This window comes from Schistocerca americana, chromosome 2 (genome assembly GCF_021461395.2).
Source record: "Schistocerca americana isolate TAMUIC-IGC-003095 chromosome 2, iqSchAmer2.1, whole genome shotgun sequence".
NCBI classification, from domain to species: Eukaryota; Metazoa; Arthropoda; class Insecta; order Orthoptera; family Acrididae; genus Schistocerca; species Schistocerca americana.
In genome coordinates this window covers 34358-322715 of record NC_060120.1, presented here as the reverse complement: position 1 = coordinate 322715, position 288358 = coordinate 34358, and positions in this window count along the sequence as shown.

Below are 288358 nucleotides of genomic sequence, written 5' to 3'. Positions count from 1 at the left end.
CGCCCTAGACAGCTCGGCTAATCCCGCGTGGCATACATAAACAGCCCTTTTCAAACTGTCCCATGCATGTTTGATACGGTTCATGTCTGGAGAACATGCTTCCCACTCTAGTCGAGCGACGTTGCTATCATGAAGGAAGTCATTCACAAGATGTGAATTGTCGTTCATGAAGACGAATGCCTCGCCAAAAAGCTGTCGATATGGTTGGACTTTAGGTCGGAGGATGGCATTCACGTATCATACAGCCATTACAGCGCCTTCCATGACCACCAGCGGCGTACCACGGCCCCACATTATGCCAACCCAAAACAGCAGGGAACCTCCGGCCTGCTGCACTCGCTGGACAGTGCGTCTAAGGTGATCAGCCTGACTGAGTTGCCTCCGAACCCGTCTCTGACTATTGTCTGGTTGAAGGCATATGCGACACTCATTCGTAACTAGAACGTGATGCTAATCCTGAGTGGTCCATTCGGCATGTTGGGCCCATCCGTACTGCACTGCATGGTGTCGTGGTTGCAAAGATGGACGTCGCCATGGACGTCGGGAGTGAAGTTGCGCATCATGCAGCCTATTGCGCACAGTTTGAGTCGTAACACGACGTCCTGTGGCTGCACGAAATGCATTATTCAACATGGTGGCGTTGCTGTCAGGGTTCCTCCGGGCCATAAACCGCAGGTAGCGGTCATCCACTGCAGTAGTAGCCCTCGGGTGGCCTGAGGAGGCGTGTAGCCGACATGTCCGAACAACATCGCTTTGGTTCACTCCGAGAAGTCTGGGCACTTCCCTTGTTGAGAGCCCTTCCTTGCACAAAGTAACAATGTGGACGTGATCGAACCGCGGTATTGACCGTCTAGGCATGGTTGAACTACAGACAACACCAACCGTGTACCTCCTTCCTGGTGGGATCACTGGAAATGGTCGGCTGTCGGACCCCCTCCATCTAATAGGCGATGCTCATGCATGGTTGTTTACATATTTGGGTGGATTTAGTGACATCTCTGGACAGTCAAAGGGACTGTGTCTGTGATACAATGTCCACAGTCAACGTCTATCTTCAGGAGTTCTGAGAACCAGGGAAGATGCGAAACTTGTTTTGACGTGTGTAATATATGGGGTGCAGATGTGGATTGGGTAGGGGTATACTTCTCCCAGAAGCCATCAGTACACGTCGACAGTCAATCAATGATACCTGTGCAGGACCACAATCATCGAAAATGTTGCAAATAGTGTGAGAATTTGCAGTATGTATCACTTTACTGCACAGTGATGCAATACGGCTCTCAAACTACAATACAAGTACGGTTTCAACACACATATACCGCTAAATTTACTGCTGAAATAGGTGTTTTGGGTCAGAGTAACTGTATGCATACAAAACACATGCGGTTTGCTTATCACAATACACAACTGCTGGTCATAAATGATGCGGGAGTCTATAAGACTGGTACATAGACGAGTTGTAAATAAACGTAATGTATTGTGCATACATATGAGAAAAAGTACAGTACTGTTCTATTGCCTTATTGCTAGACACAGAAATACTGTGAAATACCGAGGCCTAAGCATCCTAGGAGGCCAAAAGTGGAGTTACTAAGGAAAAACAGTATGTAGGGAAAAAAATGCTGGTCTGAGACTCATGGGAAGAATCTTAAGGAGCTACAATTCATCCACAAGGGAAGTGGTTTACAAACACTACTACTACTGACAGAATCTCATTGCACAGCTGACCTATGAAGCAGCCATCATCATATCTTATGGAGCAAGAGTCAGTCAAGCTTGTGCCTCCACTCCGTTCTGCCATGACCGGTTCAAGTTTTCTGGTGTCATGGTGGTTTTGGTGTCTGGGTCAGGCATAACTTCTACTATATGGACTGTTGATGTTTGATTATGCCAGTTAGTATCCTTTGAGGCTCTTGACTGAAATTCTCTTTGCCTTTGAGTGTTATTTGGAATATGTGCGTTACTTTACTGTCTATGGGTTATTTGGCTGTCTGGTATTGCTCTGTGTTTGCCAAGCAATCGGCTGTTTATTGCTGGTAGCTTGTGTCTGTACATATTGTACAGGGTGGCCATATGCTACTTGCCCATTGTAATTGTTTTTGTTAAATTTTTGCCCATTTCTTTTATATCTGCCCTTGAATTTACGGCTTTTGCCATTGCCATTGTCTTTACCGTTCCCATTACCATAGGTCTGTGTGGGGTTAAGTTGCCACCTGTGTTGTACTACGAATCTGTTGTTCACTTGTTGGTCCGTAAATCTCTGGGGCACTGTCTATGTGTTAATGGACTTGGGCTGTACTGGTCTCTCTTCATACATCAAATCTATTGAGTCCAGTACATACAGAAAGTATTTGGTGTCGTATTCCAGAATGGTAATGAGTGCTAATCTGGGCTGGTAGACAGCTCTTCAAACTTTTCAGCACGTCTACTTGACGTAACAGTTTCGTCCAGTACCTGGTTTTATTCAAATATTTTTCACAATAGCCCCTTAAGCTTATATGTTTGCTATTGAAAGGAGCTGGGTTGAATACTTCACGTCTGAGCCTCTCTTTCATGGTCTCAGACCAATATTTATCCATAAAGGCTCTCTCAAACTGTTCATAGTACTGGCAATGTTCCACCATGGCCGTAGCCCATAGCAGAACGTCACGCTGTGTGTATCCAACAACAAATCTAATTTTTTAGGTTTCGGTCCAAGTATGAGTTAAAACATTTCGAAACCATGGGGTTTCTTCTTTTCGCTTCAGTGGTAAATACCGGAAATTGTCGATGCCTAAGTAATCCTTCATCTGTAAGTAATGTTGACATACACGCCGTCCTGTCAGTGAAAGGCATGTTTATATTCGCTTGCGGATAGCACATGGCAACTGAGCTTGCTCGACATTTACAGCTGCTGGCAAGTGTTGTTGCATTCTGCAATCTTCGCTATATTCCTTCGAGGGGCTAGCTACATATTCTGGGTAATCAGTGAAAGTATCTGACTTCTCTAAAAGTATGGGTTACTTTTCTGTCAAATGTTGTTCTGGAATGTCAGTAGTTTTAGCAATACTGCCTCGTAACCTTTCCTCGCTTCCTTTAAAACTGAATCGATTTCAGCTAGAAATTGACTTTCTTTCTCTTTTAGAGCTTCTTCTACTGTATCTACATAGATATTGCACTCTGACAATACCTTTTTAGCAACGGTGCTGCTCTTGTTCAGCATGCTGGCATCAGCTTTTTCGCTTATCTCCTCTACATCTGCACAAATCTTATCTCTGCATTTTTTTTGGCAAATTTTGGCTCTAAACTTAACTGGTCCACTCTTAGACTTAACTTTTGTACTTCTGTGGGTAAGTTTTTGCAGACGTCTTGCGGCTCGCTGACTTTGTCCACCACATTTTTTATTAACACATCCACTTGGGATTGAGTCTCCTGAATTTGGGAATATGCTTTACTAAGCTTTTGTAGCTCACCTGCAAGTTGTTCCTGTTTATCGTCTACAAATGATTCTTTCCATTAACGTATTTATATTGTAGGATATGTTAGTAATTATTTCCTGCTTTAGTTGTTTATCTAGCTCTGTCAACTTCTCAGATAGTTTGTCAGATAATTCAATGCATACAGTTTTGCTCACCTCACTGAACTGTTGACTAATGGCATTCTTGAAATCGTTAAATGGCTGATTTTGTTGTGTAAACTGTTGTCCTATATTTTCCTGATGTTTTGTGAACTTTTGTGTCATACCCTTAAGTCGTTGTGTTACACTTTCTTGAAATTCCTGTTGTTTTGTAAACTGTTGTGTTATTTGTTGCATGAGTTGTGTCCAATTGTGTGTCTCACTAGTATTTAAATTGTTTTTACGATTACTTGTTCTTGCATACGCGATGTTGTGAGCAAGTAACCAAAGGAATTTTCGCTGTCGTGCGCTTCAGTTTAACTATCTGAAAAATTGTTTCCTGGTGAGAACTGAGAAACTGTCTCATCGAGCGTCATAAAAGTGATATGATTAGTTGTATTACCACTGTCACCATTTATTGCTAGTCGGACGCCAGTTCACGAGTTGGCACGTTACCTTCAACTGTTGCCAAGCTCGGATTTGCGTCATCTTGGCATACTGCATTTTGCAATGAATTTCCAACAGTGGCCATTTCCTTTGACTCCATTGTGAATAGTTTTTAATAAAATTATGAATAAAATTTTTCAAAAACGAAATTTTGTCTGTATCGGTACTTTTCAATAAAGGTAGGTTTAGCTCCATACTCATTAATGAACCTGATTATTATCTAACACTGTCTTGCAGAATTTAGATGACTTATCTTGCACCTTAATGATGACTTTGTACAAATTTTCGTCTTTTATGTAGAAATGAACTTTTTTAAAGGATATTAACTGGAGGGAAAAGAGATTATCTACTGCCAGAGAGACGGCGCCAATGTGGCCTAATAAGCATACAGCATAGTAGCATCCTACCTTTACTACTGAAGTCAGCATTCCCGGCTCATCTCGTTTGTAGACAGGGTTTTATTTTAATTTGCTCCTTTAGTGAATTTATCGTTCCCAATCTCGTGGATATGTAACAAATACAATGAAAGTTTCATTAGTTCCTTGTATCAATAATATGAATCGTTTATCTCAAAAAATTTTATCTCAACAATTGAAAGGCCTGCTCATATTTCGCTCGGCGCAATCCTTTAAACGGTCGCCATTGAACAGAGATGTGGAAATGGAAATGAATTAATAATTGCTTGAATAATTGGAAAAATTGATTGGAAAGAATAGTTGAAAAGAAATATGATGGAAATTTATGAATCTGTGCATTATCTTGGGTGAACTTTATCTGATACGATCATCAACAGACCTTTAATACAATTACATTAAAGCTCAATAAACATAATTTGCATTACATACTGCTGCTTCCAGTAGTGTGTGATACCAAATAATTATGGCAACCATTGAAATTGTCGATATGTTACACAAAGTACAATATTTTTAGTATACGTAAACCAAGGTCAATAGGTGCCTATCAAGTCTGAGTCATTACCTTCACATTAATTCCATTGTGTTTAGTCTTGAGTGTGACAGCATTGATGCAGGCATGCTCCTCCAGATACCGTGTGAATTACTCTTCTGCATCGAACCTCTTGATGCAGGATCTTGGCAGCAAGTGAAGTAATGAAAAGATAGGATTTGGACTTGTAACCATGCGAATACATTTTCCATTTCTAATAACACTTTATAACACTTTTAATGAACGGTTAAAATACACATTTTTTAACAACGCTGGTATGATGGATCTAAGCGTAGGTCCATACGCTACCAAGTCCCAAAACAAATGGATGTAGATATGTGAAATAATAAATTGAAGAGCGTATTTCTTACTCTGTTTCATACAGATATTTAACGGTGTTATCCTTGTCACAAAACAACTCGTTAATTTGCCTTTGGTTTATAGCTCATTCAGTTTACATATAGTTTATATATAAGAAAAGAAAGAAATATAATATGATTCCATACATTGTCTGGTTTGCTAGTCCTTTCTAAAGTATCTCTTTATCCCATTTGAAAGTCACATTACGGATAATTTCGCCACATGTTTTATCTGAAGTATTAATTACATGTCTCTATTTTTGACAATAGCATGTTACTTGGCTTTTCTTAGATGAGTAATTGCGACTCAAAGATACGTTAAGAGAACACTTCTGATGCTTTGTTTCCCATAAATATAATCTAACACCCTGTTACAAACACTTCACTCGACAGTAAGAGTTCCCATTCATTTTCTACTCGAGTATAACAGTTGTTGTTACAAACGTTGCTAGTGAAACTACATTCCTATGTATGTTGTGCACATACTGCCAATTGCCGTACACTGTTAACACTGACAAGCGAAAACATTAAGACCACTGCCCACCGCGATATTGGATGCCATCTGGTGGCGTTGCGGGTACGTGACACGATAACAAAAGTACGTAAGCACAGCAAACATGGACAGGGGATCACCCAAGCGAGGACAAGCGTTTCGTATGAGGAAATCCATTGACATAAGCGACTTTGTCAAAAGACAGATTATTATCATGCAGAATCTATGGACTGGTTTCTCGAAAACGGTGAAGCAGGTCGAATATCACATGCTACTGTCGTGAACATCTATGGAAAGAGGTGGAAAGGCAGTGAAATTACCACTGGGCGCTAAATGGTTGGACGTCCACGACTCTTCACAGAACGTGGGATTCGGAGGCTTGTCTGATCTGTAAATTAGGATACATGGTGACCTGTGGCGTCTCTGCCAAAAGAGTACAAGGCTGGTTCACCCACATGTATTCCGGAGCATACCGTTCATTGTACATTGTTGAACATGGAGCTCTACAGCAAACCATCACTAAGTGTTGACATGTTGATCCAACGAGTAACGACATCATCAATTACAATTGCAGTGGGCACAAGACCATCGGAATTCGACCGTCGATCAGTTGAAATGCTTGGCTATTCGGGTGAATCACATTTTTGCTACGTTATTGTTGATCCACAAATTATTTTCATAAAACAGTGCTATATATAATTATACCTACAGAACACATTGAAATCTGGTACAATATTTCATTTATCCAATAAACTGCCATTTAGTTAAATTAAATGTTTATTTCATTTAGAAACGCTTTCACCGTTTCCATTTATAATCAATTAACAATAAACTAGTATCTATCATACTAAACAACACCTTAACTGTAGATATACTTACTTTTAAACAAACCGGGCAGATGCAAGTAGGCCTCACACTTTAAGGGTTCCCTACCGCGAATGGCGTACAGCTGCCGCTCACTATACCGCGAGCCACATAACAATAGGTCACAGAACAGAGGCAGTGGTAGGCGTCCATGACAGCGCAGCAACAGTGAGAGACGTCATTAAATGTAGACAATTGACGTGACGGAAACCACACATTGCATTTTATGTTTGCGTGCATTACTATTTTTCTATTATTGAATACCGGTATTTAACACATCAGTATTTTTCTCATACTTATGGCCAAATTGGTGCTCCTAAATTCTGGCGTCCCGGGCAATTGTCAGGGTTCCCGCCATTAGAGCAGGTTCTGGTAGAAGGCTACGGCTCCTTAATAAACGCGAAAACTCTGGTTTTTCTCGTCTCTACAGATGGTACTTTTAATTTATTTCGACCGGTTCTACAGTACAGTTCATTGTTTTCCTATTGTCATCATAGAGGGGAAGGAAACATGAAATGAAACTCTGCTTTTCATAACAGTGAATCATTGCCTGGCACTGCTGATGGCAATGTCCTTCACATACTGTCACTTTGCAACATACTGTCATAGCGTAATGTGTATTACTGTATTAATACGCAGTTCGCCTGTATAAAGGGATGGCAGCTTTAATTCAAATCTAATGCTTCATTTTTTCATTAAAAAATCCGGTGTAATATGCTCTGTTTGCTAGAATGTTCTCTCATTTTTTTATAATTACTTCTTCGTTCTGGCACCTTTTGAAATAAAATCCCACAGTTGGAACAGTCCTTTGTTCATTTAACTCTTAAGTTCCATTTCTGTGGGCCATAACCTGTTAAGTTTTTGCAAAGATGGTATTTCCTTGCATTGTTCATGATAATGCTGAAACGTCTGTGTAATTAATACATTTATCCATACCATAAATGAACCTTCCCCCACTCGACATCCCATCCCTCCTTCAGCAATTTGCACAACATTGAATTATTTTATTACAACAGTCAATATTTCCCCGCACCTTCTGTCGTCTTCTCTGTTGTCACTATGACGCCTCTCTCTTTCTCATTACCAGTAAAATTAATCACGTTAAAAGTAAGCTGTCAGGCCTCCACCGAAGTTGCTATCTGCAGTAACTTTACGTGATCGCACTGTCAGCCAGTCTAGCATAACAGTCGCGACACTCACTGCTATAAAAGTTGTTACCGTTTGACAGAGGGAGCGACACTAGCCCTCCAAGCGGCGAGTAAGGTGAACATCAGATGCGTCATAAGCATAATGTTTGTTTTGCGTCCATTTCCTACGTAATTTACGAAATATTTGAATTCATTTCTTGTCTCCAAGGGTCTGTGTAGTATTAGAATGCATATATGTTTCTAAAAATGATTCTAAAATAAGCGCAAGTATGGACAAAAACCATGAATCGAGTGGCAAGCTACAACACATTCGTGAAGAAACACGTAGGTTAGATATACTTTCATTCCAATTGATCCATTGTGAGGTCCTCCAGCATGTAGAACATGTCAGAAAAGCAACAATACATGACAAATATTTACAACTCAAACAAATAAGTTAATGTACCATTCCACAGATCCCGAGTGGAATGATTGTCATTTTTATGAACACTATATGAAAGAATTATTTTACAAATACTAATGCACTGAATTTAAAATAAAAAAGTTTTTTATTTATTTATAAGGTAATAAACGTGTAATACAACTACTACAATACTTATTTACAATGAAATGGTGCAGAAGTTAGATTGTACTTACACACACACAATTATTTACAACAAACGCATTACTGCACTTAAAATTGTGCAGAAGCTATAGTGTACTTACATATATATATACACACAAATCAGTTGGTTCTACTGAGAAATTCATCAATAGAGTAGAAGGAGTTGGCCACCAATAAATCCTTTAGGCTTCTCTTAAACTGATTTTCATTGGTTGTTAAGCTTTTTATGGTTGCTGCAAGTTACTGAAATTGTGTGTTCCTGAATATTGTACACCTTTTTATACAAGACTAAGTGACTTTAAATCCTTGTGAAGATTATTCTTATTTCTAGTATTGATTCCATGAACTAAGCTGTTGATTTGAAAAAATGATATATTTTAATGACAGATTTCATTGAAGAATAAATATATTGGGAAGCAGTAGTTAGTATCCCTAGTTCCCTGAACAGGCTCCTGCAGGATGTTCTTGAGTTCACACCACAAATAACTCTTACTGCACGTTTTTGTGCCAGGAAAATTTTAGCTTGGCTTGATGAAATACCCCAAAAAATAATCCCATATGACATTATGGAATGAAAATAAGCATAGTATGCCAGCTTTTTCATTTTTATATCCCCTACGTCTGACACAATTCGCATTTCAAATAGATATTTGTTAAGATGCTTCAGCAGTTCTGTGGTGTGCTTTTCCCAGTTGAATTTATTATCAAGCTGTAATCCCAAGAATTTAACACTGTCCACTTCTTCTATCTGCTTGTCATCATATGTTAGCCATATACTTGCAGGACACCCCTTACAAGTTCTGAACTTCATGTAGTGTGTTTTTTCAAAGTTTATTGACAAGGAATTGGCTAGGAACCACTGATTAATGTCCAGAAATATTTTATTAACTGCTCTTTCTAAGACTACACTTGATGTGCTACTTATTGCAATGTTTGTACCATTGGCAAACAAAATAAACTTGGCATCTGGTAATGTTACTGATGAAAGGTCATTGATATACACAAGAAAAAGTAAGGGCCCTAAAATGGAACCTTGTAGGACCCCATATGTAATTAGTTCCCAGTTGGATGATGCCTGATAGCTTGATACATGTCTCTTTCCTAATAACACCCTATGTTTCCTGCCAGAGATATAAGATTTGAACCATTTTGCAGCAGTTCCTGTTACACTATAATATTCTAATTTATTTAAAAGGATATTGTGATTTACACAGTCAATTGCCTTTGACAGATCACAAAATATACCAGATGCCATTTTTTATCTAATGAATTAAGCACATTTTCACTGTAAGTGTAGATAGCCTTCTCAATATCAGAACCCTTTAGAAACTGTGACTTCGACAGTATGTTATTTGAGATAAGATTGTTATAAAGCCGATTGTACATTACTTTTTCTAAAATTTTTGAGAATGCTGGCAAAAGTGAAATTGCATGGAAATTTGATGGTATTTCTTTATCTCCCTCTTAAACAATAGCTGAACTTCAGCATATTTTGACCATTCAGAAAATATTCCACTGATAAACGACTGATTACACAGATAGCTTAATATGTTACTGAACTCAGAATGACATTCTTTAATTAGCTTTGTTGATACTATATCATTCGCACTAGATGTTTTTGATTTTAAAGATTCTATGATGGACATTATTTCTGCTGGGGTGGTGAGGGTCAAATTCATATTATGGAAGCTACTTGAAATGTCTGGTCTGAGGTCCATAGCAGCATCTACAGAACCTGACAATTCCATCTTTTCAGTAACAGTTACGAAATGTTTGTTAAAAAGTTCTGCAACACTATACACATCTGTCACCAATGTATCATTTACTCTTAATGCTATTTTGTTCCTCTTCATGTCTGGTTTTACCAGTCTCCTCCTTCACTATATCCCATATTGTTTTTATTTTGTTATTTGATACCTTTTCCTTGTAATATATTTGCTTTGATGGCCGTATTACAGTCTCTTATATTTTGGAGTATTTCTTGTAATCTGCTATAGCATCAACATTGGAACTGTTTCGGATTTACAGGTTCCGTTTTCTTTTTGTTTTACAAGATACCCCTATTCCTTGAGTAATCCATGGCTTCTTTGTAGACTTTGCTCTAACCTTGGTAAGTTTTTGGGGAAAACAGTGTTCGAATAAGATAAGCACTTTATTAGCAAAAGTGTTATATTTTTCATTCATGCCATGAGCAGTGTAAACATCAGTCCAGTGAATGTCTCTGAGGAGTGTCCTAAATTAATCAATTTTTGGCTTATTGATTACCTTCTTGAGCTCAGATTTAACAGATTTTATATCCTGTTCAGTATTAACATATAACAGAAGGAACTGCATGTCATGATCTGAAAGGCCATTGACTATTGGTTTTGTAATATAATTTTGTTCATTGGACTTTTCTATAAAGATGTTACCAAGGGCTGTTTGTGAGGAATTGGCTACCCTAGTGGGGAACTTTACAGTGGAAAATTAAGATGAATGATAGTGTTACCACCTCAAATAAGTTCTTATTGGGAGAGTCTTTAAGGAAATCTACAGTGAAATCACCAGCTACCACTATTTCTTTGTTTTTGGTTGTTAAATGGGCCAGTACAGCTAAAAGGTGGTTTAAGAACAGATTGAAGTTACCTGGAGGTGCTCAATATACACTTAATATTATGAAGGATTTATGTGAAATTCTACTTCTGTTGCATATGCTTGCATATACTGTTCTAGGCAAAATTTATAGATGTCTGTATTTCTTAAATTTATGATAGTTCCTTATGAATGTGGCAACTCCTCCTTTCTCCATTTCTGATCTACAAAAGTGAGATGCTAACCTAAGCTCTGTAACACTTAAAAGTTCTATACCAGTGGTCACATGATGTTCAGAGAGGCAGATTATGTCAGCTGGGTTTGAAGACTCTAATTCATCTATGCAAATAATTAATTCATTAATTTTATTTCTCAGTCCTCGGATATTTTGATGCAATAAAGATAGCTGACATTTCACATTGAGTGAGTTAAAATTGGCTAGAATTAAAATATCTGCTGACTGTTGAAAATTCTTAACCAATGACTGTTTATGCTGATGTAATAAGCTACAATCATGTTTCTTGGTTTCTTTCTCAAACTGAAGGTTTGTCTCAGTCCTAACCTCTCTTAAAATTTGGTTTCTTTCTGTCCTCACTACCCTACAAAAGGGTCTTTTCTGAACCCTATAACCACTGGTATTTTATCTCTCATGACAGTGCCTTCCCCCTTCAACTTTCCTGCTATTTTCCCAGCCAGTTTACCCTTCCCCTTCCAGTTGAAGTGAAGATCATGCCTAGTATAATCCCACCTATTGAGAGAATCAACATGAACCACACCAATGTGTGACCCTGCACCCGACATATGCAACCGTTCCAACTTCAAATTAATCTTGACAGAAGAGTTCAAATGAGGTCGGTCATGGCGTCCCAGAACAGATACAAACTCAACACTAGTATGCTTCGATGCTGATGCAATCTTTGCCACGTCACACTCTATACTGTACCCAGGATCTCTGTCAATACTATTACCTGCCCCACCTGCTATAACCACGGTGTCTTCCTTAGTGAAATCTTTGCAAAGTGATCCTAAATCCTCTGTCACCTGCTCCAGACCAGCAGTAGGTCAAAAAAAATTGGTGACCTGGTATTCTGATCCTAGTTCATCCTGCAAAAGTTGGCCAACACCTCTTCCATGGTAACTACCTAACAACAACACTTTCTTTCTCTTTACTGATTTCCCTACTTTCTTACTTTTCAATTTGCTGCTAAAAGTTTGCTGTGCCCTGTCCAATCCTGCAACTGCTTGAGGCTCACCAGTTTCTAACTGAAGCAACAGGTCAAATCTATTTTCCACATTCACCACGAAGCAGTCAGACATAGTTCTAGGCCTGTTCCTCCTGTTGCCTGTTGCCACTTCCCACCTCTCTTTACCGTTCTCCCTCCTTAACCTGTCAAGATCTCCCCTGGCCTTGTCTAACGAAGCCTGAAGGGCGGCAATTTTCCCCTCCTGTTCTAGTATCTTCCTATCTCTACTACAAATCCTACAAAACCACTGATGAGTCTCATTTACTTCCCCTATTCCCACGCCACTACAGTCATCCACATGGAAAAAAACTACAGCACCCATCACACCAAAGCCCCCACATAACAATTCTACGGCAATTCAAGGACTTGTCATTCATGATAAACGTAATAGTTTATTAAGAATAAGTAAGTTAAATTACAGATAAACACTAAAATGTGGTTCCACAAATATGGCCTATACGCAACTGTGTGTAAACAAAACAATAGTGCAAATTTTCTGAAACAACAACTTAAACTTTACGCTACTTTCCGGAAATGCTAGTTAAATAATGAAGAGGTAAGCTACAGTTAAATTGCTGGAGAGAGCAAAGAACAACTAATCCAAATTCTATAGATTTGCTCCTGCAAAACGTAAACAGAAAATCCGACTGTATGATCTTTTCGCGTATTCTGATATATTACGTAAAGAAAAATGTAACCTTTAGTTGTACACTTAAAAGGCACGCTAATACACCTATTTACCACGTAATCAGTAGTAAACTATATGTTTTGTAATCTAAAATGACTTATCTTTACGAGAACACCAAAACTCGCGCCATCGCCTGGTTGGATAGAATTGCAGCTCACCTCGTTCATAACAAAAGAATATAAACACACAGATTCATACATAAGAAGCACAGACATGTACCCCAACACGCCAAAAGCGATCGACAGCTCATTTATCGTTCTGTAGACCTACTGTGTTTGTCATTGTCGCCTGTTGCACAAGTACGACCTTCCTCTTTATATTATGGGACAAGCAACTGCCAAATAGTGGTTGAAATATGTTGAAAACATTATACTGAGCTGATTACATTACATTTCACGCAAAACCAAATATTTGAATAAATTCAAACAATATGTCAGTGAACAAGGTGCTAACAAAATAATGTCAACACACGAAGGAAGTAAGGAAAATTAAGTGACTAACAAGAGAATTGAATGAAATATAGCCGGCCGCGGTGGTCTAGCGGTTCAGGCGCTCAGTCCGGAACCGCGCGACTGCTACGGTCGCAGGTTCGAATCCTGCCTCGGGCATGGATGTGTGTGATGTCCTTAGGTTAGTTAGGTTTAAGTAGTTCTAAGTTCTAGGGGACTGATGACCACAAATGTTAAGTCCCATAGTGCTCAGAGCCATTTGAACCATTTTTTAATGAAATATATACCAAACATTACGCATTTGTAAGACACAAATAGCTGCACTTAATCTGACCACTTCATCGTCAAAGCAGGTCTGTGTTGACGATTCACATGAATCTGGCACTGATACGTGGAGAGCTGAACTCCCTGCCTCTGTGTCATAGGACTGTTTTACAGCTTTAGATGGATTGTCGAATCTTTGTGGCAGTTTCCTCTTCATCGTCAGTTGAGGTGGCTTATTTTGGAAGTCAAACAGTGTGGGTACTGCATTCAACAAGAGTTTATTATTGTCTGCGTTCATGAACTAGTTTTGTTCGAAATGTAGCAAACAAAACCTAATATTATTATACAGGTAAACTAGGTCTTTCTTCATAAGATCGTCTCGTCTGCTATTAACTAGCCATTTTCTGCCCCTAAAACTAAACATTAATTATTAATACACATGTAGTTTGCAAGTGAATCCTGACGAGACAGTTTAGTAACATGATGTATATACCTCTCAGGATCCTTAGGAAACCTAAAAAAGACACTTGTGGTGTCTTCTTCCTGTTCTTGCTGCAATTTATTGCGCAACAAACGCTCCCGCTTGTAAAAACCGTTGTAGAAATCAAAATAAACAACCACTATTCGCTTTCACGATCGCGCCGAACTCACAGTTTGTTGTTACTGGCCGCTTGGGCGCTGCTGGCCCGGTAGGCAACAACATCGAGGCGAAGTGTCGCGACTTGTTACGTTAGACTGTGCTGTCAGCTAACAACTAGTGCTGTGGTAAATGCAGTATTCCAGTCACGTGACCAAGTTAGTTCCGGCCAACAGCCGAGAGAGTAACCGCATCGCATCGCTGAGATGGCAATATGGAGGGCAGTAGGCTGCAAGAGGAAAGAGAGTTTGACCGCCCATGGTCCATATGGCTTGAAGTGGGGTTCGCAGGGCTGACACCTTACGACCGTGTTTTGTGCTTCTGCGAAAGCAGAAGTGGCATAATGTTCACGTGAATTGATGATCCCTAAGAACAGGAATCGGCTTCACACAGTTGTTTACCGAGGTTGGCAGTGTATTGAACGTTGTAGCAAGGTATTTTACGCAACTTACACGTCAACCCCCCCTCCCCCAACGCCCCCTTCGAATCACCACCTAAAACTGACTAGTTTGTTATTGTTTTGACGCGTGCGAGGGTGGGCGTGACAAAGTGGATGTTAAAAGTTTTGCAGAGGTGTTTGCTGCTATAGAAATTATCATGTAAAAGTAATGTTTCTGATTTTGGATTGTGCAATTACATCGTTAACCTCTGCGAAATTTTTACAATTTCGAGAGTAAAAGTACGTATCATACAAAGAACAGTTTTTAGGTGTTTTTAGGTGTTATAGGACCAGGAAATGACACTCGTAAAAACAACAAGTATCTTGTGACTACGAAGGCTTTCCCGGCGTAATAATTGATAATATTCTTCTCGGGTGTGCAGCCGAATCATAACGTCTTCATGACACAATATTTCCGCGGTCCAACTGACCGCCGTCTTCAGGTGAGAGTGCTGGTGCACGATCTCGCCGGAACTGACTTCCCAGCGCAAGCGGCGGCCCCTATATAGGCCGCAGAAGACCCACAACGCGTGCGCGAGAAGGTGCCGTAACTGCCCTCTAGCGCAGTAAACATACCGCGCCGCCAGTGGTGGAAACAGGCGAAATCGAGATATCGCTGTCAAAAATTAAAAAAATTTTAAAAATTTTATTCCGCCGATCGAAACACAGACCGTTGTTTTTTAATGTCAGATAACACCAGGTCCCAAGTCTTACTTAATAGATAACCCTTGTCTCTATTAATAAGATTGTCAGATAAACGAATCTCTATGGATTCTTTTAAAACACAGTCCCAATAGCGAGATGCAGGGGCAACCATTTGTGTCTCGTCATATAGCATTCTGTGTCCCTCGGTGAGACAGTGTTCCGCCACTGCGGATTTCTCAGGTTGAAGCAGCCGTGTGTGTCGCTGATGCTCAACACATCGGTCCTGAATGGTCCGGATTGTCTGACCAATATAAGCCTTCCCACATTGGCAGGGGATCTTGTACACACCGGGCTTCCTCAAACCCAAGTCATCCTTAACAGAGCCAAGAAGCGCTCTAATCTTGGCTGGCGGACGAAAAATACTTTTGATATGATATCTTTTCAGAATTCTTCCTATCTTCGAGGAAATGCTCCCAGCAAAAGGCAGAAAAGCCACCGATTTGCAGGTATCTTCTGGTGGTTCAGGCGATGGTCCAAACTGGAAAGCACGGCGGATCTGTTTATCTGTATAGCCATTCTGCTTTAACACAACCTTAAGATGGTCCAATTCTTGTGTCAAGCTTTCTCCACCTGAAATGGCATAAGCTCTTCGCGCCAACCCCCGTACGCTGGAACGATGGATAACAGCTACAAGCACGGAGGTAACGGTCCGTGTGCGTAGGCTTTCGATAAACACTGTGTCCCAGTGTCCCATCATCGTTTCTGTACACCAGAACATCCAGAAACGGAAGCTTTCCATCACTTTCCACCTCCATGGTAAACTTGATGCTAGGATGCCGGGAATTAAAATGATCTAGGAGGCGGTCAAGAGCTTCTCTCCCATGAGGCCACACCATAAACGTATCGTCAACGTACCTCCAGAAACAGGTAGGTTTTAAGGACGCCGTCTTCAGCGCCATGTCCTCAAAATCTTCCATATAAAGGTTGGCGACTATTGGGGACAATGGGCTCCCCATAGCCACTCCGTCAGTCTGTTCAAAATATTTGTCATTGAATAAAAAGTACGTCGACGTCAGCACGTGGCGACAAAGCCTGGTTGTTTGTTCATCCAGTTTCTCACCAATTAATTGCAAGGATTCTTCAAGAGGAACCCGGGTAAAAAGCGACACGACATCAAAGCTCACAAGCAAATCACAGGGACTAAGAGACAAGGACTTCAATCTCTGAATAAACACCATAGAATTTGGATTACCCGGGTTACATGTTCAAATCATGTTTAAGCTTTCATATCTCTGGAAAATATCACACATGCACTTTAACTTGATTGATTTCAAAGTGGGGTGTGGAGATCAGGGGAAACAAATCCAATACCATAACTCAGTGATTCATGGAGAAAGATGTGGAAATAAGCTTTGCATACTTAATATATGACAAGTTACCTTCCATTAGAAATGTGGGTGCACTCAACGATTGTGATATAACTCTTACATACCTGAAGTCCAAGCAACTTGGGTGCTTTCAAGTCAGCATCTGAGGAAGCAAAAGTGTCATGAGCACCTAGTGAACACACAAATATTTGCGTAATTGAAATGCAGCCTGTATAGTGAATTGTTCAAAATTATAATTGTTGTTAAAATTGTATGGTATCAATGGAGAGTAATACACGTGTGGGGATCGAGATGTTACGTACGCTAATATCAAACCCAACATTAAGCATTCGCTCGTTTATAATGAATTAACTATATTTTGATCATGTCGGTACAAACACATCCGCTCGGATTCAGAGTTCAGAACACACTGAGGTCAACAGTTTTCAAAGAAGTTCGTTTTGAAAGATGAGGCGGTCGACTCATGCAGTCGATAACCACCACACAGCCCCCGCCGGTACTGCGGAGCACGGTAAGGATGATGAGAGGCGTGTGTGCAGCCGGCCAGCTGATGGCGCAGGTGCGCGTGGCCGATCGTGTCATGGCAGGCGCTAGTGCGAGGCGCGATCGGACTGTTTCTCGATGTCTCGGTAGGCGCGACCAGCGGAGGGAAGGAGGCGCAGAAGGCGTCCACAGGTTGACCGCGCCACGCTGCTCATGGCACGGTGGAAGCAGAAGGTGGCGGCGCGTCGGTGGGGAGAACATCGTCGTGCCGAGGCCGTGCGGCGCAGCGGGGTTTTGATCCGATCAAAGGCGCGGAGTGCGTCGATGATGCGATGCGATGTATTGCCAAAGTATTTGCCGGCGAGCGCCGCGGTAAGTGTAACGTGTCCGGTAACAGTTTGCTATTGGCCGTATGACATAAAGCAGCAAGCATGCTGTGGCTTAACAGGTTGTGTAAGAGATGCCAGATGCGCAACACTCGCGATATTGACGGAGTTATAGAGGCGCTTGATGTCGCAGCAGGGGAGAAAACAGCAAGCTGCACACGGCTGACTTTGGCGGCGGATGACTTCGGTATAGACGGAAGCGTCACCTCAGAGTCCGTGGACGATGAGTGTGTTACAGCGATAGATGGAAGGATGTTCCGAGTGGAGTTGACAGTGTCGGTGTTTTGATGTGCGAAACAGCCGTGATCGAAGGTTGGGGGGCGTCTCTGTGAGCCCTGTGTATGAGGCATGGCGACGGCGAGAGGTGGTGGTGGAAGGGGAAACCGTGATCGGAGCAGGAAGGCGATGAGATGTAATGTGAACGTGAAGAAGTCGAATCAGCGGATGAACTACCGGTCCGTGGCGGAGAGGCGACACAGTTCGATGGAACTGGAGCTGCGTGTGTGCCGTCGCTGTCGGCACTGCGGTCGAGTCGTACGGCAGCAAGCTGCTCGCGCGAAACTGCTGCGCGGTAGTGTGTTGGAGCAGACAGATGCTCACTCGTCGAAGCAGAAATGGCAGTTATGTTGGTCGTACATTGTGGAGGTAGTGAAGCGGCACTGGAATGCGGCTGGTTATGCTGTGGTACAGAAACGAAGTGTCTGGAACTACCAAGGAAAGGTGGCAGTGGCTTAAATAAGTTGCTTGTATCACATCAGTAACGTAGAATTTCCACTTGAGGCGGCGTGATGATGACAGTTGTGACATCTGGGACATAGATCCACATAGTGTGACGTCAGGGTATTAGTCGTAGCTGGTAGTAACGGCAAAGGATCGTCAGCAGTCAGAGGCGGAACAATGACAGGAGCATCTAGCTGCATGTCGTGCTCGGTCGGTGTCGGCTGCAGCATGTGTAACTGATCTTGTACCAACAAGTTGTATGTCGCAATTTGCTCACGTAGCTGTGGCAGTTGTGCAGGCGAAAATGTATGTCGCGAAGCAGACTTCTGTGTATCACTGAGTAAGATGGGGTCAAAATCAGATTCTGTCTCTATCAAAGGGTAACCTGGCGTACAAGACAAGGTCGGCGGCACAGTATTATCGTAACAGTTCGAGTAGAAGAGATCGCGTGTGCGATCGCGAATGTGAAACTCAGTACTCGGCGGCGGCGGAGTGAGAATACGTTCACTGCTGTATGAAGCATTGACACGGCTGAAATCGTCTTCTGGGGTGGGTGAACAAGTTGCGGGCGCGATCGAGTAGTCAACGGCCGGGCGGCAAGCGTGCGTAGTGTCGGCGAGTTGTTGACAAGATTCGGGTGCCTGTAGCCGTGGCGGGATCGTATGTCGCGCAGCCGCAGCTGTTTGTTTTGACTGGGTCGAGGTCAGTGAGCCAGCAGGCGGCGGCCGTGACGTCGCTGTCGGTAGCGGTCGAGCAGAGTCGGTGCGGCTCGAGTGCTGCGTAGAGGGAGGCGTGGCACGTGCAGTGTTGCACTGAGAAACAGCCGGCATTGTCGTCGGTGTAATTGGTCCATTGTCGTTGATCGGTAGGATGTCCTTGATGAAATTGTTCCTGTGATGTTGGTGACAGGCGCTGAATTAAAGCGGCTTTCGCTCTGGTGTACTCAATTGTCGCAGATAATGTCGCTGCAAATGAGGGACAAACGCGGAGAAGCGGCAGAAAAGTTGGCGCGAACATTCGATCTCTGGAAGACGGGCTGTGCGGAAACAGGGTCGAACGAATTTGCACGCGGCGCGGAAGGCGCGGTAGCCATGAGGGGCGTTCGTGAATTCGACCAGGCATGCGATTTAGCCGTAGTTCGGAGTTCGCGTGAACTGGGATTTGCAACATAGTCCCCGTTTGTTGCAGTCCATTGTTTGGCATGATTGTCCGATGTCGAAGCACTTGACAAAGTTAATTCATTACACAAAAGCAAGTCAAAATAGTCCAAATTAATCGGCGAAGGAGCACTCCACTGTCCAGAAGTGAAATTACCGACGCGTTGAGCGGGTTTCGACGGACGACACGTGCGCCTCGGTCGCATTGTCGATGTGTGAGAAGGTGATGAAAGTTACCAAAAAGCACGATTCACACAAGAGTCGGGAATTTACACACTAATTACACTTCCTGTACACTGCATCCAGATGCGGCGCGTGCGAAGTCGATGGACGTAGAAATCCGACAAAGGGTTGCTGCATTGTTCGTCCATGGCAATGTTCCAGTACACATTTCTGGCGTCGTAAACGGCGTTCGTGAGCGTCGGGGTCACCGGTGTGGCGATCGGGATGTTACGTATGGTAATATCGAACCCAACATTTAGTATTCACTCGTTTATAATGAATTAACTTGAGCATGTCGGTACAAACACATCCGCTCCAATACAGAGTTCGGAAAACACTGAGATCAACAGTTGTCAAAGAAGTTCGTTCTCAAAGATGAGGCGGTCGACTCATGCAGTCGATAACCGCCACACACCAATCAGCAATAGTTTTTACAATACTACTGCACCCAGTATTGTTTGATAACAGTGACAGACATTGAGTAAACACAAAACTTTTTATATACTGATCAGGTATAAAAAAGGAGTTAGTTAGTTTCATGTTCCATGGATCATTTTGCACAATAAATTGTAATGACGTGGAATGAGTCAGTTTACATTCACACTGCAAATTAGTAAACAAGCTACACAGTGAACATTTGTAAGTTCTTTTTATAAAATATACAGATGTAAGTTAGTAATTCCTACCCACCACCTCTTAAACCTTTTTTAGTTTGTTTTCAAATTTTATTTTTGTCAGCCATTTTGTATCACTAGGTAAGTGTTCAAAAATTTTAGTTGCAGCATTGTGCACTCCTTTTGTGCTAAAGACAGTTTTCTTGTAGTGTAATGAATGAATTTTCTTTCTTTCGCATATTTTTAATTTTGTACATCATTGTTCCTTTAGAGCTGTAGTGGATTATTTACAACATACTTCATGAGGGAATAAATATAGTGTTAAGCAGTAGTCAGAATACCCAACTCCATAAAACAGATGTTTACAAGACATTCATGGATGAGAACCACTATTATTCTTACAGCACATTTTTGAGCAATGAAAACTTTCTTTCTTAAAGATGAGTTACCCCAGAACATTATTCCACATGACAATATTGACTGAAAAGGCATTACAGAAGCATCCGATTGCACCCACCTGCTTTGTTTCTTGACATCCTCAATATGAGGGAAACAGCTACTTCCAGCATATAAGCATAAAAAATGGTGACAATGATGTCACTATGTACACACACTAACAAACATTAAAAATAAAAATGACGCAATAATGTCTCACTCCAAAATAAAATTAAAGTAACATGGCAACCGCAGCAAATTGGGGGTTTAGGGTGGAGACAAGTTGAATATACAACAATAAAAAAACGCCACACCATCCCAAAATAAATATATCAAAAGAATTAATTTACATCTTTCTGCTACACAAACAAAACCACGTGAATTAGACATTCCTGCAATCCCAAAATGCAGAACCAGACATTTCCAATGACCTATATAGCTCAACTGCAGCTATCGATTCCAAAAAAAAACAACACCTACAACTCCAAAAGATGGAACCAAAACCTCCACAACTGAAAAACCCAGATGCCCCATAATCACTACATAAATTAAAACACAACAGACCTACCATAAGTATACAACACACAAAACATAACAGTTATGATACATTCACCCATCTCAGAAGTAATGCTACACTTACAAACTTCATTGTCATATTCATAACTAATGAAAAAGCAATAAAAAATAAAGAAAAATTGGCTTCTTTTCAACAAACATCAAACTAATCAGGCCTAACAAAAACAAATACACAAACAAAAAAGAACAATTATCACTCACTGAAATCACTTCCAAACCCATGTTACCACACCAACTACCTAAACTCAAAATCATGTTAGCATGATAATGAAAACTCAAATGAACCCAATACCACAAGCTAAACTTAGCATTCGCACATCCACCACCAAAGGGCACCATCAAATACAACATGACACCTACAAACACAACCAACTCAAAAACTCTGTGCCATAATGATGTCACACACCATACCATTACATCATAGGTCAAAACAGACAGGTGGAATTGGACACTTCTGCTGACCCACTGAAAATGTGCAAAATATCTCAAGTTACTGATTTCTCTCTCCCCAAGATGAGCAATAATTCTAAGTGTAAATGTAGCTAAACTGAGATGTTTCAAGAGTTCCAAAATGTGCTATTTGCAGACTAAATTCTATCAGTATGGACACATAAGAATTTCGAAGTTCCCACACTATTTATCATTTGCTCAACATGTGTTACACTTACCATTGGTGTAGTGCCCATGGATATGCAGAACTGAATATGTTGTGTCTCTTTGAAATTGAGGGTGAGACATTTGCAGAAAACCTGTCAACGATACTTTTGAGAATGTATGTATGCTTGGATTGATTACAGTGTTAGTGTCATCTCCAAAAAAAAAAAAGAACCAATTGTGTTTGTTGTATATTAGATGGATGATCATTTACATATGTGAGGAAAAATAGCTAATCTGAGATTGAGCCTTGAGAACCCATACATGATTTTTCCACAAACAGAATTATGTTCACAGACCATATTGGTTGATTTCCTAAATACAACTATTGCACTCTTTTGGTTGGATATGACATTATCCATTGGTTGCCTATGACATCACGCCTACAAAAAGTCAATTTAACTAGAAGAATTTTGCGATTCACACAGTCAATTGCCTTAGATACATCACAGAAAATACCAACTTATTTAATGTAAAATGTGATGAGAACATGAAAATGGGATTCTCAGTAAAGCAAAGAGCAACTCTTCTGAAATCCAAGATTTGCTGAGGATGTTACTGCTGCTAAGGTGAGATACAATTCTAGAATACATCACCTTGTCAAACATTTTGGACAATGAAGTCACCAGTGAAACAAGTCTGTAGTTATTGACATCCCTTCTGTCATCTTCCTCAAGTAGAGGTTTGAAAGACCATATTTCAGAGTCTCTGGAAAAATGCCTTGAGTTGATGATACATTACATATTTCAAATAACATCCAGCTTAATATGTGAGAACAAATCCTTAGTACCCTGTTCTCAACCCATCAATACCAGATGAGCTTTAATTTTTGAGAAAACGTATAATTTTCTTAGTTTTCATAGAAGTTAGTGATGCATTCATATGATTGAATTTTATTAGATATACCTTTTCAGCACACTACCATTTGTTCCTATACTTTATACTATATTTAAGAAATGATTATTAAATATATTTGCTACATATGACTCATAATTTATAAGCTTATCCATTCAGTTCAACAGCGATGTTATTCTGTTCTGTGGCTGGTTGTCCTGTCTCCTGTTTCACTATATTTCATGTAGCTCTAAGCCTATTGCCAGAATTGCGGAATTCTGACTTTACGTGCATGTTCCTTGATTTTTATTAATCTGTCTTAGTATTTTTGAGCAGCTTTTGTAGTGTACAACTACTGCAGGATCTCTACTTGTTCTTGCCAACAGATTAGGTTTCCCTTTTCCTTTCACAAAAGACTTCAATCCCTTTAGAGATCCATACTTTTTATATGGCTGTTTGATGTACTTTCTCATTATTTTAAGCAGTAAGCTAAGAAATTAATTTATCATGGAATAGATTAAAATTTGTTAGCATGTGGTTCAGTATAAATTTCGTTAATTATGAATTTCATTACAGGCCAACTCTTGTAAATTACACTCAGAAACTTTGTTCTGGAGACACTGATTATTCTAGCTGATTTCCAATGAGGAGAATCCATACTGTAAGGCACTATGTTATTTATCCCAACTAAATGTGCATCATGCTCAAAGAGAGCATGTGTTGCTGAGTAAACAGTAAGTTTCTTGCTTTGAGCTTCACAAAAAAATAAATAAAATCAGTTATCCATCCATGTTAGAAAGCTAATTCTAGGGTCAAATTGCAGGGTCCAAATAAGGTTTCCAGATCATTTTTGCTATCAGAAACCATTAGAAAATGTACATTTAAGTCAGCACAGGTTATTAATTGATTACTGTTGTCTGACACCATAGTAAGGGATCCAGAATCCTCATAAAAAGTTGGAAATTTCACAGTTACAGATAACAGTGAACTGTTTTCCAGTATTAACTCAGCAGCACACACTTCTATGCACTGATCACTACAAAATATACTAGTCTCCATGTTTTGAACTTGTGTTTTGCCTTAATATATGTAACAACTGTTACTTTTCCCATATTAGGTCTGCAGCGTAACCTTTTATGTGTAATTTATGTAGCCCTGTGGTTCAGTGGTGCTCAGGTAGGCACAAGATGCCTATCCTTTCGGAGAACTCTAATTCTTCCAGACAAGAAGCTCTTCTACCTTATTAATCAGTCCTCCAATATTTTGATGAAATAAGCAGACTTACTATTCTTTATATTCTTAAGCATTTTGTGGGGCTCTTCTGTTATTTGAACTTCTTTCGAAACAGAGTGCCTGCATTCTGATTCTACCCTAAAAAAGGTACCTCACTGACGCCAGAAACCACAGGGATCTTGCTTTGTGTGACGGTGGCCTCCTGTATATTATCTGAAGATGCTCAGCCAGACTATCTTCCCCCGTCCTATTCAATTGTTGGACATGTCTAGTTTATCCCCATTTCCAATCTGTAGCAACAAGCACTGCACTGATATAGAATTTTATTTCAGTCAGCAGCAGCTTGCTCAACTCCATGTTTGCATGGCTCAGTGCAGCATTAATGCAGGGCTGGTCATGGCACTGCAGGACCTCCACAAAATTCACATTTGTGTGTGTAGTTGCTATTCCTAATTCATCTAAGTCACTCCTAATGCTATAATTACTGCCCCACCAACTACAATAACCTGTTTTCCACCAAAATATTTGCACATGTTCCATATGTCCTAAGGCTAGCACATGCCTTCACACTACTTGCGACCTGGACCAAGTTCCTAATCTGTCGTGTACCATCTGGCCTAACCCCTCCCATGGCTAGTACCTAGTAGCAAGCCCATCTTCTTCCTACTCTCTTTTGGTACTGACCAACACCGAAATCTTTCATAGCGTGTAGGCTTTCATGGCCGGCGTCTTCAGTAATTAAAACTTCCGGGCTAAGAGGCCGTGGTCCAATAGTAGAAATACTTCTCGCTGACGTTTCGTTGCCAGCTGCGGGCAACATCACCTGAGGTGAGTCTACGACTGGCTGCTAGGCCGTGGAGGTCCTGTTTATATAGAGCGCGTAGAGGGCGCCACCACTCGTCACGTGTTGTCAACAGTAAAGCTATCTCTGGCTGGCGTCATTACTCTCGATCGAAGGTAATCGATTGTCACATCTTTGGTACAGAGTCGATCGCCATATCTTATCTAGCTTCAAGCCTTCTTCTTTCCTGTTAAAATTATTGTGGTGTTTAAAAATCTCTACAGCCTCTCTATACATACGTGTGTAATAATGCGATGTCTTAGCTAGCACGCTCGTCTCACTAAATTTTATTTCATGGTCACCCGTTTCAAAAACATGTTCCGCTACAGCCGATTTGTCCGTGTGTCCCAGTCGACAATTCCTTTTATGTTCAGTTAGGCGAGTATTGATACTTCTTTTTGTGGTTCCAATGTAAACCTTCCCACAACTACACGGAATCTTATAGACACCAGGAGTAGCTAGAGGGTGTCGTGCATCTTTCGCCGATCTTAAGCATTCACTAATCATCTTGGTGGGTCTGAAGATTGTTTCAACTCTGAACTTGGCCAGCACTTTCCCGATACGGTCCGTAATATTGTGGATGAATGGAAGAAAAACTTTCCCCACCGATGGTTGTTGTTGTTGCACGTTTTCGGACATTTTTCTTCTGGGATGGAGTGCTCTATCTATCTCCTTGCCAGCGTACCCATTTTTATGGAAAGCGGTTCGCAAGTGGTTTAGTTCCTCTTGCAAATAAGCTGGCTCACAGATTTTATTAGCCCTGTCCACCAATGTCTTGATAATACCTCTCTACTGCCTGGGATGATGGTTTGAATCCTTATGAATATAACGATCGGTATGCGTATCTTTTCTGTAGACTTTGTGACCCAGAGTCCCATCTGCTCGTTTAATTACTGAGACGTCCAAAAGATTTATCTGTCCGTTACTTTCTGTCTCCATAGTGAATTGTATTTTTGAATTGATGCTATTCAAATGCTTCAAAAAACGGTTCAGTTCTTCTTCACCGTGATTCCATATGACAAAAGTGTCGTCCACATACCGATACCACTTCAAAGGCCTTTTTATAGCTGACTGCAGTGCTTGCTGTTCAAAAAATTCCATAAAAATATTAGCAACGGCTGGACTTAGAGGGCTACCCATTCCCACTCCATTAATTTGTTCATAGAACTCATTATTATACTGAAAATAAGTCGTGGAAAGGCAATGTCTAAGCAAAGCTACTATATCAGTAGGAAATATGTCAGATATTCAAGCAAGAGCTTCGTTGACAGGAACCATCGTGAACAGAGACACCATATCAAAGCTGACAAGAATATCACTGGGGCTGACGGTGATCTCCTTCAATTTTTCGATGAAGTGCATAGAGTTTTTAATATGATGATCAGTTTTTCCAATAAACGGTTGTAACAAGGTGGCAAGATATCTAGCCAGCTCTTGAGTAGGGGATCCAATAGCACTTACTATCGGTCTCAGTGGGACATTAGGTTTATGCACCTTAGGTAGACCATATAATCTAGGAGGATAAGCTTCCGTTTTGCAAAGATCTTTTTTATCCTCTGAAGGAATAGAAGACTTTTTCATTAATTGATTGGTAACTGTCAACACTTTTGTTGTAGGATACTTTTTCAACTTTTTATACGTGGTAAGATCCAAAAGGTCACTGATCTTCTTGTGGTAGTCTTCACTCTTCATCACCACGGTAGCATTTCCCTTGTCAGCAGAAAGTACAATAATACTCTTGTCTGCATTAATCTCCCGTAATGCTTTCTTTTCTCCTTGAGACAGATTACTGCTAGGTGGTTTAGCTTTACGCAGTATCCTGGCTGTTTCCATCCTAACTTCATCAGCAGTGTGTGATGGATACTGACACTATTATGAGTTTTAGTGTTGGAAGTAGCATTGCAGCAGCTTCAGGCACATTCTCTATACAATATTCAGCAATGTTAAAGACACTATATTGCAAATCTAGACCATTAGTAATATAAATTGAAAATCTACAATGCTGTTGTGTTTTTCTACAGAATCCTGTAACTAAATCAAAGCCCGGTGGTACATACAAATCCCACTGACCTTCACTTAGCCAATGTTCATTGACACATAGTATAGTGGTTTTGTTCTTTCCTAAAAGAATACTCAAGTCATCAATTTTATTTCTTAAAGACATGATATTTATATGCATGAATAAAAGGGATTCATTGTTACATGATGGTAGGTCTAAATTGTTCTGCAATCGTACATCAGTTTGTGAACTTGCCTTGTGAAGTCTTCTGTTACTTGGAGTTGGCTTACTCACACATGCTGCTAACTCATCATTAATTAATCCATATAATCTCCAAGGACTAGGGAGCTTATAGTCTCTTAATTATATATATATATATATATATATATATATATATATATATATATATAACACCAGATCTAATTTTGTGCTTAGTTTTAGGTATGTAATTGATTTTCTGTTCTTAGTTAGTATCTTTTGCTATAGGGTGAAATGAGTAATTGTTCCTTAACTTAAATTCTATTGTTTACATATAAACAAATATAAAATCTGTAATAATGATAAACATATGGAAGACAAAATGCTAGTATTCTTAAAGTAGGCCTATCTATTTAACTCTATTCAAAAACATCGTAGCAAAGCCAGCCCTTAATTAATTCCAAAGTAATTAACAGTTTTGTCAAAAGTATTGTTTATGTAACTATATTTGTTAATTTCATGATTTAAACAAATAATTTGGCCTATCTCTTGTAGTGGAAGAAACTGTTAAAAACCAATATTTTGATGTATTCAGCTAATCGAATGAGTTAAGTTTTAACTGTAATTCCTGTGAATTAAACTTTGAACAATGTGCAGTTTCAGCACCTAGTGATTTCCTGATATATAAGGACCCAATTTTTGGTCACGAGACAGTCAGTCCACAGCCGAGTTTTAGACGAGTAAGCTGTGCTGGTTAGAACAACAGTAATGCTTCAAATTAACTGTAGAACAAGTGTTAAACAATTATGCCATGTGTAAAAACAGTGAAAGTGTCTGCTCCATACGTACTTGATTATTCTTCAAGAACTGTGAAGTTTGTGGTTAGGTTTTACTGCTCATAGATGTTCAACAAGAACCTATTGTAGCAATATGTGGAGTTTCGCCCGCCAACTATTCATGAGGCATATCGAAGGTTAAATAATAGTGCACTGGACATATAACTGTGTAATATTGGGGGTTGTGCAAAGTGGAAATTAAAATACTTGAAACACAATTGTACACTTGTCAGCTACATGATTTACAGTATGTAAGGTAGCAGTATTTTGTACCTTACTGTAATATAATAATTGTTGCAAAGACGAGTTACATATCGGTTATTATGATATTTATCAGGCAATCAGCCTATTGAAATTATTATAGGGGGTATCAGACGGCATAAGACGTGTATTAACTTTAATAAATTCGCATGCTGCATGAAGTCTGGGTTCAGGTGATATTTTCACGTGGTTTGGCTGGAGCGGACGAGCGGCACTGCTGAAAGGCAGGGCAGAGGGGTGCGGAAGCTTACAACCGACCATTACGAGTCGGCATGCGAAAGCGTCCCACTGGGGGAGACGCGCGGCCGGAGCAGGTAGGCACCCACTGCACGGACAACAGCGGCAGGCCTTCGAGGGACGGCGCCTCGTTGACGCTGGGCGTTACGCTGACGCCGCTATGTCGAGATGAGCTGGCGCCTAAGGGAGCCTTCCCACGAATCCTAACGTTTTTTGGGGCTTTCTAAGAAACACAGTTAAGCTGGTACAATGACCTTTTCCCGCGCGAGGGCGAACAGAAAGACACTATTGGTGGGTTCAATTTTGAACGGAGTTTCAGTTTGTTCCAGAACATTCTAGGCGCAGTAAGGCGCAGAATGTTTTAATTGGGTGGAAGAAGCCAGGAAATAATAGCGGGAGCGAACTGTGCTGGTCTAGAGCCACAGGATTGGCCAGCTCGAAAAATAGCGTGGGGGTGCTGATTTTTGCAGAGGGAAGCTTTTGGAGCTGTAATCGGGAAGAAGCGTCTTAGCTCCTGTAGCGAGCGGACGTCGTGCTTTCGGCTCTGCTGTAGGAGGGTAAATTCTTTTCAGTGTGCTGTGCAGAACTTTGAATAAGTCTGCCAGCTGCAATTGAAACTAGTTTTCAGTTAGGGGTACTGTCACGTTTTACTGTTAGAGACAGGCTGATTCCGCTAATTGCGGTTGGGAATACTGTCTCACAGGAAGCAGACAGGAACAGAGCAATTTCCTTGAGCCACACTTTATTAAAGACTTTACTGGATTCCGCCTTTGGGCTGGTGAATCCCGTCTTAACGAGTGCAAGACGATTGGATAGAAAGCAGAATTAGCTTTTGAATAGGAGTTTACGAACAGGAAGCCTATTCGCGGAAATACATTCATTTTTATTACAATTGAGGCTCCTCGACGACGCAGACGCCATCGGCAGCAAGCTGACCTGTCCACGACGCTGCATTTGGTAACGTGATGCTCAGCTTCGGCATTTAATCCGATATTACCGACGCCTGTGATTACCAGAGCTCAGTTTTCCAGTCACAATCTTATTGAGGAATTGTTAATTGTAGTAGGTTCGCCTGACGTATTTTATGCCGTCTGACAAGGGGAGAGAGTAGCAAATAACAAGTGCAGATGCGTTATCCGACCTTAAGAGTTAGTTTTGAAATTTAAGGGCCATTGCCATTACTAGCATAATTTTATCACTTATAAATGTATGTCATTGTTCAGTTTGATGTTAGGAAGATTATTGTTAAATAAATGTGTTCAATGCTATCCTTTTTTGTTTAGTAGTGATCAGTTCCCTGAACACTATTTAATTATTAAATATTAATCAAAATTAGCAAAGGGGCAGTTTTAATTAACAGGCCTTCAGCCAGAGCCAACGACCCGGTCCAGTAGGGAAAGTGAACAACTAAAAGCATTCTTGTTAAAACCCCTCGACATTTCCAAGATGGCGTCTAGGGCGGTTGTGTGTAGTGATCAAGTGAACAAAAGTTACAGTTGTGCCTTAAAAATAGGTGTCTATGGGAATTGTAGTAGTGAAATCGTGAAGCTAAAAGAACGAATTTCAAGTTTACAAAAAACTGTGGACGTTTTAAGATATGACATTTCGCATTTAAGAAACGAAAATGCTGAGCAGCGGAAAGTCCCTCGCAACATGGCGCCAATTGTAAATAATCAGTCGAGTAAAATTTACGAAAATACGTGTTGCGTGTGTAAAAAGTACAACACTTTCAGTGACAGGATGTGCTTAGCTTGCACTAAAATATCAAAAGTTGCGGAAAGGAGACATGCAGAATCGGAGAAATTCGAGTGTGTAGCAACTACATCTAACGAACAAAATCAGTATATTACGCCTAAAAACATCTAAAGCTGTGAAAAAAATTGCGAATGACTCCTCGTTATACATTACGACAAGGAACAGGTTTGATGTGCTACAAAAAGATGAAAATTGTGAACAACAAAGCACTGGGGTAAATAAAAACTTCATAGTTCAAGAAAACAGCATAAGTAGCAAGAAACATTCGTACAACAGACACAGCACTAACACAAAAAGTTCACCTAAACACAAAAAAAGAATAACAGTGTTTGCAGACAGCCATGGGCGATCAGTTGCAGCTAACTTAATGCATCAAAGTCATAATAATTTCGTAATCCAAGGAAATGTTATACCAGGTGCACCATTAACTTCAATACTTGAAAGCTGTAACAACTTACAAGATCTCACAATGAATGACACAGTTATAATCTGGGGTGGCACAAATGATGTAGCCAAAAACGAAGCAGACAAGGCATTAAATGCTATAAGATCAGCATTAATTAAGCTTCAGCACACAAATGTAATCATAGTAGGGATACCCCATAGATATGATCTTGAAAGCCGGTCTTGTGTGAACGATGAAACCAGCCGAACAAATAGGAAAATAGCCGAAATAGTGAAATCTTTCCAAAACACTCAGTTTGTAAGAGTCCCTGAGAACAGAGACTGGTACACTTCTTACGGACTACACCTAAATGCTAATGGCAAGGAAGAAATGGCCAGAACTCTACTTGCAGTCATCTCTCCAAAAAATCAACTAAAGCCTGCAATATCACTTGAGTGGAAGGATCCAGATGGAACTGAGCAAATAATACCACAGCAAGAAAAAATTACAGTACCAGAAATCAACCACAATGTTGTCAAGAGGACAGTAACGAACAATGGAGTAGGAAGATCAGTTTGCAGGAACAGGATATTCAAAAGTCCAGAAACACATTGTGCTCCTAGAAGATCCTCAAGACCAATAAAACCCAGAGTTCAAAGTGACATGTTTTTGTGGGAAAGTAAAGCAACTAACAAATTCTCAGGACTGGGTAAAAACAGCTTGCCAAGCCAGCTAGGCAAAACAACAGAGGCTGTGGCATCAACTGCAGACCCCTCAGCATCACTTACTCAGTCAGATGTGGTGGAGTACACAACTCTAGTTACTGCAACACCAGGCAGCTCGGCAACTCCTCGGACTGTACGGAGCGAGAAGGCACCTCGACAGCTGCCTTGACAACTAGACAGACAGAAGCCGGGTTGGGTAGTAGATCGAGAAATGCAAGGTCGCCAAAGAACAGGAACACTTTTAGTGCCTGGATCCAGAACTTATGTAAGTGAACCAACTCAGTGCATTTTAAAGGAAGATAATCAGAGTGACCAGTTAAAAATACCACTAAGGCTCATCCACCTAAACATACAGTACCTTAGAAATAAGCTTAATATATTACAGGTTTTTGTAAATGAACAGTCACCTCATATAGTAGTGCTAACTGAGCATGGATTAAAATCTGATGAAATATGAAATTATTTACTGTAAACTAGAGGGCTACTCCTTAGCAAATAGTTATTGTAGACAGCAACATCAGGGTGATGGTGTGGCAGTTTACATTAGTGAGAATCTCGAGTACAAGAAAATACACTATCTAGACCAGTACAACAAAGAAGGCATGATTGAAGTGACAGGCATTGTAGTCCACACCAAAGAGTGTAGAGAGGTTATGAGAAAACATAAAGTTATTGGGATTTACCATCCACCAAAGGCTGATGTAGTTAGCTTCATAGACATATTTAGTAGAGTAGTGGGACGTTGTGGTCCCAGTGACCTAACTATACTTGGTGATCTGAATATTGAGACAAAATCTTCCAGTTTGTGTAATATGAGGTTAATAGATACTCTTAACTCATATAATCTCATTAATGTAGTAAGTAGTGATACCAGTGTAACAAAGTCCATATCTAGCAGAATTGATTACGTTATACTATGTAAACATATTAAAGACAGAGTTAGGTGCTGGAATATGGATTTTCACTACTCTGACCACAAATGCCAGCTTGTAGAGTATGTAAACACAAGCATCCCAAAAATGACAAAAGTTATCGAAAATAAAAGAATCTTAAAAGAGGGTAACATCCTTGCCCTAAGAAATAAATTAGCTATAGAGGACTGGGATCTGGTTTAACAGACTGAAGGATCTGAAAACAAATGGGCCAAATTCTATGATACTATGCTAAGACACTTTGACAGATGCTGCCCTGTTAAGAAAATACCAAAGTGCAAAAACCAACAGACTGATACTTCCAGCAAATATGATAAAACTCGGGCAAAACATACAGGACCTGGATGTGTTACACAAGTCAACAAACCTGCAGGTTTTTAAGGCCAAGTACAACGAAGCCAAGAAAATCTTTAAGAAAGAGCTTTCAAATCTAAGAAAACAGATATACAGCAGTGAAATAGCTCAATCAGACAATATAGCCAAGACCTCATGGAGAATTGTAAATCAATTTCGCAAAGCCACACTGAAGCCAGAAACTGAAATTTTAATTATAAGACATGAAGGAAACACAATTAAAGATCCTAATAAAGTCTGCAATGTTTTCAATACATACCTTATATCTGCAGCTGTTAGTCCAATTAATAACACAGTTGTAAGTAGTGAGGTAAAGCTCTACCCCTTTGAAGAGCCACCTTTGAATTCAAACAAGTAAGTGAAAAGGAAATAGGCAAGATAATAAATAACCTAAAGAATAAGTTCTCATCTGGATGGGATGGTTTGAGTAGTATCGTGATTAAAAAATGTAATAAGGAATTAGTTAAAATAATCACCCACCTGGTATCAGAGAACATACATTTCCAAATGTATTGAAATGGAGCGCAGTTAAACCAGTGCATAAAAAAGGATCCAAGGAAGGGGTTTCAAATTTCAGGCCCATATCATTAATACCTGTCTTCAGCAAAGTATTTGAAGTTGTGCTGCTGACACAACTTACTGACTATTTCTTGAAAAATAAGTTCCTAACAGAGACACAACACGGATTCCGAAAAGATCATAGAACTATCACAGCAATTACGGAATTTCTTCACAAAACATATGGTGCCCTTGATCAAGGAATGCAAACAGCTGGCGTATTTCTAGACCTTACTAAAGCCTTTGACTCGGTAAACCATGAGTTACTTTTAAGTAAACTTGAGTCATACAATGTAAATGCTGCATCCATGCAATTGCTGGCTACATATTTATTTAACCGCATGCAGTGTACAAAGCTGACTTACAAAATCAGTTATCAGATCATTAATTTCCAGTCCTTTTCCTAGTGTACATAAATTATACAGAGCAACCTTTCAACTCCCAGTTGGTAACCTATGCAGACGATACCTCACTGTTATTTCTTGGTAAACAAAATAATGAGTTAACATTGGTTCCACTGAGGAACTACAGCAAATAACTACTTATTTTCAAGATCAAGGTTTGAAAGTTAATATCAGTTATTGCCATTTAAACTTACAAACTCCACCAAACCTCTATCAGTAACATGGGTGGAATGGAAGTAGTGGACTCAGAAGGCTGCAGATTTCTAGGTATTCACCTAGATGAAAATCTAAGATGGGTAAACCATATCAAATTTTTATGCAATAAAATCAGCAGTTCATTACATCTAATCAGCCAGTTATCAAAAGTAGTTCCACATCAGACATTAAAAACAAATTATTATGGAACCATTTTTCCACAGATTAATTATGGGCTAGAGATATGGGGTTGTGCTGCCGACATACATATGAACAGAATATTAACCCTATAGAAAAGAGCAATCAGAATTATCCATGGATTAGGGTATAGAGATTCATGCAGGGAAAACTTTGTTCATCATAAATACCTCACAGTCTACTCACTGTATCTTTACAAATTAATTATATTTTTGTGACACATCAAAACAAAGAAACAAAGTGCTCTGATATGCATGCATATAATACAAGAAATAAAGACTGCTACTACAGACAAAGAACAAAATTAAAAACAACAGACCATAGTCCATGCATTAGTGGTCAAATATGGTGCAACAGATTACTGAGCTCTATAAGGTGCCACAAAGGGAACTTATTCAAAGTGAAACTGAAACATTTCTTGATTGAGAAGTGTTTATACTCTTTAACTGAATATTAATATTAAACTAAAATAAATTATTGTATATATATATATATATATATATATATATATATATATGTGTGTGTGTGTGTGTGTGTATATATATGTATATATTGTACTAAACTTGTAAAAAAAATGCTATGACGTTTGCAAAAGGCACCAGTTGGTGTCTCCATGCAAAAAAAATACAATAAATAAAATAAATGAATAAATTTGGCAGACCCACCTAGGATCCCTAATCTTCATTTTATTGAAAGAAACCCCTTCCAATTATTGTGTGTCGGAATCCACAACCCATATTTTCAGCCAGTGTAACAATGCAGTATGTCGACACCAAGGACAATCATCAATCAACGAATAAATAAAAGCAGGTGGAACTGCCCCAACCCTTCTGTGACCTACAGCTGGATGAGGCTCTTCCATTCCCACTTCAGCTAAAAAGTAAAATTTATTCGACACTGTGAGCTCAGATGTAGATGAAGTTGAAGATCTGTCCCTGTTTCACCTATTGTTTGTTAACTTTACTCAGTTCACACAATTTTTTTGCATCCTTCAGCCTATGTAGTTCACATTTTGCACATTGAAATTCAGTTTGAAGGGCACAAATTTTTGCCTCCTGTTCAGAGATTTTCTTATCTTTTTTGCAGAGCCTACATTTCCATGGCAGAGCCTCACTGAGTTCCTCATTCAGATCCCCTTTTCATCCACCCAGTGAAATACCAACACATAGTCTTACACAGACCACTCCCTCTTTGACTATCCTAAATCAACATACACGTTTGTCATCCAATGCAACTTAGATTACACACTTAAAGATAGAATTAAATCACTTCTTCACACTACACCAATTTTCATTATTTATAAGCTGCAAAAATTAGGGCTACAAGTTAGCACTTTAGGTGGGTGACATAACATAAAAATTTAATTATTTCTGCTTGCAACAAAAGCTCAGCACCGACTTAACTGCAGTATTTGTTAAAATGATTCACATCGTGGGTTCCGAAAAGACTGAGCCACAATAGCTTTTTTCCTATGAACTGCTAAACAGACTGGCTAAAGGAAGCAAAGTGATTGGAACTTTCCCAGATTTGTCTAAGGTCTTCTGTTATGTGAATCATGAATATTAGAAACTTACAGAATAAGAGGAGCAGCAATAAACTTCTTAATTTCATAGCTCCAAGATAGAAGATACTTTGCTAAACTGTGTTATAAGAATGAAAGTAAAATGTTAACATTAAAATCAGCATACAAAACTTTCAGCTATGGAGCCCCCACAAAGTATTTTTGTATGTATTAATGACAACACAGCTGCAAGATTCAAAGCTGGTGAACTGTGCTGATGATACATCATTTACTAGCTGAGATCGTACTGAAGAGATAGCATTAAAAAGCAGTAAATAATACTCTGAAATGATAACAGATTATCTGATAATAAATAAACTTACAGTGAACAAGGACAAAACTATTGTAATGAAATTCTTGTTAATTTATAAACAGTCGCACACTGAAACACTGTCTACAGTTTAAACACATTATAAACATAAGTTTTTAGGCACTGTGATTGAGGAACATGTTCCATGGAAAGAGCACATCAGCTGCACTTGTAAAAAGACGAGGTGCAATATTTACTTACTAAAATATCTCTCAAATATAATAAATCCTCCTGCCCTTAATAAGTGTGCTAAACATTAATCCACTCATATATGCAATATACTGTAGGTTTGAAATTTGGAATGCGACACCCACAGTCTACATTTGTAGGATATTTAGGCTTCAAAAGAGAGAGAGAGTAGGATAACTGCTAATACAAGCAGATGCCATTCCTGTAGGGACTACTTCAAACATTATAATTTACTGGCTAGGTTTTCATTATATGTCTGTAAGACTGTTATGTTTGTACAAGACAATGATGAACTAATCACGATAGAGACAGTCATACATAACAATGTACAAACCAGATGTGATCATCATTGGATACTGAATAATAGAAGGTAAGTGCATAGATAAAAAGTCTATTCACCAAGTGGCAGCAGGACCCTCCCCATTCATTGAAAGTTGTGAAATTTGTAAGCTTTTAGAGCCAGTGGCTCCTTCTTCTGGCAGAAAGGTTGAAGGAGGAAAAAGAGGGGAAAGGCAAAGGACTGGTGAGGTTTAAGACACTGGGAGAGTCCAGAAAAGTCACCCAGAATCGTGGGTCAGGGGAGAATTACCAGATGGGATGAGAAGGAAAGCTACAGAGCACAGTACACTTGAAGCTGAAGACAATTTTAAAACACGTTGTAAAACAATTTAAATCAACTCTTTTTAAAGTTGAAACAGTTGTTAATTGAAAGATTTTTGTACTCACTCAAAGGTTTCTGGTCTTTGTTATTGACAATTTGACCAGGTGCATGCTCAACAAGCAGCATGTAAGACCCTCACAGCTCCGACTTTACCCACACACTATACTGTCACTTTTCCACCTCTTGTGAAGACATCGTTATTTGCGATAGATATATATTTATCTTGTTTTTTTTCCTTTTTTCTGTCTGTTCATATATCTTTGATGTTTTAGCGCATTTTTCGTTTGTCCTGTGATATAGAGATAATAGTTGTTTTCTAGATGTAATATGTAACTGCAAATCATTTCTTTTTTGTAAGTAGATAAATATGTTTAGAGTTTATTGATTGTGGAAAGCTTTGATTTTTTTTTTGTTTATCGTTTACTGTAATAAGTTTGGTAGAAAATAGTTGTGTAAAGATAAATGTAATTTACTTTGATGTTGTACAAACAGTGGGCGAGAGTATTGAGAGAGAACAATGTCGATAGTCGATCGAAAAAAGCGGGTGTATGTTGGGTAGCTAGAGAGGCAGACACATGTTTTATTGTGGGAGTCGTGACATTTACAAGCTGGGAAAGATTGAGTTTAGTGGCAAACGATGTACGTTTTTAATGACTGTTTTATACCAGGACGTGATATGATAATAGTGGGTGTAGAAACTGGGCGAAGTAAATACTGAGACTGTGCCGTGAGAAGAAGTAACTATGACAGTGCAACCAAGAATGGACGGTATTGTAGCTCTGTGTCTGTGAATTGAACTGCGCTTGTATTTTGATTGTGTTTTCGTACACTCAAGTACTGTGAACTTACGTATTTATCCGCGTTTCGATGAACTACCGGACGCCTATAATCAGTAACAGTCGTTCTGAACTTATGCGAACTGTCTATTGTGTGTGAGTACATTCCCGCCCGGGACGGTTTTTCGCGATCGCGGCACTCATAATACGAATTGACTTTCTACAGAATTCGCGGTCGGCAAGTTTTATAAACTGTGTGTGGCATAAGTAAACTTAAATTGTTTGCGCCAGAAACATTAAAACTGTGCACATACGGACATCTGTAACAACAATTACATCGACCAGCCTGTGGCCTGCAAAATGCCACTGTAATCAGATGTGCAGCTTAATGAATACCACCGCCCGCCCGATGGCGAGGAAAAATCGTCAGCTGCAATCACACGACCGTGGGAGCGGGTCTCAGCGTTTCACCAGGACCAGCAAGCTGCCGTCAATATCACGACCATCGTTACAACACACGAGATAAGATTAAAAAGCAGCGCTCTCCTTTCAAAGACTCAAAATTATTGTAAACAATTTTAATTTGTAATTTCTTTTCCTTTTGGCTGACATTCACATAACATTTGTCTTCTTTAGAATAAAAGTGTTCTCCACGAAGTGGTGTGTTCTAGGTAGACATTGTTGACTTTCATTAGCAGTAGCCATTTCCCTTTTAATTATTTCCATCTTTTTAATTTTAAATCTGCTGATGCTGCATGTACATCTTTTATAGCTTTTGGAGGGTATGTGTCAAAATTCGTGAGCCGTAACATTTACCAGAAGTATTGTAACGTTTTGCTACTGGGACAAGGGCGCCCGCCATTAATTTCTTAAACGTCGACCAATGACAGTGAAGCTCGCTTGCTATTGGTGCTAACATTCTATAGTGGGTAATTCAAAGGTGGGTAGCTGTCAAACCACACGGGTTGTGATTACTTTGAATGAGAGTTGTGTAAAATTGTGGGTTCATCACTCAACTTAGGTATTCTATTGTTTATTGATGTTAGAAGCAAATTTTTTTTTGTCAGTGTCATTAAATCTTATTTAAATCGTTATTCTATGCTAAACTGGGATAAATGCATGGTCAGATATTGTGTTGCGAAGTAAAATTTGGAGAAACGTCTATTTAGATACGACTTGATTTTGACTGCATTAGTTAACACGGTACTTTTCATGCCTTTTCTTCAACTGTCCACGAACCACGCTACCATTTGGGATCTGCATGCAGTATGTGCTGGAGTCACTCGTTGTGGAGTAAGTAAAACACCAGATCCAGGGTTTTAACCATCTGCCACTAGGTTACCATATGACATTTTAGATTTAGTGCAGTACAGGAGAGATTGCAATCCTGCTTCTGTTCTTAATTTGATATTTACAGACATTTTGTATAGTACAACTCAACTAGGGCGTATGTGGCTGTCTTTGCAGATGGTTCTAAGCAGCAGGCTCCGTTGGTTGCTCTGTCATTTTCCCGGATCATGTCCTCAAGGTCCAATTGCCTCGGGAGTTTACTATCTTTCATGCAGAATTATATCCGATCTAGCAGGCACTGCAGCAGATGAGACATTCTTCCAGTGGTAAATTTCTTGTCTGTTCAGATTCTCTGAGCGCCCTTTACTCGTTCCAACGTTTGTACCTAGTAGATAAGGTCTTCCAGGGTGAACTCCTCCAACTGCAATGACTGGGGAAGGAGGTGTCTTTCTGACAGCTACGAGGACACATGAGAATTGCATGGAAAGAAAGGGCAGACCAAGGAGGCATGTGGTGATCCTCAGACATTTCAGGGTGCCCTCTCCCTGGATCCTATCACCTCGCTCTTGAGGTACAAGGTCATGCATTGATGCGAAGACGAGTGGCTGGAACTGACTTACAATGAGCTCCACGTAGTAAAGCCCACAACTCAGCTGTGGTGTACTTCCTTTCAGCCACATCAACGGGACGAAGTCCTTCTTACTCACCTTCACATAGGCCACATTTCCATGACACATGGATTCTTACTCCAGTGAGAGGACCGTCCAATGTGTGGTGCTTGTGGTGTGCGGATCACTGTGTGCCACATTTGATTTGACTGTGTTTTATTTGCTGACAGTGGACTGTGGCAGTTTTGCTAACAGATCTGCCCTCTATTTTAGGCAATGTTCCAACGAGTGTGGTTAAAGTTTTGAAGTTTTGTGAATTGGCCAACATTTTTAACAAGATTTTAACATGATTTTAGCAAGATGTTTTTAATGTGTCAACAGGGTGACTGGCTCACCCAGATTTTTCGTAAGTGGTCAGCCAGTCACATTTCTCTGTCCTTTCTTAGAGCTCTTCTGTGTTTTGTTTTAATTTCATGTGTAGCTTCTTTCCCTCCTAACTGGTTTTTTTGCATCTGAGATAGTGACTGCATGGTCATTTTGAGTGCATGAGTGCTCAACAAATTTAGTTTATCATTTCATTTCAATTTATTATCTTCCTATAAATCATATACATGATGTAGGAATTGTCACAACAAAGTTATCATACTAGTACAAGTACTACAGACAAAATAATGGAATATCATTTTCAAGGCATTTTTTAAAAGTACAAATTTAGTCATATAAATTAAAATTTTTGGCAATAAATTTACACACATCATAGTACTCATCTACATCATAGAAAGTTTTGCTTAAAAGATAATTTTTAAGCTCAGTCTTAAATTTTACTTCATCTATTATTTCCTTCATGCACACTGGCAAAGCATTGTAAAGTTTTATTCCAAAATAACTTACATGCTTTTGGGTTTGTGTTGTCCTTACCCTTTCTACATACAATTTTTTCCGAGTTCTAGTATTATAATTATGGCAGTCTCATTTGTACGTAGATTTTTCATATGTGCTCTTGTACACAGAATGCTTTTAAAAATATACAGTGATGGTATTGTGAGTATTTGCGGTTCTTTGAAAATTGGCCTACAATGAGTTCTTGGAGAGTTAAGTGTTATGATTCGTATAGCTCTTTTCTGAAATTTGAAGATATCTGTTAAGCTTGATTTAGTTTTACCCCAGAACACCATGCTGTAAGACACGATGGACTGAAAGTAAGCAAAATACACTAGTCTACTACAGTCTGTGCTGCATACTCTAGATAATATCCTCAATGCAAAACATGCCGAATTGAGCCTGTGGGATAAGTACTTGAGATGGTCTTTCCAGCTAAGTTTTGATCAATGTGCATGCCCAAAAACTTTGTGGATTGTACACTCTCTATCTTCTTATCCATTGTCTCCACAGTCATTTCTTTTGATAGGTTTAAGGGTGCTGCTGCTGATCTCACCATTGGGTGCCCATAAAATCCACACACACACACACACACACACACACACACACACAGAGAGAGAGAGAGAGAGAGAGAGAGAGAGAGAGAGAGTGTTCTACAAGCTGTTTGCAATCAAACCTATCACATTTCTCCTGAAGTTTAACCTGGTGGCCATAACCAACACTTTGGTGGTGGGGGGGGGGGGGATCATTTATTAGTACCAAACAGGATATCCTTGTACAAATATCACAGAGACCAGTATATTGACATATTTTCTGGATATTTCTTGTCCTTTGTGCACTGAGAGAGTTTAGGAGTTAATATGTGACTTTCTGAGGTACACAATGTTTATTCTGTGTATTGCTTGTGTTTATCAACGTTGTCAGTTCCATTAACAGCTTCTGTAACTTTCCTTCCTGCTTTTCTGGCTCTTTTAACATTATGCATGAGTTCTTTGAAGTATTTATGGAGGTCCATGATTATTTTCACTGGTTAGTTTTTATCATGTTGTTACAATAGTTCATGTTTTTATTTATTTATTTATTAATCCGTGGAACAATAAATATTGTATGGATGTCGTCAGTTTACAACACATGAGGACACATTTACATTTACAATGAAACAGGTTTCTCATATTTTGTGTAGTTTTTATAACTAGTCATACACACATTTATAATTACATAATATTTTGGTGGTAATATCATATGTTGCTAATAATCTACATCTATGTTAAATATTCTTTTACAGTATAACAACTTTTACTTACTAAAAACGTTTTAAGCCTTTGTCTGAAAGTGAGGGGCTCATTTATTTCTTTAATTTCTTGTGGTAATTTGTTTTACAGTTTTATCCCATTATAAAATATACTTTTTTGCGTCTTTGCCTTGTTCTTTCTATCTAGATGGAGGTGGTGACAAGCACTTGTTTCATGGTCATGTATAAGGCTGTTGTGTTGTACATGTTGAGATTTTTCTTAATGAACATTATGTTCTGAAAGATATACTCACAATAAACAGTTAGAATGCCTAGCTTTCTAAATAATTCTAGACAGTGGTCCCTGTTGTTGCTGTTTGTTATTATCCTTATGGCTCTTTTTTGTACTTTGAACACAGTTTGTATGTTACTGGCACTTGTTCCCCAAAACATGATCCCATAGCTGAGGACTGAGTGTAGATATCCGTAATATGTTATTTTAAGACATTATACAAAAATGGGGATCATTATGATGTAAAAAACTACAGGCCTTTATCAATGTTATCTTGTTTTTCCAAAATTATAGAAAGAGTAATGTATGGAAGACTCTCTACTTTCCTAAAACAAAAAAGTGGAATATTGGTCGATGAACAAAATGGCTTTCGAAAGAATAGATCAACTGAAACAGCTATATACAACTTTCTAAAACTTGTCCTAAATTCCATTGATAATAATGAAGTAAATTGTGGGGTCTTTTTAGATTTATCAAAGGCCTTTGACGTTATTGATCATAAACTACTGCTCGAAAAAGTTAGTTGCTATGGACTCCGTGGTACTGCTCATGCATGGTTTAAGTCATATTTATCTGGCAGATCCCAGAAAGTAGAAATAGTTCATGATGGAAAGTCATACTTTTCTGGTTATAAGGAAGTTAGTTATGGGGTGCCCCAAGGGTTGGTGCTGGGACCCCTGTTGTTCTTGATCTTTATAAATGACTTGCCAAACTATTTAACACAAACTGATTGTGTACTTTTTGCTGTTGATACAAGTCTCTTTATTAAAGCTCAGAATGAGACTGACCTTAACAGCAAAATTGAAACAACAACAGTTGAAGCAAGTAAATGGTTCAGGGACAACAGTTTATTTGTGAATGAGGAAAAAACATTATGGATGAATTACAGACATGCTTCAAATAATATGAAGCCCAATATAACTGTGAAGCTAGGCCAACAGAATATACTACAAAAGCCAAACACAAAATTCTTAGGAATTTGTTAGATGAGAATCTAAAATGGGACAAGCATATAGATGGCCTCAATAAAAAGTTAAGTAAATGTTGCTATGTATTTAGAATGCTCAAAAATTGCTGCAGTGATCAAACAGTATTGTGTACATATTATGCATTTATGCATAGTCTTTTGCGATATGGTGTCATATTTTGGGTCAATTCAAGTCAGGCAACATGTTCCGTTATTATTGAAGAAGGAGCGATAAGAATCATAAAAGGAGCTGCACCTAGAGATCCATGTAGGGAAATTTTCAGGGAATATAAAATCATGACTCTTCCATCCATTTACATCTATGAAAGTATATGCTTTCTGAAGTCTCACCCCCAGTTTTCTTCTTTAAACAGTGAGTTCCATGACTATACAACAAGACAGAGTAATGAATTTCACAGAGAAGTGCATAAGAAAGCCCAATACAACAAGAGTGCAATATACCACCCAAAAATTCTCTATAGTGCTCTTCCCTTAAAAACAAAAAAGATTCAGCAGCTGAGCAGTTTTAAAAGTGAACTCAAAAGAATGTTAATCAGTAATTGTTTTTACAGTGTTAGTGAATATATGAATTCTTCAGAAAGATAGCGTGCCTTCACCTTTCTTATAAGTTACTCATATACAGACTTGTGTCGTGGTGTAGACTCTTTTATGTACACACAAAAATTAATTAATCTGTCAATACAGAGTGTTATAATCATTGTTTCTTGTTGCTGTCCATTATACACAGAATATATGTAACTTATTTGTGTCCTATACTGTCAAAAATTTATATCATGTAAGCTATAATTGTTTTGCCCATATATTTAATTCAGATTGTTCACTGATAGTTTTTACATAATATGTTCTTATTCATATTTTTTCTGTATGTAACATATGACAAATCCCATATCATTGTACATGATAAAACGGGTGCTCAATAAACTGAAACTCAAACTCAAATTGCAAGGATTCTAAGAGCATAGCATGCTGTGGATAATTTCTTTGCCAAAATGTTGACATGGTTTGTCCATTTCAGTTGGCTGTGTACATTCATCCCCAAGAATTTGGTACTTGTTACACATTCTACTTCATTATTATTAACTTTTATTCTAGTGGCATTGTGTTTTTTGTTAAATTGGAAGTTAATATAGGCATAGTTAGTTTTCTTTACATTTAGGGTTACTTTATTTTTTAATGACCAGTTGTGGACATCATTGAGAGCCTCGTTTGCTCTTTCTGACATTTGTGTTGGATTTTCACCTGTTATTACTATGTTGCTGTCATCAGCAAAAAGTATTTTTTCTCCATGTCTGATACTTTGTGGGAAGTCATTAATGTATATAAGAAACAATATTGGGCCTAATACACTTCCCTGTGGGACGCCTATATTCACATTTTCTGGGTCAGACAGGTGTTTTATAAGGGAATTGTTTGAAACTTGTGATATCTCAACTCGTTGAAGTCTGTTTTCCAAGTATGATTTGAAACACTTCTTTGTCACACTCTTATTCCTGTTTGCCCTAATTTATGAAGTAAGATTTTGTGGTCAACTGTATCAAAGGCCTTGAACAAGTCTAAGAAGATACCACTTACATTTTAACCTTCGTCCAGTGCTTCTAAAATTACTTTAGTGAACTGTGCTATAGCAGATTGTGTGCCTTTTCCGGGCCTAAAACCAAATTGGTCATTGGAAAGAAGATTATATTTATTCAGGTAATTTAGCAGTCTCTTTTTGACTAGTATTTCTATTATTTTAGAAATTATAGACAGTATAGAGATCGGCCTATAGTTCTCTACATTTTCCACATCTCCGTTTTTAAGGATAGGAATAACTTTTGCTTGTTTTAGGTAGTCCAGAAAGTATCCAGATTCGAAAGATTCATTAATTATGTCTGTTAATGGGCCCTTTATGGAGTCTATCCAATCTTTAATTACGCAGACTGGGATTTCATCAAGTCCTACTGAAGTTTTATTTTTTAGTTGGTGTACTACTAGTGCCACTTCCCTTTCTGTAGTTGGCAAGAACACCATTGAGTTTGTTGGCTGGTTCTGAGTAGGTAAATCATACGTATCTGGAAATTTCTGCTGTAATTTTTTTGCAATACTATTGAAATATGAGTTTACAAAATCAGTAATTTTTTAGGGTTACCTACTGGTACATCTTTGTTTTTAATATGTGAATTGAGGTCCTTTTTAGCAGAGTTAGATGTTTCCTGTTTGACGATGTTCCAGGCTGCTTTTTATTGAGAAAGTTTCACTCACACTGCTGAGCTGAATCAAATTGATTTTTTTAAATATTTATAAAATTCCTAAAATTCTCAGATGTATTTGTTCTTTATTTCTAACAAAAACTATTTCTATATTTCTAGCTATTTTTAATGCCATTAAAATTTTCGAATATATATCACTGTTTCAACCTTAGGAGGACCGCAGTATTTTGATGTGTCTGTGCATCTGTGACTACTTCTGTGTTAAATGACACTACACTTAAAGTTGTGGGTTTTCTGGCTATAGCGATTGACCGCACACAGAAAACTCCAACTTACTATGATCAGGCACTTTTATTAAGGTTTGTATAACTAACATAAAGCACAAGAAAAACAATACAGAAACTCAAAACACGCACATCGTAACCTCAGTCCACGAGACCGAACCAAAGAACCACGAGTCCCCAAAGACCAATTACCCGTTTACTCTGCACTTCGTAGGTGGCAGTTACTGGGAGTCACGCACAGAGCCTCCTCCGCCCTCAAGTGTGCAGAGCACCGGGGGAAGGGTGTGGGTGTCTTCCTGTGTAGTGGTGTTGCGGGATGCTCGCTGGTTGATAGAGGCATATGCGAAGAATCCAGTCAGTGCAGGGTGGACTAGCGCTGGTACAGTCCGCCACTCGGTGGGGGAGGACGGACTGGTCGACCTACCAGTGAATTGGACTAGCACAGAAGACGTCGGTGTTGCAGTACATGCAGAAAGGTGATGCGAATCATGAACATCCCATCAGTGCTCAACGTTGCAGCTATGCCAGCCATATCCATCCCATTTCAGATGGGGACTGTGTGCAGGATGGTGATATGTGACATGGGAGTGGACTTTCACTAAGTGTCCCCTATGTGGAGGACGAAGACGGATACCTCGTGAAGCTGCAAGGAAAGCTCGTCACGTGGGTACTCAGAGGTGTGATCAAGGTGCAAATTTCACCAACAGTGGACATAGGGGGCAATGGGGAGGTGGTGGGGAAAATAACGTAGTTCAGGAGAAACACTGGAACACTCTGTGGGGGCATTGCATGCCGCCACTTGCAATGGGGTAATGTCACATGCAACATGTGGTTAGACCTGAGGTTGTGGAACGTCACGCGCAGTGCCTGAGTGAAACGAGGGTAGATTATCGTCACACACAACTGAGCTGCCTACAGGTGTAGGCTCAGTGCACATATGATCATGGTGGGGCGCAGGGGACCGGGCGGTCTGTGTGAGATCGGAGTCATCACCTGACGGAGGAACACTCAATTCAAGAGGGTGTGGTACAGATTCCCCGATCATCAAGGCTGGTTTCACGCACTGAACTGTCTGCCAACGGCCACTGACGAGAATGTCCATAGTATAGTCCATGCTAGCCACTACTTGAAGTGGGCGAGAGTATGGTGGCTGTAATGCCGGTTTGACTGTGTCATCCCATATCATAACAAACTCGCAAGAGTCCAGTGCTGAATGCAGAAAGACCCGAGGATGGGTGTGTGGTCACGGAGGGGGTGTGCAGAACGCAGCTATGTGTGTCCAGACACGCTCAACTATAGCGGGGAGGTTGGACAGGTCAACAATTGCTTTGTCTTTGATGACCCCTGCCGGAAGAACTAGGGTCTCGCCTTACAGGAACTCGGCAAGTGAAACCTGGAGATCTGACTTGTAAGCTGCGCATTTTCCTAACGTAACCCAGGGGAGGACGTCGGACCACTCACAGCCGTGGCACACGAGAGCCGCTTTCAGAGTCCTCTGCCACCGCTCGACCAGCCCGTTGCTCTGTGGGTGGTAAGCTGTAGTGCGGAATTTATCCACCTCACAGAGTAGGTAGAGACTGTTAAACAGAAGGGATTCAAACTGCCATCCCTGGTCAGTGGTGATGGATGTAGGGCAGCCAAATCGAGCTAACCAGGAGGCTACGAATGCGCGTGCTATGGAATCCCCTATGATATCCTGCAGGGGTATTGCCTCCACCCAATGTTTATCATGGCCGATGATAGACAGGATATACCTGAAACCATCAGACATGGGTAACAGTCCTACGAGGTCCACACGCTCGTGTCAGAAGCGGCCTTTCGAGATGTCGAATTTACCTAGGCGGGGTTGTGTGTGCCTGCCAACTTTGTTGTGCTGGCACTGTAAATAAGCACAAGCCCAAGTACAACAATCCCTCTTCACACCCGGCCACACAAAACGTTCTGTAACAAGGCCCATAGTAACCTTAGCACCAGGATGTGAAAGGGAAAGGTTATGTAATGCAGTGAATACTTGGCGACGCAGCGCAGGGGGAACAATATGCCGGGCGGTGCCCATGGACGTATCACGCCACAGTGGCCTGACCGAGCCGGGTAGGTTGCAGGAAATGATATGGAGGGAAGTATCTGGGTCCTGTCGGAGGTTGTGCAATTCGGTATCATTGTCCTTAAGCGGGCCAATTTGTCGAAATTAATGGGGAACAAAGTTGCAGTTATATGTGATAGGTAGTTGGCCACCACATTTTCTGAATCTCGGATGTAACGGATGTCTGTTGTATATTGGCAAATTAAGTCCATCCACCGAAACCTATGTGGAGGAAGGTCAACAACAGGGTTACGGACAGCCTCTGCGAGGGGCGATAGTCTGTGAAAATTGTTATGTTCCTTTCTTCAGTATCTGTGCAGAAATATTTTACAGCTTCATATACCCCAAGCAACTGTCTGCCAAATGCTGACCATTTACGTTGAACCGTAGACAGTTTTTTGGAAAAAAATGGTCGTGCCACCGACATGCTGTTGGAGGACTGCACCGATTGCAAAATCGCTTGCATCTGCCATAATAGAGATGCGGGCATCTGGCAAGGTGTGGGCGACAGTGACACCACATGCTAATGCTGACTTAAGGTCATTTAAAGCCCTCACCATGTTGTCAGACCACTGTACTCGGCGACTGCCCGAGGTTTGTTTCCCAGCCAATGCGTCAGTCAAATGGGCTTGAATTGCTGCCGCCATCGGCAGGTTGTGACGGTAGAAAGTGATAGTTCCTAAAAACCGGCATAATTCATGGAATGACACTGGGAGAGGTAGATCACGAATGCAGTCAACCCGCTCCTGGGGGTGCGTATACCTTCCGAGGAAACTGTGTACCCCAGAAAAGTGACAGCAGTGCAGCAGAATTGTGACTTGTCGTTATTGATCTCCACTCAGTTACTTGTCAATAAAGCCTGTATTGTGGCCAGGTGGAGTTTGTGTTCTCTGTCAGAGGAGGAAAAAATGAGTGTGTTATTGAGGTATGCATAACAATATGTGCAGCTAAACAGAAGTGAGTCTATAAAACATTACCAAATTTGGGCCGTGTTTTTGAGACCAGAAGGCATATACCAAAAATCGTAGAGGCCAAAAGGAGTGATAACAGTGTCTTTAGTATGTCACTCTGTTCCATAGGTATCTGTAAATATGTCTTGTGGCAGTCCAAGAAACTGAAGATGCGTGGTCCACTAAGTACTTGTGTGTAGTCTTGTATATGCGGTATCAGATAATAGTCTAATACAGTCCGCACATTGAGGCAATGATAGTCACCACAGAGGTGCACTGTACCATCCTTTGTGGGAACTAAATGTATGGGCAAAGACCAGTTACTGTCCAATGGACGAACAATACCTGCCCACAGAAGTCTCTCCACTGCGGCCTTAGCGAGGCATAGTTTATGCGGCGGCAGTCGGTGCGCTTTATGACACACTGGTGGCCCATCTGTTGTGACAATTTTGTGTGTCGTGCCATTCGTGATAGCACTGAGCTGGAATGGCGAACTTGCTCGGGGGGGGGGGGGCGGTCACGAATGGGAATCGGTAGCATGCAAGAGTCACTAACCTGATGTGCCGGGGAAGCCGTCCACGTCGGCAGTAACAGTGTCAGAGGGTGGCAGCGTTGACAGTTGTTGTACGAGGCATTGTGCTTCGGCAAGGGCTTTTGTAGCCAATGATGTGGTGAGGTTCAGTTCGGTGTTGAGAGCGCAGAGATCGTCAACTGCAGAGCTCTCGGACTGAAGCTGGGCGGTGGAAGTTGCAAGGCTGTCGGCCAGTGAAGAGCACTTGATGAGAGCTGTGTCGAAATTGTCAGGAAGCTGAGGGGAAGGGGGGGCCGAGGAGGTGACAGAACACACGATGTAAGTGGATGAGGCATGGTGCAATAATGTGGCTGACTTGAGGTCTGGAGACAGTCCAAAATGAAAAAGGAAGTCACTCTATAATACTGGGTCTTCTATATCAGCCATATAGAAGGACCAAGTGAACTGTTTGCCAGGTATGAATTCAATAGGTAACTTGGCCAAACTGTTGACATGGAGTGGTGATTTATTTGCTGCTCAAAGGAACAGTTTGGCTGGTGTCGTAAATGTGGGAGATATGACACTAACATCCGCTCAGGTATCGACAAGAACATACTGGCATGAACCTAAATCCAAGGTGTACAGACGTCATCATGATGTGGGGGATCTGACAGAATGCAACGTCTGTGGGCGCCCTTGCATGTATCCCCGAGCCGTGGTGCCTACTGCAGCCTGCATCCGTCGTTTGAGAATGCTCAGGGTGGGCGGCAGTTGCGAGCGGCATCCCTCTAAGTGGAGTAGAACCAGCATATGCGTGAGTCAGCTGTACTCGTCCCGCCAGCCGAAGGGTCAGGCGAGGGGAAGGCAGGGCAGGTAGGAGCTAGTGCAGTTGGGGTGGGGAGAAGCTGGTGCCGGCTCGCTCACGATTCCCGATCTTGGCCGCTAGATGGCTGCTGTTCTGTGTGTGGTCCGTGATACACATGCGCCTGGCCTCTACTGCCCGACGGTGGAAGTATATTCACAGGATGACCGGCCTCAGCAGTTTTAGGCACTGGGCTGCATGGAGGGAGGTGTTGGTGCCGAACAATGGCGTACGCCTGGTCTGCCAGCCGTAGTTTAACGTCACGTGACGCTGCGGTATGTGGGAGCAAATGTAACTGTAGTTTTTGTGGGAGCTTCACCAACCACAATGCCCAGAGTGCTAAGTTCGGCAAGATCTCGGTGCTTACCTGTGCACGCAAGTGTCGCCACAGCTGTGAGGGGGCTTCTGTCACCTAAAGTCTCGTCTTAAGTGATGTTGTGAATCGTATTGGCCGGTGGACGAGAAAGGCGTTCGATGAGTAATGCACGGGCAGAGGCGTATTTGTTGCTCTTGGGTGGGTTTAGCAACAAGTCACTGATGAGATCAGGGTGGTTATGAGGTGGTTCACCAAACACACATATCGAGTGCTGTCATCTGCAATACCGTGTATGTCCAAACATGTTGTCCACCAAGGTAAACCACGTCACTGGGTTGTCTGGTTGTAATGGCGACAGTTGTGGAATACAACTGGGGATCAGTTCTTGCTGGGGTGTAGGACAGGCACTAATCATACAGGGATTCTGCACAGTGTTCTCTGACGCGAACTGTGCTTCAGTGGTGGGCCGATGTGTTGGGTTGAACGTCCGTCAACTGTGCCAGTGAGACGTGATATCCAGTCCTTGTAGGCAGGAAATCTGTACGGCCACATGATGAGCACAGTGCGGAAGGATCAACGGCCAATGCAAATGAAATCTCGAGCAGAGATGCGAAATCACAATTGAACGCCGAGTAACAGGGTGTAACCACTGCAGGTGTGTAGCGCGAGGTGTGCGTGGGGTGGCAGGACGGGAAGGCGTACACATGGCCCAGCGCCGTTGACGCGAGTGTCCCTTCGACCGGCATGGACGGGGACACATTAAACGGAAGACAGGTCTGAGGAGGAGGGGCCATGCGCGTGGACCCCGAAACTGGACAGCCACGTGGTCCATGTTGTGCGGTAGAAACCTGGGCCAGGTCTTCCCAGGATCTTGTGCTGGAGGAGCATTCTGTCAAGTGTAGAATGCCATAGAAGTTGTCCGCGCCGATGTGAACAGCACTCGGTGTGGTGTGACGGTGGAGGTTGGGGCCGTCTGGCCGGTCGAAGCAAACACTGGAGATACGAACATTCCCGGTGTATTAGTAGCACATTGGGTAAAGTGCTGTGTTGCACAGTCAAATGTCGATTCTGCGGTCACGGCATCCTGCACTGTCGGAAAAACTGGATGTTGTGACATTGTCTACTGGCGCGAAACCAGTGGTACACAGCAAGCTAATGCAACGTATTCTCGCAACTCGGGGTCACCAATGTGGGTTTCCTGGCTCTAGCGACAGACCACACACAGAAAACTCCAACTTATTATGATCAGGCACTTTTATTAAGGTTCCTATAATTACACAAAACACAAGAAAATCAATACAGAAACTCACAATATGCACATTGTAACCTCAGTCTACGAGACCAAACTAAAGGACCATGAGTCCCCAAAGGCCATTTACTCTGTACTTCGTAGGTGGCCGTTACTGACAGTTGATGGTCACAACAAAGTAATGATACAAAAATATTTACATGTGCTTTGCAGGTCTTCAGATAGCCTCTGACTGGTGTAGTGTGGGACTGACCCTGGCTGTAGGTGCTGTGGTCCTGACTAGAGTGCTGCAACGCTCAGTGTTTGACCGGTCACGGCTCGCCAGTTGACGGGGGGACCGAGCCGCTCGTGTCCGGCCCCACACGACTCGGCTCGGTCACGTACTCGCCCCATGTCTGTTGTCCGGATTCCGGACACGCGGATAACCGAGCACGACCGGTCACCGCTGACGTCTCACCTCGCTTCGCCCCGGCTCGCTGCACTGTACTTTACTGTACAAATGCAACGCCTCTCTTTCTCTCTCTCTCTCTCTCTCTCTCTCTCTTTTAATACAGAAGTAACATTTCCAAGAACGGGTACGTGACACAGCTAAATTCATAAAGCACCTGGAAAGTAAAATGATATTTCAATACAATCGCCGATAGAAGACGAGTCTCATTTCCAAACAAAAAATATATTTTTCCTTTCATTTATAGGAAACATTAAATAAGTGCTTTCCCTGTAATCTAGAAGACAACCATCTTCATAAAGAAAGCATACAAAGAACATTAAACATTTACAGACGTAACTTGTCATACCTTCAATTGTTTGCAACTTAAACAAAATTATAGTTATTGTTGATCATCAGGAAATCACTAACGCGTTCCGGATTTAATTAGCTGCGGCAATTTGTTAGTAACATGCCGGCTTTACTAAAGCACCTTTCACTAGGTGCGCTTGTTGCTGGGATACACAAAATACGTCTTGCAACTGCAGCCAAACCTGGCAGATCTGTTTCATGTCTGCTCCACCACTTTAAGATGTCATCATCATCTCTGGGGTGCATTAAAATGTACAGATCTACTTCATCTGCTGCGGATGATCTGTTGTTCCTCCATTGCTTGAAACGAGCTCTCTTTCTGGGTGGTGATGACACAGTACTTGAAGGATCTATGATAATAAACAAAAGAGACAAGTAACACAGAACTGATATGGAAATCATCGAAACATTCCCGTAAGAGACCGATGACCTCGCTGTTTGGTCTCTCCCCCCAAACAACCCGATCCCCGTTCCCATAAAAGCGAGATGTTTTACGTTAATGAAATATTATACGAGTCACAACATTCCCGTTTCTCTATAATACACATTCCACTAACTATGCAAAAACGATTATGTTAATGATTGAATGTTCTACCTGCGTACGTAGCACACATTTGTCGCACGTTGTTAAGAATTTCCTGCTCTTCACTTATTTCAAGCATATTAAGATAACGGAAGGACGGCCAAAGAAACGATCTTTGTGAGGTTTCTTGCAACTGTGTTTCTTTAAATGAGTGGTTCCCGACTGGAAAAACAATAAAGTGGAGCAGTTTATGCGCGATACGTACCCGGTAGACGCAATGTTTTCATATACAACAAACAGAAATGTACTCCATACTTGGCTTCTTAGACCTTCCCGTTTCTGTAATGTGTAAACATTGTTTTCAATCTTACGTCTTACTACACTGGCTTCCTCGCGCTGCATGATTACAGAGAGAGAGACACCACATATAAGAAGCCCGTACTGGCTGCAGTGTCACACGGATAATAACACGTGTAATGTGTTTGAAGTTATGTGCTACGTATTCGGTCACGGCTTCTATGCTCGGTCACAAGAACTAGTGCGGATAGCCTATCCAGTTAGGGTGTGCTCGCCCCACCTCGTATTTTGTGCTCGCTTACTCGGTCATGCCGGACTCTAGTCCTGACCCATGTGGTGACACTGTCACTCCAGACATTTTGCATACTGTGGTGTACCTTATATCCGACCATGGCCTATTGTGGGCAACACATTGGATGTAGTGTTTAATACACCACTGACAGATTTGATCACTGTATTATACAGAAAGCTCATACTGCAACCAAATGCTGGTATCTTCTCATTTATGGTGCCAGTCATCATGATCAGAGATCCAGAACTGATACTCACTATCACCATCAAAGATTTTGATCACTTTACAGATCACATTGAGATTCCTATTCCCAGTGATAATGAAAATTCTCTATTGGAACGAATGCTTTTTTTCACTGAAAGGTAACAGGAAATCTTTTATATCATATTATGAGCATCTGAGTGCCTAAAAGAATGAGATACACTACAAGACAAAAAAAAATGATGCACCATGAAGGTATTATCCAAATGGGATGGGCATTGGTATATGTGATGCACCTGTACATACAAGGAAATTATTACAGTTTCAGAAATATTGGATGATTTATTCAAGAGAAAGAGCTTCATGAATTGAGCAAGTCAGTAGTACATCGGCCCACCTCTGACCATTATGCAGGCAATTATTTGGCTTGGCATTGATTGATAGAGTTCTTGGATAGCTTTCTGAGAGATATTGTGCCAAATTCTGTACAGTTGTCATATTAAAACGTCATAACCCTGAGCTGGTGGGAGGATCCTGCCCCTAATGGTCCAGATGTTCTCGACTGGTAAGATGCCAGGCAACCTTTCTGGCCAAGGTAGGGTTTGGCAAGCATGAATTTTACTCCAGTCAAAGATTCAAGGCTCAATGTGTCTGACACACTGCAAACAGGCTTGTGGGCGTGCAGAGCTCAAGGCAGAACTCAAGTACCAGGAAGCTGTAAGCTCAGTCCCCATTCTGTGAGCTGCAATCAATGGTCCTTGTGGTCACTGAAGCACTAGTTGCATATCACATCAATGATAAGATGAATCTGGGCCTTAAGAGCCTCTCTGACAATTGCTCCGTGCTCACGTTGTTGTCTCTCGAGATCAACCGCTTCCTTCTTGATGCTGTGTTTGGCCACAGTTCATCCATTCCTGGCAACATTGTCGAACAGTGGCTTCACTCCAGTTAAAATGTCATGTGATTCACTGGCTACTCCATCCAGCTTCTCTGCGCCCAACTACACATCCTCTCTCAAATTCTGACATCTCCTATATCGTTCGTGCGCCTGTCTGTGAGACATAGTTACTGGCCAACTGGAATGCAATTTGCAAAAACTTTAAGCCTTGGTATCAACATGTTGCCTGCTTGCTTTCCTTGCCAGCTATGTGGTGAAACTGTGCTGCAGCGTCACACATTCATTCATCAGCCATCAAAGTTTACAATTTTGCATTTTCCGTTGATACATGTATGAATATCTATTGTCACCAATTTGCATAACTCCTTTGTGGTGTGTCTTCTCTCCCTCACTCCCCCTCTCCCTTTTCTTCGTCTTAAGAGTGTAATTGCCCAGAGTTAGTATTATACATACTTAACTAATTGTATGTGTTACAGTTATGAGCTACAATACATCTGAAGCTACTTGCAACAGAGTGCCACCTACTACCTTCTCTTTCTTTGGTAGTTCAGCAACAATGTAATTAACTCTTAACAACACACAAATTTATTACTGTTAAGATCTTACATTCAGTGAACGACCATCTACAATGTGTTCTATTATCTACCCTTTGCCATTACTCTGTGTTCTTCTGTATTACAAGAACATCATTTACTTTTTTACTATTAATCTGTACAATAAGACAGCCTTAAAATGTAAAAAATATTCTGGTCTTGTTTAAAAAACAGTGGAATTAGCTATCAGTCTCTGATGAATTCTTCTCGGGTTATCAGCCGAGTGTTGGCGTCGTCTTGTCGCAACGTTTCAATGAGTTTCGTACCCATCATCTTCTGGCAAAGTGTCGGGATGCTGTGTTCTCCATCCCTGTTTACTAAATTGTTGTGCAGATGTATCTCCATTGCCTCTTTGAAGATAGAGTCCCAGAAACCGTTGGCACTGCACAGCTTTTCCATTTTTTCGAATTTGAAGGTGTGTCCCTAAATAATGCTATGTTTTGCTACGGAATCAGCCATAGTAAAATTCACAAAAGTTGTACTTGATGCTCTTGATAAAGACGAGTGTGTCACAGGGATATTTTAGGATCTTTCCAAGGCATTTGATACAGTCGACCACAAGGTTATATTAAATAAATTAGAAACATTAGGAATCAGAGGGGTAGCTACTGACTGGTTTCAATCGTACCTAGCAGGTAGGGTACAAGGAGTAGAGATTACACATACTTCAAATAGATCCAAACATTTAGTAAAACACTTATCAGAATCAATATAAATGAATATGGTAGCATATTAGGACAAATACTATTCCTGATATACATCAATGACTTTCCCACAAGTAAAATGGAAATACCGTGTGGCTAAGGCTTCCTGTCGGGTAGACCATTCGCCTGGTGCAAGTCTTTCGAGTTGATGCCAGTTCGGCGACTTGCATCCCCATATCGATGGGGATGAAATGATGATGATAAGGACAACACAACACCCAGCCCCTGAGCAGAGAAAATCTCCGATCCAGCCGGGAATTGAACCCGGGCCGTTAGGTATGACATTCCGTCGGGCTGACCACTCAGCTACCAGGGGCGGACTTTCCCACTAGTGTTACTCCTGGTGAAAAAATTCTCTTCGCTGATGACAGCACCATTACAGTCACTGAGAAAACGAGAACTCCTTGCTGAGAAAGGAAGTTTATGATTGGTCAATAAGCAATAAAGTGAAACTGAACATAAAAAAACTAATGCCATGAATTTTAGTTTTAAGAGGAAGAATGACAATGTTATACTAAATGAAGATGGCACCTCTATGGACTGTGTAACAAATATGCAAAATTTCTAGGAATGAATATGGACTCTCAGTTGAAGTGGTGTGAACACACAAAGGTACTTGCAAGCAGAATGTCATCAGCATGTTATGCCCTTAGACTCCTATCATCAGTGTGTAACATGCAGAGTCTTTTAGTTACATATTATTCATATGTACACTCAGTTCTTAGCTATGGCATTCATTTTTGGGGAACAAATGCACAAAATATGAACACAAATTTCAAACACCAGTAAAGAGCCATAAGAATAATAACCAAAAATACTAGTCAAGCTCTTTGTAAAGATCTGTTCAAAACACTGAGGATTTTAACTGCTCCATGTGAATACATTTACCAGTCAGTTATATACATCAAAAATAACATTGGTAATTACTGCACAAACAGCCCTGTCATATGACCATGCAACAAGAGATAGACTCAACTTACATTTACCAAGAAAAAATAAACATAAAACTCAAAACAGCAAATTCTACCAAGGAATAAAACTGTACAATAAATTACCAAAAGATATTCAAGAAATTGCAAAAATACACTTATTTAAGAAGGCAGCTAAAAAGTACCTGTTATGCAATACGTGTTATACATTGGAAGATTACTTAGATAAAGCAGAGTAGGGGTTTGATAAAAAAAATGTTGGACAAATAAATAATAATATTAATAAAACATCCAACATTCCTCGTAACACCTTCACTTTATGTTTTCTTCCTTCTTTTTTCCTTTCTAGAAATACTTACCCCCAAGCTATGCATAGCACAATACTAATACCTCTTTCTGAGCTCAACATCTCACTCATGGAGCGATGCTGACTCAATTTTTCAGTATAGCAAATGGGAAGTTGCAGTACAGAAAATGGCCCAGAGGTTACCAGTGTGTGTGTGTGTGTGTGTGTGTGTGTGTGTGTGTGTGTGTGTGTGTGTGTGTGTGTGTTTGTGTTGTGAGTGAAGTGTTATGAAACAACGTGTGTATAGTGTGTGCAGTGACTGATAGTGAGGTATGAGTGGATGGTGAGGCATTACATTGTTTAATAAGTTATTTGTAAAAAACGTATTGTATACCAGGAGTAAATCTAATGATTATGTCTAACTAGAAGTCTGTAAATATTTTTGTATACAAATTAGCTTATTTTAAATTGGTCTTAACTTGTAAATACTTTGACACATTCTACATCCTTGTAAAAAGAGATCTACAGATGAATGAAGCTGGTGCTGCTACTACTACTACTACTAATAATAATAATCATAATAATAATAATAATAAGATACATAATAATAATAATAAGATACACACAAGACAATACCACAAATGCCTGAAGTGATAATTTTGCAACATGAAGTCACCCAAGCAATTAATTCTACTCACAATTGGACAGCCCCTGGAAAAGATAAAATAGCAAATTTCTGGGTAAAGAAGTTCACCTCAACTCATTCACATCTAACTAAATTATTTAACAGTTACATTGCAGACCCATACACATTCCCTGATACACTTACGCATGGAATAACTTATCTGAAACCTAAAGATCAAGCAGACACAGCAAACCCAGCTAAATATCGCCCCATAACATGCCTACCAACAATATACGAAATATTAACTTCAGTCATTACACAGAAATTAATGACACATACAACACAGAACAAAATTATAAATGAAGAACAAAAAGGGTGTTGCAAAGGAGCATGAGGATGTAAAGAGCAACTGATAATAGATGCAGAGGTGATATATCAAGCTAAAACTAAGCAAAGGTCGCTACACTACGCATACATTGATTACCAAAAAGCTTTTGATAGTGTACCCCACTCATGGTTAGTACAAATATTGGAAATATACAAAGTAGATCCTAAATTGATACAGTTCCTAAACATAGTAATGAAAAATTGGAAAACCACGCTTAATATCCAAACAAATTCAAATAATATCACATCACAGCCAATACAGATTAAGCGTGGAATATACCAAGGAGACTCATTAAGTCCTTTCTGGTTCTGCCTTGCTCTGAACCCACTATCCAACATGCTAAATAATACAAATTATGGATACAATATTACTGGAACATACCCACACAAAATTACACATTTGCTATACATGAATGATCTAAAACTACTGGCAGCAACAAATCAACAACTCAACCAATTACTAAATGTAACAGAAATATTCAGCAATGATATAAATATGGCTTTTGGAACAGACAAATGTAAGAAAAATAGCATAGTGAGGGAAAACACACTAAACAAGAAGATTACATATTGGATAACCACAGCGACTGCATAGAAGCGATGGAAAAAACAGATGCTTATATATATCTAGGATACATACAAAAAAGAGGAATAGATAATACAAATATTAAAGAAGAACTAAAAGAAAAATAGAGACAAAGACTAACAAAAATACTGAAAACACAATTGACAGCAAGAAACAAGACAAAAGCTATAAATACTTATGCTATACCAATATGGACCTACTCGTTTGGAGTAGTGAAATGGAGTAACACAGACCTAGAAGCACTCAATGCACTTACACGATCACAATGCCACAAATATAGAATACACCACATACATTCAGCAACTGAAAGATTCACATTAAGCAGAGAGGAAGGAGGAAGGGGATTTATCGACATAAAAAACCTGCATTATGGACAGGTAGACAATTTAAGAAAATTCTTTCTAGAACAAGCAGAAACTAGCAAAATACACAAAGCAATCACTCGTATAAATACATCAGCTACACCACTGCAATTTCATAACCACTTCTACAACCCTTTAGATCACATAACATCAACAGATACGAAGAAAGTAAATTGGAAAAAGAAAACACTACATGGCAAGCACCCGTATCATCTAACACAGCCACACATCGATCAAGACGCATCCAACACATGGCTAAGAAAAGGCAATATATACAGTGAGACGGAAGCATTCATGATTGCAAGGATCAAACAATAAACACCAGATATTACGGTAAGCATATTATTAAAGATCCCAATACCACAACAGATAAATGCAGACTTTGCAAACAACAAACAGAAACAGTAGATCGCATCACAAGCGGGTGTACAATACTAGCAAATACAGAATACCCCAGAAGACATGATAATGTAGCAAAAATAATACATCAACAGCTTGCCTTACAACATAAACTTATAAAACAACACGTTCCCACATACAAGAATGCACCACAAAATGTACTGGAGAATGGTGAATACAAATTATACTGGAACAGAACCATTATAACAGATAAAACAACACCACATAACAAACCTGACATCATACTCACCAATAAAAAGAAGAAATTAACACAACTAATTGAAATATCCATACCCAATACAACAAATATACAAAAGAAAACAGGAGAAAAAATTGAAAAATACATCCAACTGGCTGAGGAAGTCAAGGACATGTGGCATCAGGATAAAGTTGGCATTATACCAATTATACTATCAACTACAGGAGTCATAGACACTAAGCCCATGCCTACTACAGTAGTACAAGTTTATATGCCAACTAGCACTGCAGATGATGAAGAAATTGATGAAATGTATGATGAGATAAAAATTATTCAGGTAGTGAAGGGGGGCAAAAATTTAATAGCCATGGGTGACTGGAATTCGAGAGTAGGAAAAGGGAGAGAAGGAAACATAGTACGTGAATATGGATTGGGGGAGAGCTATGAAAGAGGAAGCCGTCTGGTAGAATTTTGCACAGAGCATTACTTAATCATAGCTAACACTTGGTTCAAGAATCATAAAAGAAGGTTGTGTACATGGATGAATCCTGGAGATACTAGAAGGTATCAGACAGATTATATAATGGTAAGACAGAGATTTAGGAACCAGGTTTTAAATTGTAAGACATTTTCAGGTGGAAATGTGGACTCTGACTACAATCTATTGGTTGTAAACTGTAGATTAAAACTGAAGAAACTGCAAAAAGGTGGGAATTTAAGGAGATGGGACCTGGATAAACTGACTAAACCAGAGGTTGTACAGAGTTTCAGGGAGAGCATAAGGGAACAATTGACAGGATTGGGAGAAAAAAATACAGTAGAAGAAGAATGGGTAGCTCTGAGGGATGAAATAGTGAAGGCAGCAGAGGATCAAGTAGGTAAAAAGACGAGGGCTAGTAGAAATCCATGGGTAACAGAAGAGTTATTGAATTTAATCGATGAAAGGAGAAAATATAAAAACGCAGTAAATGAAGCAGGCAAAAAGGAATACAAATGTCTCAAAAATGACAACGACAGGAATTGTAAAATGGCTAAGCAGGGATGCCGAGAGGACAAATGTAAGGATGTAGAGGCTTATCTCACTAGTGGTAAGATAGATACCGCCTACAGGAAAATTAAAGAGAATATCAAGAGCTCAGATGGAAACCCAGTTCTAAGCAAAGAAGAGGAAGCAGAAAGGTGGAAGGAGTATATAGAGGGTCTATACAAGGGCGATGTACTTGGGGACAATATTATGGAAACGGAAGAGGATGAAGTCAAAACAAGGCCCCGGGAGTAGACAACATTCCATTAGAACTACTGACGGCCTTGGGAGAGCCAGTCCTGACAAAACTCTACCATCTGGTGAGCAAGATGTATGAGACAGGCGAAATACCCTCAGACTTCAAGAAGAATATAATAATTCCAATCCCAAAGAAAGCAGGTGTTGACAGATATGAAAATTACCGAACTATCAGTTTAATATGTCACGGCTGCAAAATACTAACGTGAATTCTTTGCAGACGAATGGAAAAACTGGTAGAAGCCGACCTCGGCGAAGATCAGTTTGGATTCCGCAGAAATGTTGGAACACATGAGGCAATACTGACCCTACGACTTATCTTAGAAGCTAGGTTAAGGAAAGGCAAACCAGCATTTCTGGCATTTGTAGACTTAGAGAAAGCTTTTGACAATGTTGAATGGAATACTCTCTTTCACATTCTAAAGGTGGCGGGGGTAAAATACAGCGAGCGAAAAGCTATTTACAATTTGTACAGAAACCAGGCAGCAGTTAAAAGTGTCGAGGGGCATGAAACGGAAGCTGTGGTTGGAAAGGGAGTGAGACAGGGTTGTAGCCTGTCCCCGATGTTATTCAATCTGTATATTGAGCAAGCAGTAAAGGAAACAAAAGAAAAATTCGGAGTAGGTATTAAAGTCCATGGAGAAGAAATAGAAACGTTGAGGTTCGCCGATGACATTGTAATTCTGTCAGAGACAGCAAAGGACTTGGAAGAGCTGTAGAACGGAATAGACAGTGTCTTGAAAGGAGGATATAAGATGAACATCAACAAAAGCAAAACGAGGATAATGGAATGTAGTCGAATTAAGTCGGGTGATGTTGAGGGTATTAGATTAGGAAATGAGACACTTAAAGTAGTAAAGGAGTTTTGCGATTTGGGGAGCAAAATAACTAATGATGGTCGAAGTAGAAAGGATGTAAAATGTAGACTGTCAATGGCAAGGAAAGCGTTTCTGAAGAGGACAAATTTGTTTACATTGGGTATAGATTTAAGTGTCAGGAAGTTGTTTCTGAAAGTATTTGTATGGAGTGTAGCCATGTATGGAAGTGAAACCTGAACGATAAATAGTCTGGACAAGAAGAGAATAGAAGCTTTCGAAATGTGGTGATAGAGAAGAATGCTGAAGATTAGATGGGTAGATCACATAACTAATGAGGAAGTATTGAATAGGATTGGGGAGAAGAGAAGTTTGTGGCACAACTTGACAAGAAGAAGGGACCGGTTGGTAGGACATGTTCTGAGGCATCAAGGGATCACAAATTTAGCATTGGAAGGCAGCGTGGAGGTTAAAAATCGTAAAGGGATACCAAGAGTTGAATACACTAAGCAGATTTAGAAGGATGTAGGTTGCAGTAAGTACTGGGAGATGAAGAAGCTTGCACAGGATAGAGTAGCCTGGAGAGCTGCATCAAACCAGTCTCAGGACTAAAGACAACAACAACAGTGAATATTATGTACCTTGATAAAGTTACCATTGTACATTTCTTTGAAGATATTCTATAATTACTGTTATTCTAATAGCAATATTATGTTAGAACTAGTCTAAGATTGATTGTTTAACTATTCCCAGATATAGAAACACCACTTCTTTTTTTATTGGTTAGGTAGCATCATACACATGAGTGTTAATGAGCGTGTTGACATCTATTTATCATTTGATGCTTCCTCTTCACTGCCACTCACTGTTGGGTCTAACTCCCTGTTTGGTGCAACATATGCAAAATTTCTTAGTGCACAGTAAATACCATTGTCTTTGAAAGATAAAACTGTTATTTCATAGACTACATTATCTTGATGTTATAGAACTGCAAGTATTGGGCAATGCCTAGTCTGTTTGAAGAAGCCATCTGGTTACTAAATTTAAGATTACAATAAATGCTCAATTGACCCAATTCCATAAGCAGAAGAGTTACCACTAGCTGATGGTAAACATTTTTCAAAAACAGATGTAGCAAATGTGTATTCATATTTCCATCTGTACAATGCACCACACAACTTATGACAAGCAGCATGTCTTTCGGTTTACAGTAATACAAAAATTTTCTGTCTTGAGTAACAAAGTATCTTCTGGAGGCACGTAGACCAGCTAGCACTAACAATACCTCACTGCATTTGTCACCATAATTATATGACTGAACAACGTTCACTTGCACCTATCAAGCTGGATTAAATTGTAACTTTGGTAAGCCTAAACTTTTCCTGGAACAAATTATGCAATAACTAATTGTAGATCACATTTTTACTGTAGAGGCACAGCGCTGAATGAATAATTTTTGCACACAATGTGTGCAGTGCCTAAACCAAATACCATTTCAAAGTCGCTAGACTTCTTAGGAATATTAAAGTGTAACCTCAGAATTATTCCAAATTTTGACAATTTAGTGCATTCATCTGTACTATTTACAGTGGAAAGGTGGACAAATCTAATATATATAGAAACACACACCAACGTCCTTGCTGCTGATACACACAGTTCTGTGTAGGTGCTATTGAACAACTGATTTTTGCATGAAATACATTAAATCTAGCCCGGATGAACTACCCAGAAATTGAGGGGGGGAGCCCTGGTCATAAAATGTGCGGTCAAGAAGCTCCTTTTGTATCTGTGTGGCATTAAATGTCATTTAGTTACTGAGCATATGCCTCTAGTTGCTGTCTTCATACGCAGCACTAGTCTTTCTGAAATGAGAATGCAGCACAATGACTGACCATGTGCCTATGTTAGCTGTCTTTATACCCAGCAGTTGTCTTTCTGAAATGAGTACATCATATTTTAATTCACCTTAAAAATTATGGGGGTTCAATGTAACCTATAGTTTCGTTGTCATAGGGTGGTTACTCAACTGATTTGATTTATTTCGTGTTCCATAGGTCCAACTGTGTTGGATTCACAAGGACGTGGAATGAGTCAGTTTTTTACAAATACAGTCTGATAATCTTACAGCATATAAAGAAATTTGAGTACATAATTACATAAAAATTTATACAGTAAATTCTTTGGGCGGCAATACAGAAAAAGAAAATACCTATTTTCTTAGAATCGTTACAGCACTATAGGAAAAGATACAGAGCACACAGATGCAGAGCTCAGATTAAATAACATTCTTAGGGCATTATATCAACTTGTATTATATAATATTAAAATCCTACAATTTATTTAGTTAAAAATTTATCTAGACTGTAAAAAGCTTTTTCTAGCAGAAATATTTTTAGTGCTTTCTTAAACTTACTCTTGTTATGAATCTCTGTCTTTATTTCCGGAGGAAGATTATTGAAGAGTTTTGCTCCAGTGTAGTGGACACCCTTTTGCGCCAAGCTTAAATTTCTGAAGTCGCTGTGTATGTCATTCTTCCTCCATGTGTTATGCTCATGATAAATACTGTTTGGTTGAAATATCTCTATATCTTTACAAACAAAACACATGAGAGAAAAAATATATTGGCATGTAGTTGTTTATATTTTAAGTTTTCAAAAACTATTTCTACATGAGTCTCATGGGTGCAATCCACATATAATTCTTAAAGCTCGCTTCTGTGCAATGAACACATTCCTTGCTAATGGCTGGTTGCCCCAAAAAATACTATCATACTCAATGGGAGATGAAAATAGCCATAGTATGCCACTTTTGCAGTGTTAGGTTCAACACATGTAGTGACAACCCGTAAAGCATAGGTAGCAGAGCTAAGCCTCTTACAGAGATCAATAATATGTGAAGACCAGTTCGTTTTCTTGTCAATGTGCACTCTAGTAACAACTTTTTATAAGTAGGCACTGGTATATGCATGTTGGAACATTGAATAAGCTCTCAGACTATACACTAAATAGCAAATTTGACAAGTTCATTTGTAAGTCTGAATGTATTATCAAAACCAGTAGAAAAGTTTGCACTGGTTTTTATGTTATACTGACTGGCACAGACTTGACCTCACAAAGTCTGTCCAAAACCAGCCGCCATATCCTATTGCTACATCTTAAATAATTTTACAGTAATCAAAAATCTAATGTTATATTGTTGGAAGCACAAAATTAATTGATTAAAATTAAAAGTAGTCATGGAAAATGGTCAGTAAAATCAGCAAAATTCACAGATTGATCTGCATTAATCTGTGTTTCTCAGTTTTGGTCTCTAAAGAAACAGCTGTACTGGAATACACAAAAGAAATAATCAGTAAATTGGAGGAGGGAAAAAGTGTAATCAGGAAAAATTTAGATCTGTCACAAGCCTTTGACACTGTTGACGACAGTGTACTTTTGGAAAAGCTTGAAGCTATAGGTATCAGAGGACCGGAATAAAAATGGTTTGGAAAAAGAGGATGCAGGTGGTTGAAATTATAGCATCAAACATTAACCAAAAAATTAAACTAAGATCAGATCCAAGGGAGGTCACAGTAGAAGTACCCCAAGGAAGTGTATTAGGCCCCTTGCTGTTCCTTCTTTACATTAATGATATTCAGGTGTCAGAGAAAAAAGCTAGAATCATGTTATTTGCTGATGATATAGTTTAATAGTTAGTGATATGAAGCAGTCATTGTATAGTACTGTGGACCATGTCCTATAAGATATACAAAAGTGGTTTAGTGCAAACAAGCTAACACTGAAAGCAAAAAAAAAAAACTAATTATGTGCAATATGGAAAAATAAGTGAACATGGTGACCTAAATCCCACCATGGAGGGCAAACAATTTGAAAGAGTACAGTGTGCAAAATTCCTGCGTATCCACATTGATGAGAAGATAAACTGGAAGGATCATGTGGTGAGCTTAGCACTAAAATTAAATCCAGCATGTTTTATGCTTAGAATAATTTCAAGAGTTTGTAGTAATGACTGTACCAGATTAGTATATTTTGGCTATTTTCAGTCCATTGCATCCTATGGGATAGTAATCTTCAGAAAAACGAATTGGCTTCTAAATGAGATTTTCAAATTGCAAAAATGCGCTATTTAGATAATGATCTATTGTAGGCCCCTTTTTAAGGCATTGAAAATTTTAACAATTCCATCATTATACATTCTAAAATGTCTGTTGGTGATCAAAAGAAATCAGGACAAAATGAAAACCAATACAGAATACCGCAATTAAAATATGCAGCAATGTAAAGATATCCACTTACAACCTGTAACAAGGACCTGAAGTCAGAAACGTGTATGTAATCAAGGCTTCAAACTTTTTTTATGCACTACCAAAATATATCAAAGAGCTGGAAAATCAGGATAAATTTAAAACTGTTATAAAGAACCACATGCTTGACGACAAATGTGGCTGTTGTGGTCTTCAGTCCTGAGACTGGTTTGATGCAGCTCTCCACGCTACTCTATCCTGTGCAAGCTTCTTAATCTCCCAGTACTTACTGCAACCTACATCCTTCTGAATCTGCTTAGTGTATTCACCTCTTGGTATCCCTCTACGAATTTTTACCCTCCACGCTGCCCTCCAATGCTAAATTTGTGATCCCTTGATGCCTCAGAACATGTCCTACCAACCGGTCCCTTCTTCTTCTCAAATTGTGCCAGAAACTCCTCCCTAATTCTATTCAGTACCTCCTCATTAGTTATATGATCTACCCATCTAATCTTCAGCATTCTTCTGCAGCACCACATTTCGAAAGCTTCTATTCTCTTCTTGTCCAGACTATTTATCCTCCATGTTTCACTTCCATACATGGCTACACTCCATACAAATACTTTCAGAAAAGACTTCCTGACACTTAAATCTATGCTGGATGTTAACAAATTTCTGTTCTTCAGAAACGCTTTCCTTGCCATTGCCAGTCTACATTTTATATCCTCTCTACTTCAACCATCAGGTATTTTGCTCCGCAAATAGCAAAACTCTTTTACTACTTTAAGTGTGTCACTTCCTAACCCAGTTCCCTCAGCATCGCCCGACTTAATTCGACTACATTCCATTAACCTCGTTTTGCTTTTGTTGATGTTCATCTTTAATCCTCCTTTCAAGACACTGTCCATTCCGTTCAACTGCTCTTCCAAGTCCTTTGCTGCCTTTGACAAAATTACAATGTCATTGGCGAACCTCAAAAGTTTTTATTTCTTCTCCATGGATTTTAATTCCTATTCCCAATATTTCTTTTGTTTGCTTTACTGCTTGCTCAGTATACAGATTGAGTAACATCTGGGACAGGCTACAACCCTGTCTCACTCGCTTCCGAACCACTGCTTCCCTTTCATGCCCCTCTACTCTTATGACTGCCGTCTGGTTTACGCACAAATTGTAAATAGCCTTTCGCTCCCTGTATTTTACGGCAGCCACCTTTAGAATTTGAAAGAGAGTATTCCAGTCAACATTGTCAAAAGCTTTCTCTAAAACTACAAATGCTAGAAACGTAGGTTTGCCTTTCCTTAATCTTTCTCCTAAGATAAGTCGTAAGTTCAGTATTGCCTCACGTCTTCCAACATTTCTACAGAATCCAAACTGATCTTCCCCGAGGTCAGCTTCTACCAGTTTTTCCATTCGTCTGTAAAGAATTCGCGTTAGTATTTCGCAGCTGTGGCTTATTAAACAAGGCCAGATCAGTCAATCATCCAGACTGTTGCCCCTGCAACAACTGTAAAGGCTGCTGCCCCTCTTCAGGAACCACATGTTTGTCTGGCCTCTCAACAGATACCCCTCCGTTGTGATTGTACCTACGGTACCGGTACAGCGATCTGTATCACTGAGGCATGCAGCCTCCCCACCAACATCAAGGTCCATGGTTCATGGGGGGGGGGGGGGGTCAATGTTTCTACAGTGTAAGTGAATATCTCTGCGCAACTGTATTAGAATATATGTTTAAATTAATGTGACAAATGAAATTACATCAATGAATATGTCTGTCAAGCACATAAGAAGATTAAGAACCATATGCTTAACGAATGTCAATGCAGTATAAGTGAATAGCTCTGCCAAACTGTATAAGAATATATGATATCATAAATGTGGCAAATGAAATCACATCATCAAGGAATAGGTCTGTCAAGCACATTAGAAATTATGTTATAAAAACACTTATTAGGTGTATATTGTATTAAACATAAGATAGATGCATATGAATTTAGCATAGAAATTTCTTTTGTAAAGATAGTATATAGTTGTTGAAATGTATCCTGACAAATCCCATATTACAAATGTGATCATTGGGATGATAATAAATAAATAAAAGTCAGCTTTCTAACATAGCTTTTTTAAAAAAGATGTATGTGAGATGAAACAGATATTTTTGGCTGATAAAACGGCATATGGATTTAAAACTTATAAAATACCTTTGAGAAGGCTCTGAGTTACAACTTCATTAACAAACTTTTGCATGGAGAGTGATTCTTGATCTCTGTATTGGGAATGTTATTTAAGTGATGTGAAATTACTGAAAACATAAGAAACCTCATACATCTCAAGATAAATTTCACAAAGGAAAAATGATGATGAAAAAGATAACATGTTAGTGTCAGAGACGTCAAAATTGTATAGTAATCTAATGTTAATAAATTTAGGCAAAAGTATTAAGTTATTTCTCAAAAGCAGTCTGCCATTAAATTGTCAGAGTATGATTAAATGTTTCAACAAGGGAAGAAATGTATTAATTGTTTAAATATCATGAACATTGCTGTGAATGCGTGGCCCACTACAGTTTCAGTCTGTGTCTCAGTTGTTTTGATTTCGGCTGCAAAACCTCGCCTTCTACCTGCTATTGCCTTCACATCATTAATTTGGGAACCATTTTCTGATAAGTATTACTTGTCATTGTAAATAAGTGTTTGACGCTAGAGAAATTGAATATCTCAAGAAGCTAAGCCTGCAAAAAGGATGCTATATTTCCTTCCAAACTATAAAATAGTCTATTTGCTTGTACCTGTATTTTGGAAACTCTTTTTTGGATAAGCCTGTGTTGTAGTATCTTTGATGTTTACATCTAGCAAAGAGGGTGAAAGACAGATCACATGAAAACTTAGTGAAATTAGCTGCAGCTCTTCCAGTTGAGTACAGTGAACATGCACTAGTTGATAAATGAAAACTATTGGCATCAGAAGACAAAAAATCAGGTAGTCATGAGAACCCAATGAATCTTTCCTGAAGTAAGTATTTTTGAGCAAACATCTCTGGAGGAAAGAAATACCATACTGTCATGCAATTTGTAAAAACCGCATTTGTACTTTTGCATGGCAGTGTAGATGTACGAAAGTGTTTCTCATTGTAGAGAAACACCCTTAATGAAGACATTGTGAATATGTGTGAAAGAACATCGGATGCTCATTTGACTAAAAGATGCTGTGATGAATGTGTTTTAGGGGAAGGTACACTTTGTAATTATCACTCAGAAACTTCTGGTGACTTACACAGATACAAGCAGTACTGTGAAGATGAGATCAGAGTGGCTGAGAAGGTTGTATGCAAGTATGAAGAGTAAGTTTAAAAAAGAAAAAGCAAATAACTGAACACGGTGAACAGGCATGGAAGAAAATGAAGGAGGATAAAGAAGGAGAAAATAATGACTGTAGACAGATTACAGAATGATGCAAACAAATGCTTAAAAGAAGTAATAAATAAAAGGATGAGTGGGAATTAATGTGGGCCAAGCAATGTTGGAGAGTGCTACAAAAGTTATGGAACAAAAAGTGAAGATAATTTAAGACATATAAAAGATATTGAAAGCAGTTAATAAGGAATAAAGCAGTATTATACCAATATTTTTTCAAATAAGAATAAAAAATTAGACTTCATGACCTGATTTTCTGAAGAAAGCTCGAAAATTTTCCACATTGTATTTAAAAATAAACATTATAAACATTTTGTATGTGGTGTTCTGAAAATGTTAGTGCACAGCCACACTTTCAAGTTCTTTTCTAATTTTAGGTACATACATGCTGAATAGGAGAACAAAGTGCAAGTGCAGTCTTTCCATGATTATTGTTATTATATGATATAGTTTTATATGCTGATTAGAATTAAAACAAAAAAAGGATGGCAATGTGGAGCATGGAGACCAGATTTTTAAAAAATGCTTTTTACCCTTCTTTCCTAATGAGAAATTGGAGTCAATATTTAATCTAATTTATGTCCAGATCAGTAAAGTCAGCTTTTGTAATCAAAATGGTCAGAGAGTCAGCCTTAGATCTGGTTTCCATCCCTGTTAAAACTTGCAGTTTTGAAAACATGTACTAACATCATGGATTTCTGTACATTATAAAGAACTCTTTTTGACATAAAAATATTTAAGAATGCACTACAAACTTAGTATGAAATTATACCATATTACATTTTATAACAATTATTTTAACAGATCTATTAATTACATCCAAATAACAACATGTAATCTATTACTATCACAATGTCAGTATTTGTGTATAAAGAGTGTTCTGTTTCAACCACAAACTTTCATGTGAGAAAATGTTAGTTTAATTCCAGAAATGAGAACGTGTTGACAACTACGAGAATAATACAGTACACAATTGAATACAATCAAATATACAATAAAAATTAATACTGTAGAACAAAAGCAAACTGGTGCTTTTCATTTATTACAAGAATTTTCTTTGAACTTTTAATTTTGAATAACAAAATCAGGTAAGTGGCTAAGAGTTACAATAAGCAATAGAACTTCAATAAAAGATCATATCACAGTAAAACTTATGAGCATACAAATTAGACAAAGTACACAATGCACCAGTAGAATTGTGATTGTGGTATCAGAGAATGTTGTTGGCTTGGTATCGGTAGCTAGTTATCACTAACTAACTTTCAGTTCTCCCCATTGTCAGATATCAAATTTGTTACAAGCTAAAATCATACGATGGTAATGTAGATGTCCATCTGCATCTGCTAATGAAATCTGTAATGTAACAGACTTAGATTCATCTGTTGTAATATAAACTACATCTCATTAATAAATCACGGGCCATTGTGATTTTTTTATGTGGTTATATATTTGTTGTTATTTCTTGGTGTTAAAGTGATACCAATTAATTATGCGTTAATGACATTTGAGACAAAATATCAAATACTTTAATTGATTTTTTGATCAGTCCTTATAGAGAGATGTAAGCATTTGTTCATAAAATAAGTTAGTTTAAGTTAGATTAAGTAGTGTGTAGGCTCAGGGACCAATGACCTCAGCAGTTTCGTCCCCTAAGACCTTCCACCAGAAAATAAATGTGTTAATTAATAATTATAGATACAAGTTCGGAAGATGTATTTTTCATAGCTTAATTATGAATGATGAATGGAACTAATGCTGTTATAAGCAATGGACATATTAACATAATTCTAATCAAAATTTACATATAGTAATATTAATTGTTAAAGATACTTATCATGTAATGTTGAGTAACAGGTAGGCACAACCAAAACACTGTCAAACAAGTAAGCTTTCAGCCAAAGACCTTCATCGGAATTAGACAGGACACTCTCTCTCTCTCTCTCTCTCTCTCTCTCTCTCTCTCTCTCTCTCTCTCTGCTAAGGCAAGACTCTAAACTAAACCAAGTTTTCCATTTATATTCTAATTTCTACTTCACTTTGATTTCACTTATTTATTTACTTAAGTACCACTCAGCATATGATTGAAACTGGTACTTCATCAACATCTGCTGCCATTTTTTGTTTTAAGCTTCTAATCACTCTGTGGCGACTATCGACTCTACGAGTGAAATATCTATGCCATAGCAGGCTCTCTGACTCATGCGGACCTATTGTGCGCCGCCATATTGCTTCCCATTCTGTTTTGTGCTGCCGACTGTATAAGACGTAAATATTCCCGCATAATAAAGTTGTATTAATGTATGTTGGTGTGTTATTTAATGATCGCTGCCGCTCCGTGTATCAGGAATAGCCACACTGGTGACCCCGATCTGTTTTAGTTCAATTCGCGAGTGCTATTAACAGTGATTTGTATTGTGCTACGAACAATTTTCAACAACCGTTCAGTCCGACTTCTCAGACGCAGTTTTTCAAAGTGAAAAAAGAACCCATACCGGAAATCACGCCACAGTTTCAGTGCCAAAGTGAACTCCTCTGTCAACCGGATTTTTACCTACATGGTTCCCGCTTAGCCGCCGCAGCACGTTCCCACGCCTACGGCTGCCTCACGACCATCGCACTCCATTCTGCTTCTCGACGCCCCAGCACTGCCAGCGCCTGCCGTTTCTGCTCATCTGCTGCACCCACACATGATGCCTGCTCTACAGCCGCAGACTACGCAACTGTCCATGGACATCTTAGAACCGCTCAGGTATGATGCAGCCACGTCTCCCGCGCCGCGCCCCATCCCGGCTCCTGTTCGTCTTCCGCACGTTTTCCCGACGGTTTCGTCCGTCTCTGCCGCGTTAGTTTCAACCGCGCCCGCTACACTCCCGCACCCGTTGTTAACAGCTCCCGCATGCCTACCGCTCGCTCCCGCGGCAGCACCGGCCGCCCCACCCGTGCCGGTCCACAACGTTTCATCGACTTCCTCGCCGGGTTCTTTCGCGTGGCAAACACCGGTCGCGTGCTCACCAGTCCGAACTGCACCTGTTTCCACGGTACTGAAGAGTCTTCCGCACCCAACCGTGCCCCCACCAGCTGGGGCCCCAGCAACTGTACCTGCCTACACTATGCAACCGAACTCACATGTCAGGACTGAACTCTCTTCTTGCACTCCTGCTGCTTGTAAATCGTGTGGTTTTGTTCCTAATAACCAGATTAGTACAGCTAATGTGTGCCAGTCTCCTGGTGCTTACAATCCCGATTTGGCACCACTCTACACTGCTACACCGTCTGCACCTCCAAGTAGTGTGTTCACTGCACCGACCGTTCCTCAGTACCTCGCACCTAGCAGATTCCCAAAACTGCCAGCCCTACAAACGGAGAACCCTAAGACATGGTTTGCATTAGTGGATAAAAATGTTGGACATTCACGACGTCCTAGACGATGGAGCCCGATTTGTGTGCCTTCTTTAGTCACCTGCACGATCACATGGATCTTATTAGTGACCTGCTGCTTTCGCCTCTTGCGCAGAGTAAGTACAAATTTGCAAAAGCTTGTATCGTTGAACGCTTATCCCATCCTCCTGCTGAGTCGATCCAACGCATTATCCATGAGGAACACATCGACGACCGTATGCCACCACAGCTGTGGCGCCACTTACGCGCCCTTGTGGACACAGAATTTCTACCAGACGCCGCACTTTGGACAATTTGGCTACTTAAACTTCTTTCTAATCTACAACTGTAGCTATTGTCCCATGTCTCTGAGCCCCTCGAAGCATGCCTGCACATCGCCGACCGTGCCTACAGCATCATTCAACACCGGTACCTCCAGCATTCGAGTCCGGCATCCGCCGCCCCCACGCATTATGCAGTAATAGAAGCCAAGCCTACCCGCGGCCGCGGCAAGACACACGCCTCTCCGTCAGCGCAAGAAACGGCCCTGCCACCCCGTGGTCGCTCGACTGCACTACCTACTTTTACGTTGCCACCCCAAAGGTCACCAGAGATGGCCGAGCAAGCACCTGAGTATACTCCGGCCGCGCAGCTGGCCACCTCACCGCCCAGCCATGCTCCTGCACTGCAAGCTGGCTCTCCTTATTGCTGGTTCCACGCTAACTTTGGTGATGCGGCTCGCAACTGCAAACCCCCGTGCGCTTTCCCGAACGCTTATGGCGGGCACGTCTAGGCGCCACATCCCGCTGCGCTGCCTCACGGCGCCTACCGGCATCTCGTCCGACGCCTGCTGCACTGTCATCCGCTTCGCACCTCTTCGTCGAGGACATCAACATCGAACTTCATTTTCTAGTGGACACTGGAGCTGACATTAGTGTTATCCAGCCCTCCCTTGCCCCTAACATAGATCCCTTATCTGCACCGCCACTGATAGCTACTAACAAATCCCAGATTCCGGTGCTAGGTTCCTCACATCTCCTGCTTAAATTTGCCCCAGATCAAGTTTTCCCCTGGACATTTTATGTCACGGAAGTTGATGCACCTGTACTGGGCCTCGATTTTCTTCATCTCTATGCCCTCTCCCCTAATCTGCAAGCCAGCTGTCTGACTTATGTCTCCGGTTCGAGTGTTCCTGGTGCGTCACAACATTTCCCCCCTCAGCTCGAAGTTTCTATTGACTGTTCACGCCCTTTCAGAGTGTATGTCACTTGCTGCAAACCTTTCTTCTGCTCTCTCAGCTTTCTTGCGCGAGCATTCAGACGTCGATGCATTGCACACTCAGAATGTCGACCTTCGTGTTCGCATTGACGAAGTATATGCACAACTGTTGCAGACACAACAGCAGCTTCTAAAACTCCGCACACCCACTCTTGCAATCGTGGACGTGCCTCCTCAGCCTGGTCATTGTTCTGCAGCTGTGATCCCATTAACGGTTCGGCCAGCCTCTGCCCCTACCCCCCCCCCCCTGCCCCTACCCCCCTGCCCCTACCCCTCCTGCCACTACTCCCTCTGCTTCTCCCACGTTTTTGCGTGCAATTGCCAATAGCACGTACCACAGAATAAACGCAACTGAAGGACCCCCTGTGCGGCATAAGGCGCACCACCTAAATGAGCAGAAACTTCGCCATGCTAAAGACATTGTTAAAGATCTTCTGGATTCCAACATTCTCCGTCAACCTGATAGTAACTGGTCGTCACCAATCCATCTCGTGCCGAAGAAGGACTACTATCCACCTCTGTGGTGACTACCGTGCTCTTAACACACGCACTACCATCGATAACTACCCTATGCCCCACATTCAAGATTTCACCCAGATGTTGCATGGTTCCCAGATCTTCTCCATTCTCGATTGTAGCAAAGCGTATCATCAGATTCCCATGTTCCCCGACGATATCCCCAAGTCAGCCACAATCACTCCATTTGGCCTCTTCGAGTACTGTTCCATGCCATATGGTCTTAAAAACGCCGCACAGACATGGCAATGCTTCATCGACGCACTGTCGTATGACCTCCATTTCGCCTAGGCCAACTTAAACGATATACTGATTTTCTCTCCCTCACCTGAGGAACACACTCTCCATCTTTCCAGAGTGCTTGCACTGCTCGCAGCTAATGGAGTGGAGATCAACCACGAGAAGTCTCAGCTTAGCAGTCCTGAGGTCACCTTCTTAAGTCACACAGTCACGGCTGAGGGCGTCCGCCCTACCTCCTCTCTGGTTGAACTCGTACTTAGCCTCCCTTCGCCAGAGGACTTCGCTGAACTTCGCCGTTTTCTAGGCATGGTGAACTTCTACAGGCGGCACCTGCCCCATGCTGCATCTGTCCAGATCCCTCTGACCGATGCTCTGGCGGGTAAGGATACTAAAGGCAAACTCAAACTCGTTTGGACACTGGAGATGGATGATTCATTCAAAAATCTCAAAACCGCCCTCTCTAAAGCTGTCACACTTGCTCACCCCACTCCTGATGCACCCATTTCTATTACAGCTGATGCGAGCGACACTGCAATTGGTGCGGTCCTTCAGCAACATGTATTGGATAGCCCCCTCTGTTTCTTCTCCAAGAAATTAACCAAATCCCAGTCCAAATGGTCCGCCTTCGACCGTGAACTCATCGACCTGTACGAGGCGTCAAATATTTCAGAGCCGATGTCAAGGGTCACCCGGTCACGACTTATACAGATCACAGACCCTTGGCAGATGCAGTCCGTAACCCCTCACGCGATCTCCCCCCCACAACGCTTCCGCCATGTTGTTGTTGTGTTCTTCAGTCCTGAGACTGGTTTGATGCAGCTCTCCACGCTAATCTATCATGTGCAAGCTCCTTCATCTCCCAGTACCTACTGCAACCTACATCCTTCTGAATCTGCTTAGTGTATTCATCTCTTGGTCTCCCTCTACGATTTTTACCCTCCACACTGCCCTCCAATGCTAAATTTGTGATCCCTTGATGCCTCAGGACATGTCCTACCATCCGATCCTTTCTTCTAGTCAAGTTGGGCCACAAACTTCTCTTCTCCCCAGTCCTGTTCAGTACCTCCTCATTAGTTATGTGATCTACCCACCTAATCTTCAACATTCCTCTGTAGCACCACATTTCAAAAGCTTCTATTCTCTTCTTGTCCAAACTATTTATCGTCCATGTTTCACTTCCATAAATCGCTACACTCCATACGAATACTTTCAGAAACGACATCCTGACACTTAAATCTATACTCGATGTTAACAAATTTCTCTTCTTCAGAAACGCTTTCCTTGCCATTGCCAGTCTACATTTTATATCCTCTCTACTTCGACCATCATCAGTTATTTTGCTCCACAAATAGCAAAACTCCTTTCCTACTTTAAGTGTCTCATTACCTAATCTAATTCCCTCAGCATCACCCAACTTAATTCGACTACATTCCATTATCCTCGTTTTACTTTTGTTGATGTTCATCTTATATCCTCCTTTCAAGACACTGGCCATTCCGTTCAACTGCTCTTCCAAGTCCTTTGCTGTCTCTGACAGAATTACAATGTCATCAGCGAACCTCAACGTTTTTATTTCTTCTCCCTGGATTTTAATACCTACTCCAAATTTTTCTTTGGTTTCCTTTACTGCTTGCTCAATATACAGATTGAATAACATCGGGGAGAGGCTACAACCCTGTCTCACTACCTTCCCAACCACTGCTTGCCTTTCATGCCCCTCGACTCTTATAACTGCTGCCTGGTTTCTGTACAAATTGTAAATAGCCTTTCGCTCCCTGTATTTTACCCCTGCCACCTTTAGAATTTGAAAGAGAGTATTCCAGTCAACATTGTCAAGAGCTTTCTCTAAATCTACAAATGCTAGAAACGTAGGTTTGCCTTTCCTTAATCTTTCTTCTAAGATAAGTCGTAACGTCAGTACTGCCTCACGTGTTCCAACATTTCTACGGAATCCTAACTGATCTTCCCCGAGGTCGGCTTCTACCAGTTTTTCCATTCGTCTGTAAATAATTCACGTTAGTATTTCGCAGCTGTGGCTTATTAAACTGATAGTTCGGTAATTTTCACATCTGTCAACACCTGCTTTCTTTGGGGTTGGAATTATTATATTCTTCTTGAAGTTTGAGAGTATTTCTCCTGTCTCTTACATATTGCTCACCAGATGGTAGAGTTTTGTCAGGACTGGCTCTCCCAAGGCCGTCAGTAGTTGTAGTGGAATGTTGTCTACTCCCAGGGCCTTGTTTCAACTCAGGTCTTTCAGTGCTCTGTCATATTGATTTCATATCCCAATATTCCACTGATGCACAATATATCCGAGGCGCTGACAATGTTGTCACTGACTACCTGTCTCACATCAACATCATCACTACCCTACTTAACTTTACTGACCTCGCCCGCCGGGAAACTGAAGACCCCGATATTCATGCCTTGCAACAAGACACAACCTCTTCCCTCCAACTGGAACAATGTGCATTCCCAGGCACCACAGAACCTGTCTGGTGTGATGTTTCCACTGGTAGCCCCCGCCCTCTCGTACCTGCAGCTCTCTGCCCCCCTGTTTTTGATGCACTCCACAACCTAGCTCACCCAGGCATCGAAGCCTCCACCAGATTGGTCATGGAAAGGTATGTCTGGCCCGGTGTTAAATAAGATTGTAGGATGTGGGCTCGCGCCTGCGTATTGTGTCAGAGAGCTAAAGTGGGCCACCATGCACTTCCTCCACCAGGCACTTTCGACATACCTAAAGGACGTCTACGACATGCCCATATTGATATTGTAGGTCCCCTCCCTCCCTCCAAGGGCTTTCGATATATCCTGTACATTATTGATAGGGTCACTAGATGGGTCGAGGCAGTCCCTTTGGAAGATATTTCGGCTGAGTTTGTGGCTCGGGCCTTCGTTGCCACTTGCATTTCCCGATTCGGAAGCCCTACCTCACTGACCACTGACCAAGGCAGGCAGTTTGAATCACAGCTGTTCGCCTCCCTCTGTTCGTACTGTGGCGTCGCAAAGTTTCACACAACTGCTTGTCACCCCCAGGCCGATGGACTTGTGGAGCGCTGACACCGCACGTTTAAAGCCGCACTTATGTGCCACAGTGGCCCTTGGTCTGACGCTCTCCCCTGGGTTTTGCTAGGCCTCCGCACCGCATACAAAGAGGACTTGCAAGCCTCCTTCTCCGAGATCCTTTACGGGCAGCCTCTGGATTTACCAGCCGAATTCGTCAAGGATACGCCGCTACCGAGCTCCCAGCACTCGTCGAGAGTGTCTGAGGGCACATCGCGCTCATCAGACCTCCCTTGCCCTCTGCCCACTGTAGGTCTCATGTGTTCATGCATAAGGAACTGGCCACATGCAAATTTATCATGTTACGTGACGACACAGTACGGACAACCCTGCAGCCTCCCTGCACCAGCCCGTTTAAAGTCCTGTCCCGAGGCCCTCCCACATTGTCAATACTTAACAACGGCAAACCAGTAACTGTTTCACTCCACCGGGTGAAACCTGCGTGGACCTTGCAGGAGCACTCTGCAAGTGACCCTGACGTACACGACACCTGCCCTCCTTCCCAGGAATCCCATCATGATTTGGACGGGCCCACCACCCCTCCCCCCCTTCCTCCCCCTTGCAGTCTACATCACGGGCCGGACGACCGGTGGTTCCACCCCTTTGGCACAGTGATTATGTCCTAGCTTCAGTCGAGCTTGCTGCACCTACTGCCAAGTGTTGTCCGTGTGATTTCACCATGGACAAGTGCTTTTGTGACCATGAAGTGTTGCACCCCCACTGGGTTGGCACAGGACTTGACGCACCACCGTGCTCCGCACTGCAAGGGGGGGGGGGGGGGGGCTCTGTGGCAACTATCGACTCTATGAGTGATACATCTCTGCCATAGCAGGCTCTCTGACCCATGCGGACCTATTGTGCACCGCCATATTGCTTCCCATTCTGTTTTGTGCTGCCGACTGTATAAGACGTAAATATTCTCACATAATAAAGTTGTATTAATGTATGTTGGTATGTTATTTAATGATCGCCGCCGCTCCGCGTATCAGGAATAACCACAACTCTAAGTACATCCTGCTCAATTGTTGAAGGAATATTCATGCTGCAGGCAACCCTTGGAGCATGTGTTATTTTTTGTTTTGTGAAGTTTAAGTTCAGTGAATGTGGTGCATTAAAAAATAGTTATTAATGTAGTTTGCCATTTCCTTCTTTTCTATATTGCAATTTTCACTGCTTTTCAGTATTATTTCTTTCTCTTCTCCCAAGGTAGTAGTTTCATTCCTCACAACGTCCCATGCAGTTTGTGGTTTGTTGTCTGAGTTACTGATTAAATTGTCATTATACAGCAATTTTGCCTTTGCTATTGCCTTTCGGTATATTTTTCTGTATGTTTTTACATATTCTACATACTGTGGATCTGAGCAAGTTTTAATTTCTTCGTTCAGTCTTTTCATGGTTACACTGGGAACCCTAATGTCTGTAGTTATCCAAGGTTTGTGTGCTTTTTGTTCTGAAATCTTGGACCTCACTAACTTCTTAGGGGAACACATTTCTAATTGTGACATGAATGCAGAAGAAAAGGTATTATATGCATTATTTGCACTAGATTCTGATCTAACATCTGTCCAACTTTCATTGGTTAGACAGTTAACAAAATGTGTGCAGTTTTCTTTAGAAAAAAGTCTTTTATAAGTGTGGCAAGATGTTTTTTTTTTTCACAGGCATTGGGGGAAAATTAAGCACAAGAGAACTGTGATCAAATAAACCAAGGTCATTGTTATTTACCTTCACTTCATTGGAATCTATGTTTGTGAGTATATTATCTATAAGGGTCTGTGATGTGTTATTTGGGTAGGACCTATTACATGGGGTAACATGTTAAAACTCTGTAAAATACTCAGAAATTTATCTTTAACCGTATTATTGCACATAAGATTTATGTTAAAATCCCCACAAAGAAGCACAGTAGCTTTTTCATTGTATCCAATGTTTAACATAATTTCTAGTTTTGAAAAAAATGTATCTATATCTCCACATGGTGACCTGTACACAATCATTACTATCATTTTCCTTTGCTTACCACAGGATTCTCTGAATAGAAATGTGTAATGTGTTTCAGGATACTAAATTTCTAATTTTGTTTTATTTCCAACTGACATGTAATCCTGATTATTATAGTAATGAAGAAGGGAGAAGAAATACTTGCCAACAGATTTTCTCTCTCTACTTGAATGCTTTGCCCAATCTAGAAATCATTAACAGTAAATGTCATACCATGCCGTATTTTTCTTGATTCATTAGTCCTTGTGTCCCAAATACAAGGCATTTCTCTGCCTCCATTAGTCAAATCTCTGTGTCAAGTTTTTCAATATCTGCAGGACACATTGGGGGAGACACTTGTTGATAGAAATACAGAATGGAGAATGCAACAAAAGCAACACAGCTTCAGTTCTGCCAGTACCTTGTCTCGTGTGAGGATGGGTAGCTCAGATGGTAGAGCACTTGTCCGCGAAAGGCAAAGGTCCCGAGTTCCAGTCTGGCACACAGTTTTAATCTGCTAGGAAGTTTCAACACTGTATGCTGTGTGGCGTAGAGCGCCATAAAAATCGATATTTGTTCTGTGTGTAAGTGTGCTATCTTTGAGGAGAGGGCTTTGGAGAGCATGTTGGACGCGAACGGCAGTTAGCCTCTGGACTTGTATATGTGTAGAAGCTAAGTGTGAATAAATCTGTATGTGAGAGAATTCTAGTTGTTTACCTACAACTATACCATATTCCCTCACTGGTGACCCCGTTTTTGTGTAATACGCGTCCGAGTTACCACCTGAAGGTTATTTACGCGCCTACCGCGTCGGGTTTCTCCGCGATCGCGAGGGCCTTTGTTCAGCTCCAGACAATGGCCTTTCAGCATTCACTGCCGCCCGGATTCCAGCAACATCTCTCCAGCACTCCTGCCGTCATAGTGGACATAGTGCAAGAATCTTCGGAATCCTTCAGCCACAACATGTAGTGGAATTCATGGAGTGCCGCCAGTTTCTTCCAATCGCCAACGGCCGTGGACTCTGGCTTTGTTAGCCTGGACCTTCCCACGCGTTCTCCACAGTGTTGGTCGGAACATTTCTACTCCTGTGTTGAACACACAATTCAATACAGTTCGTGGCGTCGAGCGAGGTTTTGCTACTTTGGAAAATCCAGTAGTAAATTCAAACTCGAATCAGTTCCCACCACGTGTGTATCCTTCCGCGCCGGCTAGTCAACAGGTGTTCAATGCTCGCCAAACAGCAAATATCACACCGAGTGTGCATCCTAGTAGACGTGTGTGGGATCCCTGTGTTGCTTCTAATCAGGTCAACAATTCTGTGCTGGACAGTAATTACTCCGACATCTACAACCAGCCCCACCACTCACGGTCGAGTGAATACTGTGTGCATAATGGACATTCACCGGTGTACTTAAGCACTTGTGGCTTCTCTCCGAGCTACCACGTCAATGAGAATGCACATTGTGACTACGATCCTCACACCGTTCGAGCGTCCGTCGCTTCTCAGCCGCCCCCCCGGCGTCAAGTGAATTTCGCGAATCCCGCATTACGGGACGCCAATAATTCGGACTCGCAATCTTCTGCATGCTCTACTTCCGTCCGAAGTAATACGCGCACCTCCGCAGTGACTGCAGTGCCGAATCTGCTGAAATTACCAGACTTCAAACCCACTCACCCAGAGTTCTGGTTTAATCTGGTTGAGCAAACATTCAATGTCTGTGCTTTGGACGATGACGCACGCTTCGCCTGCCCCACGAACCATCTTCACGACAGCGTCGATTTGATTTACGATCTGGTCAAAGCATCCCCCCTAGCAGGGAAGTATGCTGTGGCGAAACAGACAATACTGGCTGTGGCGAAACAGACGATACTGGAGCGCGTCTCTAAAACCAGGAGAGAAAATGTGCAACAGCTCATCTACGAAGAGCGTCTCGGCGACAGGTCTCCGTCCCAGCTGTGGTGGTGCATCCAACTTCTCATCGATGAGCAAGTTATGCCTGATGACACACTCGCAGAAATCTGGACTGAAAAGCTGCCTTTGCCTGTCCAGACTGCAACCTCTGCGTATGAAGATAGGCCAGTAAATGAACGTTTAAGCGCCGCCGACAGAGCATACTCCGCCAGGCAACGTGAGCTCTGTGCGCTGCATTCTGGACGTGACCGCACTAAGACGCTTTCTGACGCCACGCCCTTGTCTGGTGCTGCTAATAACAAGTTTGTTAAACTAGCCGCCCTGCCTGCACCTTCAACTCCCCGCAACGACAGTGCATCGGCCTCTGTGGAAGACTCTGGGGCACATACTCCGTCACTCCAACCACAGGTAGGCTACGGTGCCACCTCCTGCGATGTAAACAACGGGCACCATCCCACGTTGCACTCCGTTTCGGACAATAACAGTAAGTGTGGTCGAGTCTATGTTCGCGATTTACGATCAGGTGTATGTTTTCTGGTAGACACTGGCGCAGACGTCTCTTTGCTGCCAGTTCGCCTAGCAACCAATAGAGTGCAACCACACAAAGCAGTACTTTGTGCAGTGAACTTGTCTACCCTACTGTGTTCGGGTTCCACTTTGTATACAGTGAAACTTTCGCCTGAGTGCAAGCTGGAGTGGACGTTTCTAGTGTCAACAATTGAAGAACCTATTCTCGGAATTGATTTCCTCAAGCACTATCAGTTGTCAATAGATTTTGTGCAAAATACTGTGTTTTACCCCCCCCCCTTAACAAACATATTCCTTTCGCTTCGCCGAGTGACAGTTAGGCTAACACCAAACATGTGTGCTGTGCTAAGAAGTGTGTAAACCTATCCTTGGAGCTGCAATCTTGGACAAAAAAGTGGCTAGTGGAGTGCGCCAAGTCTTCGAAGTTGCGGATGGAACGCGTGGAAATGTTGCTGCATCTCCGTGACATACACCACGAGTTGGCCTCCATACAACAACGCCTCGCGGCACAAGCAGACGACTCGTCGGCTACAGACAAGGTCAGTCCATGCCAAACTGGTGTTCCCGTGCCCGCGCACGTTAACGATAATGTTGTGAACTGTGTAAACTGTGTCAGCACCCCCTTTTGTAATGATACGGTATGCCCGAGTGCTCTTGCTCCTTGCATTCCGAATGGACAATTAACTTGCCAAGCTCGTAGCAATGAACTAGGTCAGTACAGCGCTCGTAGCGGCTCGGCCCGCTACCAAGAACCAGTGTACCAACCTCGCCCATGTTAACACGTGTGCGCCCTTTACGCAGCCTACGAGCGGGTGGCACACCTGTACTTCCGTGCCCTCAGCGCCACAGCTTGGCCCGGCCGCCACTGCCTGCTCCGCTTCACGGACATCTGACTGTCGGGCCGCGCCACGTATTGCAGTAGTCACTAATGGCACAGTTCATCGGTTACGTCTAACCAATGGGCCGCCCATATCACAACGCCCACGCCGCCTCATTCCGGAATTTATGAAAATTGCAAAAGAACAATTGGACGATCTGTTACAAAAGGGAATAATTGAACCTTCTTCCGGTTGCTGGGCTAGTCCTATCCTGTTTGACCAAAAGAAAGATGGTACTTGGAATATGGTCGGAGACTATAGGCATTTAAATACCCACACCATCATTGATAAATATCCGGTCCCACACATCGCAGACTTCAATCGTGCACTCGCAGGTGCAAAGTACTTCTCTGTTTTGGACTGTAAACATGCATTTCATCAGATTCCTATGGCTCCGGAGGACATTGAAAAGACTGCCATAACCACTCCCTTCAGGCTGTTCCAATACAAATTTATGCCGTTTGGGTTGAAAAATGCCCCCCAAACGTGGCAGCGGTTCATCAATCAAACTTTATCCCATCTAGACTTTTCTTTCGTATACATGGACGACATATTGGTTTTTGCTTCTACTTTGGAACAGAGTGAGGAGCGTGTTCTAGTCATGACAGATATTTTAGGAGCCGCTGGTATTGGACGGAACAATAAAAAGACTCAATTGCACCAGTCATCCGTCACATTCCTAAGTTATGTTGTGTCATCGGACGGTCTGACACCACCACAGGACAAGATCAAGCCTGTTCTCAAGATGCTATGCCCTCAGACCTATAGGGAATTATACAGGTTCATCGGTTAATTATTACCGTAAACATTTGCCAGCCGCTTCTGCGGTGTAGGCTCCTCTCACAGATGCTCTCGCTAGCCCACAAACTTCTGGCACCCGCCAGGTACCATGGACACCAGACATGGACAAGGCATTTAATGAACTCAAACAGCTGTTGGCGTCCGCTGTCACTATTGCTCACCCACGGGCGGACGCCACAATGCTTATCACTAATGATGCTAGTGACAATGCTATCGGCGCAGTACTGAGTCTGACATACAACGATGTTACGACCCCCCTGCAGTTTTTCTCAATAAAGCTAAACAATGCGCAGAAGAAATACTCAGCATTAGACAGAGAATTACTTGCAGTTTACGAGGCCATAAGACACTTCAGAACTGATGTTGAGGGACGAGATTTCTATGTGCTCTCTGATCACAAGCCGTTGGTTCCTGCCATAAAAAATCCTACGGCTGATCCGCCCCCACGACGCTTTCGTCACATCGATTACATCTTGCAATTTACAAATGACATTCGCTACATCCGAGGAGCGGACAATGTGGTCGCTGATTTTCTCTCACGTGTTGGTGCTGTCAGAACCTTAATTGACTTGATGGACCTACCTCGGTTGCAATCGGCAGACCCCGATACCGCGCAGTTAATTTCAGACCACAGCTCCTCTCTCCAACCGGTACGCACTACTTTCCCTGGCTTATCTGACTTAGTGTGGTGTGATGAATCGACTAGTATGTTGCGGCCATTCATTCCTAAGCCCCTTCAACGCCAGGTCTTTGACAAACTACACACATTAGCACACCCCGGTGTCAAAGCTTCCACCCGTCTGGTAGCTGAACGGTTTTGTCTGGAGAGACATGCGCCGTGACTGTCAGTCTTGGGCAAGGGCAGGCATGGTGTGTCAACAGAACAAAGTTTCCAGGCACACTTCTCCACCCCTTGGCTGTTTTGCCTAACCTCCAGGCCGGTTTCACCATGTTCATGTCGACCTCGTAGGCCCTTTTCCCCCCTCCGAGGGTTTCCGTTACTTGTTTACAGCTATTGACAGGATGACTCGGTGGGCTGAGGCTGTGCCTATTCTGAACATTACCTCTGAGACAGTAAGTCAAGCATTCTTAGATTCGTGGATCTCTAGATTTGGCTCACCTGTTTACCTCACCACTGACCAGGGGCGACAATTCGAGTCTTCAGTTTTCTCTGACTTATGTAAAATGTGTGGTATTGTCAAAATTCATACTTCTGCATACCACCCCCAAAGCAATGGGGCTTGTCAAGCGATGGCATTGCACCTTAAAGTCTGCCCTGCGTTGCCATGACTCACTATGGACAGAGGCGCTGCCCTTCGTGCTTCTTGGCCTTCGTGCGACTTTCAAGGAAGACCTCAAGGGGTCCGTAGCTGAGTTTGTGTATGGCCAACCTCTGGTTTTGCCTGGGGAATTAGTCACTCCGACCCCACTTCCACGGCCCTCTGAACTCCCTTCACTTCTCGAGTGGGTGCGCTTGCACTGCAGCAAAATTCAGCCGCCACTCTGGCTGCTCATACACCTCCGCGCGTGTACATACCGCGCACGCTAGACTCTTGTGAGTACGTGTTTCTCAGAGACGACTCAGTCAAAGCCCCGCTTCAGTTGCCGTACATAGGTCCTTACAAGGTCGTCAAACGCTTTGAGAATAACATGGATCTCCTCATAAAAGACTCTGTAACCACGGTCTCACTCAACCGAGTGAAACCAGCTTTCATTGAGCCTCAGGTGACCTCAGGTGGACCTCCCTGATTCTGCCCCTATTTCTCCCACTCCTGCTTCGAGCGGCCATCCATCTTCCCATACCATGCATTCGGGTATCGATTCTCCACAGCGTGCTTCTCTGCCGAGCACTGCTCCTTCTCCGCATTCATCTGATTCGAGTGGCCAATCTTTTCGGGGCATCACTCCTCACAGCCCTCGCAGTCGAACTGCCAACCACTCGGATTCTACCATTGTGTTACCATCTTCGTGTGACAGCTCTGTCACGCCTTCAAGCCACGCCGGCTCCTCGTTGCCTTCGGTCACGCTCCCTCGTCTGTCAGCTGATCGCCCGAGGTTGTCACCTGCGCAGTCCAGTGCTCCTGCCACCCACTCTTAGCCGATGCTTCCCCCTGCCATGGCTTTCCCACACCTCCCTGCCTCCCTACCATTGCTCGTACAGGTGCCACCCACAAATTCACAACACATGTACACCCTGACGACATACGTAAATTATCTGTTGTCGTAGATGGCGATACGGTGTGTGTGGTACTCGCGTGTGACAATGTTCAGGGTGGAAGTGCAGAATCTCATGTGGTGCGCCGCTTTAAATTGAGCTGAAGTGCTGCGTGTGGCAGTTTGTGTGCCTTTGTTAGGCCTTCTGGCAAGGTGATTCTCAGCCTGCCGGCTGACGAAGTGCTACACCTCCACTCCAGGACGGGACGTCGTCTTTAGCCGCCGGCATCGCTTGCTGACTTCGCCGTCGACGTACCGGGTTTCACCCCCCGGTCTCCTACCAGGCGACCGCTTCCGCCTGATGCAGAAGAACTGTATGTTACCTTCCTACCTTCTCACTCCCCCATTCACAGGACGTACTCCATACTGTGCAGGGGGGGGGGGGGGCTATGTGGCGTAGAGCGCCATAAATATCGATATTCGTTCAGTGCGTAAGTGTGCTATCTTTGAGGAGAGGGCTTTGGGCAGGATGTTGGACGCTAAAGGCAGTTAGCCTCCGGACTTGTATCTGTGTAGAAGCTAAGTGTGAATAAATCCGTATCTGAAAGAATTCTAGTTGTTTACCTACAACTATTGCATATTCCCTCAAGAATAACAACCAAAAATACTAGTTGGGCTCATTGTAAGGATCTGTTCAAAACACTGGGGATTTTAACTGCTGCATGTGAATACATTTACCAGTCAGTTGTACACATCAAAAATAACATTGGTAATTACTGCACAAACAGCTCTGTCCATGACCATACAACAAGAGAAAGACTCAACTTACATTTACCAAGAAAAAATAAACATAAAATTCAAAATAGCATTTTCTACTAAGGAATAAAACTGTACAATAAAATATCAAAAGAGATTAAAGAAATCGTAAAAGTACACTTATTTAAAAATGCAGCTAAAAAGTACCTGTTATGCAATACATTTTATACATTGAAGGATTACTTGGATAAAACAGAGTAGGGGTTTGATAAAATATGTATTCAAATAAATAATAATATTAATAATGATAATAAAACATCCAACATTCCACATGACACCTTCACTTTATGTTTTTTCCCTTCTTTTTTCCTTTCCAGAAACACTCTCCTCTCAAGCTATGCATAGCACAATACTAACACCTCTTCCTCTTTCTGAGTTCAACATCTCACTCATTATGGAGGGATACTGACTCAGTTTTTCAGGACAGCAAATAGGAAGGTGAGGTACAGAAAATGGCCCAGAGGATTGTCTCTAACTAGAAGTCTGTAAATATGTGTGTATACAAATTAGCTCATTTTAAATTGGTCTACACTTGTAAATACTTGTAAAAAGAGATCTACGGATGAATAAAGCTACTACTACTACTACTACTACTACTACTACTATTATACCCAAAGAAACTGGCAAATGAAACTATCAAAATCTTAGTGATCAGCTGCTGAAGTATTAATAATGAAGTACCAGAGTTTGAAGCACTCAAACAGGGAGGAAAGAAAGAAAGAAAATAGAGATGATGTATTTGTCACAATAAACAAGAAATGCAAATCCAGTGTGATATAAATTGAAGCTGGATGTCAGATACATTGAGGAAGACTCATTATCAAGGGTGGACATAAACTGATAATCAGATTTGTCACCAGCCAGGAGACTTATCCCCACAAGAAACCAAAAACTTTAAATAAAGCCTCAGCTCGATTTTAGACATGCTCCTCAAATGTAAACCCCTCAATCGAGGAAAATTTAATCATCTGAAGATTGACTGAGCTAATGCAAGTTATGTAAGTGGTAGTTATGAGAAGAATCCCGCAAAACAGTACTAAATGCATTCTCTGAAAATTATTAGAATAAATAGTTCAGAGGTCCAACATAACAGAAACAAATTATATTGAATGACCTCAAATAGACCTGAACTCTCTGAGGACAATGAAAGTGGCACCAGCACAGCTACAAAAATTAGAATGATCTAAATCTTCCGTAAAGTAGTTAAAGAGACAGTAGCATTGTATCTCAGGGGAGAAGCAGAAACATTTAGCTGTGGGCAGGAGCAGCTAGACAAACCTTGGCTCAAATTTAGCAAAACAGATGACCAATCAATGGAGACATATGTACTTAGGAAAACAGTTAATGATGGGAGTATTTTCCACGGTGTAAGTTACAGTAAATAAATTTCTAAATAAACAGTAGCTACTGCAGAATAAATGTAAAATATGCCATAGTAGTGTAGATGGAGATGTGCTGAATAATATGTTTGGCTGTCAAAGGAGCAAAGTGTGAAGCACTCATTGACTACCACAGCAGTGTTGAATAGAAGGACTCTAGAAATTCTGGTCAAATGTTATGGCTGTTAGTATTCAGAAAGACATGGATGACAGAAATCGAACATGAGGACAGCAAAGTAAAACCAGAAATGGTGAAATGTCCCATTGTACTGGAAGATCCAGGGGTAGTGCCTCAACTTAACTCTCAATCCACTGCAAAGATGAGTTACATAGACATTAGTGTCACTAGCATTAAGAAATACAGCTGAAATCGCTAAAACCGAACACAGCAATTGGGCACAGTGAATTGCAGTCAGATTCTGTATAGAATGTGATCTGCCCCTTCCCTCCAACCCCCTCCCTCTCCTTCCCCAGATTATTGTCCTTTGCTTAGGAAGGAACATGAAGTTCCCAAAAACATAAAAATGGTGCACAGTGGTTCGAAGAAAGCAGAAGTCACACCTATCTACAAAAAGCACAACAGAAGTGATCCACAAAACTATTGTGCAACATCACTAACACCTCTCTGTTGTAGAATCTTAGAACATACTTTGAGATCAACCAAAGTAACATCCCCCATGCCAACCAGCAAGGATCCTGAAAACTCTAGTCACGTGAAATCAAACAAACACATTTTTAACATGACTCGATGAAAGGCACAGAGCAATTCAAGTCAGTGGACATAGTATTTCTTGACTGTGAAAAGCATTCGAGTCAGTACCACACTAATAATTTGAGTCAGTACCAGTACTTATTAATGAGACTAGATCAAATGAGATATCAAACAAAATTTGTGACTGGAGTAAGGATCAAGAGCTGTTAACAGACACAGAAGTAATTTCAAAAGTGCCTCAGGTAAGTGTGTTGAAACCTATGATGTCCATGCTGTATATTAATGACCTGACAAGCAATACTAATAGTAACCTCAGAATTATTGCAGATGATGTGGTTATCTATGAAGCACTGTCTGAAAAAGCTTCACAAATATTCAGTCTGATCTTCAAAGTGTGGCAAAAATTGGCAACTAGTTTTAAATGTAGATAAAGTAGATGGCAGACTATTGTTAGTTAGTAGGATACTGAATAATGCAGTCCATCAAAAAATCTCACAGAGATTGCTTACGAAACATTTGTCTAACTCATCCTACGATATTGCACAAATGTACTGGACCCATATAAAACAGGTCTACGAAGATGTCTCGAATGTATGAAAAGAACGACAGCAGGGATAACCACAGATTTGTTTGCTCACTGGAGAGCATCACGGTAAAGTTGAAAAACGTAAACTGTCACGGGTTTTCCAAGTCAGACATTAACTATAGCATAAAAGCCTAATTATGAGGTTTCAAGAACCAGTACTATGCAATTAACTCGAACATTTGGAATTTTGGACAGTCTTTGTCAGCGTGAAATGACCTATTACTGATTCAGAAATGTGTGTCTATATAAGAGACACAAATCTGAATCAGTTAAGCTTTCTGTATTTAGTGGGACATCACTTCAGGAGTAGAATAAACGCGAGAAAATGTGAGCAACTGGCAATGGAGCTATGGAGATAGTACAGTCCAACCCTATTGCCTCCCTCTTTAATCTAGATTTGTGGAGCAGAAGGGGAATGGTGACCACTCTCTGTGTCAACCAGTTTCTCTAGACATTGTCAAACGATGGAAAATCTGATATGGAATAATGACAATATTATGAACTACGTGCGACCACTGCCTCTGGCCACTGAGGCCGGACTGTGAGCACCTGTGCATGTTGTGAGAATAAATCTGGGTGGTGGGGGTAAAAAGAGTGGGGAGCATGAGGTGGAGTAGAAAGCTATGTAGCGCTGGAGGGGGTTTAAGTTCTGTTCTTGGAGAAAATTCTACATCTAGTGCTTACACCTCACAGCACCAAGTTCATAGCCGCTGTCTCTATTACATGTACTGGTGCACATGCAAATAACTATCACTTCTTTTACTACAGAAATCCAGTTGAAACATGGTGTACAATGGTGCCATCTTCAAAACAGATCTTATGCCCATTCGTAAGATTATATTCTACTGTCATTTACTTCTGAAATTTTTTAACTTTATGGGCAATATATTAGTGCAGCAGCTAGACATCTATAATTTGTTTCATTTGCTGGTGATACAAACAATGCAACAAACACCAATTCAAGTACAGTCCTAAAAACAACGAAATTTTCATGGGCGTTAGTGAATGGTTCCCAGCCAATTCTTTGTCACTAAACATTTGAAAAGGCACTTTCAGAATTTGACAGTTTTAAGTCTGAGGATCAAAGTTTGATAAGAAATTCAACTGGGAGGAGTATAATATAAAACTGCTGAAGCATCTACAAAAATCTTATTTGTAAAGCGATTGTTGTCAGACATAGGTGATTTTTTTTAAACTAGCATACTATACTTACTTTCACTCCACAATGTGAAATGCAATTATTTTTTGGGTAACTCATAAAGCCAAGTGAAAGGTTTTCAGAGTCCAAAAATGTGTAATAAGAATTATTTGTGGTGTAAGCTCAGGAACATCTTTCAGTGGCCTGTTTATGGAACTCAGAGATATATTTTTCTAAACTGAAATTTCCGATTAAAATCAACAGTTCAGTTCGAGGAATCAATACTAGAAATAAAAATAACCTTCACAAAGATTTAAAGTCACTGTTTAGTACATTGAACATTTACATATTTTGCAACAAGTCTCATATTACTTTGTAAATGAAAACATGTTTGTGATCTTTTTATTTATTTTGCATTCATGATGACCATTCTACTTCAGATCTTTAAAAGATACATTAGCACATTTGTTTATCTTTGTAAATATGTATAGCATATTCTTGCTTTCTAACATGTTATACACACTGGATGATCACCTCTCTAGGATCTAATGGAACAAAAACTATGTTTAATCTAATCTATTAGAACTGTATAATAAAATTAGTGGTAGAAATTTGCATGTGGGCCTGTACATTCAACTTACTGATGCCTCGGGATGGCACTAGATTTGGAATGTGCATGAAGACCAAAACTATACACATTCAAAATAAAAGGGGAGCAGTGTTCCTGAGGGCAGTCTCTCTTCTCATACAGTCCCTGAGTCTTGTAATTAATCCTATCATAAGTGACCATATCTTCATATCCAAAAAGTACCAACAGCAGTAATTTTAGAGTACTATCAGTGATAATACTATCCTTCAGAAAGGGGACACACTGTGACTATAACGAGTTTGACTAACACAGCAATGTGGCACAAAAAGACAAGGAGGAAAGTGTCTCATGTTTGTCACAGAGCAACAATTCTCAAACACACACATAAAAAATTTTTTTTTCAAAATTTAAAAAATGCATCACCTCGGTTCCAAGCATTCTGGCACCTGTACACAAAATTGGAATAGATATCAAAATAAACATCATTTTCGACCTTTTTATTGCTCATGAAAACCACACATTGCATTTTATATCACCACCTTCAGAGGTGGTGGTCCAGTACCTCTGATACCCAGTAGCATGTCCTGTATTTGTCATGGCATACTATCCACAAGTTCACAACGCATTGTCGGTCCAGATTCTCCGACTCCTCAATGGTGATTCAGTGTAGATCCCTCAGACTGGTTGGTGGGTCATGTTGTCCATAAACAGCACTTTTCAATCTATCACCGGCATATTTGATAGGGTTCATGTCTGGAGAACATACTGGCCACTCTAGTCGAGCAATGTCGTTATCCTGAAGGAAGTCATTCACAAGATGTGCACGATGCGCGCACGAATTGTCGTCAATGAAGACAAATGCCTCGCCGATATGGTTGCACTATCAGTTGCAGAATGGCATACATGTATTGCTAAGCCGTTACGGCGCCTTCCATGACCACCAGCGACATACACGGCCCCACAAAATGGCACACTAAAACATCAGGGAACCTCCACCTTGCTGCATTCGCTGGACAGTGTGTCTAAGGCATTCAGCCTGACCGGGTTGCCTCCAAACACGTCTCCGACGATTTTCTGGTTGAAGGCATATGCAATACTCATTGGTGAAGAGAACGTGATGCCAATCCTAAGCAGTCCATTCGGCATGTTGTTGGGCCCATCTGTAACGTGCTGCATGGTGGCATGGTTGCAAAGATGGACCTCGCCATGAGTGTCGGGAGTGAAGTAGCGAATCATGCAGCCTGTTGCGCACAGTTTGTGGTAGCACGACGTCCTGTGGCAGCATGAAAAGCATTATTCAATATGGTGGCATTGCTGTCAGGGTTCCTCTGAGCCATAATCCATAAGTAGTGGTCATCCACTGCACTAGTAGCCCTTGGGAGGCCTGAGTGAGGCATGTCATCAACAGTTCCTGTCTCTCTGTATCTCCTCCATGTCCGAAAAACATCGCTTTGGTTCACTCCGAGACACCTGGACACTTCCCTTGTCGAGAGCCATTCCTGGCACAAAGTAAGAATGTGGATGCTATCGAACTGTGGTATTGACTGTCTAGGCATGTTGAACTACAGGCAACATGAGCCGTGTACCTCCTTCCTGGTGGAAAGACTGGAACCAATCAGCTGTTGGAGCCCCTCAGTCTAATAGTCGCTGCTCATGCAGTGTTTTTTACATCTTTGGGTGGGTTGTTTAGTGACATCTCTGAACTGTCAGAGGGACTGTGTCTGTGATGCAATATCTACAAACAATGTCTATCTTCAGGAGTTCTGGGAACCAGGGTGATGCAACATTTTTTTTAATGCGTGTAGTTTTACGGGCATGGTAGCTGGATGAAATCACTCAAACGTCACTGAATCATAACTCCATCCCTGAATTTGATACGATTCATTCAAATCTCTACCATTGTTTATCAGTGTGAGAAGTTCTCTGGCACATCATCACTACAAACAAACAAAAAGCTGATTTATGAGAAACAACTAGATCACACCTTACTTCTTTCTTAAAATAATTTGCTAATGGAGGCTCTGAGTACTATCACACTATGATACTTCCTTTTATTTGCTTTCTTTGTTGGATTCTCTAAACTGCTGCCATACTGCTCCCAACTTACAAGCAATTTGTACTGTTTTACTGCTGAGAAACACAAGTAAGCACTAAATACTTGCACAGCTCTACAGTCAATAGTGAACAGACAAATTAATGATGCATTGCTCAAAGTACAGCACGTCAGTGCCCAATAAGAGTCCACAACGTCTTCAAGTTTAGATGGAATTGCACGCTCTGTAATGTCACGATCAGTGTTGAAATGAAATGCTAGTGCAGTGGTGACATCTGACTCTACTGTCAACATTACGTACATACAACCATTTCTCTCTTTTTTTTTTTAATCACCACTTCAAAAAATTTAGCAAATTATTTTGTCTTATGTGAAATATACTGGCTTGTACTTGTAACTGCTCTTCTCATTTATATATACTACAATGTGATACTACAGTGGTTTCTACATGAATATGTATGTCTATGGGGGAAGGGTTGATTATACAGGGTACAAGATTTGAAAGACAATTAATTCGAAAGGAGCCTTTAACTGGAATCTGGTATGCTGGAAGAATGAAAAAATGTAGGCACAATAGAATATGAATAGAAGCACACAACATTAGTTTTTTCAAGAAGCATCATAATCAGAATGTTGGCAAGCCTCATTCACCAGCCTGTTAAATGTGAATGAAATGAAGTACGTCTGTGAAGTCGTGGTACAGTTATGAATGCCTGTTGTGGCTAACATAAATGAAACAGGATTGAAAGTTGTGCTGCGCTGGATGCTATCATAAGTGTTTCTGCAGTGTTGTGTTCACTGGCTTGCAAGTACAGGTGACAACTCAATGCAACAAACCACTTAGCTGCAGTGGATCAAGCCTTGTCAGTCGAGATACGGACGGTACAGAGGAAAGTTCAGTGTGTTCTGTGGCTTGCTAAATTTGAATCCGTGACCAACTTTCAGGACGAATATCATCACGTGTGCCACAAAGAGTGACCACATAGAAATAACGATAATCGGTGAGATAAGCAGTTAGAGCATACTGGCAGTTTGCTGGACAAACCCTGTACTGATAGGCCTTCGGCGGGTGCCGCAGAAGCTGTACGGGATAGCTAGCTACGGAGACAAAAAAAAAAAAAACTGTCGTGCTATCAAACTGACTGATAGACCCAGATGATTCAAGTTCGTTACAGAAACACTTAATGATATCAACTATGATAAACGATTTATGAAGGAGATCAAATTTAGCAATGAGGCCACTTTCCATGTCTGTGGTCATATTCATCACTGTAACATCAGAATATGGGCTTCTGAAAAATCCTTACACTTATATCGAGTACGAAAGTAACGCTCCTTAAGGTGACCGTGTGGTGTGCCCTGATGCGTGATAAAGTTATACACCCATTTTCTTTTCTGAGCAGATTGTGCTGTCAAACCTTGACATGTTGCAATTGTATGGTTCAAATGGCTCTGAGCACTATGGGACTCAACTGCTGAGGTCATTAGTCCCCTAGAACTTAGAACTAGTTAAACCTAACTAACCTAAGGACACCACAAAAATCCATGCCCGAGGCAGGATTCGAACCTGCGACCGTAGCGGTCTTGCGGTTCCAGACTGCAGCGCCTTTAACCGCACGGCCACTTCGGCTGGCCAACTGTATGCAGTGCCACAATTTCCAGGTGTCATCTTTCAACACGAGAGTGCTACTCCACAGTACGTCAATGGTGTTTGTGAGTATCTGGATACAAAATTTCTCCAGCAGTGGATAGGAAGGGCTGGTTATAAGTAACGGTCAACATGATCCTCTGAACCTAATGCTGTTACACACAAAAGTCTTCATTGAATGTATCGACGACATTTATTATTTAAAACAGATAACCACAGAGGCTATGCATTCTGTTACACCAAGTGTCTTTGCACGTGTGTGGGAAGAACTAGAATATTGTTTAAAGTTTGTAGGCATTCAAATACAAGCTACAGGAAACTGCACTGAGCAGGAATGCACACTTTGAGATTTTCCCTTTCATTTCCATCCTGTTTCACATTGCTAACTCGTTTCATCGCTTTCCTGTGACTGATTACAACTACGGCATGACTTTACAGATGCAGTGTATAATTCTTTGTAATTTTTGTAACCCTACACCGTGTGCGCGCCTAATAAGTAGTGAATGCCTCCATGGCTGGCCTGAAGAGGCTGCCTCACATCAACACAGAAGGCACAGCAGGTGCAGCACTGTGTGCAAAAAAGACTGATGTAAGCCACAACGCCAGGCCTTCAGCCACTATAATGTTTATGTAACAAATGTACACTTCACTGTTAGACTGTGCCTTATTGTACTCCTTGGTTATATGTATCTATAATGATTACTATTTCATTCAGTACCTTAGTATACTCCTTCACGTGGAAGTGGAATAAAAGTTGGTTGGTGGGAACTCTGGTACTGTGTTTGTGCAATGTTCCAGTATTTTTTGTGATGAGTGCGGTATTCTACTATACGTGTTTCGTTTCACGGGGCACTATGCCCGGCATTTCAGTGGAGGAAATTCTTCACTCCCATGTCGAACAGCAGCAATCTCTCACCAACCGACAGCAGGCACTCTCCGTGACACTAAGCAATTTGGCAGCCTCGTTGACGCACTAGGGTTCACTGCAATTGATGCAACCCTCACTGTTTCCTCTGCACAATGATTCTGCAGAAGACTGGGATGCATATAAAGATACCTTTGGCAACATTTCCAATCTTTTAGTGTTACTGACCCCCACGTGTGTAAGACTTTCTTCTGTCATGGATTTCTCATCGTGATTTATCACCTCTTGTGTCACTCCTTAGGAATCTGTCTGTCTCACTGTTGATGCAATTAGTCAGCTGCTATCTACTTATTACTGTAAACATACAGATGTTATTGCTGTTCACATTTGATTTCTACTGTTATCAGAAGTGGCCACAACAGTCGTACAGAGATTTGGCAGTGGAATGGCAACGGCCTAGTCATCACTGAAGCTCAGTGTGACTCATACGCTGATTTGATGGGTCTTGATATTACAATACACTTAGCCCCTCATAGAGAAGATTGTGAACATGCTTTATAACATTAAAATCCTTCTCACACAGAGGTTTTGAACATTTCCCAGTCTTTTGAAGTACACAATGCCATCAAAAGTATCTGGACACCCCCAAAAACATACGTTTTTCATATTAGGTGTTTTGTGCTGGCACCTACTGCCAGATATTCCATATCAGTGACATCAGTAGTGATTAGATACCACGAGAGAGCAGAATGGGGTGCTCCACGGAACTCGGGGACTTCGAACATGGTTAGGTGATTGGGTGTCATATGTCTGTACACGAGACTTCCACACTCCTAAACATCCCTAGGTCCACCGTTTCCGATATGGTAGCGAAGTGGAAACACGAAGGGACACGTACAGCACAAAAGTGTACAGGCCGACCTCGTCTGTCACTGCTCACAGTTGAAGAGGGTCGTAATGTATAATAGGCACACATCTATCCAGACCATCACACAGGAATTCCAAACTGCATCAGGATCCACTACAAGTATTATGACGGTTAGGTGGGAGGTGAGGAAACTTGGATTTCACGGTCAAGCGGCTGGTCATAAGCCACACATCACGGCAGTAAATGCCAAACGAAGCCTCGCTTAGTGTAAGGAGCATAAATATTGGACAATTAAACAGTGGAAAAACATTGTGTGGAGACGAATCACGGTACACAATGTAGCGATCCGATGGAAACATCACCTGCCACTATTGAAGAGCAATTTGAGGATGGCAACAGCACCTCTGAATACGATCGAGCACCTGTTCATAATGCACGGCCTGTGGCGGATTGGTTACATGACAATAACATCCCTGTAATGGACTGGCCTGCACAGAGTCCTGACCTGAATCCTCATCATCTTAATGTGGCTGTTAGGCGCATTGTAATGGGGCTGGAGAGGGTGCTGATGGCAGAGGGCATGGGTCTATCAGCAGATCGGGTTTCACTAGGCATGGCCTGCATCTAAATAGGTATGGGAAGGGGAGGCTGGCAAAGCTTACAGGTGACAGTGCAGTGGGCGGTGGTGGACTCACTCATGGAGCGCTCAACCTCAGAGGAGAAGGAATTAGTATGTTTCATCAAAATATAAGAGGTATTAGAGATAAAGTTAGTGAACTGCTTAAAGATGCTGACTCTGAAATTACTGGTGTAATTTGACAATTCAGAGGCTTACTTTACCAGGATACAGATTAGCTGGCTGGAGTTCCTCGCGGGATGGGAGAGTTGCTATGTACGTAAAAACCAGTATTCCTTTTGAGTCCATAGATGTATTGTGACATTACGTTGAACAGATATTTGAATGGTGTGCAGGGGCAGTTGAGTTCAGTGAAACTAAACTTCTAATTGTTATTGTTTATAGGTCCCCTAACTCTGACTTCAAAGCATTTTTGTTCAAGGTAGAGAGGGTTCTTGATTCATTTTGTAGGAAGTACCAGAAATTAGTTATATGTGGTGACTTCAATATAAAATTTTTTATATGATGTTGCAAGAAAAAGGATGTTGGTAGATCTCCTAAATTCATATAATCTGATGCAGACTGTGTGTTTTCCAACTAGGGTGCAGGGGAACAGTAGCGCAGCCATAGACAATGTTATTATTCATTCTTCATTACTAGATGGGCATTCTGTTACTAAAAGGGTGAATGGCCTTTCAGACCAAGATGCACAAATTTTAACACTAACAGGCTTTTGTACTCACACACGTCACATATAATTACATACTATGTAGGAAAGTTAATCCAACAGCAATAGACAGTTTTTTAAACCTCGGCAAGGAACAAGAATGGCAGGATGCTTATAGTGCCGATACCATAGATGACAAATGTAACGCCTTCCTTAACACATTTCTCATGCTCTTTGAGAGTTGCTTTCCATTATAAGGTTATAAAAGGGGTACTAGCAGTAATAAGCAGATTGGGTGGCTGACTAGTGGGATAATGATATCATGTAGAACAAAGTGGGAATTATAAAAATGTTGGAAGTAGTCACAATCAAGCTACAGTAGCCCATTACAAACAGTATTGTAAGGTGTTTAAAAATGTTATCAGTAAGGCAAAGAGTGTATGGTATGCAAATAGAATAGCTAAGTCACTGGATAAAATTAAAACCATGTTGTGAAGGAAGTGTCTGGTCAGCAGCACAAGGAAGATAATATAAAGTCAGTTTGTAATAAAAATATTTGTTACTGATAAATCAGATATATGTAAAGTATTTAACAATTATTTTCTGAGCAGTGCTGGTGAATTAAATAAAAAATTTAGTTTCTACAGGGAATCATATAACTTTCTTGGCAAATTGCTTTCTGAGATTGATGTCTGAAATACTCCTCTGTGATACAGACAAGGGGGAGAGGAGTCAATAATTAAATCACTGGAGACCACGGACTCTCATGGATATGATGGAGGGCCTAGCAGAATATTAAAGTACTGTGGTGCACAAGTTATTTAGTCTTATTTGTAATTTTCCTTTAGGAATGGTCAGTCTGCTGAAAGATGAAAGTACTCAGTAGTAAAGACACTTTATAAAAATGGAGGAAGGGATAACGTAGACAGTTTTAGACCTATTTCTATGCCATCAGTGTTTAGTCAAGTTACTGAAAAGGCTATGTATGTAACAATAATATATCATTTTATATCACACGATTTGCTATCAAATGTACAGTTCGGCTTTAGAAGTCGTTTAACAACTGAAAATGCAGTATTCTCTTTTCTCTGTGAGGTACTGGATGGATTAAACAAAAGGTTTTGAATGCTAAGCATATTTTTTGATTTAACTAAGGTGTTTCACTGTGTTGATCGCAAAATATTGCTCCAGAAGTTGGACCATTGTGGAATACAAGGAGTAGCTCACAATTGGTTCACCTCTTACTTTAGCAGCAGACAGCAAATGGCCATTATTCACAATGTTGAGAATGGCTGTGATGTGAGGTCTGAGTGGGGTACAGTCAAGTGGGGGGTGCCCCAGGGATCAGTGTTGAGGCCACTCCTGTTCCTTATTTATACAGGGTGTTACAAAAAGGTACGACCAAACTTTCAGGAAACATTCCTCACACACAAAGAAAGAAAATATGTTATGTGGACATGTGTCCGGCAACGCTTACTTTCCATGTTAGAGCTCATTTTATTACTTCTCTTCAAATCACATTAATCATGGAATGGAAACACACAGCAACAGAACGTACCAGCGGGACTTCAAACACTTTGTTACAGGAAATGTTCAAAATGTCCTCCGTTAGCGAGTATACATGCATCCACCCTCCATCGCATGGAATCCCTGATGCGCTGATGCAGCCCTGGAGAATGGCGTATTGTATCACAGCTGTCCACAATACGAGCACGAAGAGTCTCTACATTTGGTACCGGAGTTGCGTAGACACGAGCTTTCAAATGCCCCCATAAATGAAAGTCAAGGGGGTTGAGGTCAGGAGAGCGTGGAGGCCATGGAAATGGCCCGCCTCTACCAATCCACCAGTCACCGAATCTGTTGTTCAGAAGCATATGAACACTTCTACTGAAATGTGCAGAGCTCCATCGTGCATGAACCCCATGTTGCGTCGTACTTGTAAAGGCACATGTTCTAGCAGCACAGGTAGAGTATCCCATATGAAATCATGGCAGTGAATCAAGGAAGTACAGTACATACTGACAAAACTAAAATGAGCTCTAACATGGAAATTAAGCATTTCTGGACACATGTCCACATAACGTCTTTTCTTTATTTGTGCGTGAGGAATGTTTCCTGAAAGTTTGGCCGTACCTTTTTGTAACACCCTGTATAAATGATATGCCCTCTAGTATTACGGGTAACTCTAAAATAGTTCTGTTTGCTGATGACACTAGCTAGGTAGTAAGGGATGTTGTGCGTAACATTGGCCCGGTTTTAAACAGGGCAGTTCATGACGCAAGTTCATGGCTTGTAGAAAATAAACCAATGCTAAATCACAGTAAGACTCGTTTTTTACAGTTCCTAACACACAATTCAACTAAACCTGATGTTTTAATTTCACAGAATAGGCATATGATTAGTGAAACTGAACAGTTCCAATTTGTAGATGTTCAGGTAGATAATAAACTGTCATGGAAAGCCCACATTCACATTCAGGATCTTGTTCAAAGACCTAATGCTGCCATTTTTACTATTCAAACGGTATCTGAAGTGAGTGATCGTTTGACATGATCTACTATCCCTATTTTCATTCGCTTATGTCCTATGGTATTATATTTTAAGTTAACTCTTCCCATTCTAAAAGGATATTTTTCGCTCAGAAATGGGCAGTTCGGAACATAAGTGGTGTAAGTTCACGAACCACTTGTTCATGAGTCTGGGTATTTCGGCATTGGCCTCTCAATATATATATTCCTTACAGTCATTTCGTGTTAACAATATTAGCTTATTCCCAAGAATATGCAGCTTTCACTCAGTTAATACTCGGCAGAAATCAAACCTGCACTTGGATCGGACTTCCCTAACTCTTTTAGAAAGGTGTCCAGCATACTGCTGCATCCATTTTCAATAAACTACAACTTGAACTAAAAAATAGTAGTAGTAGTCCACACAATTTCAAATCGGAACTGAAGAGTTTTCTCATGGGTCCCTCCTTCTATTCTGTCGATGAGTTTCTTGAAAAATTGATTCATGTTGTATTGTTGATTGCATTTACTTAAAGTTATGGATTGACTTTTTTCGGTTTCATAAACAATTTATTTTTAACCATTATTACTTTTATGTTGTAATTTCACGTACTGCCATGTTCCATGACCTTGGAGATTTGCTCTTCAATTTGGTCCTATGGAACTTGACGTGTAAATAAAAAATAAATAGATAAAAATAGAACACCTCTGGGATGTTTTGGAACACTGACTTTGAGCCAGGCCTCACTGACCGACATTGATACCTCTCCTCAGAGCAGCACTCCATGAAGAATGGGCTGCCATTCCCCAAGAAACCTTCAAGCACCTGACTGAATGTATGCCTGTGAGAGTGGAACTGTCATCAAGGCTAAGAGTGGGCCAACACCACACTGAATTCCAACATTACCAATGGAGGATGCCATGAACTTTTAAGTCATTTTCAGCCAGGCGTCCGGATACTTTTGATCACATAGTGTATCTATGGAAGCAGGAAATCAGATAGAAGCTTGGTGTGAAGTAGCCACTCTTGCTTCTCCTCCTCAGCCACTGTCGGTTAGTTTAAAGGGCGAAGACGACATCACAAGCGTGCAATCGTAGCCTTCGCGACACATGGGGCAGCAACACGCTAACCGCAACAGCAGACATCATCACAACACTGACCCTGTGCTCCTCTCTCACCATGCCCGTATTGTTTTGCTCAACACAAGCATGCCACATGCCCCAACTGTTGGGCAATGTGCAACTGTTTTAGAAGAAACATGTACACTGCATCTGTGTGCAACTATCTACCCCCTTCATCAGACATCAACATGGATGTGAATAGTGTTTCCCAAGTGATTGTAGCCCTAAAAGAACCTTATATTGAGGTACTTGTTATGGACAAGATGTAAAAAATGCAATTAGACACATGTGGCAATGACTATGTTAAATTCTAAGACATTTGTGTATCTGGGGTCACCAACATTATCCCATCTCTCGTTGGTTGGTGAGTCAAACCAAACAACAAATACCCATATTGGACAGTTTTCTACCCCAGCAGCGTATAAAGCAGTTGTTTGGCATTTTGGCCTTTCTATTGGTGGATGATGCCAACATTGATACCTTACTTGGGTTACACGTCTTCAGAAAATTTTTGGATTCTCTATTTCTGTCAAAGTGCATCTGGTATCGGATCAAGTTCTGTGTCAACAACTGGATGTGCTCCGCTCGGAATTTTCCTTCCTGCTTTTGGAAGCTTAGTGTGTGCTGTCACTTTCAAGGCTCACATCACAATGAAATCAATGGTGACCCCATCTCTTACGTGGATGCCCCATCCATATAGCTTTATGGGAGCAAATAAAATCAAAATTCAAACAACTTATGTCCTTGGTTGTTGTCATGTCTATCTCCTCTAGTGAATGATCTACTCCACTGGTAACTGTTGTAAAACTTAACAGCAACCCAATCCAGCATTTGATCAGGATGAACTGTTGTGTTTCCATGTGGATGTCAAAGCCTAAAACACTGTGGGTAGTTTTCCTGTTACAAGTTTTCGGATTTCGGAAACTGTCGCGGCTGATCCTGTCTTATGCCAGGTTGTTCAATTTGTCCATCGCAACTGACTGCATAAACCACCAGGTCGGGCATCAGATCTCTTGCACATTTATTATATGCTCCCTGCCACTGCCGCTCCATTCTTGAAGGTGTGTTACTGTCTGCTAATGAAGAATCGATGCCAAGTGTTGTGATCCCGTCTGCACTGTGGCACGTCGTCATGTGCCTTCTCCACCTGGACCGATGGAGTGTTTCTCATACGAAATTGCTGGTCCGTGACCACATGTTTTGGCCAAGTATTGGCAATGAGATCACACATACCGTGTCAGCCTGTGCGATATGTGCCACCAATTTAGCAGCAGCATGGGCCTCTCTTTCCCAATGAAGCCCCAGCGGCCCTGGCACTATATTTGTGCTGATTTTGCAGGCCCCTTCCTTAACTCCTTTTGGCTTGTAGTAGTTGACATTTTCTCAAAATTTCCTCACGTGTTTCACTGCCCGTTCGCATCCACAGTAGCTACGATCACAGCTCTCACAAAGATTTTTTTACTTGAAAGGATTGCCATATACCCTTGTGACAAACAAGGCAATTTATCCCACCTCGTCCCCCTCCATCCCCCAAACCATCCATTTCATACACAGTCTAATAGTGTGGCAGAGCAGATGGTCTGTACTTTCAAAACTAAGATGAAAAATATATCATGCAATCTCCTCCCACGGAAGCCCTTAACAAGTTCTTGAGCTCTTCTAGGTTCACTCCAGTTGGCAGCCGTAGCGCGGCCAGCCACCAGTGCTCACCTTGCAGGCTCCCGCAGCACGGGGCAAGCACCTCCGGCTCCTACGCCACCTCTGTGCTAGGTGTGACCATCACCGGGCGGAGTAACTAGCACGGTGCCACCTCCATCTCCACGGCACATCACCACCACTGCCTCTCCCGTCTTTCTGCCCTCTCTGTTGTCGAGTGCCTGCACAGAGGTGGACACGGATCGGGTGCCTCCGTCACCAATGCTCCTTTACGGTCTTTTATGGAGGAGTAGGTGCTGTACGTGTCTGTCACACCATTTCAGACTGTTCTCGTGTGATGACACAGACTTCTTTTCTCCACAGGGAAGGAATGCTGCAACCCTATACAGTGAGCGCGAGCAATTAAAAAGTGCGTGTCTCCACAGCTGGCCTACAGAGGCCGCGTCACATCAGCACAGACTGTGCAGGAAGCACTGCACCGTGTGCAAAACAGCCCGATACAAGCCGGCACACCAGGTCCTCGGCATCTCTAATGTTTACGTGCCAAATGCACACTTCACTGTTAGACAGTGCCTTACTGTGTGTGTGCGTGTGTGTGTGTGTGTGTGTGTGTGTGTGTGTGTGTGTGTGTGTAGTGACTACTGTGTCATTCAGTGCCTTAGTATATTCCTTCATGTGGAAGCAGAATAAAAGCTGGTTGGTGGGAATTCTGATATTGTGTTGTTGCAATGTTACAATGGCAACGACTGCATTTACCAACAATTCTAGTTTCTTGCAGACATATATGCTGCAGTTCTCCACAGTAAAAAATTCAAATGATTTTTTTATTGGGCACTGTTGAACTATTTAGCTTCCAACTTCAAAGTGTCTCTAAGGCATCTTTGAATACTATTTACCTTCTAGAATAATAAAAACACACTTAACTTATATACTAAAAAAAATTCTACTTTCTGAACATTCTGGAGACTGACAAGCACGACAGACACATTTCGTACTGAAGAATTTCCTGTTTTATTGCTGGCTCCAAACATATTTTCCTGGAGTGTACAAAGCAGTCAGTAACAGTCTGAAAACCTCGTAACGGTGTTACAGGGTAAGTTTTTCTGAGAAATAATTGTTAAGAGAAAATTCTATAGACTGCACAATGTCCAAGTTAATTAGCTCTGAAGTTGACCAATCAGGTCATTGTGTGTGCAAATTCAACCAGTCCGCTAGACATAATTAGTGTCAGTTGTTCTCAAAGTGTACATGTTACCGCACGAGGCTGCTTAGCCTTTGGTTTGGGTTTGATCCTTACTAATGTCCCACATCCAATTTTTGTATCACTCGCTTGTTGAGTTTTAGGAAACCAAATGAAAAACATATTTGATGACATCACCTCTGGTGGGTCACTTGAATTTGTGCGCACAATGGCCTGACTGGCTAACTTCAGTGCTAATTAAATCAGAAATGGTGTATGTGTTGAATTTTTTCTCTCACATTTATTTCTCAGCACAACATACCATGCAACACCCTTACAACTTTTCAGACTGTTTCTGAACACCCTGTATATTTGCAATGTTAGCTACTTACTCAATGGAACGTCAACCCATGCGCTATAGTACTGCTCTGCCATTAAAATCTGTTGAAGCATGTCTGCATCTTTTAAACAGTCTGATTGGAAACCCTTGCAATTAGTTCATGTACTAGAATTACAAAGATCAGAACATTCCCACAATATTTCTCTGGTATAAGTCAGTGGAACCGCAACCTCAAGTTTAGCTGGGAGTTCTTCCACAAGATTAGACAGATCACACTGCCTGCACTAAATAACACTCCCTATGAATTTTTTTTAAGGATGTCACAACTGTCTTCTGTTCAAGTTATTACAGATTTCTAAAGGCAACTACAGGATCCAGGCAAACAGAATAATATTGGTTGCAGTACAACCTAACATTGTAAAACACTGAGTTATGAATTGATTTTCTCTGTTTGAAAATGCACAGGCCAAGAGAGAAGTGTCTGTTTCTGAGTTCCAAGACAATAAAGATAGGTTGGCTGGTTGGTTTGGGGGAGGGTACTAAACAGCAAGGTCATCCGTCCCATAGCATTAGATAAGGATGAGGAAGGAAGTCAGCTGAGCCCTTTCAAAGGAATCATCCCAGGATTTGCCTGAAGCGATTTAGGGAAATCATGGCAAACCTAAATCGTGATGGCTGGGCGTGAGTTTGCATGGTCGTCTTCCTAAATGCGGTTCCAATGTGCTAACCACTGCGGCACCTCACTCAGTTGACAATTAATATATTACTTTTGTCAGATTTCATATGAATGGCATATACAATATACTTGAAACAATCAAACTGAAAGACTCTATGCCGCCTCATCACACAAAATGTTCTTCAACAAAAGAATCAACAACAGCAGTCCACAGAAACACATACAGAAGCAACTGCTTGCAAGAACTAAGATGCAACAATGGTAATGTTAAGAAGGAAAGAGGAAACTTCTAGAAGAAAATGAGATGTATATAAAATGCATGGTAAAAACATCAAGGCTCGAGAATGTAAAACATTTTTAAAAGATATACATGGTGGGCAAAATAAAAATGGCCCAATAAAATGTTTATAATAAGACTGACACAAAGTTGTCCCTTGTTAATGAACATCACAGAGGATGCTACCACTGACGTCGATGCACTGCTTTGCTCGCTTTACTAAACTGAGGTGCGCTTAGCAGCTCTACCCGAGAGACAGTAGTGACAGTGTTTTCAGTGTTTTGCTAGCTCTTGTAGTGCGTGGATTATTTGAGTACAGCTGACTTTTCAGTTAACCTCACACCCAACATTCACAGGGAGATCACATGATCAAGGTACCCAGGAGATTGCAGTGTTTCTGCTGAAAGTCCGCTCTTTTCCAAACAACTCACATGCTCGTGACAAGGTTGTCATCGTAATTTGTGCCGTTGATTCGTCTAGCTGAAACTATCCGTACAGGTGTTCATCTTCTGTGAGTTGATCCACATATGGGTTAAATGTTTCTGAAGAGACAAGTTAGCAATCACAGTTTAAGATGTTCAAACTTTTTGGATGGTTGTGGTTTTTATTCATTACAGAGCCTGTTTTGTGTCACTTTTTCACCAAGATTTACATTGCAGACTTTGCTGGAGGTTTTGCCAAAACACTTCCCATCTTAAACGCTCGCACAAACAGTTCTGCACACATTCGCACGAATGCTGTTTTTTGCGCATAACACTCAACAACAAACACATGCCATTTTATCACGACCATCATTTTGTGTCGTATTTAGCTGGTGACAAAACACAACTGTTCCTCTCACTAACTCACACATAATGATTCAGTGAAGTACTTGGTACAGAGCAAACAGAGGATACGCATGCGCAGAGGTCTGACAACAACTGACTGGTGCATCGAAATCACAGTTTCCATCAGTTTCTGTGATGGGCAGTTTGCAAAGTCAGTCTTGTAGATATTTCCCAGGCCAACTGCATTTTGCCTGCCTCGCAAAACTAAAACAACTGGGGATATGTTACATCACTGGGAGAAAGTAAGAGCTCTTTAGGTAAAAGATGCAAATCAAGATGGAAAATGCACCAAAGTCAGAGCTATAACAGATAACTAATTATAATGAAGAAACTGGACTTCGGTGGTTTTAATCTACATATTTGTGAAATAGAGCTCTCACGAATCTGGTAAGTAGTAGTTAACCAATAAGAGTGTAGTGACACACAGTCAGCCATTCCATGACCAAAGGATTTCCGAATAAAATTTTGTACGACCAAAAAGCAGCAGAAACCCTACCTGCTAAAAAAAAAAAAAAAACCTCCTCAGAAAATTATATGAGAACTGACTGTATAAACATAAGTACACAATAAGAGAGAGATTTGCAATAAGAGTGGGGTAACATCAGAACTATAATAGCAAAAACTGCTCAAGCAGTCACTAGTTGTAGAAATCAAAGGAAGAAGTCCAAGAAATTAAAATACATTAATATACTAGAACGATGATTCTGAGAGATTCCTTAAAAGAAAAAGTTGTATATCACAAACTACTACAAAACCAGACAAGATAAAGTAAAGATGAATACAAAAATAACTAACAACAGGAGTGAAGCAACTCTATGATGTAACAAAGCAGGTGTATTTTCCCCCATTATGTTTTTATTTTCGCCAAAATTTTTATTTTTTAAAATCTGATTTTGCAAATATTTTCTACAGCATTATTTATATGGTCTGTGCACAGTACCCAAAATCTTCACTATTAAATCACAGTTACCCAATTATCATTATTATTTCTTTCCTTTCTCAGACATTATATCTGGTTATTATTATTATGTCATTATTATTATTATTTTATTATTCACTGAACAATGGAAACTTCAGGTAGGAATATCAACAATATAGGAAAAGATAGATTGTTACTTACTGTAACGAACACACATTAAGCTGCAGACAGGTACAATGAAAGCACACTTACATAAAGCTTTCATGGGGGGGGGGGGGAGGGGGAGAGAAGGGGAAGGGATTGTAGTGTATGGGTGGAGGGGGGGGGAGAGAGAGAGAGAAACGCTGTAATGCTGTTTGGTGGAGTTTGCAGAGACTAGAGTGCCAACAGGGAGAGTGTCAGGATGCTGTGGTGCACCACAACCTCCCTGCACCTCAACCTCCTGACAATCTCCCTGTTGGCACTCTAGTCCTAGTCTCTCTCTCTCTGCATCCATACACTACAATCTCCACCCCACCCCCCCACCCCTCTCCAGATTGCTGCTTGCATCGCCTGTGATAGTTGCATTCTGGCCCGGCATACTGGAGTTCGTTGTCATGTGTGCATGATGTGTGCTTGTGTTTATGAATGGTGTGTTTTTCTCTTTTGCTGATGAAGGCTGTGACTGAAAGCTTTATGTAAGTGTCTTTTAATTGTGCCTGTCTGCAACTTAACATGTCTTCTTTAAGATCGATTAGATTCTTCTGGTTAATCAGAACTCGTAAGTGTAATTGGTTTACCTCAAAACCATGCTAATTACAAATACCAGTAACATTTAACTTTTTTATAATAATTCATATGTAAACATATACCCAATAACTAATGACCTGATAAGGTAGATCAAAAATATATACAAATGAGTGAAGCAATTGTACAGCCAATGTCGAAGATATGGCAGTAACATTTGCACACCTTTAGTTTCAGATTAATTAGCATTCTTAACTAAAACATTGTTACTGAAGTAGAATCCCATATTTTGGCACGCTAGACAGCATAATTCGATAGAAGTTATTGTTGTATCTAAAAGTTCACGTTCAGAAGAAACTCTCTCCACTATTCAGTTAATTAGGAGTGTAAATTTTTAATTGTCACTTAAAAAACTCCAGCAAACAACAACAGAAACTTCAGTTTTAATTACTGTAATCCTATAAAAGAGAGACTGCTGAAAGCCATTTTAGTCAGTCTGCGGAAGGTCATAATATGAGCAAGATCTGTGCTCAAAATTACTGCACAATGTAGGCAGACAAGTTAGCATAAATCATGTTGGGCAGAGTTTTATGTAAATTCCATGTTAGAGAGTTTATAGAGTGACTATTTTTCAATTATTGACTGTGAACTCTCAATTAATTTCATGAACTGAGTTATCTTGAACAACGCATTCTGCAATCTCTGACAATAGTATTGGACTGTGAACCACACTATTTCCAAATTATACTTACTGTACACATTGTCTATGTACCAAGTTGACTGTTATATTCCAAGGAAAGTGATTTGTGAAAATGTCTTACGGATTTACTCACCACATGTAAATTATTGTGAATCAGTATGTCTATGTAAAGTTACTGCACTCGAACAATCATATTATGGGACATCAACAGAATGTAGTATGTGACCAACCATTTATCTGCACATAAATTATGATAATTGAGACTCAAGCTGGCCATAAACAGTTATTTAATGTCAAAATGCAACTGAAGTGTTTTCAACTGTAAACCTGGTGTGGAACACATAATATAAAATAGTCTACCTATGACAGACTCGACAGGGGCACAGCTACCGGAGGCATATTAGCACACGTGAATTAGGGTAAAGTCACAGCAGGTCAGTTAGACAGTAGAAAATTCTGTTCATAGAAGGCACGAATTTTCATACAATGTAATGAAGTACTTTAATAAAGATAAAAAATATGAATGTTTAAGTGATAAGTAAGTTACAATGGTTAGATTTCTATAAAAAGCTTTGGACCAAAGAGTACGAAGCAAATGGAAGAGGTGACAGAATTAGAGGATGTGCAACAAAAAGTGAAAAACGGGTAGACATCAGGATACAGCAACACACACACTGAATTGATGAAGTTTGTGTCTCCTCTTATGAAATCTATGTTACTTCTCTTCTTCAACAAACGCTGGACTATGATGGAAATTCCAAACAGCTGGAAATTAGTCACAGTAACAAATATACTTAAGAAAGGGGAGAGGAAAATACTGCGACAATTATAGTATTTCATTACACAACCTTGGACGAAGATGTTTTTCAAGATAGTAACACGAAAACTCGCTGCAATTTTTGGGAATAGTTTATTAAAGGAGAAAACTGAGCTCAGAGGGGGCGGTTGCCATTCGGGCAACACATGTAATCAGAAAAATAATTGAAAAGCATGCGCAATATAATAGAGAAACACAGTTGCTACCTACTGACTATGTGGAAGCCTTTGGCAGTGTAAATAGGAGAACACTGCAGGAACTAGTAAACAGAAGAGAGACACCACACCACTTACTAAGAGCAATCCAACAAATGCAATAAGGTTCTAAAATTGCCATTACCAGAAAAGAGAATTTTAAGTAGCGACAAATTTAAGCTTACCACAGAGATGCAGCTTATGTCCAATGCTTTCGATATCTACTGCACATTTACAATATGTGGAGACAATCGTCGAAAGAAGTAAGAGTTTTAAACCCATTACTCTATCCAGCAGAAGTATCCAACAGTCTTTACTGATTACCCGCTTCTTACAGCTGACAGCAAGGACAGCCTTCAAAAACCCATTCATAAATTAAATATTACTGGCAAGTGCTAAACTTAAAAATAAAAGTCATAGCTTTTAAGGGTCAAGACACAGTTCCAAGCAAAACTGCAATAAACGAATAGAAAATAGAGCAAGTGAATGAATCCAATGTCTTGGAAAATAACACGTCCTTCGAAAATGAAAAAGACATAGCAAAAAATTTGAAATATTCAGTTGTATTAATGGAACCATATACAGAACACTGGATAAAAATGTATGGAAAGAAACCATAGTGAAGGTCTACAAAACAATGGCAATACCACCTAAAGTTATGGCTGGAATACTTTGACAATAATAGCTGGGTATCAACGAAAAATACTAGCCGCAACAATGGAGTTTTTATGAAAATAACAGCTGGCTATTGTTTATCTGATTTGATATGGGACAATCAGACAAGAACTTGGGAGTTAAAAAGCATAAATGAACAGATCAGGGAGCAAAGAAATGACTGGAGAGATCAAGTCATAAGAATGAATGAAAATGGAATGTCTAAAATAGTAATGAATTCTCAACCAATAGGGAAAAGATCAATAGGTACTCCAAGAAAAAGGTGGAGATATCAGAAAGCAACTAAACACAGACAACAGAGGCACCAAACTAAAGAATATGACTGGCAAATGTCTAACACTGTGAGGAGGAGGAGGAAGAAGAAGACTATAAGCACAAGTCTTTACAAATAAAACAGAATGAGAAATTACGTGTAAGTTAACATATTTTCAGCATCATGGTGTTTATACTTCAAACTTCCTGACAAATTGAAACACTTGTTATTTGAGACTTGAAACTGGACAACTGACATTTTGCAGGAAAAGTACTATATACATAGCTGTCCTGGATAGAAACGGTAGCCAGTTTGAAACCAGTGTACACACTACCATAATGTGAAAAATTCATTATTTTATTTTTGCAAATAATTCTGTGGAATGCAAATAATGCTCATTCATTTCTCTTGCCTTTCAGATTATTTATAAGCAACACATTTCTGAAGGGTAAAATTCTGATTTGTGTGTATTATCATTTAATTAATTAATTAATTAAATTTTATTAACTCTTCAGGCTTTCCCGGCGATCTAATGACATCTTGGGTTGTCGGGAGTTCTGCCGGATATCAGCGTCGTACTTGCACGATATTTCGGTCACGTAGCTCGTGACCTTCATCAGGTGCGACCTGAGACTGCTCCTCGAGTGGACCTGGTCCAGTATCTATGCCTATTGCCTTCCCCCTCCACCAACGGCTGCAGGCGCTTCCTCTGTGGTCCGCGCCCATTCCCTGCGACCTGCTGGAGCGTTGTTGCTCCGTTTTCCGTCCGCTGCGGTTCTGGGTGTTCCCTCTGCGGTCTGCGCCCACCAGTCCCACTTCTGGGTGTTCCATCTTCGGTCTGGTGCACCTGGCAGTCCGTCAGAGGCTCGTTTTCCATCTCCATGTCTCTGGTCCAGAGGAGCAGTCTCAGGTCGCACCTGATGAAGGTCACGAGCTACGTGACCGAAATATCGTGCAAGTACGACGCTGATATCCGGCAGAACACCCGACAACCCAAGATGTCGATAAATTTTATTAGCTTAGAGCACAACAGAAAAAAGAGAATTTTTGTCTCTCATGCATCAACCAAAGTTTGTGATAATGTGCGTCCACTTTGACCAGTTACCTAAATGTGTGGTGCGACGCCACGGTGTGTGTGATGTTTTTTGAAATGGACCAAGTTTGTAGAGGGCATGTTTGAGTATGCCGTGGTGCTCTCTAGTGTGGGATGTTTATGTTTGTCAACCCAGTAAGATGTTAGTGATTTACTGAGCTCTTTTGAGTGCTGTTTGTGGTAGTAGTATTCTGGTAATTTGCAAGTGAGTTACTTTCAAGTTGGCAGTTATGGGTAATAGATTCATTTTCATGTTTGGGGTTATTGCTGCAGTGTATTGTTTATAGTTGGAGATTTACTTTTACGTTTCTTTTTCTTCTATTTTTTGTTTATGGATATGATGAGTGAGGAAAGTTGCCGCATCTCAGGCCACCAACAAGTATAACGTCGTGTTGTTGGCAAGACACAAACGTAGGGTCTTCTACGTGGAGAGGTTCCTCATTTAAGAAGTTTAGGCTGGTCATCTGAGAGATTGAGTTCATGACATTGTTTTTGCTATCACTAGATTCGTGTGTCAGCTGACTTTGGTTGGTAAGTGTCTTTTTTATGGTTAAGGTGCATAATTGTGCATTTCTTGTACATAGAAATAGATGTTAATGCAGTTTTTATGAATTTTTAGGCTGTGTTGTTAGCTGTTGGTAATGATGTTCAACTGTGATTGGCAGGTATCAACAAGTTTGTTTTACATACTTTGGTAAGGTTGGAGTTTCGATATTAGTTATATGGGTAAGTTTTGGAGATTTGTCGAGTTATGTGCGATTCTGTGGTATGGTAGACTTTGAGTGATAGGTATCATAGACTTCATTTGAGAATGGAAAATTGCTCAAGTCACACTAATACCCAAAAAGGGAAGTAGGAGTAATACGTCGAATTACAGGCTCGTATCATGAACGTCGATTTGCTGTAAGGTTTTGGAACATATACTGTATTCGAACATTATGAAGTACCTTGAAGACACACAGTCAGCAGGGATTCAGAAAACGTAGTTCTTGTGAAACACAGCTAGCTCTTTATACTCATGAAGTATTGAGTGCATCCAACAGGGGATGTCAAATTCATTCCATATTTTTGGATTTCCAGAAGGCTTTTCACACTGTTCCTCACAAGCATCTTCTAACAAAGCTGTGTGCCTATGGAATATCGCCTCAGTTGTGCGACTGGATTTGTGATTTCCTGTCAGAAAGGTCACAGTTTGTAGTAATAGATGAAAACACATAAGTAATATCTGACGTTCCCCAAGGAAGAGATATAGGCCCTCTATTGATCGTGATCTATATTAAAGATGTAGGAGACAATCTCAGTAGCTTTCTTAGATTGTTTGCAGATGATGCTGTTATTTACTGTCTTGTAAAGTCATCAGATGATCAAAAACGAATTGCAAAACTTATTTAGATAAAATATCTGTATGGTGCGAAAAGTGGCAATTGACCCTCAATAAAGAAAATGGTGAAATTATTCACGTGAGTACTAAAAGAAATCCACTAAATTTCAATTAAGCAATAAGTCACACCAATATGAAGGCTGTAAATTCAACTAAATATTTAGGGATTACAATTACAAATAACCTAAATTTGAATGATCACATCGATAATGTTGTGGGTACAGCAAATCAAAGACTGTGATTCATTGGAAGAACACTTAGAAGGTGCAACACGTCTGCTAAAGAGACTGCTTACACCACGCTTGTCTGCCCTATTCTGTAGTATTGGTGTGTGGTGTGGGATCAGCATCTAGTAGGACTGACGGATGACATCGAAAAAGTAAAAAGAAGGGCAGCTGGTTTTGTATTATCGCGAAATAGGGGAGATAGTGCCATAGACATGATGCGTGAATTGGAGTGGTAATCATTAAAACAAGGGCATTTTTTGTTGTGACGGGAACTTCTCATGAAATTTCAATCACCAGTTTTCTCCTCCGACTGCGAAAACATTCTGCTGGGACTCACCTACATAGGGAGAAATGATCATCACGATAAAATAAGAGAAATCAGGGAACGCACAGAAAAATTTAAGTGCTCATTTCTCCTGTGCGCATTTCAAGAGTGGAACAGTAGAGAGACAGCTTGAAGGTGGTTCATTGAACCCTCTGCCAGGCACATTATTGTGAATAGCAGAGTAATCACATAGATGTAGATGAGCTACATAGGTCAAGCGAAATTTCTGGTACTGTGTGATGGAGCTAAATATGGGTTCATGCACTTCATTGCACTAAACAAGTCAAATGAAATTTCCAATTTTATTGTGGATCTATGGACCCGGTTTATGAGTAGTCTGTTTGGTTAGCCTGTCAGCAAGTTCATTTCCCAGGATTCCAATATGTCCCACAGCCCATACGAAGACCACTGACCGTCCACATTGTTTATGTCCTCAAACAGACTCTTGGATGGCCATTACCAAAGGATGGGCAAGGGCAGCACTGCAGCACTGGTTGAGAGGTTTTAAGGCACTCAAGGAGTCGCGACAAACGAGGAAGAGCTCCCCTGCGCAGGAACAGATATGCTCAAGATCGCAAGAGATGGCTACTAGCTCTGCAGTGAAAACACTACAGCTATTAGGCAAGGAGTGCAAGTGAGTATGTCCTGCATGAGCATAAGCAAACCCGACGTAGCCATTAACCATCAAGCCATCCATGTAAACTACCTCTGAACCCTGGGATGAGACAAGAGTAGAGAGAAACAGGCTGTGGAGGGCCGCAGAGTGAACTGAGTCTTTTGCAAACCTGTGAGAGGTCTAGATGAAGCTGTGGTAGAGGTAAACGCCATGGTGGTGTATGTGAGTGGACCCAGAGGACAGGAAAAGACTAGAGCTCATTGAGAAGGGACTGGACAAGGACTAGAATTGTAATCCCCAATCTGGGCTGCCATTGCAGGATATGGATTGCCGTGTTAGGGAAAAGGAGATGGTAATTTCGACAGTCAGGCACGCTGCGAATGTGTGCAGCAGTTATCGCCTGATCTGCAATGGAGGAACGCCAGCTTCCACGAGTAGGCTGCTCACAGGACTCATTTGGAACACCCCCTTTGCAAGTCAAACTCCACAGTGGTGTATAGGGGCCAGCATCTGCCATGCTGAGGGCAATGCTGAAGCATATGCCATGCTCTCATAGTCTAGACTGGACTGTACAAGGGCTTTGTATAGCTGCAACAGTGTAGTGCAATTTGCACTCCAGTCGGTGTTACTCAGGCATCGAAGAATGTTAAGGTGCTGTCAGCACATTTGCTTAACCTGACGAAGATGGGGAAGCCATGTTAAGCGGACACCAAAAACCAATCCTAAAAAGCAATAAGAGTCACTACATTAACAAGATGATCATCAAGATAAAGTTGAGAACTGTACAATGGCGACAGAGGTGTATGATGCAAGTCTTGGAGGCTGAAAACTGTAAGCTGTGGGTGAGGGCCCACGATTGCACTTTCCGCAGGGCTCCCTGTGTCGACGTTCAGCCCCACCAATAGATGAGCAAAATGAAATACAAAAGTTGTCAGCATATAAGAAGGGCAACAATGAGGACCCCACAGCCGCTGTGAGACCACTAATGACCACTAAAGAGAGTGGGACGCTCACTACAGAGCCCTGCAGGACCTTATTCTCTTGAATACGGGAGGAAGTGTGTAAAGGACCAACTCGAACTCTGAAGGTGAGGAGCGACAAAAAGTTGTGTATAAAATTCAGGAGCGGGCCCCAGTTGGATAAATCAACAGTTCCTGGTTCCTCAAGTTGCCCCTGGCGGAAGACAGTGCCTTGGTGGTTGCTGGAAATCGCTGCAGCCATTAGGGATTGTAGGCGGGAACATATATCATAATTGACAAAAGGATTTCAAAAACAGTTACAGACTTCCAGTTCCCAAAAGTAAATATGCATGTCCCAGTCAATACCAGCAGTGGAGACAATCGCCAAAAGTTTGAGCCTTCAATGAAGAATTTGAGCTGATAACATCTGCTATCCCTGACAGACCTGCTAATATACTATTAGGGGACATCAATGCATCGGTGGGTCAGGAAAGAAAAAAACAGTGAGAGGACATGTAAGTCACGGAAGGTCCACTAACTACTGCACAACTTAACATTATTTATAAAACTTCCTGGCAGATTAAAACTGTGTGCTGGACGGAGACTCGAACTCGGGACCTTTGCCTTTCATGGACGGCAAGTGCTCTACCAACTGAGCTAACCAAGCACGACTCACGCCGACCAGTAAGTTTCATATCAGCGCACACTCTGCTGCAGAGTGAAAAATCTCATTCTGGATTATTTATAAATATTATATTTTGACATTGTGTTTTTTTTTACATCTGTATTTTTTTACATATAAAACATTCTGTTAGCAAAGTTCTGTGCTGGATCTACATCTACATCTATACTCCGCGAGCCACCTTACGGTGTGTGGCGGAGGGTACTTATTGTACCACTATCTGATCCCCCCTTCCCTGTTCCATTCACGAATTGTGCGTGGGAAGAACGACCGCTTGTAAGTCTCCGTATGTGCTCTAATTTCTCGGATCTTTTCGTTGTGATCATTACGCGAGATATATGTGGGCGGTAGTAATATGTTGCCCATCTCTTCCCGGAATGTGCTCTCTCCTAATTTCGATAATAAACCTCTCCGTATTGCGTAACGCCTTTCTTGAAGTGTCCGCCACTGGAGCTTGTTCAGCATCTCCGTAACGCTCTCGCGCTGACTAAATGTCCCCATGACGAATCGCGCTGCTTTTCGCTGGATCATGTCTATCTCTTCTATTAATCCAACCTGGTAAGGGTCCCATACTGATGAGCAATACTCAAGAATCGGACGAACAAGCGTTTTGTAAGCTACTTCTTTCGTCGATGAGTTACATTTTCTTAGAATTCTTCCTATGAATCTCAACCTGGCGCCTGCTTTTCCCACTATTTGTTTTATGTGATCATTCCACTTCAGATCGCTCCGGATAGTAACTCCTAAGTATTTTACGGTCGTTACCGCTTCCAATGATTTACCACCTATGGCATAATCGTACTGGAATGGATTTCTGCCCCTATGTATGCGCATTATATTACATTTATCTACGTTTAGGCAAAGCTGCCAGCTGTCGCACCATGCATTAATCCTCTGCAGGTCCTCCTGGAGTACGTACGAGTCTTCTGATGTTGCTACTTTCTTGTAGACAACCGTGTCATCTGCAAATAGCCTCACGGAGCTACCGATGTTGTCAACTAAGTCATTTATGTATATTGTAAACAATAAAGGTCCTATCACGCTTCCCTGCGGTACTCCCGACATTACCTCTACATCTGCAGATTAAGAATGACATGTTGTGTTCTTTCTTCTAGGAAATCCTGAATCCAATCACAAACCTGGTCCGATATTCCGTAAGCTCGTATTTTTTTCACTAAACGTAAGTGCGGAACCGTATCAAATGCCTTCCTGAAGTCCAGGAATACGGCATCAATCTGCTCGCCAGTGTCTACGGCACTATGAATTTCTTGGGCAAATAGGGCGAGCTGAGTTTCACATGATCTCTGTTTGCGGAATCCATGTTGGTTATGATGAAGGAGATTTGTATTATCTAAGAACGTCATAATACGAGAACACAAAACATGTTCCATTATTCTACAACAGATTGACGTAAGCGAAATAGGCCTATAATTATTCGCATCTGATTTATGACCCTTCTTGAAAATGGGAACGACCTGCGCTTTCTTCCAGTCGCTAGGTACTTTACGTTCTTCCAGCGATCTACGATAAATTGCTGACGAAAACTAGTCACATGATAAAGAATAAATTAAACATCAATCTATAGTTTTAAATTACACCATTTCTACAATTTATCAAACAAACAAAAATCAATCAACAAAAAATATTTTGAGGTCATGAATGTTAAGAAAGAAACAAATGTAGAAACCCAGCACTATTTAACAACTTTCAATGTAAATTCCACCCCTAACACTACAAAGTAATGTCAGAAGAATAGTTTCTTTTAATTTTATGTGGAGAGATTGAAATAGAAGTGCAACAAATACTTTGTTGATTCAATAATACTGAAATCACCAACTGGATTCACATGAGCATACGCAAAAACAGCTACACTTAGAAAGCATAGTACAAAGATGTGGGGGGGAATGTACTCTGCGAACATGTAGCCTGCCTCCGGGAAAGGGGATAAACAACTCCAAAGAGCATAAGAGTCAAGAATGGATAGCATGAAAAACAAATGACTCAATAGAACAGAATTTACAAAGGAACAAAATGAGACTAAAATTTAAGCACAACCTTTCAAAACATGAACCAACTACCTTTTGCTTGAAAGGGGACTGAAAACTTGCAACAAGCAGTAGAGAAATCTCCCCACTGTTGGCGAAATACTTAGTACAACTGTTGATCTACTGTGAATCACAAATTACGCTTTCTATGGAATACACACAATGTAAATTGCATTCAATAACAGTAGATATAGGTCTGATTCAACAAACTGATTATGAAGTTCAATGACAAATGAACTTCTAGAGAGGGTTCACAATGAAGATTGGTCTCATGTCTATGAAAAACGACGTCTGAATACAAAATTCAAAATATTTCTACAAAAACTGATAAAGCACTTTGATACAGCCTGTCTTCTAAAAACAGTAAATACAGAAAGAATAAAAGAGACAATGGCTGGATTACTAAGGGGATTAGAATTTCTTGCCAGAAAAAGAACTGCACCAAATCTGCAAGGAAAATAATGTCACAGCAGATATGCACGCCCACTACAAAACTAACACAAAAATTTTGCAAAAGGTTATAAAACAGACAAAAAGAATGCAGAATGACTGACAGGCATATAAAAATTCTACAAGTAAAGTAAAAGCAATGTGGGACATCATAAATACGGAAACAGGCAAGAAATTTTCTTGTTACACAAAGAAATAAAGTAATTACTGAATCAAGCAAAATAGCACATCTATTCAACAGCTACTTCACTGGAATAGCTGAAAATTTACTGAAAACTAATTTTGTTGGAAATCAGAAGCCAGCAGAAAATCAGATCAACAGCTGCAAATTATCAGTGTTTGTGGATCTGTAAGCAAGGAGCAAGCAGTCCGGGTTGTTACATAACAAAAATCAACATAATCAGCAGCAGTTGACAGCATGCCCAGCCAAATCTTACAACTGTCTGTCCAATACACTATTGAGTCCCCTCACTCATGCATGTAACTGCTCATTTGAAACAGGCATCTTCCCTCATCAGCTAAAAACATCCAAAGTTATTAAAATATTCAAAGCTGGTGACAAAGATAAAGTGATAAACCATTGCCCCTTGCATTAACATCCTGTTTTCAAAAATGCTGGAAAGAAAGTACAATAAGTTAATAACTTTTATAAACAAAAATGGAGTATTAGCCTGTTCCCAACATGGTTTCAAAGTAAGAAATCAACTGAGACGGTGAATCCATAACCACTGTTATAAAAGCCATTGATTAAAAACAGCAAATAGCAGGTATAGTTTTAGACAATTACTGCTTTCAACATGGTAAACGACGGAACACTTCTAAATAGATTTGAATACTTTTGCATAAGGGGATTAGCAAAGGAATGGACTCGTCTATTTACAACTGTCATAGCAAAAAACTGCATTGCTGTTTGAGTATGTTATATCGCAAAATTAGAGAAGGGAATTCAGTCTTACCCAATAAAAAACTCTATGGCAAATCTGTCTCCCCACCCCAATCAATTCCGGTGAAAGAAGGAGCTGTTTATTATAACCTTTCGGCATGAATAACTGGTCAGTAATTATACCATGAAACAGATACAGCGTTCCCCTCTTATCACAGTCCACGCAAACAAAAATACGAATCTCTATTTCAACTCAAGATATATTAATAACGAAATACAATCATTTTTTAAGCTCGTGATAATTATATTATGAAACTCTCCTCTAGGTCCTAATACACTGGCGTAAATAACTACAAGTACCTAATGATAATTACAGTATTATCATCCATCTCTCACTTGCAATCTGCAGATATAACACGTAAAATAAAACTCGTGTCACAAAATTTTTTTAACCCTTTGTTTTCAGTAGTGCCTTCCCGCTCTCATTGATGACCCTGAAATTTAAAAGCAAAACAATGCAATACCAAAAAGGTTCAAATCAGAAACCTTCATTTATTCCTTTTCCTCTTGTCCATAACTTCCATTCCCTGACAATTACATGTTTTGCAACACTACACAGACTCCGCTGTCACTTGCTATTCGCCAGCTGTCAACCCAAAGATATTGCTTGCAGATCGATGGCCTCGTTCACCGTCCTTTTAAATTCCGTGTCGCATACAAAACATTTAAAATATAATAACAACAATGAAAGCGGATTTTTATACTTCGTTAAAGGTCAGTTCACATGTTATCTCCCACGGCATCAAAACATTCCACAGTGCATTTCAAATTGTGGCCATCTACATCTGCATCTATACTCTGCACAAAAGGGGGTGACGGTGAACTATGCTGTCACAAAAATCTTTGGTCATTTGTCAAATGACTGATAGCCAACCAATATTTAAAACCAAATTTAAAAAAATTCTGAATGACAATTCCTTCTACTCAACAGATGAATTTTAAGACATAAAGTAGTAACTATAAAAAAAAGTCTAATCAAAACTTAGGTTAAACTGACATGTTCCACATCATTACAGAATGTCGCAATCATGATTTATGGAAAATGTAGTAATGTAATGTGAACCACCAGGAGGTGTACGGCTGAGCATACGTCCAATTGTACCTGTTATTAAGTTTTCTTCCTGTTCCATTCGCGTGTGGAGCGCGGGTAGAATGATTGTTTGAGTGCTTTGTGTGTGCAGTAATTATTCTAATCTTATCCTCACGAACCCCTGTGTGAACGATACGTAGAGTAATCATATAAAACCAGTTCTCGAAACTTTGTTAACAGACTTTCAAGGGACAGTTTACGTCTATCTTCAAGGGTCTGCCATCTCAATTCCTTCAATATCTCTGTGACACTCTCTCATGGATTAAACAAACCTGTGACAATTCATGCTGCCCTTCTCTGTATACGCTCAATATCCCCTGTTAGTCCTATCGTGTAGGGCTCCCAACACTTGAGCAATCTACATGTACGTGATTACTCGGATATTCACAATAAAGTGCCTGGCAGAGGGTTCAATGAACCATCTTCAAGCTGTCTCTCGAACGGCGTGCGGGAAAAACTAGCACTTAAATTTTTCTGTGCGAGCCCTGATTTCTGTTATTTTATAGTGATGATCATTTCTCCTGTTGTAGGAGGGTGTAAACATTATATTTTTGCAATCGGAGGAGAAAACTGGTGATTGAAATTTCATGAGAAGATCCCGTTGCAACGAAAAACGCCTCTGCGATTGCAGTCTTTCTCAGCGTATTCCAATGATGAATTTTTCTCGGGTTATCAGCCGAGTGGTGGCGTCGTCTTGTCGCAACGTTTCGATGAGTTTCGTACCTATCATCTTCACCAGATGAATTTATGAAATACGCCTTTGTTTTAATGATTGGCACTCCAATTCACGTATCATGATTGTGGCACTAGCTCCCCTATTTCTCTATAATACAAAACGAGCTGCCCTTCTTAAAACTTTTTCGATGTCATCCGTCAGTCCCACCTGATGCGGATCCCACACTGCACGGAAACACTCCAGAATAGGGCGGGCAAGCGTGGTGTTAGCAGTGTCTTTAGTAGACCTGCTGCACCTTCTAAGTATTCTGTCAATGAATCGCAGTCTTTGGTTTGCTCTACCCATAGCATTATATATGTGATCGTCCCAATTTAGGTTATTTGTAATTATAATCCCTAAGTATATAGTTCAGGTTTGTGTGACTTACCGCGTAATCGACATTATAGTGAATTTCTTTTAGTACTCATATGAATAACTTCACACTTTTCATTATTGGATGTCAATTGCCACTTTTCGCACAATACAGATATCTTATCTAAATCATTTTGCAATTCGTTTTGGTCATCTGATTACTTTACAAGACGGTAAATGACAGCATCATCTGCAAACAATCTAAGGCAGCTACTGAGATTATCTCCTACGTCGCTAATAAAGATAACGAACAATAGAGGGTCAATAACGCTTCATTGGGGAACGCCGGATATTACTTCTGCTTTACTCGATGACTTTCCGTCTATTACTACGAACTGGGACCTTTCTGACAGGAAATCACGAACCCAGTCGCACAACTGAGGCGATATTCCATATGCACGCAGTTTGGTTAGAAGACGCTTGTGAGGAATGGTGTCGAAAGCCTTCTGGAAATCTAAAAATATGGAATCAATTTGACATCCCCTGTCAATAGCACTCATTACTTCGTGAGTATAAAGAGCTAGCTGTGTCCCCCCAGTACCATATTTTCTGAATCCGTGCTGACCATGTGTCAGTAAATCGTTTTCTTCTTTTCTTCTGCAAATCGACGTTAGTGATATGGGCTTGTAATTCAGCGGATTACTCCTGTTTCCCTTTTTGGGTATTGGTGTGAACTGAGCAATTTTCCAGTCTTTAGGTGTGTATCTTTCTGTGAACGAGAGGTTGTATATAATTGCTAAGCATGGAGCTATTGTATCAGCATATTCTGAAAGGAACCTGACTGGTATACAATCTGGACCAGAGGCCTTACCTTTGTTAAGTAATTTAAGCTGCTTTGCTGCACCGAGGATATCTGCTGCTATGTTTCTCATCTTGTCAGTTGTTCTTGACTGGAATTCAGGAATATTTACTTCATCTTCTTTGGTGAAGGAGTTTCGGAAAACCATGTTTAATAGCTCTGCTTTTGTGGCACTGTCATTAGTGATGTTACCGTTGTTATCATTCAGTGAAGATATTGGTTGCGTCTTCCCACTGCTTTGCTTTATGTATGCCCACAATCTCTTTGGGTTTTCCGCCAGATCCTGAGACAGAATTTCGTTGTGGAAATTATTATAAGCATCTCACATTGAAGTCCGCGCTATCTTTTGAACTTCTGGCAAACTTTGCCAATCTTGGGGATTTTGCGTTCTTTTATATTTGGCATGCTTTTTTCGTTGCCTCTGCAACAGTGATCTGACCCATTTTGTGTACCATGGGCGGATAAATACCATCACTTCATAATTTATGTGGTATACATCTCTTAATTGCCATTGGTACTGTTTCTCTGAAATCATTCCACATCTTTTCTATGGTTACATGATCAGAACGGAAGGAGTGGAGGCTGTCTCTTAAAAAGGCGCTAAGACCATTTTTATCAGCTTTTTTAAATTAACGTTTTTTGAGTTTCTTTTTGATGGTCGAGGGTGTTACGGTATTCAGCCTAGCAGCAACTGCCTTTGGTCGCTAATACACCCTATTTGTCCAGGATTATTTGTTGGTAAGAGGTCAAGTATGCTTTCGCAGCAGTTTACACTTCGAGTGGGCTCATGTACTAATTGTTCAAAATAATAATAATAATAATGGCGTGTGACGAGGGTCTCCCGTCGGGTAGACCACTCGCCTGGTACAAGTCTTTCGATTTGACGCCACTTCGGCGACTTGCGCGTCGATGGGGATGAAATGATGATGATTAGGGCAACACAACACCCAGTCCCTGAGTGAAAAAAATCTCTGGCCCAGCCGGGAATCGAACCTGGGCCCTTAGGATTGACAGTCCATCGCGCTGACCACTCAGGTACTTTTTTTTTTTTTTTTTGTAATGTATATAAACCTTTATATTACAATTTTTAACAATTACAGATCTTTACATGCAGTGGTGTGCTTGATTATTGAACGGTTATATTCATTTTCTCGTTTCTGTTCTGATTGTTCATTGAGTAGTCTTTTGGTTGAGTTACAACACTTTTCCACTGAGTGTCCTTCAGATAAATTTTCCCTGTCAGTTGTTTATGTCTTTTTAATTACAAACTTTCGTTACTTTGATTTTTTTATTTGTATTTAGTTTTTTTTGTTTCTCTTAAATTTAGAATACCAAAAAAGGAAAGATTTTATTCATCTATTGTATTTAAGTGGGCCTATTTTGGCGAGTTTGCTAAAGCGAAATATGGAATATACACCAGAGCATCTATGTGGGTAAATTCGTGAATGCAGGAGATTGTTAATGTACTGCCTAAGGGTGGACGCAACAGTTTACACGGAATTTGGTGCAAAGAATGTCTAATGTTAATATTTTGTTAGTGGCAAAGAGGCATGCTACGTTTAAGCACATGATGGGCCGAAATATATATATATATATATATATATATATATATATATATATATATATATATATACAGCACATTAATAAAACATCACAAAACAAGAAATCAAAACACATAAAAAGCTAAGAGAAAGGAAAAACGTACCTTGAGTGGAGGGAGCGAGAGAGAGAGAGAGAGAGAGAGAGAGAGAGAGAGAGAGAGAATGTGAGTGAGAGGACACATTAATGACATGATATACACTGTTTGATATTTTGTTGTTTTCTTGGAACACTTTTTGTAAGTTTTACACTAAATTTATGGCTGATTATTTCCTTTTGCCTGCTGTATTTGACTATTGGACACTTTTGACTACGAATGGCACACGTATCTCGCACTTTAGCACTGCTACACGTACCCACTTTCACTTTGCGCGCATTTTCGCAACACTTTCGCACTGCACCACACTTGACGTCGGGGCTTTGGAGGGATCGGTGGGCGACGTCCTCAGCGACTGGGTGTGGGTGTTGTGGGAGGGCGCGGTCACGTCGTGTTGAAGGCGTCTCGGAAGGCGGCGTCCAGCGGGACCTGCAGGAAGTTCTGGAAGGTCTCTCGGTACTTGGAGCGTTGTTTGGCCCTCCTGTGTTCCTCCCACAGGTCCGTGAGGAACTGCGCCTTGTCGGTCTGCCGTTTGGAGACGATGGCGTGTGGTGTCATGGCGATGATCCACATTGTGGCCCGGCGTTTTGCGTTGGGGAAAGGCTTCGCCTCCGGAACAGTGACAGGTGAGACATGTATCGCCCTCTCGTCGGTTCTGTTGATGTGAGCGATCATTCTTCTCGCTGTCGCCCGTATTCCCCCGCTCTCTCTGCAGCCAAGCCGATGCTCGATGGTGTCGGTCTGGTTGCAGAGCTCGTAGTTTGGGGATTCCCGCATTTTTATGCGTGCCAGTTTTTCATTTCTCGGCACTGTTTGGTGGAGCGCGCATTGTTCAAAATAATTTTCTGAGAAAGCATTCAGTAAAATTTCGGATTACGTTTTATGTCTGCCACCAGCTTTAAACATATAATTTTTCCAGCATATCGAGGGTAGATTGAAGTCACCACCAACTATAACTGTATTGAGACTCAAGTTTTCTTTGAACTGTCCAGCAACTATATTTTCTGAGTCAGGGGTTCGGTAAAACGACCCAGTTAATAGTTTAGTCCAATTGTCAAGGATAACCTCTACCCACACTATTTTGGAGGAACTATCTACTTCAATTTCGCTACAAGGTAAACTACTTCTGACAGCAATAATTACTCCTCCACCAAATGTATTTAATCTATTCTTTGTGAACACTGTTAGGTTGCTTGAAAAAAAATTCGGCTGAACTTATTTCCGGCTTTAACCAGCTTTCCATACCTATAACTATTTGAGCTTCAGTGCTCTCTGTTAGGGCTTCGAGCTCTGGGTCTCTCCCAATACAGCTACGACAATTTACAACTACAATACCGATCGTTTCTACAACTACCTTATGCAAGTTACCTGCCCCCTTTTGGACGGATGCCCTTCTGTGGTTTCCTGAGACCCTCTAACCTAAAAAACCGTCCAGTGTCTCTTCCACACAGCCCACACTATACAGCACTATTCTAAGATGTGTCAGACAAGTGATTTGTAAGCAATTTCTTTTGTAGATTGATTGCACTTTCCCAGTATTCTACCAAGAATCTGAAGTCTAGCACCTGCTTTATCCACAACTGAACCTATGCAATCATTCCATTTCATATCCTTACAAAGTAGTACACCCAGGTATTTGTATGAGTTGACCTATTCCAACAGTGGCTCATTGATATTATAGACATAAGAAACTACATTTTTGCGTTTTGTGAAGTGCACAGTTTTACATTTCTCAAGCTGCCAATCTCTGCACTGTACCGAAATCTTATCAAGATCTGACTGAACATTTAGGCAACTTCTCTCAGATAGCACTTCGTTACAGATAAATGCATCATCTGTAAAAGCCTGCTTTTGCTATTAATATTTTCATCAAAGTCATTAATATACAACATGCAAAGCAAGGGTCCTTACACACTTTCCACGTTCACACCCAAAGTACTTCTACATCTGACAATGGCTCTCGATCCAAGATAACATACTGTGTCCTCCCTACCGAAACATTCTCAGTCCAGTCGCAAATTTCACTTGATACCCTGTATGATCGTACTTTTGACAATACGTGTAGGTCTGGTACTGAGTCAAATGCTTTTTGGATGTCAAGAAACACTGCATCTACATAGCTGCCTTGATCCAAAGCTTTCTGTGTGTCATGTGAGAAAAGTGCGAGCTGGGTTTCACATGATTAATATTTTCAGAAACCATGCTGGCTGGCATTGAGGAGATCATTTTGTTCAAGATGTCTCATTATGTTTGAGCTCAGAATATGTTCTAAGATTGCACAACAAATCGCTGTCAAGGATATTGGGCTGTAGCTTTGTGGATCACTTCTGTCTCTCCCAAACAATTTCACAGGCAGCTTCAATTTCTATCTCAGTGGATTTGAGATTTTGGCTGCAGTGGCAAATACACTACCTCCATTTTCCATTTGCCTATCCTTTTTATATACACTTATATCAAGTTTTAACCAGCTTTCTGTACCTAGTATTGTGTGAGCTTCACTGCTTTTTGTGAGCGCTTCAAACTCTTCCACTTTGTTGTAAATGCTTCAGTAGTTTACTGTTAGGATTTTAATACTCTCTCCTGTGGGAGGCCTTTCTTTCACTCTTACAAATGTACTTCTGGGTATCCTCTAGCGGCCGTTATCTGGATTCGATGGCTGAGCTATTTAGGGGATCTTACAGTTCTGAACTCTGTGTCACAAGTCCAGGAAGTCGCAGCCTAGCTTGTCACAGGTTGCCACTTCACGCCATGTCAACGTTTCTCGGGCAGAAAGTTTTGACAGTGGTGTCACCTGCAAACATCGGAGGTTAACTTGTATTCGACACACTCACTCATGTTTCAGAAGCGGATTTTGCACTCTTTCGTGTTCTTAATCTTTGTTTTATAATTGAGCTTCGTTTTTGTGAGAAATTGTAAATGTTCCATGACGACTTGGATATTTTTTTCCATTGAGTGTTCTTCCACAGGGGAAAAATTGTTTAGGGTTTCCAATAACAGAACAGACTGATGTGCATACTATATATAAATAAGAACATAAGTTCATAAAGAAATTTTCATTATATGAAATTTTATGTGAAAACGTTGGCTGTATTGAAGGAGAAAAATAGAGTTGTTAATGACGTTATTTGTTACATGCCAATTGTACAATCTTGGAATAAATCCAGGGATGATGAACCAAGGTAATAGGCTAACCATGGTTAACTTCGAGTGTGCATTGCACAACGCAATTTCATTCTGTGGTTAGTTATTCTCGGAGTAGCTTTAGCATCACAGTCTAAGATAATAGTTGCGACTTTCTCTGGTGTGAAAGTTGTTACAGTTTGACAGTTGGAGAGATACTAGCGCTCAAAGTGGTGAGAAAGCAAACAGTGACATTTGTTGTTAGGGTAATGAAAGTTTTATGTATTTTCCTAATTAATTAATGAAATATGCATTACTAAGTTACCAAGGAATATGAATTATCGTGAAATAAATATAAAAACACCCAGATTTTTCTCTTCAGTGACATAAGGTACAACTAAAACCCAATTCACACAATCCGTCATGTCACCTCCTGTCAAAACATTCTGCAATGCATTTCAAATGGCGGCATTACATACATACATACATACAGTATATTAATACTTGTTCCATAGATAATGAATTTGAGATTTTGTAATGATGTGGAATGTGTCACGTTAGTAAGTTTTCTTTATACAAAGTAATTGATTTTTTTTTTTACAGCTACTATACACCTAACAATTAATCTATTGAGTAGAAGGGGCTGTCATTCAGAAATTCTTCTAATTTCCTTTTAAATGCTGATTGTCTATATGTCAGACTTGTAATGCTATTTGGCAAATGACCAAGGATTTTTGTGGCAGCACAATTCACCCCATTCTCTGCCAAAGTCAGATTTAACCCAGAACAGTGAAGATCATCGTTTCTCTAGCTATGGACTTCGGTGTTATTTTTGAATTGGAATGGTTATTAAGGGCACATTGTACGTGAAATTCGTTGAAACTTCACACTTTCTGTTTTCTACTCCATAATGTGCTTTGGACTTTCCTGGACATTTTGATATACAATACATTAAAATCAGACAATGGTGAGACCTTCAAATAATATTTAGAATGCTGATGTGTGACTGTCAAATTTCGTGGCTACGCATGTACTGCCACACTTGAGCAGTCATATCTTGGGAACTACATGGTATAGAAGGCTGTGAATTGCTTTGTTTTGTGCCTACTGCTGCACCTCAGAGGTTGGCATTACGAATAAACAAATCAGTCCTTTGCTTCTGATACTAGTTTTCATTGAAAGTAGTGTGAATGAGCCCTTCAGTAATGTGTGGTGCTGTGTGCCAAAAAATGTATTTGTTGGCCTTATGACTCTAAAGTTAGCAGTGTCTGATGCTGTAATAACTTTTAATGGTGGGAACTATGAAAGGCTTAAGGTTCTGGAGAAGTTAGGGGTAAGATTTGGACAGAACACAGCTAAAGTACTGTGGGAACTGGATGAGCTTCGTGTAATTGAAGCAGAGTTAGCTGCTCAGCAAATGACAATAGAAGCAAGAAAGAAAAGGAGGAGGCAAGCACTGAGCTGTTGTGACATTGAAGAAGACACAGACTACGGGCCAGGGCAATTTTACTGCATAAAAGGCGCAGGAATCTAAATCTGTATAAGAATATGCTGTAAAAAAAGTTTTAATATCTCTGAACTACATTTTTTGCAGTAAATGACCTGTTTTCTGAAAAAGTACTGATAGTAGAGACATGAAATTCTCACAGAATGCCAAGTGTGAGATTCAACACATATGGAACTAGAATAATTTAAATATCCTGTATTGTTTTGTTTTTATGTTCTGTCAAAAAATTAAGTGTTTAAAAAATGATAATATGCCCCATAATACAATTTTAGTAATAATTCTAGTTCAGTGTACCTAGAAAGATGAATTTGATAATTATGGAAAATTGTAAGTTGGTGTCTTAAAAAGTTTCCAAGATAATGAGTCACAAAATTCGATAATTTAACATTGGCAGCATATGACATACAATGTCATCTTAAAAACAAATGTAATAACTGAATATATGTATTGGGAAGGTACTGTGAATTTCCTGAGCTCCTTAAATAAATGTCTGCAAGGTGATCTTTGGTGAGCTTTAACTATTATTCTGACTACACACTTTTGTGCAATGAATACTTTTTTTCTTAATGATGAATTATCCCAAAATATGATGCCATATGAAAACAGTGAATGAAAAAAGGCATACTAGGCTAATTTACTGATATGTTTATCACCAAAATTTGCAATAACGTAACAGTTTCAGCAGATAATCGATGTGTTTCTTCCGGTTCAATTTCTCATCAAAGCACACATGCAGAAATTTTGAATATTCTACATTAGAAACATACTTCTGTTCATTGTCTATATTTATCAATGGAGTTATGACATTTACTGTACAGAACTGTGTATACTGTGTTTTCTCAAAATTTAGTGAGAGTCTGTTTGCGAGAACCACTTAATAATTTTTCTGGAAGACATTATTTACAGTTTCCTCAGGTAATTCTTATTTGTTGGTTGTGATTACTATACTTGTATCATCAGCAAAAAGAACTAACTTTGCATTTTCATGAATATGGAGTGGCAAGTCATTATCTGTGGGATACCATTCTTGATACCTCTCCAGTTAGAGGACTCTGCTGATTTTTGCAGACTATCTGTACTGTTAATTTAAACTTTCTGCATTCTCCCAGTTAAATATAAATGAAACCATTTGTGCACTGTCCCACTCATACCACAATAATTAAGCTTATCCAGAAGAATTTCATGATTCACACAGTATAAAGCCTTTGAGAGATCACAAAATATCCGAATCGGTGACGTCCTGTTATTCAAAGCATTTAATATTTGATCAGTGAAAGCATATATAGCATTTTCTGTTGAAAACCCTTTCTGAAAACCAAATTGCCATTGTGTTGGTACTTCATGTGATGCTACTCTTGAATACATTTTCTCTACAACACTTAATAAGTTATTGTTAAAAACGTTTTCTACTTCTGACTTCCTGTTAGCAAACGTTTCGTTGAGTTTGATAGAAATACAGTCTTCCTGTGCTATCAGTTGCCATGTTTCCCTTTTAACAATATTCCAAATTGCTCTAGTTTTATAATCAGATCTGCTAATCTCAGACATAATGCACATTCTTCTGGACTTTTTAATAACTTTCTTAATACAGTGCAGTAGTTTTTACAATGTGGCACTGTTTCTGGATCATCAATTCTCCTAGCTATAAGATACATCCCCTTTTCTCTTTACAAGCTATTTTTATCCCTTTATTAAGCCATGGCTTTTTAGATGCTTTGTTACAATTATATTTCACTGTTTTCTTAGGGAAACCGTTTTCAGATATACTCACAAAGATGTCATCAAATAATTTAAATTTTAAACTAGCATCAGGTTCCATGTATACATATTGGCCATCCTGTCCCTTAATGTCACATCACAGAACTGGTTTTTCTGGAAGAAAGTTTGGATGTGGTTTTCGTGGTTGATATCAGTTTATACTGTTTGTTATTCCTCATAAATTGTTTCGTTTCATTACTAGTTTTCTTAAAATTTATAACAAATGATGAAAGATTAACTGAAGCAGTGAGGGAGCTGTCTGAATTTATGACATGAGTGTACTAAATTAATTGCCCTCTACAAAATTGTTATTCATACTGGCACCATATTTAATATTTTACAATTTAATGGATAGTAGTGTAGCTGCAACATTAACTGAGAAAAGTACTGTGTGTAGAATTTTATTAGTAACTGGAATTTATTTGTGTCTTGACAGGCATTTGTAATGTTTCATAAAGAAGTTGTCTGAAACCTTTAAGCACTGCAACAGTGGCAAAATGCATTTCTTGCAATGTATTCATCAAGTAATGCATTAAATTGTTTATTTAAATAAGTGTTAGTGGCAGACTTATTTATTGTTTAAGTGGCTCTCTCAACTGTGTATGAAACACTTCTGCAGTCATAAGTGGTCAGTATTTATGTGATTTCACTAGCTAACCCCAATACAAACAAAGCACTAAAACCATTAAAAGTCAAATAGAAGATGGAAAGAAAACCTGCACATCTTGAAAGAAAAAGTATTGTGATAGATATAACTACTACATAAAAATTTGCAATGGACTGACAAGTAAACTTCACCTAAAACAGACCAGTTTTTCATGGGATATGATGACAGATTGTAATACTGTGTTTCTTTTAGTAGTTCTGGCGCTTCGACTTTTTTAAAATATAAAATGCAGACTCCTCTCCCTGGAGCTCCTTGTATGTTGTTGTGTGTTGTGGTCTTCAGTCCTGAGACTGGTGTGATGAAGCTCGCCATGCTACTCTACCCTGTGCAAGCTTCTTCATCTCCCAATACTTACTGCAACTTACATCCTTCTGAATCTGCTTTGTTTATTCATCTCTTGGTCTCCCTCTACGATTTTTACCCTCCACGCTGCCCTCCAATACTAAACTGGTGATCCCTTGATGTCTCAGAACATGCCCTACCAACTGGTCCCTTCTTCTTGTCAAGTTGTGGTACAAACTACTCCCCAGTTCTTTTCAATACCTCCTCATTAGTTGTGTGATCTACCCATGTAATATTCAGCATTCTTCTGTAGCACCAAATTACAAAAGCTTCTATTCTCTTCTTGTCCTAACTATTTATCGTACACGTTTCACTTCCATACATGGCTACACTCCATACAAGTACTTTCACAATCGACTTCCTGACACTTAAATCCATACTCGATGTTAACAAATTTCTCTTCTTCAGAAACGCTTTCCTTGCCATTGCCAGTCTACATTTTTTATCCTTTCTACTTCGACCATCATCAGTTATTTTGCTCCCCAAATAGCAAAACTCCTTTACTACATTAAGTGTCTCATTTCTTAGTCCATTATCCTCGTTTTGCTTTTGTTGATGTTCATCTTATATCCTCCTTTCAAGACACTGTCCATTCCGTTCAACTGCTCTTCCAAGTCCTTTGTTGTCTTTGACAGAATTACAATGTCATCGGCGAACCTGAAAGATTTTATTTCTTCTCCATGGATTTTAATACCTACTCCGAATTATTCTTCTGTTTCTTTTACTGCTTGTTCAATATACAGATTGAATAATATCGGGGATAGGCTACAACCCTGTCTCACTCCCTTCCCAACCACTGCTTCCATTTCATGCCCCTCGACTCTTATAACTGCCATCTGGTTTCTGTACAAATTGTAAATAACCTTTAGCGCCCTGTATTTGACGCCGGACAACAAATTTGAAAGAGAATATTCCAATCAACATTGTCAAAAGATTTCTCTAAGTCTACAAATGATAGAAACGTAGGTTTGCCTTTCCTTAATCTTTCTTTTAAGATAAGTCGTAAGGTCAGTATCGCCTCACGTGTTCCAACATTTCTACGGAATCCAAACTGATCTTCCCTGAGGTCGGCTTCTATCAGCTTTTCCATTCGTCTGTAAAGAAGTGTTAGTATTTTGCAGCTGTGACTTATTAAACTGATAGTTAGGTAATTTTCACATCTGTCAACACCTGCTTTCTTTGGGTTTGGAATTATTATATTCTTCTTGAAGTCTGAGGGTATTTCGCCTGTCTCATACATCTTGCTCACCAGATGGTAGAGTTTTGTCAGGATTGGCTCTCCCAAGGCCGTCAGTAGTTCTAATTGAATGTTGTCTACTCCGGGGGCCTTGTTTCGACTCAGTTCTTTCAGTGCTTTGTCAAACTCTTCACACAGTACCGTATCTCCCAATTCATCTTTTTCTACATACTTTTCCATTTCTGTAATATTGTCCTTAAGAGCTTCACCATTGTATAGACCCTCTAAATACTCCTTCCACCTTTCTGCTTCCCCTTCTTTGCTTAGAACTGCGTTTCCATCAAAGCTCTTGATATTCATACAAGTGGCTTTTCTCCAAAGGTCTCTTTAATTTTCCTGTAGCCAGTATCTATCTTACCCCTAGTGAGATAAGCCTTTACATCCCTACATTTGTCCTCTAGGCATCCCTGCTTAACCATTTTGCACTTCCTGTCGATCTCATTTTTTAGATGTTTGTATTCCTTTTTGCCTGCTTCATTTAATGCGTTTTTATATTTTCTCCTTTCATCAATTAAATTAAATATTTCTTCTGTCACCCAAGGATTTCTACTAGGCCTTGTATTTTTACCTACTTGATCCTCTGCTGCCTTCACTACTTCATCCCTCAGAGCTACTCATTCTTCTTCTATTGTATTTCTTTCCCCCATTCCTGTCAATTGTTCCCTTATGCTCTGTAGAACCTCAGGTTTAGTCAGTTTATCCAGGTCCCATCTCCTAAAATTCCCACCTTTTTGCAGTTTCTTCAGTTATAATCTACAGTTCATAACCAATAGATTGTGGTCAGAGTACACATCTGCCCCTTGAAATGTCTTACAATTTAAAACCTGGTTCCTGAATCTCTGTCTTACCATTATATAATATATCTGATACCTTCTAGTATCTCTAGGATCCTACCATGTAAACAACCTTCTTTCATGATTCTTGAACCAAGTGTTAGCTATGATTAAGTTATACTCTGTGCAAAAGTCTACCAGAACAACCTAATGGATCCAAAACTTCATTATACTCCAATGGTTCAATAACACATACCATACCTACAGCTAGATTTGACTCCACGCTTATCCAAAGCGACTTCCTGGTGCTACTAGGCACACACTCATGCGAATTAAGCCTAATGCTAATGTACTCGGTTCAGTTGGTTTGTTCATTACATTGAACGCCGCTTGCGACAGCTCTGCATCGACAACAGTTTCCCCTAGCGGAAATAACATTCCACCAAGTTCCACAGTTCGTTGTCCAAGATCAAATTTTGGTATGATGTTGATGCAAGAAATCTATTCCTAGGATCATGTCGTATGGTACTACCTCCAAGTATGCATCAAATCGGACTTTCCCTACGCGAAAGTCAACTGTCACTGACCCCAAAGGTGTGACCTTCTTATCCCCACTCCCCGCAACCTATAACGTGGTGGGTCTAACTCCCTTTGTCCCATTAAACTCTTAGTAGCCACTGACACTTGCGCCCCTGTGTCCAACAAAATCTTAAACTTTTTAGTTCCTATGGATCCCACCACTGAACGTATTTGTAGCATTGAAATGAAACAGGAGCTCCCTTAGGTGGGCCTTGGGCCCCCTTTGCCCTTTAACGATTGTCCACCTGTACTAAGTCCACTTCTCCATTATCTACGCTGCTGATTTCCACCCCTTCCTCTATTCCTACGTGACTGGGTACATTACCTCTGCACATGCCCTATATGAGCACACTTATAACATTTTATACCCGCTGTAAACACTGCTTGTCTATCACGTACTCTCGTCGCCACGTCTATTTCCTGACGTTGGATTGCCAGCTGAATGGCCAAATACAAATCTTTCGGAGTCCCTTCACGCACTTTCCATGATATATGCGCCGGTGACCCCCTCAAAAATACATAAAGTGCCCTTTGCTCGGCCTCCTGCAACAGAACACCATTCGCTTCATCGCTCTGACCTAACTCGTAAGTGTACTCGTTAATTCTGTCCACAAATTTCTCTACCGTCTTTCCCTGTCTCTTCGTCATTGTACTCAACCTCTCCCTAAAGTACCGAGCGCTATTCTGTCTCTTGTACCTTTGTAAAAGCCCCTCCTCCAACTGCTTAGGCTGTCCTGCCTTCCTTAAGGCCTCAGAACACCTTACATATGCCTTTGCTTCACCCGTTAATCTAATCTTGGCTACATGTAACAACTGTTCATCAGACCAACCATTCATCACAGCTGAAGTTTCCAAATCCTCCACAAACGATCGCAAATTCTCAGATGCCTAGCCAGAAAAACGAATAATCAGACTCATAGAAGCTGGATCAATCTCCTTCTGCAGCAACCTAGACAACAAAGACTGATCCGATGCGGTTTCCTGCTCACTTCTAGAAGTTAATTCATTCCTCAACTGAGTATTGTCCTCTGTCAGCTGTGCAGCATTTTCCAACAAAAATCCGTGCTGCTTCTGGTTCCGACACACCTCACGTTCCTGACTCTGCCACTGTGTTGCTTTCATTTCCCGTTAATCCCAAAACAAAACAATTAAGTACAAAAATAACCCGACTCCCTACACCTCAGTATCATCATACTCAAACCGATACAAAAGTAATTAAATGCCACAAGAAATAAATCTTACTGCCCCAAATACACTAACATATACTCTAACAAAAAGAATAATATGCATACGCAAAACATCTAAAATGGCCTGCCATGGGCCGTACTCAAAAACACAAAAAAGAAAGAAAGCGTCCAAGACTCAGAAGGAAACTGGTGAAAACTCACCATATCTTGCGACTGTAATGCTGGCGGTGGGCTCGAACGTAGTACTGTACAGACGACGTCCACTATTCTGACACGAAATGTAGTAGCAACTTCTGACACCGAACGTAACAGCAACACCAAATGTATCAGGATGACACCAAATGTAACAGGAAGATGTATAAGGCACGGTATTAAGACCTGTCCGAACTTTCCAAGTGATTTAACGTTTCCATCTACTCTGCCGCGTTCCCCTCAGTCTGCGTCACTGGGTCCTGCAATGCTGAGGACGCCAACTCAGTGACCCGTCCGGTGCTCTGCTAATGTGCCGGCCTCGTATGGCCGCGGTGATATGGCGACGTCAGGGCTGCGCCGGCAGCAGACTCGGCAGCCTTCGTCCCGTGCTGCCTCAGCGCCTCCCACTGACAGCTGCAAGATGGCCTGCAGTAGCTTCCTCGCCGGCGCGGCTCGGGGCACAGCGGCAACAAGCACCCGTGGTCCGGCATCTGAATCTGCGGCCCTCGCTCTGGATGTCTCCGGCGCGAGCTGGGAGCCAGAACGCCTGCTCGTGGTAGTGAACCACGGAGTGGCCCGCTGCTAGCTGGCTACGGACCCCACACCGGCCTCAGAGGGTCGAACCGGCGACCCACAGTGGACTGGGACGCTGGCGCCCCGCCTGCTGCCGTGTGTGGCCGGTGGTGTGACACTCCCCGCCGTCCAGGAGAGCTGCCACACTTCAGTGAACCGGCACCTATTTATGTGCATCTGTGCGCCTCTGTTTTGCTAAACGAGGCGCTCCACACCACGTACTCATAACACTAAGGTTGGCCAGTGGGCCCCTTCTGCCTGTCACTTGCGCCTTGCAAACCACTGCGTGTACTTTTTCCGGCAGTTCTGCGCCCCTGTGGCCTCTATTTTTCTTGGCAACTGCTGGTGGGCGTAACTCACTGTAAACAGGCCCACGCCTGGCTGTAACTTGTGCGTTCAGAAATGTTGCTCCAAAACTGAGTTTTCCTATCCCAAACGGTAGTGTCGCTACACAGCACGAGATGACGTACCCGTAACTGGGATCACAGTGCAGTTCGACTTGATGTCCAGCTGGACTAGAGTCACTGTCAATGGACACGTGTCAGCACTGTGTACTAAGTTCTGCATGCTGTTTAATACAGAACCAACTACAATGTAATTGTCTATTCCACAAACCGTAGTATATATGTACTACAAGCAAACTTTCGTTATTTATTGTCATTTCTGGTGTCACAATTGTAATGACCAGAACTGCACAAGTACATACACAATTTACGCAGCACTGTGAAATCTTTGGCAGAGGGTAGTTTCCATTGTACTACATACTGGGGATTCTTAACTGTCCTTTCCTGTATGGTGCACAGAAAGAATGTCTTTTCAAGTTAATCTATCCAGGCAGGGATTAGCCTAATCTTGTCTTCAAGCGATACCTAACTGTCTGTAGCGTAGTCGTAGATTCCACACTTAATATTGGTTCTGGAAACTCAAAAAATGGCTCTGAGCACTATGGGACTTAACTTCTGAGGTCATCAGTCCCTAGAACTTAGAACTACTTAAACCTAACTAACTTAGGGACATCACACACATCTATGCCCGAGGCAGGATTCGAACCTGCGACCATAGCAGTCGCGCGGTTCGAGACTGTAGCGCCTAGAAGCGCTCGTCCTCTTCACATACTTTCAAAATCCTCTCGTCTCCCTGTTTGCTATAATTTCCACACACCTGATCAATATTCTAGGACTGGTCGCACGAGCGTTTTGTAAGCAGGACTAACCACATTCCGCAGTATTCTGCTGACGAACAGCAGTCCGCCACCTGCTTTAACTACCACTGTGCCTATGTTGTCGTTCCATTTAGTATGTGCTCAAGCTCCCACATCCACGTAGTTCTACGAGTACACTTATTCCGATATGTGGAGTGTATGGACTTTTCGACACAGTAGACAACAAATTTAAGACAGTCATACACAGATAGTTTGAATACTCGCTGCTGTCACAGATCGGATCTCACAGAGCGTAGGCAGTTCTGAGGCGTGTCCGTACGCAAAAATACTTGACATCTGCAGGTGCAGAAACTTCACCACCATCCAAAACGAGTTCCGCCAGGGCAGAGTGGGATGTTCTCTGCTAGCACAGAGAGCGTTTTTGAAGTGAAAAATGCTCTCACTGTTAAAAGATTTGACGGGCGAGATACAGAACGTGAGACGGTGAATCAAACCAAATGTGTGCACACATGCGTACGTAACTCTGCAGACCTCTAGGGCAGAGACAGTCCTACGTTGGGGTCGGAGCCGCCAGTGCGAAGTTTCACGAGGGTCGCCAAGCTCGGCGTGAGGAACCCGGACCTGGACCGCTGCTCGCAGGTGGCGCCGGCCCGCGCTGACAGCCGGTGGTTGCTCTGAAGTCTGTACTCTCCTCAGCCACTCTCTAACCAGGGTGGGCCTGCCGAAGCTTTCTTCGAGGTCCAATCAACTAGAGACTGGAAAGCAACGCAGACAACTCTCGTTAATGTACCGGGCATATCACTATTTTCTTCTTTTTAACGCGGAAATACAGGGTGAATCACCTAAAACATGCCATGGACATATTGTGGAAAGGGAAAGTGCTATTGATATGCGGCTTCCACAGAATAGATTGGTACTCAGGAGCGCGTATTTTTAGCCAATAAACAGATTGTAATACGGTAATATTTAGAAAGTGTGTCTTTTGTGCAAATACACTTTTTTTAAATGGAACAATGCCTATTGACACCAACAAACAAAAAGTAGGGTAAATCAGAATGTCAGTGGCGTTTGTTACAGGATTCTACTGCTATTCGTCTGGGAGGATATCGTGTTTTGAAAAGTTTCTACGCCGACGCTTATTTGTGCCATTCAGCCTGCGTAGTTCCTAGGTACGATGTAGTTATTTTCGCGTAGAGTGTGCTTGTGTGTTCCTTGAGTGCATTGCGACTTGCTAGTTAGTTAGAGTGTGACAGTCCAAACAGTAGGTCGTGAATGGACGATGGGATTTACCAATGCAGAAAAAGCCGACATGGTCTATGGAGAGAGTAGCAAGAATGCTGTTCGTACTTGCACGATGTATGTGGCAAGATATTCCAATAAACGTCGGCCATCTCAGCAATTATTTATCAGCTTCTTCAACTAGCTGTGTGAAGGTGGTTTACGACACGTAGACAGTGTAACAGAAGGAAACAAATGACGGCAGAAGAGCGGGAAATTAATGTTCTTGCTGCTGTTGCAGTCGGTCCGCACGCTGGCTCCCGTGTATTGGCACGAGTCAGGCAAGTGTCCTACGCATTCACGACGGACATAGGTTCCAACCCTATCACATCTCTGTCCATCAAGATCTGCATGGAAACGATTATGAGAATTGTGTTAGCTTCTGTACATGTGCACTAAGACAGGATATTCCAAATGTGGCATGTACCTTGTTCAGTGACCAAGCCACATTTACTAATGATGGACAGGTAAACAACCGAAACATGCACTATTTGTCTGTTGAAATCCTCGTTGGCTCCGTGAGGTGGAAAGTCAGCGTCCGTGGAGTGTAAACGTGCGGTGTGGGACAGTGAACCGTCAGCTCACAGGAGCCTTTTTCACGGACGGAACACTGAACGCACACAAGTATCACGGCCTCCTAACAGACTATCTTGCACGGACGATAGAAGACGTTCCCTTGCAGAGTGGAAGGAACCCGTGGTAGCAATATGATGGCTGTCCGTGCCATAGTGCACGAAGTACTACGGTATGTCTTCACAAATTGTTTCCAAATCGTTGGATTGAACGCAGATGACCTGTATCTTGACCACCCTGTAGACTTTCTTCTGTGGGGAAATCTGAAAGACGCTATCTACAAGGCCGCGCCAACTACACCCGATGATATGCAAGGACGTATTTCCGTAGCGTGCTGGGACATCTCCTCTGAAATGCTGGCACGTGTGCAGAAGTCGTTCCATACCAGACTGAAAGCGCGTAATGCCGCTGGCGGCGGTAATTTTGAACACAACTTGTGACGGTGAATCGTGTCGTTACTGGCAAGAATCCACATAACTATATTATGCACGTGTGTTGTTCTTTAGTCTCTGCCACCACAGGTATTATAGAAATGTCGGTGAGAGAACTTTTCAAATTACGATATCTCTTAAACGACTCGCACTAGAATCATGCAACAAAGATAACTGACATTCTAATTTACCCTACTTTTAGTTTGTTAATGTCAATAGGCATTTTTACATTTCAAAAGGTGTACGTCTGTGAAAAAATTGCACTTCATATGTTTACAATCTGTCTATTGGCTAATAGTACGAGTCTCTGACTACCAATCCATTACAGCAGGGTAAAAAAAGATCGTTTTAGCCAAGTTATTGGATTTGAACGTAATGTAATTGCAATCTTTCCGTTAGTGCATAGATCACTTTCTTAAGTGAAGTCTGCACTCAAGTCTATTTCCTTATAATTAACATAACCCTATCAATGTAAAGTAATATACCCTCTTCTGCTATCTCTATCCTAAGACGTATTTCATACACCGTTAATGACAGATCCTGGAGAGTAGTCCATATGGTGTGTAAGACATTTGAGACAGGACGAAACAATCAAGGACTTTGAGAAGAATATAATAATTCAAATTCTGGAGAATGATAATTCTGATGAATCTCAATATTACTGAGCCATCATTTTAATAGGTCACGGCTGCAAAATATTGGGACTGGTTATCTACAGCTAGAATCTCATCTCGGGGAAGATCAGTCGGAGTTCCGGAGAAATGCAGAAACACGTGTAGCAATGCTGACATTATCATTTCTCGCAGAAGATACACTAAAGAAAGACATACGTAGCTTTATAGCATTTGCACGTTTGGAAAAATTTTTTTTGACGGTATTGACTGAAATACACAGTCTGAAATTGTATAGGTAGCAGGGATTAATACATGGAGCGAAAGATTATCCACACAGGATGTCTATAGGACCCTCCACGTTCACTTGAGACACTGACAATACCTCCCTCTCAGTGCCGTGCATACGCCGGCTCCCAACTTAACTGCGCTAGCACAGTGTTCACTGAATCGAACATTTTCGTACACTCTCTGCCATCCTTATCGATGTGTCGCTACTAATTAAATAGTCGTAGTCGTTTGTATTCGCTACATTCTTTTTGAATTGGCCTGTACTGTAATGTCAGTCTCTCTGTTATCATGTAAAAAAAATAGAACCGTAGTAAATACGTGAAGATGCCGTTTATGAGAAGCTACGTCGCAAACTTTCGACGAAGGTGCTTTGGTACTGTTGAAACTGGTGGCCTGTTGGATCCTGCATGGTGTGCGTTATATTTTGCAGCTTCGGTCTTTCGTTCATTCTCACACATCTGGGAACCGTTTTGGGCTAAATGAAGGGACGTAGATGATTAGCTGAAAACGTTTCCAAATCGTAGTTCACGATATCTTCTCACGCACGAAATGCTGGACCGAGTCAACTGACGTAAAAGTTTGAAAATTAAGCGTAGTTTGCCTCTTATCACCACAGTCCTTGACTTCAGGTTGACAATGTTCTTATCTCCCTTCGCAACAGCACGAGCGAGCCAAGCCGCCTCTCAGTGGTACAAAACCGTCCGGCGGACAACGCCGTGTGAATCTATACTGGAGGAAAAAGTACTTACCGCGAAAAGCACAGCAGTCCCGGTTTACGGCCCTTTCGCCGTAGCTGACTCTGCTGTGAGGGCGGGCGCCGGCGACGTGGCTGCAGCAGACACAGCCGAGCACCCACCCACCCACCCACGCAGGTGCCGCTCGCTGCGGGCAGGGCCGGCCGGGCGTGGCGCGCACCCCGGGCTCAGAGCAGGGACGAGCGCAGCGGAAGTCTCTCTCTACAGGGCGGCTAAACCACGGGAAGCGTGCGGCGCCTCTCGCCCGCATCACAGGCGTATTCCTCCCTGCTGCAGTCTGTTGTGACCCACTACCGACACACAGTTGCCAAAAAAAAATTATTCGTTCGTTTTAAGCACACTACTACCATACGTTTTTGGTATGAAAGCGAGCTGCACTAGCAGACTTTTGGGTGAAGCCCAGAAGTGCTGGTGTACAATCCCGACAGATAAATTGACAGGGCTGACCTTCTTCAGTACTGAGCTGGAAACTGGGAGAGGTTGTAGGTAACTACGCTATTTCCTTAGTTTCTGAATTTGGCCAACTATGGACCGCGAAGAACTTGGATTTTCTGCTCTTCCCCTGCCGAAACTTATTCTTTCGGTTCTTTTGTTTCCCTCTCCTCCTCGGAAATGATCCTCTTTGGTGGTTCTTCTTTAAATGATTCTATACTGTTAACTCCGTTTCTGAACTCTCTTCTATTGTGGACCATCTGTGGCGTAATTCCAACTTCCGCTGCATCCCTGTACTCCTCATTAACCCATATACATGGGATAGGCAAAATAAATGTGAACAGTGGTAGTAATGGGTAAGGCTCGTGTCGCGCTGGACTGTGCGTGCTCGGTACGGACTAGGCATTACCACACGATGTTTACGAGTAGTGCACACTTCGTATTTGCATTCAGAGGCTGAGGTCGATGTGCAGTGTAAGACTTAACAGAGTTCCAAAGAGGGAAATTTGTGGGGGCCCGATTAGCTGGAGCATCAGTAACGAACACAGCCAACTTACTGAATGTTTCAAGAGCAACTGCTTCAACAGTCATGATAGCCTGCACAAAACATGGAAAGACATCAACTGTAAACGTAACGGAACTCCATAAAGCGAATATTCGTGGTCGAGTTGCTATGCCGAAACCATTAGTGACGACAACCAACGCAAAGAAGCGTAAAACATGGTGTCAGGAACATAAATCCTGCACGGATGACCAGTAGAAACTCGTCATATGGTAAACCGAGTCAACATTTTTAGTTATCCAACATGGGGCCGGTTTTACATCCGGAGAACGCCAAAAGGAGCCTACAGTCCTGATTGCTTGATTCCAGCAGTTAATCATGCAGGCGCTACTGTGATGGTGTGGGCAGCCATATCGTGGTACTCTGCTGGTCCCATCATTGCCCTCAAACGCCATGTCACAGCCAACAATGATTTCAACATTTTGGGTGATCCGGTGCACATCATGACTCAAATAATGTTCCCCAACAATGATGCCACATTTCAGGACGATACTGCATCCATTAAAACAGCCAGGACAGTACAGTCGTGGTATGAGGAACACTGAACTGCAGCGTCTTCCCTGGCCAGCACAGTTCCCGGACTTGAATGTATCAAATCCTTGTGGGCAGTATTGGAGCGCAGATTCCGGAGCAGGAGTCAGAAGAGTTTCCGATGGAAGAGTGGCATTACATTCCACTGGGGACTATACAGTCATTATGTTCTAGTATTCCAAGAAGAATCACAGCTCTATTAAGGGCAAATGGGGGTCCAACACCTAATTAATAAACCATTCCCGAGTAAGTAGAGGTGTTCACATTATTTTGCCCATTCCCTGCAGATGTAGCCTTTAACCCCACGATGTAGTGGCACATCCTTCTGGTGAGTCTGCATTAATCGATCCTTACTAGGTGTCCGTATGACTTCAATCTCCCGCTATCTTCTTAGATTTTCCTCTTCTTCCAAGTCTCACCAATAATGACGAAATAAATCTCGGGTCAACAGCCTGGTATGAGTGTGCATAGGACACAATATTTCGGCAATCGACCACGTTGCCATCATCAGGTGCGCTGATGTACTGTCCGGCGGTGGGCCGGCGCCAGGTATACATAGGACAATCCCCCTCCCGCCCCTTCCTCAGGCGCTTCCTATGAGTTGGTGCGGTCCAGGTGCAGCGTCCGTTCTGCCGCCGTCTTCAGGAGGATCTGCCGGCACCGCTCTCGTTATTCTTCCCTCCTCCCCCGAAGTAGAAGGATTTAGCCACCAATAAATCCTTTAGGCCTTTGGCTTTTCTTAAACTGAATTTCATTGGTTGTTAAGCTTTTTATGGCTGCTGGCAAGTTATTGAAAATGTGTGTTCCTGAATAATGCACACTTTTTGCACAAGAATAAGTGACTTTAAATCCTTTTGAAGATTATTCTTATTTCTAGGAGATGTTCGGTTTCATCAGCTTTGTTTTGGTTAGAGCTCTGCAGGTTTCGCGATGAACTTCTTCAGCAGCTTCAGGTGGAGAGCAGAGCTCTAACCAAAACAAAGAAATAGTTGTTGCTGGTGATTTCAATCTAGATTTCCTTAAAGACTCTCCCAATAAGAACTTATTTGAGTTAGCTACACTATAATTCAACTTAATTCCCACTGTAAAAGTCCCCACTAGGGAAGCCAATTGCTCACAAACAGCCATTGATATTATCTTTATAGAAAAGTCCAATGAACAAAATTATATTACAAAACCAGTAGTCAATGGTCTCCCAGATCATGACATGCAATTCATTCTATTAAATGTTAACACTGAACAGCATATAAAATCTGTTAAATCTGAGCCCAAGAGGGTAATCAATAAACCAAAAATTGATTATTTTAGGACACTCCTCAGAGATGTTCCCTGGACCGATGTTTACAGTGCTCATGGCATGAATGAAAAATATAACACTTTTGCTAATAAAGTGCTTATCTTATTCGAACACTGTTTTCCCCAAAAACTTACCAAGGTTAGAGCAAAGTCTACAAAGAAGCCATGGATTACTCAAGGAATAGGGGTATCTTGTAAAACAAAAAGAAAACTGTATCTGTCAATCCGAAACAGTACCAATGTTGATGCTATAGCACATTACAAGAAATACTGCAAAATATTAAAGACTGTAATACGGACATCAAAGCAAATATATTACAAGGAAAAGATAGTCATATCAGATAACAAAATAAAGACGATACGCTATATAGTGAAGGAGGAGACCGGTAGAACCAGACATGAAGAGGGACAAATAGCATTAAGAGTAAATGATACATTGGTGACATATGTGTATAGTGTTGCAGAACTTTTTAACAAACAGTTCATAACTGTCACTGAAAAGATGGAGTTGTCAGGTTCTGTAGATGCTACTATGGAATACCTCAGACCAGACATTTCAAGCAACTTCCATAATATGAATTTGACCCTCACTACCCCAGCAGAAATAATGTCCATCATAAAATTTTTAAAACCAAAAACATCTAGTGGGTATGATGGAATATCAACTAAGCTAATTAAAGAATGTTATTCTGACTTAAGTAACATATTAATCTATCTGTGTAACCAGTCATTTATCAGTCGAATATTTCCTGAATGGTTACAATATGCTGAAGTTAAGCCACTGTTTAAGAAGGGAGATAAAGAAATAGCATCAAATCTCCACCCAATTTAACTTTTGCCAGCATTCTCAAAACTTTTAGAAAAAGTTATGTACAATCGGCTTTATAACCATCTTATCTCAAATAACATACTGTCAAAGTAACAGTTCGGATTTCTAAAGGGTTCTGATATTCAGAAGGCTATTTACACTTACAGTGAAAATGTGCTTAATTCACTAGATAAAAAATTGCAGGGAACTGGTATATTTTGTGATCTGTCAAAGGCATTTGACTGTGTAAATCACAATACAATTTTAAGTAAATTAGAATATTATAGTGTAACAAGAAATGCTGCTAAATGGTTCAAATCTTATATCTCTGGCAGTAAACAAAGGGTGTTATTAGGAAGGAGACGTGTGTTAAGCTATCAGGCATCATCCAGCTGGGAACTAATTACATGTGGGGTCCCACAAGGTTCCATTTTAGGGCCCTTCCTTTTTCTTGTGTATATCAATGACCTTTCTTCAGTAACATTACCAGATGCCAAGTTCGTTTTGTTTGCCGATGATACAAACATTGCAACAAATAGCAAATCAAGTGTAGTCTTAGAAAGATCATCTAATAAAATATTTGTGGAAATTAATCACTGGTTCCTAGCCAATTCCTTGTCACTAAACTTTGAAAAAACACACTACATGCAGTTCAGAACTCGTAAGGGATGTCCCACGAGTATATGCCGAAGATATGATGACAAGCAGATAGAAGAAGTGGACAGTGTTAAATTCTTGGGATTACAGCTTGATAATAAATTCAACTGGGAAAAGCATACCACAGAACTGCTGAAGTGTCTTAACAGACCTCTATTTGCAATGCGAACTGTGTCAGAAATAGGGGATACAAAAATGAAAAAGCTGGCATACTATGCTTACTTTCATTCCACAATATCATATGGGATTATTTTTTTGGGTTAATTCATCAAGCCAAGCTAAAGTTTTCTGGGCACAAAAACGTGCAGTAAGAGTTATATGTGGTGTGAACTATCCTGCAGAAGACTGTCAGGGAACTAGGGATACTAACTACTGCTTCCCAATATATTTATTCTTTAATGAAATTTGTCATTAAAAATATATCGCTTTTTCAAACCAACAGCTCAATTCATGGAATCAGTGCTAGAAATAAGAATAATCTTCAAAAGGATTTAAAGTCACTTATTCTTGTGCAAAAAGGTGTGCATTATTCAGGAACACACATTTTCAATAACTTGCCAGCAGCCATAAAAAGCTTAACAACCAATGAAATTCAGTTTAAGAAAAGCCAAAGGCCTAAAGGATTTATTGGTGGCCAAATCCTTCTACTCCATTCATGACTTTCTCAGTAGAACCAACTAACTTCTGCACAATTTCAGTGCAGTAATGTGTTCATTGTAAATAAGTGTTTGTGTGTGTGTGTGTGTGTGTGTGTGTGTGTGTGTGTGTAAGTACAATCTAATTTCTGCACCGTTTCAGTGCAGTAATGTGTTCATTGTAAATAAGTATTATAGTAGTTGTATTACACGTTTATTAACTTATAAATAAAAAAATAAATCTTTTATTTTAAATTCCGCGGATTAGTATTTGTAAAATGATTCTTTCATATAGTGTTCATTAAAAAACGACGATCATTCCACTTGCGAACCTGTGGAATGGTACATTAGCTTCTCAAGGATTCCGGCTTCCCTAATGAGATTACCAAGTTCGAGGGCTGCTGCTCCTCCCAGACTTTATGGGCTGCCGAAGGTGCAGAAGAAATCGATTCCGTTACATCCCATTGTCAGCAATATTGGGGCCCCAACGTACCTTCTCGCCAAGCACCTCAAACAACTACTTAGCCCTTATGTTGGGAGATGTACACACCATATCCGTAACTCCGTGGATTTCCTGGGACGCATCAACAACCTTGTGCTTAAGGAATGTAACATACTGGTGAGCCTCGACGTGGTATCTCTATTCACTAAAGTTCCGTTAGAAGAATCCTTGGAACTCATCAGCCAGAAATTTGATGAAGAGACCACCAACCTTTTCTGACATGTTCTGACATCAGCTTACTTCTTATTTGACTGTGAATACTACGAGCAGACAGAAGTAGTAACCAGTCCGCAGCTCGTTGTCGTGCGGTAGCGTTCTCGCTCCCCACGCCCGGGTTCCCGGGTTCGATTCCTGGCGGGGTAAGGGATTTTCTCTGCCTCGTGATGACTGGGTGTTGTGCGATGTCCTTAGGTTAGTTAGGTTTAAGTAGTTCTAAGTTCTAGAGGACTGATGACCATAGATGTTAAGTCCCATAGCGCTCAGAGCCATTTGAACCATTTTTGAGTAACCATGGGGAGTCCACTCTCACCCATTGTCGCAAATATGTACATGGAACATTTCGAGGAGGAAGCTCTTGAAGCAGCACATCTAAAACCCACCTGGTTCTTTACATAAGTGGATGATACCTTCGTTACCGGACCACATGGAAGAGATAAACCGGTTGACTTCCTCACACCCCAACTCCAGACACGAGAATATTAAGTTCATCATGGAGATCGAAACGGATGGGATGCTCCCTTTCCTAGGTGTTTTGATTAGAAGACGAGCTGACGGCACTTTGGGCCACAGCGCGTATAGGAAGAAGACGCACACCGATTTGTACCTACGTGCGGATAGCTGCCACCACCCGGCACAAAAGTATGACGTGCTCAAAACTCTTGCACACAGAGCTCACACCATCTCCAACAGGGACAGTCTCCAACAAGAATTGGACGATCTGAAGGCCGTGTTTCGGAGGAACGGTTACAAGGAAGGGCAAATTCGCAAGGCTGTACATCCCACACCTGCAGCACCAGCGGAAACTGAGGATGAACCTCAGGAGGAGGCGGCCTTGGCTGTTATTCAGTTTTGTGGGGCCTTATCCGGAGAAATTGGACGCATTTTACGAAAACACCAAGTGAAAACCATATTCCGTCCTCAAAGCAAAACCAAGAGCATTCTTGGTAGTGTCAAGGACAACCTTGGTCTACGTAAATCAGGGATTTATCAGATACCTTACCAATGCGGTAGTGTATACACAGGGCAGACCATTCGTACCATTGAGGACCGATGCCGAGAACATCAACGGCACACTAGACTGCAACAGATCGGTAAGTCGGCAATCGCTGAGCATTGCCTGTCGGAATTCCACAGCATGGATTATGACCAAACCAAATTCCTGACACAGACTTCCATACACTGGGGCTGTTTCATCAAAGAAGCCATATAGATAAGAGTAAGGGAGCGACAACTAAATCGTGACATCCTTAGCAAGGCGTGGGAACCCGCGATCACCCAGATCAAGAAGAAAAAGGATATTTCCCGGAGTGTACCGACTTCGGGGGAGGAGGGAAGAATAACGAGAGCGGTGCCGGCAGATCCTCCTGAAGACCTAGGACGCAGCGCCAAGACGGCGGCAGAACGGACGCTGCACCTGGACCGCACCAACTCATAGGAAGCGCCTGAGGAAGGGGCGGGAGGGCGATTATCCTATGTATACATGGCGCCGGCCCACCGCCGGTCAGTACATCAGCACACCTGATGATGGCAACGTGGTCGATTGCCGAAATATTGTGTCCTATGCACACTCATACCAGGCTGTTGACCCGAGATTTATTTCGCCATAAAATACGCCCGCATAAATTGAAGAATCACCGCAGCAGTAGCCTTTTCTTTGGAGTATTTTCCTCAGAATCTCCTTTCCGTTCTTTACGACTTCTTTTATATTTTTAATAAGACACTTTGAAGCATACAATCCTTCAGGTTGTACTACCGAGTTATAGTGTCTGATTTTGGGCACTTGGATAATGCCCATTTGTTGTACTTATTCTGTGTTAGGTTGCAGACCAAGTCTAGTTTTCTTGATCTTCCCTTGTTTGCCTCCTTATCCAACTCGCTGTGTTGGATCCATTCCCCCAGGCATTTAAACTTCTCTTTTCCCTCACTCTTCCACGATTTACTTGCATGCATCTCTCACTTGGTGCCTGTACTCCACATATTCTGGCTTCTCATAGGAGATTTGAAGACCCGTTTCTTCTGCGATTTCGTGATGACTCTCAAGCATCTTTCGAGCGTCTTGTGGGTTGTCTGCTAAGAGAGCAAGGCCTTGATATCCAGTTGTTTTCTCTTCCTCCTTCCAAATTCAGAGCTTCTTCCCAGGTTTCCACCATTTCCTCTAGTAAGATGTTGGAGAGGATTGGGGATAATCCATCTCCTTGTCTGACCCCTGTCTTAATTTTAAACGAATCAGAAATTTCTCCGAAGAACTTGACTTTAGAGATACTATCTATCTGATTTCTCTCGTTGGTCAACTGCAAACACTTCAAAGGTACTAAATAATGTTTCTCAATCTAGCGAATCGTATGCCTTTTTAAATTCGACAAAGATCACCACAGTGTTCTGGCTCGTTGTAGATCTTGTTCGCAGAATGCTTTTTAGGTTGAATATCCTTGTGGCTCAAGATTTTCGTTTCTGGAAACCAGATTGGTATTCTACAGTGAGGTGAAGAACCTGTTTAGCTCAACATAGCTTCAGGGAGTATCTAATAGGCGATTGGAAGTAGAGTGATCCCCCTGAAATTATTTGAATCCATTTGGTTACCTTTCTTATGAAGTGGGTAATAGTAGGGGACAAGGGTGGTGCCACCCCACTCTCCATTGTTGCCAAATTTATTCAAGATGGCGGCGATGACGTCATCCAAGATGGCGGCATGTACACTTGGTAACAACACATGACGTCATCCTAGATGGCGGATTTTGGCGGGAGAATAGACCAATTGTGCTACGTCCACTAACCTAACCTTCAGAAAAAATGGCGGGAATTTTGAATTTTGGCGGAAAAATAGCCCAATTGTGCTGCGTCCACTAACCTAAGCCTCCAAAAGGAAAAATGGCGGAAAGTTTGAATTCCAACAGGATAATGCATGCAAAAACCCTTACTTCTCTTTTTATTATTATTATCATTCATTAACATTCATTATTATCTATTATTATTTATTATTATTTATTATCATTCATTAATATTTATTATCATTTCTTATTATTATTTATTATTATTGACCTGCTTCCACTAGAAAATTCAATACAAATTCACATTCCAACACGATAATGGCTGCAAAACCTAACTTTTGTTTATTATTATTCATTATTATTTATTAACATTCATTATCATTCATGGTCATTTATTATCATTCATTATCATTTATTAACATTCATTATCATTTGTTATCATTCATTATCATTTATTATTTTAGGCCTACTCCACTAGAAAATTGCGCCAATTCAACTTCCAACACGATATTCTCTCGAAAACTGTACTTCTATGTATTATTATCATTTATTATTTATTCAAGATGTCTGATTTTCTTGGTGAGAAAGCCATGCTCCTTACACCCATAACAAAAACCTATCACAAGTTCAAATCCAAACACCATAATTGATCACATGTACGAGCTTTCTCCGTCACTTATCTCTTTTCACTGGTAGCCTATCATAATCGCGTCAAATAATAAACTGCACTTGTAGTAACGTAAATCACGTCCATTGATTTTGCAGGGGGCAAGGGACTGAAGACTTTATTTCAAGCAGTACGGTCATCACTTGTTCTCCAACACAGTCAGCACACGCATCTTTGATATCGCAGTGCAGTCACCACGACGCCCGCGCTCCAGCTGAATTAGTTCAAATCCCTGGCCAGCTCGCGGGGACACTTCCTACACCTGTGACGTGAGGCGGCCGGCCACTAGCGCAGGGGGCGAGCCCAGCGATCGCCCCCACGTCGTAAACATGTTTTCGCTGGACTCGCTGGAACTTGCCGAGATTGACGTCACAGCGGCCCCTTGTCCGCACAGGCGTCTAAAGCTAGCAAAATGAGGGATGCTCAACTACCGGACCTACCGATAGATGCCTCTACCAGCTGATTACTGTCGTCTGTATTGCCCGCCATATTCGAATTTGGCAAGAAGTTTCTCTCGGTCTGTACGGTGTATAAGGAATTACGGACTATCGAAATGGTGATTTCTTGTTCCGCTTTCAATTGTACGAAGCGATGGAGTAAGGAGAGTGACTTACCATTTCACAGGTAATACGACTACCGATACAATACGATAAAAATACAGACTTAGTGCGTTTGCTAATTCGATGTTTTTGAACAGGTTTCCTCTAAAGCACCCAGAGCTACTAAAGACATGGATTACTTCCGTGAAGCGGAAAGATTTTAATCCTACGTCTTGCAGTTTTCTTTGCGGAAACCGTTTCCGACAAGATGATTACGTAGTAAGCCCTGGAACGTGGGAGAAACGTTTCAAACCCGAAGCAGTGCCATAGTTTTTGACTTTCCGACACATTTGATGCACCAAATAAACAGCCACGACGACATGTTGTTAGGATTTTGAGTGACAACGATGATTCTCCATTTGAGGTAGCTAATTACTTTCCTTGCTGTGTGTGCGCTTTTTACTTTTGTGAATGTATTTCGTACGCTACATAGGTCTAAGCAATGTTGTAATATAGGTCCATATTTTTGTTTTTAGCGTTCTGTCATGGAATCCGTGCTCGATTTGCCCATTGCAGACGCTACTGATTGCGTGGAGAATGTTGTCAATGAGAATTCTTCCGTGGAAAGCATGTCCCACTTATCCAATGCAGAAGCTGCGAATTGTGTCGAAAACGTTAGTATAAGGATGTTTTCACACCCCCAACGTTTTCTTATAATATTTTTTCATCAAACCTTGAGTTATTTCAATCGTATATAACGAAATTATTTCCTTATTTAGAGTGCAGTTGGTTCTTCAGTAATTGATTGTGGTATACAGTCGAAAGTATAAATGGAAAACAAGGTGACCGAAACTTGCATTTTTTTTTCTCAGACATTGTGCACGAATTAAAACGTAAACTGAAGTGTGTCCGTGAAAAAATTCGAAGAAGAAAGTGTTTTCCGTGGATGACATCATAAGTTCATTGAAGGAGAAGGGGCATCTTCCTGAGAAGTTACATAACTTCCTCAATCATCAGAAAGGAACACAAGTGGAATTAGTGTGCAATTTAGTGAACAACTCTCTCTCATCAAAGGGTAATAGATACACAACAAATGTGAAAATGTTTGCGATGACTGTGTACTTATATTCACCAGCAGCATATGAACACCTGAAAAAATTAATGCCTCTGCCCCATTGATTTCAAAATGGGTGGCAAGTGTAGACTGTGAACCTGGGTTCTTAAAAGATGTTTTCAAGTACATTGTAACGGACCAGTTCAGCGATTCATGTCTAATTGAAGACAGTGTGGCAATTAGGAAGCAAGTAGTTTGGGACCAAGGAACTAAGCAGTACACAGGTTTTTTAGACTTTGGTGGGGAAGTGCCTCAGTAAAAGAAGTAATAGAGCCATCTGAGGCTCTGGTTTTCATGCTTGTCTCTATTAAAGGCAAATTTAAATGCCTGATTGCATACTTCTTTATCAACGGTGTACAGGCAAATAATCAGGCCACACTGATAAAATCTGCTTTAGAGAGGCTGCATAGTTCTGGCATTAGGGTTTGGTGTGTTACATGTGATGGCTGTAAGGTAAATATAAGCACTTTACGTTCACTTGGCTGTACTTTAAATTTTTACAAGGGTGATTTTAAAAGCTACTTTTCTCATCCTGTGGAAAAATACAATGTTTAGTGTATCTTGGACATGTGCCATATGATTAAGTTTGCCAGAAATGCTGTAGCAGAAGTATCTGCTATTGAGTCTCCAACTGGCATTATTAGATGGCATTTCATTGAGCAATTGAACAAGGTACAACAAGAATAAGGTATGACATTTGCCAACAAACTATCAGGACAACATATAAGTAGTGTAAATAGAAAAATGAATGTTTCATTAGGTGCACAGACTTTTGAGTTCTAGCGTGGCAGATAGTATAGAGTTTTTGAGGAGGGTTTGTGATCCAAATTTTAAAGGAAGTGAAGCTACAGTAGAATTTTTGTATTATATTGATAGGATTTTTGATATTCTGAACTCTAGAAATCCATTAGGTAAAGGGTATAAGAGCCCCCTGAGACTTGACAACAAATCTTATTGGCTTGGTATTTTCAGACACTGAAAATTATATCAAAAGCTTAAAAATCATTGGTGTTCCATTGCTGCTCCATGCAAGAAATGTTAAATCTGCATTAGAATGTATTTATCTCTATGGTTTTTCCAATATGGCCAATAAAAATGCATTTGTAAATTTTGTCAACTGGGGAAAAGTGTTTAAAACAAGTGACTGCGTGTACTCTGTTGTAGAATACTCAGAAACTGTTTCAGATGTTTGTGATTGCTGGGGATATGCGACAGAAATATATACAGGCCAAGATTTTGCATTGTGTTAAAATTAAATTCGTAGATTACCCATTTCCTGCTCCTGCTCTTGGTCATGATTACCATTATGAAATTGGGATTAAGGATTTACATCAGACTCAACTTGTTTGTAAGATTGCATCCCTGTACACCTGGACATGCTTAAAAACATATGGAAAAAAAAGCCCGCTGAGAAAATTTTAAACAACAAATCACGTATAAGGCAGAAGTTAAATAAACTCATATTGTTTAATCATGTATAGTGCTCAAATTGGAAAGATTATGTATTGGGACATTTCATGCAGATGGGTGTGACATTTCGACAGATTTTTTAAAACTATTTTGTCCATGGATTTGTTGTTGTATAATGATGAACTTCAAACGATGAATCACATTGAAGTAAAATTAACTCTTTACATCCTGTGTAGATATTGTTACAAAATTATAATTATTTATTATATAAGCTTATTTTAAGATGTTAGGTGTTACAAAATATGCACTTGCATTAAAAACAGGTGATTTGTGTGGAATTAATGAAAAAAAAAGTTCTGAGACTTATTTGACAGATAGCTTTCAGTGTGAGAAAATATTTCCCTCAATAACTATGTTAACTTGAATTTTTCACTTTAAGAAAGCAGTTTAATCACAGAATGGGTGTGATCTAATGGAGTATGCAGTGGCCCTATGTTTCAAACAGTAATGTTTGTGGATACTCTGCAACATAAGAGCAATAAAATTGTTACTCTCTTAATTCTTGTTTTAATACTTCTTAGAATGAACACAATGTTCCAATTGATCGTAAGCATTCTTATCACTTTAGAACCATTCTAGAATAAGGGGGCCTGATTCAGGCAAAACCTAATTTGTAACTCTTCAGGCTTTCCCGGCGATCTAATGACATCTTGGGTTGTCGGGTGTTCTGCCGGATATCAGCGTCGTACTTGCACGATATTTCGGTCACGTAGCTCGAGACCTTCATCAGGTGCGACTTGAGACTTATTGCGACCTGAGACTTACTGCAGTCTCAGGTCGCACCTGATGAAGGTCTCGAGCTACGTGACCGAAATTTCGTGCAAATACGACGCTGATATCCGGGAGAACACCCGACAACCCAAGATGTCAAAACCTAATTTTCTTAATTTTGTCTTTATTTTGCAAGGAGGTCTTTCTATTATATTTTCCTGTGTTGAGGGAGGGGGAGGGGAAGAGAATGCAAATAATCATATAGAATTATCTTTCTAGCACTACAAAGTACTGAATACAGTGATTATAGTTACACTTGGAAATCTAGGAAATTTCAAAAAATGGTTCAAATGGCTCTGAGCACTATGGGACTTAACATCTATGGTCATTAGTCCCCTAGAACTTAGAACTACTTAAACCTAACTAACCTAAGGACATCACACAACACCCAGTCATCACGAGGCAGAGAAAATCCCTGACCCCGCCGGGAACCGAACCCAGGCGCGGGAAGCGAGAACGCTACCACACGACCACAAGTTGCGGATTAGGAAATTTCAGTATTCATGTTACATGCCTAATTTTCATCAACATTTACCTTAATTATACAGTTACACTTTTTGCTGATTTGAACTGTGTACTACATGTTAAAAAGATTTTGTTTGGTCATAGTAATAAAAGCATTTCATTTTTTTTTTTTTAGGTCCCATATGGAACTGAAATTATCAAGATACAATGCCAAAGGAAGGAATTAACATTAAGGAATCTTACTTCACAGAAATTATGTAACAATGGTTACACTTTTTGCAAGTTAACTTTAACACAAGCCTTTCAGTTTTCCATTAAGAGTGAAAGCAGTTGCACGAGTCACGTAAAGAACAAAGTTTCCCATAGGGAACTGAAGTATTTTACGTTTGACTTATTGCAGACCCAAAGTATTGTGATCTTCATATTTCTATTTAAAAAAGTTCATCATCATCATTAGATTAGATTAGATTAGATTTACTTTCATTCCAATTGATCCGTAGTGAGGAGGTCCTCCTGGATGTGGAACATGTCAGAAAAACAACAATACATGACAAATATTTACAACTAAAACAAATAAGCTAATGTACCATTCCACAGGTCCCAAGTGGAATGATCGTCATTTTTAATGAACACTAAGAGTCATTTTACAAATACTAATGCACTGAATTTAAAATAAAAAACGTTTTTTATTTATTTATAAGGTAATAAACATGTAATACAACTACTGTAATACTTATTTACAATGAACACATTACTGCACTGAAATGGTGCAGAAGTTAGATTATACTTACACACACACACACACACACACACACACACACACACAAATTTTCAGTGAACACATTACTGCACTGAAATTGTGCAGAAGTTATGTTGTACTTATATACAAATCAGTTGGTTTTACTAAGAAATTCATCAATGGAGTAGAAGGAGTTGGCCACCAATAAATCCTTTAGGCTTCTCTTAAACTGAATTTCATTGGTTGTTAAGCTTTTTATGGCTGCTGGCAAGTTATTGAAAATGTGTGTTCCTGAATAATGCACACCTTTTTGTACAAGACTAAGTGACTTTAAATTCTTGTGAAGATTATTCTTATTTCTAGTATTGATTCCATGAATTGAGCTGTTGGTTAAATCATCATCATCATCATTTAAGACTGATTATGCCTTTCAGCGTTCAGTCTGGGGCATAGCCCCCCTTATACAGTTCCTCCATGATCCCCTATTCAGTGCTAACATTGGTGCCTCTTCTGATGTTAAACCTATTACTTCAAAATCATTCTTAACCGAATCCAGGTACCTTCTCCTCGGTCTGCCCCGACTCCTCCTACCCTCTACTGCTGAATCCATGAGTCTCTTGGGTAACCTTGCTTCTCCCATGCGTGTAACATGACCCCACCATCGTAGCCTGTTCGCCCTGACTGCTACATCTATAGCGTTCATTCCCAGTTTTTCTTTGATTTCCTCATTGTGGACACCCTCCTGCCATTGTTCCCATCTACTAGTACCTGCAATCATCCTAGCTACTTTCATATCCGTAACCTCAACCTTGTTGATAAGGTAACCTGAATCCACCCAGCTTTTGCTCCCGTACAACAAAATTGGTCGAAAGATTGAACGGTGCACAGATAACTTAGTCTTGGTACTGACTTCCTTCTTGCAGAAGAGAGTAGATCGTAGCTGAGCGCTCACTGCATTAGCTTTGCTACACCTCGCTTCCAGTTCTTTCACTATGTTGCCATCCTGTGAGAATATGCATCCTAAGTACTTGAAACCGTCCACCTGTTCTAACTTTGTTCCTCCTACTTGGCACTCAATCCGTTTATATTTCTTTCCCACTGACATTACTTTCGTTTTGGAGATGCTAATCTTCATACCATAGTCCTTAGATTTCTGACATAGCTCTGAAATATTACTTTGCAAACTTTCAATCGAATCTGCCATCACAACTAAGTCATCCGCATATGCCAGACTGCTTATTTTGTGTTCACATATCTTAATCTCACCCAGCCAGTCTATTGTTTTCAACATATGATCCATAAATAATATGAACAACAGTGGAGACAGGTTGCAGCCTTGTCTTACCCCTGAAACTACTCTGAACCATGAACTCAATTTACCGTCAACTCTAACTGCTGCCTGACTATCCATGTAAAGACCTTTAATTGCTTGAAAAAGTTTGCCTCCTAGTCCATAATCTTGTAGAACAGACAATAACTTCCTCCTAGGAACCTGGTCATATGCCTTTTCTAGATCTATAAAGCATAGATACAATTCCCTGTTCCACTCATAACACTTCTCCATTATTTGGCGTAAGCTAAAGATCTGGTCCTGACAACCTCTAAGAGGCCTAAGCCCACACTGATTTTCATCCAATTGGTCCTCAACTAATACTCGCACTTTCCTTTCAACAATACCTGAGAAGATTTTACCCACAACGCTGATTAAAGAGATACCTCTGTAGTTGTTACAATCTTTTCTGTTTCCATGTTTAAAGATTGGTGTGATTACTGCTTTTGTCCAGTCTGATGGAACCTGTCCCGACTCCCAGGCCATTTCAATTATCCTGTGTAGCCATTTAAGACCTGACATTCCACTGTATTTGATGAGTTCCGACTTAATTTCATCCACCCCAGCCGCTTTATTGCACTGCAATCTATTGACCATTTTTTCCACTTCCTCAAATGTGATCCTATTTCCATCATCATTCCTATCCCATTCTACCTCGAAATCTGAAACATTACTGATCGCATTTTCACCTACATTGAGCAACTCTTCAAAATATTCCCTCCATCTGCCCAAGGCATCCACAGGATTCACCAGCAGTTTTCCTGACCTGTTCAAAATACTTGTCATTTCCTTCTTACCTCCCTTTCGAAGACTGATAATTACACTCCAGAATGGTTTTCCAGCAGCTTGACCCATGGTCTCCAACCTGTTTCCAAAGTCTTCCCACGATTTCTTCTTGGATGCTGCAATTATCTATTTGGCTTTGTTTTTTTCTTCAACATAACTTTCTCTGTCTACCTGGGTTCTGGTATGTAGCCATTTTTGATACGCCTTCTTTTTCCTTTTACGGGCTGCCTTGACTGTATCATTCCACCAAGCTGTTTGCTTCATCCTACTTTTACACACTACTGTTCCAAGACATTCTTTAGCCACTTCTAGTACTGTGTCCCTGTACCTTGTCCATTCCTTTTCCAGTGACTGTAATTGACTACCTTCAACTAACTGGTACCTTTCTGAGATCGCTGTGCCTGATTTCCTTATCCTGAAGTTTCTCCACTCTTATCCTCCTACATATGGCCCTGACCTCCTGCACTTTCGGCCTCACAATCCCAATTTCACTGCAGATTAAATAATGATCAGTGTCATCAAAGAATCCCCTGAATACACGTGTGTCCCTCACATCCTTGCTGAGTTCCTGATCTGTTATTGTATAGTCAATGACAGATCTGGTTCCCCTGCCTTCCCAAGTATACCGGTGAACGTTCCTATGTTTAAAAAAGGAGTTTGTGATTATTAAGCCCATACTGGCACAGAAATCCAAGAGTTATTTCCCGTTCCTGTTGGCCTCCATATCCTCTCCAAATTTACCCATAACCTTTTCATACCCTTCTGTTCGATTTCCAATCCTGGCGGTAAATCACCCATGAGCAGAACACTGTCCTTGTCCTTTACTCTAACAACTACATCACTGAGTGCGTCATAAAAACTATCCATCTTATCTTGATCTGCCCCATCACAATGCGAATATACTGACACAATCCTAATTTTCTTGCTAGACACTGTCAAATCTATCCACATCAGTCGTTCGTTTATATACCTTATTGCAACTACGCTGGGTTCCATTTCTTTCCTGATGTAAAGCCCTACACCCCATTGTGCTATTCCTGCTTTGACTCCTGACAGGTATACCTTGTATTCTCCCACTTCCTCTTCTTTCTCACCCCTTACCCGAATGTCACTAACAGCTAAAATGTCCAGCCCCATCTTACTTGCAGCCTCTGCCAGCTCTACCTTCTTCCCAGAATAGTCTCCATTGATAATAATAGCTCCCCATCTCATTACCATTTGTCTGCCAAGTCGTATCTTAGGAGTCCCTGGTTTGTCAGTTAGAGGTGGGACTCCGTCACCTCCAAAGGTCTGAGGCATTTTGCTCTGATTGTTGCCAGCATCATATTTAAAGTACCAGGGAAGCAGGTTGCTAGCCTTACTTGCCACGAGTCCCATTGGGTTTTACCCCTAACGGCTGAGGGACTAGCCGGTGGATTTCGTAGTCTTTGCCGTATGAGCACAAAGGTGACCACGACTCAGAATATGTCTGAGATGCCCAGCCTTATTCCAAAGTAACTGGTATCCCGACTGTCGGGACCACTTACTTGGCCACTCATACGTTGCCCGTGGTTCATGAACTAGGACATGACTACAGGAACCCACACCATGAACCACAAGTTTGTAACTCAAATTCACAGACATTTTGGAATCTGTACATACATGTGTGTAACAAGGTACTTTTCATGTGTCAAGTGGAACCTTTAATTTTCTGGTTTAAATATAACTTATTTCATGAATTACCTTTAATACTGACAATGTCTGAATGCAATATTTACCATTTAGAAGAAGAAATATTAGTGTACAGAATAACAAAACTCATGAAAAATGCGAGAGATTGTAATGTACCGAACTTGGAATCGCTTTTTATCAATAGCAGGTAAAATAAAGGCTTCTATTAAATGTTCAACGAAACCAGTCAGTACCTCTTAATTCACCATAGAGGTGATACAGTAATAAAAGAATTTACTTTTTTCAGAATTTCTGCTAAGTATTAAAAGTGTGAAGACCTATTCAATAAGTATTTGCTTTACCAATAACCTGTAGTACAAGCACATGTATAAGCATGTAATTAAGGGAGTCAAGACTTATGTTAAAATTAAAGATACTGACTGGTATTACTTGCTCACAAAACATTGTAGTTGCTGTACAGTTTATGCTGTAAGTGGTGTACCCAATGTGATTCCTGGAGGACATAATATTCTGTTATCCTATGGGAGTGCACTGCTACCACACCTGTTGAAAGTAAGTTTTGCTGTGGAATAGTTGTATCAGACGTCTGTATCAGAAAACAAATCTCCACTGTGACACCCTCATGTTCTTGGTATGCTATTAGCTATAATTACAGGAATACTCTTCACATGGAGGAGGGAGGGAGGGAGAGAGGGAGAGAGAGAGAGAGAGAGAGAGAGAGAGAGATGGGAGAAAATCATGTTCTTAGGAGGAGCAAGCTTTACAGCAGCATATGCTGTTAAAAGCATAGTGAGATTTTCTTTTTCATCATTTCCAACATTGTACACAACTTTCTTGCACTTTTATCACATTTTTCCCTTGAGAATGGAGAAGAGAGAGGAAGAAGAAAAAAAAGAAAAAGTAAGCGAGCTTTCATAAGAACTGAAAACTCTACTTGTGTCATTTGTTATTTTCAAAATGTTACTCTCTTTCCAAATGCTGTTCTATTTCTTCAAACCAATTCTGAATGTCTCAGGTTATTACATGTTATTTACTGTACATTGTCCAGCAATACTTCTGTTGGTACTGAATAGTTTGTAATTTGGCACTACCTTTGTACCACTGGTATTGTCTAGTGTACTTTTGCAGATAAGAAAATCCTGTCAGTATAGGACAAATTCAGACAATATGGAACCTTTTACACTAAATTTGCTATATAATGTCACCCTTGTCTAACACAGATTGTAGCAGCTATTGGGGTGCCTGTCGGGCCAGCTTCTACAGCTTTCGCTTTCAGGTTTGTTTTTTGCTTGGGCCATATCATGACAACCAGTCACTCCAGTGATTGACACCATGTCAAAGACTGGAACCAAGATTCACAGAAATAAAGTTCCATGGTTGTAATTCATAGTCTAATTAATTTTGCTCACTGACATGTTTTGAATTCAGTTTTAAAATAAAACAATGGTACCAGCCATTATTTGGGTGTCAGACTGGAAAATTACAGTTTTAAGACACCCCAACCTTAAAATTAACAGCTGTGATCGATATTATTTTCAACAAGTTCCTTCACTTCCTACATCATCATGGATCAGTCCAATATAATATTATTACTACACTTAACTTCCAAATGATAAGAGTTATGCATTTAAGAGGAGCCTTAACGTTGGCTTTGTGTTTGTCTCATTTAAATGTATTTCTTGTCTCGTATCGAAGACTAAGCACTGTCAAAAACTGGTGCTTCTACCTTATCTCTCAGTTAAAATACAATGTGTCATGTACAGGCGTTAATAAAATTATGGCATTTAAATTTCTGATCAAAGTGAGAGCCAAATTCGTAAGTGAATGTTGCAATTACAGTGTCAGCATATATGCAGATCGGTAATGCATCACTTCAGATAAAGAAAAATAACAGTTTTTCCGTTTATAACTAAGTAATACTTTAATAGTTCAGTTGTAATTTCTGTTGTCAGTAAAGATACCCTTAAGCAAACGATGTCAACTTTTTTTCAAGACACGTCTTCACTGTTTTCCACACTTGATTTTCCGAATTATACCTGTAGTTAAAAGCTTTGGCAGCCAAGGTAATTTGTTGAGCTCCATTGAATCTTAAATAGTATTTTGAAACGGGCAAATAAGTAAAGAACTCATAAAATTAATAGTAAACAATTTATAGGTCAGCTTGTCAAACTTCCAAAACACACTCGAATTTAGGAATTTCATAGCAGAACTGTCACTGTTTTTTCTCACTAGATTAGAAACATTTCATTATGTTGATGTGTAGATATCTAGAACATCCAATATAAAAGACTTATCAGGGCGCAGAACGAAAAATATTTTCATCCGTGTTTTGACACTTCGTTTTTCGCCAAATTCAGATATGGCGGACACTCAATGATATAATCATTGGCCGGCACGCGCTAGAGCCATCTATCGGTAGGTCCGGTAGTTGAGCATCCCTCATTTCGCTAGCTTTAGACGCCTGTCTTGTCCGCTCACCACGTGTATTCGTCGCCTCCGCACGTTTCCCGCCAAAATTGTCTGCCTCGGAGCTAAATCACACAACGGTCGGCCGTTTCCCTGCAACACTTTCGGCGCCACGTTCAAACCTGTCGATGCCGACCACTCACCGTCCACCACGTGTCCCTGTGCGAGCGAGAACGCAGTGCTACACTTTTGCTCGACAGTGAAATCCGCCATGACTATATAACAGCACGTTTGGACCTTCCTAGAACGCCCGCTAATTGACTCGCTCTCGCGCGCGCGTAATAACTGTACAATCGCTGCGCCGCCGCCTCGCTTACGTCACACACCCTCCATACACGCGACGGACATACCCTTCTGTAAATACCTGAAAATGACTCTTTATTTCAGACATTACGGTCATGCAGGTGTGTTCAACTGACTTCTCCATGATCACACATCGAAACTCCAGAGCGCAGCTGACGTACGCTCGGCCGGCTGAGCCCGTTCCATCGGCAGCTCCCTGGCTGGCTGACGTCAAGGTACCAACAGTGCCCGCACAGCCCCCCCGGCCAGCGCGCCAGGTAGGCGGCGAGCTGCGCCTCAGAGTCCGAATACGTAAACATCTTTCCGCGACCGCCAGCACTTAACGCCGGACACGATGGAACCTGTCGACCACGTGCCCGACAAAGGATACGTTTGGCGCCAGAGTTTGACCGACAGTGGAATCCACCATGACCGTATAACAGCGCGTTTGCTCGTCGCGAGAACGATCGCTAATTCACGCTCACCACCCCGCTCTATTAAATAATTGATGTTATAATTTCATATACGTATGCAAACGTGTTCAACTCCCTAATTTCAACTACTTTTCGAGGACCACACAGCCACCCCCTCCTCCTAGCAACCAGCGCCAAAGTTTGAAATCTGCCAATAAACAAAGCTCACATGTGCTTCCGCCACCAACCTAAGAACATTGTTTCAAACTAAGCCACCAGCACTCAACCTCTTCCTACACGTTTCTGGTAAACGGAATAACCCTGCACTACGTCCGTGGATGGAAGAACTAATTTACTTTATTTAGGAATGGAGTATATGTATCACACCAACATGTCCCACATCATACAGACCTGCAAAACACTCCTACATAAGTCATTTATAATGTTCTAGACACACGCTTGCTAATTGTAAACAGTTAAAAATAACTCATAGCACAGCCTACAGACATGCGAGCCGCTCGTGAATAATGCAAAGCATTTACCTCCAAATAGCCAAACAACTGCTAATTTTCGGAAATAATTTCAGCGCATAAGCTGATGGAAGAAGGAACGAGTTACTTTATTTATTTGCGATATATCTTTTTCAAACTTTTGCTTCTCATAGGTTTCGATATGTAACGCTCTCATAAGGCAGTTTCTGAACTCCAGTAGTGCACTACACTTGGCAACACAACCACACCCATCAAGATATTCATTCCAATCCAGACCTGAATCTCCTCTACAGATAAATTTGTCCAGTTATTTGTCGACTCACTCACATTCTGACCAGATTGCCGTTATTGCGCAAAAACAGCTCAGACTGCGCTGTGCTGCTCGGGGAAGTAAGGAAGGGCTGCACTCTATTTATCTGGAGCCCCTTTTATTTAGTCGTGGAGTATATCTCTCACAAAACACTCGCACTGATCCGACTGTGGTCATCTCACACAGGCCACAAACACGTAAACAACTAATTTCACCACACAATAGCAAACAGCTCTTAAATAATGCAGTACACAATAGCAGCAGGCGAGCTCTGTACTCTTAAACTCTCCAAATAAAGCACCGTACAGTGCACAGACATGCTCGCAAATTAGTGCAACAGACGCACTCAAACACCCTCAGCTGCCAAACCGATCAAACGTCTCTGCTCTGCACCCCCCAAACATGACCTCAACACAGCCGCATACGCACCTAACACCGGAGAAATTGATATCGCCTATGCGCCTTAGATTACGCTCCAAGGCAGGCCGCGCGCGTGCGGTCGGCGTGGAAGGGAGTTCCAGAGTCTCCAGCCAAGTTCAGCTTCCTGATCGCTCGTGACAGCCGACACATGTGAAAGCTGCATTGTCCTTCTCATGTATACCGCCGGCGTCTCAGGTCTGGACTTGCCTTCACGTCTATTATCAGAATAGCTCATGGCTCGTTGACACACACGATTAACGCGGCCGGGAAACCATTTACTACTCGCATGCAACCGAGATGGTGACGGGAAAACCAATCACTCTGATCTGCGCTGCAGGCGCGTGTAATCATTGAGAACACTCTATTTATTTTTTCGAATAACTTAGTTAACCATACAGTGTATCTATCACGCTATCACAAAACACCCACCCAGATGTGCCCTGGGCCATGTTGCACAGCCCACAGACACGCACCCAGTCATAATTTCAGTACACACTATAGCAAACTGCTACAAAATAATAGGATCGTGAAGTCACCCATCCGTCTGATTTCAGACCTCGCACAGCCCCTGCTCGGCTTCCGCAAGCATGAGTTGGCGCGGTCAACGCACTCGTCAGCGGTCTAAGCACACACATACGCCCGTCCAGGACCGCTATCCATCACAACCCCGAGCCGCTACCACCGAACGCGTGTGAAAGTCAACTTTATATCAACATAGCATAATTATAAAAGCGCAGCCTCCATACGCTAGATACATCATAGCAGCACATGCCTTTACCTCCTACGACACTGTAGCACACTGCGAATTGCTCCTCACACGACATTACACGGCCCTCTAGTTAAACATAGCTACACATCCCTGCTCTTGCCTCGTCGCGTGACAAGCCATCTTAAACCTTCTCAATATTATTCTTACTTTACAACATTTTTTTTTAAACCTCACACCGATCCCACAATCAACATACGCAAACGTCCTCAATCCTATCTTGACACTCATATAACACCCCACAAACCATGTCCATCAATCAGTTTACCATTGTCATCCCCTCTTTTCGAATTACAAACGTAGCCTCTATCTAAACACCAATCAACTCACCTTTCTCGCACTTTCAACAGTAAAATGAATTTTACACGCACCCAGAAATACCAAACCCAATTAAAGAGTCAAACTTTTATACGGAGCATCAAGCACATACGACAATATTCAAAGCCAGATCCATATTTACCACCTCCACCTTGAATTAAATATTAGTACCATTGCCGTAACATTCTGCCAGCGCTCGATTTGTACCTATTTATTCCGCTCTTAACTGTTGTCACTGTCACAATCCCGCGATGACAGAAATAATAAATGGACACGACTAGGCTATTCTTACAACGTAAATCGTGACCAAAACAGACACCACCCGTATGACAACTGTTGGCAGAGTAGTAATAATTACAGGGAAAGATCACCTCTCTGCGGTAATGACTATCACAGAGACAATCAGAGAAACAGACAATGTGGGAACCAAAACAATTATTATCAAGGGAGACAGAATAACTTCAGACACAACAGTTCTCCGCGCAGTTACGACTCAGGGAGAAGTTCTCCACCACGTGACCGACAAGAAATTAATTGCAGAAGTTACTGACATGAGAACAGACGATATAATCGTAACAACAGATCTGAATTGTATCAGAACTGGCGGGATTCAAATAGGGCTGGTCCCTCTCGGCAAGGTGAATTTGTAGAAGTTAGGTTTCCTAATCCCTATAACGACGCACGCCAACAAAGAGATAGCAGACAATGACTCTCACCGCAGGCAGCCATGAGCGCCGGCTGGCTCAGAGAAAAATAACATAGACGCTAACCTTGAGAAAAATTTGAGCATTCTTTACCGATGTACCATATACCACATGATAATTCCATTGAAGCTGGAGGTCTGCATAGTAGGAAGAGGTTTGCACCACATTTCGCATGTAACACCGTTTATAGAAACATAATCTGCTTTTTAACTTAGTCTTTGACATAAAATTTTTCACTTCACGCTACTAGTACGCGTTGTCACACTTAGAAACTATTATCATGCAACAATGTTTTGAAGTTAACTATCCAGTCTAGAACCTAGGGAACATATTTAGACAGTAATTACCACTGCATTGTGACAGTGAACAGAGGACACAGTGTTACTGTGTGTGTACACTCTTGCTTGTTTGTTGCACGATTACGTAACGACTATAAGGCTTACATACTTAGAACATATACTGCTAATGAGATTTTAATGCAGTATTTTGGTTTACTTGAAAATACATTCTGGATTTAAAGTACTTTCTGTGAGATACCAGATGACACAGTGGTTAGTTTATGTGACAGCTACACGATTTTATCACGACGCTACTAATGAGTGACAATTTACAATGTTGCCTTTGTGGTGTTTCTGTTTTATATCTGCACAGTTTTTCTGAATTCTTCTGGAAAGTAAAACATGTTTTAGTAGTAACTTTTGTGGTATAGCTACAATGAGACAGCTTTTTTTGTAGCACAACAATACATTACAGTGTAGTGCTTTCTTGATCACGGTACTGTACGTAATAAGTACAGGTAAGGTATCTATATGCAAAACATTTCTCTTTTGTTTGTCATGAGGTAAGTGCATTTACTTCTGCAGAACTTAGCTTTCACAGAGATTATCTTACAACAAGATGCACAGTTTAGCGCTACAGTACACGCATTTGAGTGATTAATTTTGTACTTAAAACATTTATTGTTAAAGATTTTTGAATTACAAAGATACAAAGGATTTCCGTGATACATCTCATTCCATTACTGTAATCTGTACCACCTGAGGGTATAATTACTTTAATCCTCAGGGGAGTACACGCTTACTTTGTGTACCATGTGTTTGGCAAGAACAAGGAGCCCTAGCTAATTTGGTATTTGCTTATACAACTTTACACATCGGTACCATATTTCTCTAACACATAAATTACGCAGCTATCTGATCATTTAACTGCGAGAGACAAACATTTATTTTATTAGATCAGGGACAGATGTTTACGTAATTACACAGTTGGGTAAGTTCACACTTATGAAATTGTATTTTGTCTGTACTTTGTGAACTGTTTATATTTTTTCGGAACCATTGTGATACTATGAGAGCTTTGAATGATGTATTTGGTAAGGGATCATGATTTTTGAAGTACGTTTGAGGTAGATGACTTTATTGAAGGTCTTGAAATTATTGAAAGAAGCTGCGACGATTCTGAGATGTGATTGATCTGTTATGATGTTATTATTATGATGCCGATGTGTATTGTGCTGTTCAGGTATGTTTATGATCAATAAGCTGAGAATCGTACTTTAAGAGTTATGAAATGTGTGTAAATGCGTGAATGTATCACAATGCAGGCGAAAATTTTTTGCACACTGTTATATTCATAGGATTTTGTTTCTAAACATTTGCAATGCAAATTCTCGACCTGTGAAATTTTTTATATGAGACTGTCACTGCAGTGCAAACTGGTGTCGTAAATATTTCGGTTAGAAAGTTAAGTGACCTTCACGTAATGCGTTGTGGGCACCCAGCTGCGCGACAGTTGCCTGGAAAAAAGTCATTAGTGTTTGCTTTTCAGAGATACAGGTGGAGAAAACAATGAGGCCATTATCCTCGCTATTGACATTTCTTTGTAGAAAGCATCGCAAATACGACACGCTCAGACTTGAAAACATATGATTATACTGTGGAGCTCTTAATTTATGATATTTACTAAAATGCCTAATGAAATGATGAGAAACATTTTACATCTATTGTCTTTCTAGTTGAGAGTTTGCTCATTTTGTTCAATATCTAGTTTCTAGCTGCACTGCAGCATTGGTTAAAATAAAATTTTATAGATGTACTAATATAGATATTTTAGGCCTACAGATCCAGTAAATAATAACTTTATGATCTACTTAAAAAAAAACGAAGGAGCACAAAAAGACATATCCCTTCACAGGACTTGCATACATAATTTTCTTTTCAACTACTTGGTAATATTTCTCGTAGAATAAGTTGTGGTGCACCACTTTAATTACATAGGCATTAAGATGTGAATAGACATTTCCCTTATCTGCATTGTTGTCTTTAGTGTAATATTTTTTCTGCTTGAGCTTTGCCATGTTTAGGTATAAGTTATGGCATTTGCTGCTGCTGTTTGCCATGCATAGTGCTACTGAATGTCACTTTGTATTACTTTGTTAAGCCAATTTTACTACTGATTTATTTTTCTTGTTGCTGCACATTGGCTCATATTAGTTGCAATGTTGCATTTGCTCTGCTAATTTAGATTTACTGCTGCTTTCTTTGGCAATTTCCATATTTTTCATTGCTGTTTGTATTAATTGTTTTGTGCTGCTGCATTGCCTCATCCCTTACTTTAGCATCTGAGCTCAGTATATTTAAGTTAGCTTAATAGGGGGTAGACTGAATAAGAGAATGAGTTGCGATGAAATGAAAGAAATGCATTGAGAAGTTATACAAAAAAAGTACAGAAAGCAGGTATAGGTAGGATATTCTTGGAAATAAATGATGAGGTAAGATAATGGAAAATAAATAACGAGGTAAGAAATATGTGAACATATAAATACAGAAAGCATGCTTGGATAGGATGTTTTTGGTGGAAACAAATGTTGAAATAAGACGAAAGACCTATGAAATGAAGTTTTGGGTTGGACTGCAGTACCAAATGTTACACTGAAAACAAACCCTGTCCTTTCCTCCTGTGTTATTCTGCTATGTGTTTGTGTACTCTTGTGTATTTGTGTTTTTCCTGTCTTTATGTGTTTGCTACTAAGATTTATGTTGTAGAATTTTTCTAGTGCTGAGCTACATTCACCATGATGAGGAATACTGTTATCCTCAAATATAATTTGCATTAATAATATGTTATTTACCTTGTAAAGATGTTTAGACATTATTAATTCTCTTCTGTTTCAATGCTCATATGTGAAATTAATGTTTCGAAAACTATTCTCATTCTTCAATATATTTACTTATGTCATAATTCCTGTAACACTGATGTATATGTTTATTTCTATTCTTTTGTAAAGCCTGTATTGCTACAAATGTTATCTGTATTATTATGTTTTTAATGATGTTTTCTGTATCTCTGTAATTGTATTCTCGTGTTATAAAATTGTAATTGACACCAGTTTATCAAATTAAGTAACTTGTAAGCATTCATTTCACTGCACACATTTCTGTTGGTCATACTATATGCACAATATGTGAAAAAAAGAGGACTGTTAGTGTTTACACGTGTGATAATAATTCAGCAAGGGACTGGATAACAGCACTGCTGGTTCTAAGGTCATTTCAAAAAAAATTTTTGTGAGTGCACAAGTGGTGGTTCATGGACTTGCTATATTCTCCGCAAGACTCTTCAATGGTGATTGTGCACCTGCACATTCACAGCAGATGGCTGCTAGCCATCTCTACAAGGACTGCAGTGGGTCTGCACCTCTGGTGGCCCACCAATACCATACTCGCTACCAAGACTATAGTGGCTCTGCTCTGTGATGACCTACCTACCATTATTCTTCAAAACTTCGAATGACTCTGCTGTGGGTATGCTCTGTTGTGGCCCATTACCTGTCTGCATGTCAAGAGTCAACACTGTCTTTCCGTTGGAAGGACAACACTACTTCTTCAAGACTGCATGGAAATCCACTACTTCTGTGTGCATTTTCTTTTGCTGCTCAGACTTTGAGAAAAACACTGCTATTTTACTGTGATGAACGATCAGGACTGTCTTCATGGACTGTGAGAAAATTTTCGCTTTTGACCAACATTGTATCAATAAGTGTGTGGATTTGATTTCTTTGTTATTGTAATTGTGAAATTTTTTTTAACAAATATGTATTGGCCAGTGCCCAAAACAATTTGTAAAATTTTTTGTGGGGAGCATGGGGGCTATGTAAGTAGGCTGTTTAGGTTTTCTTATTGGTAACGCCACGTAGCGCTCTGTATGAAAATTACTGGCTGTGCTGTGTGCAGTCTGTGGCTAGTTTGCATTGTTGTCTGCCATTGTAGTGTTGGGCAGCTGGATGTTAACAGCATGTAGCGTTGAGCAGTTGGAGGTGAGCCGCCAGCAGTGGTGGATGTGGGGAGAGAGATGGCGGAATTTTGAGAGCGAACGATCTGGACGTGTCTCATTAAGAAAGAGTAAATTTGTAAGACTGGATGTCATGAACTGATATATATAATATGACTTTTGAACAATATTAAGGTAAATACATTGTTTGGTCTCTATCAAAATCTTTCTTTTGCTAACTGTGCCTATCAGTAGTTACTGCCTTCAGTAGTTTGAATCTTTTATTTAGCTGGCAGTAGTGGCGCTCGCTGTATTGCAGTTGTTCGAGTAACGAAGATTTTTGTGAGGTAAGTGATTTGTGAAACATATAGGTTAATGTTCGTCAGGGCCATTCTTTTGTAGGGATCTTTGAAAGTCAGATTGCGTTGTGCTAAAAATATTGTGTATCAGTTTAAGCACAGTCATGTATAATTGTTCAAAGGGGACGTTTCAACTTTATATCAACGTAGCATAATTATCAAAGTACAGCCTCCATACGCTAGATACATCATAGCAGCACATGTCTTTACCTCCTATGACCCTGTAGCACACTGCGCATTGCTCCTCACACGACATTACACGGCCCTCTAATTAAACATAACTACACATCCCTGCTCTCGCCTCGTCGCGTAACCAGCCATCTAAAACCTTCTCAATATTATTCTTACTTTGCAACATTTAAAAAAAAAAAATAGGATCTAATTTACTCCTCCCACCGCACCTAACCTCACACCTGTCCCACAATCCACATACGCAAACGTCCTCAATCCTATCTTGACACTCATATAACACCCCACAAATGATGTCCATCAATCAGTTTACCATTGTCATCCCCTCTTTTCGAATTACAAACGTAGCCTCTATCTAAACACCAATCAACTCACCTTTCTCGCACTTTCAACAGTAAAATTGATTTTACGCACACCCAGAAATACCAAACCCAATTAAAGAGTCAAACTTTTATACGGAGCATCAAGCACATACGACAATATTTAAAGCCTGATCCATATTTACCACCTCCACCTTGAACTAAATATTAGTACCATTGCCGTAACATTCTGCCAGCGCTCGATTTGTACCTATTTATTCCGCTCTTAACTGTTGTCACTGGCGGTCGAATATCACTATCTATAGATTACATAAATTTCCACATAAAAAAATCTCGCCCCGCCGTTTTGAGACTGCTATATCCTAACACATAGCATCAGTCAACTGTCACTTGCTCTTAACTAATAACTCATTCATCAGGTCTGGGGGCAAGGTCACCCCTTTCTTTCTTTCTTTCTTTCTTTAAGCAGCAGACATCTATTTTTGTACAGTGGTAGCTAAATTGCGCCATCGACTTAACATCACCATTCGCAAAACATATCTTCAAATACGTAAACACACTTACTCAATTACACAGCGGTTCCGCTGAGGACATGACCTTCATTATTACAGTTCTTAATCCATTAACCACCGAAACAAGTACTAAATGCTCAAACTAATCCCATAGCGCCTTACATAGCGAGTGTTCGAGCGACGCTGGCGGCATGTCAAAGCCACATAGCTGTCCATCTAAACAGCCGTCCACTCAGCCCTAGGACCAGAATGCTGACGGCCGGCCGTTGTGCCCGAGCGGTTCTAGGCACTACAGTCTGGAACTGCGCGACCACTACGGTCGCAGGTTCGAATCCTGCCTCGGGCATGGATGTGTGTGATGTCCTTAGGTTAGTTCGGTTTAACTAGTTCTAAGTTCTAGGGGACTGATAGCCGCAGAAGTTAAGTCCCATAGTGCTCAGAACCATTTTGAACCAGAATGCTGAAGTGGCCTCTCCCTATACCTGCTCTCTAGCTATTGTCTAACGACATACAGTGCACAAATGGATTCCTGAATAGTGCAGATTTCTATCTCCCCCTTGCATCTCCAACAGGACATGTAAACAGTGTCTCCCCCAGCCAGCGAACCCGACGTCATTCACCTTTCGCTGACAATTTCCACTCACAAATCTTAAACATTCTCGCATATAAAACCATATTCACTCCTGCCAAAACTCACTTAATAATAAAAAAGCATTCTCCCTTTTTAAGCATAGATGAGTATGCATTTATCTTCACCCATCTGATCTCTGCAATTTAAGTCTGAGAAAGACATATATATTACCTCCTGAAACCTGTCTATAAACAGAACGATCTCAGTTACTAGAACAGGACCTTGTTTTGACCATTCGCCGGAAATGCACGCAATGTTGTACGCCTAAAACTAGATACTAGTACAACAGATCCTCAAAACGCTATCATCTTTATCCTCTACCATCAAACAGTGAAAAAGTCACGAAGGCACCAATGCGATCCACCTCCAGCGCGGACAAACGGAATTCACAATACTCCCCCGAGTAACTCAGAGTCCGACCATCCAAGAATTCCTAACAGCTCGCCAAGTCCGACACCTCAAACTACAGATGCCTGTATGAACTACATCATATTAAATGTACACACGCTGCAGAGACCCCTTTAAAGTTTGATCACCCATACTCTAAGCGAATGAAGAGCTGCGTCTGGCTCTTGTTCAAACAGTGTTTTCTAACACGCTTTTGCACACTGCCGAGCATTTCGTCTTTCTGCCGGGACTTCGAAGTCAGTGTCTGATTCTAAACAGACATTAACACGGACGGATGCACAGCCTCTCCCAGGGAACTATGCCTTGCACCTTGTAAATCATAGTCTTACAGTCGATAGCATAACGTTGTAGCGACTTCCCTCGAAAGTGATTGACCACCTCTACATTTAAACTCATATGTCGCAGTGACCGAATAGTTTATAACTCTGCGTTCCATTTCTAGTGATTGGTCATTTTTGCACACAAGTACGGGATCACCGTTTTCGGTGCTGGCAATCCCGGAAGTTGCGGTCCATCAACCAAAATTTGTCCCCCAACTCAAGCAAGCATTGTCAGTCAATCATTATGTCGTACCCAATGCACAGATGCGATGGATAAGACACCACCGATCTACTGTAATATTGTTCATCACAGCTGATATCGCGAAAAATTTTACAGTAAGTCCAACATTGGCCAATCATGTGACAGCTTGTTTTCTTAATTTCAGTATCGTAGCTAAACCGTACTTCCTCTACTTTGCAAGTATCATTGCGAACTTTCATAGATGACTGCTCAGCACGTCCATTCACACTTAATTCTCGAACACATAAAGACGATCAAATTATACCAGACAGCGCTATACATATTTCTAAGACCTCGCGCATAGTACTCGATCAATCTCTATGCGTGTAGCGGTCACAGAGCTATCTAATCCTCTTACGTTAAAAGATCATCCTCACTTTGGCATTGACCAACCTACCTCGCAACATCGCTACCCAATTATTCCTCAACCGAGCAGACTAATACAGCTACACTCCACCTCTCTTGACTGAATAGAGCTTTCCTAGTCCTAACCCATCCAAGTGCAGCACATTTCTCGAAATGTAACGAAGTCTTGGAGCTTAGCACACCATATCGATCTATAGTAACAGATCTCAAAGTGATAGTTGAACATGCTATGTGTTCCGATATAGGAGTCTCTAAACGGCGGGGCGAGATTTTTTTAAAGTGGAAATCTATGTAATCTATAGATAGTGATATTCGACCGCCAGTGACAACAGTTAATAGCGGAAAAATAGGTACAAATCGAGCGCTGGCAGAATGTTACGGCAATGGTACTAATATTTAATTCAAGGTGGAGGTGGTAAATATGGATCTGGCTTTGAATATTGTCGTATGTGCTTGATGCTCCGTATAAAAGTTTGACTCTTTAATTGGGTTTGGTATTTCTGGGTGCGTGTAAAATTCATTTTACTGTTGAAAGTGCGAGAAAGGTGAGTTGATTGGTGTTTAGATAGAGGCTACGTTTGTAATTCGAAAAGAGGGGATGACAATGGTAAACTGATTGATGGACATGGTTTGTGGGGTGTTATATGAGTGACAAGATAGGATTGAGGACGTTTGCGTATGTTGATTGTGGGACCGGTGTGAGGTTTAAAAAAAAATGTTGTAAAGTAAGAATAATATTGAGAAGGTTTAAGATGGCTTGTCACGCGACGAGGCAAGAGCAGGGATGTGTAGCTATGTTTAACTAGAGGGCCGTGTAATGTCGTGTGAGGAGCAATTCGCAGTGTGCTACAGTGTCGTAGGAGGTAAAGGCATGTGCTGCTATGATGTATCTAGCGTATGGAGGCTGCGCTTTTATAATTATGCTATGTTGATATAAAGTTGACTTTCACACGCGTTCGGTGGTAGCGGCTCGGGGTTGTGATGGATAGCGGTCCTGGACGGGCGTATGTGTGTGCTTAGACCGCTGACGAGTGCGTTGACCGCGCCAACTCATGCTTGCGGAAGCCGAGCAGGGGCTGTGCGAGGTCTGAAATCAGACGGATGGGTGACTTCACGATCCTATTATTTTGTAGCAGTTTGCTATAGTGTGTACTGAAATTATGACTGGGTGCGTGTCTGTGGGCTGTGCAACATGGCCCAGGGCACATCTGGGTGGGTGTTTTGTGATAGCGTGATAGATACACCGTATGGTTAAATAAGTTGTTCGAAAAAATAAATAGAGTGTTCTCAATGATTACACGCGCCTGCAGCGCAGATCAGAGTGATTGGTTTTCCCGTCACCATCTCGGTTGCATGCGAGTAGTAAATGGTTTCCCGGCCGCGTTAATCGTGTGTGTCAACGAGCCATGAGCTATTCTGATAATAGACGTGAAGGCAAGTCCAGACCTGAGACGCCGGCGGTATACATGAGAAGGACAATGCAGCTTTCACATGTGTCGGCTGTCACGAGCGATCAGGAAGCTGAACTTGGCTGGAGACTCTGGAACTCCCTTCCACGCCGACCGCACGCGCGCGGCCTGCCTTGGAGCGTAATCTAAGGCGCATAAGCGATATCAATTTCTCCGGTGTTAGGTGCGTATGCGGCTGTGTTGAGGTCATGTTTGGGGGGTGCAGAGCAGAGACGTTTGATCGGTTTGGCAGCTGAGGGTGTTTGGGTGCGTCTGTTGTACTATTTTGCGAGCATGTCTGTGCACTGTGCGGTGCTTTATTTGGAGAGTTTAAGAGTACAGAGCTCGTCTGCTGCTATTGTGTACTGCATTATTTAAGAGCTGTTTGCTAATGTGTGGTGAAATTAGTTGTTTACGTGTTTGTGGCCTGTGTGAGATGACCGTAGTCGGATCAGTGCGAGTGTTTTGTGAGAGATATACTCCACGACTAAATAAAAGGGGCTCCAGATAAATAGAGTGCAGCCCTTCCTTACTTCCCCGAGCAGCACAGCGCAGTCTGAGCTGTTTTTGCGCAATAACGGCAATCTGGTCAGAATGGGAGTGAGTCGACAAATAACTGGACAAATTTATCTGTAGAGGAGATTCAGGTCTGGATTGGAATGAATATCTTGATGGGTGTGGTTGTGTTGCCAAGTGTAGTGCACTACTGGAGTTCAGAAACTGCCTTATGAGAGCGTTACATATCGAAACCTATGAGAAGTAAAAGTTTGAAAAAGATATATCGCAAATAAATAAAGTAACTCGTTCCTTCTTCCATCAGCTTATGCGCTGAAATTATTTCCGAAAATTAGCAGTTGTTTGGCTATTTGGAGGTAAATGCTTTGCATTATTCACGAGCGGCTCGCATGTCTGTAGGCTGTGCTATGAGTTATTTTTAACTGTTTACAATTAGCAAGCGTGTGTCTAGAACATTATAAATGACTTATGTAGGAGTGTTTTGCAGGTCTGTATGATGTGGGACATGTTGGTGTGATACATATACTCCATTCCTAAATAAAGTAAATTAGTTCTTCCATCCACGGACGTAGTGCAGGGTTATTCCGTTTACCAGAAACGTGTAGGAAGAGGTTGAGTGCTGGTGGCTTAGTTTGAAACAATGTTCTTAGGTTGGTGGCGGAAGCACATGTGAGCTTTGTTTATTGGCAGATTTCAAACTTTGGCGCTGGTTGCTAGGAGGAGGGGGTGGCTGTGTGGTCCTCGAAAAGTAGTTGAAATTAGGGAGTTGAACACGTTTGCATACGTATATGAAATTATAACATCAATTATTTAATAGAGCGGGGTGGTGAGCGTGAATTAGCGATCGTTCTCGCGACGAGCAAACGCGCTGTTATACGGTCATGGTGGATTCCACTGTCGGTCAAACTCTGGCGCCAAACGTATCCTTTGTCCGGCACGTGGTCGACAGGTTCCATCGTGTCCGACGTTAAGTGCTGGCGGTCGCGGAGAGATGTTTACGTAGTCGGACCCTGAGGCGCCGCTCGCCGCCTACCTGGCGCGCTGGCCGGGGGGGCTGTGCGGGCACTGTTGGTACCTTGACGTCAGCCAGCCAGGGAGCTGCCGATGGAACGGGCTCAGCCGGCCGAGCGTACGTCAGCTGCGCTCTGGAGTTTCGATGTGTGATCATGGAGAAGTCAGTTGAACACACCTGCATGACCGTAATGTCTGAAATGAAGAGTCATTTTCAGGTATTTACAGAAGGGTATGTCCGTCGCGTGTATGGAGGGTGTGTGACGTAAGCGAGGCGGCGGCGCAGCGATTGTACAGTTATTACGCGCGCGCGAGAGCGAGTCAATTAGCGGGCGTTCTAGGAAGGTCCAAACGTGCTGTTATATAGTCATGGCGGATTTCACTGTCGAGCAAAAGTGTAGCACTGCGTTTTCGCTCGCTCGCACACGTGGTGGATGGTGAGTGGTCGGCATCGACAGGTTTGAACGTGGCGCCGAAAGTGTTGCAGGGAAACGGCCGACCGTTGTGTGATTTAGCTCCGAGGCAGACAATTTTGGCGGGAAACGTGCGGAGGCGACGAATACACGTGGTGAGCGGACAAGGGGCCGCTGTGACGTCAATCTCGGCAAGTTCCAGCGAGTCCAGCGAAAACATGTTTACGACGTGGGGGCGATCGCTGGGCTCGCCCCCCGCGCTAGTGGCCGGCCGCCTCACGTGACAAGCGTAGGCAGTGTCTCCACACGCTGGCCAGGGGGTGGCGATGATTTGAACTAATTCAGCTGGAGCGCGGACGTCGTGGTGACTGCACTGCGATATCAAAGATGTGTGTGCTGACTGTGTTGGAGAACAAGTGATGACCGTACTGCTTGAAATAAAGTCTTCAGCCCCTTCCCCCCTGCAAAATCAAAGGACGTGATCTACGTTACTATAAGTGCAGTTTATTATTTGACGCGATTATGATAGGCTACCAGTGAAAAGAGATAAGTGACGGAGAAAGCTCGTACATGTGATCAGTTATGGTGTTTGGATTTGAACTTGTGATAGGTTTTTGTTATGGATGTAAGGAGAATGGCTTTCTCACCTAGAAAATCGGACATCTTGAATAAATAATAAATGATAATAATATATAGAAGTACAGTTTTCGAGAGAATATCGTGTTGGAAGTTGAATTTGGCGCAATTTTCTAGTGGAGGTAGGGCTATAATAATAAATGATAATGAACAAAACAAAACAAGGATAATGGAATGTAGTCTAATTAAGTCGGGTGATGCTGAGGGAATTAGATTAGGAAATGAGGCACTTAAAGTAGTAAAGGAGTTTTGCTATTTGGGGAGCAAAATAACTGATGATGGTCGAAGTAGAGAGGATATAAAATGTAGGCTGGCAATGGCAAGGAAAGCGTTTCTGAAGAAGAGAAATTTGTTAACATCCAGTATTGATTTAACTGTAAGGAAGTCATTTCTGAAAATATTTGTATGGAGTGTAGCCATGTATGGAAGTGAAACATGGAAGATAAATAGTTTGGACAAGAAGAGAATAGAAGCTTTCGAAATGTGGTGCTACAGAAGAATGCTGAAGATTAGATGGGTAGATCACATAACTAATGAGGAAGTATTGAATAGGATTGGGGAAAAGAGAAGTTTGTGGCACAACTTGACCAGAAGAAGGGATCGGTTGGTAGGACATGTTCTGAGGCATCAAGGGATCACCAATTTAGTATTGGAGGGCAGCGTGGAGGGTAAAAATCGTAGAGGGAGACCAAGAGATGAATACACTAAGCAGATTCAGAAGGATGTAGGTTGCAGTAGGTACTGGGAGATGAAAAAGCTTGCACAGGATAGAGTAGCATGGAGAGCTGCATCAAACCAGTCTCAGGACTGAAGACCACAACAACAACAACAATGAACAATAATAAATGACAATGAATGATAATAAATGATAATGAATGACAATGAATGGTAATGATTGTTAATGAATGATAGTGAATAATAAACAAAAGTTAGGTATTGCAGCCATTATCGTGTTGGAAAGTGAATTTGGAGGGAATTTTCTAGTGGAGGCAGGTCAATAATAATAAATAATAATAAATGATAATAATAAATGATAATGAATGATAATGAATGTTAATAAATGATAATGATTGATAATGAATAATAAACAAAAGTTAGGCTTTGCATCCATTATCCTGTTGGACATCAAACTTCCGGCCATTTTTTCTTCTGGAGGCTTAGGTTAGTGGACGTAGCACAATTGGGCTATTTTCCCACAAAATTCAAACTTCCCGCCATTTTTTCTGAAGGTTAGGTTATTGGACGTAGCACAATTGGACTATTCTCCCCCCAAAATCCGGCATCTAGGATGACATCATGCGATGTTGCCAAGCCTACATGCCCCCATCTTGGATGACGTCATCGCCGCCATCTTGAATAAATTAGGCAACAATGCAGCGTGGCCTGGCGCGAAGGTTTTCCCCCTACCCTGGATGACTGCTCAGGGGTGGCTAGGAATGACTCTCGAAGGAGGAGCGAATGTTAAATGGGGAACACACAAGAATCTAAGGACACTTTGTCCGCTGCCAGTGAGAGTATCACTTCTAAATCTGCTCACAGAATTCGATGTATGAAGCAGTCTTTTTACTTTGCAGCTCCAAACGGAGCTTGATGTAACGTTTGTGTTAGGTGGCTCTTTGGGGTTCACAGGCAGACAGCACAACGACGCTGTCAAAAAAAAAAAAAAAAAAAAAAAAAAAAAACTGGGGGGATTTGCAAATCGGCTTCGGCGTAAATAGGTCGCAATGTACTTAGTAGATTTTAGAATGTTAACGAGTCGGAGAAACACGCCCTTCTGGCATGCATAATTTTACGAAATCAAATTTTGACGATCGCTGTCATCAAATAGAGGAAACGGATCAGTGTGCTAATAATACCGAGCGAGGTGGCGCAGTGGTTAGACACTGGACTCGCATTCGGAAGGACGACGGTTCAATCCCGCGTCCAGCCATCCTGATTTAGGTTTTCCGTGATTTCCCTAAATCACGCCAGGCAAATGCCGGGATGGTTCCTCTGAAAGGGCACGGCCAACTTCCTTCCCCATCCTTCCCTATTCCGATGAGACCGATGACCACGCTGTCTGGTCTCCTTCCCCAAACCAACCAACCAACCAACCAGTGTGCTAATAATGTGGTAACCTACCCATTCAGTTCCTTGTCATGAATCTCCGTCAACCTTAGTCATTTGTAACTATTTCGTATTCTTGTGCTAATTTGTCCGTATTTGTGTTATATTTCAGCGCAGCTACTACACTCGTTTTGTGTGACGATTTATAATAAACAATAGAGCTCACGGTAACTTTTGACTTTCATTACATACGTATCTCACCTGGTTACAAAATTAAATTACAGTATCACTATTCCACCATCCTTTTGAAGTCTGCAGGCACGTAATTTAGCCTTAATTAAAAATCCTCGTGTAACAAATAATAGTTTAGTCTTCATTGGGCATCTACATACTGATACAGGTTAATTACCTACAGGCGTAGGCGGTGGGGTAGTACAGTATACAGTGAGTTTCAAAAAGATTAATCCAAAATCACAATAGTATTTTTATCTCAATGAAGAAAGGAAATTGGTTATTTATTTAAACTTATACAAAAAGCCATAAAGTTTCTAATTACTACGTGATATTTTCAGGTGAATACAGGATTATAAACACAAAATCAGATAGGGGTAATGCAGGAGTAGGTATAATAACGAATAAAAAAATAGGAGTGCGGGTAAGCTACTACAAACAGCATAGTGAACGCATTATTGTGGCCAAGATAGACACGAGGTCCACGCCTACCACAGTAGTACTAGTTTATATGCCAACTAGCTCTGCAGATGACGAAGAGATTGATGAAATGTATGATGAGATAAAAGAAATTATTCAGACAGTGAATGGAGACGAGAATTTAATAATCATGGGTGACTGGAATTCGATAGTAGGAAAAGGAAGAGAAGGAAACGAAGTAGCTGAATATGGAATAGGGGTAAGAAATGAAAGAGAAAGCCGCCTGGTAGAATTTTGCACAGAGCATAACTTAACCATAGCTAACACTTGGTTCAAGAATCATAAAAGAAGGCTCTATACGTGAAAGAAGCCTGAAGATACTGGAAGGTGTCAGATAGATAACATAATGATAAGACAGGGACTTAGGAACCAGGTTTTAAATTGTAAGACATTTCCAGGGGCAGATGTGGACTCTGACCACAATCTATTGGTTATTAACTGTATATTAAAACTGACGATACTGCAAAAAGGTGGGAATTTAAGGAGATAGGATGTGGATAAACTGACAGAACCAGAGGTTGTAGAAAGTTTCAGAGAGAGCCTTAGGGAACGTTGACATGAATGGGGGAAAGAAATACAGTAGAATAAGAATGGGTAGCTTTGAGGGATGAAACAGTGAAGGCAGCAGAGGGTCAAGTAGGTAAAAAGACGAAGGATAGTAGAAATCCTTGGGTAACGGAAGAAATATTGAATTTAATTGATGAAAGGAGAAAATATAAAAATGCAGTAAATGAAGCAGACAAAAAGGATACAAACGTCTCAAAAATGAGGTCGACAGGAAGTGCAAAATGGCTAAGCAGGGGTGGCTAGAGGACAAATGTAAGGATGTAGAGGCATATCTTACTAGCGGTAAGATAGATACTGCCCACAGGAAAATTAAAGAGAGCTTTGGAGAAAAGAGAACAACTTGTATGAATGTCAAGAACTGAGATGTAAACCCAGTGCTAAGCAAAGAAGAGAAAGCAAAAGGTGGAAGGAGTATATAGACGATCTGTACAAGGGCGATGTACTTGAGGACAATATTATGGAAATGGAAGAGGATGTAGATGAAGATGAAATGGGAGATATGATACTGTGTGAAGAGTTTGACAGAGCACTGAAAGACCTGAGTCGAAACAAGGCGCCGGGAGTAGACAACATTCCATTATAACTACTGACAGCCTTGGGAGAGCCAGCCCTGACAAAACTCAACAATCTGGTGAGCAAGATTTACGAGACAGGCGAAATACCCTCAGACTTTAAGAAAAAAAATGGTTCAAATGGCTCTGAGCACTATGCGACTTAACTTCTGAGGTCATCAGTCGCGTAGAACTTAGAACTAATTAAACCTAACCAACCTAAGGACATCACACACATCCATGCCCGAGGCAGGTTTCGAACCTACGACCGTATCGGTCGCTCGGTTCCAGACTGTAGCGCCTAGACTTCAAGAAGATTATAATAATTCCAATCCCAAAGAAAGTGGGTGTTGACAGATGTGAAAATTACCGAACTATCAGTTGAATAAGCCACGGCTGCAAAATACTAACAGGAATTTTTTACAGACGACTGGAAAAACTGGTAGAAGCCGACCTCGGGGAAGATCAGTTTGGATTCCGTAGAAATGTTGGAACACTTGAGGCCATACTAACTTATCTTAGAAAATAGATTAAGAAAAGGCAAACCTGCATTTATAGCGTTTGTAGACTTAGAGAAAGCTTCTGACAATGTTGACTGAAATACTCTCTTTCAAGTTCTGAAGGTGGCAGGGGTAAAATACAGCGAGCGAAAGGCTATTTACAATTTGTACAGAAACCAGATGGCAGTTGTAAAAGTCGAGGGGCATGAAAGGGAAGCACTGGTTGGGAAGGGAGTGAGACAGGGTTGTAGCCTATCCCCGATGTTATTCAACCTGTATGTTGAGCAAGCAGTAAAGGAAACAAAAGAAAAATTCAGAGTAGGAATTAAAATCCATGGAGAAGAAATAAAAACTTCGAGGTTCGCCGATGATTGTAATTCTGTCAGAGACAGCAAAGGACCTGGAATAGCAGTTGAACGGAATGGACAGTGCGTTGAAAGGAGGAGATGAAGAAGCTTGCACAGGATAGAGTAGCTTGGAAAGCTGCATCAAACCAGTCTCTGGGCTGAAGACAACAACAACATTGTCAGTATGGGGAGAAGCGATCTCAGATTTGTTGTACTATTCAAAATATTTTTAAATTCTAGATTGCAGTTAGATAACAATAATAAGATAATTATTTTCGGTTGGAAAACTTCAATCATCTTCATATCTGAAAGATAATCAAACAGGAAGGATTTCTACGTTGGTATTACAGAGAAAATTTATCACAATATTTAACTGAAGAGATAAATTAGTGTAGCCGTACGTGATATGGACAAAACACAATAGAATAGCGGAAATCATTCCCATCAGAAATATATGAAATGAACACTTGGGTACCACAGTGGAATCTCACGTTGAGATATGTGCATATCAACTGAAGAGCAACAAAGTGCTTCTATACCTACAAAAGGAAACAAAAGCATGGCTCAAAATATACCTAAATGAAGTATAAAATATTATGTTATCCTAAATGGAGAAGTCCTTATTTACATCTACGTTTGCATACATACCCAGAAAGCCACCGTAAGGCGCGTGGCGGAGGGTGCCCTGTACCACTACTAGCCATTTCCTTCCCTGTTCCAGTTGCATAGACAGCGAGGGAAAAAGTCTCCAATTTGCCTCCGTATTAGCCCTAATTATTCGTATCTTCGTCGTCTTCACTCGCATTGAATGTTGGTGACATCAGAATCGTTATGAAGTCAGCTGCAAATGCGGGTCCTTCAAAATTTTCTAAATAGCTTTGTTCGAAAAGAACTTCGCCTTCCCTCCAGGTGTTCACATTTGATTTCCCGAAGCACCCCCGTAGCACCTGGGTGTTGTTCGAAGCTACCGATAACAAATCGGGCAGCCCGCCTCAGAACTGCCTGGGTGTCTTCCTTTAATCCGACTCGGTACGGATCCCAAACACTCGAATAGCATTCAAAAATAGGCCGCACCAGCGTCCTAAACACGGTCTCCTTTACAGGTGAACCACTCTTTCCCAAAATTCTCCAAGTGAGCCGAAGACGACAATTCGCCTTCCCTACCACAATCCTAACATGGTTGTTCCATTTCATATCACTTTGCAACGTAATTCCCAGATATTCAAACGACGTGACTATATCAAGCAGGACGCTTCTAATGCTGTACCCAAACATTACGGGTTTGTTTTTCGTTACTATCCGCATTAACTTACATTTTTCTACATTTGGAGATAGCTCCCATTCATTTTACCAACTATAAATTTTGTTTGAGTAAAATTGCATCCAGCGAACACCTGTCCATCAAATAATTTATTTTTCTAAAGAATAACAGTGCTCCTGTCACACTTCCATGCGGTGTCCTTGTAATACCCTTGTCTCTCAACACTAAGACGCCCAGGACAACACACTGGGTTGTTTAGTCAAGAAGTCTTCGAGCCCTAACGTATCCGGAAACTTATACCGTATGTTCAAACCGTCGTTAAGTCTGCAACGGAGCTTCGTTTCAAAAGGTTTCCAGAAATCTACAAATGGGGACTCTGCCTGTTGCCCCTGAGCCATAGTCCGCAGTGTATCATGTGAGAAAAGGGCAAGCCGAGATTCGCACGATAGATGCTTTCTGAAACCGTGCTGGTTCGTGGACATAAGCTGCTCGGTTCATTATTCTGCCCTTCTTATACTCCAGGCCACCTGTGTTTTTCCAAGTCGCTTGAGACTTTGCTCCGGGAGAGAGATTCGCGATATATGCAAGCTAGGTAGGGGGTCAATGTTGCAGAGTACTTTGTGAAACTGAAGTGGGATTGCGTCCGGACCTGACAACTTACTTCTTTTCAATTATTTCAGTTGTTTCTCTACGCCAGGGATGCTTATTACTACACTACTGGCCATTAAAATTGCTACACCAAGAAGAAATGCAGATGATAAACGGGTATTCATTGGACAAATATATTATACTAGAACTGACATGTGATAACGTTTTCACGCAATTTGGATGCATAGATCCTGAGAAATCAGTACCAAGAACAACTACCTCTGGCCGTAATAAGGGCCTTGATACGCCTGGACATAGAGTCAAACACAGCTTGGATGGCGTGTACAGGTACAGCTGTCCATGCAGCTTCAACACGATATCACAGTTCATCAAGAGTAGTGACTGGCGTATTGTGACGAACTAGTTGCTCGGCCACCATTGACCAGACGTTTTCAGTTGGTGAGAGATCTGGAGAATGTGCTGGCCAGGGCAGCAGTCGAACATTTTCTGTATCCAGAAAGGCACGTACAGGACCTGCAACATGCGGTCGTGCATTATCCAGCTGAAATGTATAGTTTCGCAGGGATCGAATGAAGGGTAGAGCCACGGGTCGTAACACATCTGAAATGTAACGTCCACTGTTCAAAGTGCCGTCAATGCGAACAAGAGGTGACCGAGACGTGTAACCAATGGCACCCCATACCATCACGCCGGGTGATACGCCAGTATGGCGATGACGAATACACGCTTCCCATGTGCGTCCACCACGATGTCGCCAAACACGGATGCGACCATCGTGATGCTGTAAACAAAACCTGGATTCATCCGAAAAAATGACGTTTTGCCATTCATGCACCCAGGTTCGTCGTTGAGTACACCATCGCAGGCGCTCCTGTCTGTGATGCAGCGTCAAGGGTAACTGCAGCCATGGTCTCCGAGCTGATAGTCCAATCTACTGCAAACGTCGTCGAACTGTTCGTGTACTGTAGATGGTTGTTGTCTTGCAAACGTCCCCATCTGTTGACTCAGGGATCGAGACGTGGCTGCATGATCCGTTACAGCCATGCGGATAAGATGCCTGTCATCTCGACTGCTAGTGATACGAGGCCGTTGGGATCCAGCACGGCGTTCCGTATTACCCCCCTGAACCCACCGATTCCATATTCAGCTAACAGTCATTGGATCTCGACCAATTCGAGCAGCAGTGTCGCGATACGATAAACCGCAATCGCGATAGGCTACAATCCGACCTTTATCAAAGTCGGAAACGTGACGGTAAGCATTTCTTCTCCTTACAAGATGCATCACAACAACGTTTCACCAGACAACGCCGGTCGACTGCTGTTTGTGTATGAGAAATCGGTTGGAAACTTTCCTCATGTCAGGACGTTGTAGGTGTCGCTACCGGCGCCAACCTTGTGTGAATGTTCTGAAAAGCTAATGATCTGCATATTACAGCATCTTCTTCCTGTCGGTTAAATTTTGCGTCTGTACCACATCATCTTCGTGGTGTAGCAATCTTAACGGCCAGTAGTGTATGTCGTCCATACTGGAATCTGATGTATGGTTGACGACGGTATGTTCGTACGCGTCTCATGCGTGAACGGTTTCTTGAATGCTAAATTTGATACCGCGGCTTTCATTTTGATATCCTAACTGCCACACCAACCTCGCTAACAAATGACTGGATGGAAGTCTTAGACCCGCTCAGCGATTTTATACAGGACCAGAATTTTCTCGGGTTCTCTGCCAGACCTTCTGCTAACTGTGATGGTGGTAGCTGTTGTAAGCTTCGTGCAAATATTTTTTTCAGATGAACGAGTTTCTACTAAACTTTGCTTGTCATCTGCGCGTTCTCTTTTGAATCGAGAGTGCAAGAGCCTCTACTACCTCAGAATTGTCCGTATTTATCAATGAAAGACAAAGTCTGAAAATGAGTCGGTGATCATATTTTGGCACTTTATTTTAAACGTCCGTCCTGATCACAGGACTTTCACACTTCGCTACTACCGGTTTCGGCTACTACCATCTTCAGATCTGTTAAAAAGAAGAAGGAATAGTGCATCGGAAAGGAGATACTCGTATCCCAAAAGAAAATCCTGTCGTTTCCATAGAAACGTTAATCGATTTAGATGCAAAGGTCATAGAACCCATAGTATTTCATAGCTGCGCAATTTCTGTGTTAATTCGTCAATGTGAGGGAGCGAGGGATGAAGTAAAGAAGCAATAGTGCATCGGAAAGAAGATACTTGTATCCAAAAAGAAAATCCTGTCGTTTCCATAGAAACGTTACTCGACTTAGAAAGAGAAGCCATAGAACCCATAGTAATTCATCGCGACGCAATTTCTGTGTTAATTCGTCAATGTGAGGGAGCGAGGGATGCAGTAAAAAAGGAATAATGCATCAGAAAGGAGATACTCGTATCCCAAAAGAAAATCCTGTCGTTTCCTTTGAAACGTTACTCGATTTAGAAGGAGAAGTCATAGAACACATAGTATTTCATAGCGACCCAATTTCTGTGTTAATTCGTCAATGTGAGGAAGCGAGGGATGCAGTAAAGAAGGAATAGTGCATCGTAAGGAGATTCTCGTATCCCAAAAGAAAATCCTGTCAATTCCATAGAAACGTTAATCGATTTAGAAGGATATGTCATCGAACCCATAGTATTTCATAGCGACGCATTTTCTGTGTCAATTCGTCAATGTGAGTGTGCGAGGGATGCAGTAAAAAAGGAATAATGCATCGGAAAGGAGATACTCGTATCCCAAAAGCAAATCCTGTCGTTTCCATACAAACGTTACTCGATTTAGAAGGATAAGTCATAGAACCCGTAGTATTACGAAGCGACGCAATTTCTGTGTTAATTCGTCAATGTGAGGGAACGAGGGATGCAGTAAAGAAGGAATAATGCATCAGAAAGGAGATTGTCGTATTCCAAGAGAGAATCCTGTCGTTTCCATAGAAAAGTTACTCGATTAGAAGGAGAAGTCATAGAACACATAGTATTTCACAGCGACGCAATTCCTGAGTTAATTCGTCAATGTGAGGGTGCGAGGGATGAAGTAAAGAAGGAATAGTGCATCGGAAAGGAGTTACTCGTATCCCAAAAGAAAATCCTGTCGTTTCCATAGAACCGTTACTCGATTTAGAAGGAGAAGTCATAGAACCCATAGTATTCCATAGCTACGCAATGTCTGTGTTAATTCGTCAATGTGAGGGAGGGATGCAGTATAGAAGCAACAGTGCGTCGGAGAGGAGATACTCGTATCCCAAAAGAAAATCCTGTCGATTCCATAGAAACGTTACTCGATTTAAAAGGAGAAGTCATAGAACTCATAGTATTTCATAGCGACGCAATTTCTGTGTTAATTCGTCAATATGAGGGTGCGAGGGATGCATTAAAAAAGGAATAGTGCATCGGAAAGGAGATAATGGTATCCCAAAAGAAAATCCTGTCGTTTCCATAGAAACGTTACTCGATTTAGAAGGAGATGTCATAGAACCCATAGTAACTCATAGCGACGAAATTTTATGTGTTAATTCGTCAATGTGAGGGAGCGAGGGATGCAGTAAAGAAGGAGTAGTGCAACGGAAAGGAGATAGTCGTACCAAAAAAAGGAAATCCTGTCGTTTCCATAGAAACGCTACTCGATTTAGAAGGAGATGTCATAGAACCCATAGTATTTCATAGCGACGCAATTTCTGTGTTAATTCGTCAATGTGAGGGAGCGAGGGATGCAGTAAAGAAGGAATAGTGCGTCGGAAAGGAGATAGTCGTATTCAAAATGAAAATCCTGTCGTTTCCATAGTAATGTTACCCGATTTAGAAGGAGAATTCACAGAACCCATAGTATTTCATAGTTACGCAATTTCTGTGTTAATTCGTCAATGTAAGAGAGTGACGGATACAGCAAAAACGCAATAGTGCATCGGAAAGGAGATACTCGTATCCCGAATGAAAATCCTGTCGTTTCTATAGCAACGTTACTCGACTTAGAAGGAGAAGACTTAGATCACATAGTATTTCATAGGGACGCAATTTCTGTGTTAATTCGTCAATGTAAGAGAGCGAGGGATTCATTAAAGACGGAATAGGGCATCAGAAAGGAGTTACTCTTATCCCAAAAGAAAATCCTGTCGTTTCCATATAAACGTTACTCGGATTAGAAGGATATGTCATAGAACCCATAGTATTTCATAGCGACGCAATTTCTGTGTTAATTCGCCAATGTGAGGGAGCGAGGGATGCAATAAAGACGGAATACTGCAACGGAAAGGAGATAGTCGTATCCCAAAAGAAAATCCTGTCGTTTCCATAGAAACGTTACTCGATTTAGAAGGAGAGGTCATAGAACCCATAGTATTTCATAGCGACGCAACTTCTGTGTTAATTCGTCAATGTGAGGGAGCGAGGGATGCAGTAAAGAAGGAATAGTGCATCGGAAAGGAGTTAGTCGTATCCGGAAAGTAAATCCTGTAGTTTCCATAGAAACGTTACTTGATTTAGAATGAGAAGTCATAGAACCCATAGTATTTCATAGCGACGCAATTTCTGTGTTAATTCGTCAATGTGAGGGTGCGAGGGATGCAGTAAAGAAGGAATAGTGAATCGGAATGGAAACAGTGGTATCCAAAAAGAAAATCCTGTCGTTTCCGTACAAACGTCACCCGATTTAGAGGGGGAAGTCATAGAACCCATAGTATTTCATAGCTACGGAATTTCTGTGTTAATTCGTCAATGTGAGGGAGCGAGGGATGCAGTACAAAAGCAATAGTGCATCGGAATGGAGATACTGTTATCCCAAATGAAAATCCTGTCGTTTCTATAGAAACGTTACTCGATTTAGAAGGAGATGACATAGAACCCATAGTGTATCATAGCGACGCAATTTCTGTGTTAATTCGTCAATGTGGGGGAACGCGGGATGCAGGAAAGAAGGAATACTGCATCGGAAAGGAGATAGTCGTATCAAAAAAAGAAATTCCTACCGTTTCCATAGAAACGTTACTCGATTTAGAAGGAGATGTCATAGAACCCATAGTTTTACATGGCGATGCACTTTCTGTGTTAATTCGTCAATGTGAGGGAGCGAGGGATGCATTAAAGAAGGAATAGTGCATTGGAAGGGAGATACTCGTATCCCAACAGAAAATCCTGTCGTTTCCATTAAAACGTTACTCGATTTAGAAGGAGATGTCATAGAACCCATAGTATTTCGTAGCGACGCAATTTCTGTGTTAAACTGTCAATGTGAGGGAGCGAGGGATGCAGTAAAGAAGGAATACTACATCGGAAAAGAGATCGTCGTATCCCAGAAGAAAATCCTGTCGTTTCCAAGGAACGTTACTCGATTTAGTAGGAGATGTCATAGAACCCATAGTATTTCATAGCGACCCAATTTCTGTGTTGATTCGTCAATGTGAATGAGCGAGCGATACATTAAAGAAGGAATAGTGCATCGGAAAGGCGATACTCGTATCCCAAAAGAAAATCCTGTCGTTTCCATAGAAACGTTACACGATTTGGAAGGAGATGCCATAGAACCCATAGTGTTTCATAGCGACGTAATTTCTATGTTGATTCGTCAATGTGAGGGAGCGAGCGATGCAGTAAAGAAGGAATAGAGCATCGGAAAGGAGATAGTCGTATCAAAAAAAGAAAATCCTGTCGTTTCCATAGAAACGTTACTCGATTTAGAAGGAGATGTCATAGAACCAATAGTATTTCATAGCGACGCAATTTCTGTGTTATTTCGTCAATGTGAGGGAGCGAGGGATGCAGTAAAGAAGGAATAGTGCATCGGAAAGGAGATAGTCGTATCCCAAATGAAAATCCTGTCGTTTCTATAGATACGTTATTCGATTTAGAAGTAGAAGACATAGAACACATAGTATTTCATAGCTACGCAATTTTTGAGTTAATTCGTCTATGTGACGGAGCGAGGGACGCAGTAAAGAAGGAATAGTGTATCGGAATGGAGATAGTCGTATCCCAAAAGAAAATCCTGTCGTTTCCATAGAAATGTTACCCGATTTAGAAGCAGAATTCATAGATCCCATAGTATTTCATAGCTACGCAATTTCTGTGTTAATTCGCCAATGTGAGGGAGTGAGGGATGCAGCAAAGAAGCAATAGTGCATCGGAAAGGAGATACTCGCATCCCCAATGAAAATCCTGTCGTTTCTATAGCAACGTTACTCGACTTAGAAGTAGGAGACATAAATCACATAGTATTCCATAGGGACGCAGTTTATGTGTTAATTCTTCATTGTGAGGGAGCGAGGGATTCATTAAAGAAGGAATAGTGCATCGGAAAGGAGTTACTCGTATCCCAAAAGAAAATCCTGTCGTTTCCATAGAAACGTTACTCGAATTAGAAGGAGATGTCATAGAAACCATAGTATTTCATAGCGACGCAATTTCTGCGTTAATTCGCCAATGTGAGGGAGCGAGGGATGCAATAATGAAGGAATACTGCATCGGAAAGGAGATAGTCGTATCCCAAAAGAAAATCCTGTCGTTTCAATAGAAACATTACTCGACTTAGAAGGAGAGGTCATAGAAACCATAGTATTTCATAGCGACGCAATTTCTGTGTAAATTCGTCAATGTGAGGGAGCGAGGGATGCAGTAAAGAAAGAATAGTGCATCGGAAAAGAGTTAGTCGTATCCCAAAAGAAAATCCTGACGTCTCCATAGAAACGTTACCCGATTTAGAGGGAGAAGTCATTGAACCCATAGTATATCATAGCTACGGAATTACTGTGTTAATTCGTCAATGTGAGGGAGCGAGGGATGCAGTAAAGAAGGAATAGTGCATTGGAAAGGAGATACTCTTATCCCAAATGAAAATCCTGTCGTTTCAGTAGAAACGTTACTCGATTTAGAAAGACTAGACATAGAGCACATAGTTTTACATGGCGATGCAATTTCTGTGTTAATTCGTCAATGTGAGGGAGCGAGGGATGCATTAAAGAAGGAATAGTGCATCGGAATGGAGATACTCGTGTCCCAAAAGAAAATCCTGTCGTTTCCATAGAAACGTTACTCGATTTAGAAGGAGAAGTCATAGAACCCATAGTATTTCATAGCGACGCAATTTCTATGTTAATTCGTCAATGTGAGGGGGCGAGGGATGCAGTAAAGAAGGAGTAGTGCATCGGAAAGGAGATGCTCGTATCAGAAAAGAAAATCCTGCCGTTTCCATAGAAACGTTTCCCGATATTGAGAGAGAAGTCATGGAACATATAGTATTTCGTAGTGATGCAATTTCTGTGTTAATTCGTCAATGTGAGGGATCGAGGGAAGCATTATGAAGGAATATTGCAACGGAAAGGTGATATTCGTATCCCAATAGAAAATCCTGTCGTTTCCTTGCGAACGTTAATCGATTTAGAAGGAGATGTCATAGAATCCATAGTATTTCATGGCGACGCAATTTCTGTGTTAATTCGTCGATGTGAGGTAGCGAGGGATGCAGTAAAGACGGAATAGTACATGGGAATGGGGATAGTCGTATTCCAATAGAAAATCCTGTCGTTTCCATAGAAACGTTACTCGATTCAGAAGGATATGCCATAGAACACGTAGTATTTCATAGCGACGCAATTTATGTGTTAATTCGTCAATGTGAGGGAGCGAGGGATGCGGTAAAGAAGGAATACTACATCGGAAAAGAGATAGTCGCAACCCACAAGGAAATCCTGTCGTTACCATAGAATCGTTACTCGATTTACAAGGAGATGTCATAGAACCCATAGTATTTCATAGCTACACAATTTCTGTGTTAATTCGTCAATGTGAGTGAGCGAGGGATGCAGTAAAGAAGGAATAGTGCATTGGAAGGGAGATACTCGTATCCCAAAAGAAAATCCTGTCGTTTCCATTAAAACGTTACTCGAATTAGAAGGAGATGTCATAGAACCCATAGTATTTCATAGCGACACAATTTCTGCGTTAATTAGCCAATGTGAGGGAGCGAGGGATGCAATAAAGAAGGAATACTGCATCGGAAAGGAGATAGTCGTATCCCAAAAGAAAATCCTGTCGTTTCAATAGAAACGTTACTCGATTTAGAAGGAGAGGTCATAGAAGCCATAGTATTTCATAGCGACGCAATTTCTGTGTAAATTCGTCAATGTGAGGGAGCGAGGGATGCAGTAAAGAAAGAATAGTGCATCGGAAAGGAGTTAGTCGTATCCCAAAAGAAAATCTTGTCGTTTCCATACAAACGTTACCCGATTTAGAGGGAGAAGTCATAGAACCCATAGTATATCATAGCTACGGAATTACTGTGTTAATTCGTCAATGTGAGGGAGCGAGGGATGCAGTAAACAAGGAATAGTGCATTGGAAAGGAGATACTCTTATCCCAAATGAAAATCCTGTCGTTTCAATAGAAACGTTACTCGATTTAGAAAGACTAGACATAGAACACATAGTTTTACATGGCGATGCAATTTCTGTGTTAATTTGTCAATGTGAGGGAGCGAGGGATGCAGTAGAGAAGGAATACTACATTGGAAAAGAGAAGGTCGTATCCCAAAAGAAAATTCTGTCGTTTCAATAGAATCGTTACTCGATTTAGATGGAGAGGTCATAGAACCCATAGTACTTCATAGCGACGCATTTTCTGTGTTAATTCGCCAATGTGAGGGAGCGAGGGATGCAATAATGAAGGAATACTGCATCGGAAAGGAGATAGTCGTATCCCAAAAGAAAATCCTGTCGTTTCCATAGAAACGTTACTCGATTTAGAAGGAGAGGTCATAGAACCCATAGTATTTCATAGCGACGCAATTTCTGTGTTAATTCGTCAATGTGAGGGAGCGAGGGATGCAGTAAAGAAGGAATAGTGCATCGGAAGGGAGTTAGTCGTATCCGAAACGAAAATCCTGTCGTTTCCCTAGAAACGTTACTCGATTTAGAAGGAGAAGTCATAGAACCCATTGTATTTCATAGCGACGCAATTTCGGTGTTAATTCGTCAATGTGAGGGAGCGAGGGATGCAATAAAGAAGGAGTAGTGCATCGGAAAGGAGATGCTCGTATCAGAAAAGAAAATCCTCCCGTTTCCATAGAAACGTTTCCCGATCTTGAGAGAGAAGTCATGGAACATATAGTATTTCGTAGTGATGCAATTTCTGTGTTAATTCGTCAATGTGAGGGATCGAGGGAAGCATTATGAAGGAATATTGCAACGGAAACGTGATACTCGTATCCCAATAGAAAATCCTGTCGTTTCCTTGCGAACGTTAATCGATTTAGAAGGAGATGTCATAGAATCCATAGTACTTCATGGCGACGCAATTTCTGTGTTAATTCGTCAATGTGAGGTAGCGAGGGATGCAGTAAAGAGGGAATAGTACAAGGGAATGGGGATAGTCGTATTCCAATAGAAAATCCTGTCGTTTCCATACAAATGTTACTCGCTTCAGAAGGATATGCCACAGAACACATAGTATTTCATAGCGACGCAATTTATGTGTTAATTCGTCGATGTGAGGGAGCGAGGGATGCAGTAAAGAAGCAATAGTGCATCGGAAAGGAGATACTCATACCCCAAATGAAAATCCTGTCGTTTCCATAGAAACGTTATTCGATTTAGAAGTAGAAGACATAGAACACATGGTATTTCATAGCAACGCAATTCCCGTGTTAATTCGTCAATTTGAGGGAGCGAGGGATGCAGTAAAGAAGGAGTAGTGCATTGGAAAGGAGATAGTCGTATCCCGAATGAAAATCCTGTCGTGTCTATAGAAACGTTACTCGCTTTAGAAGTAGACGACACAGAACACATGGTATTTCATAGCAACGCAATTCCCGTGTTAATTCGTCAATTTGAGGGAGCGAGGGACGCAGTAAAGAAGGAATAGTGTATCGGAATGGAGATCGTCGTATCCAAAAAGAAAATCCCGTCGTTTCCATAGAAATGGTACCCGATTTAGAAGGTGGATTCATAGAACCCATAGTATTTCATAGCTACTCAATTTCTGTGTTAATTCGTCAATGTGAGGGAGTGAGGGATGCAGCAAAGAAGCAATAGTGCATCGGAAAGGAGATATTCGTATCCCGAATGAAAATCCTGTCGTTTCTATAGCAACGTTACTCGACTTAGATGGAGAAGACATAGATCACATAGAATTTCATAGGGGCGCAATTTCTGTGTTAATTCGTCAATGTAAGGGAGCGAGGGATTCATTAAAGACGGAATAGGGCATCAGAAAGGAGTTACTCTTATCCCAAAAGAAAACCCTGTCGTTTCCATAGAAACGTTACTCGAATTAGAAGGATATGTCATAGAACCCATAGTATTTCATAGCGACGCAATTTCTGTGTTAATTCGCCAATGTGAGGGACCGAGGGATGCAATAAAGACGGAACACTGCAACGGAAAGGAGATAGTCGTATCCCAAAAGAAAATCCTGTCGTTTCCATAGAAACGTTACTCGATTTAGAAGGAGAGGTCATAGAACCCATAGTATTTCATAGCGACGCAATTTCTGTGTTAATTCGCCAATGTGAGGGAGCGAGGGATGCAATAAAGACGGAATACTGCAACATAAAGGAGATAGTCGTATCCAAAAAGAAAATCCTGTCGTTTCCATAGAAACGTTACTCGATTTAGAAGGAGATGTCATAGAACCCATAGTATTTCATAGCGACGCAATTTCTGTGTTAATTCGCCAATGTGAGGGAGCGAGGGCGGCAATAAAGACGGAATACTGCAACGGAAAGGAGATAGTCGTATCCCAAATGAAAATCCTGTCGTTTCTATAGAAACGTTATTCGATTTAGAAGTAGAAGACATAGAACACATAGCATTTCATAGCGTCGCAATTTCTGTGTTAATTCGTCTATGTGAGGGAGCGAGGGACGCAGCAAAGAAGGAATAGTGTATCGGAATGGAGATAGTCGTATCCCAAAAGAAAATCCTGTCGTTTCCATAGAAATGTTACCCGATTTAGAAGGAGAGGTCATAGAAGCCATAGTATTTCATAGCGACGCAATTTCTGTGTAAATTCGTCAATGTGAGGGAGCGAGGGATGCAGTAAAGAAAGAATAGTGCATCGGAACGGAGTTAGTCGTATCCCAAAAGAAAATCCTGTCGTTTCAATAGAAACGTTACCCGATTTAGAGGGAGAAGTCATAGAACCCATAGTATATCATAGCTACGGAATTACTGTGTTAATTCGTCAATGTGAGGGAGCGAGGGATGCAGTAAAGAAGAAATAGTGCATTGGAAAGGAGATACTCTTATCCCAAATGAAAATCCTGTCGTTTCAATAGAAACGTTACTCGATTTGGAAAGACTAGACATAGAACACATAGTTTTACATGGCGATGCAATTTCTGTGTTAATTCGTCAATGTGAGGGAGCGAGGGATGCATTAATGAAGGAATAGTGCATTGGAAGGGAGATACTCGTATCCAAAAAGAAAATCCTGTCGTTTCCATTAAAACGTTACTCGATTTAGAAGCAGATGTCATAGAACCCATAGTATTTCATAGCGACGCAATTTCTGTGTTAATTCGCCAATGTGAATGAGCGAGGGATGCAATAAAGAAGGAATACTGCATCGGAAAGGAGATAGTCGTATCCCAAAAGAAAATCCTGTCGTTTCCATAGAAACGTTACTCGATTTATAAGGAGAGGTCATAGAACTCATAGTATTTCATAGCGACGCAATTTCTGTGTTAATTCGTCAATGTGAGGGAGCGAGGGATGCATTAAGGAAGGAGAAGTGCACTGGAAGGGAGATACTCGTATCCCAAAAGAAAATCCTGTCGTTTCCAGTAAAAGGTTACTCGACGTAGATGGAGATGTCATAGAACACATAGTATTTCATTGCGACGCAATTTCTGTGTTAATTTGTCAATGTGAGGGAGCGAGGGATGCAGTAAAGAAGGAATACTACATCGGAAAAGAGAAAATCGTATCCCAAATGAAAATCCTGTCGTGTCTATAGAAACGTTACTCGCTTTAGAAGTAGACGACATAGAACACATGGTATTTCATAGCAACGCAATTTCCGTGTTAATTCGTCAATGTGAGGGAGCGAGCGACGCAGTAAAGAAGGAATAGTGCATCGGAATGGAGATCGTCGTATCCGAAAAGAAAATCCCTTCGTTTCCATAGAAATGTTACCCGATTTAGAAGGAGGATTCATAGAACCCATAGTATTTCATAGCTACTCAATTTCTGTGTTAATTCGTCAATGTGAGGGAGTGAGGGATGCAGCAAAGAAGCAATAGTGCATCGGAAAGGAGATACTCGTATCCCGAATGAAAATCCTGTCGCTTCTATAGCAACGTTACTCGACTTAGATGGAGAAGACATAGATCACATAGAATGTCATAGGGGCGCAATTTCTGTGTTAATTCGTCAATGTAAGGGAGCGAGGGATTCATTAAAGACGGAATAGGGCATCAGAAAGGAGTTACTCTTATCCCAAAAGAAAATCCTGTCGTTTCTATAGCAACGTTACTCGACTTAGAGGGAGAAGACATAGATGACATAGTATTTCATAGGGACGCAATTTATGTGTTAATTCTTCATTGTGAGGGAGCGAGGGATTCATTAAAGAAGGAATAGTGCATCGGAAAGGAGTTACTCGTATACCAAAAGAAAATCCTGTCGTTTCCATAGAAACGTTATTCGAATTAGAAGGAGATGTCATAGAACCCATAGTATTTCATAGCGACGCAATTTCTGCGTTAATTCGCCACTATGAGGGAGCGAGGGATGCAATAAAGAAATAATACTGCATCGGAAAGGAGATAGTCGTATCCCAAAAGAAAATCCTGTCGTTTCAATAGAAACGTTACTCGATTTAGAAGGAGAGGTCATAGAAGCCATAGTACTTCATAGCGACGCAATTTCTGAGTAAATTCGTCAATGTGAGGGAGCGAGTGATGCAGTAAAGAAAGAATAGTGCATCGGAAAGGAGATACTCTTATCCCAAATGAAAATCCTGTCGTTTCAATAGAAACGTTACTCGATTTGGAAAGACTAGACATCGAACACATAGTTTTACTTGGCGATGCAATTTCTGTGTTAATTCGTCAATGTGAGGGAGCGAGGGATGCGTTAAAGAAGGAAAAGTGCACTGGAAGGTAGATACTCGTATCCCAAAAGAAAATCCTGTCGTTTCCAGTAAAACGTTACTCGTCTTAGATGGAGATGTCATGGAACCCATAGTATTTCATTGCGACGCAATTTCTGTGTTAATTTGTCAATGTGAGGGAGCGAGGGATGCAGTAGAGAAGGAATACTACATTGGAAAAGAGAAGGTCGTATCCCAAAAGAAAATTCTGTCGTTTCAATAGAATCGTTACTCGATTTAGAAGGAGATGTCATAGAACCCATAGTATTTCATAGCGACGCAATTTCTGTGTTATTTCGCCAATGTGAGGGAGCGAGGGATGCAGTAAAGAAAGAATAGTGCATCGGAAAGGAGATACTTGTATCCGAAAAGAAAATCCTTCCTTTTCCTACGAAACGTTACTCGATTTAAAGGGAGAAGACACAGAACGCACAGTATTTCATAGCGACGCAATTTCTGTGTTAATTCGTCAATGTGAGGGAGCGAGGGATGCAGTAAAGACGCAATAGCGCATCGGAAAGGAGATACTCATATCACAAATGAAAATCCTGTCGTATCTATAGAAACGTTACTCGATTTCGAAAGACAAGACATAGAACACGTAGTATTACATAGCGATGCAATTTCTATGTTAATTCATCTATGTGAGGGAGCGAGGGAAGCAGTATAGAAGGAATACTACATCGGAAAGGAGATGCTCGTATCAAAGAAAGAAATCCTGTCGATTCCATAGAAACGTTACGCGATTTAGAAAGAGATGTCATTGAAAACATAGTATTTCATAGTGACGCAATTTCTGTGTTAATTCGTCAATGTGAGGGAGCGAGGGATGCAATAAAGAAGGAATAGTGCATCGGAAAGGAGAAAGTCGTATCCCAAAAGAAAATCCTGTCGTTTCAATAGAAACGTTACTCGATTTAGAAGGAGAGGCCACAGAAGCCATAGTATTTCATAGCGACGCAATTTCTGTGTAAATTCGTCAATGTGAGGGAGCTAGGGATGCAGTAAAGAAAGAATAGTGCATCGGAACGGAGTTAGTCGTATCCCAAAAGAAAATCCTGTCGTTTCAATAGAAACGTTACCCGATTTAGAGGGAGAAGTCATAGAACCCATAGTATATCATAGCTACGGAATTACTGTGTTAATTCGTCAATGTGAGGGAGCGAGGGATGCAGTAAAGAAGGAATAGTGCATTGGAAAGGAGATACTCTTATCCCAAATGAAAATCCTGTCGTTTCAATAGAAACGTTACTCGATTTGGAAAGACTAGACATAGAACACATAGTTTTACATGGCGATGCAATTTCTGTGCTAATTCGTCAATGTGAGGGAGCGAGGGATGCATTAAAGAAGGAATAGTGCATTGGAAGGGAGATAGTCGTATCCCTAAAGAAAATCCTGTCGTTTCCATAGAAACGTTACTCGATTTAGAAGGAGAGGTCATAGAACCCATAGTATTTCATAGCGACGCAATTTCTGTGTTAATTCGCCAATGTGAATGAGCGAGGGATGCAATAAAGAAGGAATACTGCATCGGAAAGGAGATAGTCGTATCCCAAAAGAAAATCCTGTCGTTTCAATAGAAACGTTACTCGATTTAGAAGGAGAGGTCATAGAAGCCATAGTACTTCATAGCGACGCAATTTCTGTGTAAATTCGTCAATGTGAGGGAGCGAGTGATGCAGTAAAGAAAGAATAGTGCATCGGAAAGGAGATACTCTTATCCCAAATGAAAATCCTGTCGTTTCAATAGAAACGTTACTCGATTTGGAAAGACTAGACATCGAACACATAGTTTTACATGGCGATGCAATTTCTGTGTTAATTCGTCAATGTGAGGGAGCGAGGGATGCGTTAAAGAAGGAAAAGTGCACTGGAAGGTAGATACTCGTATCCCAAAAGAAAATCCTGTCGTTTCCAGTAAAACGTTACTCGTCTTAGATGGAGATGTCATAGAACCCATAGTATTTCATTGCGACGCAATTTCTGTGTTAATTTGTCAATGTGAGGGAGCGAGGGATGCAGTAGAGAAGGAATACTACATTGGAAAAGAGAAGGTCGTATCCCAAAAGAAAATTCTGTCGTTTCAATAGAATCGTTACTCGATTTAGAAGGAGATGTCATAGAACCCATAGTATTTCATAGCGACGCAATTTCTGTGTTATTTCGCCAATGTGAGGGAGCGAGGGATGCAGTAAAGAAAGAATAGTGCATCGGAAAGGAGATACTTGTATCCGAAAAGAAAATCCTTCCTTTTCCTACGAAACGTTACTCGATTTAAAGGGAGAAGACACAGAACGCACAGTATTTCATAGCGACGCAATTTCTGTGTTAATTCGTCAATGTGAGGGAGCGAGGGATGCAGTAAAGAAGCAATAGCGCATCGGAAAGGAGATACTCATATCACAAATGAAAATCCTGTCGTATCTATAGAAACGTTACTCGATTTCGAAAGACAAGACATAGAACACGTAGTATTACATAGCGATGCAATTTCTATGTTAATTCATCAATGTGAGGGAGCGAGGGAAGCAGTATAGAAGGAATACTACATCGGAAAGGAGATGCTCGTATCAAAGAAAGAAATCCTGTCGATTCCATAGAAACGTTACGCGATTTAGAAAGAGATGTCATTGAACACATAGTATTTCATAGTGACGCAATTTCTGTGTTAATTCGTCAATGTGAGGGAGCGAGGGATGCAATAAAGAAGGAATAGTGCATCGGAAAGGAGAAAGTCGTATCCCAAATGAAAATCCTTTCGTGTCTATAGAAACGTTACTCGCTCTAGAAGTAGACGACACAGAACACATGGTATTTCATAGCAACGCAATTTCTGTGTTAATTCGTCAATGTGAGGGAGCGAGGGACGCAGTAAAGAAGGAATAGTGCATCGGAATGGTGGTCGTCCTATCCCAAAAGAAAATCCTGTCGTTTCCATAGAAACGTTACTCGATTTAGAAGGAGAGGTCAAAGAACCCATAGTACTTCATAGCGACGCAATTTCTGTGTTAATTCGCCAATGTGAGGGAGCGAGGGATGCAATAAAGACGGAATACTGCAACGGAAAGGAGATAGTCGTAACCCAAAAGAAAATCCTGTCGTTTCCATAGAAACGTTACTCGATTTGGAAGGAGATGTCATAGAACCCATAGAATTTCATAGCGACGCAATTTCTGTGATAATTCGTCTATGTGAGGGAGCGAGGGACGACGTAAAGAAGGAATACTGTATCGGAATGGAGATACTCGTATCCCAAAAGAAAATCCTGTCGATTCCAAAGAAATGTTACCCGATTTAGAAGGAGATTTCATAGATCCCATAGTAGTTCATAGCTACGCAATTTCTGTGTTAATTCGCCAATGTGAGGGAGTGAGGGATGCAGCAAAGAAGCAATAGTGCATCGGAAAGGAGATACTCGCATCCCGAATGAAAATCCTCTCGTTTCTATAGCAACGTTACTCGACTTAGAAGGAGAAGACATAGATCACATAGTATTTCATAGGGACGCCATTTATGTGTTAATTCTTCATTGTGAGGGAGCGAGGGATTCATTAAAAAAAGAATAGTGCATCGGAAAGGAGTTACTCGTATCCCAAAAGAAAATCCTGTCGTTTCCATAGAAACGTTACTCGAATTAGAAGGAGATGTAATAGAACCCATAGTATTTCATAGCGACGCAATTTCTGCGTTAATTCGCCAATGTGAAGGAGCGAGGGATGCAATAACGAAGGAATACTGCATCGGAAAGGAGATAGTCGTATCCCAAAAGAAAATCCTGTCGTTTCAATAGAAACGTTACTCGATTTAGAAGGAGAGGTCATAGAAGCCATAGTATTTCATAGCGACGCAATTTCTGTGTAAATTCGTCAATGTGAGGGAGCGAGGGATGCAGTAAAGAAAGAATAGTGCATCGGAAAGGAGTTAGTCGTATCCCAAAAGAAAATCCTGTCGTTTCCATAGAAACGTTACCCGATTTAGAGGGAGAAGTCATAGAACCCATAGTATATCATAGCTACGGAATTACTGTGTTAATTCGTCAATGTGAGGGAGCGAGGGATGCAGTAAAGAAGGAATAGTGCATTGGAAAGGAAATACTCTTATCCCAAATGAAAATCCTGTCGTTTCAATAGAAACGTTACTCGATTTGGAAGGACTAGACATTGAACACATAGTTTTACATGGCGATGCAATTTCTGTGTTAATTCGTCAATGTGAGGGAGCGAGGGATGAATTAAAGAAGGAATAGTGTATTGGTAGGGAGATACTCGTATCCAAAAAGAAAATCCTGTCGTTTCCATTAAAACGTTACACGATTTAGAAGCAGAAGTCATAGAACACATAGTATTTCATAGCGACGCAATTTCTGTGTTAATTCGCCAATGTGAGGGAGCGAGGGATGCAATAAAGAAGGAATACTGCATCGGAAAGGAGATAGTCGTATCCCAAAAAAAAATCCTGTCGTTTCCATAGAAACGTTACTCGATTTAGAAGGAGAGGTCATAGAACTCATAGTATTTCATAGCGACGCAATTTCTGTGTAAATTCGTCAATGTGAGGGAGCGAGTGATGCAGTAAAGAAAGAATAGTGCATCGGAAAGGAGATACTCTTATCCCAAATGAAAATCCTGTCGTTTCAATAGAAACGTTACTCGATTTGGAAAGACTAGACATCGAACACATAGTTTTACATGGCGATGCAATTTCTGTGTTAATTCTGTCAATGTGAGGGAGCGAGGGATGCGTTAAAGAAGGAAAAGTGCACCGGAAGGTAGATACTCGTATCCCAAAAGAAAATCCTGTCGTTTCCAGTAAAACGTTACTCGTCTTAGATGGAGATGTCATAGAACCCATAGTATTTCATTGCGACGCAATTTCTGTGTTAATTTGTCAATGTGAGGGAGCGAGGGATGCAGTAGAGAAGGAATACTACATTGGAAAAGAGAAGGTCGTATCCCAAAAGAAAATTCTGTCGTTTCAATAGAATCGTTACTCGATTTAGAAGGAGATGTCATAGAACCCATAGTATTTCATAGCGACGCAATTTCTGTATTATTTCGCCAATGTGAGGGAGCGAGGGATGCAGTAAAGAAAGAATAGTGCATCGGAAAGGAGATACTTGTATCCGAAAAGAAAATCCTTCCTTTTCCTACGAAACGTTACTTGATTTAAAGGGAGAAGGCACAGAACGCACAGTATTTCATAGCGACGCAATTTCTGTGTTAATTCGTCAATGTGAGGGAGCGAGGGATGCAGTAAAGAAGCAATAGCGCATCGGAAAGGAGATACTCATATCACAAATGAAAATCCTGTCGTATCTATAGAAACGTTACTCGATTTCGAAAGACAAGACATAGAACACGTAGTATTACATAGCGATGCAATTTCTATGTTAATTCATCAATGTGAGGGAGCGAGGGAAGCAGTATAGAAGGAATACTACATCGGAAAGGAGATGCTCGTATCAAAGAAAGAAATCCTGTCGATTCCATAGAAACGTTACGCGATTTAGAAAGAGATGTCATTGAACACATAGTATTTCATAGTGACGCAATTTCTGTGTTAATTCGTCAATGTGAGGGAGCGAGGGATGCAATAAAGAAGGAATAGTGCATCGGAAAGGAGAAAGTCGTATCCCAAATGAAAATCCTTTCGTGTCTATAGAAACGTTACTCGCTCTAGAAGTAGACGACACAGAACACATGGTATTTCATAGCAACGCAATTTCTGTGTTAATTCGTCAATGTGAGGGAGCGAGGGACGCAGTAAAGAAGGAATAGTGCATCGGAATGGTGGTCGTCCTATCCCAAAAGAAAATCCTGTCGTTTCCATAGAAACGTTACTCGATTTAGAAGGAGAGGTCATAGAACCCATAGTACTTCATAGCGACGCAATTTCTGTGTTAATTCGCCAATGTGAGGGAGCGAGGGATGCAATAAAGACGGAATACTGCAACGGAAAGGAGATAGTCGTAACCCAAAAGAAAATCCTGTCGTTTCCATAGAAACGTTACTCGATTTGGAAGGAGATGTCATAGAACCCATAGAATTTCATAGCGACGCAATTTCTGTGATAATTCGTCTATGTGAGGGAGCGAGGGACGACGTAAAGAAGGAATACTGTATCGGAATGGAGATAGTCGTATCCCAAAAGAAAATCCTGTCGATTCCAAAGAAATGTTACCCGATTTAGAAGGAGATTTCATAGATCCCATAGTAGTTCATAGCTACGCAATTTCTGTGTTAATTCGCCAATGTGAGGGAGTGAGGGATGCAGCAAAGAAGCAATAGTGCATCGGAAAGGAGATACTCGCATCCCGAATGAAAATCCTCTCGTTTCTATAGCAACGTTACTCGACTTAGAAGGAGAAGACATAGATCACATAGTATTTCATAGGGACGCCATTTATGTGTTAATTCTTCATTGTGAGGGAGCGAGGGATTCATTAAAAAAAGAATAGTGCATCGGAAAGGAGTTACTCGTATCCCAAAAGAAAATCCTGTCGTTTCCATAGAAACGTTACTCGAATTAGAAGGAGATGTCATAGAACCCATAGTATTTCATAGCGACGCAATTTCTGCGTTAATTCGCCAATGTGAAGGAGCGAGGGATGCAATAACGAAGGAATACTGCATCGGAAAGGAGATAGTCGTATCCCAAAAGAAAATCCTGTCGTTTCAATAGAAACGTTACTCGATTTAGAAGGAGAGGTCATAGAAGCCATAGTATTTCATAGCGACGCAATTTCTGTGTAAATTCGTCAATGTGAGGGAGCGAGGGATGCAGTAAAGAAAGAATAGTGCATCGGAAAGGAGTTAGTCGTATCCCAAAAGAAAATCCTGTCGTTTCCATAGAAACGTTACCCGATTTAGAGGGAGAAGTCATAGAACCCATAGTATATCATAGCTACGGAATTACTGTGTTAATTCGTCAATGTGAGGGAGCGAGGGATGCAGTAAAGAAGGAATAGTGCATTGGAAAGGAAATACTCTTATCCCAAATGAAAATCCTGTCGTTTCAATAGAAACGTTACTCGATTTGGAAGGACTAGACATTGAACACATAGTTTTACATGGCGATGCAATTTCTGTGTTAATTCGTCAATGTGAGGGAGCGAGGGATGAATTAAAGAAGGAATAGTGTATTGGTAGGGAGATACTCGTATCCAAAAAGAAAATCCTGTCGTTTCCATTAAAACGTTACACGATTTAGAAGCAGAAGTCATAGAACACATAGTATTTCATAGCGACGCAATTTCTGTGTTAATTCGCCAATGTGAGGGAGCGAGGGATGCAATAAAGAAGGAATACTGCATCGGAAAGGAGATAGTCGTATCCCAAAAAAAAATCCTGTCGTTTCCATAGAAACGTTACTCGATTTAGAAGGAGAGGTCACAGAACTCATAGTATTTCATAGCGACGCAATTTCTGTGTTAATTCGTCAATGTGAGGGAGCGAGGGATGCAGTAAAGAAGGAATAGTGCATCGGAAAGGAGTTAGTCGTATCCGAAACGAAAATCCTGTCGTTTCCATAGAAACGTTACTCGATTTAGAAGGAGAAGTCATTGAACCCATAGTATTTCATAGCTACTCAATTTCTGTGTTAATTCGTCAATGTGATGGAGTGAGGGATGCAGCAAAGAAGCAATAGTGCATCGGAAAGGAGATACTCGTATCCCGAATGAAAATCCTGTCGCTTCTATAGCAACGTTACTCGACTTAGATGGAGAAGACATAGATCACATAGAATTTCATAGGGGCGCAATTTCTGTGTTAATTCGTCAATGTAAGGGAGCGAGGGATTCATTAAAGACAGAATAGGGCATCAGAAAGGAGTTACTCTTATCCCAAAAGAAAATCCTGTCGTTTCTATAGCAACGTTACTCGACTTAGAAGGAGAAGACATAGATCACATAGTATTTCATAGGGACGCAATTTATGTGTTAATTCTTCATTGTGAGGGAGCGAGGGATTCATTAAAAAAAGAATAGTGCATCGGAAAGGAGTTACTCTTATCCCAAAAGAAAATCCTATCGTTTCAATAGAAACGTTACTCGATTTGGAAGGACTAGACATCGATCACATAGTTTTACATGGCGATGCAATTTCTGTGTTAATTCGTCAATGTGAGGGAGCGAGGGATGCAGTAAAGAAGGAATACTACATCGGAAAAGAGATAGTCGTATCCCAAAAGAAAATCCTGTCGTTGCAATAGAAACGTTACTCGATTTAGAAGGAGAGGTCATACAAGCCATAGTATTTCATAGCGACGCAATTTCTGTGTAAATTCGTCAATGTGGGGAGCGAGGGATGCAGTAAAGAAAGAATAGTGCATCGGAAAGGAGTTAGTCGTAACCCCAAAAGAAAATCCTGTCGTTTCCATAGATACTTTACCCGATTTAGAGGGAGAAGTCATAGAACCCATAGTATATCATAGCTACGGAATTACTGTGTTAATTCGTCATTGTGAGGGAGCGAGGGATGCAGTAAACAAGGAATAGAGCATTGGAAAGGAGATACTCTTATCCCAAATGAAAATCCTGTCGTTTCAATAGAAACGTTACTCGATTTGGAAAGACTAGACATCGAACACATAGTTTTACATGGCGATGCAATTTATGTGTTAATTCGTCAATGTGAGGGAGCGAGGGATGCATTAAAGAAGGAAAAGTGCACTGGAAGGGAGATACTCGTATCCCAAGAGAAAATCCTGTTGTGTCCAGTAAAACGTTACTCGACTTAGATGGAGATGTCAAAGAACCCATAGTATTTCATAGCGACGCAATTTCTGTGTTAATTTGTCAATGTGAGGGAGCGAGGGATGCAGTAAAGAAGGAATACTACATCGGAAAAGAGATAGTCGTATCCCAAAAGAAAATCCTGTCGTTTCAATAGAATCGTTACTCGATTTAGAAGGAGATGTCATAGAACTCATAGTATTTCATAGCGACGCAATTTCTGTGTTAATTCGCCAATGTGAGGGAGCGAGGGATGCAATAAAGAAGGAATACTGCATCGGAATGGAGATAGTCGTATCCCAAATGAAGATCCTGTCGTTTCCATAGAAACGTTACTCGATTTAGAAGGAGAGGTCATAGAACTCATAGTATTTCATAGCGACGCAATTTCTGTGTTAATTCGTCAATTTGAGGGAGCGAGGGATGCAGTGAAGAAGGAGTAGTGCATCGGAAAGGTATCCGAAAAGAAAATCCTTCCTTTTCCTACGAAACGTTACTCGATTTAAAGGGAGAAGACACAGAACGCACAGTATTTCATAGCGACGCAATTTCTGTGTTAATTCGTCAATGTGAGGGAGCGAGGGATGCAGTAAAGAAGCAATAGTGCATCGGAAAGGAGATACTCATATCCCAAATGAAAATCCTGTCGTATCTATAGAAACGTTACTCGACTTCGAAAGACAAGACATAGAACACGTAATATTACATAGCGATGCAATTTCTGTGTTAATTCATCAATGTGAGGGAGCGAGGGATGCAGTAAAGAAGGAATACTACATCGGAAAGGAGATGCTCGTATCAAAGAAAGAAAATCCTGTCGATTCCATAGAAACGATACTCGATTTAGAAAGAGATGTCATAGAACACATAGTTTTTCATAGTGACGCAATTTCTGTGTTAAATCGTCAATGTGAGGGAGCGAGGGATGCAATAAAGAAGGAATAGTGCATCGGAAAGGAGAAAGTCGTATCCCGAATGAAAATCCTGTCGTGTCTATAGAAACGTTACTCGCTTTAGAAGTAGACGACATAGAACACCTGGTATTTCATAGTAACGCAATTTCTGTGTTAATTCGTCAATGTGAGGGAGCGAGGGACGCAGTAAAGAAGGAATAGTGCATCGGAATGGTGGTCGTCGTATTCCTAAAGAAAATCCTGTCCTTTCCATAGAAATGTTACCCGATTTATTAGGAGGATTCATAGAACCCATAGTATTTCATAGCTACTCAATTTCTGTGTTAATTCGTCAATGTGAGGGAGTGAGGGATGCAGCAAAGAAGCAATAGTGCATCGGAAAGGAGATACTCGTATCCCGAATGAAAATCCTGTCGTTTCGTTTCTATAGCAACGTTACTCGACTTAGATGGAGAAGGCATAGATCACATAGAATTTCATAGGGGCGCAATTTCTGTGTTAATTCGTCAATGTGAGGGCGCGAGGGTTTCACTAAAGGAGGAATAGTGCATCGGAAAGGAGTTACTCGTATCCCAAGAGAAAATCCTGTCGTTTCCATAGAAACGTTACACGAATTAGAATGAGATCTCATAGAACCCATAGTATTTCATAGCGACGCAATTTCTGTGTTAATTCGACAATGTGAGGGAGCGAGGGATGCAATAAAGAAGGAATACTGCATCGGAAAGGAGATAGTCATATCCCAAAAGAAAATCCTCTCGTTTCCATAGAAACGTTACTCGATTTAGAAGGAGATGTCTTAGTACCCATAGTATTTCATAGCGACGCAGTTTCTGTGTCAATTCGTCAATGTGAGGGAGCGAGGGATGCAGTAAAGAAGGAATAGTGCATCGGAAAGGAGATAGTCGTAACAAAAAAGAAAATCCTGTCGTTTCCAAGGAAACGTTACTCGATTTAGAAGGAGATGTCATAGAACCCATAGTATTTCATAGCTACGCAATTTCTGTGCTAATTCGTCCATGTGAATGAGCGAAGGATGCAGTAAAGAAGGAATAGTCCACCGGAAAGGAGATACTCGTATCCCAAAAGAAAATCCTGTCGTTTCCATAGAAACGTTACTCGATTTGGAATGAGAAGTCATAGAACACATAGTATTTCATAGCGACACAATATCTCAGTTAATTCGACAATGTGAAGGAGCGAGGGTGGCAGTAAAGAAGGAATAGTGCATCGGAAAGGAGATAGTCGTATCCCAAATAAAAATTCTGTCGTTTCTATAGAAACGTTACTCGATTTATAAGGGGAAGTCATTGAACACATAGTATTTCATAGCGACTCAATTTCTGTGTTAATACGTCAATGTGAGGGAGCGAGGGATGCTGTAAAGAAGGACTAGTGCATCGGAAATGAGATAGTCGTATCCCAAATGAAAATCCTGTCGTTTCCATAGAAACGTTACTCGATTAAGAGGGAGTAGTCCTAGAACGCATAGTATTTCATATCGACGCAATTTCTGTTTTAATTCGTCAATGTGAGGGAGCGAGGGATGCAGTAAAGAAGGAGTAGTGCATTGCAAAGGAGATACTCCTATCCGAAAAGAAAATCCTGTCGTTTCCATAGAAACGTTACTCAACTTAGAAGGAGGAGTGATGGAACCCATAGTATCTCATAGCGACGCAATTTCTGTGTTAATTCGTCAATGTGAGGGATCGAGGGATACCTTAAAGAAGGAATGTTCCATCGGAAACGAGATACTCGGGTTCCAAAAGAAAATCCTGCCGTTTCCATAGAAACGTTATTCGATCTAGAAGGAGAAGTCATAGAACCCATAGTATTTCAAAGTGACGCTATTTTTGTGTTAATTTGTCAATGTGTGGGAGCGAGGATGCAGTAAAGAAGGAATAGTGCATCGGAAAGGAGATTCTCGTATCCCAAAAGAAAATCCTGTAGTTTCCATAGAAACGTATCTCGATTTAGAAGGAGATGTCATAGAACCCATAGTATTTCATAGCGATGCAATTTCTGTGCTAATTCGTCAATGTGAGGGAGCGTGGGACGCAGTAAAGAAGGAATAGTGCATCGGGAAGGAGATACTCGTATCCCATAAGAAATTCCTGTCGTTTCCATAGAAACGTTACTGGTTTTAGAAGGAGAAGTCATAGAGCACATTGTATTTCATAGCGATGCAATTTCTGTGTTAATTCGTCAGTGTGAGGGAGGAAGAGATGCAATAAAGAAGGAATAGAGCATCGAAAAGAGATAGTCGTATCCGAAATGAAAATCCTGTCGTTTCCATAGAAACGTTACTCGATTTAGAGGGAATAGTCATAGAACGCATAGTATTTCATAGCGATGCAATTTCTGTGTTAATTCGTCAATGTGAGGGAGAGAGGGATGCAATAAAGAAGGAATAGTGCATCGGAAAGGAGATCGTCGTATTCCAAAAGAAAATCCTGTCGCTTCCATAGAAACGTTACTCGATTTGTAAGGAGCTGTCATAAAATCCATAGTATTTCTTAGCGACGCAATATCTTTGTTATTTCGTCAATGTGAGTGACCGAGGGTTGCAGTAAAGAAGGAATCGTTTATCGCAAAAGAGATACTCGTATCCCAAAAGGATATCCTGTCGTTTCCATAGAAGCGTTACTCGATTTAGAAGTAAATGTCAATAAACCCATTGCAATTCATAGCGACGCATTTTCTGTGTTAATACGTCAATGTGAGGGAGCGAGGGATGTAGTAAAGAAGGAATAGTTCATCGGAACGGAGATACTCGAATCACAAAAGAAAATCCTGTCGATTCCATAGAAACGTTACGCGGTTTAGATGGAGATGTCAAACGGTTCAAATAGCTTTGAGCACTATGGGACTTAACATCTATGGTCATCAGTCCCCTAGAAATTAGAACTACTTAAGCCTAACTAACCTAAGGACAGCGCACAACACCCAGCCATCACGAGCGGATGTCATATAACACATAGTATGGCATAGCGACGCATTTTCTGTGTTAATTCGTCAATGTGAGGTAGCGAGGGATGCAGTAAAGATGGATAAGTGCGTCGGAAAGGAGATTCTCGTATCCCAAAAGAAAATCCAGTCGTTTCCATAGAAGCGTTACTCCATTTAGAAGGAGATGTAGTAGAACCCAAGGTATTTCATAGCGACGCATTTTCTGTGTTAATTCGTCAATGTGAGGGAGCGAGGGATGCAGTAAAGAAGGAATAGTGCATCGGAAAGGAGATACTCGTATCCCAAAAGAATATACTGTCGTTTCCATAGAAACGTTACTCGATTTAGAAGGAGAAGTCATAGAAATCTTAGTATTTCATAGCGACGAAATTTCTGTGTTAGTTCGTCAATGTGAGGGAGCGAGTAATGCAGTAAAGAAGGAATAGTGCATCAGAAAGGAGATACATGTATCCAAAAGGAAATCCTGTCGTTTCCATAGGAACGTTACTCGATTTAGAAGGAGAAGTCATAGAAACCATAGTATTTCATAGCGACGCAATTTCCGTGTTAATTAGACTATGTGAGGGAGCGAGGGATGCAGTAAAGAAGGAAGTGTGCATCGGAAAGGAGATTCCCGTATCCCAAAAATAAATCCTGTCGTTTCCATAGAACCGTTACTCGATTTAGAAGGAGATATAATACAACCCAAGGTATTTCATAGCGACGCATTTTCTGTGTTAATTCGTCAATGTGAGGGAGCGAGGGATGCAGTAAAGTAGGAATAGTGCATCGGAAGGGAGATACTCGTATCCCAACAGAAAATCCCGTCGTTCCATAGAAACGTTACTCGATCTAGAAGGAGAAGTCAAAGAACCCACAGTATTTCATAGCGACGCAATTTCTGTGTTAATTCGTCAACGTGAGGGAGCGAGGGAAGCTGTAAAGAAGGAATAGTACATCGGAAAGGAGATACTCGTATCCCAAAAGAAAATCCTGTCGTTTCCATTGAAACCTTACTCGATTTGGAAGGAGATGTCATAGAACCCATAGTATTTCATAGCTACGCGATATCTGTATTAATTCGTCAATGTGAGGGAGCGAGGGATGCAGTAAAGAAGCAATAGTGCATCAGAAAGGAGATACTCGTATCCAAAAAGAAAATCCTGTAGTTTCCATAGAAACGTATCTCGATTTAGAAGAAGATGTCATAGAACCCATAGCATATCATAGCGACGCAATTTCTGTGTTAATTCGTCAATGTGAGGGAGCGAGCAACGCAGTAAACAAGGAATAGTGCATCGGAAAGGAAATGCTCGTATCCCATAAGAAAATCCTGTCGTTTCCATAGAAACGTTACTGGTTTTAGAAGGAGAAAACATAGAACACATTGTATTTCATAGCGATGCAATTTCTGTGTTAATTCGTCAATGTGAGGGAGGAAGAGATGCAATAAAGAAGGAATAGAGCATCGGAAAAGAGATAGTCGTATCCCAAATGAAAATCCTCTCGTTTCCATAGAAGCGTTACTCGATTAAGAAGGAGGTATCATAGAACCCATAGTAATTCATAGCGATGAAATTTCTGTGTTAGTTCGTCAATGTGACAGAGCGAGGGATGCAGTAAAGAAGGAATAGTGCATCGCAAAGGAGATACTCGTATCCCAAAAGAAAATCCTGTCGTTTCCATAGAAGCGTTACTCGATTTTGAAGGAGATGTCATAGAACTCATAGTATTTCATAGCGACGCAATTTCTGTGTTACTTCGTCAATGTGAGGGAGCGAGGGATGCAGTAAAGGAGGAAAAGTGCATCGGAAAGGAGATACTCGTATCCCAAAAGAAAATACTGACGTTTCCATAGAAACGTTACTCGATTTAGAAGGAGAAGTCATAGAGATCTTAGTATTTCATAGCGACGCAATTTCTGTGTTAGTTCGTCAATGTGAGGGAGCGAGTAATGCAGTAAAGAAGGAATAGTGCACCGCAAAGGAGATAGTCTTATCCCAAAAGAAAATCCTGTCGTTTCCATAGAGACCTTGCTCGATTTAGATGGAGAAGTCATAGAAACCTTAGTATTTCATAGCGACGCAATTTCTGTGTTAGTTCGTCAATGTGAGGGAGCGAGGGATGCAGTAAAGAAGGAATAGTACATCGGAAAGGAGATACTCGTATCCCTAAAGAAAATCCTGTCGTTTCCATTGAAACCTTACTCGATTTAGAAAGAGATGTCATAAAACCCATAGTATTTCATAGCTACGCGATTTCTGTATTAATTCGTCATAGTGAGGGGGCGAGTGATGCAGTAAAGTAGCAATAGAGCATCAGAAGGGAGATACTCGTATCCAAAAAGAAAATCCTGTCGTTTCCATAGAAACGTTACTCGATTTAGAAGGAGAAGTCATAGAAACCATAGTATTTCATAGCGACGCAATATCTGTGTTAATTCGTCATTGTGAGGGAGCGAGGGATGCAGTAAAGAAGGAACAATGCATCGGAAAGGAGACTGTCGTATTCCAAAAGAAAAGCCTGTCGTTTCCATAGAAACACTACTCGATTTAGGAGGAGAAGTCATAGAAACCATAGTATTTCAAAGCGACGCAATTTCTCCGATTATTCGACAACGTGAGGGAGCGAGGGATGCATTAAAGAAGGAATTTTGCATCGGAGAGGTGATACTCGTATCCCAAAAGAATATCCTTTCGTATCCATACAAACGTTACTCGATTTAGTAGGGAAAGTCATAAAACTTACTGTATTTCATAGCGATTAAATTTCTTTGTTAATTCGTCAATGTGAGGGTGCGAGGGATGCAGTAACGAAGGAATAGTGCATCGGAAAGGAAATAGTCGTAACCCAAATGAAAATCCTGACGTTTCCATAGAAACGTTACTCGATTTGCAAGGAGATGTCATAGAACCCATAGTATTTCATAGCGGCGCAATTTCTGTGTTACTTCGTCAATGTGACTGATCAAGGGATGCAGTAAAGAAGGAATAGTGCATCGGAAAGGTAATACTTGTATCCCAAAAGAAAATCAAGTCGTTTCCATAGAAACATTACTCGATTTAGAAGGAGATGTCACAGAACCCATAGTATTTCATAGCTGCGCAATTTCTGTATTAATTCGTCAATGCGAGGGAGCGAGGGATGCAGTAAAGAAGCAATAGTGCATCAGAAAGGAGATACTCGTATCCAAAAAGAAAATCCTTTTGTTTCCATAGAAACGTTACTCGATTTAGAAGGAGAAGTCATTGAGCCGGTAGTAATTCATAGCGACGCAATTTCTGTGTTAATTAGTCTATGTGAGGGAGCGAGGGATGCAGTAAAGAAGGAATAGAGCAACGGAAAGGACATAATCGTATCACAAAAAAAAATTCTGTCGTTTCCATGGAAACGTTACTCGATTTTGAAGGAGAAGTCATAGAACCCATAGTATTTCATAGCGACGCAGTTTATGTGTTAATTCGTCAATGTGAGGGAGCGAGGGATGCAGTACAGAAGGAATAGTGCATCGGAAAGGAGATGGTCGTATCCCAAAAGAAAATCCTGACGTTTCCATTGAAACGTTACTCGATTTAGAAGGAGAAGTCAGAGAACCCACAGTATATCATAGCTACGCAATTTCCTTGTTAATTCGTCAATGTGAGGGAGCGAGAAATGCAGTAAAGAAGCGATAGTGCATCGGAAAGGGGATACTCGTGTCCCATAAGAAAATCCTATCGATTCCGTAGAAACGTTACTCGATTTACAAGGAGAAGTCATAGTACCCATAGTATTTCATGGCGACGAAATTTCTGTGTTAATTCGTCAGTGTGAGGTAGCGAGAGATGCAGTAAAGAAGGAATAGTGCATCGGAAAGGAGATAGTCTTATCCAAAAAAGAAAATCCTGTCGTTTCCATATAAACGTTACCCGATTTAGAAGGAGGAGTGATAGAACACATGGTATTTCATAGCGACACAATTTCTGTGTTAATTCGTCAATGTGAGGGAGCGAGGGATGCAGTACAGAAGTAATAGTGCATCTGAAAAATGATGGTCGTATCCCAAAAGAAAATCCTGACGTTTCCATTGAAACGGTACTCGAATTAGAAGGAGAAGTCATTGGACCCATAGTATTTCATAGCGACGCAATTTCTGTGTTAATTCGTCAATGTAAGGGAGCGAACGATGCAGTAAAGAAGGAAGAGTGCATCGGAAAGGAGATACTCGTATCCCAAAAGAAAATCCTGTCGTTTCCATAGAAACGTTACTTGATTTAAAAGGAGAAGTCATAGAACACATGGTATTTCAAAGCGACGCAATTTCTGTGTCAATTCCTCAATGTGATGGAGCGACGGATGCAGTAAAGAACGAATAGTGCATCGGAAAGGAGATACACGTATCCCAAAAGAGAATCATGTCATTTCCATAGAAAGGTTACTCGATTTAGAGGGAGAAGGCATAGGACCGATAGTATTTCATAGCACGCGATTTCTGTGTTAAATAGTCAATGTGAGGGAGGGAGGGATGTAGTACAGAAGGGATAGTACATCGGAAAGGAGATACTCGTATCAAAAAAAAAATCCTGTCGTTTCCATAGAAAAGTTACTCGATTTAGAAGGAGAAGTCAAAGAACCCATAGTATATCTTAGCGTCGCATTTTCTGTGTTAATTCGTCAATGTGAGGGATCGAGGGCTGCATTCAAGAAGGAATGTTGCATCGGAAAGGAGGTGCACGTATCCCAAAAGAAAATCCTGTCGATTCCGTAGAACCGTTACTCGATTTTGAAAGAGAAGTCATCGAACCCATAGTTTTTCATAGCGACGCAATTTCTGTGTTAATTCGTCAATGTGATTTAGCGAGGGATGCAGTACATAACGAATAGCTATTCGGAAGGGAGATAGTCGTATCCCAAAAGAAAATCCTGTCGTTTCCATAGAAATGTTACTGAATTTAGAAGGAGAAGTCATAGAACTCATAGTATCTCATAGCGACGCAATTTCCGTGTTGATTCGACAACGTGAGGGAGCGAGGGATGCAGTAAAGAAGGAATAGTGCATCGGAAAGGAGATACACGTATCCCAAAAGAAAATCCTGCCGTTTCCATAGAAACGTTACTCGATTTAAGAGGAGATGTAATAGAACCCATAGTATTTCATAGGGAAGAAATTTCTGTGTTAACTCGTCAATGTCGGGGAGCGACGAATCCAGTTAAGAAGGAATAGTTCATCGTAAAGTAGATACTGGTATCCGAAAAGATAATTCTTTCGTATCCATAGAAACGATACTCGATTTATAACGAGAAGGCATAGCACCCATAGTATATCATAGCGGCGCAATATCTGTGCTAATTCGTCAATGTGAGGGAGCGAGGGGTGCAGTAATGAAGGAACAATGCATCGGAAAGGAGATTGTCGTATTCCAAAAGAAAATCCTGTCGTTTCCATTGAAACGTTACCCAATTTAGAAGTAGATAGCATAGAACCCATAGTATCTCACAGCGACGCAGTTCCTGTGTTAATTCCTCACTGTGAGGGAGCGAGGGATGCAGTAAAGAAGGAATAGTGCACCGGAAAGGAGATACTCGTATCCCAAAAAAAATCCTGCCGATTCCATAGAAACATCACTCGATTTACAAGGAGAAGTCATAGAACACATAGTATTTCCTGGCGACGCATTTTCTGTGTTACTTCGTCAATGTGAGGGAGCGAGGGATGCAGTAAGGAAGCAATAATGCATCAGACAGGAGATACTAGTATCCAAAAAGAAAATCCTTTTGTTTAAATAGAAACGTTATTCGATGTAGAAGGAGAAGTCATTGAAACCATAGTAATTCATAGCGACGCATTTTCTGTGTTAATTAGTCTATGTGAGGGAGCGAGGGATGCCGTGAAGAAAGATGAGTGCATCGGAAATGTGATACTCGTATCCCAAAAGAAAATCCTGTCGATTCCATAGAAACGATACTCGAGTTAGAACGAGAAGTCATAGAACCCATAGTATTTCATAGCGACGCAATTTCTGTGTTAATTCGTCAATGTGAGGGATCAAGGGATACAGTCAAGAAGGAATAATGCATCGGAAATTAGACTGTCGTATTCCAAAAGAAAATCCTCTCGTTTCCATAGAAACATTACTCGATTTAGAAGGATATGTCTTAAAACTCATAGTATTTCATAGCGGCGCAATATCTGTGTTAGTTCGTCAATGTGAGGTAGGGAGGGATGCAGTAAAGAAGCAATAGTGCATCGGAAAGGAGATACTCGTATCCAAAAAGAAAATCCTGTCGTTTCCACAGAAACGGTACTCGATTTAGAAGGAGAAGCCATAGAACCCACAGTATGTCATAGCGACGCAATTTCTGTGTTAATTCGTCAATGTGAGGGAGCGAGGGATGCAGTACAAAAGGAATAGTGCATCGGAAAGGTGATAGTCGTATCCCAAAAGAAGATCCTGACGTTTCCATAGAAACGTTATTTGATTTAGAAGGAGATGTCACAGAACACTTAGTAATTCATAGCGACGCAATTTCTGTGCTAATTCGTCAATGTGTGGGAGCAAAGTATGCAAAAAAGAAGGAATAGTGAATCGGAAAGGAGATAGTCGTATCCCAAAAGGTAATAATGTCGTTTCCATAGAAACGTTACTCAATTTAGAAGGAGATGTCATAGAACACATAGTATTTAATGGCGACGCAATTTCTGTGTTAAATCGTCAATGTGAGGGAACGAGGGATGCAGTAATGAAGGAATAGTGCATCGGAAGGAGATACTCGTGTCCCAAAAGAAAATCCTGTCGTATCCATGGAAACGTTACTCGATTTAGAAAGAGAAGTCATAGAACACATAGTTTTTCGTAGCGGCGCAATTTCTGTGTTATTCGTCAATGTGAGGCAGCGAAGGATGCAGTACAGAAGGAATAGTGCTTCGGAAAGGATATAGTCGTATCCCAAAAGAAAATCCTGTCGTTTCCATTGAAATGTTACGCGATTTAAATGGAGATGTCATAGGACCGATAGTATTTCATAGCACGCGATTTCTGTGTTAATTAGTCAATGTGAGGGAGCGAGGGATGCAGTACAGAAGGAATAGTCCATCGGAAGGGAGCCACTCGTATCAAAATAAAAATCCTGTCGTTTCGATAGAAACGTTACTCGACTTAGAAGGAGAAGTCATAGAACCCATAGTATTTCTTTGCGACGCATTTTCTGTGTTAATTCGTCAATGTGAGGGAGCGAGGGATGCAGTAAGGAAGGAATAGTGCATCGGAATAGTGCATTCGTATCCCAAAAGAAAATCCTGTTGTTTCCATAGCAACGTTACTCGATTTAGAAGGAGAAGTCATAGAACCGATAGCATTTCATAGCGACGCAATTTCTGTGTTAATTCGTCAATGTGAGGGATCGAGGGATGCATTAAGGAAGGAATCTTGCATCGGAAAGGAGATACTCGTATCCCAAAAGAAAATCCTGTCGATACCGTAGAAACGTTACTCGATCTAGATGGAGAAGTCATAGAACCCATAGTATTTCATGGCGAAGCAAATTCTGTGTTAATTCGTCGATGTGAGGTAGCGAGGGATGGAGTAAAGAAGGAATAGTGCATCCGAAAGGAGATAGTCGTATCACAAATGAAAATCCTGTCGTTTCCATAGAATCGTTACTAGATTTAGAAGAGGATGTCATAGAACCCGTAGAATTTCACAGCGACGCAACTTCTGTGTTAATTCGTCAATGTGAGGGAGCTAGGGATGCAGTAATGAAGGAATAGTGCTTCGGAAAGGAGATAGTCGTATCCCAAAAATAATTCCTGCCGTTTACATAGAAATGTTACTCGATTTAAAAGATGTCATAGAACACAAGGTTTTTCATACCGACGCACTTTCTGTGTTAATTCGTCAATGTGAGGGAGCGAGAAATGCAGGAAAAAAGCAATAGTGCATCAGAAAGGAGATACTCGTTTCCAAAAAGAAATTCCTGTTGTTTCCATAGAAACGTGACTCGATGTAGAAGGAGAAGTCATTGAACCCATAATATTTCATAGCGACGCAATTTCTGTGTTAATTGCTCAATGTGAGGGAGCGAGGAATGCAGTAGGGAAGGAATAGTGCACCGGAAGGGAGATAGTCGAATCCCAAAAGAAAATTCTGTCGCTCCATAGAAACGTTACTCAATTTAGAAGGAGATATCATAGAACTCATAGTGTTTCAAAGCGACGCAATTTCTGTGTTAATTCCTCAATGTAAGGGAGCGATGGATGCAGTAAAGAAGGAATAGTGCATAGGAAAGGAGAATGTCGTATCATAAAAGAATATCCTGTCGTTTCCATAGAAACGTTACTCAATTTAGTAGGAGGAGTCATAGAATACATTTTATTTCATAGCGACCAATTTCTGTGTCAATTCCTCAATGTGAGGGAGCGAGGGATGCATTAAGGAAGGAAAGTTGCATCGGAAAGGAGATACTCGTATCCCAAAAGAAAATCCCGTCGATTCCGTAGAAACGTTACTTGATTTAGATGGAGAAGTCATAGAACCCATAGTATTTCATGGCAAAGCAAATTCTGTGTTAATTCGTCAATGTGAGGTAGCGAGGGATGGAGTAAAGACGGAATAGTGCATCAGAAAGAAGATAGTCTTATCCCAAAAGAAAATCCTGTCGTTTCCATAGAAACGTTACTCGATTTAGAAGGAGGAGTCATAGAGCACATAGTATTTCATAGCGACGCAATTTCTGCGTTAATTCGTCAATGTGAGGGAGCAGGGGATGCTGTAAAGGAGGAATAGTGCATCGGAAAGGAGATAGTCGTATCCCAAATGAAAATCCTGTCGTTTCCATATAAACGTTACTCGGATTAGAAGGATATGTCATAGAGCCCAAAGTATTTCTCAGCGACGCAATTTTTGTGTTAATTCGTCAATGTGAGGGAGCGAGAGATGCAGTAATGAAGGAATAGTGCATCGGAAGGAGATACTCGTGTCCCAAAAGAAAATCCTGTCGTATCCATGGAAACGTTACTCGATTTAGAAAGAAAAGTCATAGAACACATAGTTTTTCATAGCGACGCAATTTCTGTGTTGATTCGTCAATGTGAGGGAGCGAGGGATGCAGTAAAGAAGGAATTCTGCTTCGGAAAGGAGATAGTCGTATCCCAAATGAAATTCCTGTCGTTTCCGTAGAAACGTTACTCAATTTAGAAGGAGAAGTCATAGAACCCTTAGTATTTCATAGCGACGCAATTTCCGTGTTAATTCGTCAACGTGAGGGAGCGAGGGATGCAGTAAAGAAGGAATAGTACATCGGAAAGGAGATACTCGAATCCCAAAGGAAAATCCTGTCGTTTCCACAGAAACGTTACTCGATTTAAAAAGAGAAGTCATAGAACACATGGTATTTCATAGCGACGCAATTTCTGTGTTAATTCGTGAATGTGAGGGAGCGAAGGATGCAGTAGGGAAGGAACAGTGCACCGGAAAGGAGATAGTCGTATCCCAAAACAAAATCCTGTCGTTCCATAGAAACGTTACTCGATTTACAAGGAGATATCATAGAACCCATAGTAATTCAAAGCGACGCAATTTCTGTGTCAATTCCTCAATGTGAGGGAGCGAGGAATGCTGTAAAGAAGGAATAGTGCTTTGGAAAGGAGATACACGTATCAAAATAAAAATCCTGTCGTTTCCATAGAAACGTTACTCGACTTAGAAGGAGAAGTCATAGAACATATAGTAATTCTTAGCGACGCATTTTCTGTGTTAATTCGTCAATGTGAGGGAGCGAGGGATGCAGTATTTAAGGAATAGTGCATCGAAATAGTGCATTCGTATCCCTAAAGAAAATCCTGTTGTTTCCATAGCAAGGTTACTCGATTTAGAGGGAGAAGTCATAGAACCCATAGTATTTAATAGCGACGCAATTTCTGTGTTAATTCGTCAATGTGAGGGATCGAGGGACGCATTAAGGAAGGAATGTTGCATCGGAAAGGAGATACACGTATCCCAAAAGAGAATCCTGTCGTTTCCATAGAAATGTTACTCGATTTAAAAGGAGATGTCATAGAACACATGGTATTTCATATCGACGCAATTTCTGTGTTAATTCGTCAATCTAAAGGAGCGAGGAATGCAGTGGGGAAGTAATAGTGCACCGGCAAGGAGATAGTCGAATCCCAAAAGAAAATCCTGTCGTTCCATAGACACGTTACTCGATGTAGAAGGAGATGTCACAGAACACATAGTATTTCATAGCGACGCAATTTCTGTGTTTATTCGTCAATGTGAGGGATCGAGGGATGCATTAAGGAAGGAATGTTGCATCGGAAAGGAGATACTCGTATCCCAAAAGAAAATCCTGTCGATTACGTAGAAACGTTACACGATGTAAAAGGAGAAGTCATAGAACACGTGGTATTTCTTAGCGACGCAATTTTTGTGTTAATTCGTGAATCTGAAGGAGCGAAGGATGCAGTAGGGAAGGAAAACTGCACCGGAAAGTAGATAGTCGTATCCCAAAAGAAAATCCTGTCGTTCCATAGAAACGTTACTCGATTTACAAGGAGATATCGTAGAACCCATAGTATTTCAAAACGACGCAATTTCTGTGTCAATTCCTCAATGTGAGGGAGCGAGGGATGCTGTAAAGAAGGAAGAGTGCATCGGAAAGGAGATACTCGTAATCCAAAAGAAAATCCTGTCGTTTCCATAGAAACATTACTCAATTTACAAGTAGATGTCATAGAACACATAGTATATCATAGGGACGCATTTTCTGTGTTAATTCGTCAATGTGAGGGAGCGAGGGATGCTGTAAAGAAGGAATAGTGCATGGGAAAATAGATACTCGTATCCCAAAATGAAAATCCTGCCATTTCCATAGAAACGTTACTCGATTTAAGAGCAGATGTAATAGAACCCATTGTATTTCATAGCGACGTAATTTCTGTGTTCATTCGTCAATGTGAGGGTGCGACGGATGCAGTAAAGAAGGAATAGGGCATGGGAGAGGAGATACTCCTATCCCCAAAAAAAATCATTTCGTTTCTTTAGAAACGTTACTCGATTAAAACGAGAAGTCATAGAACACATAGTATTTCATAGCGACACAATATCTGTGTTAATTCGTCAATGTGAGGGAGCGAGGGATGCAGTAAAGAAGGAATAGTGCATCGGTAAAGAGATAGTCGTATCCCAAAAGAAAATCCTGCCGTTTCAATAGAAACGTCACACGATTTAGAACGAGTAGTCATAGAACCCATAGTATTTCATAGCGGTGCAATTTCTGTGATAATTCGTCAATGTGAGAGTGCGAGGGATGCAGTAAAGAAGGTATAGCGCATCGGAAAGGAGATACTCCTATCCCAAAAAAAAAATCATTTCGATTCTTTAGAAACGTTACTCGACTTAAAAGGAGAAGTCATAGAACACATAGTATTTCATAGCGACGCAATTTCTGTGTTAATTCGTCAAAGTGAGGGAGCGAGGGATGCGTTAAAGAAGGAATAGTGCATCGGAAAGGAGATAGTCGTATCCCAAAAGAAAATCCTGTCGTTTCCATAGAAACGTTACTCGATTTAGAAGGAGAAGTCATAGAACCCATAGTATTTCTTAGCGACGCAATTTCTGTGTTTTAAATCGTCAATGTGAGGGAGCAAGGGATGCTGTAAAGAAGGATTAGTGCATCGGAAAGGACATAGTCGTATCCCAAATGAAAATCCTGTCGTTTCCACAGAAACGATATTCGATTTAGAGGGAGAAGTCATTGGACCCATAGTATCTCATGGCACGCAATATCTGTGCTAATTCGTCAATGTGAGGGAGTGAGGGATGCAGTAAAGAAGGAATAGTGCATCGCAAGGAGATACTCGTATCCCAAAAGAATATCCTGTCGTTTACATAGAAACGTTTCTCGATTTAGAAAGAGAAGTCACAGACCCCTTGTAATTCATAGCGACGCAATTTCAGTGTTAATTCGTCAATGTGTGGGAGTGAGGGATGCAGTAAAGAAGGATTAGTGCATCGGAAATTAGATACTCGTATCCCAAAAGAAAATCCGGTCGTTTCCGTATAAACGTTACTCGATTTAGAAGGAGAAGTCGTAGAACCCATAGTAATTCATAGCGACGTAATTTCTGTGTTATAGCGTCATTGTGAGGGAGCAAGGGATGAAGGTAAAAGGGAATAGTGCATCTAAAAGGAGATACTCGTATCCCAAAAGAAAATCCTGCCATTTCCATAGAAACGTTACTCGATTTAGAAAGAGAAGTCATAGAACACATAGTATTTCATAGCGACGCAATTTCTGCGTTAATTCGTCAATGTGAGGGAGCGAGGGATGCAGTAAAGAAGGTATAGTGCATCGTAAAGGAGATACTCGTATGCCAAAAGAAAATCCTGTCGTTTCCGTAGAAACGATACTCGATTTATAACGAGATCTCATAGAACCCATAGTATTTCATAGCGACGAAATTTCTGTGTTAATTCGTCAATATGAGGGAGCGAGGGATGCAGTAAAGAAGGAATAGTGCATCGGATAGGAGAAACTCGTATCCAAAAAGGAAATTCTATCGTTTCCTTAGAGACGTTACTCGATTTAGAAGGAGAAATCATCGAACCCATAGTATTTCATAGCGACGCAATTTCTGTGTTAATTCGTCAATGTGAGGGAGCGACGAATGCAGTAAAGAAGGAATAGGGCATCGGAGAGGTGATACCCGTATCCCAAAGGAAAATCCTGTCGTTTCCATAGAAACGTTACTCGATTTAGATGGAGTTGTCATAGAACCCATAGTATTTAATAGCGACGCAATTTCTGTGTTAATTCGTCAATTTGAGGGCGTGAGGGATGCAGTATAGAAGGGTTAGTGCATCGGAAGGGAGATACTCGTATGCCAAAAGAAAATCCTATCGTTTCCATAGAAACGTTACTCGATTTTGAAGGAGAAGTCATAGAGCCCATAGTATTTTATAGCGACGCAATTTCTGTGTTCATTCGTCAATGTGAGGGAGCAAGGGATGCAGTAAAAACGGAATAGGGCATCGGGAAGGTGTTACCCGTATCTCAAAAGAAAATCCTGTCGTTTCCATAGAAACGTTACTCGATTTAGAAGGAGAAGTTACAGAACCCATAGTTTTTCATAGCGACGCAATTTCTGTGTTAATTCGTCAATGTGAGGGAGCGAGGGATGCAGTTAAGAAGCAACAGTGCATCGGAAAGGAGATACTTGTATCACAAAAGAAAATCCTGTCGTTTCCATAGAAACGTTACTCGATTTAGAAAGAGTTGTTATAGAACCCATAGTATTTCGCAGCGACGCAATTTCTGTGTTAATTCGTCTATGTGAGGGAGCGAGGGATGCAGTAAAAAAGGAATATTGCATCAGAAAGGAAATACTCGTATCCCAAAAGAAAATCCTTTCGTTTCCATAGAAACGTTTCTCGATTTAAAAGAAGAAGTCATAGAAACCATAGTATTTCATAGCGACGTAATTTCTGGGTTAATTCGTCAATGTGAGGGAGCGAGGTATGCAGTAAAGCAGGAAGATTGAACCGGAAAGGTGATACTCTTATCCCAAAAGAAAATCCTGTCGTTTCCATAGAAACGCTACTCGATTTAGAAGGAGAGGTCATAGAACCCATTGTATTTCATAGCGACGCAATTTCTGTGTTATTTCGTCAATGTAAGTCAGCGAGGGTTGCAGTAAAGAAGGAATAGTGCATCGGAAGGAGATACTCGTATCACAAGAGAAAATCCTGTCGTTTCCATAGAAACATTACTCGATTTAGAAGGAGGATCACCGAACACATAGTATTTCATAGCGACGCAATTTCTGTGTTAATTCGTCAATGTGAGGGAGCGAGAGATCCAGTAAAGAAGGAATAGTGCATCACAAAGGAGATAGTCGTATCCCAAATGATAATTCTGTCGTTTCCATAGAAACGTGACTTGATTTAGAAGGAGTTGTAATAGAACCCATAGTATTACATAGCGACGCAACTTCTGTGTTAATTCGTCAATTAGACGGAGCGAGGGATGCAGTAAAAAAGGAATAGTGCATCGGAAAGGAGACAGTCGTATCCCAAAAGAAAATCCTGTCGTTTCCATAGAAGCGTTTCTCGATTTAGAAGGGGAAGTCGTGGAACCCATAGTCTTTCATAGCGACGCAATTTCTGTGTTAATTGGTCAATGTGAGGGAGCGAGGGATGCAGTTAAGAAGCAACAGTGCATCGGAAAGGAGATACTTGTATCACAAAAGAAAATCCTGTCGTTTCCATAGAAACGTTACTCGATTTAGAAGGAGGAGCCACCGAACACATAGTATTTCATTGCGACGCAATTTCTGTGTTAATTCGTCAATGTGAGGGAGCGAGGGATGCAGTAAAGGAGGAATAGTGCATCGGAAATAGATACACGTATCCCAAAAGAAAATCCTGTCGTTTCCATAGAAACGTCTCTCGATTTAGAAGGAGAACTTATAGAACCCATAGTATTTCTAAGCGACGCAATTTCTGTGTTAATTCATCATTGTGAGGCAGCGAGGGATGCAGTAAAGAAGAAATAGTGCATCGGAAAGGTGATAGTCGTATTCCAAAAGAAAATCCTGTCGTTTCCATAGAAACGTTACTCGATTTAGAAGGACATGTCATAGAACCAATAGTATTTCATACCGACGTAATTTCAGTGTTAATTCGTCATTCTGAAGGAGCGAGCGATGCAGTAAAGAAGGTGTAATGCTTCATAAAGGAGATTGTCGTATCCCAAAAGAATATCCTGTCGTTTCCATAGAAACGTTTTTCGATTTAGAAGGAGAAGCCATAGAACGCATAGTATGTGTTAGCGACGCAATTTCTGTGTTAATTCGTCAATGTGAGGGAGCGAAGGATGCAGTATAGAAGGAATACTGCATCTTAAGGAGATACTCGTATCCCAAAGGAAAATCCTGTCGTTTCCATAGAAACGCTACTCGATTTAGAACGAGAAGTCATAGAACCCATAGTATTTCATAACGACGCCATTTCTGTGATAATTCGTCAATGTGAGGGATCGAGGTATGCAGTAAAAAGGTATAGTGCATCGGAATGGAGATTCTCTTATCCCATAAGAAAATCCTGCAGTTTCCATATGTAAGTGGGCTGTTTATGTATTCTCTATGTAAGTAAGCTGTTTATGTTTTCTTATTGGCAACGTTACGTAGCGCTCAATATGAAAATCACTGGCTGTGCTGTGTGCAGTCTGTGGCTAGTTTGCATTGTTGTCTGCCATTGTAGTGTTGGGCAGCGGCAGCTGGATGTGAACAGCGCGGTGCGTTGCGCAGTTGGAGGTGAGCCGCCAGCAGTGGTGGATGTGGGGAGAGAGATGGCGGAGTTTTGAAATTTGTCATGAACTGCTATATTTATATATGATGATATCAAGGTAAATACATTGTTTGTTGTCTGTTAATATCTTTCATTTGCTAACTATCCCTATCAGTAGTTAGTGCCTTCCATAGTTTGAATCTTTTATTTAGCTGGCAGTAGTGGCGCTCGCTGTATTGCAGTAGCTTGAGCAGCGAAGATTTTTGTGAGGTAAGTGATTTGTGAAAGGTATAGTTTAATGTTAGTCAGGGCCATTCTTTTGTAGGGAATTTTGAAAGTCAGATTGCGTTGCGCTAACAAAATATTGTGTGTCAGTTTAAGCACAGTCATGTACAATTGTTCAAAAGGGGATGTTTCACATAGAAACGTTACTCGATTTAGAAGGAGAAGCCGTAGAACGCATAGTATGTCATAGCGACGCAATTTCTGTGTTAATTCGTCAATGTGAGGGAGCGAGGGAAGCAGTAAAGAAGGAATTGTGCATCGGAAAGGAGATAGTCGTATCCCAAAAGAAAATCCTGTCGTTTCCGTAGAAACGTTACTCGATATAGAAGGAGTTGTCATAGAACACTTAGTATTACATAGCGACGCAATTTCTATGTTAATTCGTCAATGTGAGGGAGCGAGAAATGCAGTTAAGGAGGAATAGTGCACCGGAAAGGTGATACTCGTATCCCAAAAGAAAATTCTTTCGTTTTCATAGAAACGTTACTCGATTTAGAAGGAGTTGTCATAGAACACATAGTATTTCATAGCGACGCAATTTCTGTGTAAATTCGTCAATTTGAGAGGGCGAGGAATGCAGTAAAGAAGGAATAGTGCATCGGAAAGGACATACTGATATTCCAAAAGAAAATCCTGTCGTTTCCGTAGAAAGGTTACTTGATTTAGAAGGAGAAGTCGTAGAACCCATAGTATTTCATAGCGACGCATTTTCTGCGTTATTTCGTCAATGTGAGGGAGCGACGGATGCAGTAAAGACGGAATTGTGCATCGGAAAGGAGATACTCGTAACCCAAAAGAAATTCTTTTCGTTTCCATAGAAACGTTACTCGATTTAGAAGGAGAAGTCATCGAACCCATAGTATTTCATAGCGACGCAGTTTCTGTGTTAATTCGTCAATATGAGGGAGCGAGGGATGCAGTACAGAAGGAATAGTGCATCGGAAACGATATAGTCGTATCCCAAAAGAAAAACCTGTCCTTTCCATAGAAACGTTACTCGATTTAGAAGGAGATGTCATAGATCCCGTGGTATTTCATAGCGACGCAATTTCTGTGTAAATTCGTCAATTTGAGGGAGCGAGGAATGCACTAAAGAAGGAATAGTGCATCGGAAAGGACATACTGGTATTCCAAAAGAAAATCCTGTCGTTTCCGTAGAAAGGTTACTTGATTTAGAAGGAGAAGTCGTAGAACCCATAGTATTTCATAGCGACGCAATTTCTGCGCTAATTCGTCAATGTGAGGGAGCGAGGGATGCAGTAAAGAAGGAATATTGCATCGGAAAGGAGATAGCCGTATCCCAAAAGAAAATTCTGTCCTTTCCATAGAAACGTTACTCGATTTAGAAGGAGAAGTCACAGAACCCATAGTATTTCATAGCGACGCAATTTCTGTGTTAAATCGTCAATGTGAGGGAGCGAGGGATGCAGTAAAGAAGGAACAGTGGATCGGAAGGAGATACTCGTATCCCAAAAGAAATTCCTGTCGTTTCCACAGAAACGATACTCGATTTAGAAGGAGATGTCATAGAACCCATGGTATTTCATAGCGTAGCAATTTCTGTGTTAATTCGTCAATGTGAGAGAGCAAGAATTGCAGTAAAGAAGGAATAGTGCATCGGAAAGAAGATAGTCGTATCCCACAAGAAATTTCTGTCGTTTCCATAGAAACGTTACTCGATTTATAAAGAGAAGTCATCGAACCCATAGTACATATTAGCGACGCAATTTCCGTGTTAATTCGTCAATGTGAGGGAGGGAGGGATGCAGTAAAGAAGGAATAGTGCATCGGAAAGGAGATACTCGTATCCCAAAGAAAATCCCTGTCGTTTCCTTAGAAACGTTACTGGATTTGGAAGGAGAAGTCATAGAACCTATAGTATTTTATACCGACGTAATTTCTGTGTTAATTCGTCAATGTGAAGGAGCGAGCGATGCAATAAAGAAGGTATAGTGCTTCGGAAAGGAGATTGTCGTATCCCAAAAGAATATATTGTCGTTTCCATAGAAACGTTACTCGATTTAGAACAAGAAGTCATAGAACCCATAGCATTTCATAGCGACGCCATATCTGTGTTAATTCGTCAATGTGAGGGAGCGAGGGATGCAGTAAAGACGGAATAGTGCTTCGGAAAGGAGATACTCCAATCCCAAAAGAATATCCTGTCGTTTCCATAGAAACGTTACTCGATTTAGAAGGAGAAGTCACAGAACCCATAGTATTTCATAGCGACGCAATTTCTGTGTTAAATCGTCAATGTGAGGGAGCGAGGGATGCAGTAAAGAAGGAACAGTGGATCGGAAGGAGATACTCGTATCCCAAAAGAAATTCCTGTCGTTTCCATAGAAACGATACTCGATTTAGAAGGAGATGTCATAGAACCCATAGTATTTCTTAGCGACGCAATTTCTGTGTTTTAAATCGTCAATGTGAGGGAGCAAGGGATGCTGTAAAGAAGGATTAGTGCATCGGAAAGGAGATAGTCGTATCCCAAATGAAAATCCTGTCGTTTCCACAGAAACGTTATTCGATTTAGAGGGAGAAGTCATTGGACCCATAGTATCTCATGGCACGCAATATCTGTGCTAATTCGTCAATGTGAGGGAGTGAGGGATGCAGTAAAGAAGGAATAGTGCATCGCAAGGAGATACTCGTATCCCAAAAGAATATCCTGTCGTTTACATAGAAACGTTTCTCGATTTAGAAAGAGAAGTCACAGACCCCTTGTAATTCATAGCGACGCAATTTCAGTGTTAATTCGTCAATGTGTGGGAGTGAGGGATGCAGTAAAGAAGGATTAGTGCATCGGAAATTAGATACTCGTATCCCAAAAGAAAATCCGGTCGTTTCCGTATAAACGTTACTCGATTTAGAAGGAGAAGTCGTAGAACCCATAGTAATTCATAGCGACGTAATTTCTGTGTTATAGCGTCATTGTGAGGGAGCAAGGGATGAAGTTAAAAGGGAATAGTGCATCTAAAACGAGATACTCGTATCCCAAAAGAAAATCCTGCCATTTCCATAGAAACGTTACTCGATTTAGAAAGAGAAGTCATAGAACACATAGTATTTCATAGCGACGCAATTTCTGCGTTAATTCGTCAATGTGAGGGAGCGAGGGATGCAGTAAAGAAGGTATAGTGCATCGTAAAGGAGATACTCGTATGCCAAAAGAAAATCCTGTCGTTTCCGTAGAAACGATACTCGATTTATAACGAGATCTCATAGAACCCATAGTATTTCATAGCGACGAAATTTCTGTGTTAATTCGTCAATATGAGGGAGCGAGGGATGCAGTAAAGAAGGAATAGTGCATCGGATAGGAGATACTCGTATCCAAAAAGGAAATTCTATCGTTTCCATAGAGACGTTACTCGATTTAGAAGGAGAAATCATCGAACCCATAGTATTTCATAGCGACGCAATTTCTGTGTTAATTCGTCAATGTGAGGGAGCGACGAATGCAGTAAAGAAGGAATAGGGCATCGGAGAGGTGATACCCGTATCCCAAAGGAAAATCCTGTCGTTTCCATAGAAACGTTACTCGATTTAGATGGAGTTGTCATAGAACCCATAGTATTTAATAGCGACGCAATTTCTGTGTTAATTCGTCAATTTGAGGGCGTGAGGGATGCAGTATAGAAGGGTTAGTGCATCGGAAGGGAGATACTCGTATGCCAAAAGAAAATCCTATCGTTTCCATAGAAACGTTACTCGATTTTGAAGGAGAAGTCATAGAGCCCATAGTATTTTATAGCGACGCAATTTCTGTGTTCATTCGTCAATGTGAGGGAGCAAGGGATGCAGTAAAAACGGAATAGGGCATCGGGAAGGTGTTACCCGTATCTCAAAAGAAAATCCTGTCGTTTCCATAGAAACGTTACTCGATTTAGAGGGAGAAGTTATAGAACCCATAGTTTTTCATAGCGACGCAATTTCTGTGTTAATTCGTCAATGTGAGGGAGCGAGGGATGCAGTATAGAAGGAATAGTGCATCGGAAGGAGACACTCGCATGCCAAAAGAAAATCGTGTCGTTTCCATAGAAACGCTACTCGATTTAGAATGAGATGCCATAGAACCCATTGTACTTCATAGCGACGCAATTTCTGTGTTAATTCGTCAATGTGCGGGTGCGAGGGATGCAGTAAAGAAGGAATAGTGCATCGGAAAAGAGGTAGTCGTATCCCAAAAGAAAAAATCCTGGCGTTTCCATAGAAACGTTACTCGATTTAGAAAGAGTTGTTATAGAACCCATAGTATTTCGCAGCGACGCAATTTCTGTGTTAATTCGTCTATGTGAGGGAGCGAGGGATGCAGTAAAAAAGGGATATTGCATCGGAAAGGAAATACTCGTATCCCAAAAGAAAATCCTTTCGTTTCCATAGAAACGTTTCTCGATTTAAAAGAAGAAGTCATAGAAACCATAGTATTTCATAGCGACGTAATTTCTGGGTTAATTCGTCTATGTGAGGGAGCGAGGTATGCAGTAAAGCAGGAAGATTGAACCGGAAAGGTGATACTCTTATCCCAAAAGAACATACTGTCGATTCCATAGAAACCTTTCTCGATTTAGAAAGAGTTGTTATAGAACCCATAGTATTTCGCAGCGACGCAATTTCTGTGTTAATTCGTCTATGTGAGGGAGCGAGGTATGCAGTAAAGCAGGAAGATTGAACCGGAAAGGTGATACTCTTATCCCAAAAGAACATACTGTCGATTCCATAGAAACCTTTCTCGATTTAGAAGGAGTTGTCATAGAACCCATGGTATTTCATAGCGACGCTATTTCTGTGTTAATTCGTCAATTTCAGGGAGCGAGGGATGCAGTAAAGAAGGAATAGTGCATCGGAAAGGAGATACACGTATCCCAAAAGAAAATCCTGTCGTTTCCATAGAAACGCTACTCGATTTAGAAGGAGAGGTCATAGAACCCATTGTATTTCATAGCGACGCAATTTCTGTGTTATTTCGTCAATGTAAGTCAGCGAGGGTTGCAGTAAAGAAGGAATAGTGCATCGGAAGGAGATACTCGTATCACAAGAGAAAATCCTGTCGTTTCCATAGAAACATTACTCGATTTAGAAGGAGGATCACCGAACACATAGTATTTCATAGCGACGCAATTTCTGTGTTAATTCGTCAATGTGAGGGAGCGAGAGATCCAGTAAAGAAGGAATAGTGCATCACAAAGGAGATAGTCGTATCCCAAATGATAATTCTGTCGTTTCCATAGAAACGTGACTTGATTTAGAAGGAGTTGTAATAGAACCCATAGTATTACATAGCGACGCAACTTCTGTGTTAATTCGTCAATTAGACGGAGCGAGGGATGCAGTAAAAAAGGAATAGTGCATCGGAAAGGAGACAGTCGTATCCCAAAAGAAAATCCTGTCGTTTCCATAGAAGCGTTTCTCGATTTAGAAGGGGAAGTCGTGGAACCCATAGTCTTTCATAGCGACGCAATTTCTGTGTTAATTGGTCAATGTGAGGGAGCGAGGGATGCAGTTAAGAAGCAACAGTGCATCGGAAAGGAGATACTTGTATCACAAAAGAAAATCCTGTCGTTTCCATAGAAACGTTACTCGATTTAGATGGAGGAGCCACCGAACACATAGTATTTCATTGCGACGCAATTTCTGTGTTAATTCGTCAATGTGAGGGAGCGAGGGATGCAGTAAAGGAGGAATAGTGCATCGGAAATAGATACACGTATCCCAAAAGAAAATCCTGTCGTTTCCATAGAAACGTCTCTCGATTTAGAAGGAGAACTTATAGAACCCATAGTATTTCTAAGCGACGCAATTTCTGTGTTAATTCATCATTGTGAGGCAGCGAGGGATGCAGTAAAGAAGAAATAGTGCATCGGAAAGGTGATAGTCGTATTCCAAAAGAAAATCCTGTCGTTTCCATAGAAACGTTACTCGATTTAGAAGGACATGTCATAGAACCAATAGTATTTCATACCGACGTAATTTCAGTGTTAATTCGTCATTCTGAAGGAGCGAGCGATGCAGTAAAGAAGGTGTAATGCTTCATAAAGGAGATTGTCGTATCCCAAAAGAATATCCTGTCGTTTCCATAGAAACGTTTTTCGATTTAGAAGGAGAAGCCATAGAACGCATAGTATGTGTTAGCGACGCAATTTCTGTGTTAATTCGTCAATGCGAGGGAGCGAAGGATGCAGTATAGAAGGAATACTGCATCTTAAGGAGATACTCGTATCCCAAAGGAAAATCCTGTCGTTTCCATAGAAACGCTACTCGATTTAGAACGAGAAGTCATAGAACCCATAGTATTTCATAACGACGCCATTTCTGTGATAATTCGTCAATGTGAGGGATCGAGGTATGCAGTAAAAAGGTATAGTGCATCGGAATGGAGATTCTCTTATCCCATAAGAAAATCCTGCAGTTTCCATATGTAAGTGGGCTGTTTATGTATTCTCTATGTAAGTAAGCTGTTTATGTTTTCTTATTGGCAACGTTACGTAGCGCTCAATATGAAAATCACTGGCTGTGCTGTGTGCAGTCTGTGGCTAGTTTGCATTGTTGTCTGCCATTGTAGTGTTGGGCAGCGGCAGCTGGATGTGAACAGCGCGGTGCGTTGCGCAGTTGGAGGTGAGCCGCCAGCAGTGGTGGATGTGGGGAGAGAGATGGCGGAGTTTTGAAATTTGTCATGAACTGCTATATTTATATATGATGATATCAAGGTAAATACATTGTTTGTTGTCTGTTAATATCTTTCATTTGCTAACTATCCCTATCAGTAGTTAGTGCCTTCCATAGTTTGAATCTTTTATTTAGCTGGCAGTAGTGGCGCTCGCTGTATTGCAGTAGCTTGAGCAGCGAAGATTTTTGTGAGGTAAGTGATTTGTGAAAGGTATAGTTTAATGTTAGTCAGGGCCATTCTTTTGTAGGGAATTTTGAAAGTCAGATTGCGTTGCGCTAACAAAATATTGTGTGTCAGTTTAAGCACAGTCATGTACAATTGTTCAAAAGGGGATGTTTCACATAGAAACGTTACTCGATTTAGAAGGAGAAGCCGTAGAACGCATAGTATGTCATAGCGACGCAATTTCTGTGTTAATTCGTCAATGTGAGGGAGCGAGGGAAGCAGTAAAGAAGGAATTGTGCATCGGAAAGGAGATAGTCGTATCCCAAAAGAAAATTCTTTCGTTTTCATAGAAACGTTACTCGATTTAGAAGGAGTTGTCATAGAACACATAGTATTTCATAGCGACGCAATTTCTGTGTAAATTCGTCAATTTGAGAGGGCGAGGAATGCAGTAAAGAAGGAATAGTGCATCGGAAAGGACATACTGATATTCCAAAAGAAAATCCTGTCGTTTCCGTAGAAAGGTTACTTGATTTAGAAGGAGAAGTCGTAGAACCCATAGTATTTCATAGCGACGCATTTTCTGCGTTATTTCGTCAATGTGAGGGAGCGACGGATGCAGTAAAGAAGGAATTGTGCATCGGAAAGGAGATACTCGTAACCCAAAAGAAATTCTTTTCGATTCCATAGAAACGTTACTCGATTTAGAAGGAGAAGTCATCGAACCCATAGTATTTCATAGCGACGCAGTTTCTGTGTTAATTCGTCAATATGAGGGAGCGAGGGATGCAGTACAGAAGGAATAGTGCATCGGAAACGATATAGTCGTATCCCAAAAGAAAAACCTGTCCTTTCCATAGAAACGTTACTCGATTTAGAAGGAGATGTCATAGATCCCGTGGTATTTCATAGCGACGCAATTTCTGTGTAAATTCGTCAATTTGAGGGAGCGAGGAATGCACTGAAGATGGAATAGTGCATCGGAAAGGACATACTGGTATTCCAAAAGAAAATCCTGTCGTTTCCCTAGAAAGGTTACTTGATTTAGAAGGAGAAGTCGTAGAACCCATAGTATTTCATAGCGACGCAATTTCTGCGCTAATTCGTCAATGTGAGGGAGCGAGGGATGCAGTAAAGAAGGAATATTGCATCGGAAAGGAGATAGCCGTATCCCAAAAGAAAATTCTGTCCTTTCCATAGAAACGTTACTCGATTTAGAAGGAGAAGTCACAGAACCCATAGTATTTCATAGCGACGCAATTTCTGTGTTAAATCGTCAATGTGAGGGAGCGAGGGATGCAGTAAAGAAGGAACAGTGGATCGGAAGGAGATACTCGTATCCCAAAAGAAATTCCTGTCGTTTCCATAGAAACGATACTCGATTTAGAAGGAGATGTCATAGAACCCATGGTATTTCATAGCGTAGAAATTTCTGTGTTAATTCGTCAATGTGAGAGAGCAAGGGATGCAGTAAAGAAGGAATAGTGCATCGGAAAGAAGATAGTCGTATCCCACAAGAAATTTCTGTCGTTTCCATAGAAACGTTACTCGATTTATAAAGAGAAGTCATCGAACCCATAGTACATATTAGCGACGCAATTTCCGTGTTAATTCGTCAATGTGAGGGAGGGAGGGATGCAGTAAAGAAGGAATAGTGCATCGGAAAGGAGATACTCGTATCCCAAAGAAAATCCCTGTCGTTTCCTTAGAAACGTTACTCGATTTAGAAGGAGAAGTCATAGAACCTATAGTATTTTATACCGACGTAATTTCTGTGTTAATTCGTCAATGTGAAGGAGCGAGCGATGCAATAAAGAAGGTATAGTGCTTCGGAAAGGAGATTGTCGTATCCCAAAAGAATATATTGTCGTTTCCATAGAAACGTTACTCGATTTAGAACAAGAAGTCATAGAACCCATAGCATTTCATAGCGACGCCATATCTGTGTTAATTCGTCAATGTGAGGGAGCGAGGGATGCAGTAAAGACGGAATAGTGCTTCGGAAAGGAGATACTCCAATCCCAAAAGAATATCCTGTCGTTTCCATAGAAACGTTACTCGATTTAGAAGGAGAAGTCACAGAACCCATAGTATTTCATAGCGACGCAATTTCTGTGTTAAATCGTCAATGTGAGGGAGCGAGGGATGCAGTAAAGAAGGAACAGTGGATCGGAAGGAGATACTCGTATCCCAAAAGAAATTCCTGTCGTTTCCATAGAAACGATACTCGATTTAGAAGGAGATGTCATAGAACCCATGGTATTTCATAGCGTAGCAATTTCTGTGTTAATTCGTCAATGTGAGAGAGCAAGGGATGCAGTAAAGAAGGAATAGTGCATCGGAAAGAAGATAGTCGTATCCCACAAGAAATTTCTGTCGTTTCCATAGAAACGTTACTCGATTTATAAAGAGAAGTCATCGCACCCATAGTACATATTAGCGACGCAATTTCCGTGTTAATTCGTCAATGTAAGGGAGGGAGGGATGCAGTAAAGAAGGAATAGTGCATCGGAAAGGAGATACTCGTATCCCAAATAAAATCCCTGTCGTTTCCTTAGAAACGTTACTCGATTTAGAAGGAGAAGTCATAGAACCTATAGTATTTTATACCGACGTAATTTCTGTGTTAATTCGTCAATGTGAAGGAGCGAGCGATGCAATAAAGAAGGTATAGTGCTTCGGAAAGGAGATTGTCGTATCCCAAAAGAATATATTGTCGTTTCCATAGAAACGTTACTCGATTTAGAACAAGAAGTCATAGAACCCATAGCATTTCATAGCGACGCCATATCTGTGTTAATTCGTCAATGTGAGGAAGCGAGGGATGCAGTAAAGACGGAATAGTGCTTCGGAAAGGAGATACTCCAATCCCAAAAGAATATCCTGTCGTTTCCATAGAAACGTTACTCGATTTAAAAGGAGAAGTCATAGCACCCATAGTATTTCAAAGCGACGCAATTTCTGTGATAACTCTTAAATGTGAGGGAGCGAGGGATGCAGTAAAGATGGAATAGTGCATCGGGAAGGTGATAGTTGTATTCCAAAAGAAAATCATGTCGTTTCCTGAGAAACGTTACTCGATTTAGAAGGAGATGTCATAGAACGCATAGTATTCCATAGCGACACAATTTCAATGTTAATTCCTCAATGTGAGGGAGCGAGGGATGCAGTTAAGAAGCAACAGTGCATCGGAAAGGAGATACTTGTATCACAAAAGAAAATCCTGTCGTTCCCACAGAAACGTTTCTCGATTTAAAAGGAGAACTCATAGAACCCATAGTATTTCTAAGCGACGCAATTTCTGTGTTAATTCATCATTGTGAGGCAGCGAGGGCTGCAGTATAGAAGGAATACTGCATCGGAAGGCGATACTCGTATCCCAAAAGAAAATCCTGTCCTTTCCATAGAAACGTTACTCGATTTAGAAGGAGATGTCATAGAACCCGTGGTATTTCATAGCGACGCTATTTCTGTGTTAATTCGACAATGTGAGGGAGCGAGGGAAGCAGTAAAGAAGGAATAGTGCATCGGAAAGGAGATAGTCGTATCCCAAAAGAAAATCCTGTCGTTTCCGTAGAAACATTACTCGATATAGAAGGAGTTGTCATAGAACACTTAGTATTACACAGCGCAGCAATTTCTATGTTAATTCGTCAATGTGAGGGAGCCGGGGATGCAATAAAGAAGGAATAGTGCATCGGAAGGGATATAGTCGTATCCCAAAAGAATATCCAGTCGTTTCCATAGAATCGTTACTCGATTTAGGAGGAGAAGTCACAGAACCCATAGTATTTCATAGCGACTCAATTTCTGTGTTAATTCGTCAATGTGAGGGAGCGAGGGATGTTGTAAAGAAGGAATAGTGCATCGGAAAGGAGATAGCCGTATCCCAAAAGAAAATTCTGTCCTTTCCATAGAAACGTTACTCGTTTAGAAGGAGAAGTCGTAGAACACATAGTATTTCATAGCGACGCAATTTCTGTGTTAATTCGCCAATTTAAGGGAGCGAGGGATGCTGTAAAGAAGGAATAGTGCATCGAAAAGGAGATGCTCGTATCCCAAAGCAAAATCCTGTCGTTTCCATAGAAACTTTACACCATTTAGAAGGAGAAGTCACAGAACCCATAGTATTTCATAGCGACGCAATTTCTGTGTTAATTCGTCAATGTGAGGGAGCGAGGGATGCGGTAAAGAAGGAACAGTGCATCGGAAGGAGATACTCGTATCCCAAAAGAAAATCCTGTCGTTTCCATAGAAACGATACTCGATTTAGAAGGAGATGCCATAGAACCCATACTATTTCACAGCGATGCAATTTCTGTGTTGTCAATGTGAGAGAACGAGGGATGCAGTAAAGAAGAAATAGTGCATCGGAAAGGAGATAGTCGTATCCCATAAGAAATTCCTGTCGTTTCCATAGAAACGTTACTCGATTTATAAGGAGAAGTCATCGATAACATAGTTTATATTAGCTACGTAATTTCCGTGTTAATTCGTCAATTTGAGGGACGGAGGGATGCAGTAAGAAAAGGAATAGTGCATCGGAAAGGAAATACTCGTAATCCAAAGAAAATCCCTGTCGTTTCCATAGAAACGTTACTCGATTTAGAAGGAGAAGTCAGAGAACGTATAGTATTTCATACCGACGTAATTTTTGTGTTAATTCGTCAATGTGAAGGAGCGAGCGATGCAGTAAAGAAGGTATAGTGCTTCGGAAAGGAGATTGTCGTATCCCAAAAGTATATATTGTCGTTTCCATAGAAACGTTACTCGATTTTAAAGGAGAAGTCTTAGAACCCATGATATTTCAAAGCGACGCAATTTCTGTGTTAATTCGTAAATGTGAGGGAGCGAGGGATGCAGTAAAGATGGAACAGTGCATCGGGAAGGTGATAGTCGTATTCCAAAAGAAAATCATGTCGTTTCCTTAGAAACGTTACTCGATTTAGAAAGACATGTGATAGAACACATAGCATTTAAAAGCGCCGCAATTTCTGTGTTAATTCGTCAAAGCGAGGGAGCGAGGGAAGCAGTAAAATAGGAATAGTGCATCGGAAAGGAGATAGTCGTATCCCAAAAGAAAATCTTGTCGTTTCCATAGAAACGTTACTCGATTTAGAAATAGAAGACATGGAACCCATAGTATTTCATAGCGACGCAATTTCTGTGTTAATTCGTCAATGTGAGGAAGCGACTGATGCAGTAAAGAAGGAATAGTGCATCGGAAAGGATATAGTCGTATCCCAAAAGAAAATCCTGTCGCTTCCATAGAAACGTTACTCGATTTAGGAGTAGAAGTCACAGAACACATACTATTTCATAGCGACGCAGTTTCTGAGTCAATTCGTCAATGTGAGGGAGCGAGGGATGCAGTAAAGAAGGAATATTGCATCGGAAAGGAGGTACTCGTATCCAAAAGGAAAATCCTGTCGTTTCCATTGAAACGTTACTCGATTTAGAAGGAGTTGTCATAGAACACATAGTATTTCATAGCAACGCAATTTCTGTGTTAATTCATCAATTTGCGGGAACGAGGGATGCAGTACAGAAGAAATAGTGCATCGGAAAGGAGATTCTCGTATCCCAAAAAAAAATTCTGTCCTTTCCATAGAAACGTTACTCGATTTAAAAGGAGAAGTCATAGAAAGCGTAATATTTCATAGCGACGCAATTTCTATGTTAATTCGACAATTTGAGGAAGCCAGGGATGCAGTAGAGAAGGAATACTGCATCGGAAAGGAGATACTCGCATGCCACGAGGAAATCCTGTCGTTTCCATGGAAACGTTACTCGATTATGAGGAGAAGTCATAGAACGCATAGTATTACATAGCGACGCAATTTCTGAGTTAATTCGTCAATGTGAGGGAGCGAGGGATGCAGTAAAGAAGCAACAGTGCATCGGAAAGGAGACACTGGTATCCCAAAGCAAAATCCTGTCGTTTCCATAGAAACTACACTCGATCTAGAAGGAGAAGTCATAGAACCCATAGTAAGTCATAGCGACGCAATTTTTGTGTTAAATCGTCAATGTGAGGGAGCGAAGGATGCAGTAAAGATGGAACAGTGCATCGGGAAGGTGATAGTTGTATTCCAAAAGAAAATCATGTCGTTTCCTCAGAAACGTTACTCGATTTAGAAAGAGATGTCATAAAACACATACTATTTCATAGCGATGCAATTTCTGCGTTAATTCGCCAATGTGAGGGAGCGAGGGATGCAGTAATTGAGGAATAGCTCATCATAAAGGAGACGCTCGTATACCAAAGCAATATCCTGTCGTTTCCACAGAAACTTTACTCGATTTACAAACAGAAGTCATAGAAAACATAGTATATCATAGCGACGCTATTTCTATGTTACTTCGTCAATGTGAGGGAGCGAGGGATGCAGTAAAGAAGGAATGGTGCATCGGAAGGAGATACTCGTAACCCAAAGGAAAATCCTGTCGTTTCCATAGAAACGTTACTCGATTTAGAAGGAGATGTCATAGATCCCATAGTATTTCATAGCGACGCAATTTCAGTGTTAATTCGTCAATGTGAGGGAGCGAGGGATCCAGTAAAGAAGGAATAGTGCATCGGAAGGAGATACTCGTATCACAAAAGAAAATCCTGTCGTTTCCATAGAAACGTTTCACGATTTAGAAAGAGAAGTCATCGAACCCATAGTATGTCATAGCGACGCAATTTCAATGTTAATTCGTCAATGTGAGGGAGCGAGGGATGCAGTTAAGAAGCAACAGTGCATCGGAAAGGAGATACCTGTATCACAAAAGAAAATCCTGTCGTTCCCACTGAAACGTTTCTCGATTTAGAAGTAGAACTCATAGAACCCATAGTATTTCTAAGCGACGCAATTTCTGTGTTAATTCATCATTGTGAGGCAGCGAGGGATGCAGTAAAGAAGAGATAGTGCATCGGAAAGGTGATAGTCGTATCCCAAAAGAAAATCCTGTCGTTTGCATAGAAACGTTACTCGATTTAGAAGGAGATGTCATAGATCGCATTGTATGTCATAGCGACGCAATTTCTGTGTTAATTAGTCAATGTGAGGGATCGAGGGATGCAGTATAGAAGGAATACTGCATCGGAAGGAGATACTCGTATCCCAAAAGAAAATCCTGTCCTTTCCATAGAAACGTTACTCGATTTAGAAGGAGATGTCATAGAACCCGTGGTGTTTCATAGCGACGCAATTTCTGTGTTAATTCGACAATGTGAGGGAGCGAGGGAAGCAGTAAAGAAGGAATAGTGCATCGGAAAGGAGATAGTCGTATCCCAAAAGAAAATCCTGTCGTTTCCGTTGAAACGTTACTCGATATAGAAGGAGTTGTCATAGAACACTTAGTATTACATAGCGCAGCAATTTCTATGTTAATTCGTCAATGTGAGGGAGCGAGGGATGCAATAAAGAAGGAATAGTGCATCGGAAGGGATACAGTCGTATCCCAAAAGAAAACCCAGTCGTTTCCATAGAATCGTTACTCGATTTAGGAGGAGAAGTCACAGAACCCATAGTAATTCATAGCGATGCAATTTCTGTGTTAATTCGTTAATTTGCGGGAGCGAGGGATGCAGTAAAAATGGAATAGTGCATCGGAAACTAGATAGCCGTATCGCTAAAGAAAATTCTGTCCTTTCCATAGATACTTTACTCCATTTAGAAGGAGAAGTCACAGAACCCATAGTATTTCATACGGACGCAATTTCTGTGTTAATTCGTCAATGTGAGGGAGCAGGGATGCAGTAAAGAGGGAATAGTGCATCGGAAAGGAGATACTCGTATCCCAAAGCAAATTCCATTCGTTCCCATCCAAACTTTACTCGATTTAGAAGGAGAAGTCATAGAACCCATAGCGTGTCATAGTGACGCAATTTCTGTGTTAATTCGTCAATGTGAGGCAGCGAGGGATCCAGTAAAGGAGGAAATGTGCATCGGAAATGTGATATTTGTATCCCAAACGAAAATTTTGTCGTTTCCATATAAACGTTATTCGATTTAGATGGAGTTGTCATATAACCCATAGCATTTTACAGCGACGCAATTTCTATGTTAATTCGTCGATGTGATGCAGCGAGGGAAGCAGTAAAGGAGGAATAGTGCAGCGAAAGGTGATACTCGAATGCCAAAAGAAAACTCTGTCGTTTCCATAGAAACGTTACTCGATTCAGAAGGAGTTGTCATAGAACACATAGTATTTCATAGCGACGCCATTTCGGGGTTAATTCGTCAATGTGAGGGAGCGAGGGATGCAGTAAAGAAGGAATAGTGCTTCGGAAAGGAGATACTCGTATCCCAACAGAAAATCCTGTCGTTTCCATAGAAACGTTACTCGATTTAGAAGGAGAAGTCATAGAACATTTAGTATTTCAAAGCGACGTAATTTCAGTGTTAATTCGTCATTGTGAGGGAGCGAGGGATGCAGTAATGAAGGAATAGTTCATCGGAAAGGAGATGCTCGTATAACAAAGCAAAATCTTGTCGTTTCCACAGAAACTGTACGCGATTTAGAAAGAGAAGTCATAGAAAACATAGTATGTCATAGCGACGCAATTTCTGCGTTACTTCGTCAATGTGAGTGAGCGAGGGATGCGGTAAAGAAGGATTAGTGCATCGGAAGGAGATACTCGTATCCCAAAAAAAAATCCTGTCGTTTCCATAGAAACGTTACTCGATTTAGAAGGAGATGTCATAGAACACATAGTATTTCATTGCGACGCAATTTCTGTGTCAATTCGTCGTGGTGAAGGAGCGAGGAATGCAGTAAAGAAGGAATAGTGCTTCGGAAAGAAGGTAGTCGTATCCCATCAGAGAATCCTGTCGTTTCCAGAGAACCTTACCCGATTTATAAAAAGAAGTCATCGAACCCATAGTGTTTATTAGCGACGCAATTTCTGTGTTAATTCGTCAATACGAGGGAGCGAGAGATGCAGTAAAAGAGGAATAGTGCATCGGAAAGGAGATAGTCGTATCCCAAAAGAAAATGTAGTCGTTTCCATAGCAACGTTACTCGATTTAGAAGGAGAAGTCGTAGAACCCATAGTATTTCAAAGCGACGAAATTTCTGTGTTAATTCGTCAATGTGAGGGAGCCAGAGATGCATTAAAGAAGGAACAGTGCATCGGAAAGGAGAGACTCGTATCCCAAAAAAAATCGATTCGTTTCAATAGGAACGTTACTCGATATAGAAGGAGTATTCATAGAACCCATAGTATTTCATAGCGACGTAACTTCTGTGTTAATTCGTCTATTTGAAGTAGCGAGGGATGCAGTAAAGAAGGAATACTGCAACGGAAAGGAGATACTCGTATCCCAAAAGAAAGTCCTGTTGTTTCCATAGAAACGTTTCTCGATTTAGAAGGATAATTCATAGAACCCATATTATTTCAAAGCGACCCAATTTCCGTGTCAATTCGTCGATGTGAGGGAGCGAGGGATGCAGTAATGAAGGAATAGCGCATCGGAAAGGAGATACTCGCATCCCAAAGCAAAATCCTGTCGTTTCCATAGAAAATTTACTTGATTTAGAAGTAGAAGTCATAGAAACCTTAGTATCTCATAGCGACGCTATTTCTGTGTTAATTCGTCAATGTGAGGGAGCAAGGGAAGCAGTAAAGAAGCAATAGTGCATCGGAAAGGTGGTACACGTATCCCAAAAGAAAATCCTGTCGTTTCCATTGAATCGTTACTCGATTTCGAAGGAGCTGTCATAGAACCCGTAGTATTTCATAGCGACGCAATTTCTGTGTTAATTCGTCAATTTGAGGTAGCGAGGGATGCAGTAAAGATGGATAGTTCATCGGAAAGGAGATACTCGTATCCCAAAAGAAATTCCATTCGTTTCCATAGAAACGTTACTCGAATTAGAAGGAGAAGTCATAGAACCTATAGTATTTCAAAGTGGCGCGATTTCTGCGTTATTTCGTTAATGTGAGGGGGCGAGGGATGCAGTCAAGAAGGAATAGCGCATCGGAAAGGAGGTACACGTATCCCAAAAGAAAATCCTGTTGTTTCCATAGAAACGTTTCTCGATTTAGAACGAGAAGTCATAGAAACCATAGTAAGTCATAGCGGCGCAATTTCTGTGTTAATTCGTTAATCTGCAGTAGCGAGGGTTGCAGTAAGAAAGGAATAGTGCATCGGAAAGGAGATACTCGTATCCCAAAAGAAAATCCTGTCGTTTCCATAGAAACGTTACTCGATTTCGAAGGAGCTGTCGAAGAACCCGTAGTAGTTCATAGCGACGCAATTTCTGTGTTAATTCGTCAATTTGAGGTAGTGAGGGATGCAGTAAAGATGGAATAGTTCATCGGGAAGGAGATTGTCATATCCCAAAAGTATATCCTGTCGTTTCCATAGAAACGTTACTCCATTTAGAAGGAGAAGTCACAGAACACATAGTATCTCAAAGTGACGCAATTTCTGTGTTAATTCGTCAATGTGAGGGAGCCAGGGATGCAGTAAAGAAGGAATTGTGCATCGGAAAGGAGATACTCGTTCCCATAAGAAAATCCAGTCGTTTATATAGAAACGTTACTCGATTTATAAGGAGAAGTCATAGAACCCATAGTATTTCAAAGCGACGCAATTTCTGTGTTAATTCGTCAATGTGAGGGAGCCAGGGATAAAGTAATGATGGAATAGTGCATCGGAAAGGATATACCCGTATCCCAAAGCAAAATCCTGTCGTTTCCATAGAAAATTTACTTGATTTAGAAGAAGAAGTCATAGAAACCATAGTATGTCATAGCGACGCAATTTCAGTGTTAATTCGTCAATGTGAGGGAGCAAGGGAAGCAGTAAGGAAGGAATAGTGCATCGGAAAGGAGGGACACGTACCCCAAAAGATAATCCTGTCGTTTCCATAGAGACGTTACTCGATATAGAAGGAGAAGTCATAAAACGCATAGTATTTCATAGCGACGCAATTTCTGTGTTAATTCGTCAATGTGAGGGAGCAAGGGATGCAGTAAAGAAGGAATAGTGCATCCGAAAGGAGATACACGTATCCCAAAAGAAAATCCTGTCGTTTCCATAGAAACGTTTCTCGATCTAGAACGAGAAGTCATAGAAACCATAGTAAGTCATAGCGACGCAATTTCTGTGTTAATTCCTCAATGTGCAGGAGTGAGGGATGCAGTAAAGAAAAAATAGTTCATCGGAAATGGAATACTCGTATCCCAAAAGAAAATCCTGTCGATTCCATAGATACGTTCCTCGATTTAGAAGGAGTTGTCATAGAACCCATAGTATTTCATAGCGACGCAATTTCTGTGTGAATTCGTCAATTTGAGGGAACGAGGGATGCAGTTAAGAAGAAATAGTGCATCGGAAACGAGATACTCGTATCCCAAAAGAAAATTTCTGTTGTTTCTATAGAAACGTTACTCGATTTATGAGGAGATGTCATCGAACCCATAGTATATAATAGCGACGCCATTTCTGTGTTAATTCGACAGTCTGAGGGAGCGAGGGATGCAGTAACGAAGGAATAGTGCATCGGAAAGGAGATAGTCGTATCCCAAAAGAAAATCCTGTCGTTTCCATAGAAACGTTACTCGATTTAGAAGGATAAGTCACGGAACCTATAGTATTTCATAGCGTCGCAATTTCTGTGTTAATTCGTCAATGTGAAAGAGCGAGGGATGCGGTAAAGAAGGAATAGTGCATCGCAAAGGAGATACTCGTATCCCAAAAGACAGTCCTGTCGTTTCCATAGAAACGTTACTCGATTTAGAAGGAGTTGTCATAGAACCCATAGTATTTCAAAGCGACGCGATTTCTGTGTTAATTCGTCTATTTGAGGTAGCGAGGGATGCAGTAAAGAAAGAATAAAGCATCGGAAAGGATTTAACTCGTGTCCCAGAAGAAAATCCTGTCGTTTCCATAGAAACGGTACTCGATTTTGAAGGAGAATTCATAGAACCCATAGTTTTTCATAGCAACGCAATATCTGTGTTAATTCGTCAATTTGAGGGAGCGAGGGATGCAGTAAAGAAAGAATAGTGCATCGGAAATGAGATACTCGTATCCCAAAGCAAAATCCTGTCGTTTCCATAGAAACGTTACTCGATTTAGAAGGAGAAGTCATATAAACCACAGTATGTCATAGTGACGAAAATTCAGTGTTAATTCGTCAATGTGAGGGAGCGAGGGATGCGGTAAAGAAGGAATAGTGCATCGGAAGGAGATACTTGTATCCCAAAAGAAAATCCTGTCGTTTCCATGGAAACGTTACTCGATTTAGAAAGAGATGTCATAGAACCCATAGTATTTCAATGCGACGCAATTTCTGTGTTAATTCGTCAATGTGAGGGAGCGAGGGATGCAGTAAAGGAGGAATAGTGCATCGGAAAGGAGACAGACGTATCCCAAAAGACAATCCAGTCATTTCCATAGAAACGTTACTCGATTTATGAGGAGATGTCTTCGAACCCATAGTATTTAATAGCGACGCCATTTCTGTGTTAATTGGTTAATGTGAGGGAGCGAGGGATGCAGTAAGGAAGGAATAGTGTATCGGAATGGAGAAATTCGTATCCCAAAGCAAAATCCTGTCGTTTCCATAGAATCTTGCGACCGAACCGCCGAATCTTTCCATCAGTAAATGGGGTATGTTCTCAACTGACTCGGTTGTTTTAACCCCCTCCACTGATGGAATGACCCGCTTCCTAATTCCGTATGTATAAAGCCAATACGGACTTGTAGCTGTCACGCCTTTGCGCTTACTGCTACGTATTTTAACCGTAAATAGCTCAGTCCTAATGGTAAGAGGTAGTAGTGAATTCACGTTGTTAATCTTTGAATACAGCACAGCTGCCACAAGCTCAGCTCACTTTTACTCCACTCCTACCCTCGCCATTGCACCACATTAATTAGTTGCTACATGGACCTTGCTAAATTCACTTGCGTATACATTTTTGACCGTTACTCGCCAGTATTTACCTAATGATTAGTACACTCCTAACCGGACTATTTCCGAAAGAGCTGTGATGATTGAACGGGTTCGATCCACGGCCTACAGTGCCCTACAGTTCACACGGTAACACTGCCTACCTGACCCACTTAACTTGGTAGTGAGCTTATGTATCCAATCACCACTGCTAGCAGCAGTGGGTAATCCTATCAGCACGACGAGAGCAGCAGACTTACCGTCGAATCCTCCTGAAAATACTTATAACTACGGTCGCCAGCTCTGAAGGAGCAAAAGAGTAAATCAATTTTTTGGCTCGTTTCAAAGTGAAACGGCTTGAGTTGAATTTAAACTTAATTCTGAATATTACTATTTCTGACCATTCTAGGTGATTCTACAAAGCAAATACTCTCTCAATTTCTGTGAGTTGGCTTGGTAATTACCACCAAGACAATTTAAGCAACTTAGGTTAACAAAATTCTACCCTTCAACTTATTTAATGATTTTGGGATATTACTCTTTGGACAATTGCTATAGAATTAGTTAAGTGACTTTACTTGAAAGGTTACTCAGAAAAATTTAAGTAACTATAAATAGGCGACTCATTCTGGTGTGACCATTGCTCTTTTCAACATTCTTAAACGCTAAAGTATTCTACAACCAAAAGAATTGTAAATGAAAGAGGCGATGGTGGCCTCAGTCTGATTTCACTATACTATGTTTCAGGTTACTACACTTTACAATGAACAACATGCGTCGCAATTTTACTCATTACTATATTCTGTCCTCTGCACTTGCATAAAAGAAAACTGGTATTCTCCTTTTACATGTATACAAAGTTCGACTTAACAATTGCAAGCAGTCTTGCCTTGGGTAGACGTGTCGGTGCTGGTGGTGAGATGCATGTGGCTAACGCAGCTCTTCACGCCTCATGCCCTCAATGGCGGCTGGAACTACGAGCTGTAGCACTCGTATAAGCTACTGCACGTCCGCCATAAAATCTGGGCGCAGGAACTCTTACAATCAGCCCCAGTGGCGTAGAGACGGCTTCGACAACCATTCGTCGCGTTCTACTCCACAAAAGGCGACGATATTCGCCTCTTCGCTGTTGCACAATCACTTTTGCGTGAGCACAGTTACGTACGTCTGGTCACGTCAACACTCCCCAGGCCATTCCATTGTTCCGTCCCTGTGTCTCCAGCTACCTCTAGCTACGCTCGTATCACCAAGAGTGGGGGCGTTCCCCTACCACCTTTTCACCGAAATCATTTAGTATTTAAGAATATTTATATTTATTACCCTGGAGTTCATACCAGTCATAATAATTTACTACTAGCGCCTTATAACAATAAATCATGCAGTAATAACTTATAATTACCAAGAAAAAGAATACATTTGACTCCGAGAGCTTAGTGCATTGTCTGACATGCAGCGCTAATTCCCAGTTTCGCCAATTGATGGCATCAGGGTGCACTCCCTGGCAGTCTCACACCAGCGCGCCCGTTTCCGACGCGCGGGCTCCAAATTACTGTCAGCGCACCATCATTTCAGTTCCGTTACAAACTGTACTCGATTTAGAAAGAGAAGTCATAGAACCCATAGTATTTCATAGCGACGCAATTTCTGTGTTAAGTCGTCAATGTGAGGGTGCGAGGGATGCAGTAAAGAAGGAATAGTGAATCGGAAAGGAGATACTCGTATCGCAAAAGAATATCCTGTCTTTTCCATACAAACGTTTCTCGATTTAGAAGGAGAAGTCATGGAACCCATGGTATGTCATATCGAAGCAATTTCTGTGTTAATTCGTCAATGTGAGGGAGCGAGGGATGCAGTAAAGAAGGAATAGTGCATCGGAAGGAGACACTCGTTTACCAAAAGAAAGTCCTGTCGTTTCCATAGAAACGTTACTCGATTTAGAAGGAAAAGTCATCGAACCCATAATATTTCATAGCGACGCAATTTCTGTGTTAATTCGTCAATGTGAGGGAGCGAGGGATGCACTAAAGAAGGAATAGTGCATCGGAAAGGAGATACTCGCTTCCCAAAAGAAAATCCTGTCTTTTCCATAGAAACGTTTCTCGATGTAGATGGAGAAGTCGTAGAACCCATAGTATCTCATAGCGACGCAAATTCTGTGTTCATTCTTCAGTGTGAGGGAGCGAGGGATGCTGTAAAGAAGGAATAGTGCATCGGTAGGAGATACTCGTTCCCAAAAGAAATTCCTGTCGTTTCCATAAAAACGTTACTCGATTTAGAAGGAAAAGTCATCGAACCCATAGTATTTCATAGCGACGCAATTTCTGTGTTAATTCGTCAATGTGACGGAGCGAGGGATGCAGTAAAGAAGGAATAGTGCATCGGAAAGGAGAACTCGCATCTCAAAAGAAAATCCTGTCGTTTCCATAGAAACGTAACTCGATTTAGAAGAAGAAGTCGTAGAACCCATAGTCTTTCAAAGCGACCCAATTTCTGTGTTATTTTGTCAATGTGAGGGAGCGAGGGATGCAGTAAAGATGGATTAGTGCATCGGACAGGAGATACTCGTATCCCAAAGCAAAATCCTGTCGCTTCCACACAAACTTTACTCGATTTAGAAGGAGAAGTCATAGAACCCATAGTATGTCATAGCGACGCAACTTCTGTGTTCATTCGTCAATGGGAGGGAGCGAGGGATGCAGTAAGGAAGGAATAATGCATCGGAAAGAAATACTCACATCCCAAAAGAAAATCCTTTCGCTTCCATAGAAACGTTATTCGATTTAGAAGGAGACGTCATAGAACCCATAGTATTTCATAGAGACGCAATTTCTGTGTTAATGCGTCAATGTGAGGGACCGAGGGATGCAGTAAAGAAGGAATAGTGAATCGGAAAGGAGATACTCGTATCGCAAAAGAATATCCTGTCTTTTCCATACAAACGTTTCTCGATTTAGAAGGAGAAGTCATGGAACCCATGGTATGTCATATCGAAGCAATTTCTGTGTTAATTCGTCAATGTGACGGAGCGAGGGAAGCAGTAAAGAAGGAATAGTGCATCGGTAGGAGATACTCGTTTCCCAAAACAAAGTCCTGTGGTTTCCATATAAACGTTGCTCGATTTAGAAGGGGAAGTCATCGGACCCATAGTATTTCATAGCGACGCAATTTCTGTGTTAATTCTTCAATGTGAGGGAGCGAGGGATGCAGTAGAGAAGGAATAATGAATCGGAAAGGAGATTCTCGTATCCCAAAAGAAAATCCTGTCGTTTCCATAGAAACGTTTGTCGATTTAGAAGGAGAAGTCATAGAACCCATAGTATTTCATAGCGACGCAATTTCTGTGTTAATTCGTCAATGTGAGGGAGCGAGGGATGCAGTAAAGAAGGAATAGTGCATCGGAAGGAGACACTCGTTTACCAAAAGAAAGTCCTGTCGTTTCCATAGAAACGTTACTCGATTTAGAAGGAAAAGTCATCGAACCCATAATATTTCATAGCGACGCAATTTCTGTGTTAATTCGTCAATGTGAGGGAGCGAGGGATGCACTAAAGAAGGAATAGTGCATCGGAAAGGAGATACTCGCTTCCCAAAAGAAAATCCTGTCTTTTCCATAGAAACGTTTCTCGATGTAGATGGAGAAGTCGTAGAACCCATAGTATCTCATAGCGACGCAAATTCTGTGTTCATTCTTCAGTGTGAGGGAGCGAGGGATGCTGTAAAGGAGGAATAGTGCATCGGTAGGAGATACTCGTTCCCAAAAGAAATTCCTGTCGTTTCCATAAAAACGTTACTCGATTTAGAAGGAAAAGTCATAGAACCCATAGTATGTCATAGCGACGCAACTTCTGTGTTCATTCGTCAATGGGAGGGAGCGAGGGATGCAGTAAGGAAGGAATAATGCATCGGAAAGAAACACTCACATCCCAAAAGAAAATCCTTTCGCTTCCATAGAAACGTTATTCGATTTAGAAGGAGACGTCATAGAACCCATAGTATTTCATAGCGACGCAATTTCTGTGTTAATGCGTCAATGTGAGGGACCGAGGGATGCAGTAAAGAAGGAATAGTGCATCGGAAAGGAGATACTCGTATCCCAAAACATAATCCTGTCGTTTCCATAGAAACTTTATTCGATTTAGAAGGAGAAGTCACGGAACCCATAGTATATCATAGCGACGCAATTTCTGTGTTAATTCGTCAATGTGAAGGAGCGAGGGATGCAGTAAAGAAGGAATAGTGCATCGGAAAGGACATACACGTATCCTAAAAGAAAATGCTTTCGTTTCCGTAGAAACGTTACTTGATTTAGAAGGAGTTGTCATAGAACCTATAGTATTACAAAGCGACGCAATTTCTGTGTTAATTCGTCAATTTGAGGTGACGTGGGTTGCCGTGAAGAAGGAACAGTGCATCGGAATGGAGATACTCGTATCCCAAAAGAAAATCCATTCGATTCCATAGATACGTTACTCGATTTTGAAGGAGATGTCATAGAACCCATAGTATTTCATAGCGACGCAATTTCTGTGTTAATTCGTGAATGTGAGGGAGCGAGGGATGCAGTAAAGAAGGAATAGTGCATCGGAAAGGAGATACGCGTATCCCAAAACGAAATCCTGTCGTTTCCATACAAACTTTATTCGATTTAGAAGGAGAACTCACGGAACCAATAGTATATCATAGCGACGCAATTTCTGTGTTAATTCGTCAATGTGCAGTACCGAGGGATGCAGTAAACAAGGAATAGTGTGCCGGCCGTGGTGGTCTAGCGGTTCTAGGCGCGCAGTCCGGAACCGCGGGATTGCTACGGTCGAAGGTTCGAATCCTGCCTCGGGCATGGATGTGTGTGATGTCCTTAAGTTAGTTAGGTTTAAGTAGTTCTAAGTTCTAGGGGACTGATGACCACAGAAGTTAAGTCCCATAGTGCTCAGAGCCAAGGAATAGTGTATCGGAAAGGAGATACTCGTATCCCAAAAGATAATCCTGTCGTTTCCATAGAAACGTTACACGATTTAAAGGAGATGTCATAGAACCCATAGTATTTCATAGCGACGCAATTTCTGTGTTAATTCGTCAATGTGACGGAGCGAGGGATGCAGTAAGGAAGGAATAGTGCATCGGAAGGAGATACTCGTATCCCAAAAGAAAATCCTGTCGTTTCCATAGAAACGTTACTCGTTTTATAAAGAGAAGTCATCGAACCCATAGTATTTCATAGCGTCGCAATTTCTGTGTTAATTCGTCAATTTGTGGTAGCGAGGGATACCGTAAAGAAGGAAAGGTGCATCGGAAAGGCGATACTCGTATCCCAAAAGAAAATCCTTTCGTTTCCATAGAAACGTTACTCGATTTAAAAGGAGAAGTCATAGACCCCATAGTATTTAAAAGCGACGCAATTTTTGTGTTAATTCGTCAATGTGAGGGAGCGAGGGTTGCAGTAAAGACGGAATAGTGCATCGGAAAGGAGATACCCGTATTCCAAAAGCAAATCCTTTCGTTTCCATAGAAACGTTACTCGATTTAGAAGGAGATGTCGTAGAACCAATAGTATTTCATACCGACGCAATTTCTGTGTTAATTCGTCAATGTGATGGAGCGAGGGATGCAGAAAGGAAGGAATAGTGCATCGGAAGGAGATACTCGTATCCCAAAAGGAAATCCTGTCGTTTCCATAGAAACGTTACTCGATTTAGAAAGAGATGTCATAGAACCCATTTTATTTAATTGCGACGCAATTCCTGTGTTAATTCGCCAATGTGAGGGAGCGAGAGATGCTGTAAAGAAGGAATAGTGCATCGGAAAGGAGATACTCGTATCCCAAAAGAAAGTCCTGTCGTTTCCATAGAAATGTCACTCGATTTATTATTAGAAGACATAGTAACCAAAGTATTTCATAGCGACGCAATTTCTGTGTTAATTCGTTGATGTGAGGCAGCGAAGGGATGCAGTAAAGAAGGAATAGTGCATCGGAAAGGATATAGTCGTATCCCAAAATAAAATCCTGTCGTTTCCATAGAATCGTTTCCTTGATTTAGAAGGAGAAGCCATAGAACCCATAGAATTTCAAAGCGACGCAATTTCTGTGTTAATTCGTCAATGTGAGTTAGCGAGGGATGCAGTAAAGAAGGAATAGTGCATCGGAAAGGAGATATTCGTATCACAAAGGAAAATCCTTTCGATTCCATAGAAACGTTACTCGATTTAGAAGGAGATGTCATAGAACCAATAGTATTTCATAACGACGCAATTTCTGTGTTAATTCGTCATTGTGAGGGAGCGAGGGATGAAGTAAAAAAGGAATAGTGCATCGCAAAGGAGATACTCGTATCCCAAATAAAATCCAGTCGTTTCCATAGACACGTTACTCGATTTAGAGGAAGAAGTCGTAGAACCAATAGTATTTCATAACGACGCAATTTCTGTGTTAATTCGTCAATGTCAGGGAGCGAGGGATGCAGTAAAGAAGGAAGAGTGCTTCGGAAGGAGATACTCGTATCCCAAAAGAAAATCCTGTCGTTTTTATAGAAACATTACTCGATTTAGAAGGAGATGTCATTGAACCCACAGTATTTCAAAGCGACGCAATTTCTATGTTAATTCATCAATGTGAGGGACAAGGGTGGCAGTACAAAAGGAATAGTGCATCGGAAATGAGATACACGTATCGCAAAAGAAAATCCTGTCGTTTCCATGGAAATGTTACCTGATTTAGAAGGAGAAGTCGTAGAACCCATAGTATTTCATAGCGATGCAATTTCTGTGTTAATTCGTCAATGTGAGGGAGCGAGGGATGCAGAAAAGAAGGAATATTGCATCGGATAGAAGATACTCGTATATCAAAACAAAATCCTGTCGTTTCCATAGAGACTTCACTCGATTTAGAAGGAGAAGTCATAGAACCCATAGTATGTCATAGCGACGCAACTTCTGTGTTAATTCGTCAATGGGAGGGAGCGAGGGATGCAGTAAGGAAGGAATAGTGCATCAGAAGGAAATACTCGCATCTAAAAAGAAAATCCTTTCGTTTCCATAGAAACGTTTCTCGATTTAGAACGAGAAGTCATAAAACCCATTGTATTTCATAGCTGCGCAATTTCTGAGTAAATTCGTCAATGTGAGGGAGCGAAGGATGCAGTTAAGGAGGAATAGTGCATCGGAAAGGAGATAGTCGTATCCCAAAAGAAAATCCTGTCGTTTCCATAGAAACGTTACTCGATTTAGTAGGAGATGTCGTAGAACACCTAGTATTTCAAAGCGACGCAATTTCTATCTTAATTCATCAATGTGAGGCAGCCAGGGGTGCAGTAAAGTAGGAATAAGGCATCGGAAAGGAGATACTCGTATCCCAAAATAATATGCTTTCGTTTCCATAGAAACGTTATTCGATTTAGAAGGAGATGTCATAAAACCCATAGAATTTCATCTCGACGCAATTTCTGTCTTAATTCGTCATTTTGCGGTAGCGAGGGATGCCGTAAAGAAGGAATAGTGGATCGGAATGGAGATACTCGTATCCCAAAATAAAATCCTGTCGTTTCCAAAGAAACGTTACTCGATTTAGAAGGAGACGTCATAGAACCCATAGTATTTCATAGCGACGCAATTTCTGTGTTAATTCGTCAATGTGAGGGACCGAGGGATGCAGTAAAGAAGGAATAGTGCATCGGAAAGGAGATACTCGTATCCCAAAACTAAATCCTGTCGTTTCCATAGAAACTTTATTCGATTTAGAAGGAGAAGTCACGGAACACATAGTATATCATAGCGACTCAATTTTTGTGTTAATTCGTCAATGTGAAGGAGCGAGGGATGCAGTAAAGAAGGATTAGTGCATCGAAAAAAAGATACACGTATCCTAAAAGAAAATGCTTTCGTTTCCGTAGAAACGTTACTCGATTTAGAAGGAGTTGTCATAAAACCTATAGTATTACAAAGCGACGCAATTTCTGTGTTAATTCGTCAATTTGAGGTGACGTGGGTTGCCGTGAAGAAGGAACAGTGCATCAGAATGAAGATACTCGTATCCCGAATGAAATTCCATTCGTTTCCATCGAAACGTTACTCGATTTAGAAGGAGTGGTCATAGAACACACAGTATTTCAAAGCGACGCAATTTCTGTGTTAATTCGTCAATTTGAAGTAGCGAGGGATGAGGTAAAGAAGGAATACTGCATCGGAATGGAGGTTCTCGTATCCCAAAAGAAAATCCTTCCGTTTCCGTAGAAACGTTACTCGATTTACAAGGAGATGTCATAGAACCCATAGTATTTCATAGCGAAGTCATTTCTATGGTAATTCGTCTATCTGAGGGAGCGAGGGATGCAGTAAAGAAGGAATAGTGCATCGGAAGGAGATACTCGTATCCCAAAAGAACATCCTGTCGTTTCCATAGAAACGTTACTCGATTTAGAAGGAGATGTCATAGCGAAGTCATTTCTGTGGTAATTCGTCTATCTGAGGGAGCGAGGGATGCAGTAAAGAAGGAATAGTGCATCGAAAGGAGATACTCGTATCCCAAAAGAACGTCCTGTCGTTTCCATAGAAACGTTACTCGATTTAGAAGGAGATGTCATAGAACCCATGGTATTTCATAGCGAAGCCTTTTCTGTGGTAATTCGTCTATCTGAGGGAGCGAGGGATGCAGTAAAGAAGGAATAGTGCATCGGAAAGGAGTAACTCGTATCCCAAAAGAAAATGATTTCGTTATCGTAGAAACGTTACTCGACTTAGAAGGAGTTGTCATAGAACCTATAGTATTACATAGCGACGCAATATCTGTGTTAATTCGTCAATTTGAGGTGACGAGGGATGCCGTTAAGAAGGAACAGTGCATCGGAAAGGAGATACTCGTATCCCAAAAGAACATCCTGTCGTTTCCATAGAAACGTTACTAGATTTAGAAGGAGATGTCATAGAACCCATAGTATTTCATAGCGACGCAATTTCTGTGTAAATTCGTCAATGTGAGGGAGCGAGGGACGCAGTAAAGGAGGAATAGTGCATCGGAAAGGAGATAGTCGTATCCCAAAAGAAAATCCTGTCGTTTCCATAGAAACGTTACTCGATTTAGAAGGTGAAGTCATAGAACCCATAGTATTTCATAGCGACGCAATTTCTGTGTTAATTCGTCAATGTGAGGGAGCGAGGGATGCAGTAAAGAAGGAATAGTGCATCGGAAAGAGATACTCGTATCCCAAAGGAACATCCTGTCGTTACCATAGAAACTTTACTCGATTTAGAAGGAGTTGTCATAGAACCCATAGTATTTCATAGCGACGCAATTTCTGTGTAAATTCGTCAATGTGAGGGAGTGAGGGACGCAGTAAAGGAGGAATAGTGCATCGGAAAGGAGATAGTCGTATCCCAAAAGAAAATCCTGTCGTTTCCATAGAAACGTTACTCGATTTAGTAGGAGATGTCATAGGACCCATAGTATATCAAAGCGTCGCAATTTCTATCTTAATTCATCAATGTGAGGGAGCCAGGGGTGCAGTAAAGAAGGAATAAGGCATCGGAAAGGAGATACTCGTATCCCAAAACAAAATGCTTTCGTTTCCAAAGAAACGTTACTCGATTTAGAAAGAGAGGTCATAGAACCCATAATATTTCAAAGCGACGCAATTTCTATGTTAATTCGTCGATGTGAGGGAGCGAGGGTTGCAGTAAAGAAGGATTAGTGCATCGGAAGGGAGATACTCGTAGCCCAAAAGAAAATCCTGCCGTTTCCGTAGAAACGTTTCTCGATTTAGAACGAGAAGTCATAGAACCCATAGTATTTCATAGCGACGCAATTACTGTGTCAATTCGTCAATACGAGGGAGCGAGGGATGCAGTAAGGAAGGAACAGTGCATCGGAAAGGACATACTCGTATCCCAAAGCAAAAGCCTTTCGTTTCCATAGAAACTTTACTCGATTTACAAGGAGAACTCATAGAAACCATAGTATGTCATAGCGACGCAATTTTTTGTTAAGTCGTCAATGTGAGGGAGCGAGGGATGCAGTAAGGAAGGAATAGTGCATCGGAAGGAGATACTCGTATCCCAAAAGAAAATCCTGTCGTTTCCATAGAAACGTTACTCGATTTAGGAGGAGATCTCATAGAACCCACAGTATTTCATAGCGACCCAATGTCTGTGTTAATTCGTCAATGTGAGGGAGCGAGGGATGCAGTAAAGAAGGAAAAGTGCAACGTAAAGGAGATACTCGTATCCCAAAAGGAAATCCTCTCGTTTCCATAAAAACATTTCTCGATTTAGAGGGAGAAGTCATAGAACCCATAGTATGCCACAGCGACGCAATTTCTGTGTTAATTCACCAATGTTCGGAGCGAGGGATGCAGAAAAGAAGGAATAGTGCATCGGAAAGGAGATACTCGTATCCCAAAAGAAAATCCTGTCGTTTCCATAGAAACGTTTCTCGATTTAGAACGAGATGTCATAGAACCCATACTATTTCATAGCGACACAATTACTGTGTCAATTCGTCAATATGAGGGAGCGAGGGATGCAGTAAAGAAGGAATAGTGCATCGGAAAGGAGATACTCGTACCCCAAAGCAAAATCCTTTCGTTTCCATAGAAACTTTACACGATTTAAAGGAGATGTCATAGAACCCATAGTATTTCATAGCGACGCAATTTCTGTGTTAATTCGTCATTGTGAGGGAGCGAGGGATGCAGTAAAGAAGGAATAGTGCATCGGAAAGGAGATAGTCGTATCCCAAATGAAAATCATGTCGTTTCCATAGAAACGTTACTCGTTTTATAAGGAGAAGTCATCGAACCCATAGTATTTCATAGCGACGCAATTTCTGTGTTAATTCGTCAATTTGAGGTAGCGACGGAATGCCGTAAAGAAGGAATAGTGCATCGGAAAGGCGATACTCGTATCCCAAAAGAAAATCCTTTCGTTTCCATAGAAACGTTACTCGATTTAGAAGGAGAAGTCATAGACCCCATAGTATTTCAAAGCGACGCAATTTTTGTGTTAATTCGTCAATGTGAGGGAGCGAGGGATGCAGTAAAGACGGAATAGTGCATCGGAAAGGAGATACTCGTATTCCAAAAGAAAATCCTTTCGTTTCCATAGAAACGTTACTCGATTTAGAAGGAGATGTCGTAGAACCAATAGTATTTCATACCGACGCAATTTCTGTGTTAATTCGTCAATGTGATGGAGCGAGGGATGCAGTAAGGAAGGAATAGTGCATCGGAGAGAGATACTCGTATCCCAAAAGGAAATCCTGTCGTTTCCATTGAAACGTTACTCGATTTAGAAAGAGATGTCATAGAACCCATATTATTTAATTGCGACGCAATCTGTGTTAATTCGCCAATGTGAGGGAGCGAGAGATGCTGTAAAGAAGGAATAGTGCATCGGAAGGAGATACTCGTATCCCAAAAGAAAGTCCTGTCGTTTCCATAGAAATGTCACTCGATTTATTAGGAGAAGACATCGTAACCAAAGTATTTCATAGCGACGCAATTTCTGTGTTAATTCGTCGATGTGAGGGAGCGAAAGGATGCAGTAAAGACGGAATAGTGCATCGGAAAGGAGATACTCGTATTCCAAAAGAAAATCCTTTCGTTTCCATAGAAACGTTACTCGATTTAGAAGGAGATGTCATAGAACCAATAGTATTTCATACCGACGCAATTTCTGTGTTAATTCGTCATTGTGAGGGATCGAGGGATGAAGTAAAAAAGAAATTGTGCATCGGAGAGGAGATACTCGTATCCCAAATAAAATCCTGTCGTTTCCATAGACACGTTACTCGATTTAGAAGAAGAAGTCGCAGAACCCATAGTATTTCATAGCGACGCAATTTCTGTGTTAATTCGTCAATGTGAGGGAGCGAGGCATGCAGTAAGGAACGAATAGTGCATCGGAAGGAGATACTCGTATCCCTAAAGGAAATCCTGTCGTTTCCATAGAAACGTTACTCGGTTTAGGAGGAGATGTCATAGAACCCATAGTATTTCATAGCGACGCATTTCCAGTGTTAATTCGTCATTGTGTGGGAGCGAGGGATGCAGTAGAGAAGGAATAGTGCATCGGAAAGGAGATACTCGTATCCCAAAGCAAAATCCTTTCGTTTCCATAGAAACTTTACTCGATTTGGAAAGAGAACTCAGAGAAACCATAGAATGTCATGGCGACGCAATTTCTGTGTTAAGTCGTCAATGTGAGGGAGCGAGGGATGCAGTAAAGAAGGAATAGTGCAACGTAAAGGAGATACTCGTATCCCAAAAGAAAATTCTGTCGGTTCCATAGAAACGTTTCTCGATTTAGAATGAGAAGTCATAGAACCTATAGTATTTCATAGCGCCGCAATTACTGTGTCAATTCGTCAATATGAGTCAGCGAATGATGCAGTAAAGAAGGAATAGTGCATCGGAAAGGAGATACTCGTATCCCAAAGCAAAATTTTTCCGTTTCCATAGAAACTTTACTCGATTTAGACGGACAAGTCATAGTAACCATAGTATGTCATAGCGACGCAATTTCTGTTCTAATTCGTCATTGTGAGGGAGCGAGGGATGCAGTAAAGAAGGAATAGTGCATCGGAAAGGAGATAGTCGTATCCCAAATGAAAATCCTGTCGTTTCCATAGAAACGTTTCTCGTTTTATAAGGAGAAGTCAGCGAACCCATAGTATTTCATAGCGACGCAATTTCTGTGTTAATTCGTCAATTTGAGGTAGCGAGGGATGCCGTAAAGAAGGAATAGTGCATCGGAAAGGCGGTACTCGTATCTCAAAAGAAATTCCTGTCGTTTTTATAGAAACGTTACTCGATTTAGAAGGAGAAGTCATAGAACCCATAGTATTTTAAAGCGACGCAATTTTTGTGTTAATTCGTCGATGTGAGGGAGCGAGGGATGCAGTAAAGAAGGAATAGTGCATCGGAAAGGAGATACTCGTGTTCCAAAAGAAAATCCTTTCGTTTCCATAGAAACGTTACTCGATTTAGAAGGAGATGTCATAGAACCAATAGTATTTCATACCGACGCAATTTCTGTGTTAATTCCTCAATGTGAGGGAGCGAGGGATAGAGTAAGGAAGGAATAGTGCATCGGAAAGAGATGCTCGTATCCCAAATAAAATCCTGTCGTTTCCATAGACACGTTACTCGATTTAGAAGAAGAAGTCGTAGAACACATAGTATTTCATAGCGACGCTATTTCATTGTTAATTCGTCATTGTGAGGGAGCGAGGGATGCAGTAAAGGAGGAATAGTGCATCGGAGAGGAGATACTCGTATCCCAAATCAAAATCCTGTCGTTTCCATAGAAACTTTACTCGATTTAAAAGGAGAAGTCATAGAACCCATACTATGTCATAGCGACGCAATTTCGGTGTTAAGTCGTCAATGTGAGGGAGCGAGGAATGCAGTAAAGAAGGAATAGTGCATCGGAAGGAGATACACGTATCCCAAAAGAAAATCCTGTCGTTTCCATGGAAACGCTACTCGATTTAGAAGCAGATGTCATAGAACCCATTCTATTTCATAGCGACGCAATTTCTGTGTTAATTCGTGAATGTGAGGGAGCGAGGGATGCAGTAAAGAAGGAATGGTGCATCGGAAAGGTGATAGTCGTATCCCAAGAGAAAATCCTGTCGTTTGCATAGAAACGTTACTCGATTTAGAAGGAGTTGTCATAGAACACATAGTATTTCATAGCGACGCAATTTCTGTGTTAATTCGTCAATTTGAGGTAGCGAGGGATGCCGTAAAGAAGGAACAGTGCATCGGAAAGGAGATACTCGTATCCCAAAAGAAAATCCATTCGTTTTCATAGAAACGTTACTCGATTTAGAAGGAGAGGTCATAGAACCCATAGTATTTCAAAGCGACGCAATTTCTTTGTTAATTCTTCAATGTGAGGGAGCGAGGGATGCAGGTAAGAAGGAATAGTGCATCGGAAAGGAGATACTTGTAACCCAAAGGAAAATTCTTTCGTTTCCATAGAAAGGTTACTTGATTTACAAGGAGATGTCATAGAACCATTAGTAATTCATACCGACGCAATTTCTGTGTTAATTCGACAATGTGAGGGACCGAGGGAGGCAGTAAGGAACGAATAGTGCATCGGAAAGGAGATACTCGTATCCCAAAAGAAAATCCTGTCGTTTCCATAGAAACGTTACTCGATTTAGAAGGAGTTGTCATAGAACCCATAGTATTTCATAGCGACGCAATTTCTGTGTTAATTCGTCAATTTGAGGGAGCGAGGGAAGCAGTAAAGAAGGAATAGTGCATCGGAAAGGAGATACTCGTATCCTAAGACGTAATCCTGTCGTTTCCATAGTAACGTTACTCGATTTAGAAGGAGAAGTCATAGAACTTATAGTATTTCATAGCGACGCAATTTCTGTGTTAATTCGTCAATGTGAGGAAGCAAGTGATGCAGTAAAAAAGGAATACTGCATAGGAAAGTAAATACTCGTATTCAAAAGAATATTTGTCGTTTCCATAGAAACGTTACTCGATTTAGAGGAAGAGGTCGTAGAACCCATAGTATTTCATAGCGACGCAATTTCTGTGTTAATTCGTCAATGTGAGAGAGCGAGGGATGCAGTAAAGAAGGAATAGTGCATCGGAAGGAGATACTCGTATCCCAAAAGAAAATCCTGTCGTATCCATAGACACGTTACTCGATTTAGAAGGAGAAGTCACAGAACCCATAGTATTTCATAGCGACGTAATTTCTGTGTTAATTCGTCAATGTGAGGGTGCGAGGGATGCAGTAAAGAAGGAATAGTTCATCGGAATGGAGACACTCGTATCCCAAAAGAAATCCTGTCGTTTCCATAGAAACGTTACTCGATTTAGAAGGAGAAGTCATAGAACCTTTAGTATTTCATAGCGACGCAATATCTGTGTTAATTCGTCATTGTGCGGGAGCGAGGGTTGCAGTAAAGAAGCAATAGTGCATCGGAAAGGAGATACTCGTATCCCCAATGAAAAATCTGTCGTTTCTATAGAAACGTAACTCGATTTAGAAAGAGAAGTCATAGAAAACATAGTATTTCATAGTGACGCAATTTCTGTGTTAATTCGTCAATGTGAGGGAGCGAGGGATGCAGTAAAAAAGCAATAGTTCATCGGAAAGGAGATACTCGTATCCCAAAAGAAAACGAAAAAAACAGTGATCAGTGATGGATAATAGTGAAGTGAAGCAGTCCTACAAAATTTTCTCGTGTTTAGACTAGAGAAATAGTGCATTAGTGACTTCGCGGGCACATTTACGGAATGTCGGACCTCATCAAAGGTATTTCACTACAACTAATATCCAAAAACACTACTAATACAATTAGGAACGCTTGACATTACTAACATTACTAACTGCAGTGCTGTGAAAGTGTTAAAAAACAATATGAAAGGAAAGTTACCGTGTGACGAATCATCAAAGTAACGTATGGTAGGATTTTTCTCCGTAATTAGACGTTAAATATCCACCAAACTCACGATAACATGTTAGAACAGTGAAGGGTAGCTTCCAAAAGTGTCCCGAATAAAAAACTGATAATAACGGACTTAGACTAAAATCGAAGACTAACATATGGTAGCAAATCTCGCTGAAAAGACTAGCTTATTATGAAGGAAATCAGTGTGAACAATACCCATACAGTGAAGGGAAACGATCATAATTCTGAATTATAGACATATTATTGGTAAAAGTCATAAACTGTCGATAGTGAAGAAAATTGATCACGAGTAACGTAAAGCGATACGCCGAGCGACGGAACGCAAAGTCCCGAGAGTAGGTCGCAGTGCACCAGCTGACACGCACTACGCGTGAGTTTCGCAAGTAGGCCAAAATGCGCTGCCACAGCGAACCGGTGTTGCTAAGCACGACTCGTGTTTCCGCGCCCAACCGCGGGAGTCAGCAGCTTACGCGAGCTCACAGTCCCCACCTGGTCCCGCGAACCACGTGGCCGGCTGACGTGCGGAGCTGACCGCGGCGCTCGGTGTCGATCGGACATCGCCGGCGAAGCCACCCAGCCCACATTCGGCCTCGTTCTGTGACGTATCGCTTTTGGGACTTACGTGTCACAATGTGGTGCCGCACACGCAATACGCACTAAATAAAGGTCACTCGTTAAGAACTATAACACAGATTCGCAATCCTGGATCGAGCACGCCTACTAAGTGGTGCTAACACCACACCCAAGTCCACGAAAGGGACGCTTAGTAGAGCGCAGAGCAGCACCAGTTGCAAAGTATCGCCTATAGGCATGGCGTCTGGTGCCCACGAATATGCCGTTATGTCACCGAGCCAGAAGATCGCTGCAATTGACGAGCTACTAAATGACATTGGGGCGGAATTAAAGGCCAAACACGTATCGAGTAGCGTACTGAATACAATAAGGAATAAAATATTCCCTTTGGCTTTCCAACTCACGTCAGCAGAAGCAAAGGTCGAGCTGCTGCAAGAGCAGAACAAAGATCTACTGCGCGAACTTCAGCACTCAGCTGACCCAGTTAAGGACCTTAGAATTGAGTCTCTCACAGAACAGGTCAACAAACTCGAGGAAGACAATACAAAACTCGCTGAAATAAACCAAGAGCTCAGGGACCAAATTAGGGATCTGACAGGAAAGGTTACTGAACAGGCACAGCAACAGGCCAAGACACTAACATACGCTGCTGCACTCTCCACCGCACCCAAAGAACATAAACGCATTGAGGTGGCAAAAGCCAAGCAGGCAACCACTCTCTTCATAAAGTCTACCAACAACCAAGACACGAAAACAGTAAAACAAACGTTGACAAAAAACATCAACCCAAGACGAGACAACCTACACATTAAGTCAATAAGAAACACGAAGACAGCTGTGATTGTCGAAGCAGCAACACAGGAGGACTGTAGGAAAATAATAGAAAAGACGAAAGATATTGAGAATATCGCGTGTGAGGGGCCCAGAAAGCGGCAACCTTTGGTGATAGTCTATCGAGTGACAGACACTATCTCGGATAGAGAATTTCTTGAGTGTTTATACGACCAAAATCTCAGTGACGACTTCACAAAAGACGAATTCGACAAAGACGTGAAAATCAGATTCCGCACAGGGCCCAAAGGAAAGGGATACAACCACCAAGTGTTGGAAGTCACACCAAGAATTTATTGGTACCTCACCAAAAAAGGAAGGGTGTACATAGACTTCCAATCCCTATCTGTCAAAGACTATACGTCAGTGAGCCAGTGTTACAACTGTTGTGACCTTGGCCATACAACCAAAGCCTGCGTAGACATAGGTACGACCTGTTCAAGGTGTGGCAAAAAGGGCCACAAACGCGCGGACTGTCGAGCATCAGAGCCCATCGATTGCATCCCTTGCAGGAACAGAAACCGAATTTGCAATAAGAGCAGGGGTGGCGTCTGCCAGACCTACAAACAGCTGCTTGATAGACTAATTGACAGTACTGACTATGGCAACTGAACACCCCCCTGAGTCAAACAACATGCTCCATAAATCAACCCCTGAAAAAATAAGATCATACAAATCACCATCCACCAGGCACAGAAACCATCTACGTGCAATACTCTGGCGTAAGAGGCAAAAACTATTACCTGACGACTACCCCAACAATGGTCACATTCCAGGCTTGGTACACAATACAAACCTGGAGGACAGCCATCATGCAATCACTGAATACATAGACGACCTAACACTCACAGGACAAATGTCACCAGAAGCCGCCAAACTAATCAAAAGACAAATAATGTACTGGATGACATTCCAGACGACCCTTATGAACAGGATAGACGAACTCGAAGACGAACTACTGAGAATAGACATGATAACCCCAAATCCTGATACCGACAGACCAGAAAACCATACCACACATGACCAACGAAAGCAACTGCACAAAACAGCGTTGCTAACGACTCAAGATCACCCATCCACTCCAGCACAACGACGCACATACGACACTACAAAATGCGAAGGACGTATCAAACCAATCAAATTCATACAAGGCGAGACCTTGAACCCAACGGTGCTAAACACAACCGTAACGCAAGCAAGCACAACTGGAGTCCAAACGGAAAACATGAACAAATCAGACACCTCAGACTGTAATCAAATCAAACGCAAAATAACTCTCTCTGACTCACTGACAGAGGAAGAAGACGACGTCTATTATTGCCCTTACGCCAGAGATTGTGGTGTTCATAATAATGATATTCGAAACAGTAATACCGACCTTGAACAGGCCACAGCGCCGGCAGACATCACGAATGCCACACAAAAAGCCGCAGCAACAACCGCAACAAAAGTCTGTGGAGGGTCTGGCAACAGAGGCGACAGTGCGCATATCATACCAAAAGCTGTTATGTCTGTCACAGGTAGCGCAGACGAGCAGTCAAGTGGGAACCAAATCATGTCAAATCAATGCAGAATGGAGGCACAAACAACCAACACATCTGATATACATCAAGACTGCACAAACGAAACACACACAAAAAACAAACGAATCATCGCAGCCTTTAGGAAACTAAAACCGCATAGGAAACCCAAACAGCCTAAGAGAGTCCCGAAAGTGCAAGCGTGTGACGACCAATCGCGGCAATCGCAGGCTGCCTCAAAACCTAGTGATACGAAAGTGCATACCCCTGATGATACCAACACCTTCGCTGCCTCCCAACCAACAACCTCAATGCCGACGCCCAAGGAAACCCCCACAACAACCAACGAGGAAGTCAATCCAGCGCCCCCCGCAGAGGTGCACAACAACGCCACTACACCATCACGACACGTCACGGCTGCAGAGACGCCAACACACGCCATCGACACCGATAGTTTTAGTTACGACAAGCTAGACATAAATGTAAAATTAAATAGGCTAGAAAAAAGACACATCTTAGAGACGGCACAGCGGATGCTCATCCGCACCCTACACCCGTACGGCCAATCTGTTTGTTTCCGTACATCAGAGCAAACCGATAGACTGATTCTCAAAACGGAGAATATTCCAACAGATCCAGACAGCCTACTAGACCTGCTCATGCAGGTGTGCGCCCGCAGGGAGGAACCATTCGATATGGACAAGCTTTACAAGGATCACGTAAGGGCTCATGGGAGAACATACTTCGATTACAGTCAAACTGGCAGTGTTTAACTGTGCTACGCCACAGTTAAACACCCAAACTGCTAATAGCACAGCTTAATGCTATGCGGAGTATACTTGTAAATTCGGAGCTCCCACGGGTCCTACGTGAACTAAAAAGTGACATTCTGTGCATACAGGAGCCCTACACTAGACAAGGGCATATCCCCAACTTTCCTCCAAGTGCGGTGACAGTTGCGGAGGGGACAGGCTGCATGGCATCTGTCATAATCCTAAACAAAGAAATACATCCAGTCAAAATTACAGAACTCTGTTCCGAGCACCTACACTCCTGGAAATTGAAATAAGAACACCGTGAATTCATTGTCCCAGGAAGGGGAAACTTTATTGACACATTCCTGGGGTCAGATACATCACATGATCACACTGACAGAACCACAGGCACATAGACACAGGCAACAGAGCATGCACAATGTCGGCACTAGTACAGTGTATATCCACCTTTCGCAGCAATGCAGGCTGCTATTCTCCCATGGAGACGATCGTAGAGATGCTGGATGTAGTCCTGTGGAACGGATTGCCATGCCATTTCCACCTGGCGCCTCAGTTGGACCAGCGTTCGTGCTGGACGTGCAGACCGCGTGAGACGACGCTTCATCCAGTCCCAAACATGCTCAATGGGGCACAGATCCGGAGATCTTGCTGGCCAGGGTAGTTGACTTACACCTTCTAGAGCACGTTGGGTGGCACGGGATACATGCGGACATGCATTGTCCTGTTGGAACAGCAAGTTCCCTTGCCGGTCTAGGAATGGTAGAACGATGGGTTCGATGACGGTTTGGATGTACCGTGCACTATTCAGTGTCCCCTCGACGATCACCAGTGGTGTACGGCCAGTGTAGGAGATCGCTCCCCACACCATGATGCCGGGTGTTGGCCCTGTGTGCCTCGGTCGTATGCAGTCCTGATTGTGGTGCTCACCTGCACGGCGCCAAACACGCATACGACCATCATTGGCACCAAGGCAGAAGCGACTCTCATCGCTGAAGACGACACGTCTCCATTCGTCCCTCCATTCACGCCTGTCGCGACACCACTGGAAACGGGCTGCACGATGTTGGGGTGTGAGCGGAAGACGGCCTAACGGTGTGCGGGACCGTAGCCCAGCTTCATGGAGACGGTTGCGAATGGTCCTCGCCGATACCCCAGGAACAACAGTGTCCCTAATTTGCTGGGAAGTGGCGGTGCGGTCCCCTACGGCACTGCGTAGGATCCTACGGTCTTGGCGTGCATCCGTGCGTCGCTGCGGTCCGGTCCCAGGTCGACGGGCACGTGCACCTTCCGCCGACCACTGGCGACAACATCGATGTACTGTGGAGACCTCACGCCCCACGTGTTGAGCGATTCGGCGGTACGTCCACCCGGCCTCCCGCATGCCCACTATACGGCCTCGCTCAAAGTCCGTCAACTGCACATACGGTTCACGTCCACGCTGTCGCGGCATGCTGCCAGTGTTAAAGACTGCGATGGAGCTCCGTATGCCACGGCAAACTGGCTGACACTGACGGCGGCGGTGCACAAATGCTGCGCAGCTAGCGCCATTCGACGGCCAACACCGCGGTTCCTGGTGTGTCCGCTGTGCCGTGCGTGTGATCATTGCTTGTACAGCCCTCTCGCAGTGTCCGGAGCAAGTATGGTGGGTCTGACACACCGGTGTCAATGTGTTCTTTTTTCCATTTCCAGGAGTGTAGTTACAGTTGAAGTCACACACAAGGGGGATACTTGGATCATCGCGTCGCTGTACGCCCAATTCTGTCATTGCATCAAACCATACGCAGACCTCATCAGAGATGTTGCGCAATACGCTGGCAACAAAAAACTTCTCATCTGTGCAGACATAAATGCCAGATCAACCCTGTGGCATTCAGACAGAACTGACGACAGAGGTAGAATAATAAATGACATCATCCAAGAAAACAGACTACATGTACTCAACAAGGAAGGACATCACCCGACTCACATCGGACACAACGGTCATTCATCAAACATAGACATCACCCTCGTTAATAATGCCGCCATCAACCACGTACGAGACTGGACCGTACATGACCAGATCACTGCTAGCGACCACAACATCATCACACTAACCTTAAGTGGCACACCAAACGTCAACACAGAAACACTACCAAAAAGACTATTATTTGACAAAACAGACTGGGACAGGGTCAGACAAAAAATACATGAGCACATACCGCAAGACATCACCGGCAGTGTTGATTACAGAGCACACATGCTGACAGATATCATTACACGCACACAGAACACCTGCATACCCACACAAAGAATGACAAAACACCAAAATATTCCCTGGACTACACAATTAACACGACTCAAACAAGACTCAAAACGTAAACGTAAACTTTACCAACGAGCAATTTCAGATAGAGAAAGACAATTACGACTACACGACTACTGGCTTGCCAAGGATAAATATAAACTTGAGCTGAATAAGACCAGGAAAGACCATTGGAACAGCCATGTAGCAGCACAAACACAACTAAACATTTGGGGGGAACCATACAAAATCGTGTCAGAGAAAATTAAGAGCCCACTGGTTCTGGGAACGCTGCGACAGGAGGATGGTGAGATGACTAAGGGCTGGAGACGCACAGCGGAGTTCCTGCTGAGCAAACTCCTGCCCGACGACATCGCAGACACAGACACACCACAACATGCAGCACTGAGACGCGAAGTAGACACAGTATACACCACACCAAACGTCACCTGTCCATTTGCGCAGGAAGAAGTGGCGACAGCGATCTCAGAACTCAAAAACAAAAAGGCGCCTGGACCGGATGGTATCCACTCTGAGGTACTGAAACAAATTGCACCGCAGATCACCCCGTTTCTCACAACGTTGTTAAACGATGCATTAAGGCTGGGCCGTGTGCCTGCAGTGTGGAAGACCTCGAAGGCGGTTATCATCAAAAAGGCTCCAGACAAAGACCCATCAGACCCCAAGTCATACAGACCAATTTGCCTTATCAATACACTCGGTAAAGTACAAGAAAAACTACTCTGCAAAAGACTACAAGCACACCGAACACTACGGGGACTGACACCACACCAATACGGCTTCAGGGAAGGGAAATCTATAGACGACGCAATTAACAGAGCACTCCAAATAGTACACGACACACCCTCCAAATACACACTTGCAATTATGATAGACATCTCAGGTGCCTTCGACAACATCTGGTGGCCGGCCTTGTTCAAGAGGCTCAGACACCTGCAGGTACCGGAGTCTCTGTATAATAGTTTCATGGACTATTGCAGAGACAGAACGGTCGTTTGGCAAATGGACAACCAGAAAGTGATTAAACGAATTACAAAAGGCTGTCCACAAGGGTCCATCTGCGGCCCCATCTTCTGGGACATAGTTATAGAACCGCTCCAACAGTTACTAGAGGAGCACATCTTGACAGATGGAGCTGTCGCTTATGCTGATGATCTACTCGTCGTAGTTTCAGCAAATAACCGTGCCCAGCTAGAAGGAAGAGCCAATGGAACACTTAGGACAATAACCCAATGGTGCACAGATAATAAATTAAAGATAGCAGGAAACAAAACAACTTATACATTGCTAAAGGGTATCCTGCGCAGGAACCCAATAGTCAAAATCGGGGACACAAACATAAAAAGACTAGCAGTCACACGCTATCTAGGAGTATACATTGATGAACGATTGAACTTCCACGAACACATGCGAATATGCACAAACAAAGCAGAAAAGATACTACCCAAACTGGCTGGGCTAAATTCGGAACAATTCAGACTACCCCTGTCAGTGACACGAACATACCATTGCGCTCTCTTCGAGTCAGTACTATGCTTTGCTGCCAGTACTATGGGTTCTATAACCTCTCCTTCTAAATCGAGTAACGTTTCTATGGAAATGACAGTATTTTCTTTTGGGATACGAGTATCTCCTTTGCGATGCACTATTCCTTCCCTCGCTCCCTCACATTGACGAATTAACACAGAAATTGCGTCACTATGAAATACTGTGGGTTCTATGACTTCTCCTTCTAAATTGAGTAACGTTTCTATGGAAATGACAGGATTTTCTTTTGGGATACTTTTTTTTTTTTTTTCACTAGCTGCTTATATTTTATGACCCACCGTCTAATTTCTTATGGTGGGTCGTATATTGCCACTTAGCCGCTGTGACTGGGTCCGGGGTCCGCAGTGACTGAAAGTAACACCACACCGGCTCCCGTCCCACCTCACACCGTTGCCCGTGTCCCGCCACGTGGAGGCGGGCTCTGTTTAGATCCATTTGTTATCTTTTTTTTTTGTGCAGCATTATAAAAACTTATAACTAATACAAAATCAAGTAAGATATTAATAAACAAAACGAAATTAAATATTTAGAAAGAAGGAAGGAAGAGAACTGAATAGAGAAGTTATAGGTATAATATGGCCCGTCACCTGGTTGTGGGCGGCGGCCCGGATCTTGGAATGACCCTCAAGACGCTGGCCGTTGCTCACCATGCCTTCAACATCTACCATCCTAAAAACTACCTTAACTAGAAGAGATTAGGGTACGTTAAAGCTAGAAACTAGGACTAAGACCTCCACGTCCAGCCTGCTAAACTATTTACGATATACAATAGAGAGGTAACTGATTTTGTGCTTGGCTCAAGGTTGCTAATGAAAGGGTACTCGTGGTAAAAGTAATAAGGTAATGACGCTAACGGTTTGTGTTGAGCCTGCAAGGCTCCTAGTAGAGTACATCAGGCGCAAGCACTTCCCGGCCCCGCCGACAACACGACCTGAACGGTGGTTTTCCCCGATCTACCATAGGTATCCGTCGGGTTGGGCTCAAAAGAGAGGAACCACAATTAAGATCCTTCCATCCAGGACGTGCGCCGCCTCTTACCAGGGGGGCGTAGGTCCCTTGAAGAGGTGCCCAACTTTAAGCTTCAGATGAGAGGTTCTTAGTATAGTGGAGGTTGAGGTATAGGCTGTGTAGGTTGGTTGTACAAACAGTTCACAGTGAGCCAATGAGACTTAAATGATACGTGGTGTGGCAGTTAGCACCTTCCGGCCCCACTAGCAACACAGCCTGAGCGGTGGTTTTCCCCGATCTACCATAGGTATCCGTCGGGTTGGGCTCAAAAGAGAGGGACCACAATTAAGATCCTTCCATACAGACTGTGCGCTGCCTCTTAACGGAAGGTGTAGGTCCCTTGAAAAGGTACCTAGCTTTAAGCTCTTGTTGGACATGGAGATGCTGTTAACTATTTATATATACGGTGCAATCTGTTTTTAGGATTGTGTGTGACTTGTGCACCTCTTGTCGGTTGTTCCACTCTGTTCTTTGAATTTGACTTGGTTGACACTATGGATCATCCGCGCTGGACGCTTCAATATCTGTGTTGGTGCCCTGGTCTGTATCTGTTTCTTCTTCATCACTCGTGGTGCTAATCATATCTGTGTCCCCCTGGGCATCGTGACGTCTGTTTGGGCCGACTTGCCTTCGGTAGGGTCTGTTGCGCAAGTATTCTATTTGTTGGATCTTCGAGATTTCGTCCGTTAGTTTGTTGAGTTCAGTCCACCTTTCCGGGTCGCGTATGATGGCATGTAGTTCGTTCTGTGTGTTCAAGCGATTTATGTGTACTGTGTGTCTTATGTTCGTGCGTTGTCCGCAGAAGAAGACAGTATGTTCAGGGGAACCTTCTTCCCCGCATGTGCATCTATTAGTCTGCTGCAGACTCACGCGGTACAGGTGCGTGGGATAAGGGCCATGTCCTGTGATGAAATGTACCATACCGCGGCTGGGATCAATATGTTTTAGTTTTAGTCTTTCCCGGATGTCAGGGAAGAAGTTGTAGACACGGCGGCCCTTATGGCTGTTGGCCCACTCGCTCTGCCAGGTATCCACTCGCCATGCTCTGAGTTGGCGTGTTGTATCAATCGGTACACCAGTGATCTGCCGAACCTGGTCTATTCTCCCCATCCTAAGCCAGTACATTGCTGCGCGGTACCTGATGGTGATATCTATGGGGAAAATTCCCATGACGACACATAGTGCGTCATTTGATGTTGTGTTGAATGCCCCTGTTAGTCGAAGTAGAACACTTATTTGGCCTCGACGTACAATGGTTCTGTTGGTTGAGAGATTTAACCTGTGGGCCCACGTACTGGCAGCAAAGCATAGTACTGTAGTACTTAATATCTTACTTGATTTTGTATTAGTTACAAGTTTTTCTAATTCTGCAAAAAAAAAAAAAAAGATAACAAATGGATCTAAACAGAGCCCGCCTCCACGTGGCGGGACACGGGCAACGGTGTGAGTGGGGACGGGGGCCGGTGTGGTGTTACTTTCAGTCACTGCGGACCCCGGACCCAGTCACAGCGGCTAAGTGGCAATATACGACCCACCATAAGAAATTAGACGGTGGGTCATAAAATATAAGCAGCTAGTGGAAAAAAAAAAAAAAAAAAAAAAGTATCCCGAAAGAAAATCATGTCATTTCCATAGAAACGTTACTAAATTTAGAAGTAGAAGTCATACAACCCATAGTATTTCATAGTGACGCAATTTCTGTGTTAATTCGTCAATGTGAGGGAGCGAGGGATGCAGTAAAGAAGGAATAGTGCATCGCAATGGAGATACTCGCATCCCAAAAGAAAATACTGTCATTTCCATAGAAACGTTACTCGATTTAGAAGGAGAAGTTATAGAACCCAAAGTATTTCATAGTGACGCAATTTCTGTGTTAATTTGTCAATGTGTGGGAGCGAGGGATGCAGTAAAGAAGGAATAGTTCATCGGAAAGGAGATACTCGTATCCCATAAGAAAATCCTGTCGTATTCATAGAAACGTTACTCGATTTAGATGGAGAAGTCATAGAACCCATAGTATTTCATAGCGACATAATTTCTGTGTTAATTCGTCAATGTGAGGGAGCGAGGGATGCAGTAAAGAAGGAATAGTTCATCGGAATGGAGACACTCGTATCCCAAGAGAAATCCGGTCGTTTATACAGAAACGTTACTCGATTTAGAAGGAGAAGTCATAGAACCCTTAGAATTTCATAGCGACGCAATATCTGTGTTAATTCGTCAATGTGCGGGAGCGAGGGATGCAGTAAAGAAGCAATAGTGCATCGGAAAGGAAATACTCGTATCCCCAATGAAAAATCTGTCGTTTCCATAGAAACGTAACTCGATTTAGAAGGAGAAGTCATAGAAAACATAGTATTTCATAGTGACGCAATTTCTGTGATAATTCGTCAATGTGAGGGAGCGAGGGATGCAGTAAATAATGAATAGTGCATCGCAAAGGAGATACTCGTATCCCAAAAGAAAATACTGTCATCTCCATAGTAACGTTACTCGGTTAGGAAAGAGAAGTCATAGAACCCATAGTATTTCATAGCGACGTAATTTCTGTGTTAATTCGCCAATGTGAGGGAGCATGGGATGCAGTAAAGAAGGAATAGTGCATCGCAAACGAGATTGTCATATCCCAAAACAAAATCCTGTCGTTTCCATAGAAACGTTACTCGATTTAGAAGGAGAAGTCATAGAACCCATAGTATTTCATAGTGACGTATTTTCTGTGTTAATTCGTCGATGTGTGGGAGCTAACGATGCAGTAAAGAAGGAATAGTGCTTCGGTAAGGAGACACACTTATCCCAAAAGAAAATCCTGTCATTTTCATAGAAAAGTTACTCGATTTAGAAGGAGAAGTCATAGAACCCTTAGTATTTCATAGCGACGCAATATCCGTGTTAATTCGTCGATGTGCGGGAGAGGGATGCAGTAAAGAAGCAATAGTGCATCGGAAAGGAGATACTCGTATCCCAAATGAAAATCCTGTCGTTTCCATAGAAACGTTACTCGATTTAGGAGAAGTCATAGAACCCATAGTATTTCATAGCGACTTAATTTCTGTGTTAATACGTCAATGTGCGTGGGCAAGGGATGCAGTAAATAAGCAATAGTGCATCGCAAAGGAGATACTCGTATCCCAAAACAAAATACTGTCATCTCCATAGTAACGTTACTCGGTTAGGAAAGAGAAGTCATAGAACCCATAGTATTTCATAGCGACGTAATTTCTGTGTTAATTCGTCAATGTGAGGGAGCTAGGGATGCAGTAAAGAAGGAATAGTTCGTCGGAAAGGAGACACTCGTATCCCAAAAGAAAATCTTGTCGTTTCCATAGAAACGTTACTCGATTTAGAAGGAGAAGTCATAGAACCCATAGTATTTCAAAGCGACGCAATTTCTGTGTTAATTCGTCAATGTGAGGGAGCGAGGGAGGCAATAAAGAAGGATTAGTGCAGCGGAAAGGAGATACTCGTATCCCAGAAGAGAATCCTGCCGTTTCCATAGAAACGTTACTCGATTTAGAAGGAGAAGTCATAGAACCCTTAGTATTTCATAGCGACGCAATATCCGTGTTAATTCGTCGATGTGCGGGAGAGGGATGCAGTAAAGAAGCAATAGTGCATCGGAAAGGAGATACTCGTATCCCAAATGAAAATCCTGTCGTTTCCATAGAAACGTTACTCGATTTAGGAGAAGTCATAGAACCCATAGTATTTCATAGCGACTTAATTTCTGTGTTAATACGTCAATGTGCGTGGGCAAGGGATGCAGTAAATAAGCAATAGTGCATCGCAAAGGAGATACTCGTATCCCAAAACAAAATACTGTCATCTCCATAGTAACGTTACTCGGTTAGGAAAGAGAAGTCATAGAACCCATAGTATTTCATAGCGACGTAATTTCTGTGTTAATTCGTCAATGTGAGGGAGCTAGGGATGCAGTAAAGAAGGAATAGTTCGTCGGAAAGGAGACACTCGTATCCCAAAAGAAAATCTTGTCGTTTCCATAGAAACGTTACTCGATTTAGAAGGAGAAGTCATAGAACCCATAGTATTTCAAAGCGACGCAATTTCTGTGTTAATTCGTCAATGTGAGGGAGCGAGGGAGGCAATAAAGAAGGATTAGTGCAGCGGAAAGGAGATACTCGTATCCCAGAAGAGAATCCTGCCGTTTCCATAGAAACGTTACTCGATTTAGAAGGAGAAGTCATAGAACCCATAGTAAATGATGGTGACGCAATTTCTGTGTTAATTCCTCAATCTGAGGGGGCAAGGGATGCAGTAAAAAAGGAATAGTGCATCGCAAAGGAGATGTATCCCAAAAGAAAATCCTGTCGTATCCATAGAAGCGTTACTCGATTTAGAAGGAGAAGTCATAGAACCCATAGTATTTCATAGCGACGCAATTTCTGTGTTAATTCGTCAATGTGAGGGAGCGAGGGATGCAGTAAAGAAGGAGTAGTGCATCGGAAAGGAGATACTCGTATCCCAAAATAGAATCCTGTCTTTTCAATAGAAACGTTACTCGATTTAGATGGAGAAGCCGTAGAACCCATAGTATTGCACAGCGACGCAATTTCTGTGTTAATTCGTCAATGTGAGGGAGCGTGCGATGCAGTAAAGAAGGAATAGTGCATCGCAAACGAGATTGTCATATCCCAAAATAAAATCCTGTCGTTTCCATAGAAACGTTACTCGATTTAGAAGGAGAAGTCATAGAACCCTTAGTATTTCATAGCGACGCAATATCCGTGTTAATTCGTCGATGTGCGGGAGAGGGATGCAGTAAAGAAGCAATAGTGCATCGGAAAGGAGATACTCGTATCCCAAATGAAAATCCTGTCGTTTCCATAGAAACGTTACTCGATTTAGGAGAAGTCATAGAACCCATAGTATTTCATAGCGACTTAATTTCTGTGTTAATACGTCAATGTGCGTGGGCAAGGGATGCAGTAAATAAGCAATAGTGCATCGCAAAGGAGATACTCGTATCCCAAAACAAAATACTGTCATCTCCATAGTAACGTTACTCGGTTAAGAAAGAGAAGTCATAGAACCCATAGTATTTCATAGCGACGTAATTTCTGTGTTAATTCGTCAATGTGAGGGAGCTAGGGATGCAGTAAAGAAGGAATAGTTCGTCGGAAAGGAGACACTCGTATCCCAAAAGAAAATCTTGTCGTTTCCATAGAAACGTTACTCGATTTAGAAGGAGAAGTCACAGAACCCATAGTATTTCAAAGCGACGCAATTTCTGTGTTAATTCGTCAATGTGAGGGAGCGAGGGAGGCAATAAAGAAGGATTAGTGCAGCGGAAAGGAGATACTCGTATCCCAGAAGAGAATCCTGCCGTTTCCATAGAAACGTTACTCGATTTAGAAGGAGAAGTCATAGAACCCTTAGTATTTCATAGCGACGCAATATCCGTGTTAATTCGTCGATGTGCGGGAGAGGGATGCAGTAAAGAAGCAATAGTGCATCGGAAAGGAGATACTCGTATCCCAAATGAAAATCCTGTCGTTTCCATAGAAACGTTACTCGATTTAGGAGAAGTCATAGAACCCATAGTATTTCATAGCGACTTAATTTCTGTGTTAATACGTCAATGTGCGTGGGCAAGGGATGCAGTAAATAAGCAATAGTGCATCGCAAAGGAGATACTCGTATCCCAAAACAAAATACTGTCATCTCCATAGTAACGTTACTCGGTTAGGAAAGAGAAGTCATAGAACCCATAGTATTTCATAGCGACGTAATTTCTGTGTTAATTCGTCAATGTGAGGGAGCTAGGGATGCAGTAAAGAAGGAATAGTTCGTCGGAAAGGAGACACTCGTATCCCAAAAGAAAATCTTGTCGTTTCCATAGAAACGTTACTCGATTTAGAAGGAGAAGTCATAGAACCCATAGTATTTCAAAGCGACGCAATTTCTGTGTTAATTCGTCAATGTGAGGGAGCGAGGGAGGCAATAAAGAAGGATTAGTGCAGCGGAAAGGAGATACTCGTATCCCAGAAGAGAATCCTGCCGTTTCCATAGAAACGTTACTCGATTTAGAAGGAGAAGTCATAGAACCCATAGTAAATGATGGTGACGCAATTTCTGTGTTAATTCCTCAATGTGAGGGGGCAAGGGATGCAGTAAAAAAGGAATAGTGCATCGCAAAGGAGATGTATCCCAAAAGAAAATCCTGTCGTATCCATAGAAGCGTTACTCGATTTAGAAGGAGAAGTCATAGAACCCATAGTATTTCATAGCGACGCAATTTCTGTGTTAATTCGTCAATGTGAGGGAGCGAGGGATGCAGTAAAGAAGGAGTAGTGCATCGGAAAGGAGATACTCGTATCCCAAAATAGAATCCTGTCTTTTCCATAGAAACGTTACTCGATTTAGATGGAGAAGCCGTGGAACCCATAGTATTGCATAGCGACGCAATTTCTGTGTTAATTCGTCAATGTGAGGGAGCGTGCGATGCAGTAAAGAAGGAATAGTGCATCGCAAACGAGATTGTCATATCCCAAAATAAAATCCTGTCGTTTCCATAGAAACGTTACTCGATTTAGAAGGAGAAGTCATAGAACCCATAGTATTTCATAGCGACGCAGTTTCTGTTTTAACTCGTCAATGTGAGTGAGCGAGAGATGCAATAAAGAAGGAATAGTGCATCAGAAAGGAGATACTCGTATCCAAATAGAAAATATTGCCGTATCCATAGAAACGTTACTCGATTTAGAAGGAGTTTTCATAGAACCCATAGTATTTCATAGCGACGCAATATCTGTGTTATTCGTCAATTTGAGGGAGCGAGGGATGCAGTAAAGAAGGAATAGAACATAGGAAAGGAGATACTCGTATCTCAAAAGAAAATCCTGTTGTTTCCATAGAAACGTTTCTCGATTTAGAACGAGAAGTCATAGATCCCTAGTATTTCAAAGCGACGCAATTTTAGTGTTAATTCGTCAATGTGAGGGAGCGAGGGATCCAGTAAAGAAGGAATACTGCATCGGAAAGGAGATACTCGTATCCCAAAAGAAAATCCTGTCGTTTCCATAGAATCTATACTCGAATAAGAAGGAGAAGTCATAGAACCCATAGTATTTCATAGCGACGCAATTTCTGTGGTAATTCGTCAATTTGAGGGAGCGAGGGATGCAGTAAAGAAGGAATAGTGCATCGGAAAGGAGATACACGTATCCCAAAAGAAAATCCTGTCGTTTCCATAGAAACCTTACTCGATTTAGAAGGAGAAGTCATAGAACCCACAGTATTTCATAGCGACGCAATTTCTGTGGTAATTCGTCAATATGAGGGAGCGAGAGATGCAGTAAAGAAGGAATAGTGCATCGGAAAGGAGATTCTCGTACCCCAAATGAAAATCTTGTCGTTTCCATAGGAACGTTACTCGATTTAGAAGGAGAAGTCATAGAACCCATAGCATTTCATAGCGACGCAATTTCTGTGGTAATTCGTCAATGTGAGGGAGCGAGGGATGCAGTAAAGAAGGAATAGTGCATCGGAAAGGAGATTCTCGTATCCCAAATGAAAATCTTGTCGTTTCCATAGAAACGTTACTCGATTTAGAAGGAGATTTTATAGAACCCATAGTATTTCATAGCGACGCAATTTCTGTGTTAATTCGTCAATTTGAGGGAGCGAGGGATGCAGTAAAGAAGGAATAGTGCATCGTAAAGGAGATACTCGTATCCCAAAAGAAAATCCTGTTGTTTCCATAGAGACGTTACTCGATTTAGAAGGAGAAGTCATAGAACGCATAGTATTTCATAGCGATGCAATTTCTGTGTTAATTCGTCAATGTGAGGGAGCGAGGGATGCAGTAAGGAAGGAATAGTGCATCGGGAAGGAGATACTCGTATCCCAAAAGAAAATCCTGTCGTTTCCATAGAATCTATACTCGAATAAGAAGGAGATGTCATAGATTACATAGTATTTCTTGCCGACGCTATTTCTGTGTTAATTCGTCAATGTGAGGGAGCGAGGGATGCAGTAAAGAAGGAATAGTGCATCGGAAAGGAGATACTCGTATCCCAAAAGAAAATCCGGTCGTTTCCGTAGAAACGTTTCTTGATTTAGAACGAGAAGTCATAGAACACATAGTATGTCATAGCGACGAAAATTCTGTGTTAATTCGTCAATGTGAGTGAGTGAGGAATGCAGTTAAGAAGGAATAGTGCATCGGAAAGAAGATAGTCGTATCCCAAACTAAAATCCTTTCGTTTCCATAGAAACGTTACTCGATTTAGAAGGGGAAGTCATAGAACCCGTAGTATTTCATAGCGACGCAATATCTGCCTTAATTCGTCAATGTGAGTGAGCGAGAGAAGCAGTAAAGAAGGAATAGTGCATCAGAAAGGAGATACTCGTATCCCAAAAAGAAAATATTGCCATTTCCATAGAAACGTTACTCGATTTAAAAGGAGAAGTCATAGAACCCATAGTATTTCAAAGCGACGCAATTTCTGTGTTAATTCGTCAATGTGAGGGAGCGAGGGATCCAGTAATGAAGGAATAGTGCAGCGGAAAGAAGATACTCGTATCCCAAGAGAGAAGCCTGTCGTTTCCATAGAAACGTTACTCGATTTAGAAGATGTCATAGAACCAATAGTTTTTCATACCGACGCAATTTCTGTGTTAATTCGTCAATGTGAGGGAGCGAGGGATGCAGTAAAGAAGGAACAGTGCATCGGAAAGGAGTTACTCGTATCCCAAAAGAAATCCTGTCGTTTCCATAGTTACGATACTCGATTTCGAAGGAGATGTCACAGAACCCATAGCATTTCATAGCGACGCAATTTCTGTGTTAATTCGTCAATGTGAGGGAGCGAGGGATGCAGTAAGGAAGGAATAGTGCATCGGAAAGGAGATACTATTATCCCAAAAGAAAATCCAGTCGTTTCCATAGAAACGTTACTCGATTTAGAAGGAGAAGTGATAGAACGCATAGTTTTTCATAGCGATGCAATTTCTGTGTTAGTCGTCAATTTGAGGGAGCGAGGGATGCAGTAAAGAAGGAATAGAACTGTGGAAAGGAGATACTCGTATCCCAAAAGAAAATCCTGTTGTTTCCATAGAAACGTTACTCGAGTCAGTGATCATACGGCCGTTGCAGCATCTCTGAATACGGAAGTTAATAGGAATATAAAACAAGGGAGGAAGGTTTAACTGTTTAGCAAGAGTAATAGGAGGCAGATTTCAGACTACCTAACAGATCAAAACGATAATTTCTGTTCCGACACTGACAATGTTGAGTGTTTACGGAAAAAGTTCAAGGCAATCGTAAAATGCGTTTTAGACAGGTACGTGCCGAGTAAAACTGTGAGGGACGGGAAAACCCACCGTCGTACAACAACAAAGTTAGGAAACTACTGCGAAACCAAAGAGAGCTCCACTCCAAGTTTAAACGCAGCCAAAACCTCTCAGACAAACAGAAGCTAAACGATGTCAAAGTAGCGTAAGGAGGGCTATTCGTGAAGCATTCAGTGAATTCGAAAGTAAAATTCTATGTACCGACTTGACAGAAAATCCTAGGAAGTTCTGGTCTTACGTTAAATCAGTAAGTGGCTCGAAACAGCATATCCAGACACTACGGGATGATGATGGCATTGAAACAGAGGATGACACGCGTAAAGCTGAAATACTAAACACCTTTTTCCAAAGCTGTTTCACAGAGGAAGACCGCACTGCAGTTCCTTCTCTAAATCCTCGCGCAAACGAAAAAATGGCTGACATCGAAATAAGTGTCCTAGGAATAGGAAAGCAACTGGAATCACTCAATAGAGGAAAGTCCACTGGACCTGACGGGATACCAATTCGATTCTACACAGAGTACGCGAAAGGACTTGCCCCCCTTCTAACAGCTGTGTACCGCAAGTCTCTAGAGGAACGGAGGGTTCCAAATGATTGGAAAAGGGCACAGATAGTCCCAGTCTTCAAGAAGGGTCGTCGAGCAGATGCGTAAAACTATAGACCTATATCTCTTACGTCGATCTGTTGTAGAATTTTAGAACATGTTTTTTGCTCGAGTATCATGTCGTTTTTGGAAACCCAGAATCTACTATGTAGGAATCAACACGGATTCCGGAAACAGCGATCGTGTGAGACCCAACTCGCTTTATTTGTTCATGAGACCCAGAAAATATTAGAAACAGGCTCCCAGGTAGATGCTATTTTTCTTGACTTCCGGAAGGCGTTCGATACAGTTCCGCACTGTCGCCTGATAAACAAAGTAAGAGCCTACGGAATGTCAGACCAGCTGTGAGGCTGGATTGAAGAGTTCTTAGCAAACAGAACACAGCATGTTGTTATCAATGAAGAGACGTCTACAGACGTTAAAGTAACCTCTGGCGTGCCACAGGGGAGTGTTATGGGACCATTGCTTTTCACAATGTATATAAATGACCTAGTAGATAGTGTCGGAAGATCCATGCGGCTTTTCGCGGATGATGCTGTAGTATACAGAGAAGTTGCAGCATTAGAAAATTGTAGCGAAATGCAGGAAGATCTGCAGCGGATAGGCACTTGTGCAGGGAGTGGCAATTGACCCTTAACATAGACAAATGTAATGTATTGCGAATACATAGAAAGAAGGATCCTTTATTGTATGATTATATGATAGCGGAACAAACACTGGTAGCAGTTACTTCTGTAAAATATCTGGGAGTATGCGTGCGGAACGATTTGAAGTGAAATGATCATATAAAATCAATTGTTGGTAGGGCGGGTACCAGGCTGAGATTCATTGGGAGAGTGCTTAGAAAATGTAGTCCATCAACAAAGGAGGTGGCTTACAAAACACTCGTTCGACCTATACTTTAGTATTGCTCATCAATGTGGGATCCGTACCAGGTCTGACGGAGGAGATAGAGAAGATCCAAAGAAGAGCGGCGCGTTTCGTCACAGGGTTATTTGGTAACCGTGATAGCGTTACGGAGATGTTTAATAAACTCAAGTGGCAGACTCTGCACGAGAGGCGCTCTGCATCGCGGTGTAGCTTGCTCGCCAGGTTTCGAGAGGGTGCGTTTCTGGATGAGGTATCGAATATATTGCTTCCCCCTACTTATACCTCCCGAGCAGATCACGAAAGTAAAATTAGAGAGATTAGAGCGCGCACGGAGGCTTTCAGACAGTCGATCTACCCGCGAACCATACGCGACTGGAACAGCAAAAGGAGGTATTGACAGTGGCACGTAAAGTCTCCTCCGCCACACACCGTTGGGTGGCTTACGGAGTATAAATGTAGATGTAGATGTAGATGTAGATGTAGATTTAGAACGAGAAGTCATAGATCCCTTAGTATTTCAAAGCGACGCAAATTTAGTGTTAATTCGTCAATGTGAGGGAGCGAGGGATGCAGTAAAGAAGGAATAGTGCATCGGGAAGGAGATACTCGTATCCCAAAAGAATATCCTGCCGTTTCCATTGAAACGTTACGCGATTTAGAAGGAGATGCTATAGAACCAATAGAATTTCGTACTGACGCAATTTCTGTGTTAATTCGTCAATGTGACGGAGCGAGAAATGCAGTAAAGAAGGAATAGTGCATCGGAAAGGAGATACTCGTATCCCTAAGGAAACTCTTGTCGTTTCCATAGAATCGATACTCGAATTAGAACGCGATGTCATAGAACACATAGTACTTCATACCGACGCTATTTCTGTGTTAATTCGACAATGTGAGGGAGCGAGGGATGCAGTTAAGAAGGAAAAGTGCATCGGAAAGGAGATATTCGTATCCCAAAAGAAAATCCTGTCGTTTCCATAGAAACGTTAATAGATTTAGAAGGAGAAGTCATAGAATCCACAGTATTTCATAGCGACGCCATTTCGTATTAATTCGTCAACGTGAGGGAGCGAGGGATGCAGTAAAGAAGGTATAGTGCATCGGAAAGGAGATACTCGCATCCCAAAGCCAAATCCTGTCGTTTCCATAGAAACTTTACTCGCTTCAGAAGGAGAAGTCATAGAACCCATAGTATGTCATAGCGACGCAATTTCTGTGTCAATTCGTCAATGTGAGGGAGCAAGGGATGCAGTAAATAAGGAACAGTGCATCGGAAGGAGATACTCGTATCCCAAAAGAAAATCCTGTCGATTCCATAGAAACGATGTTCGATTTAGAAGGAGATGTCATAGCTCCCATTGTATTTCATAGCGACGCAATTTCTGTGTTAATTCGTCAATGTGAGGGTGCGAGGGATGCAGTAAAGAAGGAATAGTCCATCGGAAAGGAGATACTCGTATCCCAAAAGAAATATTGTCGTTTCCATAGTTACGGTACTCGATTTAGAAGGAGATGTCATAGACCCCATTGTATTTCATAGCGACGCAATTTCAGTGTTAATTCGCCAATGTGAGGGAGCGAGAGATGCAGTAAAGAAGGAATAGTGCATCGGAAAGAAGATACTCGTATCCCAAAAGAAAATCCAGTCGTTTCCTTAGAAACGATACTCGATTTAGAACGAGAAGTCATAGAACCCATAGTACGTCATAGCGACGCCATTTCTGTGTCAATTCGTCAATGTGAGGGAGCGAGGGATGCAGTAAAGAAGGTATAGTGCATCGAAAGGAGATTGTCGTATACCAAAAGAAAATCCTGTCGTTTCCATAGAAACAGTACTCGATTTAGAAGGAGACGTCATAGAACACATAGTATTTCATAGCGCCGCAATTTCTGTGTTAATTCGTCAATGTGAGGCAGCGACGGATACAGTAAAGAAGGAATAGTGCATCGGAAAGGAGATATTCGTATCCCAAAAGAAAATCCTGTCGTTTCCATAGAAACGTTAATAGATTTAGAAGGAGAAGTCATAGAATCCACAGTATTTCATAGCGACGCCATTTCGTATTAATTCGTCAACGTGAGGGAGCGAGGGATGCAGTAAAGAAGGTATAGTGCATCGGAAAGGAGATACTCGCATCCCAAAGCCAAATCCTGTCGTTTCCATAGAAACTTTACTCGCTTCAGAAGGAGAAGTCATAGAACCCATAGTATGTCATAGCGACGCAATTTCAGTGTTAATTCGTCAATTTGAGGGAGCGAGGTATGCAGTAAAGAAGGAATAGTGCATCGGAAAGGAGATACTCGTATCCCAAAAGAAAATCCCGTTGTTTCCATAGAAACGATACTCGATTTAGAAGGATAAGTCATAGAACGCACAGTATTTCATAGCGACGCAATCTCTGTTTTAATTCGTCAATGCGAGGGAGCGAGGGCTGCAGTAAAGAAGGAATAGTCCATCGGAAAGGAGATACTCGTAACCCAAAATAAAATCCTGTCGTTTCCATAGAAACGTTACTCGATATAGAAGGAGATGTCATAGAACCAATAGTATTTCATACCGACGCAATTTCTGTGTTAATTCGTCAATGTGAGGGACCGAGGGATGCAATAAAGAAGGAATAGTGCATCGGAAAGGAGATACTCGTATCGCAAAAGAAAATCCTGTCGTTTCCATACAATCTATACTCGAATAAGAAGGAGATGTCATAGAACACATACTATTTCATACCGACGCTATTGCTGTGTTAATTCGTCAATGTGAGGGAGCGACGGATGCAGTAAAGAAGGAATAGTGCATCGGAAACGAGATATTGGTATCCCAAATGAAAATCCGGTCGTTTTCGTAGAAACGCGTCTCGATTTAGAACGATAAGTAATTGAACACATAGTATGTCACAGCGACGCAATTTCTGTGTTAATTCGTCAATGTGAGTGAGCGAGGAATGCAGTAAAGAAGGAATATTGCGTTGGAAAGGAGAAACACGTATCCCAAAAGAATATCCTGCCGTTTCCATAGAAACGTTACTCGATTTAGAAGGAGAAATCGTAGAACCCATAGTATTACATAGCGACCCAATTTCTGTGTTAATTCGTCAATGTGAGGGAGCGTGGGAATCAGTATAGAATGAATACTGCATCGGAAAGGAGATACTCGTATCCCAAAACAGAATCCTGTCGTTTCCAAAGAAACATAACTCGATTCAGAACGAGAAGTCATAGAACACATAGTATGTAATAGCGACGCATTTTCTGTGTTAATTAGTCAATGTGAGTGAGCGAGGAATGCAGTAAAGAAGGAATATTGCGTCGGAAAAGAGATACTCGTATGCCAAAAGAAAATCTTGTAGTTTCCATAGAAACGTTACTCGATTTAGAAGGAGTTGTCATTGAACGCATAGTATTTCATAACGACGCAATTTCTGTGTTAACTCGTCAATGTGAGGGAGCTAGGGATGCAGTAGGGAAGGTATAGTGCATCGAAAGGAGATTGTCGTATACCAAAAGAAAATCCTGTCGCTTCCATACAGTCTATACTTGAATAAGAAGGAGATGTCAAAGAACACATAGTATTTCATACCGACGCAATTTCTGTGTTAATTCGTCAATGTGAGGGAGCGAGGGATACAGTAAGGAAGGAATAGTACATCGGAAAGGAGATACTCGTATCCCAAAAGAAAATCCTGTCGTTTCCATTGAAACGTTTCTCGATTTAGATTGAAAAGCCATAGAACACATAGTATGTAATAGCGACGCATTTTCTGTGTTTATTCGTCAATATGAGTGAGTGAGGAATGTAGTAAAGAAGGAATATTGCGTCAATGTGAGGGAGCTTCCGATGCAGTATAGAAGGAATACTGCATCGGAAAAGAGATACTCGTATCCCAAAAGAGAATCCTGTCATTTTCCATAGAAACGTTACTCGATTTAGAAGATATCATAGAACCAATAATTTTTCACACCGACGCAATTTCTGTGTTAAATCGTCATTGTGAGGGAGCGAGGGATACAGTACAGAAGGAATAGTGCATCGGAAAGGAGATACTCGTATCCCAAAAGAAAATCCTGTTGTTCCATAGAAACGTTACTCGATTTAGAACGAGAAGTCATAGTTCCCTTAGTATTTCAAAGCAATGCAAATTTTAGTGTTAATTCGTCAATGTCAGGGAGCGAGGGATGCAGTAAAGAGGGAATAGTGCATCACAGAGGAGATACTCGTATCCCAAAAGAAATCCTGTCGTTTCCATAGTTACGATACTCGAATTAGAAGGAGATGTTACACAACACATAATATTTCATAGCGACGCAATTTCTGTGTTAATTCGTCAATGTAAGGGAGCGAGGGATGCAGTAAAGAAGGAATAGTGCAACAGAAAGAAGATACTCGTATCCCAAAAGAAAATCCATTCGTCTCCATAGACACGTTACTCAATTTAGAACGAGAAGTCATAGAACATATTGCATTTCTTAGCGACGCAATTTCTGTGTTAATTCGTCAATGTGAGGCTGCGAGGGATGCAGTAAAGAAGGAATAGTGCATCGGAAAGGAGATACTCGTATCCCAAAAGATAATTATGGCGTTTCCATAGAAACGTTTCTCGATTGTGAACGACAAGTCATAGAACACACAATATGTAATAGCGACGCATTTTCTGTGTTAATTAATCAATGTGAGTGAGCGACGAATGCAGTAAAGATAGAATATTGCGTCGGAGAGGAGATACCCGTATCCCAAAAGAAAATTCTGTCGTTTCCATAGAAACGTTACTCGATTTAGAAGGAGAAGTCATAGAAGCCATAGTATTTCATAGCGACGGAATTTCTGTGTTGATTCGTCAATGTGAGGGAGCGAGAGATGCAGTAAAGAAGGAATAGTGCATCAGAAAGGAGATACTCGTATCCCAGGAGAAAATATTGTCGTCTCCATAGAAACGTTACTCGATTTAGAAGGGGAAGTCATAGAACCCATAGTGCTTCAAAGCGTCGTCATTTCTGTGTTAATTCGTCCATGTGAGGGAGCTAGGGATACAGTAAAGAAGGAATAGTGCATCGGAAAAAAGATAGTCGTATCGCAAAATAAAAACCTGTCGTTTCCATAGAAACGTTACTCGATTTAGAAGGAGATGTTATAGAACACATAATATTTCATAGCGACGCAATTTCTGTGTTAATTCGTCAATCTAAGGCAGCGAGGGATGCAGTAAAGAAGGAATAGTGCAACGGAAAGAAGATACTCGTATCCCAAAAGAAAATCCATTCGTCTCCATAGACACGTTACTCGATTTAGAACGAGAAGTCATAGAACACATTGCATTTCTTAGCGACGCAATTTCTGTGTTAATTCGTCAATGTGAGGCTGCTAGGGATGCAGTAAAGAAGGAATAGTGCATCGGAAAGGAGATACTCGTATCCCAAAAGAAAATCCAGTCGTTTCCATAGAAACGTTACTCGAAATAAAAGGAGACGTCATAGAACCAATAGTATTTAATACCGACGCCATTTCTGTGTTAATTCGTCAATGTGAGGGAGCAAGGGATGCAGTAAAGAGGGAATAGTGCACCGCAAAGGAGTTACTCGTATCCCAAATGCAAATCCTGTCGTTTCCATTGAAGCGTTACTGGATTTAGATGGAGAAGTCATAGAACCCATAGAATTCCATAGCGACGCAATTTATATGCTAATTCGTCAAAGTGACGGAGCGAGGGATGCAGTAAAAAAGGAACAGTGCATCGGACAGGCGATACTCGTATCCCAAAGCAAAATTCTGGCGTTGCCATAGAAACTTTACTAGATTTCGAAGGAGAAGTCAAAGAACCCATTTTATGTCATAGCGACGAAATTTCTGTGTTAATTCGTCAATTTGGGGGAGCGAGGTATGCAGTAAAGAAGGATTAGTGCATCGGAAAGGAGATACTCGTATCCCAAAAGAAATACCCGTCGTTTCCACAGAAACGCTACTCGATTTAGAAGGAGAAGTCATAGAACGCATAGTGTTTCATAGCGACCCAATTCCTGTGTTAATTCGTCAATGAGAAAGAGCGAGGGATGCTGTAAAGAAGGAATAGATCGTCGGAAAGGAGACACTCGTATCCAAAAAGAAAATCCTGTCGCTTCCATAGAAACGTTACTCGATTTAGAAGGAGATGTCATAGAACCCTTAGTATTTCTTAGCGACGCAATATCTGTGTTAATTCGTCAATGTGCAGGAGCGAGCGATGCAGTAAAGAGGGAATAGTGCACCGCAAAGGAGTTACTCGTATCCCAAATGCAAATCCTGTCAATTCCATTGAATCGTTACTCGATTTAGATGGAGAAGTCATAGAACCCATAGAATTTCATAGCGACGCCTTTTATGTGTTAACTCTTTAATGTGCAGGAGCGAGGGATGCAGTAAAGAAGGAATAGTGCATCGGAAAGGAGATACTCGTATCCCAAATGAAATTCCTGTCGTTTCCATACAAACGTTACTCGATTTAGAAGGAGAAGTCTTAGAACCCATAGTATTTCATAGCGAGGCAATTTCTGTGTTAATTCGTCAATGTGCAGGAGCGAGGGATGCAGTAAAGAGGGAATAGTGCACCGCAAAGGAGTTACTCGTATCCCAAATGCAAATCCTGTCGTTTCCATTGAATCGTTACTCGATTTAGATGGAGAAGTCATAGAACCCATAGAATTCCATAGCGACGCAATTTATGTGTTGACTCTTTAATGTGCAGGAGCGAGGGATGCAGTAAAGAAGGAATAGTGCAACGCAAAGGAGAAACTCGTACCCCAAAAGAAAATCCTGTTTTTTTTTATTGAATCGTTACTCGATTTAGAAGGAGAAGTCATAGAACCCGTAGTATTTCATAGCGACGCCTTTTTTGTGTTAATTCGTCAATGCGAGGGAGCGAGGGATGCAGTAATGAAAGTATAGTGCATCGAAATGAGATTGTCGTATACCAAAAGAAAATCCTGTCGTTTCAATAGAAACGTTACTCGATTTCGAAGGATAAGTCATACAACGCATAGTATATCATAGCGACGGAATTTCTGTGTTAATTCGTCAATGTGAGGGAGCGAGGGATGCAGTAAAGAAGGAATAGTGCAACAGAAAGAAGATACTCGTATCCCAAAAGAAAATCCATTCGTCTCCATAGACACGTTACTCAATTTAGAACGAGAAGTCATAGAACACATTGCATTTCTTAGCGACGCAATTTCTGTGTTAATTCGTCAATGTGAGGCAGCGAGGGATGCAGTAAGGAAGGAATAGTGCATCGGAAAGGAGATACTCGTATCCCAAAAGATAATTATGTCGTTTCCATAGAAACGTTTCTCGATTGTGAACGACAAGTCATAGAACACACAATATGTAATAGCGACGCATTTTCTGTGTTAATTAATCAATGTGAGTGAGCGACGAATGCAGTAAAGATAGAATATTGCGTCGGAGAGGAGATACCCGTATCCCAAAAGAAAATTCTGTCGTTTCCATAGAAACGTCACTCGATTTAGAAGAATAAGTCATAAAACCCATAGTATTTCATAGCGACGCAATTTCTGTGTTGATTCGTCTATGTGAGGGAGCGAGGGATGCAGTAAAGGGGGAATAATGCATTGGAAAGGAGATTCTCGTATCCGAAAATAAGATCCTGTCGTTTCCATAGAAACGTTACTCGATTTAGAAGGAGAAGTCATAGAAGCCATAGTATTTCATAGCAACGGAATTTCTGTGTTGATTCGTCAATGTGAGGGAGCGAGAGATGCAGTAAAGAAGGAACAGTGCATCAGAAAGGAGATACTCGAATCCCAGGAGAAAATATTGTCGTCTCCATAGAAACGTTACTCGATTTAGAAGGGGAAGTCATAGACCCCATAGTGCTTCAAAGCGTCGTCGTTTCTGTGTTAATTCGTCAATGTGAGGGAGGTAGGGATACAGTAAAGAAGGAATAGTGCATCGGAAAAAAGATAGTCGTATCGCAAAATAAAAACCTGTCGTTTCCATAGAAACGTTACTCGATTTAGAAGGAGATGTTATAGAACACATAATATTTCATAGCGACGCAATTTCTGTGTTAATTCGTCAATGAAAGGGAGCGAGGGATGCAGTAAAGAAGGAATAGTGCAGCAGAAAGAAGATACTCGTATCCCAAAAGAAAATCCATTCGTCTCCATAGACACGTTACTCGATTTAGAACGAGAAGTCATAGAACACATTGCATTTCTTAGCGACGCAATTTCTGTGTTAATTCGTCAATGTGAGGCTGCTAGGGATGCAGTAAAGAAGGAATAGTGCATCGGAAAGGAGATACTCGTATCCCAAATGAAATTCCTGTCGTTTCCATACAAACGTTACTCGATTTAGAAGGAGAAGTCTTAGAACCCATAGTATTTCATACCGACGCCATTTCTGTGTTAATTCGTCAATGTGAGGGAGTAAGGGATGCAGTAAAGAGGGAATAGTGCACCGCAAAGGAGTTACTCGTATCCCAAATGCAAATCCTGTCGTTTCCATTGAATCGTTACTCGATTTAGATGGAGAAGTCATAGAACCCATAGAATTCCACAGCGACGCTATTTATGTGTTGACTCTTTAATGTGCAGGAGCGAGGGATGCAGTAAAGAAGGAATAGTGCAACGCAAAGGAGAAACTCGTACCCCAAAAGAAAATCTTGTTTTTTTTTTATTGAATCGTTACTCGATTTAGAAGGAGAAGTCATAGATTCCGTAGTATTTCATAGCGACGCCTTTTTTGTGTTAATTCGTCAATGCGAGGGAGCGAGGGATGCAGTAATGAAAGTATAGTGCATCGAAATGAGATTGTCGTATACCAAAAGAAAATCCTGTCGTTTCAATAGAAACGTTACTCGATTTAGAAGGATAAGTCATACAACGCATAGTATATCATAGCGACGGAATTTCTGTGTTAATTCGTCAATGTGAGGGAGCGAGGGATGCAGTAAAGAAGGAATAGTGCATCAGAGAGGAGATACTCGTATAACAAAAGAAAAATCCTGTCGTTCCCAAAGAAACGTTACTCGATTTAGGAGTTGTCATTGAACCCATAGTATTTCATAGCGACGGAATTTCTGTCTTAATTCGTCAATGTGATTGAGCGAGGGATGGAGAAAAGAGGGAATAGTGCATCGGAAAGGAGATACTCGTATCCCAAATAAAAATCCTGTCGTTTCCATAGAAACGTTACTCGATTTAGAAGGAGATGTCATAGAACCCATAATAGTTCATAGCGACGCAATTTCTGCCTTAATTCGTCAATG